The sequence below is a fragment of the Schistocerca nitens genome, chromosome 1, assembly GCF_023898315.1.
Source record: "Schistocerca nitens isolate TAMUIC-IGC-003100 chromosome 1, iqSchNite1.1, whole genome shotgun sequence".
NCBI lineage: Eukaryota > Metazoa > Arthropoda > Insecta > Orthoptera > Acrididae > Schistocerca > Schistocerca nitens.
Genome location: NC_064614.1, coordinates 586,656,248 through 586,944,605, shown reverse-complemented (window position 1 = coordinate 586,944,605; position 288,358 = coordinate 586,656,248). Strand labels below are relative to the sequence as shown.

Below are 288,358 nucleotides of genomic sequence, written 5' to 3'. Positions count from 1 at the left end.
AATAAGTACACCGTGAATTCATTGTCCCAGGAAGGGGAAACTTTATTGACACATTCCTGGGGTCAGATACATCACATGATCACACTGACAGAACCACAGGCACATCGACACAGGAAACAGAGCATGCACAATGTCGGCACTAGTACAGAGTATATCCACCTTTCGCAGCAATGCAGGCTGCTATTCTCCCATGGAGACGATCGTAGAGATGCTGGATGTAGTCCTGTGGAACGGCTTGCCATGCCATTTCCACCTGGCGCCTCAGTTGGACCAGCGTTCGTGCTGGACGTGCAGACCGCGTGAGACGACGCTTCATCCAGTCCCAAACATGCTCAGTGGGGGACAGATCCGGAGATCTTGCTGGCCAGGGTAGTTGACTTACACCTTCTAGAGCACTTTGGGTGGCACGGGATACATGCGGACGTGCATTGTCCTGTTGGAACAGCAAGTTCCCTTGCCGGTCTAGGAATGGTAGAACGATGGGTTCGATGACGGTTTGGATGTACCGTGCACTATTCAGTGTCCCCTCGACGATCACCAGTGGTGTACGGCCAGTGTAGGAGATCGCTCCCCACACCATGATGCCGGGTGTTGGCCCTGTGTGCCTCGGTCGTATGCAGTCCTGATTGTGGCGCTCACCTGCACGGCGCCAAACACGCATACGACCATCATTGGCACCAAGGCAGAAGCGACTCTCATCGCTGAAGACGACACGTCTCCATTCGTCCCTCCATTCACGCCTGTCGCGACACCACTGGAGGCGGGCTGCACGATGTTGGGGCGTGAGCGGAAGACGGCCTAATGGTGTGCGGGACCGTAGCCCAGCTTCATGGAGACGGTTGCGAATGGTCCTCGCCGATACCCCAGGAGCAACAGTGTCCCTAATTTGCTGGGAAGTGGCGGTGCGGTCCCCTACGGCACTGCGTAGGATCCTACGGTCTTGGCGTGCATCCGTGCGTCGCTGCGGTCCGGTCCCAGGTCGACGGGCACGTGCACCTTCCGCCGACCACTGGCGACAACATCGATGTACTGTGGAGACCTCACGCCCCACGTGTTGAGCAATTCGGCGGTACGTCCACCCGGCCTCCCGCATGCCCACTATACGCCCTCGCTCAAAGTCCGTCAACTGCACATACGGTTCACGTCCACGCTGTCGCGGCATGCTACCAGTGTTAAAGACTGCGATGGAGCTCCGTATGCCACGGCAAACTGGCTGACACTGACGGCGGCGGTGCACAAATGCTGCGCAGCTAGCGCCATTCGACGGTCAACACCGCGGTTCCTGGTGTGTCCGCTGTGCCGTGCGTGTGATCATTGCTTGTACAGCCCTCTCGCAGTGTCCGGAGCAAGTATGGTGGGTCTGACACACCGGTGTCAATGTGTTCTTTTTTCCATTTCCAGGAGTGTACATGACATCTTTCTGATCGCATCAACGCAGACCATTGTCTTCTTTCCAAAGCTATTTGGTCTTGCAGTTGATATCGATGGTTTTTCTGGATTTAGCCACGCTTAGGATTTGCGACGCTTAGGATTTTCAAAACGTATCCATTTTTCGTCACCTGTCACAATTTGACGAAGAGGCGACTTTCTTTTGTATATGTCGAGCAGTATTTCGCAGGCGGTCTTTCGATTTGCTTGCCGTCTTTCATTCAGTTCATGCGAAACCCATTTCCCCACTTCCTGCACCTTCGCCATAGCGTCCAACCGAACAGAAACGGCTTTATGCGTCACATTTAATTGTTCCGCGAGTTCCTGTTGAGTTTGAGAATCATCTTCATCCAATAAGGCCTGCAATTCTTTGTCTTAGAAATTTTTCGGTGGTTTCCAGTGCTCGTCATTTCTCACGTCAAAATCATCACTTTTGAATTATTGTGAAGCACTCGAAACACTGTGTCTTCAAAAGAGCATGTTCGACGAAAGCTTCGACAAGCATTCGATACGATTCTGCAGCAGTTTTCTTCAAATCATAACAGAAAAACCAATGTTGTCAGCAAATCGTAGTTCGTAAGCACAAAACTAGACATGTTTACGGGTTTGAAACAGATACCAATGTATGGAACTTGGGTTACTGTTTGTTGACATTCGTCGTCAGCCCTTACAAGAAGCAGGTGTTGCTGCAGACACGGTCTCACGCAAGCTACACCGACGGCTAGCACCACCTATAGGGTAATACTTCATACTGGTAGTACGGGAATGTCACACATCGTCCGTCCGAAAGAAGTTCCTAGCCTGATTTTATTCCTAGGGTATAGGTGACGTCAGCGTGTTAAGTAAAGACTGTAAACAACAGATGATGTGCAATCGACCCGTCTGTTGTGAGCAGGCACTGTTAAGTAACGTACCTGCGACTGGAATGTGCCAACGTTTTTTTGCCACAGATCGCAATGGAGCAACGTCCCTAAATCAAGGGTTCAGGATATAAATTCGTCCCGCACACCTTGTCTTCCGAACGAAAACAACGACGCCTTGACGCCTACCGCAACTGATTAAAATGTGGACGGTTCTATTGTGGACGAAAGCAACGCGTGTGTCAGTACTTGGTGTTATCAGTGCGAACATACTGCAAAACGACGAAGTGCCCAAATTCGCATGAAAAACGTCAACTTTTCGACGCCATAGCCGTCATTCAAGCCAATGTGACTTGCCAGTTGAACAACAAAAAATTGTTCAAATGGCTCTGAGCACTATAGGACTTAACTTCTGAGATCATCAGTCCGCTAGAAATTAGAACTACTTAAATCTAACTAACCTATGGACATCACACACATCCCTGCACTAGGCAGGATTCGAACCTGCGACCGTAGCGGTCGCGCGGTTCCAGACTGTAGCGCGTAGAACCGCTCGGCCACCCTGGCCGGCGTTGAACAACAACTGGACGAAGAACTTTTCTGACCGTTTATACGGTTGTTCCATGCGTTTTACTCAAGTGTGGGAGACTATGTAGAACACCTGAAGCACAAAGAAACACCCTCCACCTCTCTCTGTTTCTTATTAATCCACTCCCGAAACTTTTTTGGAGTGTCGGGACACAGTCAGTTTGCACAATGTCGATTACTTCAAGCTCCTTACACAAATTGTTCACTTTCAGTGACTATGGTAGAATATTATTTTCTAATTCTCCCACTAGGCGCTTTCACTAGACGTCATTCTGTATAATCTGCCCTGGTGGAAACCTTATAGTGGTCAGTGCGACTATTTTTGTAAGCACTGTTTCATGTGTTCGGCGGTTTTTCTATCGCAGGCGGTAATTACCGACGTCCTAACGTAAGGTTCTGTTTCCTGTTAGGCAAACTGTCGCAATTCTTCGGATGGCTTAAGGCGAGGAAGCTTTGAGCCAGACGGGGTTTGCGAGTGTCTTTCTCGTTTTGAAAGAGGTCAACTATCCGTTGAAGATGAATGACGACCGGGACCCCTCGACTCCCATAACGGACGAAAACATCGAAAAAATTCGTGCTGCGATGTTGTTTGATCGTCATAGAAACGGATGAATTGGTGGAAATGACTGAAGTGTCCTGGATCTCATTCCAACGAATTTTTACTGAAGATGAAACGTGTAGCAGCGAAATTCGTTCCGCGTGTGCTCTCTGATGATCAGAAAGGCAATCGTTTGCCTGTGTCCCGCGAATTTATAGAACAGCCAGAAACTGATGCGGATTTTGGCGCAAAGTCAACACGGCCGACGAATCGTGATGTTAAGGATACGAACCGGAAACCAAGCAACAATCCAGCCAGTGGAAGGAAGCAAGACCAAAGCCCAATAGAAAGTAAGGCAGGTGAGATCCAATGTAAAGATAATTTTAGTTTGTTTTTCCGACATCAAGGGAATCGTCCATAATGAATTCGCTCCACAGGGTACCACAGTTAATCAAAATTACTGCCTTGAAGTAATAAAACAATTACGTCAAATAGTGAGAAAAGAAAGACACAAATTGTGGCAATCAGGAGAGTGGCTTTTGCACCACGACAATGTTGCTCCACACACAGCATTGCACGTCAGGAACTTTTTGTCAAAAAACCAGATGAAAACGGTTTGGCTTCCACACTACACACCCCTGTGTCCTTTTTTTATTCCCAATAATAAAAAGAAAAAAAGAAAGGAAAGTGTTTACAAGACACAGGAGAAGTGGAAAAATCGATAGAGACACTAACTTCAGACGTGTTTAAAAGATGTTTCCACCAAAGGCAGAAACATTGGGACAAGTATACTATGCCTGATGGGCACTCTTTTGGAGGTGTTTAAGTTTCGAAAATGTTCCATCAAATACGCGATTTTTTGTAAAACAGTTTTTGATATTTCACAGTCAGCCAAATTTTATTATTTGCTGTCCTTTCTGGTGTTGCAGTTTTAATCGCTATTAGTGAGTGCTCTTTGTATAATATTTTTCATGAATGACAGACAGGAAACGTCACATCGATACAGTAGTTTAACAACATGAAATGATGTTTTTGTTGTTGTGGTCTTCAGTCCAGAAACTGGTTTAATTCAACTCTCCATGCTACTCTATCCTGTGCAAGCTTCTTCATCTCCCCGTACCTACTGCAACCTACATTCTTCTGAATCTGTTTAGTGTATTCATATCTTGGTCTCCCTCTACGATTTTTACCCTCTGTGCTGCCCTCCAATACTAAATTGGTGATCCCTTGATGTCTCAGAATATGCCCTACCAACCGATCCCTTCTTCAAGTCAAGTTGTGCCACAAATTTCTCTTCTCCCCAATTCTATTCAATACCTCCACATTAGTTATATGATCTACCCATCTAATAAAAAAAAAATGGCTCTGAGCACTATGGGACTCAACTTCTGAGGTCATCAGTCCCCTAGAACTTAGAACTACTAAAACCTAACTAACCTAAGGACATCACACACATCCATGCCCAAGGCAGGATTCGAACCTGCGACCGTAGCGGTCTCGCGGTTCCAGATTGTAGCGCCTAGAACCGCACGGCCACTCCGGCCGGCCCCCATCTAATCTTCAGCATTCTTCTGTAGCAGCGCATTTCGAAAGCTTCTATTCTCTTTTTGTCTAAACTATTTATCGTCCATGTTTCACTTCCATACATGGCTACACTCCATACAAATACTTTCAGAAAAGACTTCCTGACACTTAAATATATACTCGATGTTAACAAATTTCTCTCCCTCAGAAACGATCTCCTTGCCACGGGCAGTCTACATTTTATATCCTCTCTACTTCGACAATCATCAGTTATATTGCTCCCCAAATAGCAAAACTCCTTTTCTACTTTAAGTGTCTCATTTCCTAATCTAATTCCCTTAGCATCACCCGACTTAATTCGATTACATTCCATTATCCTCGTTTTGCTTTTGTTGATGTTCATCTTATACCCTCCGTTCAAGCCACTGTCCATTCCGCTCAGCTGCTCTTCGAGGTCCTTTCCTGTCTCTGACAGAATTACAATGTCATCGGCGAACCTCAAAGTTTTTATTTCTTCTCCATGGATTTGAATTCCTACTCCGAATTTTTCTTTTGCTTCCTTTACTGCTTGCTCAATATACAGATTGAATAACATCGGGGATAGGCTACAACCCTGTCTCACTCCCTTCCCAACCACTGCTTCTCTTTCATGCCCCTCGACTCTTATAACTGCCATCTGGTTTCTGTACAAATTGTAAATAGACTTTCGCTCCCTGTATTTTACCCCTGCCACCTTCAGAATTTGAAAGAGAGTATTCCAGTCAACATTGTCAAAAGCTTTCTCTAAGTCTACAAATGCTAGAAACGTAGATTTGCCTTTTCTTAATCTATTTTCTAAGATGAGTCGTAGGGTCAGTATTGCCTCACGTGTTCCAACATGAAATGACAGTGCACGAAATAATATTATCAAACTGCTGAACAATCTTATAACCATCATCAAAATGTTGTCATGGAAATGGTTCGACCGCAGCACATAGCCGGAATGAAGTTAGGAATGACTGTAACTTAGTTGTAGAGAAGAAGAGCGATGCAGCCACGCTGTGTGTTTAGCCTCCTGTGGGAAGACTCCCTCGTGGGTGGCGTGTCGTGCTACTAATGCACGTGGCGGGCCCACGTGTCTGCTGTCTGCTGTCTGGGGCTGTGGTCGGAGTGCTGTCTGCAGGAGCTGCCTCCCTGCCTAGCTGCCTAATAGCGGGCGCTCTGCTCAGACTCGTGGGACAGGGGCGCGTGCGTTCTCCCGCCTCAGCGCCACCTGAGCGTCACGTAACATGCGTAAATGAACGCCATTGAGCGTTTGTGTGGAAGTGCTGCGAGCTGCTTATGGCACTCCTCTCCACCGAGCCATCAGTAACGTACGGACTCAGCTAGTACCTAACCAGTTCTGCAGGAAGGTCGGTGCGAGCTTTTGTCAGTATTTTAAGACAGACCCGCATTTCTTACACTCAGTATGTCACTTTTTTGTAAATTGAAGGTGGAGATGGAGAAAGAAAAGGAAAGGGAAGGAATTAATGATATCAAGTGCATCGACACTTCAAGCGGAAACAGCGTCGACTGGTGAAAATGCCGACCGCGTTGGCCACGCGGTTCTAGGCGCTGCAGTCCGAATCCTGCCTCGGGCATGGATGTGTGTGATGTCCTTAGGGTGGTTAGGTTTAAGTAGTTCTAAGTTCTAGGGGACTGATGACCGCCGATCTTAAGTCTCATAGTACTCAGAGCCATTTGAACCATTTTTGAACGGGTGAAAATGTGTGCCAGACTGGGACTCGAACCAAGATCTTCTGCTTACTAGGCCATCTGGGACACAGTGTTTATCGCAAATGCATGGATTATATTGGCACACTCCCCAGCCAACGCACATTCCCTCCTGGCGTCAGATTTCCACAGTCGCCGTCCGTGTCTCCTTGCTCGCTGTTTTAGATTCGCGCTGTAGGTTGAACGTAAATGTCCATCACCACTGAAGGTTGTGGAATCATTGCCCATCGAGGATGTCCGAAATAACAGCTACCATGCATTCCTATAACTGATTTGTCTCGATGGGCAATGAATCCACAACCCTCAGTGCTGTTGCACGTTTACAATCGACCTCCAGCTGGAATCTAACAGTAGCGAACATAGAGAACATAGACAGGGCTGTGGATATGATAGGTGGTGCTCGGTGGGAATGTGAGTCGGTTGGGAGCGTGCCCAGATAATCCGTGCAGTGGTTAACGCAACTGCCTCTTAAGCAAGAAATCCTGGGTTCGAATCCCCGTCCGGCACACATATTCACTTGTCGCTGCTGATTCTGCATAAAGTCACAATGCAGCTGATGTCGCTAGTTCCTTCTCTTTCCTTTCCTTTCTTCCCCTCGACCTCCAATGTACATAATATGTATTACAGGTGCAGGTGTGGTGCGATGTCTGTTCTTTAAGATTTGACCGAAAGAGCAGACACCACGCATTCCTATAAGTCACTGTTGTTCTCACTCACAATAAACAAAAACGAATACTCCTAAAGATGTGACATGACACAGGAGCACCCTATTTGCAGAGTAGTAAATATATTTCCTTTTTCTACCAGGCATGCTAGTCTTTGGATTTGACCCCATTTAGGTGACTCACGAGTAACTTTCGATGCTTATTTATTCAAGAAGTTTCTCATTATGCCTCGTGAGTGGATCCCATTGCAAATCAAATGATAATTAAATCAAGACCCTAAGCTGTCGGCAGGCGTTGATATACATCAACGGGGCAGTTGAAAATGTGTGCTTCGACCGGGATTCGAACCCGGGATCTCCTGCTTGCATGGCAGACACTCTATCCATCTGAGCCATCGAGGTCACTGAGGATAGTGCGACTGTAGGGATTTATCCCTTGCACACTCCCCGTGAGACCCATATTCCCAACTTAATGTCCACACACTACATTCGTAGTGCCTCTGCCCATTACACTCATAACTCGCGGCAGACGATCTTACCGAGTCCCGTAAGAGTTCGGGCAATGCGTGTGCATCCAGCACAGAAGAAGAAGGTCAATGGCTGGTTAGCCTTAACTATATGAAGATGGTATATGTTCTTTCGGACACTGTTACGAAAGAACAGATACCATCTTCATACCATTGCAAATCTTCCCACAACAGGGAAACTCGAGGTGTTAATCGGAAATCGAACCCGGCATATTCACGTAATTAGGCGACAAATTTAACCATTAGACCGTGAAGCCGGCCTTGCAGAGTGGTGACTACAATGCTTCAGCGCACTACGTTGTTGCCCGAGTAAGAACGCTGTGCTGAAGATGACTACATAGGAGCTGAAAGAATAGTGAGGTTTCCGAGAATAATTCTGGCTTATATAAACATCGTACGCATTCCAAGACTGTGCCGAGGGGTCTCTATTAGGGCCCAGCGTGAAGCTGAGCTGTTACCTAACATGTTGGAAACAGAGTGTCAGCTGCATATCAATATTGGTGCCTTTACTATACCAATGGATACATAAAAGTATTGTTCGAAGCTAAAGTCGCTGTTGAGTACAGTGACGCTTCGACCAAGTGTAGATAACGGACGACAACAGATAGCAGCTGTCGACTTCACTGTCCCAACTGCGACCCTCATAATATCTGTTGTAATGAGGCAAAGTGGTATGCTTATTTTACTGTCGCAGCACCTTGACCTTGATAGTGGATCACAGACAAACCTGCTACTGAGCAGATGTAATACTCAGCCGGCACAGAAACAGCGCGGAAAGCACGGGACATGGCGCCAGCAGCTAAAAAGGCACTGGAATGCGGAAGGGTGGCATGTGGCGCGTGGCAGCGGCAGTGGCAGCCACAGGCATTTCCCACAGCGTCAAGACGGCACATGGAATCAGCGTTTCCAGCTGAAGGGGCAAACGCTGATGGCAACCGCTGAACAGTGACAGATAGATTAGAGCTTTGGGGGAGAAACAGTGAAATGCGCTTAGCAACTGGCACCTGTCGTTTAATTTCGTAACCAAATATCGATTATCGAAGCAAAGTCGGTTGTGGCATCTAACAACAAACTCTTTGACCCTAAACTAAATTTATTTCAAGTGAATTCTGTAGTGTTGGCAGGAGAGCCAACACCGTGTTACTAGAGGAGGCCGAAATGCACGCGTTTTAGCTCACACAGGCTGGCGTGAGGAGGGAAGAACTATACTGACGTGAGGTCTGGAACATGACAAGGAATTAGAGTTCAGAAAGCGGACACAATTAGTTTGATACTTAACTTTAATCCATTAATGATGAACGTCGCTTTTGACGGTGCATGATTCACAATGTTCAGATTATAGTAACTGAATATGGCGCCTTGCTAGGTCGTAGCAAATGACGTAGCTGAATGCTATGCTAAACTGTCGTCTCTGCAAATGAGAGCGTCTGTAAACAGTGAACCATCGCTAGCAAAGTCGGCTGTACAACTGGGGCGAGTGCTAGGGAGTCTCTCTAGACTAGACCTGGCGTGTGGCGGTGCTCGGTCTGCAATCACTGATAGTGGCGAGACGCGGTTCCGACGTATACTAACGGACCGCGGCCGATTTAAAGGCTACACCACAAATTTCACTTTTATCTCATAAACAAGACATATTTATGACAACAGCCCACATTAGTTTTTGCTTGCTGCAATAGATGACACGCATTCCTTCTGGAACTGTACTAAAAATTCCAGTAAGAAATTCGTATTTTGAATGCTGAATCCAGTTTGATTCATCACTCTTCGCTTTGTTTCCTGAACTGAAGATCTATAACAACTAAAGGCTATAATAGGATATTATGTTTCATAAGGGACCTTCTCAATTGGCTCATTCCAAAACTGAATCATATGCTGACAAAGGAAGAAGTTGTGCGATATTAAAATTCAGTTAAATGATTGTTTTGGAAAGGAACATGGTTCAAATGGCTCTGAGCACTATGGGACTTAACATCTGTGGTCATCAGTCCCCTAGAACTTAGAACTACTTAAACCTAACTAACCTAAGGACATCACACACATCCATGCCCGAGGCAGGATTCGAACCTGCGACCGTAGTAGTCGCGCGGTTCCGGACTGAGCGCCTAGAACCGCTAGACCAACGCGGCCGGCGAAAGGAACATGTATTTAGCAGATGTTCGAGGACAAAAGATCATGTTATACAAATACGGCTGTAATCCAGACGATTGAGCTGAATTAAAATTACTAAAATAAAAATCATGATATTAAATTGTCCGTAACTATGTAAATACTACACAAGTAAAATCTAAAATCGGATTCAGTATGAAAATCCGTTAATATCAAACACTTGAGACATTGACTCTTGGTCGTTTAAAATTTCGCGAAAATTTCATTATTTTCTATTTCTAAGATGGCAGACTTGGTTATGGAAATAATAGTGGACACAAGTATGGTTACTACCACGTTGATACACTCCTGGAAATTGAAATAAGAACACCGTGAATTCATTGTCCCAGGAAGGGGAAACTTTATTGACACATTCCTGGGGTCAGATACATCACATGATCACACTGACAGAACCACAGACACATAGACACAGGCAACAGAGCATGCACAATGTCGGCACTAGTACAGTGTATATCCACCTTTCGCAGCAATGCAGGCTGCTATTCTCCCATGGAGACGATCGTAGAGATGCTGGATGTAGTCCTGTGGAACGGCTTGCCATGTCATTTCCACCTGGCGCCTCAGTTGGACCAGCGTTCGTGCTGGACGTGCAGACCGCGTGAGACGACGCTTCATCCAGTCCCAAACATACTCAATGGGGGACAGATCCGGAGATCTTGCTGGCCAGGGTAGTTGACTTACACCTTCTAGAGCACGTTGGGTGGCACGGGATACATGCGGACGTGCATTGTCCTGTTGGAACAGCAAGTTCCCTTGCCGGTCTAGGAATGGTAGAACGATGGGTTCGATGACGGTTTGGATGTACCGTGCACTATTCAGTGTCCCCTCGACGATCACCAGTGGTGTACGGCCAGTGTAGGAGATCGCTCCCCACACCATGATGCCGGGTGTTGGCCCTGTGTGCCTCGGTCGTATGCAGTCCTGATTGTGGCGCTCACCTGCACGGCGCCAAACACGCATACGACCATCATTGGCACCAAGGCAGAAGCGACTCTCATCGCTGAAGACGACACGTCTCCATTCGTCCCTCCATTCACGCCTGTCGCGACACCACTGGAGGCGGGCTGCACGATGTTGGGGCGTGAGCGGAAGACGGCCTAACGGTGTGCGGGACCGTAGCCCAGCTTCATGGAGACGGTTGCGAATGGTCCTCGCCGATACCCCAGGAGCAACAGTGTCCCTAATTTGCTGGGAAGTGGCGGTGCGGTCCCCTACGGCACTGCGTAGGATCCTACGGTCTTGGCGTGCATCCGTGCGTCGCTGCGGTCCGGTCCCAGGTCGACGGGCACGTGCACCTTCCGCCGACCACTGGCGACAACATCGATGTACTGTGGAGACCTCACGCCCCACGTGTTGAGCAATTCGGCGGTACGTCCACCCGGCCTCCCGCATGCCCACTATACGCCCTCGCTCAAAGTCCGTCAACTGCACATACGGTTCACGTCCACGCTGTCGCGGCATGCTACCAGTGTTAAAGACTGCGATGGAGCTCCGTATGCCACGGCAAACTGGCTGACACTGACGGCGGCGGTGCACAAATGCTGCGCAGCTAGCGCCATTCGACGGCCAACACCGCGGTTCCTGGTGTGTCCGCTGTGCCGTGCGTGTGATCATTGCTTGTACAGCCCTCTCGCAGTGTCCGGAGCAAGTATGGTGGGTCTGACACACCGGTGTCAATGTGTTCTTTTTTCCATTTCCAGGAGTGTATATATATTCAAACAAATTTAGTAACACTTACCTACTCACTAATTTGGCCACACGAATTGAAGCCAGTTCATTACCTCGCTCTTTAGCATCTTCCATTGGTCTGTATTGCTGGCAATTCTCTCATGGGCTCAGAGGGTCTCTATACATTTCTCCACTGCAAATTTAATATGCAAGGAGAAAAAATTCGATGTTAATACCAATATAAATTAAAATAGTGCTAGCCTTCAAGCAGCTTAATTCTGTTACTAAGTACATATTTACGCTTCGTTTTTGTGACCTCACATTCCTTAAACTATGGAGGAAACGGACCTCTGTGAATAGATCTTATAGAGATGTCAAAAGGCAGCTGGGAGTGAAATGATGATGTAGCAGGCTCTGTAGACCAGCAGTACGTTTAATCTTCGTGAATTCCAACGAAATGTCGGTTGGGGATAGTCCACATACATCTCTGATGTCAGCTGTTCTCGTGAAATTCTTTTGTGAGTTGTTCACGTAATTAATGTTGTGCTATGAAGACATGTTTTGCTTTGTCAGTATTTACATGGCACATAATTAGTAAAATGTGATAGAACAAGTGAACTTTGGTATGAGAAATATGGAACTGCCTGCAGCCACTGTAATTATTCACATGATACTGGTAATATCCACAAGCTGGATTTGTGGCATGATTGAATGGGAGGTCAGGTAAATGGCAAGTGTGGCTTGGAATGGAGAGTTGGAATATACAACTGTACTAGCTTCAAAAGCATCTGTGTTGTCTGGATGTTGTACGTTAGTGACTATTCAACTCCTGCATTGCATGCAATAGTAGTGTGTAAGTGTTCCTTCAGGGCTACGCATCTGTCAATACTTTTTTGCCAGTGCCATATTACAGCTGACGCAGTTGTACATGTCATATTGAAGGTCCCTGTCGACACATGGCAAGGTCACCCACGGGCTGGAAGGGGTGGTAGGGAAAAAGGGAGAGAACGGGAAGGTCATTCAGTGTGACCTGAGCTCCCTCCTACGCCCCCCCCCTTCCCCCTCTTTCCCTCCCATCCAATAAACATCAGTCAAGTTCTGTACTCTGTGATGCGAAGACTCTTCGATCAATTTCATATTGCTGTAACACATTATTATTTCAAGAACTATATGATCAATTTGAGGGTATCACAATGCCAGCATTGCACCACAGGGCGCCAGCGTTGCTCTGGTACAGTACCAGTGGCGCCCGTATCATGCTGACAGGATGTCAGCATCATTGCCATCGCACCAATGCACCAAGACAACGCACTGTGCATGTGATGGCCCTGTTCTTGGAGTTACCAAACGTCGCATCACGTTCTGGAGAAGCTTCCAATGCACACCATGGCATATGAGCAGCCACTTCATGTTGTATGCAACATGTAAACATAAAATACATAAAATAACTTCTTCACCCTAGTCCAGTTATTAACGTAATTTAGATGTTTTATGCCAAAAATGTGTATGGTATTAATTACACTTTCAAACATTTGAAAAATATTGCCCGGAACCCAAGGAATGTTCAATGCATGCAGATTACTTATTCTCAAAAATTTTGCACTATAATTTGTAATGCCAAATCATGTTCTTCACTCTCAGTCCCATAATATGGAAAGATGAGCCATATTATTGGTGTTGCTTCACCAAATGGTGAACACTCTGAACATCATCCTTATAAAGTTTGATGCCATATGGTAAAGTATTTGTATTAGAACTTACTCATGTTTCCCAGTAGCTGCATAATCATGTGTGTATACTCTACAATGCTAGAACACGTGTCTATCGATTCTATGACAGAATGTGGGGCAAACTATTGGAGACAGTGCATGATAAAACAGCTTTACCAGTAAATCCATGCTCATCTTATCCAGGCACATGTTGAGTGTTTGCACTTATGCTTGTGTTTCGAGCCTATGTCACCATAGCAGTACCAGGGGTGAACAGTAAGTCATAACATTATGGGGAGCAAACTCTCAATTATGAATCAAATCTAGAGTGTACTGTGAGTATGTATATATTATATTGTCACTAGATGTGGTAGTACACAGAGAATTGGTAAATACATCGTTGAAGTGACATACTTACATTTCTCAAGCTACCAAAGCCATAACCATCGATCAATATTTATCTTCTTTATAAAAGGTATAGAACTTTCAGATTAATGGTTTGCAAGTATGGAGCAGTACAGTGCCTTCTGTTTTAAAATGGAGCAGTTTATGTTCAGTGTCATGACGAGACAATATTAAAGAGAAGCACCAGTATTTTTGCGTGGTACATGAAGTCTAAAACAAATCTGCAGTGTGTCGGATCTTCTGTGAACAGAGTGTTGGGGCTGTGCAACAGGCATCCTTCCCGTCTGCTCAATGCACATCTCATGAATTAGGGTATCCTAGGACCAAAGCGTGAAAAATTCCACGTATGAGATCCAGATGATGGAAATTATCGAGCAGTTTTTGCGGCTGACCTATTATAGTCAGCAGCGAGTATCTTGCACCACGACCATGATGGCGTTGGTTAAGAAATACACACACCAAACGACATGTGATTCACACAGGCAGCAACCATCCGATCACCCAACAGCAGCAGTAAAGCGAGAGAGGCGAAAAAAATAATTATAAATAAAATAAACCTTGAACATAGCTTCTAAGGTTCAGTGACGGTGTCAGAATTATATTAGAACAAATAAGCCCTCAGTCACAAATATTAAGTCAAAATTGACCAGGTTTCGACGCTACTATGAGCGTCGTCCTCAGAATTAGACTAACTGTTCTAAAACATATTAGGTATATGATACACTAAGAAAATTAAAGTTTGTACTGACTGGAAAAATATGCAGTACTTACAAGTCACATATTAAAGAAGATCTAAGCCGGAAAGGCGACGTCATGAATAGTTGTAAGTGAGATGGCGAGCCGCTAAGGGCTGCTCGTACTGTGAACAAGGGTTGCAAAATATTAGTATAATATATGTTGTTCAATGAATTATCCCTCCGTTTGTTTTACATCTGTTAACATACGTAGGAGAGTGTCAATTTAAGGTTCTTCGAATCTGATGACTTTCTGGCCCTGTGCGATGTTTCGGACAATTCTGACAGATGGTAAAGCCGTGCCACAGGAAATGGTTCGAGTGGAAAGTGACTGCGTGTTGTGTGGATGTAAACACGGAGATCCTGTGTCTCCCATGCGTACTGAATGAGACTGTGGTTTCTATTTGTGATTGTTTTCGGATGGATCCTTTTTAGTTGATTTTCTTCTTCTACCGCCGGCACAGTGGTGTGTTGGTAATCGGCTGGCCGATGCAATGCTTGAAATACATTTTTTAACAATAAAATTCGATAAACCTGGCCTCATGAGTCAGAACAAAGTAAAATAATAGTGCTCAATTCACTAGTTTGTAAAACTTAATAACTAGTCAATACAAGACAGCAAAATCATCTGCCCCTCTCAATACTCTTAGGTTTACTATAATAAGGAGGGCACAAAACAGTATACCAACATACCACAAATAATTGTGCAAGTTGCAAGGGAAAGACGAATGGGGGAAACGGACTCACGAAATCAACATAGACTTCCTAGCAGCTTCGCAGCAGGGTTCGATGCCATCATCCCCAGGTGGGTATCCTGAGGTGGTTTACTAGGAAACAGGCTTTACAAGCCCGCACCGTTCCTTTCCAAATGAATTCTTTCCTAATATTCCTATATGTGTTGTATACTGGTGACTAGTAGTAAAACGCAAATAGCATAGGGACCAACTCTGCAAGAACAAACATCATAGGGCAGTAACCATTCCTCGCTTTACAATATAAGACATCATTCCTTAACGTATAAGGCCCATCGCCTCCACCATTGGTCGGCTTGTGCCTGACTTGTCATTACTCGTTATTTTGCTATCAACTAGTGAGCCATCTAAATAACACGGGAAAAAGACAGAATTGACCACCTGAGCACCATTGGCTTGCTCCTCTAACTTCTTTGAACTATCATCCTCAGGGTCGCATCCTACTCAGCCGATCACCAATCACATTATCAGTCCTCCTTACATGCTTTACTTCGAACTCAAATGCTAATTTCTGGGTAGCCCACTTTGCAGATCTCCCTGTACACCTACGACTTGCCAATACCTGGCTTAATGCCGGGACGTCAGTTATGTGTTGGGATGGTCTGTGCTGTGCTGGTGGTGATGGTTTGTGGGTTAGGTGTGCTTGACGACGGGATTATCAGTGCCCGTACAAAAAGTAGCAGAAAAGACTGTGATTAAAACGTACAAGATGCTATAAAAGAAATAAATAGCGTCTGACATAGAATTACACTCACTCTCTCCTAGTCGCATCCTTGATCACGTGCAGAATCACACAAGCACACATATGTAAGTTAGCGTTAAAAATGGGCAATAGTTCTAAAACTTTAAATTAAAACACAAGTAAGACATAAGGAAAAATAAAATAGATTCACAGGAATACGTGACTCGTTGATCATTCACAAAAAGTATGGATGATATGGGTGAGCCAGCTACCATGATAACAAAAGTCGCACTAGGGACCAAGTCTTACACTTCACAGAAGCTTGTAAGCCGTACCACATTCTTGGCAGTGTCGTTTGAAACAGAAGGCAAATCGGGCGACAAATGAGCTGCTGCCTTTTTGTCTTTAAAACTGTGGCACACCATGATCTGTAGGCCACAAGCTCCACACGTTTGAGGGCCCTCTCACCGGTCTGCGACAAGTAATACTTTTAAAAATTTATGTGCGTCCCAGGGATTTGGATCTCCTGCGCAACAGGTACGTCATTTTGATAAAATTATATCATGTTCGACTCCATGGGAATGGTGGTGCTCCACGACCATGATGTAATCCAGGACAGAAAGGAGGTCACCATCGATCGTAATGTCATCTGTCTTTTTTTTTATTGCAGATATAGATTCCAGCTAACAGTGAAAATGCAGTGCAAATGATACAATAATCAGATACAGAAACAGCACGCTGATCAAAATCCATGTCACAGTTTTACACAATTCCAATTCCATAATTACCTGTGTAAGTAGGCTGTTTAGGTTTTTTTATTGGTAACGCCACCTCTGTATGAAAATCACTGGCTGTGCTGTGTGCAGTCTGTGGCTGCTTTGCATTGTTGTAATACTCGCCATTGTAGTGTTAGGCAGCTGGCTGGGAACAGCGCGTAGCGTTGCGCAGTTGGAGGTGAGCCGCCAGCAGTGGTGGATGTGGGGAGAGAGATGGCGGAGTTTTGAAATTTGTCATGAACTGCTATATATATATATATATATATATATATATATATGATGACTATTAAGGTAAATACAACGTTTGTTCTCTATTAATATCTTTCATTTGCTAACTATCCCTATCAGTAGTTAGTGCCTTCCATAGTTTAAATCTTTTATTTAGCTGGCAGTAGTGGCGCTTGCTGTATTGCAGTAGTGGGAGTAACCAAGATTTTTGTGAGGTAAGTGATTTGTGAAAAGTACAGGTTAATGTTAGTCAGGGCCATTCTCTTGTAGAGATTATTTAAAGTCAGATTGCGTTGCGCTAAAAAAAATATTGTGTGTCAGTTTAAGGACAGTCGTGTATAATTGTTCAAAGGGGACGTTTCATATGTCGACCCTTAGCCGAGGATACCTCACTGGAATCTTCTGATTTTTTTTTCTTGTAGTTTTTCTAATTAGTGTAGCTTTTGTTTATTGCTAGCGCGTAATTGTAGAGAATTTCCTTTGTAGTTGCAGTCTTTCATTGTCGTACAGTAAAACAGGTGTGGCACGCATGTAGATTTGCACCAAGTATTTCGCAGCTGCAATTAACTAGATATTATTTTCAGTGTTATGTTAATGTGTTTTCTTATTTTTGCTCTTCAAATTGTGTTTTTCTGTGTTGTCGTGTGAAATAACGTGACAATAATGGCGTGTGAAAAACGTAATACTAGGCTCCAAAGTAAACTGCGAAATTACAGTGAAAATGAAAGCAGTGTGTTAGCGCCACCGAGTAATGAATTAACTGATGTTCAAAGTAATAATTTGGTAATTGTGCATAGGGAAATGGAGCGGGCGGCAAACAATGGCGTAGACAGTGAAACAATTAGTGAGCAGGGAAGCATTATCGATCGGTCGGTCGGCAACAGCTCGCCTCAGGAATCGGGAATGACAGGACACAATTTTGCAAATACTGTAGATTCAGGTTTTGGGTCCTCACCGTTTTCTCAAATAAGTCAAGACACAATTTCTGCTTGTCAAAATGTAAATGTTGCCGGTGCAAATGCAGTGCCGAAAAGCATAGAGAAACAGATTCCAGACACTAATACATTACTATTGCAATTAATGCAACAAATGGAACAAAATCAGAGACAAACACAGCAAAAGTTAGACACAATGGAACTAAATCAGAGACAAACACAGCAACAGCTTCAAAAGTTAGACTAATTGGAGCAAACTCTTGAACAAACACGTGAGGATTTAACTACTGAGTTACATCACATTGAATCGAAATGTCAAAAAGTCTGTAACGACGTAAAAACCCAAATTTGTGAGCATTTCCAACCTATTTTTTCGCGGCATGAAAATGCACTACAGAATCACGAAGCAGCCATAAAAGAACTGCAAACTACTGTTCACGAAAATCATGAGACCTTGCAAGCTAAATTTGACTCAGTTGCATCTACCGATTCGGTTACGCAACTTGGAAAAACTCAGGAAAACATAAAGGACACAGTAAATACTCTGAAACTTGGTTCAGAAAAACACACTGAGGAAATGTGTTCACTATCGGAGAAAGTAGCCGAACTTTCGGATCAGTTCACTAACTTATCTACGAAGGTAGATGATAATCTGAATGACACAAAACCGGTAGTCTTTAATGACACAGAAGAGAGCGAACAAATTAGGAAACTGAAACAAAATCTGAATCAAATTAATACGCAACACCAAAGAGAAATCCGCGAAGTACAAGATCAGCTGACACAGGTAATACAAGAATTACGTATTTCAGAGGACACTCGCGCCCCAACACGGGAAGAGGGACTTAGAAATACGGAAAAGACGCAAAATAATAACACAGGGCATTTCGGAAGGTATGAAAGAAACTGGCAATGTGCACCGAATTTTGAGATGGAACGGCCGACACGACCTAACAATGACCGATATGCGACTCGCCGACATGATGATTTTGACTATAAGCTGTTCATTACTACACGTAAATTCAAAACGTTTAAGAATTCTGCCAACGACATTCATCCACAAGCGTGGCTCCATCAATTCTCTCATGTTTTCCTCCCAACTGGTCATTAGAACACAGATTAGAATTTATGTGTGGCTACTTAGAGAATGAACCAGCTGTAAGAATGCGATCGTCATTTACGATTGCCACAGTGAAGGAGAATTTTACCATGCCTTCCTCTCAGCATATTGGTCTCAAGCCACACAAGATCGAGAAAACATGGCATCATAATGATGAATCATTTCGAACAATCTGAATTTTCCAGTCTTGTGAAATATTTTGAAGACATGTTGCACAAGAGTCAGTACCTGTCAAACCCATACAGCCCCTCAGAACTCATCCGCATTTGCTTAATCAAATTGCCTGAACATTTACGACATATTATTTTGGCAGGACGTTGCAAAGACGACATTGAAGCTTTTCAGGGACTGTTACAAGAATTAGAAATTGACACAGACAGTCGCAGGATGCGAAAACAGGAAAACAATCACTACAGGTCACATCCGTCACAATTCCGTGACGACAGAAACAATAACTGGACACGACAAGGCTATTCTTACAACACAAATCGTGACCAAAACAGACACCACCCATATGACAACCACTGGCAGAGTAATAATAGTTACAGAGAAAGATCGCATTTCCGTAGTAATGACTATCACAGAGACAATCAGAGAAACAGACAATATGGAAACCAAAACAATTATTATCAAGGGAGGCAGAATAACTTCAGACGCAACAGTTCGGCGCACAGTTACGATTCAGGGAGAAATTCTCCACCACGTGACGGACATGGAAGAAACTACGAAATCTACCGACATGACGACAGACGAGATAATCATAACGACAGACTTGAATTTCATCAGAGCTGGCGGGATTCAAACAGAGCAGGGCACTTTCGACAACGTGAATTTGTAGAAGCTAGGTCTCCTAATCCCAATAACGACGCGCGCCAATAAAGGAACAGACAATGACTCGCGCCGCAGGCACCCACGTGCGCCGGCTGGCTCAGAGAAAAATAACATAGACGCTAACCTTGAGAAAAATTCCAGTATTCTTTACCGACGTATACCACATGATAATTGCGTTAAAGTTGAAACTCTGCGTACTAGGAAGAGTATAGGTTTACACCACATTTCACATGTAAAACCGTTTATTGAAAGATAATCTGCTTTTTAACTTTGTCTTTGCCATAAAACTTTTCACTTTACATTACTAGTATGCTTTGTAAGACTTAAGAAACTGTTAACATGCAACAATGTTTGAAGTTAAATATCCAGTCAAGAACCAAGAGAACTTTTTTAAACAGAAATTACGAATGCATTGTTATAGTGAACAGACGTCACAGTGTCATTGTGTGTGTACATTCTTGCGTGTTAGTTGCATGATTACGTAACGACTATAAGGCTTACATACTTAGAACATTTACCAGTACTGCTAATGAGATTTTAATGCAACATTTTGGTTTACTTGAAAATACATTCTGGATTTAAAGTACTTTCTGTGAGATACCAGATGACACAGAGGTTAGTTTATGTGACAGCTACACGATTTTATCACGACATTACTAATGAGTGACAATTTACAATGTTGCTTTTGCGGTGTATCTGTTTTATATCTGCACAGTTTTTCTGAATTCTTCTGGAAAGTAAAACATGTTTTAGTAGTAACTTTTGCGGTATAGCTACAAGGAGACAGCCTTTTCTGTAGCACAACAATACGTTACAGCACAGTACTTTCTTCATCACGGCAATAAGCGTAATAACTAAGATATCTATACTCAAAGCATTTCACTTTTGTGTATCATGAGGTAAGTACATTGACTTCAGCAGAACTTTGCTTACAGTGGACAACTACGACAGTTCCACAGAATTATCTTACAGCAAGACGCACATTTAGCGCTACAGGACACGCATTTGGGTGATTAATTTTGTACTTAAAACATTTATTTTTTAAAGATATTTGACGTACAATGATACAAAGGTTTTTCGTGATACATTTCATTCCGTTGCTGTAATCTGTAACACCTGAGGGTATAATTACATTAATCCTCAGGGGGGTACACACTTACTTTGTGTATCATGTGTTTGGCAAGCACAAGGAGCCCTAGCTAATATGGTATTTGCTTATACAACTTTACACATCGGTACCATATTTCTCCAACACAGAATTACACAGCTATCTGATAATTTAACAGAGAAACAAAAATTTTTTTATGTCAGTGACACATGTTTACGCAATTACACAGTTGAATAATTTCACACTTACGAAATTGTATTTTGTCTGTACTTTGTGGGCCGGCCGCTGGTGGCCGAGCGGTTCTGGCGCTACAGTCTGGAACCGCGCGACCGCTACGGTCGCAGGTTCGAATCCTGCCTCGGGCATGGATGTGTGTGTTGTCCTTAGGTTAGTTAGGTTTAAGTAGTTCTAAGTTCTAGGGGACTTATGACCTCAGCAGTTGAGTCCCATAGTGCTCAGAGCCATTTGAACCATTTTGTACTTTGTGAAATGTTCATATTTTTTCGGAACCATTGTGATACTATGAGAGCTTTGAATGTCGTATTTCTTATGGGATCACGATTTTTAAAGTACGTTTGAGGCAGATGACACTTTTGACATGAGCTGAGAATTTTTTTTAAGTTTTGAAACTATTGGAGGAAGCTACGACGATTTTGAGAGTTGACTGAGGTGTTATGATGTTATTATTACGATGACTATGTGTATTATGCTGTTGCGGTATGTTTATGATCAGTAAGCTGATGCTATATATTGAAGAAGTGTCGACGAATATGTATATGTGTAATAAGGTAAGGAATAATGAGTAGTGTTTAGGGACTCTGATTTGTGGAAAAGGATGTTGGAAACCAAGAATCGTACTTTAAGAGTTATGAAATGTGTGTATGTGCGTGAATGTATCACAATGACGGCGAAAATTTTATGGACACTATTATATTTATAGGATTTTGTATCTACACATTTGCAACGCAAATTCTCGACCTCTGCAATTTTTTTATGTGAGACTGTCACTGTAGCGGAAACTGGTGTCGTAAATATTTCGGTAAGAAAGTTAAGTGACCACCTGCACGTAATGCGTCATGGGCACCCAGCTGGGCGACAGCCGCCCGGAGAAAAAGCCATTAGGTGGAGGTAAAAAGAGGCCATTAACCTCGCATCTGACATTCCTTTGTAGAAAGCATCGCAAAAACGACACGGTCGAACTTGAAAACATATGATTACACTGTGGAGCTCTTAATTTATGATATTTCCTAAAATGCCTAATGAAACGATGAGAAACATTTCACAGCTATTGTCTTGCTAATTGAGAGAAATGCCATATGGCTTTCTTTATGTATTTGTTTACTCATTTTGTTTCATATCTAGTTTCTAGCTGCACTGCAGCATTGGTTAAAATAAAATTTTATAGATGTACTAATACAGATATTTTCTGTCTACAGATCGAGTAAATAATAATTTTTTTAAAAAAATGAGGGAGCACAAAAAGTCATTTACCTTCACAGGAACTGCATACATAATTTTCTTTTCTAGTACTTAGTAATTTTTTGTAGAATTAGTTTTTGTGGTGCACCACTTTAATTACATAGACATTAAGATGTGGACAGACATTTCCCTTATCTGCATTGTTGTCTTTAGTGTACTATTTTTTCTGCTTGAGCTTTGTTATGTTTAGATGCTGCTGCTGTTTGCCATGCATAGTGCTACTAAATTTAACTTTGTATTATTCTTTTAAGCCAGTTTTACTACTGATTTATTTTTCTTGTTTGCTGCTCATTGCCTTATATTAGTTGTAATTTATGCTGCTTGCTTCGCCATTTGTATTTTTGATCATTGCTGTTTGTGTTAATTGTTTTGTGCTGCTGCATTGCCTCGTTCCTTAGTTTAGCATCTGAGCTCAGTAGATTTAAGTTAGCTTAAGAGGGGGTAGACTATATAAGAGACTGCGTTGCGATGAATTGGAAGAAATGCATTGAGAAGCTATACGAAAAAAGTACAGAAAGCAGGTATAGGTAGGATTTTCTTGGAAATAAATAATGAGGTAAGAAATATGTGAAATAAATACAGAAAGCATGCTTGAATAGGATTTTTTTGGTGGAAACAAATGTGGAAATAAGACGAAAGATCTATGGAATGAAGTTTTGGGTTGGACTGCAGCACCAAATATCACACTGAAAACAAACCCTGTCCTGTACTTTTGTGTTATTACACTATGTGTATTTGTGTTTTTCCTGTCTTAATGTGTTTAGCTAATAAGAGTTATGTTGTAGAATTTTTCTGATAATATGTTATTTTCTTTGTAAAGATGTTTAGACATTATTTATTCTGTTTTGTTTTAATGCTCATGTGTAAAGTTGATGTTTCAAAAGTTATTCTGATCTTTTATGTATTTACTTATGTCATAATTCCTGTAACACTGTTGTATATGTTATTTTGATTCTTTTGTAAAGCCTGTACTACAAATGTTATCTGTATTGTTATGTTCTTTAATGATGTATTTTGTACCTTTGTAATTGTATTCTTATGTTATAAAATTGTAATTGACACCAGGTCATCAAATTAAGTAACTTGTAAGTTCCATTTCACTGCACACGTTTCTGTTGGTCATAGTATATGGACAATATGTGAGAAGTAGGGACTGTTAGTGTTTGCACGTGTGTTAATAATGCAGCAAGGGACTGGATAACAGCATTGCTGGTTCTAAGGACAATTCCAAAAACTTTGTGAGTGCACAAGTGGTGGTTATGGACTTGCTATATTATCCGCAAGACTCTTCAGTGGTGATTGTGCACCTGCACAGTCACAACAGATGGCTGCTGGCCATCTCTACAAGGACTACAGTGGGTCTGCATCTTTGATGACCCACCAGTACCATTATCTCTACAAGGACTACAGTGGGTCTACTGATGATCCATCAATACCATTATTTCTACAAGGACTGCAGTGGGTCTGCACCTCTGGTGGCCCACCAATACCGTAATCTCTACCAGGACTACAGTGGGTCTGCTCTGTGATGACCTACCCACCAATACTCTTCAAAACTTCGACTGACTCCGCTGTGGGTTTGCTCTGTTGTGGCCCATGACCTGTCTGCATGTCGAGAGTCAGCACTGTCTTTCCGTTGGAAGGACAACGCTACTTCTTCACTACTTCCATGTGCATTGTCTTTTACTGCTCAGACTTTGAGAAAAGAAACGGCAGTTTCACTGTGATGGATGATCAGGACTGTCTTTATGGACTGTGAGAAAATTTTAGCTTTTGACCAACATTGTATTAATAAGTGTGTGCATTTGATATTTTTCTTACTGTAATTATGAAAAATTTTTTCAAATCTGTATTGGCCAGTGCCCAAAACAATTTGAAAAATATTTTGTGGGGAGCATGGGGGCTATGTAAGTAGGCTGTTTAGGTTTTTTTATTGGTAACGCCACCTCTGTATGAAAATCACTGGCTGTGCTGTGTGCAGTCTGTGGCTGCTTTGCATTGTTGTAATACTCGCCATTGTAGTGTTAGGCAGCTGGCTGGGAACAGCGCGTAGCGTTGCGCAGTTGGAGGTGAGCCGCCAGCAGTGGTGGATGTGGGGAGAGAGATGGCGGAGTTTTGAAATTTGTCATGAACTGCTATATATATATATATATATATATATATATATATATATATATATATATATATATATATATATGATGACTATTAGGGTAAATACAACGTTTGTTCTCTATTAATATCTTTCATTTGCTAACTATCCCTATCAGTAGTTAGTGCCTTCCATAGTTTAAATCTTTTATTTAGCTGGCAGTAGTGGCGCTTGCTGTATTGCAGTAGTGGGAGTAACCAAGATTTTTGTGAGGTAAGTGATTTGTGAAAAGTACAGGTTAATGTTAGTCAGGGCCATTCTCTTGTAGAGATTATTTAAAGTCAGATTGCGTTGCGCTAAAAAAAATATTGTGTGTCAGTTAAAGCACAGTCCTGTACAATTGTTCGAAAAGGGGAAGTTTCACCTGACGTCACTTGTAATTATGACAAAACATTTTTCAATATATGTACAAGCATTAGTCCAACTGAGGCCACTGTTTACTGTTCCACGCAGCTAACATCGGGTTACGTCATACTGGACAGCCAGCCCTCTCTGTTTTATTGCCCATATGCAAAAGATTGGGTTAAGATAAATTTTTTGTACTTAAAAATAACACGAATTCAAATAATGGTCTTGTCCGGAGTCATATAGATTCAAAAAATCATTACGACAAGTGTTAGATTACGTCATGCCAACGACCTTACAACAGCGGTAACACCGGTTCCCTTCCGATCGCCAAAGATAAGAGCTGTCGGACTTGGCTAGAACTTGGATGGCTACCGAGTACTGTTGGCGAACGGGATGAACTCAGTCCTTGTGAGGCTAATTGAGGAGCTACTAAAAATGGTTCAAATGGCTCTGAGCACTATGGGACTTAACTACTGAGGTCATCAGTCCCCTAGAACTTAGAACTACTTAAACCTAACTAACCTAAGGACATCACACACATCCATGCCCGAGGCAGGATTCGAACCTGCGACCGTAACGGTCGCGCGGTTCCAGACTGTAGCGCCTAGAACCGCTCGGCCACTCCGGCCGGCGAGGAGGAGCTACTAGTCTGAGAAATAGCGGCTCTGGTCACAAAAACTAACAACGGTCAGGAATGCGGTGTGCTGACCAAATGCCCATCCATATCTACCTTCAGCCCCTGTCGGCTGAGGACGACATGGCGGTCGGTCGTTGGGTCTCCTAGGCCTGTTCGGACGGAGTTTAACACTAAGACGTATGAAATAGCCAAAGCTCTCTATTTTATAGCTCATATATAAAGGATTTGGTTAACATAAAGACGTTATATACATAAAAATACGGTGACGTTAAGTAACAATTACAATAAAATACAATTTGTCTGTAAGCATAGAAATTAAAAAATCCTTTCGACAAGTGTTTCATTATACTTTATCGCTTATCGTGAGGTACACTGGAACATTAAAACTTTATTTCCCTAAAACACTAATCCAGGGTGAACAAAGTATTATAAAACTTATAATTTACCGTCCTTTACTTCATTCTATAGTCCAAATCTAAACCATAATCGCCAATATATTTGTACAGAATACTGTGTGATGAAGTTTTGAAACCAGTGTCTTAGCTGCATCGCAAGGATGACGTACAGTAAATTGTTTATAAGATATTCATAAATCAGTTTCAGGTAAAAAAACACTTCATTACAAAATGTACAATCTATAATTGCTGGAAATATGGCTTAGATTTTTTGTTATACCATTTGTAGTCGTTTGCTATACTGTCAACGTTACTACATAGGAATGAATCAGCTAGGCTGAATGGATCTCTCCGAAATCCCTCCTCCAAACAGCCACCCACAGAAACACCACCCTATGCACTACCCCGGATTCCACATTCCCATGACACCCCTATCCACTGCAGCCTGCATCCACTCATCACTTCATTCTTCTATGTCCTTATTTTAATCAAGCAACACGTCGGCTTTTCATCTTTTAATTTATACAACTGTCCTTTTGTCTTTACATTGTGTGAAACATCCACTTTCCATTAATCTGCGCATAAATTTTAATTAATCAACAAATCAGCCTTTTATACCTTAACTTAATGCGACTGACCACCTGTCTTTTTTACTGTGTAATACTTTTCATATTTCCTACCAGCATGTCCTATTTTGTAATAAGTTCTAAAATTATTACTATCGTGTGACTGAAGCGCAACAAAGTATATCCGCTAACAGCCCAGCCTCCGCCCATATGCGGTAGGGGGATGAAAAAACAATAAAGGACAAAAAAAAAAGAAAAAAAGAAATATGTTGAATACGTCCCACCCGCGTTATCACCACGCCTTCTATCAAGAAGGTAGTTTTCGAAAAACTCCCACACAAGGGTGCTTCTCATTGCCACTTGCTCGTTGAGCAAGATTGTGCAAGGAAATTTCTGATGGCAAACATTCCCATCTCCTCCAGTTAATCCAAAAAATCTACCCTTCTCTGCCCTAAGAAGCAATTTTAGCTTCGAGTTCAAATCCGGAACACTGTGTCAGCTGTTAATTAGGTGGGTGGCAAAATTAGATTTATCAGCCACATCTTTTCTTTCAAGCGCCATATCCTCACGGAATCTGGCCTCGAGCTTTCTCCCAGTTTGTCCCACAGAACAGCAGTTTCAACACTCCAATCTGTATACACCTGCCAAGTGGACGGTGTTAGTTTTCGTGTATATTATATAACAATGAACAATCAGATTTGTTCACGGTCGGAAAAGGTACATCAGCTTTAAATTTTTTAATAACTAATGCCACTCTCGTGCTAACAGTACGCTGTTAAGGTAACATAACAAATTTCTTATTGTTGTCTTCTACTGGACTGTCTACTCGTCATGTATTTTGCTCCACTTTTTGCAGTTTTGTTGTAAATATTAGTTACATAATTCAGTGAATAATTGTTGGCTTGTGTGATGCAACTGATAACGCCTGACTGATTTGCTTTCAGTTTCTGATAGTGGAAGCTTAAAAAGCCGATTGATTGCAAAATTAAAAAAAAAACAAATTTTTTTGGATAAAACACAATCTGTACATCTGTTTTTCCAGGAAATACCAATGACGTTTCCCATTTCCTTTATTAATTTTTAAATCTATAAGATTTGCAGAACTATTATTACCTACTTCACTTGTGAACTTCATTTACTCGTGTAAATTATTGAACTGCGGAACACTTGTGTTAATGTCATCTTCATAACCTTTTTTTAACAAATGCATACCATCTACATACCTGACGTGATGAACAGTTTTAAGTGCCAAGGGGTGATTTTCACGAAAAACCTTGTTTTCCAAGTAGTTAATAAAAATGTCTGCTAACAAGCCACCCGAAATCAAACTTCCCATGCTTAACCCATCTTTTTAGAGGTATGCTTCCTCACTGAATACAGAATTCATTATCAGTCCTGGAGTGACTGGAACGAGGGAAGTTCCTCGTCGATATCCGTGACCGGACCAGGGACATCCCAGGGTGAATTATAGCACTCAACCAACTAGACCACCACCGTGGCTGGACCACAGAGCAATGAAACGTGTTTCGTGGTCTTACTGCTACATCGACGTCTCTTCTCCTAGGAGAACACTATCTCCAAGCAGATCTGTGGACTTGCACAGTCCAGCGGTAGCAGTTTTATAGTACGATGGAAGTACGCCACAGCTTCCATGGTACAGGTGGTTGTTACTTCACCAAGGGAGCTGTAGTATTACTGACTTCACATATTCCTCTATGAATGGTGTCTTTGCCAGAGTAACTGTCAGTTATCAGCTAGGATATGCCGTACTAAGTGAACAGTGCCACAGTCGTCTGAGGCAGAGGAGCGTGAATTTGCATTTTTGCATGGACATCACAGATAAGTGCTACCGAAAACGTCTGCGGTGTCGTCGTGAGCCCACTCAACGTCTGATGTACCTATGTCCACCGAAGTGCACATGTTTTAATGCCGGAGCGGAGACTCATCTTGATTTAGGTTTCCGGAGATTTCCCTAAATATCTCCAGGCAAATGGTTCCTTTGAAAGGGCACGGCCAACTTCCTTTCCCATCCTTCCCTAATCTAATGAGACCGATGACCTCGCTGTTTGGTCTCTTCCCCTCAAACAACCCAACCCCCCGGAACGGCGACTGATCTTCATGCTCTGCTTGGTCGGTGTGACACACCACTTCCTCTGTAATTAGCGCTTACAGAGCACACAGCCTATGAAAGTCTTCCAACAATATTTCAGCAGCTCCTCGTCTCCACCGACCCAGAAAACACGGCTGTATTAATTCCAGACACGCGCAGTTTATAAGAAAATATTTGAAACGTTATGAGCGAAACAAAGGATTAGCAACGCTAGCTTAATTGAGAACAAATTAACTTTCTGTGAGCCGTAATGAAATTTACGCGAGGTTTATTAAGCCCCACGGAATTAAGAGCAGGACGTAAGCAGGAAACTCGGCTTACGGCGTACAATGGTTCATTGTTATGCCGCGCACTAATGGAACCGCTGCACTGCCGGTTAATTTAATTTGGGACGGAAAGGAAGTGTCAGGCACACTCTGAAGATGACACTTCCACAAATAACGCAATGGAAGGCCATTACGGTGGGGTAAGCGTGTTCATCTCAAATGCGGCGTACTATTACTGTCCCGTGGGCGGTCGCAGTTCAGTTCATTATGGTGTCCTCTGAAAGTCAATTTCGCTTCTTCCCACTTATTAGGGGAAAATAAAGATCGGTATAGTAGTCCAGATCTAAAACAAAACCCTCTAACTGCTGAACGTAAAGAAGAAACTAGAAACCGAGATGAGATGGACGTGTACTGTATAAAAGTCTACACTTAAAAAAAAAAAAGTTTCTCAAGAGACGATGAGCAGTACTAATTATCGCTTACGAGAGCTCAAGGAAGCTGCCACAAATCAGCACTATCTGCGCGATTACACGATACACAGAACCAAACTTGCAGCGTTAACACTGGCACCCTTTATGTTCAACAAGAGCTCAGAGAATTTGGAACATAAAAGTATCAACTGTATCAACTTCTTAGACTTTAAAACAAAATCAATATTTTAAGATTTCCAGAAAACCAACAGCTACTATCGTGTACACCAAGAGCATAAGAAGGCATATTTCAGGTACACATTAAACTGCCCACATAAAATTTCATTTGAACAAGGTCAACAGCGTAAAGAAATTTACACCATTAAAACCACAGCTTCAGTGGATATAACACTCTCATGATACATAAACTATAACAAAAACTAAAAAAAGAACTGCATCAGGCAATAAAGCTTCACATCAGACAAAACGAGCAATCTGTTTGGAAGTCTACACATAAAGATAAGCTCCCACACAAACAACAAACTCGAGTAGCTAGCCATTCATAACTTAAAGGAGAACAGCCTCTCCCCCCCCCCCACCCACCCACACAAAAGATCAAGCTTGTACACATTCAGCTGCCATAGTTTCCACTTCTACTATATATGCAAACTGGGAGAAGCTTCGAGACTAATTTCAAAGAGCATGTAAATGTCATGCGGCTGAACAACATATCAAAATTCACATTTCCAATGCACACAACTCTCAACGGACATGGTGCAGAAAGCAACGAAGACTGTATCCCGACAGCGTACGATGTATCAGGAATCTACTCGAAGAAACAGAAATATACCAGAATGAATCAGAGGCTCAAGAGGCGGCTACAAGGGTAGCGGGGGTTGTGTGGAGTGGACTGGGCAGTTCTTTAGTTTAGGTCTCTGGAAAGAACAAAAAGTACTTTCTCTCAATGGATGCAGGTCAATCACAGGACGAAGATAGTACTAGGAAGCACAGATAAATTGTCGTAGCTGTTCTGGGAAAGAACCAGAGTTCCAAGCTCTAATAAGAGCACTGAAGCTGAAATCGTTACAACACTAAACCTGCCAAATCCGGAAACAAGTTCAGATGAAATTATTACAAAGATTCTAACGGTGTCCAGAAAGTATAAATTACATACAACTACTGTTAGAAATAGTTTATCTTGTAGCAAAATACTAACTATGAGTTACTATTGGTATAGGCTATACTTGACAAACGGAATAAGTTAAGAACTGGTTCCGTTTGCCGAACCCCGACGCAGGTATACTTACTCAAACGTTTAAAGAAAACTTGAGCAAGACTCAAAAAATATGGCTCTGAGCACTATGGGACTCAACTGTTGAGGTCATAAGTCCCCTAGAACTTAGAACTACTTAAACCTAACTAACCTAAGGAGAACACACACATCCATGTCCGAGGCAGGATTCGAACCTGCGACCGTAGCGGTCGCGCGGTTCCAGACTGTAGCGCCAGAACCGCTCGGCCACCAGCGGTCGGCTAGCAAGACTCAAATTGGTACCCTACTCACATTGTTATAGTTGGTGATGGCTTCAATCTACCCCCGACATGTTGGCGAAAATACATGTCGAAAGCCGGTAGTCGGCATAAAACATCATCAGAAATGGTACTACATGCTTTCTCCGAAAATTATTTCGAGCAGTTAGTTCAGGAGCCCACTAGAAGTGTTTACTATTACAGGGGTTGGTGATTACAGAGTTTTTGTGGCGATATTGAATACTGGGGAAAATATATCTATATAAAAAAGCAGGTTAAAATTCACTTGACGCCTTCTTAAGATAAAGTCTACATTCTTTCCGAACTATGCAAGCGTAGACCAGATGTAGCTCAAATTCAAGGACATGGTGTCGACAGCAATTGAAAGATTAATGCCAAAAACATTAATGAGGGGCGGAACTGATCCCCCCGTGGTCAATTAAACAGATCAGAACAATGTTATAAGCGCAACGAAAAAAGTATGCCAGATGTAAAAAGAACGCGAAATCCGCAAGATTGGCGATGTTTTACAAAAGCTCGAAATTCCGCGCTGATTTAAATGTGAGATGCTTTTAATGGGCTCCACAGCGAAATTCCATCTCGAAGTATGGCTGATAATCCAAAGAGATTCTTGCCGTATGCAAAGAACATCAGCGGCAAGACAAAATCAATACCTTCATTGCACGATACTGACGATAATGCTTCCAATGACAGTGCTAATAAAGCGGAACTACTAAATACGTTTTGCGAAGTTCATTCACCAAAGGAGACGAAGTAAATATTCCAGAATTCGAACCAAGAACTGCACCGAGCACGGGAAACCCAAAATCAGATATCGTCGGAGTAGTGAAGCAACTCAAATCACTTAAGACAGAGAAGTCTCGCTGTCCAGACCGTATACAAATTAGGTTTCTTTCAGAATATGCTGATGCGATAATTCCATGTTTAGCGACAGCATAGAACCGCTCGCTCGAAGAAAGATCTGTATCTAAAGACTGGAAAGTTGCACAAGTCACACCAATCCTCAGGAATGGAAACAGGAGTAATTCACTGAATTAGAGACACTTTTCGCTGTCACCGATTTACAGTAGGATCCTCGAATACGTACTGTGTTCGAACATCACGGATTACCTCGAGGGCCGGTCGTGGTGGCCGAGCGGGTCTAGGCGCTTCAGTCTGGAACCGCGCGACCACTACAGTCGCAGGGTCGAATCCTGCCTCGGGCATGGATGTGCGTAGTGTCCTTAAGTTAGTTAGGTTTAAGTAGTTCTAAGTTCTAGGGGACTTATGACCTCAGATGTTGAGTCCCATAGTGCTCAGAGCCATTTGAACCATTTGATTACCTCGAGGAAAAAGATTTGTTGACACACAGTCAGCACGGATTCAGAAAATATCATTCTTGTGCAACACCATTAGCTCTTTATTCTCATGAAGTAACCAGTGTTATCGAAAGGTGATCTCAAACTTATTCAGTATTTCTACATTTCCAGAAGCTGTTTTATGCCGTTCCTCAAAAGCCACTTCTAATCAAGCTGCCTGCCAGTGGACTATCTCCTCAGTTGTGTGACTGCATTAGTGATTTTCTATCAGAAAGGTCACAGTTCGTAGTGACTGACGGAAAATCATCGAGTAAAATAGAAGCAATGTCTGGCGTTTTCAGAGAAAGTCTTATAGGCCCTCTGCTGTTACTCATCAACATAAACAAGTTGCGAGACAATCTGAGCAGCTCTCTTAGATTGTTTGCAGATGATGCTGTCATATACGGTGTTATAAAGTTATCAGATGATCAAAAAAAAAAAAAAAGAAAGATTTATACAAGATGCGAAAAATGGCAATTGACTCTAAATTATGAACAGTGTGAAGTTGTCCATACTGGTACTAAAGAAAAATCACTTAAATTTAGAGTCTGTCAATTCAACTAAATCCCTGGGGATAACAATTACGAACAATTTAAACTGTTGTGGGGAAAGCGAACCAAAGGCTGCATTTTATAGGCAAAACACTTAGAAGATGCAACAGATTCACTAAAGAGGCTGCCTACACTACCTTTGTCCATCCGCTGCTACAGTGTTGCTGTTCGGTGTGGGATCTTTACCACATCGAATTCACGGAGGACATAGAAAAAGTTCAAGGACGGGCAATCCGTTTTGTACTATCGCGAAATAGGAGGAGAGTGTCACAGATATGATACGCGACTTGGGGTGGCAATTATTAAAACAAATGGCTTATCGTTGTGGCGAGGTCTTTCCACAAAAATTCAGTCTCCATCTTTTTGCCTCAATGCGAAAACATTTTGTTGCCGTCCATCTACATAGGGAAAAATGATCATCGTAATAAAATAAGAGAAATCAGAGCTCGCACAGAAAGATTAGGGTTCGTTTTCCCCGCGAGGTGTTACAGAGTGGAACGGTACAGGAATAGTATGGAAGTGGTTTGATCGACCCTCTACCAGGCACTTAAGTGTGAACTGGAGAGTAGTTATATAGACGTAGACGTACATGAAAAGGAAATCAACACATTGTCTCCTCAAACGAAAAGATTGAGTCAGCCAGTGCAGCCTTTCTACAAAATTTTAATCACCTGCTTTCCAGATGATATGTAAATAAACACTCGTACCTTAGAGAAAAACAACATGCAGACACTAAACTAACACGAAAAACTATACTAAAACGTAACAGCCTGCTTAGTTATACATTAATGCAACAATTAAAATAACTTAAACTTTCATCTGGCGACCATGGTCTATGTTAAGTTATTGTCCACTGCTGTAATATTTATTTATCCACACTTGTTCTCATATTTTATTCGGTTTCTTACCACATTTACAGAATATTTATTTCCGCAATATTTCTAAGAAACTGGTTTCATTATTTGTTTCTGAAACTGTAACCAGTGTTCATACAATGTAAACTGCACGTAATGGAATATTTACACAATGGAAATTTTCTGCCGTCAAATCGGTGTACATATTAATGTGTCTGAATGAGAAATTCTTTGGTACTGTTTATCTATGATGTTGCCGTATTTGTGTACAGTCTCCCACGTGGCAAAAACTATTAGGCGTTAGTGTGATGCTCTACGATATGTTCCTTTTTATACATCAAAAACTGCTTCATATATTTTTCACTATTCTGTAATAACAAGCATTCAACAGTGCACATAATAACGCGGTAACTTCGATGTATGTAACCTAAACTCAAATAGTTCTTGCAGTTTTTTTAACATTTTTTCATTGTCATTAGCCACAGTTACCGTCATTATCGTTATTTGCTGTAGGGCACCATCACCCTGTTGAATGACCGCCAAAAGAGAGAAAAACAATCAGCAACTAACGTAAACAACAAAAACGTAATATAAATGCGAACTGCCGTCTGAAAATGAACCTGTCTGTTCGACACCGGTAATTGTGCTATTTGTGTAAGTAAAAATCCTTATTAACAGTGGGCAGTTGCGGCTTTCTTTTATATGCATTCATATACTCACAAATTTATTACAGCTGAGTATTTTTCTCGTTGTTCCCTTCTTTTTCCCGTTTCTCTCTGGGGTCAATCCTGTTATGTGGGTTTTGGCAGTGTTAGTGACACTTGTCGGCCGGATGACGTTCGTGCCGCCAATACACTCCACCCGGGATGGAATCTGTGCATGGATCATCTGTGTGCTTTTGGTGGTATCTCATGTTCAAGTGTGAGGACGTCTAAATGTTTGCGTAGCGTGTATTATGCGGGATGTGATTACAAACCCGTTATTCGCCTAGTTGGCTGTGGGAAACCGCCTAAAAACCACATCCAGGTTGACCAGCTCAGTAGTTCTCGTCACTAATGCGCGAGACGGGCTGGATATGCGGCCGGCTGGCCCTCCCGAATACCGGCAGCGATGTGTTAACGCACGACCTAGCCTGTCCTGGCGTGTTTGCGGATTTGTATGAGCTGAGTTATTTTTATTGCGACTCATTGACCTTGTATTCAAAGGGTCCACTTTTCTGCGTTTTGTGGAGACAGTAATTTTACATTCTTAAAATTTAAAACTAGTTGTCAATTTTTGCACCGGTGTGAGTTCTTTTTAAGACAGAGTGACTCACAAAATTATTCGGCCATCAGTGTTATGTTTTATTTTTACTTCATTATATACAGACATCACATATTACAGGAGTAGTCTCGGCACAAAATGGTATAGGACTATGGAATAAATAACAGAAAAGTATTTTCTTATGTGTAAATTTAACTTACAAGGGGGGCCCGCCAATTGTGAAATTCAGATTTGATTCATACTGCGCATAATAAAAGCTCATGGCCAGAGGTCTAATGTGGCAAAGCACCAAGATGCACTTCTCAGCCGTTGTCGAGAAAATCGACAGTTAAAAGAAACCGTTCAGGTGAAATACTCTCTACGATTAATAGTTTTCTACAGCGTCGTGGCGCAGCGGTAAGCGCTCGGGTTCGTAATACGAAGGTCGCCGGATCGAATCTTGCGCCATGCAATTTTTTTTATTATTAGTTTTTTGTAATTAAAATATATATATACACTATTAATGAATTGCTTATGCATGTTGGTGAAGGCGGGTCGCTCTCTAATTGTACCGCCTCCATTTTTCCGTTTGTTTAACAGGGTGTACCAAAGCTCTCCCGTCCGCACTGATTTTCGACGATGTTATAAGTTGTGCTAGGGACAGCATCTACCTTCTTTCGAAGTTAGCTGGCAACTACGCTGTTATGCGGCGGCTCGTTTCGGTCCATTCAACATCCGTCCTTCAAGTGTAACGAGCGAGTAACGGAGTTTATATTTCATACCTGCCGCAGCGAATTTGTGTTCGTGGGGTCTCTATTCTAATTCGAACGTTTGACTTACGCTATACGTATTCGTTTCGGAATATCGTTTCTACGTCTTCCGTTAACTATACGTGGTTAACATTATGAAGACAATTAATAACATTTGTGAAATACAACTTTGTTTGCGGAAAACATAATGATGTTCGAAGTCGCCAGTTTTTCCACGACAAACGACTTTCAACAACTTATTATATGCATAATTGTTGCAACTGATTGCCGGGATATATATATATATATATATATATATATATATATATATATATATATATATATATATATATATTGTATTTCATATATATATATATTTTTTGAAATACTAACAAAAAAATGCATGGTGCGAGATTCGATCCGGCGACCTTCGGATTACATACCCGTGAACTTACCGCTGCGCCACGAGGCTGTGGAAAATAACTAATCGTAGTGAGTATTTCACCGCAACGGTTTCTTTTAACTGTCGATTTTCTCGACAACGGCTGAGAAGTGCATCTTGGTGCTTTGCCACATTACACCTCTCGCCATGAGCTTTTATTATGCGCAGTATGAATCGAATCTGAATTTCACAATTGGCGGCCTCCCCTTGTTAAACAACATAAACAATAATACATAAAGAAACATGCCCACTATCACAGCCACAACATTTTACGGACGGCAAGTATAACAATCACAACCTTGTACATTTTAATACCTTGTATGCATTCCTTTTTGTTTAATCAGTTTTTCCAAGCGTTTAGGCATGCTGTGAACGAGCTTTCGCGTATATTCTGCACTTATTTGTCACCATTCTTCTAGTATTCGTTCCTTTAAAGCTTGTTTTGATGTCACTGGCGTTTGTCGTACGTTTCGCTCCAATTCACTCCAGAGATTTTCTATTGGGTTCAAGTCTGGACTCTGAGGAGGGGTATCCAAAACCTTAGGGCAATCATACAGCGTCCATAGTCTCACAGTATCCACTTCATGCTTCTAATCATTGTCTTGATACAATTTAAACGTCCTCGAAAGCCCGAAACTTGTAGCATTTTGCGGTACATTCTCTTTTAGAATGTTCAGATACTTACGCTTTTCCGTTGTACCTTCAATGATTGCTAATTCGCCTACCCCAGATGACGACATGGAACCCCAAATCATGACACCACCGTGTTTAATTAAGGGCTGCAGATGCTTCGATTGAAATTCTTCAAGTGGTTTTCTCCAAGTCATAGGTCTTCCGTTTGAGGAGAAAATCTGCACTTGACATTCATCGACAAAAATTACTTCATCCCACCAACAGACACTTTTATTTAGACTGAGCGAAGTGGCGCATTGGTTAGCACATTGGACTCGCATTCGGGAGGACGACGGTTCAATCCCGAGTCCGGCCATCCTGATTTAAGTTTTCCGTGATTTCCCTAAATCGCTACAGGCAAATTCCGGGATGGTTCCTTTGAAAGGGCACGGACGACTTCCTTCCCCGTCCTCCTCTAGTCCGATGAGACCGATGACCTCGCTGTCTGGTCTCCTCCCCCAAAAACAACCCAACCCAACTTTTATTTACGTGATGCTTCGCGAAGTCCAGTCGTTTCTTTCTATTCCCCCCTTTTATCATAGGCTACTTCGTGCTTACTCGACCATTATACCGCTCTCGTCTGATAATCCGTCGGACTGTTTCAAAGTGCACGTCCTTCCCATATTCCTGCAGCACTGCGGCAGCAATTTTCATTGCCGACAATCTAGGGTTTGTTTTAATATTTCTTATTATCCCGGTTTCCTCTCTTCTACTCAGCTTCTTTGGTCGCCCTGTTTTTGGTTTATCTTCAATTTTATCTTCTCTGTCGAATCTTCGTATAATGTCACCTACAGTACTCTTACTCTTTTGTAACAATGCTGCAATCTGTCTTTCGGAACGTCCTTTAGCGTGATGGAAAATAACAAGTTGTCTCTTTTCAAATGACGTTTTGTTTCCTTTCCACTCCACCGTACGGTGCACCATGCGTGTTAACAACAAGGAAACGCAGCACAGAATGAGCCTGCTCGGTCTATAGCTAGCACGACATGTTCCCGAATAATAAAGTGACTGCATGTTGTTGTGTCTTATAATGCAAATATACATTGCATGTAGTTAATTATGTTATACAGCGGCCTGCTTGTGGCACATTGTCAGACAACATTCACACTACAGAATGGACCAGCAATTGCTTCTCGTGGGCCTCAAATGTTCGAAGAGAACTTTACATTTCAAGAACAATGAGGATGGTCGAATACTTTTGTGATGCACTGTATGTCGACATATTTGTGCATCTTTTCTTAGATTGCTCGTACTTTGTTACAGACAACAGCACCACGTACAAAACATCTGAACTTATTATTAATAGTCCAGACTTAGCCTTCACTCTGCAGTGGAACATCCACTGAATTGAAACTTGCTTGCAAATTAAAACTGTGGGATGTACCGGAGCTAGAACCTGGAACCATTGCTCCGCAGGGAAAAGCTCTAGAGACCTTTCTTTCCATCTGTTTCTTCGCCGTCTTTCTTCTACGGGAAGACGAGTTCTTTGGGGACCTCGAATGACGTCTCTCAAAGTCTAACGATGAAAATTTCACTGAGTTATTCGTACTGCAAAGAGCTGCACAGTTCCCTGACTGAACGCGCTGAGCTACTGCATCGGCAAAGCCGAGAGGAAATCTTTCCCAGATATAAATAAACGATCTATATTAAACTTCGCAGGTTTGTGGAGGGGTCAAAATAATGCAACATGTTTTTTTTTTTTTTTTTGTTTGCGCCCAGTTTCAGTTTCAAGGGGCAAAACACATCTCGAAAGGCAATTTGGCATATTAGATTTAGATGGAATATCTTAGAAACCATGAAATAAAAAAAGAACATGTTTTATATAAAGTTTGAAATGTGATTAATGTTCTTGAAAAGTGTATAATAAATTTTTGCAATAGTTTGAAATTTTGGATAATGTACCACAACCATTAATTAAAGTTGAAAAATAAAAACTTTAATTACAACATAAATGAAACAAGTTTTTATACCGCTTCCCTCCATGTGTAATAAGGCTGGCTTCTGAAATACCATTTCCGGAAAATATACTGTACACAATGTGCTGTCGGGGTATTTTCAACATACCTAATTAAGATAGCTAAAATTTCATTAATATTTCAGTTTTTCGTTTAATTTATATTTGTTGTATTCATGTCTTTGTTTTTGGTTTCCCTTTTTTAGTTTACCATTTCACATACTTGTAATTTGTTAATTGAAAATAATAAGTGAGTCATTGTTATTATACAAAATCGTAACAATAATGATAATCTGTAAATAAATGTTTAAAAGATAACGTTTTTTACACTATGCACACAAAATGAACGAAATTTCTTCACACAATACACACGACGGACAACTCGTAGAAATCAAAACATAGAATAATTTGAAATTATGGTGGGTGTTCCTCTAAATATCCTGATTTGTATCAGGCATATTTCGGTACATTGAAAACCTTTGACGAAGAGAACTGATTATGTGCTAGTGGCTATAGCTTGATTACATTGTTTCTCAAATGGAGATTGACACCATAATCATTCAGCAGAACTAGATTTGAAAATTTTCTCACAAAGTTCTTCCAACATCGAAAGCCGTATACATCAAACTGCCGTACCTGTCCCGTCGAGTCTTTTGGGATCACCAGATCAACAAATTCCTTGACTTAGGTACCACAGTCGAAGCCGTTCTTTCACGCTGACTATCCCAAGAAGCTAACAATAATACTTTTTTTCCTTTCACTGGGAAATAAAACGTCTGTCTAATAGATTCTGATGTCAGACTGTATTATACCAGATTTCGATGAACTCACAGTAACATTTGGGGTGTTCATTGTGAAAAAACCAGTCTGAGCTTAGTACTTGAGGACAAGGAACTTGTTCATCTTGTGATCTCAGAACTCTCGACGGGGCATATACGGATTTTGATGTTGGAAGAACTTCGTGGAGAAATTTTCAGGTGTAGTTTTGCTGCATGATTGTGAAATTAATCTCCACTTGAGAACCAATGTAATCAAGTTGAAGTCACTAGTACATATTCACTTCTCTTCGCCAAGGTTTTCCAGTGTGCTGAAATACGTTTGGTAAAAACCAGGGTATATAGAGGACCGCCCGCTACAATTTGAAATCCTGCTGAATGTTGTTCTATATTGTGTTGTTCGCCGTGTGTCTTACGTGAAGAGATTCATTCATTTTTTGTGCGTGGAGTAAAAAAAAAAACTTTATGTTTTAAGTATGAATAATGAATTATCATTATTGCAATGATTTTGTGTTATAATAATGAATGACTTATTATGTTCATTTAACGAAATGCATGTAAGCGAAACGGTAAACAAAAAAACCTGAATTCAGTACATAAAAAAAAACAATTTAAAACATAAAACAAATATAAGTAAAATAAATCACGATGATCATTCAGACGTTTAATTAGGTTTCTTGAAAATAATATGACAGCAGTTTATTTTCCAGAAATAGCACTTCAGAAACCAGCTTCATTACACGTCGATTGGCGTGCTGTGAAGCCTTCTTTAATTTACGTTGCAACTAAAGTTTTCACTTTTTAAAATTAATTAATGGTGACAGGATATTTGTAACATTTCAGATCATTAAAAAAGTTGAGTATGAAGTTTTAAAGGACGTTAATTACAGTACATTTCAACTTTTATATGAAACACATTTCTTATATTTTATGGTTCCAAAGATATCCCTTCTAAGCCTAATGTGACAAATTACCTTTAGGAGCGTGTTAAACCCCCTAATAGTGAAATTCAGCACAGACGAAAAAATACGTATTGCATTATTTTTATCACTCTGTATACCCGCCAATTTTCGTCAAAGTCGTTTATTTGCACCTGGGAATGGTTGCTTGTGAGTACCTAGGCGGTGTTGGCGAGTAGTGGGTCGTGTCACACAGAACCGGTCTCTCCACAGAAGAAAGGCGACGAAGAAACAGATAGGGAAAAAGGTAACTGAGGCACATGGTCGCAGAGGCAAAGGTTCGAGTTTCGAGTTTCTGTACAGCACAAAGTTTTAATCTGACAGAAAGTTTCAGCACACAACTTGAACAGCAAGAGTCTAAATAAACAATCCTGGAGCACGTGTAAAGTTATTTCTACACCTGCTGATGACTCTCCATTCAAGACTATCAGGATACCATCAATATAGTCATAAATTTAGTTTGGTATCTCATACGATCGTACTTTCGTGAATAAGCGTCGGTATGTTACAGTGTCGGTCTGTCACGTTTAACCTAGTTGTAATGGTCGGCCCCCGGTAGTTTAGTGGCCAGCGCAGCGGAATGCCACGCCAAGGGGCCCGGGTACGATTCCCGGCTAGGGTAGGAGATTTTCTCCGCTCAGGGACTAGGTGTTGTCGTCATCGTTATTTCATCCCCATCTCCGACGCACAAGTCGCCCAATGGGGCGTCCAATGCAATAAGTACTTGCCCTCAGCGGCCGAACTTCCCCGAATGGGGGACTCCCGGCCCACAATGCCACCGCTCGTTTACATTTCAAGTTTTAGTGATTTATGGGCGCTACCTACGGCGGATGAGACGGTGTGCGGTATGTTCGCAGGAGAGCCGGCGCTGGCGCTGCGGCTTTGGCGAGCGCCGTGTGGAGGCCTGCTGCTGCGGGGGTGGCGCCCACACTGACGCACACGTCGACGGCACGGGACGCCGGCGGTCGCCGCCTGCAGCCTCCTCAGGTGAGTGTCGCGTCGCCAGAGCACCCTGCGGATGACACCAACGTGTCCTTTTTCTTGTAATGTCTCTGTGTTGGTAACACATTCGATCAATCCAAATTACATCCTGTGGCGTGACCGTCATAAAGTGCAAAGCTATTCGACTTCTGTAAGGTGCAGAGAGAGTAGCTCCCTCAGTCTTTCTCCACTCTGGCGGACCAGAATGGGGTATGTTGAAAAGTCTCTGTTGGATTCCTTTCATGTTAATTTCTGAAATATGTTGTCATTTACGGCATAAATTCCTCTTCTAAATTTACTATGGTGTTTCTGACTATCTGGGAGGAGACTGAGCAGTGGAACGTGTTACTTTTACACATAAACAAGAACGATCTGTCACACTACTACACTTTGAACCACAGTTTATATGTAATTCATGTCACACAGTCTCATACGGAACCGACATCCGCTTTCTTTTATATACCGTATATGATAAAATACTGTCATCCCCCTTCCCTTCTGTGTGAGAGGATGAATGAGCAAATGCATTTCTAGTTGCATGCTTGATGGTAGCAGACAAGCCTGTCTGCTAGAGAACAGTAGGACCAACGTCGGAACAGGTAGCTACGCTTTCTAAAAGCAGAGAGTTTTCTATTCTTAGTATGGTCCTGTCCGTCCCTTGTCATGTTGGTATAGGAAGCTGCCTCTCTGGTCACGTCCGTTTGTATCTGTTAAGCACACTCGGTAGGAGCCCAGGTCAGTCGGTCTGCGGCGAGCGTCTGAAGTGGTAAGATCTCCAGCTAAGCGCGTGTCTGCTAAGTCCGTAGGACAATGAATTTCTTAAGTTCAGCCCAACTGAAAATTTAATCACCTTTATTTCAGGTTTAGCTCTAAAATATCTAATGTTATCTTAAATTGCAACGCAGTGTAATTCGAGTGTGAAGTTCCGAATATCTTCCGGTAGTTGCTTTGTCACTACTTTGTGAGTAAAGTGGAACCACGTGTTGATCAGTAACTCTAACTAAGATCATCAATCTTAAATGCGAATGTGCGTGAGATTATAACGTCTTGTCTTCACAATATTTTTCTCAATATAGCAACTTTTCTTTATGTTCACCCCACATGGGGTGTACTTTGAGAGACCAGTACCACGTGCTTATACAATTGTTTGACCCATCAGATTAATAGCAAGACGATGGTAACCAGTTCTAGGTTTTTCTTTTGTAAATTGTGTTTCGATGTAATTTATTTTAATTATCAAAATTATTGTGGAGTTACACTCTTTGTGTAAACCAAGTTGACCACCTGAAGCATGTGGTGTAATCATCAAAGTAGCCCTCAGCAATTCTTTTCGGAAAGATTTCACAGAGAGTTAGTATGCGTTTAGTATACCAGTGTGTGGTGATTTAATGACGGACAGGATTGTGCTACGAACGTAACTTCTTTTGGAGAAAATTGAATCGGTTGGTTGTGGTTAATTTCCTCTTGCATATGTTTCAACGTTCTTCGTGTGTTATTTTATGAATGCAGTGTTGTATGTAGTCTCCCAATCTTGTCTCCCTATTTGATGTGTTCCGTAAGATTACAAACTCACATTTACACAATCCTAAATAAGGCACCAGTTTAGTTTTGAATCAAGTTTGATATGCTGAAATTTTCACGGAACAATGATCAATGTTAAAATAAATGTCGAAATATAAACTGATTTATTTCTTTTTATATTAATTGTCTTTATATATATATATATATATATATATATATATATATATATATATATATATATATATATATCACCGGTTATCGTAAGATGAGTACTAAAAGATTATAATTAATGTTAGTCTGGTTGGGAATTTGGTAAGCTAGACTGAATACCTGGTGAAGCAGTTGCGCAGTAATGCAAGGTTAACTTCCTCAGATAGCTCACAGCTCTTAAACCACTTTTATGGTCTTGAATATCAGCACCGCTAACGGAACAAATAATGCATTAACATTACAATGTAACACAACGGGAGCGGTCGTTCGAAATTTAAACAGTGTAACCAAGTGGTGACCGAATCTTGTTATGGTACACCAAATGAACTTACGTGTGTTTGTCGAGAGTGATTAATTCCACGAGTGCGATTCTAGAGTGAAAAGAATGAAACTAAATTTACTGTGTAAGGTAAAAATAATGAAACTATATCTTATACTCACACTGTACGTATACTCAAAATGTAAAAACCAGGTTCAAGAAAATTAAATAAACATCATTCTCTGGCATAACATACAATTGCCACAAGTCTACAGGTTGGTCAGAAATCGTCTACAAAGCTTTAAGGGTGCTGCACGGTAGTCTGTGCCGAGAAATAAGTGTTAAGAAGATAACTCGAAACGTAGCGCCGTTTTCGAGTTAACTAGCATTGAAGTTCGCAAGTCAGGGCGTTGTGTACACAAATTCAAGCGGAAAAATGATGACGCACGAGAGTTCTCAGCCTCTCCTCTCGCTCGGATTCGATCCTTACAACCGCCCCATGTCAATTTTTTCTATCTCTCTCTTGTCCAGTTTAAGGAAACCCAACGAAGAACACTTCTGGCGACACCGTGTCTGCCTGACTGCTTGAATTTGCGCGCGCAACGACATGATTGGCTAATTTCAGTGTTAATTAACACAAAAACGGCGCAAAGTATCGAATTTTTTTCTTAACAACTATTTTTCAGGACAACCTACAAGGACAAACATACAATCTTTTCAAACTGTTTCTGGTCATCCAGTGTAGCACCAATGTTATTGAATAATAAGTATGCATGCACACAAAAACACACTCAGATACTCGAAATACACTGACACACCAACCCAAGCATTTGCGTAATATCACACAGACACAAGTCCCAAACACGTTTACACCTGCTGTCAAATTCTAATAGCGTGCGGGCTGTGGTTCTCAGCCAATCGGAACAAAGCACACTTGTGACAGGGTCGCTTGTACGCCATATAATGACAGTCTGCAAAATTGTTCACCTCAGAAGAACATTTGTTTACTATGTGAGAAATCGGAATCTGCGTAACATGAATAATGCACTGAATAAATGAGAGCGTGTGTGACTATTCTTTTACTGTTGTTGTTATTGTGGTCTTCAGTCCTGAGACTGGTTTGATGCAGCTCTCCATGCTACTCTATCCTGTGCAGGCTTCTTCATCTCCCAGTACCTACTACAACCTACATCCCTCTGAATCTGCTTAGTGTATCCATCTCTTGGTCTCCCTCTACGATTTTTACCCTCCACGCTGCCCTCCAATGCTAATTTTGTGATCCCTTGATGCCTCAAAACATGTCCTACCAACCGATCCCTTCTTCTAGTCAAGTTGTTCCACAAACTCCTCTTCTCCCCAATCCTATTCAATACCTCCTCATTAGTTACGTGATCTACCCACCTTATCTTCAGCATTCTTCTGTAGCACCACATTTCGAAAGCTTCTATTCTCTTCTTGTCCAAACTAGTTATCGTCCATGTTTCACTTCCATACATGGCTACACTCCATACAAATACTTTCAGAAACGAATTCCTGACACTTAAATCTATACTCGAGGTTCACAAATTTCTCTTCAGAATCGATTTCCTTGCCATTGCCAGTCTACATTTTATATCCTCTCTACTTCGACCATCATCAGTTATTTTACTCCCTAAATAGCAAAACTCCTTTACTACTTTAAGTGTCTCATTTCCTAATCTAATTCCCTCAGCATCACACGATTTAATTTGACTACATTCCATTATCCTCGTTTCGCTTTTGTTGATGTTCATCTTATATCATCCTTTCAAGCCACTGTCCATTCCGTTCAACTGCTCTTCCAAGTCCTTTGCTGTCTCTGACAGAATTACAATGTCATCGGCGAACCTCAAAGTTTTTACTTCTTCTCCATGAATTTTAATACCTACTCCAATTTTTTTTTTTGTTTCCTTTACTGCTTGCTCAATATACAGATTGAATAACATCGGGGAGAGGCTACAACCCTGTCTCACTCCTTTCCCAACCACTGCTTCCCTTTCATGCCCCTCGACTCTTATAACTGCCATCTGGTTTCTGTACAAATTGTAAATAGCCTTTCGCTCCCTGTATTTTACCCCTACCACCTTCAGAATTTGAAAGAGAGTATTCCAGTTAACAATGTCAAAAGCTTTCTCTAAGTCTACAAATGCTAGAAACGTAGGTTTGCCTTTTCTTAATCTTTCTTCTAAGATAAGTCGTAAGGTAAGTATTGCCTCACGTGTTCCAACATTTCTACGAAATCCAAACCGATCTTCCCAGAGGTCCGCTTCTACCAGTTTTTCCATTCGTCTGTAAAGAATTCGCGTTAGTATTTTGCAGCCATGACTTATTAAACTGATAGTTCGGTAATTTTCACATCTGTCAACACCTGCTTTCTTTGGGATTGGAATTATTATATTCTTCTTGAAGTCTGAGGGTATTTCGCCTGTCTCATACATTTTGCTCACCAGATGGTAGAGTTTTGTCATGACTGGCTCTCCCAAAGCCATCAGTAGTTCTAATGGAATGTTGTCTACTCCCGGGGCCTTGTTACGACTCAGGTCATTCAGTGCTCTGTCAAACTCTTCACGCAGTATCTTATCTCCCATTTCGTCTTCATCTACATCCTCTTCCATTTCCATAATATTGTCCTCAATGACATCGCCCTTGTATAAACCCTCTATATACTCCTTCCACCTTTCTGCCTTCCCTTCTTTGCTTAGAACTGGGTTGCCAGCTGAGCTCTTGATATTCATACAAGTGGTTCTCTTCTCTCCAAAGGTCTCTTTAATTTTCCTGTAGGCAGTATCTATCTTACCCCTAGTGAGACAAGCCTCTACATCCTTACAATTGTCCTCTAGTCATCCCTGCTTAGCCATTTTGCACTTCCTGTCAATCTCATTTTTGAGACGTTTGTATTCCTTTTTGCCTGCTTCATTTACTGCATTTTTATATTTTCTCCTTTCATCAATTAAATTCAATATTTCTTCTGTTACCCAAGGATTTCAATTAGCCCTTGTCTTTTTACCTACTTGATCGTCTGCTGCCTTCACTACTTGATCCCTCAGAGCTACACATTCTTCTTCTACTGTATTTCTTTCCCCCATTCCTGTCAATTCTTCCCTCATGCTCTCCCCGAAACTCTCTACAACCTCTGGTTCTTTCAGTTTATCCAGGTCCCATCTCCTTAAATTCCCACCTTTTTGCAGTTTCTTCAGTTTCAATCTGCAGTTCATAACCAATAGATTGTGGTCAGAGTCCACATCTGCCCCTGGAAATGTCTAACAATTTAAAACCTGGTTCCTAAATCTCTGTCTTACCATTATATAATCTATCTGATACCTTTTAGTATCTCCAGGTTTCTTCCAGGTATACAACCTTCTTTTATGATTCTTGAACCAAGTGTTAGCTATGATTAAGTTGTGCTCTGTGCAAAATTCTACAAGGCGGCTTCCTCTTTCATTTCTTCCCCCCAATCCATATTCACCTACTATGTTTCCTTCTCTCCCTTTTCCTACTGACGAATTCCAGTCACCCATGACTATTAAATTTTCGTCTCCCTTCACTACCTGAATAATTTCTTTTATCTCGTCATACATTTCATCTATTTCTTCATCATCTGCAGAGCTAGTTGGCATATAAACTTGTACTACTGTAGTAGGCATGGGCTTTGTCTCTATCTTGGCCACAATAATGCGTTCACTATGCTGTTTGTAGTAGCTAACCCGCACTCCTATTTTTTTATTCATTATTAAACCTACTCCTGCATTATCCCTATTTGATTTTGTATTTATAACCCTGTACTCACCTGACCAAAAGTCTTGTTCCTCCTGCCACCGAACTTTACTAATTCCCACTATATCTAACTTTAACCTATCCATTTCCATTTTTTAAATTTTCTAACCTACCTGCCCGATTAAGGGATCTGACATTCCACGCTCCGATCCGTAGATCGCCAGTTTTCTTTCTCCTGATAACGACGTCCTCTTGAGTAGTCCCCGCCCGGAGATCCGAAATGGGGGCTATTTTACCTCCGGAATATTTTACCCAAGAGGACGCCATCCTCATTTAATCATACAGTAAAGCTGCATATCCTCGGGAAAAATTACGGCTGTAGTTTCCCCTTGCTTTCAGCCGTTCGCAGTACCAGCACAGCAAGGCCGTTTTGGTTAATGTTACAAGGCCAGATCAGTCAATCATCCAGACTGTTGCCCCTGCAACTACTGAAAAGGCTGCTGCCCCTCTTCAGGAACCACATGTTTGTCTGGCCTGTCAACAGATACCCCTCCGTTGTGGTTGCACCTACGGTACGGCCATCTGTATCGCTGAGGCACGCAAGCCTCCCCACCAACGGCAAGGTCCATGGTTCATGGAGGGGAAGATTCTTTTACTATATAGTGCAAAAACTGTAATGAAGGATGTCAAGCAAGCACTACTTTTACATGTTAGTACTGTTCCGATGACAATGTTCTCGCAGCTCGACAGATTATGTACTCTAAGAAAAATAGGTCGACGTCCCGCGAAGGAATTATCCGAATGGAAGATGCAAGCAATAATTCGACTTGACATTGGTTGACAAAGTTGCTGGATGTCCTTCTGAGGGGCGTCCTGTCAAATTTTGTCCAATTGGTCAGTTAGATCGTCAGAATTCCGAGGTGATTAGAGTGCCTAGCCGTAATGCTCCAAATACTCTCAATTGGGGAGAGATCCGGTGATGGAGTTTGGCAAGATGAAGACAAGCAGTAGATTTTCTCGCCATGTGCGGAATGGCTTTATCAGGATGATATGTAAGACCAGCATGGCTTCCCATGGGGGGGCAGTAAACGGGGCGTACAATATCGTCGGCGTAGGGCTGTGCTGTAAGGGTAACGCGGATGACAACCAATGGGGTCCTGCTGTGAAAGAAAATATCACCCCGGACCTTTACTCCTGTCTGTCGATCGCCGGTGTTGTGGTGCTTCAGCCTGGAACCGAGCGACCGCTGCGGTCGCAGGTTTGAATCCTGCCTCGGGCATGGATGTGTGTGATGTCCTTAGGTTAGCTTGGTTTAAGTAGTTCTAAGTCTAGGGGACTGATGATCTCAGAAGTTAAGTCCCATAGTGCTCAGAGCCAGCCTGCCTCGGGCACGGATGTGTGTGGTGTCCTTAGGTTAGTTAGGTTTAAGTAGTTCTAAGTTCTAGGGGACTGATGACCTCACACGTTAAAAGTCCCATAGTGGTCAGAGCCATTTGAACCAGTTGTCTGGCGATCCATATGGCGGGTGACCGCCTGGTTAGTATCCCTCCACTAACCGGCGCATCTCCACATACGTCTTGACTGGAGTAGAACTGTCTTCAGTGATGAATCCCAGCTGTAACTGAGCCATGATGATTAGCTATGACGTGTCTCGAGGCACCTCAGACACCTGACTGCTGCCTGCCATAAGCCAGACAACTAGCAGTGATGGTCTGCCGTGCCATTTCTTTTCATGGTAGAACCCCTTTGGTTGTCATCAGCGGCACCCATACACCACAGCAGTACGTCGACGATTTCTACCCCTCGTTTTGTTGTCCTTCATAGGAACCCGTCATGAGCTTACATTTCAGCAAGATAATGCGTTTCCGCACACAGCGAAAGTTTCTACTGCTTTTGTGCTTGCCAAACGCTATGTTGGCAACGTTTGGAGGTTTGTGGATAGGGCACTCCTATCAGCTCGGGATTTTGACGATCTAGCGCACCAGTTGGACAGAATTAGACCTGATGACCTTCAGAAGAGCATCCAGCCGACAGCTCTGTCAATCAATGCCGAGCCGAATAATTGCTTGCATGAGGGCTAGAGGTGGACCAATGAGTCATAAACTTGCTCAACTTGCGAAGCTCTTCCTCTTGAATAAATCACACAATTTTTCTGAAATTGTAATAATTTGTTTGTGTGTACATGTACGTCACATGTACTGATTTCCGTCCCATTCGGATAAGTCCTTTGTGGTGCCTCGGATTTTTATTTTTATTTATTTATTTATTCATTTTAGAGTGTACGCTCCTTACCTCGTTGCAGTATTCGGAGATAGTGTGGTGAGGATGACGCGCGATACTGGTATTTGACGATTGTGTGTTGAAAATAACGTCTGCCATCCGTACAATATTTGTTACACTTCATGATGTTGTGGTACTGTATTTCGAAAGTGTACACAGTTGGAAATACGCCGCTCTGACGTATTTACGAAGCGTATTCGTTTGTAGACTGTCCTACTCCCTAGCATTCGCGACAGTGTCAGTTCAGTCGTTGATACGACAAAGTTCAAGGCTTATTCACATCAAAGGACAGTCCTCGAATTGTTGCAACCTGGTATAGTGCAGACGCATTGTTTCGCCAGCGACCCACCGATCTGCGTCCAAACTTAGTTCATTCAGGCGTAACAGTAAAGCACATAATTCCCAGTTTAGTCAGTATTTGTGATTAAATTTCTGCAGTTCACTTATCCATGGTGCAAGTACTAATTTAAATGTTTATTCTGTGGTTTTACGCACCAAAAACCACCAGACAAGCTACTCCGTCAAGTCAACAATCCTATTTATACTGATTGCCTTACTTCTCGGTTGTTGAGTTTCGATAGTCGAAAACTCGCTTTCTTATAGCAAATATAATTATTTACAAATACATTGAGACATTTATATTCAGACATATGTAATATTTGAGGGTATTGATTTTTACTACTACATATAATAAATAAAACAAAATAATTAAGGGAATTTATTTGTATACGCTCTGTAGAGCTACCTTCAAAAGCACTAAGGAAACCATTTCAGCCTGGTTTACACGGAGAAGGTAGATTGCAAAAGTAGAGTGCGTAGCTAGATTGCGAAATTCCTTTCATGAACTAGCGGTGCGGAACTGGTTTCGTAGACCACGACAGCATCAGCGTGCCCTTCATGTCACAATTTGTAAGTGCCGAAGCACCATTGTAGTCTCTTAAATAAAATTTGACTAGTTAAATTAGTAGTGGAAAGTTTATGCTTTCTGTTTCCAACCAGAATAAAAGAAAAAGGAGAAACTTGGTTGAATTCGTAAGCGGATTAAGAGAAGATACGCAAGTATTCGGCGCCTTACTTAAAAAAACAAAAAATGTGGAAGACTCCAGAAACCAGCACCCTCGAATGACGCCAGGACAGTTCCCACGGATCCTCGTAACATGGTTCGCTGTTTAATAATGAAAGAAGTTACTGCAATACGTGAATCATTCTCGTTGCAACTGAAAATGCATTTCACATTACGTGTTGTTTCCGCAAGTGGAGATTCTTATCCGTCTCTACAGTGTCCATATATCGCTCTAACAACTGTAATTGCCAAATTTGTTCTAGATGTTTGTGATGCCATCTGTTTGGGAAGTTTCTTTTCTCCCACATCGAAGTTTTTCGCTTCGTACGTGTTAAGTTTTGTATTTTCGCTACTAGTTCTACATTGTATTCTTTGCATAGCTCCCACATATACGCAGCTGTGCTTTTAACGAAGATCGATCTCATCAGGATTACTTTATGTTGACCTAATGGCATCTACTGCAGTCTGAAAAAGCATAAACGGATATTCATTAACATCAAATGCCTTACAATTTCTTGTATAATGTATTTTTATCGGTTGAGTTTGATACTGTTAAGCCTTTGATGTTCACTTCCCGAAGAACTGTTCGCTTGATGCGCAGCACTGTGTCGCACTTTACGTTTGTAATGATTGTCGTTAATATTCCACGCGCACCTTTACATAGCGTAACTGCCCAAAACCAATAATTTTCTCAGTTCCACGTTTCATTCCGTACTGATTGAAATGCAGTCGTACCTAAAAATTAATAGTTTTGTATCCTGAAAATTGGAACGCCCCGAAAGGGAATAGTTTCGTCACTTTATGCCGTGCACGCACACTCTGCCAGCACAGTTTAGAAACTTAGTTTCGCAAAGTAGTGTCTCCGTGTGAAATTGGCCATAGAGTCGTCAGTCCGTCATGGCCATAAGCCACGGAAACATGAGAAGCATGCAAGGACGGCTGGGAGCTGGCGAGAGTGAAACAGTCGACTCACGCGAGGGACGGCAGACCGAAGCTGTTGCTCTGTGTTGCGTAGCCAGCTGCAGGGGTGGAAAGCAGAGAGGAGGCGGGTCTGAAGACATTCTGCCGAGAAGAATCTGGTAGGGAGTCACACTAGTGACTGTACTCTACTTAATATCTACTGACGTGACTCTTCTGGACGTAACGAAGAGGCTTCCGCTTTCAGTCGTAAATACATCATCTCCACAAGAGGTAGACGGTAAATACGCGGACTTATTTATCCTCACCCGACTTGAACCTTCCACCAGTTCTCCACAACGTTTATCTCCCTGACAGCTGTCATTTTAATGAGTGACTGAGACAAACAATCTCCACTACAGTGACGTCACATAGGCGGCTCGTGCTACTTATTTACAACAGGGGACATCATCACCCTCACAGTAAATGGCAGGCCAACATCGTGCAGTTTGCAAAATCATTTACGTTACGGTTGTTGACGTTCATTATGGACGGTTCTTAAGAGAAATCAGCACAAACGCATTTCACAGGAGATGAATCTATTTTATAGTTCTGTGTCGTATTTATTCTTCTTACTCATCACTATTTTCATCAATGCAATGACGTCTCGTCCTCGGTTCACCACAGCTATTTTTCCGCGGAGTGAAAACAAGACTGCATATAGATTACACCATAGGTTTTTGACCGAATATCCATAGCAAAAGGAAGAGTGGAAAATGGACAAATGGGGTATCACTGACCAGCGTGAGATCTAGTTTTTCAAAAACGGTTTTATTTACCTGAAAGAAATAATGATAATTAAGAAGCTCTTCGTGATTTGAAGGAAAATTACAAAACCGACTTTTGTCCGTTTGATTGCTTGAAAGTAATCAAGGTAATTAATAAAAAATAAATTTGTGTTTTGAGGGAAAATTGAAATACTTCATGAGCAGATGCTGCTGACTATGTAAATGGAGTGCCAATTTTCCGCATAAAAAGCTGCATCGCTGTCATGCTTAACTGTGAAAGTGGCTTCCTTCGAATCAAGTACATTTCGAGAGCAGAAAACAAAAGGAAAGCAAACAGTTGTCAAAAAGTTTTCAGACACTCGCTAACAGCTAGTACAAACGCAACCCCCCTCCCCCCGCCCCTCCCCCCCAAAAAAAATCGGCTCTATCCCCCCCTTTCTCTCACTCATACACACATGGTAAAAACATCATAAATAGAAGTTAGTAACGAACATATACTTCGTTAGGTAGGCAAGAAATAGGTAAACATACCAAAGAAGATGAAACACGTAATGGAGTCGCAATATTTACGCTGTGAAAAGAAGTGTATGACGAAATAGTTGCATCGAGTGACAAAAGAACGATAGTCCACCACAAAAAAGAGTGAGAAACATGGTGAACAGTGTGTGGATGGCGAGAACACAAAGATGTGAATATATCGCAGTGATAAAAGTGGTAGTGCGACCTCCAGACCAGATGTGAGAAAACACAGATCAGCAAATGGTAAGTAATTACTTTTTTTTACAAAAAAATAACGACGTGAACTGTTTGATAATCTATAAATAACAAAACTGTATCGTTATAGATCCCACTGATGATGCCTTGGAACAAGAGAAGGCGAAACGCCTATGGGATAAGCAAAGTAACTAGCAGCAGGAAAAAGCAGTTTGATTTGCAAAACAAGTAAAAACGTATGCTTTCTGAGCAAAACTTGAAAATGAAAAAAAAATCAAGAAAAACCGTCCAATGATTTGTGAAATGCCTTGTTTGAAAGTAAAAAATAAAACACGTTAGAGAAACACTCGACGCGCCTCTGCATTATGCTTGAAATAATTTACAGCAAATAACGTGCCGGTTGAGAATTCAAGGTCGAATACTTAACTTAGAATCTTAGAATTTTAAACAGTACGGAGGATATTTGTCTGGTGGACTGTACAGACCGTGCAGTCTGCTGTTGCGTGGCCTTCACATATCTCTATACACTTTGCTCGAAGGTGTAAAAACTGTCCTAGAATTCTTCAGCCTCAAACATTTTTCTGTAGAGAATCCTTCAGTCATCAGGAAAGATACTGCGCACTCCCAGTCAGCATCTCATTTATTTTGCATGATTTCGATCGTCTTCAAAGGTGAGTCAAATTTTTCTCTAATCTATTTTATTTATTTTAGACCATTTCACAAAATATCTTGCCAGTTTTTCCTGTCACTTTTTTTCTTAGCTGTCAATTTACTTCGTCTACGAAGATGAGAGTTTTATGACATAAACAATTTCTTCCTTCATTAAGCTCTCTTTACAAATAGTATTACTCTTAAGAAGTTAAAATATATAGCGCTATAAAGGACAACGTATCAATCATAATATTAGTATGTGAACACGAAAATTGAAGTACCGATTTTTAATATCAATTATCGAAGGAAGTCAATGGAAATTATATAATTCGAAAGGTACTTTACCACACATGTGCACAGAGAAAAAAATTATGTGTGTACGTAGCCGTTAAGAGTGGTAAAAGGAAGTAGAGGCTTTAATGTTCGTAACTCTGAGAATATCTTTTCTATCACACATTAAACTCTCCAGTATGTGAACATCGATAGTTGAAGTGCTACCGCCTTTTGCACTGTGTGCGAGTCAGGTGCTATAGTAGAAATGATACGCGAAAGTAAAAACGTTTCGTGAAATCGCATTCTAGAGACGTTCATGCTTACATGGTTCATTTGTAGTAACAAGCGCATGGGCAGCGACAAAGCGACAACTGCTAGGTCGATGATGCTGCGTATACAAAGTAATAGGTAAAATGTGGACATTGATAATTATAACACCATTGTTGTCTTGAAAGACGGAAGGAAGATTTGGGTATAACGTCCCGTCGACATCGAGATCATTATAGGGGAAGCACAAGTTCTGATTTATTAAGAATGTGGGAAGAAAATCGGTCAGCCCTTTCAAACGAACCATCCTGTCATTTACCTGGAATGCTTTGGGGAAATTAACCCTGGATGGCCCGACCAGGATTTGAACCGTCGTCCTCTCGACTGCGTATCCAGTGTGCTACGCGGCTCGGTGTGTAAAAGATATAGTTAAATGTGTACTGAACATAATTCCATATAATTTGAGAGCTATAATTGCAGTTTAATGAATCTGCAGTGCAGATTATGTAATGCATAACATCTCGTATCTGAGGTTTCTTGACGTGATACATCGTCATTCTCATTGTGTTGTCCTAAGGGAAAGTTAATTTGCCGTCGTTAGCGCAAAAATTATTTTTCAACGCACTGTATCAAGGACGCACTTTAAACGACTGAACAATTAAAGATACATCAAAGAATTATTTCTGAATATTCGTAGGTACAATGCACCATTTCTTATGGTCAGTTATGTGGCTTAAGTTTCAGACAGTTTTACGTGCAGTGCATCACTTTAAGAGTCACGACATTTTTTATCGTAGATCAGGTCCAATGACTTCTGCTTATAGTCGTTCATAATGTTATGCGGAGTTATATTTTTAAGCTACGTAAGAACTATGAATCTGCATACAGGTAAATTCCAATTTATTATGTAAGAAAAGTTGACTATCGTTCTTTTATAAACACGATTGGTCGAATTTCGACCACAGGCGATACTAGCAACAATAAAACTGTTACAAAAATAATGCCACTTATACCAGTCATAAATGCTATATCACATAATATTTTCGTTAGCTAATAATAGCAGTTACTTACTACAGCAGGAAAATGTGGAATGTAGATAAGCAAAGGCAGGAGTAGCAAATAAAATAACATAGAGGCGTAACTTAATAGAGTGCATTCCAGAAACAGAGAAAAAATGTTACTGTAAAAGGCAATGGAACAGTGGTGATATTTGAAAAGAAGAAACAAAATGACAAGAACGAACAGAAAATGCGAGAGGACCAGAGAGGAGGAAGAACTATCCCATTGGTAGCAGATATCTTAAGTTTCCTTTTCAATATTGCATGATATGTAGGCAACTGAATGGATAAAATGGAGAACTAGCTAACACCGCGGCGCTGAACTGCCCTTAGCCAAACAATACTGCACTTAACTGTGATGTCGTCTTGCGAATGGTTTCCAGACTTCGGGAAAGAGGCGATATTGTCTAGCAGTAGCTAAAGTACATAAGGCTAAAGCTAGAATTCTGAGGTGATAAGAATTCGGCTGTGAACTGAGGAGATTCTGAAGGTGCTTAAGTTGTAATATATCAGATCATGACTAAGTTAAGCTAAGATTGGAAATACTGCTGCCTATACTGTCCACACTCAATAGGGTTCTGAAATACGCAGGCGAGACATGGACAGCCAGAGCAGCTTATGGGCTTAGCTCTGCAAACTAAGTAACTAGAATCCAGACTCTTACCCAGTAGCCAATTGCTCAGGACTCACAGCCCCTAGGCTCACAGTCTCTCGCATAATGAGTCCTGATTTGTTTGATGCTGCCCGCCACAAATTCCTCTCCTGTTCCAACATCTTCATCTCAGAGTAGCACTTGCAACCTATGTCCTCAGTTATCTTCTCGATTTAATCCAATATCTGTCTTGCTCTACCGTTTTTACCCTCTACAGCTCCCTCTGGTACTACTGAAGTAATTCCTTGATGTCTTAAAAGATGTGCTTCCATCCCGTCCCTCCTTCTCGTCAGTGTTTTCCATAAATTCCTTTCCTAGTCGATTCTCCGGAGAACGTCCTCATTCCTTAACTTGTCAGTCCCCCTAATTTTTAACATTCTTCTGTACTACCACATTCCAGATGCTTAAATTCTCTTCTTTTCCGGTTTTCCCACAGTCCATGTTCCACTACCATCCAACGCTGCGCCCTAAACGTACATTCTGAGAAATTTCTTCCTCAAATTAAACCCTATGTTTGCTGCTAAGTCGATTTCTCTTGGCCAGGAACGCCCTTTTTGCCAGTGCTAGTCTGCTTTTTATCTCCTTACTCCATCCGTCGTGGGTTATTTTGCTCCGTAAGTAAGAGCCTACGGAATATCAGACCAGCTGTGTGGCTGGATTGAAGAGTTTTTAGCAAACAGAACACAGCATGTTGTTATCAATGGAGAGACGTCTACAGACGTTAAAGTAACCTCTGGCGTGCCACAGGGGAGTGTTATGGGACCATTGCTTTTCACAATATATATAAATGACCTAGTAGATAGTGTCGGAAGTTCCATGCGGCCTTTCGCAGATGATGCTGTAGTATACAGAGAAGTTGCAAAATTAGAAAATTGTAGCGAAATGCAGGAAGATCTGCAGCGGATTGGCACTTGGTGCAGGGAGTGGCAACTGTCCCTCAACATAGACAAATGTAATGTATTGCGAATACATAGAAAGAAGGATCCTTTATTGTATGATTATATGATAGCGGAACAAACACTGGTAGCAGTTACTTCTGTAAAATATCTGGGAGTATGCGTGCCGAACGATTTGAAGTGGAATGATCATATAAAATTAATTGTTGGTAAGGCGGGTACCAGGTTGAGATTCATTGGGAGAGTGCTTAGAAAATGTAGTCCATCAACAAAGGAGTGGCTTACAAAACACTCGTTCGACCTATACTTGAGTATTGCTCATCAGTGTGGGATCCGTACCAGATCGGGTTGACGGAGGAGATAGAGAAGATCCAAAGAAGAGTGGCGCGTTTCATCACAGGGTTATTTGGTAACCGTGATAGCGTTACGGAGATGTTTAATAAACTCAAGTGGCAGACTCTGCAAGAGAGGCGCTCTGCATGGCGATGTAGCTTGCTGTCCAGGTTTCGAGGGGGTGCGTTTCTGGATGATGTATCGAATATATTGCTTCCCCCTACTTATACCTCCCGAGGAGATCACGAATGTAAAATTAGAGAGATTAGAGCGCGCACGGAGGCTTTCAGGCAGTCGTTCTTCCCGCGAACCATACGCGACTGGAACAGGAAAGGGAGGTAATGATAGTGGCACGTAAAGTGCCCTCCGCCACACACCGTTGGGTGGCTTGCGGAGTATAAATGTAGATGTAGATGTAGAAGTATCAGAAGTCCTTAACTTCGTCTACTTCGTGATCACCAATCCTGATGTTAAGATTCTTGCTATTCTCATTTATGCTACTTTTCATTACTTTCGCGTTTCTTCAACTTACTTTCAATCCATATTCTGTATTCATTAGACTCTTAGCTCCATTCAGCAGATTCTGTACTTCTTCTTCACCTTCACTGAGGATAGCAACGTCATCAGCGAATTTTATCATTAACATATTTTCACCCTGAATTTTAATTCCACTCCTGAACAGAAGTTTTATTTCTGGAATTGCTTCTTCTATGTATAGATTGAACAGTAGGGGTGAAAGGCTACACCCCTGTCTTACAGCCTTTTTAACCTGAGTACTTTGTTTTTGGTCTTCCACTCTTATTGTTCCCTCTTGATTTTTGTACATATTGTATATCACCCCTATTTTTCTCAGATTTGCTAACAATTGCACTATTTGACACTGTAAGACGCTTTTACCAGTTCAACTTCTTACATCATAGTTATCAACTTCTAGAGTATTAGTAACTCTCGGGCTGCCCATACGGGGGTTATAACCTACTGTCCCTCTTACCAGACCTGACCTTTGCCGGATCGTAAGACGTTAGAAAATTTTCCAGCCAGATCTCGTGGCCTCTAGAACCTTCTCTTTGACGTTGTGAGCGAACGTGTGGGTGCTATTCTGTCATTCTGCGCAATGGATTAATTTGAGATGACCCTTTACCCTGTGGCTCCTGTAAGGAAATGACACAAAAATTCACAAAATTTCTTACGTAACTAGTGGTATACTTGGGTACTGGAGTAGTGCTAGTTAGTGTAAGAAAAACATGAAACTAACGAAAATTATTATTTTTTTTTAAATTCTGAGAAATCACAATGGCACTTTTAGTTATGAACTGAACAAGTTATTTCCGGGCTCTTTTCGGAATGTGAAGTTGCCTCTTAAGGATAGGATTCGCAAATGAAATTTCTATAAAAACTTTAAGATTGTTATTGACTTATCAGAATGGCTGAGAGCCGAGCCTACTGAACTAGAATAATTATCCGTTAGAATGTTTCTAGGTATGGTTGAGGCTGTCGCATGTGAAATGCAGTGAAGTGTACTGTTGTGGAGGAAATATTGGGCTCGCAAGAGCTGTAGCGCACAATACTGTAAGCTGCGATGACTGCTGTCTGCACCGCTCACTGCTGACAAATAAGATAACTCTCCTTCTATCTGGATTGACCTTCGCCAATCAAACTCTCCCTACGCCTTGATGAAGTCAACGACTCCTATTCGCCCCTAGTCTAACTATTGGCGTGGTACACCGGTCAGATAACCAGTCCACCGCGATGCCACTCAAAAATTCGCTCGCAGGCGTTTAACTATAACTCTGTCCGTTCACACCGCACAATAAGTGTGGCGGCCAACACAGTGAACAACGCTTAATCGCAAGGATTCAATATAGAGCCGCACTCTGATTTGCTCTCGACAGAGGTGCTCCCCCAGTGAAGTACTGAGAAGAGACTTGTTCCTCGCTCTTTGAGTACACGTATGAGCGCACATGCTCTCGTTGCGTGTTCTCACTCCAAGAGCGACAACGGAACGGCCCCTCTCCATGCCAGACATGAAGGGGTATATTTTTCGGTCTCTTCCATTACTCCTTCGGCTCAAGGCGTCAGGAATATCGTCTGCCAATCAGCATTGCTCTTCGAAAACGCCAGAATGACTTTTCGTTTAAGGCGACCAATCCGGAAATCTGTAGCATTGGCGTTTGGTGTTTGCTGTCTCCCTGTGAAAACCTCTGAAACTGCGTGCTATGTTTGTAAAGAATGCGTAGGCTGGGCGCTCCCACACAATGTAGTGGAATTTGCTTTTAAGCCGAACACGGGATCGTTCTCCCTTTCACACGGGCAAACACTGTCTGTTCTATGGGTGGTCGCCGGCCGACGTAGATAGGTTGACTCGTCCTCTGAAAGGACCGGCCTCCTGCGTGCCGTTTGCCTCTCCTGAACTACAAGCTTTTGTGACCATCGTGTCTTGAATGTGTGTGTGTGTATGCCAGTCTCGAGTATTTCAACCTCAGTGCGCACTTACGATTTACTTGTTATTTGCATTTCGTGTACATGAATTCATACAACATTGACTTTATCTTATCGAGTTTGGGTTCGAATGAAGCGTCTTGATGTGCGGAATATGATTGTGAGGGCGGAATATGTAAGCAGTGAAGGTCAGGAGACCACGACGTCTTACAACGTATACGGCTGTCTCGTGGATCTCTGTGGCCACTGCTATTGGCAACGTTTTCGCTTTTCCCGAGTCTGCCTGCGCAGAAGCGACGCTTCTGTTAACAGTACTTTCAGTACGGTTGGAGCAGAGTTTATTCCGGAATACTCAACGTGTGCCCTGAGCTCTTTGTCGGCGCTTTAAGGGAAGAGTTATCCCCGCATACACTAATGCTTGCCATTACACATTTTAGTTGTGCGATTACGTTGCACGTACGCGATGCTAGATAGAGTAGGATTTGTGAAATGAAATGATCATATGACATTATTGACAGGGAGACCATAGCTAGGAGTTTCGAACGTCTGGTGTAAATCTATCTGATGCCATTTTGGCGACTTGTGACTCTAGAAAAATGAGATGAAATGAGGCGGACTACACAACCACCTAGTCCCGATAGAAGAAAATCTCTGACTTGGCCGGGTATCGAAACGGGACCTCCCAATCTGGAGGCAGCGACGCTAACCACATTTTTATATCTTCTTTCTGTTTTCTTTATTTTGTTCTGTTTGTCTTTGTTCTCGTCATTTGGTCTGGGCCGACGACACATGGCATCAAGTTCATCGCTCAATGTTTCTCAGTGTTTTTATTACAGAGGGCAGCCAACAACTGTGCCCGTAACCACTAGGCCAATGTTATTATACACAGGTACAGTTGAGATGCTAGATTTATCACATCAAGTAGTACTGAAAAAAGAAGGTAGGTCATGAAAGCTAAGTCGGTAGTTGTGACCGAAACAGCGAACTGTGTTGTTTACGAAATTTATAAGACATTCGCAGACCTCACCTATATAATAGGGACGTATTTCATGTAGCAGAATTCTTGGTTCCACAACTAAAAACGCTACTCGTTCGTTAGATGAGGAATCATGTTAGCATTTATTTGCTGATAGTCCTGTCAGTCGCTAGCCAAATTCGTCACAGAGCTATTACGGAATTATTCCTTTTTATGAATTTGCAACATGTACTCGATTAGAAGTGAGGCAGCATTTGTTCGTCTAACTTACATAACGCTGAAATGGTTCAAATGGCTGGCTCTAAGTACTATGGGACTTAACATCTGAGGTCGTCAGTCCCCTAGACTTAGAACTACTTAAACCTAACTAACCTAAGGACATCACACACATCCATGCCCGAGGCAGGATTCGAACCTGCGACCGTAGCAGTCGCGCGGCTCCGGACTGAGCGCCTAGAACCGCTAGACCACCGGGCCGGCGAAATCTACAGCAGTTTATGTGATCGTCGACATTGCGCGCGTCGTCAAAATGACGTCACGTTTGCGGGAAGCAGTATGATAAAAGTTTTACCCTTCAGCTACCTAATCAAAATACCTAACGGAATACAGATAACTCCAGACGATGATGACGGAGGAAGTCGTCGAAGGCTTGAGATTACATACGAATCGGCACAGGAAGTTTCCATGCTAATGGTGGCATTTATAAAATTTATCTGCAGCTACTGACAGTTCGAATTACCTATACAGCACCGCCTGACATCTGCGGCCTAGCCAATGTGTGAGGAAGGGAGCAAACAGGATGGAGAGTTGTCAGCAGGAAGAGAGGAGAAGCGAAGGGGAGGACAGGCTAGGAGGAAGCGCCCTTGAAGGGACGGCCACACAGGGCTGGGGCCCGGAAGCCGCGGCGCAATTAGGAGCGCCGGCCGTGGTGCGGTGCGGTGCGGACGTGGCGCTGTTGGCTCTGGCGGGGCTCCGTCTGGCTGCGGTCGGCCGCGGTCCGGCACCGAGTGACGTCACGCGGCCTGGCCTGCGCTGGCCTCCCCCAGCGGCGCGGCTGCGGAGTTCTCTCCAGCATGCGGGGGGCGGTTAAACAGTAAGCAAACTCCAGATGCGTCACTCTCTCAGAAAACTTCGGACGTAAAAACAGCTTCGAACGTGCTCCTGTCGAATACTGCAGGACTTTTATTATTCACAATATACAAGATGTGCTTTAGTCTCACTATCATTTCAAAAAATAATCATAATTTGCAAACTATTGGAGATAAAGCATCGTGGTCTCTTGTAAAACGTGTCATAGCTCTCAAAGTCTTTTTTTTTCTGTTCCTCCAGAATTTCGATATGTGCTTCACGCTTTACTCGTAGAACATGTATGGGTCAGCATTGCAGCATCAACTATTGTGACTGCAACATTGATTCGTGTACGAATTGCTTGATAGTTCACGTCTGTCGCTTGCCGCTACAGTGTTGCCACGTCTGTTGCCGGCTACTGCTCGGTTATAAGCGACATAGCTGGGCAATGTTAATGAAAAAAAGTTAATTTCGCTAATAGTTAATCCGTTACTAAAAAATTTAACTTCGTTAAATTTTAAAGCGTTACTTTACAGTTAATCGGTAGTCGTCAACTCGTAATTTTAAACTTCTAATTCTGTCCGAGACAGCAAAGGACTCGGAAGAGCAATTGAACAGAATGGATAGCGTCTTGAAAAGAGGATATAAGATGAACATTAAAAAAAATCAAGGTTAATGGAATGCAGTCGCATTAAATCAGGCGATGCTTAGGGACGTAGATTAGCAAATGAGACACTTAAAGTAGTAGATGAGCCGGCCGCGGTGGTCTAGCGGTTCTGGCGCTGCAGTCCGGAACCGCGGGACTGCTACGGTCGCAGGTTCGAATCCTGCCTCGGGCATGGGTGTGTGTGATGTCCTTAGGTTAGTTAGGTTTAAGTAGTTCTAAGTTCTAGGGGACTTATGACCTAAGATGTTGAGTCCCATAGTGCTCAGAGCCATTTTTTTTGTAGTAGATGAGTTCTGCTAATTCGACAGCAAAATAATTGATGATGGTCAAAGTAGAGAGGATATAAAATGTAGACTGGCGATGGGAAGCAAAGCATTTCTGAAGAAGTATTTGTTAACATTCAGCCGGTCGCCGTGGCCGAGCGGTTCTAGGCGCTTCAGTCTGGAACTGCGCGACCGCTACAGTCTCAGGTTCGAATCCTGTCTCGGGCATGGATGTGTGTGATGTCCACAGGTTAATTAGGTTTAAGTAGTTCTAAGTTCTATGGGACAGATGATCTCAGATGTTAAGTCCCATAGTGGTCAGAGCCATTTGAACCATTTTGTTAACTTTGAGTATAGATTTAAGTGTCAGGAGTGTAGCCAAGTATGGAAGTGAAACATGCACGATCAACAGTTTTGTCAAGAAGAGAATAGAAGCTTTTGAAATGTGGTGCTACAGAACAATGCACATGATTAGATGGATAGATGACGTAACTAATGAGGAGGTACTGAATAGAATTGGGAAGAAGAGGAATTTGTGGCAAAACTTGAGTATAAGGAGGGATCAGTTGACAGGACAAGTTCTGAGGCATCAAGAGATCACCAGTTTAATACCGAAGGGAAGCGTGGAGGGTAAAAGTCGTAGAGAGAGACCAAGAAATGAATACACTAAGCAGATTTAGAAGGCTGTAGGTTGCAGTAGTTACTCGGAGATTAAGAGGCTTGCACAGGATGGAGTAGCATGGAGAGATGCATCAAACCAGTCTTTGGAATGAAGACCACAACAACAACAACAACAACATATTCTATTAACCGGATTGCTGCTACTGGCTTCGCTGTCGATTTCTGAATGCCCAATATGTCCAAGATTGTTTTCTTTGCGGCCTTCCTCGACTCTACCCTGCCTTAACTGTTTCTTCTAACTGTGCATACAGCCTTCATGTGCCCTCCTTATTTATGTGTTGTTACAAATTGTTAAGGCTAGAAGGGCAAGCCCTGACTGTTGACTATTTAGGAAAGCACACTTTGCAATCGAAAAGTATTTGTTCTCTCGATATGGATACAAAAAACGTAATCACTTAAATTCTGCCGCGCAATTTCATCAGTTGTAGAACTAGAAATCGATTCCATAACTTAGTTCCCACAATAAGACTGCTAACAAATAGTAATAATTAACGCGGAACAAGAATAAACAGCTAACATCTAGTTATTCTCCCTCGCACTCGATTGATCAATAGGCGCAACCCGGCGTAACCACGCACCTACAGAACCTGAATTGTCACAGCATGATTTCATTTTTGTCATAAACGGGAGGTACCTAATTAAACATTTAACGCACTGAAAGAAAGTTAACGGAAGTTAAAGGTTCCGTTGATGATTTTTTTAATTTACTTAAAAGTTAATCTGTTAGTAGAAGAGTTAAGTTCGTTAACTAACGCTTAATGAACTGTGGTCTTGTGCTCAGCTTTGATAGGCGACACACAATCGCGAAGTGTCACTTCAGAAATGATGTTAGCGCGTAACGAAGAGTAATGCTGGAAGCGACCGCCACAAGGTGTGACGGAAATGGGAGAGGCTCTGCCGACAGCTGACTCTAAGTGACCGATGAGTGCACTGCTGCAGACGACGGGTTTTGTAGCCTTGAATTTAAACTCGTGTCCTAACCTAGCCACAACCTCGTGATGTGCACTGTGTCCGAGAAAACGGCGATCAACAATCCGCAGCAGAACTAAAATGACGTTTAAGGCTAACATCTACGAGCCAATTCAAGACAGATAAATTTCATAATATGTTTGTCTGCAAAATTTCAGTTTTAACAGTAAAAGCAAACTGTAATATCTCGCTGTCATTGGTTACCTGAAACTATCCTCACACTGGCTACACGGGATGCCGCGTTATGAACCGATGAGCAGTAATGCTTGGCACTTGGTTGCGGGTTATAGGTGATACAAGCATATTTCAAACGAAACAAGTAGGATAGAGAGAAAAAATAAAAAGCTCACTATGATGATGAATATGTCGTACCATAGCATTAGAAAAAAATTAAACCAATTATTTGAATAAAAATTGTAATTAGAGTATTTTCATTAAAATTACAAAAATAAAAAATGTCGCTGCATTTGACGAAACTTTCAGGTTGGCAGGTAATTGTACAAAGTAATTAGAAAAAGATTCATTTAGATTAATAGTTAAAAATATTTTCAAGTGTATGGAAGTAAGCATAGAACTTGTATATTCAACCATATAGAAATATCTTACTTCTGGACAGCTTACAACTCCTCAGAATTTAGCAAACTTTTTTGCAGTGAACACATGGTGTGTCGTGGGGCGAGCACTCTGTTTTTAAAATAAATGAAAAGCCACGAACGCTTCAATCGTTTATTAGATGACCCGTTTCAGCACTGTGAAGGTGCCATCATCAGATCTGAAACGTCGATTAACATTTATAAAATGTTCATATGGTTTTATAAATGTTAATCCACGTTTCAGATCTGAAGATGGCACCGTCAGAGTGCTGAAACCGGTCATCTAATAAACGATTGAAGCGATCGTGGCTTTTCAATTATCTTAAATTTAGCAAACTGCTAAAAAAATAAAATTTGATTACAAACATCATGCTAAAGCGAATGCGTTGTGATAACTTTAAAATCAGTGGTTATAGAGGAAGAAGATGTAACAAATTTCGAGGACATGTGTATTAGCACGTTTTACATATTCATTGTTTTTGAAATGTTACTGTAGTATATTCTTTTTTATCACATTACGTCAGACTTGATTTCCATTTTCATTTGTAATACTTATTTTTCTAATCACCATTTAAAGTGGAATATGTGAAGCAACTAATATACACTACTGGCCATTAAAATTGCTACACCAAGAAGAAATGCAGATGATAAACGGGTATTCATTGGGCAAATATATTATACTAGAACTGACATGCGATTACATTTTCACGCAATTTTGGTGCATAGATCCTGAGAAATCAGTACCCAGAACAACCACCTCTGGCCGTAATAACGTCCTTGATACGCCTCGGCATTGAGTCAAACAGAGCTTGGATGGCGTAGACAAATACAGCTGCCCATGCAGCTTCAACACGATATCACAGTTCATCAAGAGTAATGACTGGCGTATTGTGACGAGCCAGTTGCTCGGCCACCATTGACCAGACGTTTTCAATTGGTGAGAGATCTGCAGAATTTGCTCGCCAGGGCAGCAGTCGAATATTTTCTGTATCCAGAAAGGCTCGTACATCACCTGCAACATGCGGTCGTGCGTTATCTAGCTGAAATGTAGGGTTTCGCAGGGACCGAATGAAGGGTAGAACCACGGGTCGTAACAGATCTGAAAAGTAGCGTCCACTGTTCAAAGTGCCGGCAATGCGAACAAGAGGTGACCGAGACGTGTAACCAATGGCACCCCATACCATCACGCAGGGTGATAAGCCAGTATGGCGATGACTAATACAGGCTTCCAATGTGCGTTCACTGCGATGTCGCCAAACACGGATGCGACCATCATGATGCTGTAACCAGAACCTGGATTCATCCAAAAAATGACGTTTTGCCATTCGTGCATCCAGTTTCGTTGTTGAGTACACCATCGCAGGCGCTCCTGTCTGTGATGCAGCGTCAAGGGTAACCGCAGCCATGGTCTCCGAGCTGATAGTCTATGCCGCTGCAAACGTCGTCGAACTGTTCGTGCAGATGGTTGTTGTCTTGCAAACGTCCCCATCTGTTGACTCAGGGATCGAGACGTGGCAGCATGATCCGTTACAGCCATGCGGATAAGATGCCTTTCATCTCGACTGCTAGTGATACGAGGCCGTTGGAATCCCGCACAGCGTTCCGTATTACCCTCCTGAACCCACCGATTCCATATTCTGCTAACAGTCATTGGATCTCGACCAAAGCTGGTAGCAATGTCGCGATACGATAAACCACAATCTCGATGGGCTACAATCCGATCTTTATCAAAGTCGGAAACGTCATGGTACGCATTTCTCCTCCTTACATGAGGCATCACAACAACGTTTCACCAGACAACGCTGGTCAACTGCTGTTTGTGTATGAGAAATCGGTTGGAGACTCTCCTCATGTCAGCACGTTGTAGGTGTCGCCACCGGCGCCAACCTTGTGTGAATACTCTGAAAAGCTAATCATTTGCATATCACAGCATCTTCTTCCTGTCGGTTAAATTTCGCGTCTCTAGCATGTCATCTTCGTGGTGTAGCAATTTTAATGGCCAGTAGTGTACTTCCTCCAATGATTTCAGAAATTATGATTTATCACTTCGCCCTTTTTTGATCTTAAATCCTCCAAAGCTGTCTTAAATTCTGATTCTAATACGGGATCCCCTATCTCTTCTAAATCAACTCCTGTTCCTTCTTTCAGGATTTTTTCTGTTATTTATTTTCAACACTGTCCTTTTTAGACATGTCCATTCCTCTTCACTATACTGTCTACTGAGCGATATCTTTTTGCTGCATCTATAGCCTTAGAGAAGTTCAAGCGTACCTCGTCATTCCTTAATACTTCCGTATCTCACTTCTTTGCGTATTGATTCTTCCTGACTAACCTCTTAAACCTCAACCTACTCTTCATCACTACTGAACTGTGATCTGAGTCTGTATCTGCTCCTGAGTAAGCCTTACAATTCATTATTTGATTTCGGAATCTCTGTCTGACCATGATGTAATCTAACAGAAATCTTCCCGTATCACACGGCCTTTTCCAATTATACCTCCTCCTACGCTAGCTACTACGAGCTAAAATTTATTACAAAACTCAATTCGTCTGTCACCTCTCTCATTCCTTGTCCCAGCCGCATATTCTCTTGTAACCTTTTCTTCCACTCCTTCCCCTACAACAGCATCACAGTCCACCATGATTATTAGATTTTCATCTCTCTTTACGTACGGTATTGCTCTTTCAATATCCTCATATATTTTCTCTACCCCTTCATCTTCAGCTGGAGACGTCAGCATGTATGCCTGAACTATTGTTGTTGGTTTTGGTTTGCTGTCGATTCTGATAAGAACAACCCTATCACTGAACTGTTCACAGGAACTTGATCTCTGCCCTACTTTTCTGTTCATAATGAATCCTACTCCGTTATACCATTTTCTGCTGCTGTTGGTATTACCGTATACTCATCTGACCAGAAATTCTTGTCTTCTTTCCATTTCACTTCACTACCCTTACTATATCCAGACTGAGCCTCTGCATTTCTCTTTTCAGATTTTCTAGTGTCCCTACCACGTTCCAACGTCCCACGCCCCGACTCGTCCTGGTAGTCCGACCAATACAAGACATACTACAACCGCAAGGAATGTGGTAGACACCTGTCTTGTGCAAACCAAGAGTATCCTTCATAGAACCTAAAAGGACCCTGATCTTAGATGGTGGTCGAAAAAGACACTCCACATCGTATTTCCGTAACTTACGATCAGTCCTGTTTGAAATGCCCCCTGCGTAAGGTTTATTAACCTTATAAATGGAGATGGTTGTTTGTGTTTAAATTCCGTACGTTATTTGAACATTGTATACGCCGGGTGAAACTCGGGTCTGAAAAAACTCTGACTGTGAAAAAAAAGGTTTGCATCTAAGGTCAAACTACAGAAAACAAGATGTGAGTCGGGAACAAGACGGAAGCACATAATTGATAAATCGCAATAAAGCAATTGAGAATTTCGTAAACGCTTGCTACGTCAGGTATCGGCTAGGTAGCATACAGCCACTCCTACCTACCGAAAAGCCAAAAATGAAAACATTAAAGAAATGGAAGGCAGTTAAAGGAGAAAAGCTCTTCAACAATGAAGATACTGGTCTATCTCCGAAGATAATTATAAGCTAAAACTTATTTAACGAAGTCTAATGTCAACAAACGATAGAAGAAAGGTCTACATCTACATCTACATAGATTCTCCGCAAGCCACCGTACGGTGTGTGGCGGAGGGTACCCTGTACCGTTACTTCTCATTTCCCTTCCTGTTCCACTCGCAAATAGAGCAAGGGAAAAACGACTATCTATATGCCTTCGTATGAGCCCCAATTTCTCGAATCTTATCTTCCTGGTCCTTACGCGCAATGTATGTTGGTGGCAATAGACTCATTTGGCAGTCAGCTTCATATTCTGATTCTCTAAATTTTCTCAATAGTGTTTCTCGAAAATAACGTCGCCTTCTCTCCAGGGATTCCCATTTGAGCTCACGAAGCATCTCCGTAAAACTTACGTGTTGTTCGAACCTGCAGGTAACAAATCTAGCAGCCCACCTCTGAACTGCTTCGATGTCTTCCTCCAATCCGACCTGGTACGGATCCCAAACACTCGAACAATACTCAAGAATAGGCCGCACCAGCGTCCTATACTCGTCTCCTTTAGATGTGAACCACTCTTTCCTAAAATTCTCCCAATAAACCGAAATCGACCATTCGCCTTCCCTACCACAGTTCTCACATGCTCATTCCATCTCATATCGGTTTACAACGTTACGCCCAGATATTTAAACGACTTAACTGTGTCAAGCAGGACACTATTAATAGTGCATCCGAATATTACAGGTTTGACCTTCCTATTCATTCGCATTAACTTACATTTTCCCACATTTAGGGCTAGCTGCCATGCATCACACCAACTGGGAATTTTGTCTAAGTCGTATCTTCCTACAGTCACTCAACTTCGACACCTCAACCGTACACCACGGCATCATCAGCAAACAATCGCAGATTGCTGCCTACCCTATCCGCCAAATTATTTATGCGTATAGGTAGAACAACTAATGGTCCTATCACACTTCGCTGCCCCATTCCTGACGATAACCTTGTCTCTGATGAACACTCAAAGTCGAGAACAACATACCGTGTTTGTTATTTAAGAAGTTTTCGAGCCGTTCACATACCTGTGAACTTATTCCATATGCTCGTACCTTCTTTAACATCTTGCAACGGGGCACCGTGTCAAATGCTTTCCGAAAATCTAGAAATACGGAGTCTACTTGTCACCCTTCACCGATAGTTCTCAGTATTTCACGTGAAAACAGGGCAAGCTGAGTTTTGCACGAGCGATGCTTTCTACAACCACGCTGTTTCGTGGTGATAAGCTTCTCAGTCTGAAGAAAGTTTATTACATTCGAACTAAGAATATGTTCAATGATTCTGCAGCAAACAGAAGTTAGGGATATTGGTCTGTAATTTTGCGGGTCTGCTCTTTTAACCTTCTTGTGTACTGGAGTCACCTGCGCTTTTTCCCAGTCGTTTGGAACTTCGGTCTGGGCGAGAGATTCACGATAAATGCAAGCTAGGTAAGGAGCCACTGCTATAGATGGTCGAGGCTACCAAACGTTCCCAAAGGCAGAATTGTCTGATCCAGAGGTAAGAAACTGGACTCGCACTCGGGAGCATGATTATTGAAATCCTTGTCAAGTGATCCAGATTTAGATGTGTCATGTTTTCCTAAATAGCTTAAGGAAAATGCCGGAATGGTTTACTCGAAAAGAACGCTGCGTATTTCCTTCCTCATCCTTCCCCAATATGAGTTTGTGCATCCTCTTTAATGACATGGTCGTTGAAGGGACATTTCACCGTAACTTTCGTTCCTTGCATTGCCAAAGGTAGCCCAATAGTAGCATTCAGAAGACTTTTAATTCAGCTCCTGGAGTCACTGCGGACAGTAATCATGAGGCAATACTACACTTTTATTATAGAAGATTCAATAAATTCGAAAGTTGTACGGTCTTCATAATACGATAAATGAAAGTTGCTCACAGCTCATCGGTGGGGTAACGCCGCATTCGAGAGTTTTTATTTGCTTCACTGGCGACGCATCTTCCAAACCCAATAACTAACTTTAATAAAGTGATGAAATCAAGTCTGGGAGCCATAGGTGTACTGTACCGACAACTCTCCAGATATAACTCATAATCATGATTCACAAAAAGGCGCAGGTACTGCTGTACAACAAATATGTTTTATTATCTTGCACGTAGAACCATACCTAAAAGGGAGGCATGGGGCTTACGTCCTCACGACGTGGTATCTATAGTGTGGCTGGAATAATGTTGCAATTGACGGGATAGTGGATAATCTGAGGCAAGAGACAGCAGTATATTAATACTGTTACATTGTTAGGGTGACGCATATCTCTGTAGTAGAGGTAACACAAGGAGCATATGAATTTGTGATTCGATAAATGCTTGGAGCCAACGCTAGACTCACTAACTTACGTAGCACATTTAATCGAAGAGTCATATTGCAGCTCAGCGCTATAGATGATAACTCACGAAAAGTGAGTTATTCTGTAAACTTACGTAATGAAAACTGTCAGCCTAAAGTGTAATGTAACTGAGTTTTATGTTCTTTTACTGTTCGTTGCTAAATGCCTCTCCATCACTAAGGTGATGTAATTCTGTTTCTAATTGCGTTAGGAATCGTCGCTTAAGGAGTCACTTGCGTACTTAACGCTATGCTCCAAAGGAAAGATTATTCTCTAAAATCAGTGTTATACAATATCGGATATAGTTTGTCTCTGTTTTCCTTTACTTCTTTTAACCGCTCATTGTGATATTGTGAAAATGCGGAATATGAGGTAGTTACGACTGATCTTGACTGGAAGCAAGCATTGACACCGTCAGGTTAGCATTATACAAATATAATAACTGAGCACAGACGGGCTATTTACCCTATTACCGTACCCTGTAAGTTCTGCAACAGTAGTGTTTGTACTGCTTACATACTGACCAGATGACAGAGGCATACCAGTCTATAAGTCTTAATTAATTAATTAATTAGTAAGCGTTGCTGAAACAAAGTTCGCGGTGCCGCAGTTGTTTCTTTGGCATCGCCATGTGGTGGGAGTTTTTGTTTGACGCGCGAGTGCGGTGAAGCGTGGCCCCCTGGGTAGGGTCCTCGCCAGCACGCACACGGTTCGCTGACGAGTTGACATTTGCCGCTACGACACATCATTTTAACGATGGGGAGGGCTGCCACCGCGTGCGAGAGGCCGCCGACACCACACAAAGCAGCCGAAAGGTCTCATTAGCGTTTGCTTTCCTGCGTACACAAGAAATGGCGCTACAAACCTACGGAGCCATCTCTGCATTTCAACAAACTTCGGTGCACAATGTTATAGGTCGCCAAGTATTTTCTCATTCCCCCTGAATTCTTGTCCCGCATTCCATTCCTTTGCTTTTTAACCGAAAAACCGACACCTACATTTTGTCCTAACGCCTTAAGCAGAAATAAAGAATTAAGAAAACCTGGAACTTTCCCAGAAAAGTTATACTCAGAGAAGAACAATGATCAAGTACCTCCACAATCGCTTTGTTCAGATATGCATCATAACGAATTGGAAACAACAAAGAACAGCACTGCTTAGAAGAGACATAAGGTGATACGCAGTTTACCATCCCCATTCTTTGGTTTATAATAGGCTGAACAAACAACACCGTAATCAAAGAAAATTGAAAGTTAGTAGCAAAAAGTCAAGGATAAAACACAGGAATGTTGAAACTAAAAAATGTCAAGGTTATTGTGGTTGGAGTGCAGAAAAACAAATACATTGAAGATAGGCACGTCGCTTTACCACAGAATTAGCCTTTATGAGGAGCGGCAGAGCTGAATGATCATCTGCTAAACGTCGAAACTGGGGATTATACTACTAGACTGCTGCGTAAATTCGTAGAGTTTTTGTTTTTCATGTTATTATTCCGGTTGCTATGGACTCATTTATCGGTTGTCACTTTTTATCTGTAGTTCGCTGTTGCTATTTTAGAATTTACACGTTATTTTTCCATTCGGAGATAGTGAGTGGAGCAGTGGACGCTGGAAAATGGAGCGCCAAGTGGAGAAATCGGGACATTTCCGACATATTCTTTTGTTTGCGTTCAATACAGGAGTGACAGCAGTGGAGGCAGTCAGAAACGCTTCCGCAGTGTATGGCGATAGAACACGGCAAGAAAATTGTTTTCTTGTTTTGTGGAGGATCGCTTTGACATAAGTGACTCTCCACGTTCGCGAAGACCTTCGGGATTTGATAAAACTAGTTTATACGCATTAATCCACAATGAACCATCTCAGTGTACTCGAGACTTGCCAAATGTGATGGACTGTGATCCTTACAACATCGTGCGGCATTTGCATGTAATGGGGACGGTTCAAAAATCGTGTGGGTGGGTACCACATGCTTTAGGCCAAAATCACAAAAAATAGCGGGTACCATTTCTGTTTGCTCGTCATCAAATGGCTCGTGAACAACAAGGACCATTCATACCCAGTATTGTTACTTTTGACGAGAACTGCTGTCTTTATGCTAAGATAAGGAAAAGAGAGAAACGGTTGAGCCCAAACAAAGCAACAAGTCCCCATACAAATACCTGCCCGTATCCACAAAAGACAATGTTATGGATCTGATGGAACAGTGGTGGTGTGGTGTACTACGAACTGCTTTTCCGAACTGTTACCATCACTGCAGTTACAATCCAAAAACAACGTCAGGAAGACTGCGAGAAGTGACGCTACTGAACTATAACACCCGCCCGCATTCTGCTAGACTGACCAAAAACACTATACAGAAGCTGTGTTTGGAAGTTATCAGGCACCCACCTTATTCACCTCATCTTGCACCCTCAGATTTTCACATTTTCCGCTCTCTATCGAACAATCTTTACGGAAGAAAATGCTTCCGAACATGGATCAACGAGTTCTTCGCGTCAAAACCACGTGGTTTATACGGTCACGGAATCTAAAAGATACCCCATCGTTGGAAGACAGTTGGAAATAGTTAAGGAGAACATACATTGTATTATTGGTGACTTAAGTCTCTGTTATGTGTATGCGCTGAGCTTATTAAACTTATGGAAAACGCTACGAACTTATGCACCAACGCAATATACAGGGTGGTCCATTGATCGTGACCGGGCCAAATATCTCACTAAATAATCGTCGGCCGGCCGCGGTGGTCTAGCGGTTCTGGCGCTGCAGTCCGGAACCGCGGGACTGCTACGGTCGCAGGTTCGAATCCTGCCTCGGGCATGGGTGTGTGTGATGTCCTTAGGTTAGTTAGGTTTAAGTAGTTCTAAGTTCTAGGGGACTTATGACCGAAGATGTTGAGTCCCATAGTGCTCAGAGCCATTTTTTGAAATAATCGTCAAACGAAAACACTACAAAGAACGAAATTTGTCTAGCTCGAAGGGGGAAACCAGATGGCGCTATGGTTGGCCCGCTAAATGGCGCTGCCATAGGTCAAACGGATATCAACTGCGTTTTTTAAAATAGGAACCCCCATTTTTATTACATATTTGTGTAGTACGTAAAGAAATATGAATCTTTCAGTTGGACCACTTTCTTCTCTTTGTGATAGATGACTGTAACAGTCACAAAGATATGGCTCACAATTTTAGACGAACTGTTAGTAACAGGTAGGTACTTAAATTAAAATACAGAACGTAGGTACGTTTGAACATTTTATTTCGGTTGTTCCAGTGTGATACATGTACCTTTGCGAACTTATCATTTCTGAGAACGCATGCTGTTACAGCGTGATTACCTATAAATACCACATTAATGCAACAAATGCTCAAAATGATGTCCGTCAACCTCAATGCATTTGGCAATACGTACGTTCGCACACGCATTGACAACGCGCTGACGCATGTTGTCAGGCGTTGTCGGTGGATCACGATAGTAAATATCCTTCAACTTTCCCCACAGAAAGAAGTCCGGGGACGTCAGATCCGGTGAACGTGCGGGCCATGGTATGGTGCTCCGACGACCAATCCATTTGTCATGAAATATGCTATTCAATACCGCTTCAACTGCACGCGAACTATGTGGCGGACATCCATCATGTTGGAAGTACATTGCCATTCTGTCATGCAGTGAAACATCTTGTAGTAACATTGAAAGAACATTACGTAGGAAATCAGCATACATTGCACCATTTAGATTGCCATCGATAAAATGGGGGCCAATTATCCTTCCTCCAATAATGCCGCGCCATATATTAACCCGCCAAGGTCGCTGATGTTCCACTTGTCGCAGCCATCGTGGATTTTCTGTTGCCCAACAGTGCATATTATGCCGGTTTACGTTACCGCCGTTGGTGAATGACGCTTCGTCGCTAAATAGAACGCGTGCAAAAAATCTGCCATCGTCCCTTAACTTCTCTTGTGCCCAGTGGCAGAACTGTACACGACGTTCAAAGTCGTCGCCATGCAATTCCTGGTGCAGTCGATGTTGATGTAACATTCTCAACACCGACGTTTTTGAGATTCCCGATTCTCGCGCAATTTGTCTGCTACTGATGTGCGGATTAGCCGTGACAGCAGCTAAAACACCTACTTGGGCATCATCATTTGTTGCAGGTCGTGGTTGACGTTTCACATGTGGCTGAACACTTCCTGTTTCCTTCAATAACTATACGGCGAACGTCCCGGACACTTGGATGATGTCGTCCAGGATACCGAGCAACATACATAGCACACGCCCGTTGGGCATTTTGATCACAATAGCCAAACATCAACACGATATCACCCTTTTCCGCAATTGGTAAACGGTCCATTTTAACACGGGTAATGTATCACGAAGCAAATACCGTCCGCACTGGCGGAATGTTACGTGATACCACGTACTTATACGTTTGTGACTATTACAGCGCCATCTATCACAAAGCGAAAAAAGTGGTCCAACTAAAACATTCATATTTCTTTACGTACTACAAGAATATGTAATAAAAATGGGGGTTCCTATTTTTAAAGAAAAGGCAGTTGATATCCGTTTGATATATGGCAGCGCCGTCTAGCGGGGCAACCATAGCGCCATCTGGTTTCCCCCTTCAAGCTAGACAAGTTTCGTTCCTTGTAGTTTTTTCGTTTGATGCTTATTTAGTGAGGTATTTGGCCCGGTCACTATCAACGGACCAACCTGTATGTTACTGAAATGCCTCTATTTGTTAGCTGTCGAGAATGGAAAGTTATATCAGACCAGTAAGTCAAGTAAAATGTAAAACAGACTTGCACGTGAGAAATAGTTAGTGGATATATAATGTTACAGAAGGATATTAAAAATTAAGTCGAAAGACAGAATATGAAAAGAATCGGTGTCAAAGAGACTCACAGACATAAGACGACTGTGGATGAAACAGTGACTGGAGGGAAAACATCTAGGCTGAAGATGGGCAATTCAGCACCTCCTAAAGAAAAAGGAGTTGCTGGTACATTACAATTGGTACATAACACTCTCTTGGTGTTATAAACATTATTGTTATTACGGACGAACCTTCCCTGTCTTTCAATCTTCTGGTCAAGTAGCAGAAATGACCTTAGATAATACTTACGTTTGTTCTGCATAGAGGCCGTGAAATTACATTGTACACAAAATATTGTTTCTCACTTAACAACAGTGTGCTGTTCCAAAAAATATTTAGAAGTTAACAAGTAATTTCAGTTACTAGAATCTACAGCATGTCTGAAAATTTTTTCAAAACCAAACTCAGCTAACCGAACATTTAATGTCTCAAAGTTCCTAAAGATACATAATGTTCTTCGAATGTTACAAAACGTGGAATCGTCTAAGCATCCAATTAGGAATATCGTGTCACTATGTTTGCTTTAGACTTCAGGCTCTTTCCACCATTTTCGGAAGTACACATACCTTCCCCCAAATCCGAAACAATATCACACGTACCTGATTTCCACGGTATACTAAACAATAACTGTGACAGCGGTCGCATCTCTTATTCATTCGTTGGATCAGACATCCGTTACACATTCACACAGGATGATCACAATCTTGTCCAGGTGGAAGTTATAGACAATTTTTTTTTTCATTTTTTTGTAGCTTGTGTTTTTGGCATAAAGCAGCTGAGTAAACAGTATAATCTGTTTTGGACGTGATGAACATTGAAAACATTGTCGATCAGATACACTGCAACAAATGTGCCAATTTTATGCTGGCGGGGAGATTTTCTTCTACTAGTACCACTACTATTCCCCGACGGAGGTTCGAGTCCTCCCTGGGGCATGGGTGTGATTGTTGTCATTACAGTAAGTTAGTTTAAGTTAGTTAAGTAGCGTGTAAGCCTAGGAACCGATGACCTTAGCCGGCCGCGGTGGCCGAGCGGTTTTAGGCGCTACAGTCTGGAACCGCGCGACCGCTACGGTATCAGGCTCGAATCCTGCCTCGGGCATGGATGTGTGTTTGACGTCCTTAAGTTAGTTAGGTTTAAGTAGTTCTTAGTTCTAGGGGACTGATGACCTCAGCAGTGAAGTCCCATAGTGCTCAGAGCCATTTTGAACCGATGACCTTAGCAGTTTGGTCCCATACTAACTTACCACAAATTTCCAAAATTTTTACTACGACAATTTCCACCACTACTGCTAGTAGTGTTGGTCCTACCAGCAACAGACTCGTCAGTATAGTCCTAGCTGTTACAGAAACTAGGATAATCAAAGAGGAATTGTCCCGCTCCTCACGAATGTCAGTCCTGTGTCGTAATTATTTCGTCACATTGAGACGTCTTCTAAAGTATGTATTTCTCTTTGATAAATTTCCTTCCTAGACTCTTTTAGACCTCTACACGCCATGGCGCTTGCTCACCCTACTTTATTCTCCGTTAAGTCCAGCAGTCTCGTTGGAGAAACGGATGCGAGGCGTCCAGCACGGATCTCGCAAGCATTCTGTGCATCGTGGAACTTCGTCAAAGAAATTTAATATTCCTCTCTCCTCCGTCGTTATTAAACAGCGGCGAGTTATTGGTTTTCCAAGGCGTATTTGCTATTTCCAGTGACCAACGAGGCAGCAAAAATTTTACCGCAATACCTGCTATCTCAGTATGAGGGCGTCGCTGGAAAAGAACGTCAGACAGCCGCCAAATTAACGCCATCGCTGCTGCAATGGGATACTTGGTGGGGTAATGCTTTCGTCACTTTTCGCATAAACTGACACAATGTAGTTTTTCCCTAATAGCAGTTTCGCAGAACAACTTCCAGCCATTCTTGTGAGGAATACTGTTGCTGTGCTTCTTGCTATTAAGAGAAGATGGGATCGCTTGCAAATCATTAAGTGCGCCACTTCTGTTTCACACTCATTTTTCGACGAAAATTCTTCTTGTTAGTTTCCTTTTCCATTTATTGGCTTTTCGCTATGGACGTTCTATAACGTTCGTCTACCGTAGTTTGCGCGTTAGACACTATTATGAGCCCAGACATTTCTCTCATTGTAAGTTTAATGAATACTGCGCTCTGTGATCAATAGTAAGTACCAGCTGACAGATCCAGAACTGCCCAGGTATTTATTTCGCTGGTTTTCTTCTAGAAATGGAAGCAAAAAATAAACTGTATTGGTAGTGTAATACACCGGATAGTTCTATACACTGGAAGCAGCTCCTTGGCGCGTCTACAACATGAGTTTGTTAACGTCTTAATGACACTGCCTCTTCATAGCTCTGTAGACGGCGATTATTCTCGTCCAGAGCCGTCGACTATTCGCAGATGAAAGCTGTCAAAAACGCTGCCTTATCTCGCGGATTCCCATAAGTTGACTCTATTATAGGAGTGCCTTAGTAGGAACGAATAAATGTATATACACTCCTGGAAATGGAAAAAAGAACACATTGACACCGGTGTGTCAGACCCACCATACTTGCTCCGGACACTGCGAGAGGGCTGTACAAGCAATGATCACACGCACGGCACAGCGGACACACCAGGAACCGCGGTGTTGGCCGTCGAATGGCGCTAGCTGCGCAGCATTTGTGCACCGCCGCCGTCAGTGTCAGCCAGTTTGCCGTGGCATACGGAGCTCCATCGCAGTCTTTAACACTGGTAGCATGCCGCGACAGCGTGGACGTGAACCGTATGTGCAGTTGACGGACTTTGAGCGAGGGCGTATAGTGGGCATGCGGGAGGCCGGGTGGACGTACCGCCGAATTGCTCAACACGTGGGGCGTGAGGTCTCCACAGTACATCGATGTTGTCGCCAGTGGTCGGCGGAAGGTGCACGTGCCCGTCGACCTGGGACCGGACCGCAGCGACGCACGGATGCACGCCAAGACCGTAGGATCCTACGCAGTGCCGTAGGGGACCGCACCGCCACTTCCCAGCAAATTAGGGACACTGTTGCTCCTGGGGTATCGGCGAGGACCATTCGCAACCGTCTCCATGAAGCTGGGCTACGGTCCCGCACACCGTTAGGCCGTCTTCCGCTCACGCCCCAACATCGTGCAGCCCGCCTCCAGTGGTGTCGCGACAGGCGTGGATGGAGGGACGAATGGAGACGTGTCGTCTTCAGCGATGAGAGTCGCTTCTGCCTTGGTGCCAATGATGGTCGTATGCGTGTTTGGCGCCGTGCAGGTGAGCGCCACAATCAGGACTGCATACGACCGAGGCACACAGGGCCAACACCCGGCATCATGGTGTGGGGAGCGATCTCCTACACTGGCCGTACACCACTGGTGATCGTCGAGGGGACACTGAATAGTGCACGGTACATCCAAACCGTCATCGAACCCATCGTTCTACCATTCCTAGACCGGCAAGGGAACTTGCTGTTCCAACAGGACAATGCACGTCCGCATGTATCCCGTGCCACCCAACGTGCTCTAGAAGGTATAAGTCAACTACCCTGGCCAGCAAGATCTCCGGATCTGCCCCCCATTGAGCATGTTTGGGACTGGATGAAGCGTCGTCTCACGCGGTCTGCACGTCCAGCACGAACGCTGGTCCAACTGAGGCGCCAGGTGGAAATGGCATGGCAAGCCGTTCCACAGGACTACATCCAGCATCTCTACGATCGTCTCCATGGGAGAATAGCAGCCTGCATTGCTGTACTAGTGCCGACATTGTGCATGCTCTGTTGCCTGTGTCTATGTGCCTGTGGTTCTGTCAGTGTGATCATGTGATGTATCTGACCCCAGGAATGTGTCAATAAAGTTTCCCCTTCCTGGGACAATGAATTCACGGTGTTCTTATTTCAATTTCCAGGAGTGTAAATTTCATGCTTGAGGCGGCATTTTTTCAGGCACCTCAGTGTTCATGACTTCATATCTTTTGAACTATATGTCGTATTGTGATGTATTTGTGTAGCTACATTCAGCGGCATATATGGATACTTTCTATAAAATGTGTTGTGTTACGAACAGAGTAAGTAACAAAGAAGTAATAAATTTAAACTTCATGCACAATGTGTTATTTGTTCACGCATTTCAGTGTTTATAACATTGTATCTCCTAACCTATATACGGTACCATGAAATAATTTTGTAAGTGCATTCAGCGGAATATGTGGATACCGTCTGCGAAATATATAGCGCATTGAGTTATTAGCACAGAAGTGATAAATTTAAGCGTCATGCATGACGGGCCAGTTTACACACATCTCACTGTTTATGACGTCATATCTCTTAAACTATTATAGATGATTCTTGCAACGACACCGACAGAGATTGCTGCCTGACGGTAAGGGGTATACGTATCAAGTTTGGTTAAAATCGTCCCAGTGGTTTAGGAGGAGATGTGGTGTACACACACACACACACACATACACACACACACACACACACACACACACACAAACACCTGGAAGAGCAGCTGAACGGAATGGACAGTGTATTGAAAGGAGGATATAAGATGAACATCAACAAAAGCAAAACGAGGATAATGGAATGTAGTCGATTTAAATCGGGTGATACTGCGGGAATTAGATTAGGAAATGAGACGCTTAAAGCAGTAAATGAGGTTTGCTATTTGGGGAGCAAAATAACTGATGATGGTCGAAGTAGAGAGGATATAAAATGTAGACTGGCAATGGCAAGGAAAGCGTTTCTGAAGAAGAGAAATTTGTTAACATTGAGTATAGATTTAAGTGTCAGGAAGTCGTTTCTGAAAGTATTTGTACGGAGTGTAGCCATGTATGAAAGTGAAACGTGGACGATAAATAGTTTAGACAAGAAGAGAACAGAAGCTTTCGAAATGTGGTGCTACAGAAGAATGCTGAAGATTAGATGGGTAGATCACATAACTAATGAGGAGGTATTGAATCAATTGGAGAGAACAGATAGTTACGGCACAACTTGACAAGAAGAAGGGATCGGTTGGTAGGGCATATTATGAGACATCAAGGGATCATCAATTTAGTATTGGAGGGCAGCGTGGAGGGTAAAAATCGTAGAGGGAGACCAAGAGATGAATACACTAAACAGATTCAGAAGGTTGTAGATTGCAATAGGTACTGGGAGATGAAGAAGCTTGCACAGGATAGAGTAGCATGGAGAGCTGCATCAAACCAGTCTCTGGACTGAAGACCACAACAACAACATATACATGCATCCATTTTTATAATACAAACATAAAAAAAAGTTTTGCATCACCTTGGTTCCGAGAGTTCCGGAACCTCTACAGAAAATTGGAGTTGAGATCAACATAAACATCATTTCCGCCCTTTTAAGTGCTCATAGAAACCACACATTCCATGTCGTACCACCATACAGCGAGACCTTCAGAGGTGGTTGTCGAGACTGTTGTACACACCGGTACCTCTAATACCCAGTAGCACGTTCTCTTGCATTGATGCATGCCTATATTGGTCGTGGCATACTATCCACAAGTTCATCAATGCACTGTTCGTCCAGATTGTCCCACTCCTCAACAGCGATTCGGCGTAGATCTCTCAGAGTGGTTGGTGGGTCATATCGTCCATAAACAGCCCTTTTCGATCTATCCCAGGCATGTTCGATAGGGTTCATGTCTGGAGAACACGCTGACCACTCTCTTTGAGCGATGTCGTTGTCCTGAAGGAAGTCATTCACAAGATGTGCACGATGGAGGCGCGGATTGTGTCTATGAAGACTAATGCCTCGCCAATATGCTGCCGATATGCTTTCACTAAACGAGGATAATGGAATGCAGTCGAATTAAATCGGGTGATGCTGTTAGGATTAGATTAGGAAATGAGACACTTAAAGTAGTGAAGGAGTTTTGCTATTTGGGGAGCAAAAGAACTGATGATGGTCGAAGGAGAGAGGATATAAAATGTAGACTGGCAATGGCAAGGAAAGCGTTTCTGAAGAAGAGACATTTGTTAACATCGAGTATTGATTTAAGTGTCAGGGAGTCGTTTCTGAAAGTATTTGTATGGAGTGTAGCCATGTATGGAAATGAAACATGGACGATAAATAGTTTAGACAAGAAGAGAATAGAAGCTTTCGAAATGTGGTGCTGCAGAAGAATGCTGAAGATTAGATGGGTAGATCACATAACTAATGAGGAGGTATTGAGTATAACTGGGGAGAAGAGTTTGTGGCACAACTTGACTAGAAGAAGGAGGGATCGGTTGGTAGGACATGTTCTGAGGCATCAAGGGACCACCAATTTGGTACTGGAGGGCAGCGTGGAGGGTAAAAATAATAGGGGAGACCAAGAGATGAATACACTAAGCAGATTCAGAAGGATGTAGGCTGCAGTAGGTACTGGGAGATGAAGAAGCTTGCACAGGGTAGAGTAGCATGGAGAGCTGCACTAAACCAGTCTCAGGACTGAAGACCACAACAACAACAACAACAACATGCTTGCACTATCGGTCGGAGGATGACATTCACGTACCGTACAGCCGTTATGGGGCCTTTCATGACCACCAGCGACTTACATCGTCCGCAGGAACCTCCACCTTGCTGCACTCGCTGGACATTGAGTCTAAGGCGTTCAGCCTGACCGGGTTGCATTCAAATACGTCTCCGATGATTGCCTGATGGAAGGCATATGCGACACTCATCGCTGAAGAGAGCGTGATGCCAATCCTGAGTGGTCCATTCGGTATGTTGTTGGGCCTATCTGTACCACGTTGCATGATGTCGTGGGTGCAAAGATGGATCTCGCCATGGACGTCGGGAGTGAAGTGGCCTATTGCGCACATTTTGAGTCGTAACAAGACGTCCTGTGGCTTCAGGAAAAGCATTATTCAACATGGTGTCGTTGCTGTCAGGGTTCCTCCGAGCCATAATCCATAGTTAGTGGTCATCCACTGCAGTAACAGCCCTTGGGCGGCCTGAGCGTGGCATGTCATCGGCAGTTCCCGTCGCTCTGTAACTTTGATTCAGTCCGAGACGCCTGGACACGTCCCTTGATGAGAGCTATTACTGGCAGAAAACAACAATTCGGACGCGATCGAACAGCGATATTGACCGTCTATGCATGGTTGAACTACAGACAACACGAGCCGTGTTGATCGGCTGTCGGCTGATCGGCTGATCGGCTGTCGGACCCCCTCCGTCTAATAGGTGCTGCTTATCCATGATTGCTTACATCTTTGGGCGGGTTTAATAACATCTCTGAACAGTAATAGGGACTGTGTCTGTGATACAATATCCACAGTCAACGTCTATCTTAAGGAGTTCTGGTAACCGGGGTGATGCAAAACTTTTTTTGATGTGTGTATGTATGGATACTTCCTTCAGTCCCACAACCAAAACGGAAGAATTCCTAAAAGTTCGACAGTTAAGGCCCATGTTCTTCATTTAAACGGTATAATTTAAAATGAGTTACTTTTTTCACTGCATTAGAGAAATGCACTTAACAATATGTCCATGTTACTGCCTTTTATTCCAGAGAAGTGCTCATGAGCGATATCCTAAGCTGATTAGCGCTAGCTTAAACCATCGTTCATCTTTACACACATGTAAATCAGACTTATTTCCACCGCCAGCCATGAGAAAAATTTGGCTAGTGTCACATTTCAGACTGATGAAAAAACTTTGTCAAAAGAAGGTATATTGTGCGGTATCCGAACTTAATAACCAGACCACTTGCATAAACTGATTGACGATACAATACAGGGCACGTACTCTAACAGAGAAAAATTCGGGGAATTCAACAGAAAACTAGTAAACAACTGTTTCCATAAAGAAGAAAAAGTAAGAGACAAAGTGTGGTAACTCTGGAGAACATAAGGTGTTTGACATGAGAGGTGGGTACAGCATAAAAAAATACTGGCTGAGAATAGGAAGACGTGACAGTGAAGTTTACAAATACTGTACCTTGACTTTTCTAGTGGGGGGAGAGCGCCTACGCTAACCAGTAAACACGGCAGCAGACGCACGCCTGGCCTTCCTCCTTTTGTACGAGTCCCCATCTTGCTTTAGCTTTGGCGACGGCAGACGTGCTTTGATTTGGCGAGATCCGGAATCTTTTCATCATCCATCGACGTCAGTGAATGGGATGGCGCTCTCTCTGCGTGTGGTGATATATTTCTATGCAGACGCAAAGATGTCCGTTTCTCTCCACATGAAACCCCGAGCCTGTGGGTTTATACAGATGTCAGACTTGATAGCCATACACGTACTTATGCGCCACAGATCCGTCTCCTGGGCGAAAATCTTCAAAGCGAGCAGGTCAGCACAGGGAGTGGCTGATGCGACACAACGTCATGGGGAACTTTGAGATGTTGGGGGTAGATACGCCACCGCGTCAGATTTTCATCGTCTTCTTCTCGCACCGAGAACAGAACTGGAAGTACTGGATTGCTGCTCAGGATAATCGTATGTGCTATACTAAACTGCCAAATGCATTTTATGCATATCACACATTTCGTTCGAAGTTCGAATAAAAATTATTTGTCCGAAACGGAGTTTGAGAATCTTTTGGGTTTTTTTCACTCCTCCTTACGCGAAACAAAATTTATTTCTTTTTATTCACCCAGGCATGTTTCGACATCTACGTCATCTTACGTGGGTCAAATTTATTTCCTTAAAATATAACACAAAGTACATGGTGATTTACCTATTTTACATCTATAAACTATAACATGTGAATTTTGTTTGGTTTGTTTCGATTGCTTATTTGAAAATTGCGTTACTAATGAAAATGCATTTTTACAGTCGGATTTTTTGCGTCCTTTTTTTATTTGGTATGATGTCATCTGAAAAGCAGTCATAAAGAAATCTATGCACGTTTGAAATAGTTTTTCTTGGATAGCGGTTATGTATGTTACTGTACTTACATGTTCTCTAGTGTATGTGTCTCTCTGGTGGACATCTATCTCTGCTGCTAGTGTCTCGCTGTTTCTTTTATAATTTCACTCTGTCCTTTACTTCACATGCATTTGTTATAAAACGTCATTTGATGAGCACTTACGTCTTGTTACTCACTGAGAGGTACTTCGTTATTGTCGCTGTTCACGTGTTCACCGTTTGGCTTATGTTGAGTGTGGCACTATTTTTGAATGTTTCGTCAGAAGTACTGTGGTGTGTCCGTGTTTTGTGTAAGGTGGAGTTTAAAAAATGGAATTTTTATATCGCAAACACGGAAAAAACGTGGACAGAAGCTTCCAACCCGAGCAAGATCGTTCGAAGTCTTAATTAAGCCGCGTCACGTAATCCACACTTTCGCCGTGTATTATGACACTCTACAAGTTCTTTTTTTAATTTTTTTTTACCTTGATTTCTGAAAATCAGCGGACATTTATGAGGAGTCTGAATAGGACTCTTACTTTGTAGTGTATGGGGTCTACCCGATCCATAGCCGCTCAAACGTCGCCTAAGACCCATGAAAAAGATTGAGGATGTCTCCAAGGGGCGCACATCTCCCTTGACATTGTCTCTTATGTCCCCATTGTGTTGTGATAATGTAGGTGCTGGGGACGGGGGAAGGTTATTCTGAAACAAAATGGTAGCGATGCTGTGGTGCATTTCCAATGGATTGTGTAGGTGCATAAACGATTAGACGTGAATGGACAGCACGTTACTGCATGGTACGTTGGGAGAGATAATGTCAGAGACATCTTGAAATCCATTTCATCCTGTCTGAACGTCTCCCCCCCCCTCCCAACCCCATACGTTCACACACACACACACACACACACACACACACACACACACACACACACACACACACAAGCAGAATATTTCCATCATGTGCCTAAAAGGTGTCCCTCACGAAAGCGCGATGGTTCACCTCAGGCGAGCTCCGAAGACAGGCTTCCTAATTACATAACTGACATTGAAAGTTAAATTTCCTGCCTCCAAAACGTAAGTTTTTTCCGAACATACACTCCTGGAAATTGAAATAAGAACACCGTGAATTCATTGTCCCAGGAAGGGGAAACTTTATTGACACATTCCTGGGGTCAGATACATCACATGATCACACTGACAGAACCACAGGCACATAGACACAGGCAACAGAGCATGCACAATGTCGGCACTAGTACAGTGTATATCCACCTTTCGCAGCAATGCAGGCTGCTATTCTCCCATGGAGACGATCGTAGAGATGCTGGATGTAGTCCTGTGGAACGGCTTGCCATGCCATTTCCACCTGGCGCCTCAGTTGGACCAGCGTTCGTGCTGGACGTGCAGACCGCGTGAGACGACGCTTCATCCAGTCCCAAACATGCTCAATGGGGGACAGATCCGGAGATCTTGCTGGCCAGGGTAGTTGACTTACACCTTCTAGAGCACGTTGGGTGGCACGGGATACATGCGGACGTGCATTGTCCTGTTGGAACAGCAAGTTCCCTTGCCGGTCTAGGAATGGTAGAACGATGGGTTCGATGACGGTTTGGATGTACCGTGCACTATTCAGTGTCCCCTCGACGATCACCAGTGGTGTACGGCCAGTGTAGGAGATCGCTCCCCACACCATGATGCCGGGTGTTGGCCCTGTGTGCCTCGGTCGTATGCAGTCCTGATTGTGGCGCTCACCTGCACGGCGCCAAACACGCATACGACCATCATTGGCACCAAGGCAGAAGCGACTCTCATCGCTGAAGACGACACGTCTCCATTCGTCCCTCCATTCACGCCTGTCGCGACACCACTGGAGGCGGGCTGCACGATGTTGGGGCGTGAGCGGAAGACGGCCTAACGGTGTGCGGGACCGTAGCCCAGCTTCATGGAGACGGTTGCGAATGGTCCTCGCCGATACCCCAGGAGCAACAGTGTCCCTAATTTGCTGGGAAGTGGCGGTGCGGTCCCCTACGGCACTGCGTAGGATCCTACGATCTTGGCGTGCATCCGTGCGTCACTGCGGTCCGGTCCCAGGTCGACGGGCATGGGCACGTGCACCTTCCGCCGACCACTGGCGACAACATCGATGTACTGTGGAGACCTCACGCCCCACGTGTTGAGCAATTCGGCGGTACGTCCACCCGGCCTCTCGCATGCCCACTATACGCCCTCGCTCAAAGTCCGTCAACTGCACATACGGTTCACGTCCACGCTGTCGCGGCATGCTACCAGTGTTAAAGACTGCGATGGAGCTCCGTATGCCACGGCAAACTGGCTGACACTGACGGCGGCGGTGCACAAATGCTGCGCAGCTAGCGCCATTCGACGGCCAACACCGCGGTTCCTGGTGTGTCCGCTGTGCCGTGCGTGTGATCATTGCTTGTACAGCCCTCTCGCAGTGTCCGGAGCAAGTATGGTGGGTCTGACACACCGGTGTCAATGTGTTCTTTTTTCCATTTCCAGGAGTGTAACAATTCAAAAGTAATGTATTCACAGTTTGAAGTACAATTTTTTCCAGATATGTTATTGCTTCTTCTAAATCTGTTGTGACTTCACTATGGTATTCATAACTTCTTTACCTCAGTGATCCGATCATCGGTCATCTTTGAGTATTTCCACAAAAACCCAAATTGTTTCATCCAAAATCTTCATCGTTTCTTATAAGCTTTTCAAGATAGTCAATAATGACATAAAAACATTTATCCTAAATAAATTTTCTGAATTCGTATCTGTCACTTCATTTCTGGTTTTATCATGGAATTAGCTTCTCCTCTTAGTGTACATCTCCAGAAATTTAGAATAAATATTAATTACACTGATAACAGCTTTAGATTCAGGGAGAATGGTGTCTCCGTTTTCCTGAAGACACTTTAACTCATCTATTCAGCCCTCAAAATGTTTTACATCAACATCAGTGGTAGTATTTCGAGCTTGTAGTAATTTTCTTCTGTAGACGACTGGTTCCAACAACTTTAGCCAAATTGATGCCCTGATTAATCACTTGAAAGATCTCATATAATCCAAAACACCCCGTCCAAAAAACATGTTACAGATAAAATATTTAAATTTTCTGAGAGTTTCAGAAGCAATGGTCATCTTATCCAAGTGAGCTACAATTGGTCTCACAGTGTAAACACACAAATAACTTCCAACATATAGTTTCAGAATTTCCCGTCATTGTGGACTACATTTAAATAATTCGTGAGGGTATATTTTGATCCGTCGTTGCAACTACAAAAATGCGTGATTTTTTCACCAGACGTGGTTCGCTTTATTGAGGTAAAGCATTATTAGTGGTCTGTAATTAAGTTTATTTACATTTTGATTTGCTTTTTAGATCGAAAAACAGTTCGTTAAGAATAGGTTGGGTTTGTACTTACGGTGATTTTTCGGCTGCTGTCTCGCTAGTTCTCGTAAGTACAAACGAACCTATTCTTAACTAACTGTTTTTCGATCTAAAAACCAAATCAAAATGTAAATAAACTTAATTACAGACTACTGATGATGCTTTACCTCAATAAAGCGAAACGCGTCTGGTGAAAAAATCACGCATTTTTGTAGTTGCAACGACGGATCAGAAATACCCACATGAATTATAAAGCAACTGCGGACACTATGGCCACACAAATGAAGAATTTGTAGCTAAATAGGCTATAAAGTTATTGACTCACTCCGAAAACAGCATCTGCTTCATGACAATTCTCAGGTAAACGCACTCCGAGTAAGTTAACGATATGGCAAGCACACGGAAAAAATTTCGCAAGAGGATTCCACTGGAGAAAATGTATCTGAGCTTCTTACCACACCCAGTCCTATTAATTCCTTTATCATAGCCTTGTTTCCGGCATTCACTGATAAAAATTGAATGTTTCACAGATGTTGATCGATTTAAATACGAAATAGCAATTCCTGTTTCTGATTAAAATCTAAGAATTCCAGAAGCCTTTCATTTACATCGCATTTATCGATTTCCTTATTGAAGTAAATATAACACAGGATGAGTGTTGTCTGCTCAGCATGATTAGAATCAAGCGTTGCATCGACAGTACTTGAATAATGCTTCTCGTTCGCTCTCTGTTCTAAGGTGGCATTCCTGATATGTTGGGCACAATTAGAAATAAATTCATTCTAAGTATCGCTTGACAGATAGTGCACTTGTAACCGTTTTCCAGCTTCTAGTCGGTCTCTGTCCGTGTAAATGTGTTTTTCAAGAACTGGATCATAGTCACTCAAGAGCTCTAATAGGCCGAGATAATTGGCATTATTTCGATCTCCAGTTTCCTGTAATGAACCTTCTGAAGATCAAGTCACCCTGATCAGGAAATAATTTAAGTCAAGTAATACGAGAGTTTCCGTGTAAGTACGGGCGAACAAAAGAAAATTACATGTTTCCTTCCGAGCATCAGCATGACCAAAGTACGCAGCTCTTTCACGTATTTCATTTCTTCACTTCTACGGTTCTTCCAGGACAACTATACTGAAGCGCCAAAGAAACTGGTATAGGCGTGGGTATTCAAATACAGATATATGTCAACAGGCGTAATACGGCGCTGCGGTAGGCAACGCCTATATAAGACAAGTGTGTGGCGCAGTTGTTGGATCGGTTACTGCTGCTATAATGACAGGATATCAAAATGAAGTGAGTTTCAACGTTGTGTTATAGTCGGCACACGAGCGAGGGGACACAGCATCTCCCAGGTAGCGATGAAATGGGAATCCTCCCGTACGCCATTTCACGAGTGTACCGTGAATATCAGGAACTCGGCAAAACATCAAATCTCCGACATTGCTGCGACCGGGAGTAGATCCTGCAAGAGCGAGACCGACGACGACTGAAGAGAATCGTTGAACGTGACAGAAGTGCGACCCATCTGCAAACTGCTGAGATGTCAATGCTGGACCATTAACAAGTGTCAGCGTGCAAACCATTCAACCAACATTATCGATACGGGCTTTCGGAGCCAAAGGCCCACTCGTGTACACTTGATGACTTAACGACACAAAGCTTTACGCCTCGCACGGGCCCACCAACACTGACATCGGACTGTTGATGACTGGAAACATGTTGCCTGGTCGGACGAGTCTCGTTTCAAATTTTTTCGAGTGGATGAACGTGTACGGATATGGAGACAACATCATGAATCCATGAACCCTGTACACCAGCAGAGGAAAGTTCAAGCTGCTGGAGGCTGTGTAATGGTGTGTAGGGTGCGTACAGTTGGAGTGATATGGGATCCTTGATACGTCTAGACATGACTCAGGTTGCACGTACGTAAGAATCCTGTTTGATCACGTGCATACATTCATGTCCACTGTGCATTCCGACGGACAATTCCAGCGGGACAATCGACACCCCATACGTCCAGAATTGCTAGAGTGATTCCAGCACCATTCTCCTGAGTTTAAACATTTCGGCTGGCTACCAGACTCCCCAGACATGAACATTATTGAGCATACCTGGGACGCCTTGCTATGTGCTGCTCAGAAGAGCTCTCCATCCCCTTGTACACCTACGGATTTACGGACATCCCTGCAGGATTCATGGTGTCAGTTCCCTCCAGTACTACTTCGGACATTAGTCGAGTCCATGCCACGTAGTGTTCTACATCTACATCTACATGAATGCTCTGCAAATCACATTCAACTGCGTGGCAGAGGATTCATCGAACCACCTTCGCAATTCTCTATTATTCCAGTCTCTTATAGCCCGCGGAAAGAACGAACACATATATCTTTCCGCGCGAGCTCTGATTTCCCTTATTTTATCGTGGTGGTCGTTTCTCCCTACGTAGGTCGGTGTCAACATAATATTTTCGCATTCAGAGAATGAAGTTGGTGATTGGAATTCCGTGAGAAGATTCCGTCGCAATGAAAAACGCCTTTCTTTTAATGATGTCCAACCCAAATTCTGTATAATTTCTGTGACACTCTCTCCCATATTACGAACTTCTGCGTGCTCCCGGAGCTGTACACGATATTAGGCAGGTGTAACAGCTTCTTTGGCTCTTCACTTTATATAAAAATAGATATATCTTGTTTTGTGATTAACTCTTCGAAGCAAAATACTTTCTGCGTATTTCATGTAAAATCACCTTGTGATGAAATTAGAAGCGTCTTATCTTTGAATGTTGTAGGCAATCATACCAAGCTGTAATAACATATTACAGATATTGCCGTGCACATTTGTGGGAGAAATGTTTCGGCTAAATTTACAGAAAGCGCATTTTCGACTCCATTACAAGGTGGTTTTAGCACACGATGTCTAAAGAAAATATTGTGCATTCGAGATTAAACACGAAGTAGAACTATAAAAACTGGTTTGTAAGAATCATAAAAGTGAAAAACTGAAGTGGAAAATAAGAACGAGAATTGCCATGTTGGTGCTGGGATGATGTTCTTTTATTTACTATATGACACAGTTTCTTTTACAGTAGCAGTCTGATATTTGCTAACTGTGGACGCCGTAGGGGATCGGGATTCTTGAGACACTTTCGTCCCGGGAATTGCCCCTCCCCTCCCCTGCCACTCCCCCCCCCCCCCCCACACACACACACCCTTCTCTCGCTGGGGCTACATGCTGGCCAATGGCGATGTTATCACGATCCTGCCAATTGCTGTGGGCTGCGTCGTGGAATGAACAGAGGTGCACATGCGGGTTGGTGGCTATGGGTACCCCCAGATAGTAGAAAGTTCTGGATCGAGTGCCTGCTCACCTGCTGTTGCCTTCAGTATTCAAGAACGACCAATATGCGGCACCACGTACTTCATATCAGCTGCCACTACCTACGGTAGCCGTCCCCGATCCTTCTCATTAACTATTCAAAGTCCACAAGTGTCGGCCAAGATACGACCACGGATTAACCCAAACTGAGTCACTCGTGGAACACTCTTGGCATAGAAACACTTGAGAAGTGTCGCATACGTTGGGAATCCGCGAGCTGGTATGGCCAATTCTGCTCATCTTGCACTCGATCCTGACATCCACTACCAATGAAAGGTCTGATTGCAACCAGCCATATGACATATTCGATTCGCTTAGGCAAACCGAGCACTCTCCCTCCCTCTCTCTCTCTCTCTCTCTCTCTCTCTCTCTCTCTTTCTCTCTCTCTCCAATACATCAGCTATCTCCAAATCAAATGTTCATGGTTGGATGTCAGATTATATCCAATAAGGAATAACTAACGAAGATCCTCATGAGCACGTGTCTGATGGGCAATATAGTAGTGGAAATAAGTATATACGCATGTCTGAAGCATACATGTAAAGAGTTCATTATGAAAGTAGTAGATACATATAAGACATAAACAATCATGACGCATTTACATTGTTTTTTTCATAACAGGAGTAACAAAATAAGGCGTTTGCTTTTCCTGAATGGGAACTGGTCTTGTTGTGTTATTGCGTTCTTAGTACTTCGTCCAACCTCCGTTGTTCCTAATTACATCAGAACTTCTCTTCGGCACTAATTTTGTTAGGGTTTGTAGTTCTTGCAGCGCACCTGTCGCCCATTCTTCTCTCATCGCTCTTTCAAGCTCACATACGGCTTCAAGTTGCCATCTACTGCGATAAACATGCCTTTCAAGTATTACCCAACGGTTTTCTATGGGCTTCCAATCCAGGCTGCACGCAGGTCAGGACAAGACACCATTAATTTTGTCTTCAGAGCACTTTATTGTTGTAGCAGAAAAATGCACAGATGCCTTATCTTGTTGAAACATTCCACTTTCGTCCCCTAGGTCCTCATACATTCTAATCCGTTCTGTCTCTAGCAGCGCAGTGTACATATTAGAGTTCAGTCAAGTGTTCACCCGAGCAATGCGTGATTAACCTGTACTGCTGAAGGCTGCCCAAATCATAACACTTCCACTATCAAAATTTCTGCTCGTTCGTACCTGCTGCTCTGTTCCCAGGTCATTCCAATCATACTGAAATCCATCTGGACCATCTAAATTTAACTTCTTCTCATCACTGAGGATCACTTTATCCAATTCTGAAGCATATGACATATGTTTTTCAGGAAACTCCAAACTAGCCTGTTTATCTTTGAGTGTTAGAGCAGGTTTCTGCAGTCGTTTCTTGAATGCAAGATACTACTTAGGAGTATGGGAATAGCTACTGTGGACGCTATGACAATAATAAAATAGCTGCATATAATTTTGCGCCCACTCTTTTTAATGACGCGTCTCAAAAATATCATCATCAGACTGCTTATCTTGTACTCAATTGTGACCAATGTAAGGTCTGATGACAGCGAGCCACATGACATATTTGATTCACGTAGGCAACAGAAGCGCTCTCTCTCTCTCTCTCTCTGTCTCTCTCTCGCAAATGAAAGTGAATGCAAGAGGTTTGTCATTTGACAAAACTTGCCATACACGTTTAGCAGTTACTGGCAACTGAAAATCAGCAACAAGTTGAGAACAATAACAGTTTTCGTCCTTCCTTTCGGCGAAAGTAACCGTTTGATGCCTCAGATAATCTTTTACTGTGTCTATATTTTCCATTCTTTCATGTAGTGCGTCCAATCTAACGAAATTATAGATTACTGTACTTGAACGGCCCAACATCTTGACTGTTTGACGATTAGAGAGATCCCTTTTCCTTTTACGCACTAATTTTTGGTTTTTCATCACTTGAACTGTTCTCCGTGCTGAAATGTCCAAACCGCGTTTTATGTAAACAATACGCACTGTCACTAAAGGTGTATGTTTCATATCTGCAGAAAAGACGCATACGCACACACTAACAACGCACAGAGCCGGCTGCTTTTTACTGAGTTCTATCCTCTGCCACCTAAACTTCTAGTGTCTTGTTATAATACTGTACTACTGACGTCAAATGCAATTCAATTTGACTGCATTTGTCAGTATGTCGCATCCCCTACTATTGCGTATACACTGTGCACGACTATTCCAACCGACAATGTTAATTTTCGTACAAATATTGATGCCTTTACACTGATTTAACTTCGCACTCCACCGTAGAATACGTTTTATAAAATACGAGGACCTAACCTATGTTGAGAGAGCTATTGGCTTGAATGTAAGTAAACAGCTTTGGTATCTCAGGGGACCTTTTCTTAGTGAATAGGTCGTAGTACATTGACGGAAGTAGGCAGTAACCACCTTCAGCTAACACTAACAGACAGTTAATCAGGTTGCTAAGCATTTCGGTGCCTGTGGAATGCGTTCATTATAATTTCATCTTTATGTGAACTTATTTTAAGTATTTTCAGTACAGGAAAAGCCATTCCTATGGCTTTGTGATGGTTGTTGGTGTGTCTAACGTCAGTGTAACGTTTCGGGTGTAGGCAGCATTTCAGCATGCCAAGACAGCGTGCGCCTGAATCATATCGCAATCTTTCGGACTTTGAGGAAGGTCGAATCGCTGCCATGGGAGCATCGTATCGACAGATCGCATAGGTAGTTGGCTGTATTGCAGCGACTGCAGAATGACTGGTGACGGGACGGCGCCAGGAAAACAGTGTAGAATGAGGAGTTGGCACCAGTCCTCCCAGAACGACTGCATCTCGAGAACATCGTAGGATTGTTCGACTGGCTCTGACGATGAGAACAGCTGGAATCCGGGCAGAGGTTACAGGCACGTAAGTCACCTTGAGCCGTAGGGAACAGACTACTGGAAGCTGGGTTGACATCTCGCGTTGCCATGCCTCTTTACCGCTGGCACCATACCGCACTTGACCAAGAAAGCTGATACAGTGGTTCGCACACTGATCTCGCAGTCGGGTGTACGACGCTTGAAATGCGGGTCAGTCGATCCCGATATAGGTTTTCCATGATTTCCCTAAATCGCTCCAGGCAAATGCTGGGATGGCTCCATTGAAAAGAGCACTGTCGATTTCCTTCCCCCTTATATTCGTTGTGGCATGGAAGAAAGAAGTCTCCGAATGTGATCTTGAGGATGATTAAAATTCTTCTAGGTGTTGCACAGAGGGAGCGTTAGGGAACGATTGACAGTTACAGGGGAAATGAATACAGGAGAAGAAAAATGGGTAGATTTGAGAGATGACATAGTGTAAACAGCATAGGATCCAGTAGGTAAAAAGATGATGGCTACTAGGAATCTTTGGCAACAAAAGAGCTATTAATTTAACTGATGAAAGCAGACAATATAAAAATGCAGCAATTGAAGCAGGCGAAAGGGAATACAGATATCTAAAAAATGAGAGTGAAAGGAAGTGCAAAACGGCTAAGCAGCAACGGCTAGAGGACAAATGTAAGGATTTAGAAGCGTTTATCATTAGGGGAAAGAACAATGCCGCCTACAGCAAATTTAAAGAGATCTTGGGGAAAAAAGAGAACCACCTGCATGAATGTCAAGAGCTCATTTGGAAAACCAGTCCCAAGCAAAGAAGGGAAATCAGAAAGACGGAAGGAATATGTAGCGCGTCTATACAAGGGAGATGTACTTGTGGGCTGTATTATAGAAATGGGAGAGAACGTAGCTACTGGTAGCAGTGGGAGAGCCATCCGTGACAAAACTCTACCATCTGGTGAGCAAGATGTATGAAACAGGCGAAATACCCTTAGACTTCAAGAAGAATATAATAATTTCAGTTCCGAAAAAGCAGGTGCTGACAGGTGTGAAAATTACCGAACTATTAGTTTAATAAGTCACGGTTGTAAAATACTAACACGAAATTTTTACGGAAGAATGGAAAAACTGGTAGAAGCTGAGCTCGGAGAGAACCGTTTGGATACCGGAGTAATGTAGGAACACGCGAGGAAATACTGAAACTACAACTTCTCATAAAAGATAGATTAAGGAAAGTCAGACCTACGTTTATAGCATTTGTAGACATAGAGAAAGCATTTGACAATGTTGACTGGAATACTCTCTTTCAAATTCTGAAGGTGGCAGTGGTAAAACGCAGAGAGCGAAAGACTTTTTACAACTCGTACAGAAACCAGATGGTAGTTATCGTTTAAGTGATCGCTAGAGCAAGCAGAAACTACTAATACCAGCAATGCTGGCCACTGTTTTGATCAGAACCGAGTTGGAGTCTTCCTGCACGTCGGTCAGAGGCCAGAAGATGACGTGGTAAATCGCCGAAACTGGTAACCAAATAAAATAATTTTGGAAACTAGACGGCTGAAATATGCTTAATTTGACATTTTGTAACGAACAGCCGAGTCCCGCAACCATCTCTGAAAAGATAGACTTACAGAAAGCCAACGTGGTTATGTGATCTTGAGGAGTTTTGTCGCCATGCCTGAAACACGTGCAGTGTCAGTTCATCAAGACTGCTGGCTCGAGCTCCATTTGTAATGACTTCGGTGTCGACGGGACGCTGAACTCTGATCTACCTTTCTCTAATAGAGACTGACATGGTGTAGAACTAAACTGGAACATGGAGTGGCATTCTGTGGAGTTTAGCGATGACCCTCACTGCTGTCTGTAGCTGCCATATCGACGCCAACGTGTCCATAGACGATACGGCGGAAGATCAAGCAAAACAGCGATTCTGGGTGCGTGTGCAACTAGGGAGCTATTGTAGATGACAATAGTACTGGTTAGACCACTGTTGAAGGACGGCTTGCCGGTATGTGGCGAGAAAGCTAAACCTTGTTGTCATATCCTTCACGGTCAGTATACTAAATGGCATACTCCAACAGGATAATGCAAGATGCCACACTTCAGTTCACACCAGAAATGCCTTGACAGATGTATGGATTCTTCACTGGTCTACCCGCTCTGCTCATATAGTGCTCACAGAGCATGTCTGGGATGAGATGGGAAGACTTGTACTTTCATACCAGCCTTGGGCCACCAATCTCGATGAATTGACTCAACATGTGATTCAGGCATGACAAGGAATTCCTCAAGATGACATTCGGAGGCTTTTTTCTTCCACTCCACAACGAATACAACGGTGTACTCATCCTAGTGATATTCATACTCCATAATGACGTTCATGACTGATATCGGTACGGAATAGAAAGAAAGTTTAAACATTTAATACTCGTCATGTGAGAAACACGTCCACGAAGTTTAATGGAAAAGGAGGGTTTGGGGTTTGGGTTGTTTTGGGGAAGAGACCAAACAGCGAGGTCATCGGTCTCATCGGATTAGGGAAGGACGGGGAAGGAAGTCGGCCGTGCCCTTTCAGAGGAACCATCCCGGAATTTGCCTGGAGCGATTTAGGGAAATCACGGAAAACCTAAATCAGGATGGCCAGACGCGGGATTGAACCGTCGTCCTCCCGAATGCGAGTCCAGTGTGCTAACCACTGCGCCACCTCGCTCGGTGGAAATGGAGAGTGTCACAACCGGAAGTACCACTCTGGTATTTATCTGACTGAAGACATCAAGTGAATACAGAAAAACTTACCGTTTTCAGCTTTCCTGGTCTGAATTCGTTACTTGGTTACGCAGCACGCCTCTCAGCTAAATTGGACGTGCCTGCTTGCAGTTACAAGCGCCCGGTCAAAGCAGTTTGTAGCCGCACACTGCCGCAGGATTAGACGGGTCAGCTACCGACTCTTGCCACTGAAAATCTCTTTCAAAATCGTTGAGAGGACGAGAAGGCGTGAGAAGCCATAGCTTTCGGATTTAAGTTAACATCCGCGTTTTTAATACATACACTACGAATATGAGCTATGTGCCTGGAGGTAAAATAACAACGAGGTATAAGTAAGCACTCTTTTTGCTGTACTTTGTGAGAGTCTGATATGCCTATCATGGCCCTATGTAAAACCTTCCATGTTTATCCAGAAAAGGACAAAAAGAGCTATTTGGATGTGTTTTTACATTAGTTGTCTCTCGATATACCTAGGGTTGTGTGTGCTTGTGCTAGCTACCTCTCGCATAACATGGACTGAATACGCACGCAAGGCACTTTTGATGTACAACTGACGTACAGCAGATTAAAGGACGACAGCCCTGGGTCAATCTTTATAGAACAATTTCTGAGATGATACGAAATTCTACACATTGGTTCGTAATTTGTAATAACTTTATTTAATCAAACTTGTCATCATTTGGCTTAATAAGATTTTCTCAGGATCAATCCATTCGCACGCACAGGTAATTATTGTTAGAATTGTATGATGCAAGGAAAAATTATGTACCTACCATTTTCAGGATAATGAGAAACAGGGGTGATTCCCTGGCTATATTTATTGATGGTAGGTGTTGTAACTTCTGCACACTTCGCGGTTCTTTCGCCGATACAGGAGCGAGGGACAGATGCGGTTAGTGGACAGAGAATTCAGATATTAATTTATTCTACATCGAATATCAAATAGTAAAAGCTGTAGCTGCAGCATAATATGCAGTTACAAAGGCTTACAATTCAGTCAGTCTTCAATGCAATGGCTAATCCGTAGATGAAGAGCCTTGACCGCTATGAAAGTCTGTAAATTTGTGAAATGGCAAACACACGACATAAGTCCGGTGCTTTTTTCTTCTTTCTTCTGTGGTAGGTTGCAATACAGCGTCACCAGTGTAGAGCGGTCTTACTGTCATGGTGTAGGTATAAAATTATCCTATCTTACAACGACATCATTACAATGACATCATTGTATTGCACGTTGAAGGAGCGGCGGTGGGATTGGAAGTCGCGTACCGCCCTCTGACGGTGGAAGTTCAAGGCTGCCGGTAAGAAGTGACACAAATACACAGGTAGTTATCGCGGTGATCGTACCAGGGATTTCACGTAATAAGTGGCCGTATCGTAATTGACACATGGGCCCCGTGCGTTGATGTTTGAACTTAGGTAGACCCACCGCTGGAGCTCCGGAGAGGAGATGCTTGCATCTCATTGGTAGCGGCGTAAGCATTCGTGGCAGCGCACTCGTACCGCGGCGCACAAAAAGTGCGACCGACTGAATAGCGGCCGATACCGCAGTATGTTTTAGATATTTTCGAAAATCTGGTACGTCAGCTGGGCTAGAATCCAGAAAACATTCAATTAAATTTAACAGTAATTAATTACTACTGATTTTCCTCACATGTTATTACGCCTAACGGACGGTCGTCCGCGAATGTTCCCAGCGAGACGACACGCACATAATGTTAACAGTGAAATCGTTTTTTCACATTTTTGTAAACTGCAAGCAGTGACTGTACTATGTATGTGAGATATAAATGATAGAGATCTTGTCTACTGCGAACGTTGCTTGTCGGTGGGAACTTTAGTCTTAGTTTGGCAAAGACGGCAAATCGAGCACGAATCAAATTACTACTTAACAGAAACGCTCTGCTTATTGCTCCTCCCACAGTCTAAAACATCTCTACGATATCGCAAAGATGACAGGTTATATCTGTTTTGATAAATGGTGGGGGCAAGGCCATTATCTGGAATACCATAAAGGTTATACGAAATCACTGTATCCACTGAAACATCCGATAAACTGGCAAATTTTCAGCCGTGTTTGATCAAATGAATAACTATACAAAACCGAGCTACATATGGCCCAAATTCAACAATTATCAAGACTATGTCTTTTGAACAGAGCGCCAGAAGAGTTATATAACAAGGTAAGGTTTAATCAAATGATATTTGACATACAATTTCTCAAAATATGCAATTAGAAATATTCAGAGATTGGAGACACACATTTTTTTTAAAAAAAGGAAGAATACTGGCAGTGAAAATCTCTTCATAAAAAGATAACGGTTGGTGGTGGATGTAATTACCCATAACTAATACAAATGTTTGATAGCGACGTATGATGTGCTTCAAGAGTTCTGGTTTCACTTCTGAAAAAAAGTTTTGCAGGATCCTGAAAGGGGGAAATTCATCTCCTCAGCACATTCCAGTCGTGTCTATAGCAGTTGTTCCCAAATCTTTTTGTTTCCCGGCGGGTTTCACATATAAAACATTTTCCGCGGCGCTGTGTGACAAAACGAATGTCTGCCTAACACAGTTACAGTGAGCAGTTAATGTCGTTAGGTTAATGTGGACAGTGCTCGACCTGGGTTGTTGGTTTGACTCGTCATCAGGGGGGTCGGTCGTGCACCATTTCTTTAATGCCCATACATTTAATGCAGAACTTATCCTTAACCCTTTTAAGTAAATAGGCAATTCAGCGGTATATATAAACCAAATAAATGTCTATTAAATAATATTCATACATATGTGAATGGTGGCCTTGTATAAATTGCGGATTCAAAATGAAAGAAATAATTAAACAAGAAGTAACGTATGTAGTGTGAGCAGAGGATTGAACACGTGTGACCAAAGTTCATTTAACTACAAATTAATTCACGAAAAATCAAATGCAAACATTCAAAGTCCGAACGTGCAGTTTTCCATTCTCACTGGAAACGTAAATGAAGTTCGTTATCCTGAATACACACGAATATAAACATTAACTGGAGTAATAATTACCGTTCACAGCTGCCTCAAATCCCGTAAACAAAGTTAAACTTTGCACAGTCGCACAAAGCAGTCACTGAAAACACAATCAAATAATTTAAGTCTAGTGGAAGGTTGAATTCTGTAACTCGTGTTCACAAAAATTATACCAGGTTACTGAGACCCTAAAGAATTTAACACACGCTCACAAAGTTACTCAAGTGCAATGAGAAATTAAAGTACTTTAAAATGTATTAAAAACAGTCTTGACCGCAATAAAATATCGTAATGGTATAAATGGTCTGAAGAGGGTCACATTCTGAGGGAAATCGGTTATCATTACAAATACATATTTTATTGCTATCAAGACGGTTTTAAATCCATTTTAATGTATTTTAGCTACACCAGTGATTTTCTCAAAGAGAAATATTCTAAAAACGTATAGAAGTTACAGCGTTTAACTCGCGTGGCTGCTGAGCCACATAATCACTCCACAGACTCAACAACAACGACCGACCAGTGCATAAAGACACCGTCAAAAGAACCATTAAACACTTTCTGTAACATCACGTTCTACTGAATCCACACTTAACCAATGACCACCATTCATATATAAAACTAATTCTTCAGTTTCAACATTCCGTTGACAGAGAACAGCAATTTTATTTAAACTCCGTAAACCCCTAATGGTTCTGTCAACACTTGCAGTATTTATGAGGCCTAATAAATACTGCAACCATTAACAAACGGGCTAAGGAATTTAAAGCTAATTATATAAACGTGTATGATACTAGAAAACAGAAAAAATTATTGTAGTCGTTCTGCGACCTCCTATAAAAATAACAAGACAGAAGGGTGTAGAATGTAGAACAGAATCTGCTACCAGTCACCATTGAAAGTAATTTATATAAGTCACGAGCGGTTTAGGGCTTGTGACCACCTTTAGGTGATTATACATTCATTTAAATGAATCCATATTCAGTGTCGGATAAAACTGACCAACAAGGCAGTATTGCACAAGTTATAAACAAAGTTCACAAAGCACACAATGTGACAAAATTTGCGTAAAACAATAAACACACATGAAGTATTGAGCTGTGGGTACTCAGGAATCTTGGAAAACTCATGCTGCTTTAATACAACGTGTAACTGTGGAGGATTTGAAATACTGATACATCTTCATATCAGCTTTCTCGCCTGCAACTCTTTATACATACGCAAAAAAAAAAAAAAAAAAAATGGTTCAAATGGCTCTGAGCACTATGGGATTCAACTGCTGTGGTCATAAGTCCCCTAGAACTTAGAACTACTTAAACCTAACCAACCTAAGGACAGCACACAACACCCAGCCATCACGAGGCAGAGAAAATCCCTGACCCCGCCGGGAATCGAACCCGGGAACCCGGGCGTGGGAAGCGAGAACGCTACCGCACGGCCACGAGATATACATACGCATGATTTGAAAAGTAGTTTATTTCATATGGCACATCATATCATCAGACTGCTCCGCTGATTTAGCTGTTACTGATTTTTATGGTCTGTTACAGATAAAATAATTTCAGTTTTTGTGACATTTAATCTAGAATCGCGTTTGAAACTGCAGTGAGCTCGTCCCATTGCCGCGATATTTTTGTATCACGTTTGTAAGTCCTAATACGTGCTTTCGTTGAAAATATAATATTTCATCCTCCTTAGACGCCACTGAGTCACCTCCATCTCTTCGACTAAGCACACACATTCCAGCCTCAGGGGAAACTCCACATACTGGTGTCCAGCCAGCAGCCTAGCTGCATTCGTCGCTCGGTCGGCTGCCTGCCGCAAGTGGGCAAAGCACTCACCACGGCCATTTACGCTCCGAGCCTACTTGTCCCTGTGTCACATTTCGAACCACGGATGAAGAGCAACTGGCAGATTTCCGGAAAGCGTTTCTCACAGTGCCACATTGCAGACTGTTAACGAAGGTCCGAGCACACGGAATAGGTTCTCAAATAAGTGAGTCGCTTGATCTCTTTTCAAGAAAGAGAACGCAGTACATTGTCCCACATCAATGATACCACCAGGTGTGTACCAAGAAAATGAGAGAGGACCGCCCTTGTTCTCCATTGTAAAGGGAAAATGTTGTAACAGGACTACTGAAACGGTGATAGGGGCACACTGGAGTCAGTCAAACACAGGTCATTAATCCATGTGCTGAGTGGAGCAACACCTCTTCCACCTCACGGCCTTTCACATGACGAAACCGCCGAAGGTGGTTGGCTGCTGCACTGTTATCATTCGGTTTCCAGGGCAGCTAGTTGTCAGCTGGAATTCTCTGCTGACAAGGGAACCTCCCCATCGCACCCCCCTCAGATTTAGTTATAATTTGGCAGAGTGGATAGGCCTTGAAAAACTGAACACAGATCAATCGAGAAAACAGGAAGAAGTTGTGTGGAACTATGAAAAAAATAAGCAAAATATACGAACTGAGTAGTCCACGTGCAACATATGCAACTTCAAGGGCAATGTGCAGGCAGGAGCGCCATGGTCCTGTGGTTAGCGTGAGCAGCTGTAGAGTGAAACGCCATTGGTTCAAGTCTTCCCTCAACTGAAAATTTTAATTTTTTGTTTTCAGACAATTATTATCTGTCCGTCTGTCCGTCCGATGCGATCACTTTTTTGGGAGTGATAATCACATCCACAAGAAAACCTAAATCTAGCAAGGTAGAAGAATCTTTTTACCCATTCACCAAGTGTACAAGTTAGGTGGGTCGACAACATATTACTGTCATGTGTCGCGCATGCCGTCAACAGTATCGTATAGAATATATCAGACGTGTTTTCGTGTGGAGGAATCGGTTGACCTATGACCTTGCGATGAAATGTTTTCAGTTCCCATTGGAGAGGCACGTCCTTTCGTCTACTCATTGCACGGTTTTGCGATGCGGTCGCAAAACACAGACACTAAACTTATTACAGTGAACAGAGACGTCAATGAACGAACGGACAGATCGTAACTTTGCGAAAATAAAGAAAGTAAATTTTTCACTCGGGGGAGGACGTGAACCATGGACCTCTCATTCCGCAGCTGCTCACGCTAACCACAGGACCACGGCGCTCTCACTGCACATTGCCCTTGTAGTTGCATATGTTGCACGTGGACTACTCAGTTCGTATATTTTGCTAATTTTTTTCATAGTTCCACACAACTTCTTCCTGTTTTCTCGATTGATCTGTGTTCAGTTTATCAAGGCCTATCCACTGTGCCAACTTATAACTAAATCTGAGGGGGGTGCGATGGGGAGGTTCCCTTGTGAGAAAGGATGATGTGTGCAGTCGAAGGTGGTCTGGTCAACATATACGCACATAAACGAACTGATGGTTAGAGTGACCAGAAATCTGTTACTGTTTGCTGATGGTGCTGCAATGTAGGGACAGTGTCATTCTTAAGTAACTGTAGATACAGGATGACTTGCATAGGATTTCTATTTGTATGATGAATGGCAGCTTGCTCTGAATGTGGAAGAACGGAAATGAAAGAAGATGAGTAGGAAGAATAATCTTATACTGCAGTGTTAGCGATATTTTGCTTGAGGCAGTCACGTCGATTAAGTATCTAAGCGTAACTTTGCAAAGCAACTTGATAAGAAACGAGAACGTAAGATCGGTTGTACGGAAGGCGTATAATCCGTTTATTGGGAGAATCCCAGATAATGCAACTCATCTATAACAGAGAACCCGTACAGAACTATTATGTGATTCCTTCCACAGTACTGCTAAAGTGTTTGAAATTCCCATCACGCAGGATTAAAGTAAGACATCGAAACAAGTTACAGACGTTTTACTAGATTTGTTACCGGTAGAGTCAGTCAACATGTATTATGTATTACGAAAGTGCTACTTGAACTCAAATGGGTATCCCTAGAGGGTAGAAGACTTTTTTTTTATATAAGCATTACTGAGAAAATTTACAGAAACGGTGTTTGCGACAGGGTTGCAGAACGTTTGTACTTATACCAGTATACATCTCGTTGTGATGACACGATAAGGAAAATCAGGACTCGTACAGAAGCATACAGACACTCGCTTTTCCCTCGCTCCATCTGTGCATCTGTGAGAGAATCAGGAAAGGAAAGACCAGCGGTGGAGGTATGCGGAGTGTACAGGGTGATTATAATCAAAGTTAAACTTTCAAACCGCTGTAGAAATAGCACCACTGGTCAGAATGACGTCAAATTGCGATGGAATATTATCGGAGAAAGGGGGAAAACGTATGGCAGAACAAAAATAAATAGTTTCAAAATATAGCAATAGACGGCGCTGTAAGCATCATAATTTAATGGAGAGCGACGACAAATGACAAATGAATCATACAACAATGCCTTAGATGTGCGTCTGACATTAAACAAACTGTACTACTAAGTGTGCATGTGTGTAGAGGAGTGATACTGTTAGTTACGTAAGCCCATCCACCACGCCAAAGTCATATCCCATCGGATGGGAAAAATCGGTTTTTAACTGTCCTGAGGCCAAAAATCGCATAAAAAGTATCACTCACATCAGTTTGTAATTGTCCTGAGGCATAAAACCGCATAAAAAGCATCAATCAACATCAGTTCGCTTTATTAATTTCCGTGTGACTGGAGCAAACCCTGTTCGATATGCTGTCCACCGTTTTCTGCATCAAGTTGAAATCGAGAAACAGCATGTTCCACAACTGGTCGAAGTGTTTCCGGGGTCACATTCAGAATGTGTTGCGCAATGCGTGCCTTCAATGCAGCTAAGTTTGCAATCGGAACACTGAACACAACATCTTTCAAATAGCCGCACAGCCAGAAGTCACACGGATTAAGATCAGGTGATCGGGACGGCCAGGCTGTAGGGAAATGGCGGCTAATAATTCTAGCATTTCCGAAATGGCGCTTCAGCAGCTGCTTAACTGGATTTGCAATGTGCGGAGGTATGCCATCTTGCAAAAAATGTGATCCCATCCACACATCCACGCTGTTGGAGAGCTGCAATGAGGCGGTTGTGGAAAAGATATTCATAGCGCTTACCGGTGACTATACAGGTAACATGACCGGAAGCCCCTGTCTCTTCGAGTGAATATGGCCCTATGATAAATGATGCCGTAAACCCACACCACACAGTGACCTTTTCAGGATGAAGTGGTACTGGTTGATTTGCGTGTGGATTTTCCGTTGCCCATATTCCACAATTCTGTATATTGACATATTTTGTCAGGTGGAAGTGCGCTTCGTCTGTCCACAGACTCTTCCACGGCCAATCATTGTCCACTTCTATGCGAGAAAGAAATTCTAAAGCAAAGGTCTGTCTTGCTGGCAGGTCAACAGGAAGCAACTCGTGCACATGGGTAAGTTTTAATGGATAGCAAAGAATGATGTTTCGTAGGATTTTAAGTACCGTGCTCCTGGCTATTTCCAACGTTAGGGCAATTCTCCGTACACTACACGTTTGCACACCACTACTCGTCATCTCCTGCACTGCTGTGGCCACTGCTTCCACTGACGTCGAATCAATTCGTTTCCCCCCTCTACCAGGTTGCACACCAAAAGAACCCGTCTTTTCGAAATTCCGAATCATTTTCTCCAGACCCACTGCAGTCATCGGACCAACACCTATTTTCAAACCCTTCAGTGTCCGGAATATTCTTGTAATACAGCTTTACAAGCAGACCGCGATCCTGCATTGAGACAGTCATGGCGAACATCGCAGACGCGAAAGGATGAAAAACCGTGTACCCGACGTATTTATACCAACTTCAATGGGTCGTACGCATGACAGGTGTTTTCATATACGTATTATGACAGATACAGTGCCATCTATTAATAATTTTCACACTGTTGTTTTTCTTCTGCGATACGTTTTCCCCCTTCTTCGATAATATATCGTTACAATTTGACGTCATTCTGACCAGTGGTGTTATTTCTACAGCGTTTTGAAAATTTAACTTTAATTATAATCACTCTGTATATGCAGACGTAGACAATCATTTATTCTGGAAAATAAAATCTTCTCGGTCGTCGAAAACCAGTCTTCGCACAAGCGAAATATTGTATATGGTTTTAATGTTCATTTCGGTGTTTTACCATAGATGATATTCATCTTTCATGGCATCAAAAATTCACGACGTTCATGACACTTATCTTACAACGGATGGCGAACGCAATTTAGTAGAGTTTTAGTCATTCTCTCTGTATCCCTTACTATTGTAGAAGGTGTCTGATATTGTAATATTTTGGGAGAGCCCTTATAGCAAAAAACAGTTTTATAGTATTCAGATCCGGATACCTCGGTGTTCTACAGCTGAGGTGGATATCTTCACCAGCGAGGAATTTCTCCACCGAAGTAGCTCCACACGGACAGGTATTGTCCAAGAATAAGAATTCTACACCAGATACACTTCTGAAATAGCGCACACGTGTCTGCAGTACTTCCGAAGTTCACATTACTCCTCCGACTATCCACGAAAATGGGGAGCTCTATAAGCCCTGCCACCGCGAGACTTCCTGACACCAAGTTGCCACCACCGTATAATGTTCCTGTGAATGTACTGGCTGCTATTTGCCTCCACACGAATGTGTATCGAGAGACATTTTGCATGAAGAAGCGAAATTCAGCCGTGTATTTGATTCACGTGTAGTCCAATATCGATGTTGCTCACTCGACAATGGACCGGCCTTTCTCTGCACCGCTGTGAGTAAGTGTCTTATAACCACAGAACTGGCACGAAAACCAAACGTTCTTACAACACCGTTCACCATTTTTCGAGGAAATGGTAGTGCTGAGGCAACTGTAAGCTCTGTAGAGACTTGACTGGCAGCCATCGCTTTGTTTTGTTGTGCATCTATGGCCAGATACAGGTTGTGGCATGGTTGATTTCTTTTGCATTCGGTTTACATGTCATGCGGCTAAATCAAAATAAATTGTGTAAACATATACAGAGGATAGAGCTATTCTTTGACAACTTTGTACCGCGCCCTCCTGCGCATACCGTATGATGGCTTTCGGAGTATAAATGTAGATAGTGTAGGTATTCCACGAAAAAGTATGCATGCGACAGCATGTGTACCTAATACGTTTCGAAACGCCGCGCATGAAAACGGCATTTTCCGATGCTCATACCTCGGTTTGTGTTGGTGATAAAAATGTAGGGTCAAACGTTTTGGATTAGGGACCATTTGCATACCCAACAGAAGGATCGTCTTAGTGTCACTGTCACAGCACTGGCTTAAAGTATGGATATTACTAGGGACGCTCAGAAAGTAAGGCACCGCATTTTTCTTCTCAGTTGACTATGTCATTCGTGAGGACAGACGCATTAAGACCTGGCAGTTGGCGCTGAATCTTTCAATCAGCAAAGGAAGTGTGGATGCAATTGTCTGCACTCTTGGATATTCAAAAGTGTGTGCAAGATGGGTCCCGCGGTGTCTAATGTTGGATCACAAATCGCACAGAAAAAAACATTTGACTTGATTTGTTGGAACGTTTTGAAGCTGAGAGGAAAGCCTTTTTGTCCTGGATTGTGACAGGTGATGAAACCGGGGTTCACCATTTTGAGCCCGAAACAAAACGACAGTCGATGGAATGGCGACATTCCCACTCCCAACAGAAGAAAAAATTCAAAGCAACTGCTTCCGCCGGTATGGTCATGATCGCTGTGTTCTGGGATTGTGACGGTATGATTCTCACTGATGCGATGCCCAGAGGCGGTACCATTAATTCACAAGCGCATGTCAACACATTAACAAAGCTAAAGGCGCGCTTTCGGCGACTTCGGAGCCACGGCAAGCCAGGAGATGTTTTGCTGCTACACGATAATGCTCGGCCCCAAACAACTCTGCGGACTGATGAACACATCGCAAAATAGGGTTGGACAGTGTTACCCTATCCACCCTACAGCCCTGACCTAGCCTCCTCGGACTTACACTTGTTTTGGCCATTAAAGGATGCCATTCGTGGAAGACATTTTGAGGACGATGAGGAGGTGATTCACAAAGTGAAGCACTGGCTCCGCCACCAGGAGAAGGATTGGTACCGACAGGGCAGACACGCCCTTGTTTCGCTCTGTAGGAAGGCCAAAGAACTGATGGAGATTACCTGGAAAAATAGATAAAACACCATTCTTTCGTGTGTGTAATTCTCATTATGTTCAGTAAAGAATTGTTGAAGAAAAAAGTGCGGTGCACTACTTTCTGGGCAACCCTCGTACACATTTCCTCCTGCTTAGGCAAGTGGGTAAATCGGTTGGTTATTTTTGCATTTGATGTGGTTTACGGTGGGCATGTAGGGTCTTATGGACGTACTATTAGTTCAATAAGAAAGTTTCTTTTGCTATATTTTCGCCGTCACCAGCGGAACAAACCCAGCCAAGGATTCCAAGACGACTATGCACAGGAAATGGCTCAAATTTTCCTAAGATCCCAAAAAATCTTGAAAATTGTCTTGGTATCTTTAACCGTTTGCAAGGTACAGAGGTCTAAGGTTACCAATTTTACACGTGAAATACGGTATGCGGCGAATAATCGCAGCAAATCGCTCTAATTTTAAAGGTATATTCTGTAGGCTTTTATCTAGAACAACCATCTACTGTTTTCTAAAATCTTTATTGCTATCAAGAAACATTCCAAAAGCTTTTTTTGGGGTACCAAAATCCAGCCGCTGATTTAGGGGCGAATATGCACATCAAATGGCTGTAATTCTTAAGACGTATTTCTAAGGTACCGATCTCGAACAGAAGTGGTTCAAATGGCTCTGAGCACTATGGGACTCAACTGCTGTGGTCATCAGTCCCCTAGAACTTAGAACTACTTAAACCTAACTAACCTAAAGACATCACACACATCCATGCCCGAGGCAGGATTCGAACCTGCGACCGCAGCAGTCGCAAGGTTCCGGACTGCGCGCCTAGAACCGCGAGACCACCGTGGCCGGCTCGAACAGAAGTGAACATTTTCCTCATATCTTTACCCGTTTCCGAGATGCAGAGGTGCAGTTACCTTACTTGTGCACGTAAAATCCAGTATGAGGCGAAATCGTAGTTTATAGAGTAACGTAGCACGGAGAAATAAGCACACAGTGCCTCCGTTGTCATCTAGAAACGAATCTGAAACACATGCAAAATTTGTTTGCATTTAAAATGCGTTCTAAGGTTTAAAATTAGTACTGTGTTATTTCAGTTTCACATAAGTAAATTATCTAAATTTAAATGAATACATTTCTTTTCATGTGAATTAATGCCCTGCTGGAGCAGGGAAAGGAAGGGAACCTGGTATCACCGTCTCTTAGAAAAGCTGGGAAATAGTTTGTGGCGCATTGAGCGCTACTGAGTCGGCGCCTGATCTGCTTCAAGCACCCGACTGTTCTAACTTGCAAAACAGTTGTTTTCATGGCGTTACACTGTGACCTTCAGGAGACACCCTGCTCACAACGCAACTGCAAATATCAGGGGTCTCATCCACTGCTTTTAATTATGTTTGAATCATGCGCTTATTGGAAGAAGCGTATATTCTTCTCATATGGAAACGGCAAAATTCCGATTTATGGGCAAGTAATGACCGGCATTCGCTGTGATAGTCCAACTTTTCTCTTTCCGAAATTATGTTCAATTGGTGTAGGCTGTGTACCTTCTGCTTCCAGAGATGTAATTTATGTCTGTGTATCTGATCTGACGTTAGTCAACTCGTTCTGTTGTTACAAGAATAGCAGCTCCCTCTGATGTGCCAGAACAGCTGTGAGTTCCGCCTAGCAATCCGTGTTCAGTAAACGATCTGTCACAGTAATTTGTTGGCTCCTTGCATTCTACGAGATCGCACTTCGTTAAAACTCTACAAGAACATTTCGAAATTCGTCTGTTATTTATTCAGTGCGTTGATGTTCACACTACTGCATGTATCACACCGTATTTTCATGTTTATAATTTTCTCCTCAACACGTTTCACAAGAAATACCTTAGTATGTGATGAGGTATTGTGCATACAAATTTTTCATCGATATTGTACTTCACTATATGCTACTGTCTGTGTGTCATACTACGAGGGCGTACTGAAAAGTAATGTCTTCGAATTTTTTATGTGAAAATTCTTAAGGTTTTTTTAAAATTAAATAAACGTTTTTAACACTCTACTTGAAACTTCCTGCAGTTTAAAACTGTGTGCCGAACCGAGATTCGAACTCGGGAACTTTGCCTTCCCGAGTTCGAGTCTCGGTCCGGCACACAGTTTTAATCTGCTAGGAAGTTTCATATCAGCGCACACTCCGCTGCAGAGTGAAAATCTCATTCTGGGAACATTCTACTTCTTGAAACTTCCTGGCAGATTAAAACCCAGGACCTTTGCTATTCGCGGGCAAGTACTCTACCGGAAAGGAAAAGGTCCCGAGTTCGAGTCTCGGCCCGGCACACAGTTTTAATCTGCCAGGAAGTTTCATATCAGCGCACACTCCATTGCAGAGTGAAAATTTCATTCTGGTTCTACATATTTATTCTATATATCTGCAGCCCTCTGCCCCTGGAGGGCTCCAAATTGTGGGTGCGACATGGCGGTGTCTAACTATGTCAGGAACGTAAGAAACAGCATGCTGTAATCTAGTTTCGAATTCGAACAGTTCGTCCACAAATGGAGCACCTTTCCTTGAGCGTGACAATGCCAGACCAACACATCTGCCTTGGGTTCACTGTGAGCGGTTATCCTCCATACAATACCAAATTGACTCCATCCGATTTTGATCTGTTTTTTAAACTTATAGAGCACCTTCGAGGACTTCACATCGTTAGTGATGAAGCGGTGCAAGTAGAGGTCAAGTTGTGTCTCCGTCAACGAAGTCAAACATTCTACAGTGACGGCCTCGACAAGCTGGTCTCTCGTCCGGGGAAATGTGTTCGTCGCCAAGGTGACTATGTTAAGAAATAAATATGTAGACATGAAGAATAAAGATGTACAGCTTTAATAAAGTCTTTTTTTATTTTAAAAAAATTTTAAATTTTTCACATTAAAAAGTGCGGAGGCATTACTTTTCAGTACGCCCTCGCATTACATACAAATAGAACAACAGTTAATCGAGATTATAACAAGACTGGAACAGAAATGTTTCTTCTTAAAGCCAGTTTGCCCTTTAACAAATTTTGGTGTGAATTTTTGTGATGGCTACAGAAGACTATCTCCTCTAATGCATCAACTAACATATTTTTCAGAGCAGTGTGTAACACATCAGAAGTTTCGTTTATAGTTCCTACAAAGATAGACTTACTACCTGCCACGGCAGTGTTATGTTCTTTTAATCGAATGCGAAAATTACGGTCTTTGTTTCCTACGTATTATGTTTCACAGTCGTTAAATTTTATATTATAAATACATGACTCCTGAAATTTACTCCAATGGTAACTTCAAAATTCTGTGTGGTATTGATGTGAAGACGTGCAGATGACACTGTTTTGTATAACTACCAGGTATATAATAATGGATGTTCGATATGTGCAAATTGACGCCTACCACTATTTTTGTAAACGTTAAATCCAGAAAAATAATATGTTCTCTTCAAATCGTTTTGAGACTTGAACTTGGAATGGATATCGCTTACGATTTTTGGAAAGTTATAAAAATCATCCTTGATGCCCATACAGAATATTTTAGTGCCATCCACCCATATTTTTAATAAAGAATAGTTTTCACTAATTTCCGAGTTTTCCTGAAAAAAAACTGTCATCCTTTGTAGGTGACAAGCTCATCTTCTGTTGTCCCAGCCATTTAAATGACCGAGGGCAATTCATGTTTCTAACCCAATACACGCGTATTACTGTTAACAGCAAAACAGTATATGTTAGAGATTACTTAAGCACCTGTAACTGTTTTCGATACTGAAGGTTTGTTCTCAGGTCTATACATTCCGTAATATATTGTTTAACTTTCAGTGAAGTTTACAAGGTGGAAAAATGTTATCATTTACAATAGTCCAACCAGGACGCAAGGTTAGTGTCATCTGTGTCCGTAATTGAAGAGTCATCACTGTAAGATGTTCTTTCCGTTTTAGCACTAAACAAAAAATTGCTCGCTATTGGTTTTTTAACTTTGATTTGGATTCCCATCGTGAGAAATTTCATTATTTCGAAAATCTCATTTTAATTAAGAATTACAGGTTTATTAAAAGAATCGTCCTCTATGACAACAACTGTGCGGACTTGCCCACTTGGGTGACCATAACGTTACAAACAGTCAGCTCAGTGTTAATACTCTTCATTAATTTAGTGTCATTATTAAATGTTTATTTCTTATTTTTCTCTATTTCAATAAATTTTCTAGAAAGACAATTTTGTAGTGATAGGATTAATTAAGTTTCCACTATAGCCGACTTAATCGTCGTAAGAGAGATTCAGATGATAATTCTCATTTATTGTTCCATCTCGTCACACATTTTTAACTACATTACATGTTTCGCTGACTCTGGATAATGTTCAGATCTAATTATTTGCGTCAGCAATCCGTCTTGTCTACTCAGAACCACAAATCAGACTACTGTACTCTGATATGTGGTTCTGAGTAGACAAGACAGGTTGTTGACGCTAGTACTTAGGTCTGAAGATGGCCCAGATTGGTCTAAACACGTAATGCAATGAAAAATTTGCAGTTGAGCTGGAACATTAAATGAAAATTATCGTGATTCAGTTTTGTTGTTATAGTGGCTACCTTGATAACTTATGTAATTTACTATCCACTAACGAATTTAACGAAACCTCTTTGTTAAACAAGCGTGTGAGGTGGTCATCTCTTTGGGCTGATGTGTGATCGAGTTCCCATCCAACCTCCTTATTTCGTTTTATGTCATGCGAAGTTTCTCTAAGACACTTCATATCAGTGCCATGATAGTCCCTTAAACAATGTAGCATCCTATTTCATCCGCATCATTATTCAACTGCGTTATCCATTACTACTGATTCTGATGCCAAAGAGACGTTTAGATGCAACAGTTAATGATAAAACCACGTGTTTTCATGCAACTATGCGAAACTGTTCAACTGAGTTGAGCGAATGACAGAGATATCGTCAGGAATTAAAGTACGCAAGCAACCTTATAGGAGGAATGCTATATAAATCACGTTGCAAAGAACGTCCTTGATATTTGTTCCCGCCTAGCTTCCGACATTAACTTTAACGCCTCTGAGAGGACATTTGGGAGTTTTATCACAAACAAGTTGAACGATATGAATGTTGGAGACGGGGCGCCGGAATAAAGTTTCCGGAAGCAATCAGAGCCGGGGTCGGGAGTCGCTGCCCCCGCAGCAGAGGACATGCCCGCCGTCCGGGGGTGGCGAGGCTGTAGGTCGTTTGCACCGACATGGGGGTGGAGGGGGAGGGAGAGGCCCTAAATATTTGATGTCCCAGACAGCTGCCTGCCGGCGGCGCTCAAGATATTGAGTTCACGACTTTTCAGTGACTCGTTCAGTGCGAAAGTCCTTTTCACGTCTCTTCAACGAGAAGCATAAAATGAAATTGATGGGCTCTTCGAAGATTATTGGTACTTCGAAATCAACTTCCTCGTGATTGAAGCGTACGTTAAAGCAGTATTAGTGTCTTGGAACGGTATTTATGTATGGACTTCTGTCACATGTGTTTCATTCTTCCAGAGTTCTATCATGCATTTTGTAACACCCCCACTATATTTGTTTCTGTATGAAATTTAGCCCAAATTTACCTCGCACTCTATAAAACTCTACGTATTACCAAAACTATGTACCCACAAACTGTTATCCAACTTAAATTCGTATGCTAGGCTTTGACTGAACAAAACCTAATTTGTTGTGAATGCAACTTGTCTTTATATTAAATACGCAACTAAAGTAAAACAGTTATCTGGACGTAACCAAAATTTCCACTTACCTCAAGTCTTGACAACATTGTTGCAGTTTTCTCGAAAGCGTAACAGCAAACAGCAAGCAGGCAGCGGCCAATCTAGATTTCTGTTCCTAGATAAATATTCAGACTGTTGCATACCGCATGGTGCAATGTGATAAAGCGTAATGATAAACAGTGGGATGGGCAGAGTAGCTCTTCCCATGAAATGATGTTCCGATACAACGACTGTAGAACGAAGTATTTAATCAAAAAGACAGAGTAAAACTTCGCGTCATCTTCACACATAGTATTGGTCTGAACAATATTATGCTTAACAAACCGAACAATGATTCAAAAAGCGTTCATTGTTAACACAGAATTCCTATAAAATTCAAATAGCTTGATCAACTGAAATCCTAATGCATGATTTCGGGTAGTGGGGTGGTCTTTCTCTCAACTCAGAGCAAGAGAACAAAGTTAACTAGCTGGCAATAATCATTTCTACAAATTAGGTGCGCAGTGCTGCAGTCTTACCTCAAACTTCTTCTCCTCAAAAAAATAAGAACAAATAAATAAACAATATTATTGAAAATTTATATTCGTTTCGATTTCCAGTGTACTCGTATATGTCATATTCATCCTTGCTATCATTTACAATAAATCTTTTTTTATCTAACAAATACAATCACAAGTCAACATGGCACTACAGAATACGTCCATCACCTACCACACTTCAACTAAGATTATATCAGACTGTGCAGAGGCAAAGACTGTGCCACGACAAGACCGAAGATTGTTTAACAGTAACGTAACGTGTTCTCCCTCTGACTTGCACATCGATAACGTACAAAAACCAAAATTACATTGCCTCCTTACAGTTTTATCGGAAACGCTCTGTAAACATAACGGATGTTGTCATATGAGTCCAGAGATAGGAAAGGGTAAAGAGTGATAATATTACGGATTGTATCCTTTCTCCAAAGCTTTGATATTCTACTGGTTCAGTGCCATCCCTGGTATTTTCCTATCATGAAGTAATCTTTTCATGTGAATATGTCTACTAAATTAAACATACTCGATAAACCATATTTACTGTTCTAATCTTTTGATGCAGTCGAACTTCTTCTTCTTTTCTTGTTTCATCCACCTACATTCTATTTACTTTTTTTGATTCTATGCTGAGTATCTTGTACACCACATTTAACAGTATTTCCAAGTCTTTCCCACTCTAGTCCATAAAGACCGTATCCACCGAAATCCTTAGCACCGACTACTCTTAATATGACAGTTTCAGTCTGGTTCCGCACGTTTCTTTTACTTCTCTGATGTTCTCTCATCATAAAAGTTAAACAGCAGTTTCAGTTTGATGGAACTTCACTTTACAGTTTTGTTGGTATAACATTATATTTCCTTTATTACAGGTTAAGTGTCTAGAATAATAATCAGCTATCGATAGCAACAAACGTTTTATTAGGATTCAGTTCCAACAGCTCTATTTATTGTTTACACATTATCAGTTTCGTCTTAGATTAGTTACCATCAAATCAATTATTTGTATCAACGAACGGATAAGTCGTATAAACCAAGAGAATAAATGCACGTAACTTTAAATAAAGAAATTAACTAATGTGGAAATTATTGTACTAAATGTGCCTTACATTTCTTAATCTTAAATTTTTATTGCATCCACGTGCTCCATAGATTTTATAAATTACTCATTTGTTCATATACTTCTACATTTTTTCAGGATGTCCAAAACTGAACTAATTCTCTACTGTGTCTGACCAAGTCAATAAATACCTACTGTGCCTTTCATTATTCGTTCATTCTTCATTCCATTATTAAATCTAAGTTCAGCATTTCTTCCTAGCCAACTTCAACTTTTTTGTAATTAGGATGGCCATCATTCTGTACTTACGTAGGTGCTAGTAAAATCTTTGGTTATTTCCATACGACAGGATCTATGTAAAATATTTAAAAGGAAAAATGTAAGCATTCTTTTAGGGCGACTACTCATAGAAGGCTTCTTATTTAGAAAAGTCTCAGTTATTAGAAGAAATGCATGACACATTTACAGTTTTCGATAAACTGGGTAGAGAGCGCACAGAAGAACATGGCTGGTAGATGCATAATCGGCAAAGCGTACATGTAGAGGTTAGAGGCAGGCGCTGTAGGAGAAATGCCGAACGCTGGAGGAGAAGTGCCGTTCTAGACTGAAGCCTAAGCTCACATTTTAAAAAAAATACTAAATGGAGCCCTTCCATGGCCCATATTTGCATGGTAGCCATCCAAAGAGATCTGTCACCTCTGCTTTGATTAGTATCTAAAAATAATTACACATAAAATAAAACAAAAGCAGCGATTTATTTTCGCTTGGCTTGATAACTATTTGCAGCTTCCAGAGAAGCGTCATGAGTGACGAATTTCGAACAAAAGCTATATATTTTTATCGTTTCCATGTTAAAATTTGCTCCTTTCGCCAAAACTCAACGGAGTTTTCACACGGTCACCTCACTAACATGTTTTGCAGGCACAACTGTGAAAGAATTCTGAAACTGGTATATTAAGCGAGGAACCCAGGAAAAGTAAGATCAATAGCTTATGAAAAAGCACATCCTCGGTACAAAAATAAACGTATAATGTCTTACACTTATGTTGTTCGAAAACCCATAGTATTTCTTATTTCACCAGTTAATGACGGCCCTTAAGAATAACGTTTTTTCATCGAAAAAGTCTGTCATTAGTAGATTAACGCGGTAGATAATGATTTTTTACATAATAACCATACGCTAAAATACTCTTCTGTTTGCATGCTATCATTCGTCAAAATTTCATTTCGATATGTCAAGCCGTTTATGAAATATGAGGAGTGTTGTGAATATTTCACTCTGGCCTTTTCACTGGCGCAAGCGAACGCTAATGAGTATGCTACATCAGATCAATTTTCTCGAGACTGTTGACAGGTAGAGACCTCCACCCAAGTCTAAATAAAAATTCAATACGTTGGCTAAATTTCATACCCAACAACATATGTAATACGCACCAAACGGAAAGTCATAGCAACCCTTATTTTAAATTCCTAGCTTTTTCGAATTTCGCGTAGTGTCTTACTTACATGCAAATACCACTATACGTATGACTACTAACGAAATGATGGGCACATCATCATGAACCTTTTTTACCGAATAGTTTCATTATAATCGCTTGAGATGGACTGCAGGGTGTGCGGTTAGTTTCTGTCATCGCCGCCCGGCAGAAAGGAGGCAAACATTGTCGGCCTCCTCTTCTGAACAAACGAATGAACTCGCCCAGTGCTTTGGACGGAAACTGGTCACTGCGCATCGGCCACCGTGTTCTGCGCGGACTCTACTGCTTACTGCAGCGTCAACTCATCTGTAAGTGGTCGACATGCAGCCTTATTCAAATGTAGACTGAAACGCCAAAGAAACTGGTATAGACATGCGTATTCAAATACAGAGATATGTGAAGAGGCAGAATACGGCTCTGCGGTCGGCAACGCCTATATAAGACAACAAGTGTCTGGTGCAGTTGTTAGATCGGTTACTGCTGCTACAATGGCAGGTTGTCAAGATTTAAGTGAGTTTGAAGGTGGTGCTATAGTTGGCGCACGAGCAATAGGATAAATGGCTCTGAGCACTAGGGGACTTAACGTCTGAGGTCATCAGTCCCCTAGAACTTAGAACTACTTAAACCTAACTAACCTAAGGAAATCACACACATCCATGCACGAGGCAGGATTCGAACCTGCGACCGTAGTGGTCGAGCGATTCCAGACTGAAGCGCCTAGAACCGCTCGGCCACTCTGGCCGGAGTAATAGGATGCAGCATCCCCGAGGTGGCGATTAACTGGGGATTTTCCAGTACGATCATTTCACGAGTGTACCGCGAATATCAGGAATCAGGTAAAACATCAAATCCCCAACATCACTGCGGCCGGATAAAGATCCTGCAAGAACGGGACCAACGACGACTGAAGACAGAGGTGCAACCCTTCCGGAAAGTGCTGCAGATTTCAGTGCTGGGCCGTCAACAAGTATCAGCATGCGAACCATTCACCATTGATATGGGCTTTCGGAGCCGAAGGCCCACTCGTGTACCCTTGATGACTGCACGACACAGAGCTTTCCGTCTCGCCTGGGCTCGTCAACACTGACAACATTGGACTGTTGATAACTGGAAACATGTTGCCTGAGTCGGACGAGCCTCGTTTCAAATTGCATCGAGCGGATGGATACGTACGGCTATGGAGACAACCTCATGAATCCATGGATCTTGCATGTCATCAGGGAACTGTTCAAGTTGGTGAAGGCTCTGTAATGGTGTGGGGCGTGTGCAGCTGGAGTAGTTTGCGACCTCTGATACGTCTAGATACGACTCTGACAGGTGACACGTACGTAAGTATCCTGTCTGATCGCTTGCATCCATTCATGTCCATTGTGCATTCCGACGGACTTGGACAATTCCAGCAGGACAATCGACACCACATACGTCCAGTATTGCTAGAGTGGCTCCAGCACCTTTCTCCCGAGTTTAAACACTTCCGATGATCACCAAACTCAGAGACATGAACATTATTGAGCATATCTGGAAAGCTTTGCAACGTGCTGTTCAGAAGAGATCTCCATCCCCTCATACTCTTACGGATTTATGGACAGCCCCGCTGGAGTCTTGGTGTCAGTTCTTCCCAGCACTACTTCAGACATTAGTCGAGTCCATGCCACGTCCGCAGCACTTCTAGGTACACGACGGGACCCTAAACGATATTAGGCAAGTGTACCAGTTTCTTTGGCTGTTCAGCGTATAATTCCTGTACCTGTACCATTCGCTCCTTTTCAGATACACGTTTTTCTGTCATGATTTTCGAATAGAAGAATCGTTGTGAATATTTGAAATGTTTCTAGTTCAGAACATCATGACTCAGAAATTCAATGTTTTCTTTGAATCCATATTAATCAATAACTTTGCCGTCGTTTCCTCTGCCTAGTCTAATGTTCCCAACTTTCAAGGGTATAAGGTTTTTATACGTTTGTAGATATTGTATCAGGGTATAAGGTATTTATTCGCTTCTAGATATTGTATCAGTTTCTCCTCATGCATCATTTCATACCATTTGCATGTTTTTAGACTTGCAAACCCGCACAACAATTGCTGGTTTCAATTTAATTTCCATCCATAGAGCAATAATTCTACTCGTAGTATTCATCTGTGTGACTTCCAGTTCAAATCGATATCAACACAGTTATTGTTTCTGTTGTGACAACGCTATAGTCGCCTATCTCTTTCCATTTCACTACAGTAAGAAAGGACGAGGAGAAGCCAAAACTTCGAAGTCCCCTTTACGCTGATATAATTTGTGGTGGAGCACGAGCTTGATGATAAGCGCTGCTGCCAGTTCAAGACCGTTGACTGAATCATTACTGTAGTGCGATCCGTTTCACTTACTCATTCCTCACCAAACATAAATTCAGCGTTCCCATCGATTTCCTCGTGTGATTCAGTTCCCCCCAACTTTCTAACATTTCTCTTTTCGATTCATTTTACTAAACCGTAGTACTGTACATCTTCATGCTTCTGGTTCAGTACCAGTATCGAGACCATTATAGAGGGCACGAACGGATGCACAAAGGATATACATCTAAAACAAATGAACTTTGCTTAAAGACTGCAAGGCATGTGGTTATTTTTTAGAGGAATCTTTAGACTTGAATAAACAAGAATAATTCTTGCTTATAAATGGTATATCAGTTATTCTGTTAGAATGTTTTAATCGTGTTCACTTAAACACTCACTGCTGCTTGTAAAAATCCGAATATCATGAGGGAATGATGGAAAGCAAGTATTTTTGGAAGGTAATTAAAACCAGGCTGTTGAATGTAGATAATGAAAACTGCCTAATCTTTTAACGTATAGGTGCGCTAGAAGCTCCCTGTGACTTCCGCCGTAACCACGTGTTAGTATCGGCATAGGAACGTTGGCTGTTATGGATCAGGTCCACAAAAAAAGCTACCAAATGACCAAGTTACGCCGTTTGAACAAGCAATGGGTAGCATTCGTGTATGCGCTGTGTATGACGACTAATACAACCGATACGTAATTCCACTGCAGTGACGCGTGTGAAAGAGAAGACCGCAAGGGAACTGCATGTGTGCAGACGGCGGTGGCCCGCAGCATTAGGAAAGCCCACAGGCGTCGCAGCACGCGGACGACTGCGTCCATCTCGCATGTCGCCGTGACAATGGACACTGGAGACTGGACATAACACTGGAATCGACTACAGTTCACAGGCGTCAGCTGCTCTTCGGACTGCGTGAGTGTGTGCACTGTCCACATGTTACCGCTAGCGACGGACAACGAGTATGTTTGGCGACCACTTATTAGTGTTGGTTTGTGACAAATATGCTTTACCGTTAAGAGTCGTTTCAATTTTGACTACACCGATGACGCCTCCGGGTGACCGGTGTATGCTTAAGCGGAGCAGGTCAACGCTACAGTTAGCATATTTCCTTGTCAATAATAATGTTCTTTCGTTTTCATCGAAAACTAAATTTAATAGCTTGGGGTAAATATGGGCCGAGCTATGAGATCCTGTTATTCAAGAGGCAGTATACAAGATGAGGCAGTTAACACGGTCTTAATATGGTGCGTAACACAATAAAGGACTAGTCTTTCGAAACACTATAATTGTCTTCCATTACGACGCAGAAGTTTGGAATTTGGTTCAAAGGTGCCCACGACTATCCTCTGTAATGGTGCAGGAGCATAGCGCCCTGCGACCTGACCCCTAGGACTTGGCGACACATCAAACAGCGAGATGTCGACACATGCCAAAAAAGGCCAGAGCCTAAAAGATCATTGGTGGTGTAAGATGGGTTAATGACGTCACATTGGTACGAAATTTCACCAAAATTCTGCCCCACGCCACCCAGGACGTGTCACATGATGAGAAGGTCGCCACAACCCTTAATACCCACATTTCATTCCTTCTTTTGGCGCCTCTGCGATGGAGGCCACAACTGCGATGTCCAGCGCTGATTAGATTAGATTAGATTAATTATTCATTCCATAGACCGATAAAAGAGGGAATCCTCCTGGGTGTGGAACATGCCAGATACACGCATTACAAAAATGTAATTAGAAAAACTTGAATTTCATTAATTTTAATGATCCCCACTCAATAAATAGTAAAATTATGTACATGAATTAAAGTTAAACTTCTAATATTTACAGGTTTAATACTTACATCTGCTTTCATTAAATCCATCATTCAGACATATGCTAGTTTCTTGGCTATTATAACCAAGTATTGTCAAAAATTAAAGTAAATTATTCATTTCGGTGATCCTCAGTTAAGAACACTCAGATTATGTACAAGATTTAAAATTAAACTTCCACTGTTTTCAGACTTAAGACTTACATCTGCTTTCCATACATCCATCATTCACACAGTAGGTACTTGCTTGGCTGTTACAACCGAGTATTGTCAAAAATTAAAGTATAATAAATTTTCATTATAATGGTCTACTGCACTTGTTGAGAAACTCATGGGTGGAATAGGAGTTGGCTGAAACCACGCATTTCTTTTATGGGCAACCGAGGAAAACATTTGAGACACGCCGCTTCTCACAACCTTTATCGACGCAAGAAGGCCTTATAAATGTTCAAATGTACAAATGTGTGTGAATTCCTAAGGGACCAAACTGCTGAGGTCATCGGTCCTTAGACTTACATGCTACTTAAACCTTAAACTAAATTAAACAAACTTATGCTAAGAACAACACACACACCCATGCACGAGGAAGAAACTCGAACCTCCGGCGGGAGCGTCCGCCCAATCCTTGACATGGCGCCTCAAACCGAGCGGCCACTCCGCGTGGCGAGGGTGTCATAATGGATGCCACTGAAAACTCTCCTTCACCTGGGGCGCAGATTCCCACACATTTCAAGGTCGGAAAGGACAGCTCGCAATGCGAAGAGCAACAAGACGACGTTCCTGACCATCTTCGACACTGCTGACAAACCCAGACGACAGAATCCATTCACTTAGGACAACAGGAAAGTTTTAAAAGCATAAACACTCATTGCTCCTTCGGACAAATTTCAAATTTCGACGATTGGTTTCGAATTATCCCCCGTGTTTCCACCCTCTACATCAGAGCAAAAATTACAGTCGCGTTTCACTCCTCACAAGTGCTATCATGTTCAATACGGTTGCCGGCCAACGATGAGCTTAGAGAAGGGTTGAAGTACGCGTGCGGAGCTATGTAAAGTGGAACAGGCACATAAAATTAGTCGAAGTTAAGGTATATGTCAGACTGAGATTCAGTGGAAGTTTATCCAGGACATGTAATTTTTCAACAAAGGAAGTGCTTAGAAAACGCATACCAGAACGGGTTGATAGAGGAAATAGAAGAAAGGAAGGAAGGAAAGGTATAGCGTCCCGTCTACGTCGACATCATTAGAGACGGGCACAAGCTCGGACTGAAAGATGAAAAAGAAATCGGCCGTGCCCTTTCAAAGGAATTACTTCGGTATCTGCCTGGAGCAATTTACGGAAATCACGGGAAATCTAAATCAGGATCTCTGCTGGTCCATCATGGCCAGGAGACATCGGCTGGTAAGTAATTTTCAATTTCAATAAAGTTCTCCAACAGCCGTATACTTTAAGATATATTATTTTATTCTGAAAGCAGCCAGTTTCGTGCATTTCATTTTGCCATGTTCAGGCTCCATAGGCTTCTATCCTAATAACGAACTTGTTGTATAGCGCCATAAAGCACTGGATATCTGTATTCCAATCGTTATACAATTGCTTCATACGAAGACGTAACAGCTCCTTAAGTATTTCTAGCCAAAGGACTACGAACATAAAATCGCAGAGATCGAGCCCACGCAGAGGCTTACCAGCAATCGTTTCTCCCGCAACTATTTCGCGACTGGAACTGAAAAGGGGAAAGCGAAGTGGTACGCAAAATATCATCCGCTACTCGCCATAAGGTGTCTCACGGGGCGTAGAGGCAGCTATAGATATCCAGAATGAGTAATTATATTGAGAGGCACCCACATGCCTTGTTCACACTGTGGCATCAAGCAGTCAGGCCTGCAAGATGAGTGGTGTGCCAAGCGAGTGGATTCATTCTTATTTATCGAGTAACATGAACTCTAGTACTCACAATTAAGTTACAAATTATTCGTCTGTATGAATATTACGCAACGGAAACGCACATCTGACTATCAGTAATGTACACAACTCTGACTGTTCACTACGCACTGGCTATACCACATTTTCTTTCTTATTTAACGGCTTTGATCAACACGTGGCCATCGCACTGAATATGAATGGCGCACACATTATAAATACTGGGTATCATGACAACACACTATTCGAAGGAAGAGGCCACCAATCTTTTTCTTTTCACTATCTTATTTATTCCGATAAATTCTATAACCTAAACACACAACTTCTATAACCTACAACAATAGCACATGAGAAATTCCGCCCAGTGGGCATGGCTTTACATTGGTGATTCTCTGTCTTATGGTCTCGTAATTATTTAACGCTACAGTGCACTTTCTGGATAGGATGGTGGATCTTTTGGTATATCTCACACTTCGACTCTCACACCCATCATCACAAAAATTTCCTCCAGACCGAGTGGTACAAAAAGGAACATGCATAACCCACTTCCTCTGGAACTATCTTGTTACTCTCCCATGCCAACCACACATACTTAAATTTCATGAAATACATCACACTGGCAACATACAATACAAAGAATAGTCACAACGTTATAATCACATCACTTCCAGCTTTCCCACTTCAATTAGTATTTATCCCAGTTTCACACGACACTGCCCCACTTCGTAACTTTTCTTTCCTACTATGAACTCTGGAGGATGTATGCACGTCTTCCTGTGCAATGCAAGCCAAGTGGCGTTGCTGGATAGACGGCTGACTCACCTTGCTTCTCTCTCAGTGTATTATAGTTTGAATCAAGCATCACACGGAAACATAACACGCAAAGTAATATTAAGAACATATTCATCACACACGCGAGTCCTCAACTGATACCATGGACGAGTACTTCTCCTTATCCTTTGTCTCATACACAGATTGAGACTCACACAGTACTCACCACGTGGAAGTACTCGTCTCTAATTTCAAGTCCTGCACACGCCATTTCTTAAATATTTCCAACCTCTAGTGCACACGCTAGTAATTCAGCTTCACTTGAGAAGTCGGAAGTATTTCAACTTATTGCTACACGTGGTTTCATTGTGACCGTTGGTCACTTCCGAAGATTACTACGATCCCCTTAATATTACCTGCCTGACATTTAATTCTCCCCACAAAAGTTCCTGAAATAGAGAAATTATTATTCCAAACTACTCTCAAGTATTTCACATGCATACCATGTCTCCACTCTTTTGTCTTTACGGAGCACACCTAAGACAGGTCTTACCAACACAAGATCCAGCGGCAGAGTGGTGAAACATGGCCGTTCTTCAGGTCAGCTCGCATCTCCGTCGAGGTGGGGGAAGACCATGATACCCATTGGTCAGCCACATTTCAGGCGCTCAAAGCTCAGCTAAATTTCATCTCTTTGGTTCCACCAAAGATGACCAAAAGACCGTCTCAAAGATGATTATATATTCACATTCACTATCTGCGGTTAGCAGACGACCATACATTTGTTCATTTCACAGATCTCACCAAATTGGATATAGGGATTTATTTTGTGGGAGTGCACATGTAATCAATTAAATAAATAAATTGTCATTCTTTCCTACACTGGTATCCGGCTTTGCTATATTATGTGAAATTGAGTTATTATTAGAAAAAATATGTTGTTATGACAGGAATAACGAAGAATGTTGTACCTATTTTCAATGTCGAGCGGTACGGTACCCGTTCAATATCGCTGTTTTGTTTCCGCTCAGTCATAAAAAGTAGGATCACACATCATATTCAGTGACAATCCAGAGTATCCGACCAAACATTCTATTGATAAGAAGCTGAACAAACTCATTTGATAGTGTCTCACTTACCTCGGCACCTCAAAAACTTTTTGTCCAAAAGCAAAACAAAAAATGGGTAACTCAAATCTTTAGCCACCAGGGGAACATTAAACAGCATGATTGTCCTTATTGTAACTTTCTTCATTACGAAGATACGCGGTCCAGTCACATTAATGTGACCATTGCCTACGTTTGACATCACCGTGCGATAAATGCTCACAGACAGCAGGAGTTGGTACTAGTACTAGAGAGTGTCGAAGGGACGTAGAAAATAGTGCGATTGTTGTCGTCAGGAGGAAACGGAGCGAGTTATCTGACGTCCAAAGGGATAAGATTATTGGCTTTCGGACCTTCACATGCTACGGTGGTTAACGTATACCGTACATGGAAAGATTGCACTATCCAAAACTGGCGCCGAGGCAACTGTGGTGCACGACAAGCGACATCTATGAAGACGTATACTGGGGAATAGACTTGCTACTGTTGAGCAACCGACCGCCCAGATGATCCAAGCGGCTACCAACATTGTGTCCTCAACGTCTCTTCAGCAAGTACTGACGTGCGTGACGTCCGCAGCAGGCAACTGGTTCATGCGCCCGTGCTAACTGCTGTCCATCGCCGTCGAGGACTGGAATTTCCACGCCAATACCACAACTGGAAATTGACTGAATGGCGGCAGGTGGCCTTTTCGGATGATTCACGTGTCATACTCCCGACAGATGGCCTTTGGCGTGCACGACGTGAAACGTCTGAGAGCAAACACTCTGCAACATACGTCGGAAGGGTCGACGCTGAAGTAGGGAGCGCTATGGTCTGGGGAATGTTTTCGTGGAATTCCCTGGGTCATGGTGTCCTTTTGTAAGGCATAATGGATCAACACAAGTATGCATCTATTCTTGGGGATCATTTCCACCCCTATATGCAGTTTGTTTTTCCTCAACGCGACGGCATCTACCAACAGAACAATGCACCATGTCACACAGCTCGCAATGTACATGCGTTGTTCGAAGAGCAACAAGATTAGTTTACCGTCCTCCGATGAACACAAGTCTTCCCGGATTTAAACCGAATGGAAAGTCTGTGAGACAAGCCCGATCGGTCTGTTCGTGCCACGGATCTTCAACCGAGAAAAATGGTGCAGCTGGTCACGACAATGGAGTCGGCACCTTCCAGAACCTCAGTGAATCTCTTACTGCCCATCTCGCAGCTGTCCGCGCTGCAAAAGGCTTTTGACAGGTGGTCGCATTAATGTGACTGAACAGTGCATAAAGAGCAGTAAGTGCTTTTCAAATAGCATCCCATATTTTTATTCGACAATCCGTTTCTTATCCGCAAGACCTGTCCTAAAACGTCTCAAGTATACCATTCAGGTAAACAAAACTGACGTTGACTCCCCTGCACTAACACACAGCCCAGATACTTGTGAAAACGTAACGCGTCCACTAGCTGGAGCTGACAGTAAACAAGTGAAAATATAAGGAAAATTCACACTGGCTATTCAGTCACCTGCCTTCAGTTGAAAGCTTCTGTAAGTAAAATGTACGTCAACGAAGAGTGGATGGAAATGTTATGCACTAGGGATGCTCAAGAAACAATGGTATGACTGACCGGTGTGGATATGCGCTTTGTTTCCGTTAGTTTACAGTCAGTTGTACGAAGTGGGAGAGTTACGTTACACCGGGTACCTGTTCAGTGTCCTAATACAAGGAGTATAAGTCAGTTTTATGTATGTTACGGTTTGAATAACATCATGACTATTAGAGGCACACTGTGACACATTTTTGAACAGGTTTTGAAGAGAGGAAGTCGTTTACACATTAAAAAGTCAGGGCGATATTTAAAAACAAAGGCATTGTTACTGTTAACTTCTTCGTAGAACAGTTACAAGAAAGTCAATCACGCTGGTTTATATCCTCCTGGTAACTAAACTTGTGCCTGATATAATTTTTATCTTGCTTTTGGACAAAAAGTTATGTGGTGTGGAAATGACGGGTGCTACCTCTGGAACTCCTACTGCAGTTTACACCAAACTTGGAAAACGTATAACATTCAATACTGGTGGAAAACAATACTGTGAGAGAGGCAACCTCCACCCCCTCAGAAATGAAGTGGTAATGTTTAGGAAGTAACACACAAAAACAAGCAACAGTCTGGAAGTCACGAAGGAACTCCAGCCAAATTATCGTACACGTGGGACATACAAAACGCACAGAGAAACGGTGGACATGATACGCTCCTAATGCCTCTGAGGGTGGGACTGGGAGGTTGACGTGGGAAGCGGGTGACCTGTAGAACACTCGGAAGACTTCAGCGTCGCTAGGCTGATAGTGGACAGCCTGGATGACAGTTCAGTCCACCGAAGAACGCTGACAGTCAGTCAGTATATTAATCCAACTGCCGTGGAGGATTCAACTTTCATTTTCCACCAGTGTTAACTGCCGATTCTTCAAGACCACAGAAATCAACTTATGATTGGATAAGGCTACAGGGTAACGAGATCCTTACCCAAGACAAAAATTGATGTACACTCCGCTTGTGCTGATTTAAAACAAGTACTGCTTAAATTTTGCTGATGAAATAATATAGAAACCACTGTTAATTATGACGGTAATTGTGTCACTTATGGCAAAGTGTCTGAATAGCCTCTTCTCGAAGCATCGCAGATTTTTTACAAATATAGACTGCAAGTTTCCAGAAACAAAACTTTCGGTTGCTAATTGAATTGTTATTTTATTCACTGACCAGCTTAGTATCAGTTACGGATCATTCTTAATCGTGATAAGTAGTTATGTATAGGAACTAGATCAGATTATAAAACCGGTTTATGAACTTAATTGGCTTCTGGAGCGTTTTATTTTTTAAAAAAAGAAATTAATTCTAATTACAAAAATATTCTTTTAAAGACAAGAATGAACATCTTTTGTTTTAAATTACAGGCACAATTATCTACTTGCTGGCTGAAATAAAATAATTCGAATTCGAAGAACTGCGCTCGGTAATTACGCTGAGACAATTTGTGCAGATTGACTCAGAGATGATAAAAATTTGGGAGACATTACCAATGTTTCTATAATCTAAATAACGCTAATTGTAATTTTTAGGTGGGTATGGGGTTGCCATAAAGATCTCTCCACCTTCACCGATTCAGTCCATTACCCCATAGTCAGACCGCCAGTCGATGCTCTAGACACGCACGAACGTTCTTAAGGAAAGGGGGTGAGGCTGTCAACAGTATTTCACTGTCCAATTCCCCCCCCCCCCTTTCGATATAGCTTATGGTCACACTCACATTCTTTTATTATATCTTCTGGATTCACAACCACACAGATGTGTCAATTTCATTCCATAACAAAGAAAGAAAGGGAATGCCCTCCCTCTAGGGAGAATATTTCATACAGAGGACTAAAAATAAAAATGAAAATATGCTGAAAGACAAAAAAGCAATAGCAGAAGGACAATATTTTCACTAAATCGTGTTGTTGTTGCCTTCAGTGCGAAGACTGGTTTGATGCAGCCCTCCATGCTAATGTACCCTGTGCAAGCTTCATCATCTCCAAATAACTGCTGCAACCTACATCCTTTCGAACCTGCTTATTGTATTCCCTTCTTGGTCTATCTATACAATTTTTACCCCACCCCCTTCCCCCCCGCAACCCAAAAACACACACACACTTTCCTCCAGTACTAAACTGGTGATCCCTTGATGGCTAAGAACGAGCCCTGTCAACCGATTCGTTCCGTTCGTCTAGTTATGCCATGTTTTTTTTTCTCCCCAGTTCTATTCAGTACGCCCTAATTGGTTACATGATCTATCCATCCAGTTTTCAGCATTCTGCCGTAGATGAAAAATGTGATATTACCGCCTTGAGCTGGTGGTAAAATACTTCTTTTATACCAGCAGATTCAGTCGTATGGCCACCATCAGATTCATAAAAATATTCACAGCATTATATTAGGTGAAATATAACATCGTTATCGTGAGGTATGTTTCACCTAAAAATATGCTGTTAATACTTCTATGAACCTGTGATGATCTGACACCAGTAGTGGTGATATGATATTTTTCAAATATATAAGAGCTATGAGGCACCACATTCTGAAAATGTATTCTTCAGAAGCACCACATTTCAAAAGCTTCTTCTCAATTCTTTTCTGAACTGTTTATCGTCCATGTTTCACATCCATACAAGGCTACACCCCACACAAATACCTTCAGACAAGACTTCCTAACATTTAAGTCTGTATAACATTTAAGTCTATGTTATTAAATTTCTATTCCTCAGAAACGCTTTTCTTGTTATTGCCAGTCTACATTTTATATCCGCTCTACTTCAGCCATCATCAGTTATTTTTTGCCCAAATAACAAATAATTCTACTACTTTTAGTATAACCTTTCCCAATCTAATTCCCTCAGCTTCGCCTGATTTGATTGGACTTCATTGCAACACTCTTGTTTTGTTTTTGTTTATCGTCATCTTATACACTGTTTTCAAGACACTGACCATGCCTTTCCACTGCTCTTCCAAGTCCTTTGCTGTCTCTGACAGAATTACATTGTCATCGGCAAATCTTCTTGAACTTCAATTCTTTCTCCAAATTTTCTTTGGTTACCTAGAATGCTTGCTTGTACACACGTGGCCATCGCACTGAATATGAGTGGCGCACACATTATAAATTCTGGATATCATGACAACATACAATTCGAAGGAAAAGGCCACCAATCTTTTTCTTTTCACTATCTTATTTATTCCGATAAATTCTATAACCTAAACACACAAATTCTATAACCTACAACAATAACACATGAGAAATTCCGCCCAGTGGGCATGGCTTTACATTGGTGATTCTCTATCCTATGGTCTCGTAATTATTTAACGCTACAGTGCACTTTCTGGATAGGATGGTGGATCTTTTATTATATCTCACACTTCGACTCTCACAATCACCATCACGAAACTTTCCTCCAGACCGAGCGGTACAAAAGGAACACGCATAACCCACTACCTCTGAAACTACCTAGCTACTCTCCCATGCAAACCACACATACTTAAATTACATGACATACACCACACTACAACATGAAATACTACACAGGGAATAGTCACAACATTATCACTTTCAGCTTTCCCACTTCAATTAATATTTATCCCAGTTTCACACGAAACTGCCCCACTTCGTAATTCTACTTTCCTACTATGAACTCTGGAGATATATGCACGTCTTCCTGTGCAATGCAAGCCAAGTGGCGTTGCTGGATAGACGGCTGACTCACCTTGTTTCTCTCTCAGAGTGTTATAGTTTGAATCAAGCGTCACACGGAAACATATCTCGCAAAGTAATATTAAGAGCATATTCATCACACACACGAGTCCTCAACTGATACCATGCACGAGTACTTCTCTTAATCCTTTGTCTCATACACAGATTGAGACTCACACAGTACTCACCACATGGAAGTACCCGTCTCTAATTTCAAGTCCTGCACATGCCATTTCTTAAATATTTCAACTTATGGTACACACGCTATTTCTTAAATATTTCAACTTATTGTACACACGCTAGTAATTCAGCTTAACTTAAGCACACGGAAGTATTTCAACCTATTGCTACACGTGGTTTCATTGTGACCGTTGGTCACTTCCGAAGATTACTACGATCCCATTAATATTACCTGCCTGACATTTAATTCTCCCCACAAAAGTTCCTGAAATAGAGAAATTATTATTTCAAACTACTCTTAAATATTCCACATGCATACCATGTCTCCACTCTTTTGTCTTTATGGAGCACACCTAAGACAGGTCTTAACAACACAAGATCCAGCGGCAGAGTGCTGAAACATGGCCGTTCTTCAGGTCCTCTCGCACCTCTGCTGAAGTGGGGGAGCACCTTGCTACCATATTGGTCAGCCACATTTCAGGCGCTCAAAGCTCCGGTAAGTTTCATCTCTTTGGTTCCACCAAAGGTGGCCAAAGGATCGTCTCAAAGATGATCATATATTCACATTCACTATCTGCGGTTAGCAGATGACCATACATTGATTCATTTCACAGATCTCACCAAACTGGATGTAGGGATTTATTTTGTGGGAGTGCACATGTGATCAATTAAATAAATAAATTGTCATTCTTTCCCATACTGGTATCCGGCTTCGCTGTATTAATTGAAATTGAGTTATTATTAGAAAAAATATGTTGTTCAGACAAGAATAATGAAGTATGTTGTACCTATTTTCAATGTCGGGCGGTACTGTACCCTTTCAATTTATTTATTTATTTTTATTCAGGCTTCCGAATGGTTTGAAGCGACCAACCACGACTTCGTCTCCTTTGCCATCCCCTTGAGCTGCAAAGCATTACACCCAACGTACTCGATTAAATGTAGGATTTACAGGGTGACAATTACTGAACAACATGAAAAAAACGTATATTAGTCATGAAAAAAACATAAATTAGTCACAAACTACGGCGCTCACATTCTTTATTCAACATATAAACGTCACTACAGATATTCGGATATAGGTTATGACATGTTCGATATGCCTGCCATCATTGGCGATGATGTGGTGCAGAGAACAGTAAAATTCTGCATGATCCGCTGAAGTATCGGAACATCGATGCTGTCGATGACCTCCTGACCTTTCAGCTCATCAATGGTTTTGGTGTTATTGGTGTACACCTTGCCTTTAATATAGCCTCACAAAAGCAATCGCATCTGTTCAGAGCCATAGAATATGGCGGCTAATTGGGGCCTATGCCAGTGGCCTCTGAATGTGGTCCCCAGAGTGCTCCCTCCTCCAGGACATCAAACACTTTCCTGCTTCTTCGATGGGGTCGAGCTCCGTCTTGCATGAACCACATCTTGTCGAAGTCAGGGTCAGTTTGGATAACTGGCATGAAATCATCTTCCAAAACCTTGACGTGCCGTTCGGTAGTCACCGTGCCAACAAGGAATATTGCGCCGATTATTCGTGACTGGACGTCGCACAGCACACAGTCACCCGTTGAGGGCGAAGAGACTTCTCGAGCGCGAAATGCAGATTCTCGGTACCCCAAATGCGCCAGTTTTGCTTATTGACGAACTCATCCAAATGAAAGTGGGTTTGCCGGTAAAACAAACCGTATTCACATCGAAGTCCTGCTCGTCAGTTCTGTGGAAAATAACGTTGGCGAAACTCAACCGCCGTTCCATGGCCCTGGGGCTTAATGGCTAACGGGTTTGAATTTTGTATAGGAAGAGATGCGGGTGTTCCATAACAGTTTGTCGCAGTGTCTCACGGTCGATTCCCATCTCTTGTGAGCTCGTCTGATCGATTTCCTGGGGTTGGTTTGATACACGTTTCTTCTCAATGTTTTCAGGCGTTTGCATTCTTTTTGGGCGACCGAAATTGTCAAATTTGTCATCACCAACATTTCCCGTTCTCTAAAACTTGCGAATCAAATTCTTGATTGTTAGCATACTTGGAGCGGTTGTCTTCAGCCTGAACTCGGTCGCAAACTTCCTTTGAGTTGCAGTTGGGCTGTTATTGCTCGCACAATAGGCCTTCACAAACGCTATGCTCTCAGGCACGATGTACGGTGACATTTTCACGTGCAATGGCCGACCACAAGGCGCGTGCGCATGGGCATACTAATTCCCTTCATGCCCCAGGACCAACGTACAGTTTGAACGTCCCAACGCAAACCGTTCAGAAGTTATGATGATTTTGTTTCCTATACTTCAGTAACCGTCACCCTGTGTAAGGGGCAGTGAAATGATAACGAGACAGTTGGAAAAAAGTAAACAAGCTGTTCATTATTTCAAAAATTATCGCCATGACTGTTAACATATTTATCCCACTGTGAGACAAGAAGGAGGCTGTATTCATGCAAAAATGCTTGCGGTTGCTTACGGAAACCTGATTGTACCCAAGCGTGCTCCTCTTCGTCCGAAGCTAATCGACGGCCAAGAATGTCTACCTGGACTTACTTAGTTACTTACCTAACGGTCATCGCCTGTAGACCATGCGCTATATCAACAATCATTCTCCATTGCATTGTGCCTGTTGTTGTTGTTTACTACCAGTTTACTACATTCAGAGCTTGAGCAACTTACTTTACTTCGTCTTTATATCTGTTTATTCTCCTACACAGGGGGCTTTCTGTTGCATTGTGACCAACGAAAGCTTCCTTAGGAAGTCGGGTCTCTGGCATACAAAGTACGTGACCTGCCCGTTACACTCTTCTACTCTTCTTACATTGTAAAACATGGGGGTGGTTCATGATGTCATAAACTTGATTATTATTTCTTGCTCTTCTATTATCTCCGTCTCTCACCGTGTCTCAAAAATATGGAAATCGCATGGGGAGAGATCGGGTCTGTTTGGAGGATGTGTAAGGACTTTCCAACGAAACTCATGCAGCGTAATCAGCACAATATACCAAAAAAATTGCCGCTCACATGTTGCCAAGATAGATGCTAAGTAAGTTTCGCTGGAAAGCCCTTACACATCCTCCATGCGGTCGTGATCCCTCCTATGCGATTTCAGTATTTTTGGAGCCCTGAAGAGAGACATTCGCCGGCCGGGATGGACGAGCGATTCTAGGCGCTACAGTCTGGAACCGCTGTGGTCGCAGGTTCGAATCCTGCCTCGGGCAGTGATGTGTGTGATGTCCTTAGGTTAGTTAGGTTTAAGTAGTTCTAAGTTCAAGGGGACTGATGACCTCAGAAGTTAAGTCCCTTTAGTTCTCAGAGCCATTTGAACCATTTTTTAGAGATATTCGTGGCCGTCGATTTACCACAAAAATTCTGCAATGAAAGCTTCAAACGCGTTACCTCGCGGTAGGATAACGTATGAACAGTTAAGGCGATTACTCTCGAAATAACAAACAGTTTACTTACTTGTTTTCCATCCGTCTGCTTTCCATTTGACTGCCCCTTATACAAGGTATCTCTCCGAAGTGTCGTGAGGTTCATTTTCTCTTGTGTTCCAGCACGTATTTGCAATTTCGTTTTTGCATTGTGTAGCTGGAGTCACCCCAAACGAATAGCGTTCATCACGTCGTTCATCCAAAGCCCAGTGTCAGCATAAGCATCGGATTTTTCCCACTGCAAACAAAATTATTTTTAAATTTCAATTTTCCCTAACCACTGGATAGGGCGGTCCCAGATTAGACTAGTGCAATCTGTGTTTTATCGATCCGTATTAAGAGGGATAGTAAAACTCTAAGACTACCCAGTACTCCACCAGCGACAGACCCATCCTGCGCGCGCTGACTGCTGCCGCCATGCAGCAGCGCTGATCAGTCACTGCTGGAGTAGTATTCATTCTTCGTGTTCTACTGTCTCTGTTAATACATATCAATAAAATGAATATCGGTCTAGACTAATTTGGAAGCGCTCTGTCGAATGAGCAAGTAAAATTCCGATTTTATTTCGGATCGGTAAGAAACCGACGCACCGTGTTGACATTGGGTGTCGCATGAATGACGTAACGATTGACTCCACGTACACACTAGAAAGGCGAAATCAGAAATATCTGCCGAAATACTAGAGAAGGTGTGCCTGACGACTGTTAGAAGAGACACCTGGTGTAACGTAGTTTTAATCCTCTACAGGTCCCTTTAGTGCCAAGAAAGTAATTCCCTGATGCTTTAACACTTGTCCTATCAACCCATCCTTTCTTCTAGTCAGTATTTATCGTCTATTCTCAACCTCGTCAATTACTCGGGGAACTCCATCTTCTAAGTCCAACTAATTTTTAACATCCTGCTGTAAGAGTATACCTCAGACACTTCGGGTCTCTTCTTTTTCGGTCTCTCCACACTCCTTAATTTACTTTCGTATCGTGTAGTGCTTTAGCCGTATGGATGGCTGAATTCAAAAAACTTCTGACTATAGGAACGGGGCTTACCTTGTGACCGGCTTGAAACTCAGTTTAGCGTGACGACCACCTCGGGAGTGTTGTGTTGTTGTCATCGCTGCCGTCCATATGCCGCGGGCGGCCGTGGGAGCTGGGCTATTATTTGTGTAGCAGGCGGTGGCCGGCATTACGGCGAGGATAATCGCAGGGCCGGGGATCTGCTCCGAGAAATACGGCGTCCTCAGTGCAGGCGCCGTACAGAGCGGTACGGGCCGCGGTATTCCCACGGCAGCCGTGCAGCCGCGGCGCCGGCCTTACGGCGGCTTTAGCCGGCCGGACACCTCCGGCGGAAGCGGTGGGGGCGGAGCGTCAGCTGCAGGCAGTGGGGGCGGACTCGGGCTCTGCTGTCACGCCGTCTACTCTGCAACAACAAACAGCAGCTAGCAGCTGCACCTCAAAACGGTCCAACTCTACACTGTCCACACCCTGGTATATTAACGCTACAAATACACACCGTTTCAAAAAGATTAGGCCTATTTCAGAAAAGTTCATCTTCTACATGAATAAAGACAGAAACTCGGGCTACAAGTTAATATTTTTACAAAAAACATTCGATTTTATAATGGCATATCTTTTACAGACATGTACTATAGCGTTTCCAGGTGTCCGGATTTATCCGGACCTGTCCGGCTTTTTGCGGTCGTGTCTGGCTAAATACATACAAGTCCGGCCCGTCCCGCTTTTGCTAGGTTTTTTGGCGGTGATACAGAGAGGACATAACTAAAGGTTTCGTGCTAATAACGTAAGCGCGAGGACTAAATACAAGGATGAATACGAAAACATACCGTAAGTATATAGAGAGATACCAATCGATGCTATGCTTACCTCTGTGTATCGCAGAAATAAATGTCGCGGTCTAAAAGCGCTGCTGTTTTATTGAAGCTCCGATCGGCCGCAAACTTAAAGCCACAGTAAAATGCTGATGAAGCTTTGCGCAGTTGAGGCGTGTTGCACGGTGTCCCTAGTATGGCCACCGATCGCGTCACGTCGCGCTTTTCAATTCTGAGCTCACAGTGAGCACGTAAAGATGGCTAGAGCAGTAGAGTCTCCCGCCAGAGTGCTGGAGGGTTCTGACTGATCTCGTGCAGCCTCCATAACGTAACTGACACTCCCGCAGCGTTTTCGGTGGGAAGTTTTTGATAACCCACCTTATAACCCGGATTTGACTCTCCTGATTTTCATCTCTTTCCTTTGCTGGCTATGAGGACAACATGCTGGTACAGAAAACGAGCTGCAGACCAGTGTAGGGAATTGGCGGAGAGCACAGGCATCTGCTTTCTGTGACGAGGGTACTGCAAAGCTGGTACCACATTACGACAAATATGTAAGGCGGAGCGCTATGTAGAGATGTAGCTGGAAGGTGTAGATAAATACTTTTATTTTTATTGTGGTTTCCATGCCGCGACCAATCGGAACTTTATAAAAATGTACAAAAAGCAAAGTATAACGAGAAACAATGAAAGAGCCAAATGAACGGGCAGCTTTCAAGAGGGTAGAATGAAGTCATAAAAGTCTACATCATCACCATCAGCATTCCAACTCTGTGTGGTGTGAAACACAAAGGTTATTACAAAATGCGTCAGGTAGACGCTGATGCAACAAATAGACTTCTATGCACTACGTGCGGAAAAGGACTGAATGCGCTCTACATATCGAACTAGCATACGAGGACGACCTGTGGATTTCCCCGTACATAAGCAACAAGTGTCTTGAAACTGATGGTGCCATCGCCGAATGCTGTGATCTGTCGCAGTAGCAGTACCGAATTCTCGACGAAATCAAGTCGCGCACTAACTGCACGAGTTGAAACAGAGAATGCAAAATGCTTTATTACTGTGTTATGGCCATCTCAGCTCGACGCACAGTGCATAAGAGAGAAATACACTACTGATCATTAAAATTGCTACAACAAGAAGAAATGCAGATGATAAACGGGTATTCATTAGACAAATATATTATACTAGAACTGACATGTGATTACATTTTCACGCAATTTGGGTGCATAGATCCTGAGAAATCAGTACCCACAACAACCACCTCTGGCCGTAATAACGGCCTTGATACGCCTGGGCATTGAGTCAAACAGAGCTTGGATGGCGTGTACAGGTACAGCTTCCCATGCAGCTTCAACACGATACCACATTTCATTGAGAGTAGTGACTCGCGTATTGTGACGAGCCAGTTGCTCGGCCTCCATTGACCAGACGTTTTCAGTTGGTGAGAGATCTCGAGAATGTGCTGGCCAGGGCAGCAGTCGAACATTTTCTGTATCCAGAAAGACCCGTACAGGACCTGCAACATGCACTCGTGCATTATCCTGATGAAATGTAGGGTTTCGCAGTGATCGAATGAAGGATAGAGCCACGGGTCGTAACACATCTGAAATGTAACGTCCACTGTTCAAGAGTGCCGTCAATGCCATTCGCGCACCCAGGCTCGTCGTTGAGTACACCATCGCAGGCGCTCCTGTCTGTGATGCAGCGTCAAGGGTAACCGCAGCCATGGGCTCCGAGCTGATAGTCCATGCTGCTGCAAACGTCGTCGAACTGTTCGTGCAGATGGTTGTTGTCTTGCAAACGTCCGCATCTGCTGACTCAGGGATCGACACGTGGCTGCACGACCCATTACAGTCATATCGACTGCTAGTGATACTAGGCCGTTGGGATCCAGCACGGCGTTCCGTATTACCCTCCTCAACGCACCGATTCCATATTCTGCTAACAGTCATTGGATCTCGACCAAAGCGAGCAGCAATGTCGTGATACAATAAACCGCAATAGCGATGGGCTACAATCCGACCTTTACCTAAGTCGGAAATGTGATGGTACGCATTTCTCCTCCTTACACGAGGCATCACAACAACGGTTCACCAGGCAACGCCGGTCAACCGCTGTTTGTGTATGAGAAATCGGTTGGAAACTTTCCTCATGTCAGCAAGTTGTAGGTGTCGCCACCGGCGCCAACCTTGTGTGAATGCTCTGAAAAGCTAATCATTTGCATATCACAGCATCTTCTTCCTGTCGGTTAAATTTCGCGTCTGCCGCGTGTCATCTTCGTGGTGTAGCAATTTTAATGGCCAGTAGTGTAGTTTCACCAGTGAGGCCCATACCATCTTTCGTATGAGACGTCAGCTTACGATTGGTGACAGAACAAACTTTTAGATTCGACGCGTAAATTAAAATACACCCCAAGTTTCTGTCTTCATTCATGTAGATCACGAGCGAGAAACCAGTGGCCCACGGACCGCATCCGGCCCTCGACTGATTTCAATCCGGCCCGCGAAAAAAATTCACGGGAGAGAGAGCGAGACGATCTCATTGTACATCACACGGAGCGCATTTTTAGGATATTTCCATCGACACTCGGCTCGCGTTTGGTCGGCGTGAGTTGCTCACGACGCAGACCAGTTAAAGTTTTAGTTACCCTGTGTTTAATTTGGCGGCGTGACGCCGGGAAAAAAGCTACTATCGTATCGGTGCGTTACCACATAAACACTAACGTTATAGATCCTATAGTTTTAAGTTTATGCGCAAGAAGCAGTGGCGTCGCGTCACGTGACGACGCAGCCCGCAAACTTAAATGAGCCCGCGGATCATCAAAGGTTGCGCACGCCTGTTGTAGATGATACAGTTTTCTGAATGCGAACGAGTCTTTCTGAAACACATTGTGTTTTCGTGGAAGTACACGAAATGTTTGAAATGGATATTACTACAAGGAAACAGCTGGGCCGGGGCAGTCGTTCAGATTAACAAGAAGACAGTATCACTCTCAGAGTCTTACCATCAGAAAGTAAGACCGGACACCTATCAGGTCACAAAGATTAGAAATCTGATATGTTTTTAAAACTGTAAAAAAAAGTTATATAAAATCTGTTAATTCTTTCATGCCCTCTGTAAGGTCAGACAATGTTGACAATCCACAGCTGCACGAAAAATATTCGAAATTACTTTGTTGACTGTGAAATCCTTCACATCAGCTGTTTTAGGTATATATTAACTACCCAATAATGACGTATGAGAGTTTGTGCCGAAGACGGACACGAAACCGTATGCATGTAAGTATTACGAGCCTAGGCGGGCACACGACGATAACCACATTGGCCTCGATTCTTTGTTGCCTCATTCTTCCTGTTGCGAGAATCCAAGTAACATTTTGAGCGTTACGTGATTCATTTAGTGGACCACGACAGGATTGTTGACAGTGTAGTATATTGAAAATTGCGCCGGTGCCACATATTGGGAACCTATGAGAACTACTTTGGATTGTCTTAAATACAAAGGTCCCATCTTTTGTCACTGAAAATAATTCTCCGTGGTTACGTAGACTCTTAATATTGCTCAATATTAATCACGGCCTTGTGTGTATAAGAACGATTTGGAAAAATGCTATAATAGTTTTGATTCACACGAAAGAAAACATAGCAATAAAGAACTACATAGCCATTAATTTATTGTAGGTGGAAAACAATACTTTTATCAGTCGTAACACTAACCATCCTGAGATAACATAAGTCATTAATAAACATCAAGATCGATCGGGTTTTTGAAATGGATATGTCAAGCTGGACCTCCCACAGTCTCTAAGCCAGGCCACTTACAGTTTAAATAAGTTTCCACTTTTACCAGAATTTATTGATTTTCAGCCAGTTATTTAGTTGTGGTGGATATCGATGGGTATTTGAAACCCGAGAAACAAGAAAAGAAGATTACAACTATATTTTTTCCAATTCAGGAGAGCGGAAAATTACATAATTTAAGAATAATGAGACAAATTGACTTAACTCAACCAAAGTATTATCTGCTGCCTTGGAGGATGTTTCTTAATCAGCTAACATTGATGAAGAAGGAATATACGTCAACGGATCTTATTTGCCCTGTCTATTATTTTCGGACGCCACCACTTGTATTTGCTCCATTGCACATAAGAATGGGAGAAGGACTGAAAATTATGAGTCCACAGTTATCGGAACAGTGTGCTTAGGAAAAATAAAAATGTGTGGCTCTGACAGAAAGAAATACACATAAATAACCTCGAACTCATTTGGGCAGATAGAAAGTCTCTCTCGGAAGGAAATTTGTACTGGGTCTGTGACGTGCGAACCATAATTTTTTGTAATACACATCGCCGGCCGATGTGACCCAGCGATTCTAGACGCTTCAGTCTGGAGCCGCGCGACCGCTACGGTAGCAGGTTCGACTCCTGTCTCGGGCATGGATGTGTGTGATGTCCTTAGGTTCGTTAGGTTTAAGTAGTTCTAAGTTCTAGGGGACTGATGAGCTGAGAAGTTAAGTCCCATAGTGCTCAGAGCCATTTGAACCATTTTGTAATACACATCATTAAGAAATGTATCTTCGGTAGTAATTTAAAATCGTGAGTTTTCTAGTGATCAATAAAAAAAAGGCTGTTCGGAACAAAGACAATGAACTGATGGACAAAGAAATGGCTAAAAGAAAAGTCAAGAGTCGAGGATTTCATGATGACTGTTACGAAATAGTGTGTTGGGTGCATAAAGACTTAAGATGGACTAAATAAATTCTTTGGTTTTTCGTTGATATGAAGGGAACATATGACGAATTAATGGAATGCAGTTGGACGACTCCAGAAAAGATACAGGCCATATTTGGATGCAATCGAAATATATGAAGAAATCTGGAAGAGTTTTTAACGAATATTGGACTGAAACTGACGACGAATCGGTCTCTCAGTAAAAACCTTGACCATTATCACATTCGTGATTGGCATCTATCTCACAAAAGCAGCCAGTTAAACGAGCCACGACAGGTCCGCTTTTGGCTGCCTGGACGCAGCTGGTGCATTGCGGGCTGCCTAAGTGCTGCTGCACTTAACACAATACTCAATTAGGGGACTATTGCGGAGACACTGGCTTTGGCCATCAAAGGGCCTAGGAGAGGGATTAGGTTCTGATCGTGTTAGAACTACGACTAGCCATCTCAGTGCCATAGACGACCGCCAACTCTGTAGTACTACACCATGGCGCACTCGCTTGCGACAGTAATCTACAGTTCAGTCAGCACTGAAACATTAAACATCCTAAACACCACTGGAAAAAGGGGGCAGCATCGCTTCTCGTCAAAGAGGCAAACCTTATAGATATGAACAAGGCATTATTTTTACCAAGTGGCATATAAGGACATTAAATCTCCTGTAACGAACATGTGTACAATTACTGAGACGATAGATAGTTGGTTAGGCAGTGGTAAGGTGCTGGGGTAACAAAACTGTATATACTAAAACACTAGTTCATTATCAAAAGACAAGTGAACATTTTACAGTTGGTAAACACACAGTTTAGTAGGGGCAGCACTGATAACTAGTAAATAAAGCAGGATCACCACATCAATAAATACAATCCTTAAAATGCATGGGTGCCAGATGATAATTAGGGGAAAAAATAGCTACATATTGGCGACCCAAAACATTTTCTTATCGCAATAATTTAAAGTGCCAAACAGTTTCACCAAAGAATTATTAATAGCTATGTGGCATTGCTCGTTAACAGACAATTACAGGGCAACAACTTCAATTGATCAAACAAATAACTACGCTTAGCAGCTGCAAAAGCAGCTTAACGCCCAAATATAAATGTCTAACACGGCGAAGCCCTTTCAAGCAATTACATTTTACATACAAATTTCATTAATGGACAAGATGCCTCATTCCTGATGACCAGCTTACGGTAACACTAACCAATCTTAAGTAAACAAAATTTCACTCCTCAAAGAACTTAAATACATTTGAGACAGGTACAGGACAACAGAACCAACAGCTGGCGGCCATACATTCAAGTTTATAATCGGCAATGGAGCTTTAGGATTTAGGTAATTTTGTTAAGGGTACAAGACACCCACTTTAAGGGACCTTGAGCTTACGTTCAAATATGCCACCCCATGTCAGCAGACTATCAGACTTATAAACACAGTTACTTAAACAGAATTTACAGGGAATCAGCTGTAGGAAATTATAAGAGGAACTAATTATAAATATAAGGGCTCCATGCCAGTAATGTACACAACCGAAACACAGAACTCCAAAGTAAGGCAAACACTTAATTTTAAGAGATTACATCCAAGCAAACAACGGCAGTACTGATCAAATGTACAGAGACAATTATCTAAGCCCGGTAGGAAGAAATGGCACACAGACAAATCACAGTATAATTACTTCACAGGTGACTAGTTCGGCAAACTGCTGCTAACAAGTAATGCAAATTTACTAGAATAAGCTGGCCAGCTGTTTTACCAAAATGGATACCTTTTCCGCAGATGTAAGAGGAATTTACATTATCAAAAATGATCCATGAAAGTCAAAAGACTAACTATAGCATACACTGAGGACCCTTTCGCGATCTCTTTCTACTTGAGTAAACTACAAATTAAATAATTTGTAACCTGTTCTGTAAAACAAACACACACCTAAGAAGAATAAAAGACTATTCTAATAAAATACAAAAACTAATAAATAAAACAAGGCTGGCAAATGTGATGAGGTAATACACCAGACAAGTATCTTACAGAAAATGTTTAGCAGTAAGCACGGGCTTTCATACACTGTGAACCAAGCCACGATACCCAGTAACATGGTAAGTAGAAATCTGAATCCAAACTACGATCCACTTTCGCAGCATATCGAGAATATGTGTCCAGAAAATCGACTAAACTCAGCCTGGTAGAAAAATACATACGAGTGCTTTCGCTCATAACATATCTAACATGTATGTGAGATTGGTTCTATCTTCCTACCACAGTTGCATAAGGACTCTCTTTGAGTGTTTTAGGAATTTTGTGTTGAACCTACCGCCTGCAAGGCAGGAAGATACCATCTCACGCATGCAGAGTTCAGAAAAGAGGAGCAGAATGGACAGTGATATAATCAGACAATGATCTCAGTGTCAGTTCCACTACAGGCCCTACAAAGGAAACGTTATTGCTACGTTATTATGGGTTCAGGTGTAACTACACGTTAACAAAAATTAAAATCTTAGATTTTCGTTATTAAGGTATATTGTTACTCTAAGTGTGGCTTCACGACATAGCAATGTTAGCAAAATTACTGGATGGTAGAATATTGATGCTGGGTATTCACAACTGTGAAGCGAAATTCATGACTATTATAAGGTTCTTTAAAGGTAAGATAGTTGATGACCATGTCTGGGGAACGATGAAAATACAAACAAATGAAATGTAATTGGTGGCAGAGGTATCAATTACGCTAAAATGCACAAGGAGAATATCCAAAATTGAATGGGGTCGGTAATGAGAAATTAAAAAGAAGTACACAATTAAAAAACTTTTATGCCTTCAGGGTATAAAGCACTCTACATTGGCTGATTAGTTCTTTTTGTTAAATTGTATATCTCGTGTATCTGTTTCAATTAAGCCCGACATTCGTGAATATTTTTAACTACAGTTCATGGTTGAATGTACAAAAATTAGGAGAGACAGAGACGACCGCAGTTCTGAGTGTCAATTGAATATCACTGGTTGGTGTGGTGCGAGCGCAAGTGTGTTTACTTTGCGTCAGCGGCGGCAGTGGCGGCTGTCGGCGCGAGCTGTGAACCTGAGAATCTATTCTAAACCTCTCTCAATTGTTAAACACTAGTCTGATACATTTTCTGCATCTTCAATGAGGCCGAGACTCCCAGTTCTTCCTTGGCTAAATTAATTGACATGGAACACGCTATTTGGCTGGAATAGTGCGTACGTCGTTGCCCTCAAATCACTCGCAAGCTTGAACTGTCGGTGCTTGCTGCGATTCTCTGTACCAGGAGACTCTGGAGTTTAGCTCCTTACTAGTTAAGACGGGCCTGTGAACAAGTGTTCACATAATTACTCTCGCAATCGTCTCAGCATGGCGCGAGTCGCCTTGGTCAAACACGCAACGATTTTCGACAAGAGAAGAAGCGAATTACTTTGTCTGAATTCGCCTATATCAAAGCTGGTGCCCATGCGTTTTTTTTCTGCCCAGTCAGAACGTTCGTACTTAATATAACTCCACCCACTAGAGTTTTTGTCGCCTATTACCGGCGTCGTTTCTTTCGTAGCGCCGAGTTTCACTTGTGCTACATAATACTGAAATAAACAGCTTTTTCTTTCATGTGAGTTTTAATACAGGTGGGTAAAGTGAATCACCAATGTTTTGAGTTGGGTTTCTCCAGACGTTTTATCTGGTATCTCCCGCAATCTTCCTGTAGAAAGGCTTTCCAAGGGGTCGTCATTAAAAGCAGGGACAAGGGGTAGCTTTTGCTGATGGCCTACTCGGTGGCTCCTGCGTGTCATTATGTCTGCTAGATATCCTGCTGTGCGGTTTTAGCTGAACACGAGAGGGACATTCTGTTGTAAAAATTCTCCTTCCCTCAGAACTGCATCTTGTAGCTCGGGTCTGGGAAATTACTTGCCTGCAATTACTAGTGTGAGTGTCTGTCGTTTATATTCACAAAATGCTGGCTTGTTTATTGGATCTGCATATTAATAATATTCGTACAATTTCACGTAAATATGTTGTGTGACATATTGAGTTAACCGGAATTGTTTCAGGAATTCAGTGTAAGGTGTGTTATTTGTTTGACACCTTACACATAACATTGGAGATCCGAAAAGAACAAGGATGCAGTGAGTCACATGACAGTTAAGGACAAAATTGCTACCTATTACGGAAAAGGGTTCACCATGATATCCATAATATAGGCACGCAACAGTTCCCCGGGTATGCTCGCTTCATCCAATGTATAATTACTCCTCCTTCTTTAGTAAATGATTAAATGTTGTTTGTTCCATGTGATTAGCAAAAATGGTGACAAGAAGGAATTATCTTAAGGACGGTGCCGAATTTTCTTAGCATCAGCACAATCTCTAATTGTCAGTCCACTGCTAATAAAATGATGCGAGACTGTGGACAGTAATGTAGCCTGTATAGGTATAGGAGAGCAATACGTCTTTAAATGGATCGGACTTCGAAAAGAAAATTCTTAAAAGATGCAAGCTTTTTTATTGATCATGCAGAATGCATTAAAGGCCGCAGCAATGGGTCCCAATCAATAGCATCACTGTATTAGTAACGCCAATGTCGTCCTTTACCCTTTGATTACAGCTGTGAGAAATATATTCAAAGACAAGGTTAGGTCAGGAAATAATAACAACGTTCCAACGCATTACATAAAGTTTAAACCAAAGGTAATTAGTCTAAATAGACTGTGGGATAGATGTCAATCACAAATGTCATAATGGCCAAGGTTTTTTACTGAGAGACCGATTTGTCATCAATTTCAATCCAATCTTCGATAAAAAGCTCTTCCAGATTTCTTCATATATTTCGATCTTAATTTGAATAGGATCACCTTCTTCTATCTGTGCATACAGATAAGGTACTAAGAGACAAGTGAAGTGGAAAGAAATAAGCTGGGAGTCTCAGATGTTTGCAGACAAAAACATAACGAAAAAATTACAGACAATATAACATCTTTGTGTCCAGACTATCTGACACTTTGGGAGTCTATGGATTTATCTCGTCAATTTTTAATTCCTTTGTATAAACAGTCAAGTAACTGACAGTCAAACTCCAGCCTAGACCACAACCTTGCAGCAATGTTCAGCCCAACAGAGCGCTCACATGACAGCAGTAGAGCTGGACCTCCAACTCTCCACAGCGCTGCCAGAAAGTCTCTTACCTGCTCCTTGCCGTCCACACCCCTGTACCTCACAACCGCTCCTGTTCACGCGCCATCCTATAGGTCGATATCCTCCAGCTGCCCAGCAATAGGGCAGAGATGTACACAGAGCTTAGACTCAAACTGAGTGCCATTGATGTCGCACATGTATGGTACACAAACATTATGTTATCAATACATAGAGGGTGGCCAATAACTAAAAAGGTTGCATGGTCGGTTGTGCTGAGAAATAGTTGTTAGTGTTATACTTTCTGGTAGAAATTCTGTCTGTGATCTGGAATCAAGTTTCTTCTTTCAACCACACACTTGCATTTGATCCTATGGACATGTGTTTTAATGATTACAGCCACTGGTGAATCATATCCATGAAACGCTCATATCTCAAAATGAGTCACCTTTCTCGAACCTATCTGTTATGGATCACATACAGTAACACTCAAGTGTGGCTTTAGACAGTCTCTTTGCATTTAGAACTGTTCCCTGCCCTCCCTGCAACTTTGTCCATGTGATCGTTCCAGTTTAAGTTGGGACTGAGCGTAAGTGAGTGAGTGCTGTATCTGTCACCTTCCACATCCCGTGGAAAACAAGTGTGAGCTGAGTTAATGCAAAAGGACTGTGTTTTGACCACTCGGCGGAAATGAGAGTATGTTGTCATAGCTCTGCCAGTGATGTACAATGTGTAAGGCCAGCGCCAACTGCAACTTTCTGCTGCAACACAAGACACTAGAAAATCCACTATGAGCAGTTATGGTGGTGTTCCTTATCCGAAAATTAGGAAGACTTTACATCATTTGGGAACTGGAAGGAGGATGAGGATTTTGCTACTGCATTGTGGTGCCTTTCCAAACTACATACAAGTACTGCAGCCCAAAGGAGATCTGCACCTCTCAGGGTGTATTCATGTCCGTCACCCCAATATTCTCCAACTCCTCGTTATTTTGTACCATCCAGCAGATAAAAACTACAAAATATAAAAACTTCACTAACGTCACCAGGTAGAGATCTCGATCAGATATTGCCATCCATTCTTCTGATATATCGAAAACAAATACAATCTATGTGCTGACATCTAGTACATGTGACAATTCTATTAAATATACAGGTATTGGTCAATTGGAACAGGTGCTCAGTGATCGAAGTCGCTTGCACAGACTAGTGTAAAGTTTTGTTGCCCATACTTTTTAGCAGGACCAGATCCCATTCACTATCAGTCACAAGAGAGGGTTCCTGTGGTGGTTTCTCATATGCATTTAAATACACTGTTTTTCTGCTATAACGCATCCAAGCAGTGTGTGACTACAGCTTTTACCACCATACATTTTATTTTTCCACCAGATCTTCGAGGTCTGTGTAAGGTTCAATCTGACATTAATACGTTTTGATCCATTGGCTCTCACAGAAAGCTGGACTTGGCATGGTGTAAACTATGCTGCTCCCACAACACACTGGATCGTTGAAATAAAAGACAGAGGCGGTATTTCCAGTGACAAAAATGTGGAGGACATCACAACATATGGAAACTGTCATTAAATTAGAATCAATGCAGTTATGAAACTGAAGACTCGAATTACATCCAAGATGTGGCACAGAAGTGGAGTACTTAGCATACATCTTCATTCATGTAGTGGAAGGTGCTGAAATAGGTTTTCCACCAATGGGCATGATTTGTCACAAATGCATTGGAAGTCCTCTGCAGACTATGGTATAGAGTTTTGCTGTTAACGATGGTCAGTAGATAGCGCTCTAAGTCACACACAGAACACACAATTGTGTACAAGTCGAACACAAGTTATACCACATAACTGATGCACTCAAAGAGCACAACAGAGAAAAATGGTTAAATGCATGATAAATGATGTGGCGCAACATCTTCCTTTCTCTAGATTGCATCATCAGCCTACCATTATGTCAACCTCATAGAAACGTCTCTCAACCAATCACTCAACGTACTTTATATTATCCTTTAAAGCATATCCATGTCAGTTTAAAGGCAGATGGTTCTCTTTTTCCAGAAAAGCATCAACTTGCATGCATCCCACAATACTGGTACTGCGAACACACACATCAAAGCAAACCCACTGCAAATTGTTTAAGGACATAGCAGGCAACTGAGCTGAAATTTGAAATTCCCAGCTACTTTTAACATTCATTGAGCAGGAAGTAGCCACTTGATAAGGCGAGAGACACAGAGAGAAAGAGAGAGAGAAATTTTTGAAAATTTGTTGTAAGTTCTTATGGGACCAAACTGCTGAGGTCATCAGTCCCTTAGGCTTACACTAGTAAATCTAACGTAAACTAACTTACGCTAAGGGCAACACACACGCCCATGCCCAAGGAAGGACTCGAACCTCTGATGGGGGGAGCTGTGCGAACAGTGGCACGGCAATTCAGACCGCACAGCTACCCTGTGCGACCGGCGAGGAAAGAGAAAGAGAAAGAGAGAGAGCATATATTTCGACAGGAGTTTCTCAAGTATCAATATCAGAAAGATGCCACCATCTGATGCTTTGTTCGGGGTCACAAGATCAAAGGAGGCTGACATCCAGTCCAGGGTCAGTGATATTTAGTACTGTGATCTGTAATTATGACATTGGGTGGTTTTTGACCCCCATGGTCGCACCTGGATGACAGACACATTGGCGGAAGACCCCAAAAGCAGCTACTGCATCACACCTTATTTTATTCCTCGGTGCTTACTGTTATTAGATCAAAGGAAGTGTGGGTGGGGGATGCAAACATGAGTTCTTCCCAATTGGGGGAGCCCTGTCTCCCACAAACTAATTAATAAATAATATTTGTCAATATATTATTGACATTAATTTGAATTTTGTCTCATGAGATCCTTCCTCTCCAGTATAGAGTGAGTCTTTTCAACATCAGTTTTTTTTGGGGAGAGAGGGGGTAAAGGGTGGGAAGTGAGACATCCTCTGGTGGTGGCATTGTGCGCTAGCTTAGTCGTTCCCTGTATGTCAAGGTGAATACACACACGAAAATTTTCCAACAATACAACACTTCCAATCTGCAACAGTGCAATCACATAATTAAGACATGTAGTTGCTGAATGTCACCTTTTATCGCCAGATAAGGAGAGTAAACCCCATGAAAATAGAATTTTATAAATAAACAGTATATCTTATGCATTGATTTCAATTTTGTAATATGAGACCCTTCTTCTTCAGCAGAGACTGTGACCTTTTCCCACCAACTGCCAGATGGGGAGGGGAGGGGGAGTGGAGGATTGAAGAGGAGGACTGGGGGATTTCACACAGGCAGAGGTTAATCAATTGATCGATTTAATTCATTAGTTAATTAATTTGGAGAGAGGGTAGAGGAGAACAGCTGGGCACTTTCCAGAGGGGCTGGGGTGGAGGAGAGGGAGGGGGGATGTTGGAGGTTTCTCAGAACGATGGATAATCCCCGGTGGATCATAAATTAACCCTCAGGAGGTCATAAACCACTTAGCAGAACAATAGGTTAAGGGGAAGGGGAAGGCTCATAAATCAATCAAGTTTGCCCCTTAACATATGGTTGCCACTGGATGTAAGCAACCCACACTAACAGAATGTGCTACAACATACGTTACCCTACTACTGCCCTCCCCCCCTCTTGTTGATGCGCAGTCCAATCACAACATTAGTTTACCATATCTATGTGGGAAAAGGAAACCGATGACGGATTGAGATTCTGCATTGCGATTTATATGACAGAGCTATTGGAATACCCTCAGAAGAAGACACACACCGTACTGCAGGTGTATACATCTATACCTTCCCCAATTTCGAGGAAGAAGTTACTACACTCCTGGAAATGGAAAAAAGAACACATTGACACCGGTGTGTCAGACCCACCATACTTGCTCCGGACACTGCGAGAGGGCTGTACAAGCAACGATCACACGCACGGCACAGCGGACACACCAGGAACCGCGGTGTTGGCCGTCGAATGGCGCTAGCTGCGCAGCATTTGTGCACCGCCGCCGTCAGTGTCAGCCAGTTTGCCGTGGCATACGGAGCTCCATCGCAGTCTTTAACACTGGTAGCATGCCGCGACAGCGTGGACGTGAACCGTATGTGCAGTTGACGGACTTTGAGCGAGGGCGTATAGTGGGCATGCGGGAGGCCGGGTGGACGTACCGCCGAATTGCTCAACACGTGGGGCGTGAGGTCTCCACAGTACATCGATGTTGTCGCCAGTGGTCGGCGGAAGGTGCACGTGCCCGTCGACCTGGGACCGGACCGCAGCGACGCATGGATGCACGCCAAGACCGTAGGATCCTACGCAGTGCCGTAGGGGACCGCACCGCCACTTCCCAGCAAATTAGGGACACTGTTGCTCCTGGGGTATCGGCGAGGACCATTCGCAACCGTCTCCATGAAGCTGGGCTAAGGTCCCGCACACCGTTAGGCCGTCTTCCGCTCACGCCCCAACATCGTGCAGCCCGCCTCCAGTGGTGTCGCGACAGGCGTGAATGGAGGGACGAATGGAGACGTGTCGTCTTCAGCGATGAGAGTCGCTTCTGCCTTGGTGCCAATGATGGTCGTATGCGTGTTTGGCGCCGTGCAGGTGAGCGCCACAATCAGGACTGCATACGACCGAGGCACACAGGGCCAACACCCGGCATCATGGTGTGGGGAGCGATCTCCTACACTGGCCGTACACCACTGGTGATCGTCGAGGGGACACTGAATAGTGCACGGTACATCCAAACCGTCATCGAACCCATCGTTCTACCATTCCTAGACCGGCAAGGGAACTTGCTGTTCCAACAGGACAATGCACGTCCGCACGTATCCCGTGCCACCCAACGTGCTCTAGAAGGTGTAAGTCAACTACCCTGGCCAGCAAGATCTCCGGATCTGTCCCCCATTGAGCATGTTTGGGACTGGATGAAGCGTCGTCTCACGCGGTCTGCACGTCCAGCACGAACGCTGGTCCAACTGAGGCGCCAGGTGGAAATGGCACGGCAAGCCGTTCCACAGGACTACATCCAGCATCTCTACGATCGTCTCCATGGGAGAATAGCAGCCTGCATTGCTGCGAAAGGTGGATATACACTGTACTAGTGCCGACATTGTGCATGCTCTGTTGCCTGTGTCTATGTGCCTGTGGTTCTGTCAGTGTGATCATGTGATGTATCTGATCCCAGGAATGTGTCAATAAAGTTTCCCCTTCCTGGGACAATGAATTCACGGTGTTCTTATTTCAATTTCCAGGAGTGTATTTATACACTAGAAAGGAGGGAAAAAGTGTGTGAAATTTCAAGGAGAAAACGAAAGTGGTCTTGGAGATTGGGAACTTCTCAAAGTCTAAGGGTGCAACATAGTGCCACATGGAGTCACCGAGTTACGAATTTTGCATCCTCATTGGCGTGCTGCGCAATAATGTAACTAGGATTATCTTGGTGCAATACAAAGACACTAAAAGTTAATTCTACTGGCAAATTGTAGAATGGTTTTGGAATGTTTCCGACATTAATCTATTCGTATATTGACCCTTGGCTACACTTTATGTGGCCAAAAAAAAAAAAACGAACTTTTCAAAACACGTTTTGTTCAACTTCCTTTATACTAGTCGACGTAGAATAAATAGAAGAAATGAAAGTAATGTAATAAATTCATTAAAGTGAACAGACATGAAGTTCTGTAAGCGAATAAAGTGTTACAGATGGTTTCAACGTTTAATAAGCGTTGTTAATCCTTTATTCCCTGTTTCTCTACTTTGAGGAATATGTGGCACTTTTGTTGACATCCAGCAAGATTTTCTGTCATTCTGGCTTTTTTCTATTTTAGATTTTCCATTGTCAATGTCAGTGTAACATTATGCGAAACTGAGTAAATTATTTTGTGAATGTTTTCTAACTTTATTTCATAACCCATCGGGTACCATGGATTTTTTCATATCTGGGCATAATTTCAGATCGTTTAATCAAGAAGGTGGCATCCAAATTCATATTAATAACCTAAAAAGATGTACTTAGCATATTCGATTGAAATATGTGTATTGTTTACATACGGAAGTAATATATCTTAAATGTACTAATTAGATAATTAACAATGTTTTGAAACAACAAGTTTTGTATACTTCTTGTGGAATTAGTTCTTGGGGCATGACAATTTTTCAAACTCACCTAATTAGTTGTGTAAAACTGGTAAGTTTTGAACGTTTCCCCCTCTTAGAGAAATTTCTACAGGCGCCCATGGCCCTAACAATTCAAGTTCGCATTCACAGTCGTCACTATAATTACAAACCGTTTTCAGCATAGATTGTTCCTAGTGATAAGTGTGGAAGTTTATTCGAAACTTAGTATGTGACAATGATCGCTTCTTATTATTCACACCCCATTATTAACGCTAGCTTTTTTGAGCTACTATTGATCTATATACTACTTATTTAACAACTCCATAGCGCAAATATTTTCAACCACACTACTAATTAATATTGCTGCCACACCACTTTTTCTCTAATGCATTCAATTTCTCCGCTTATCTCACATTCATTTGAATTCTTCTAACTTTTAATTGCCTCCACTCGCCTTCAGCGACTAACTCTTTGAAAAATGCACATTCTCTCGAATCGAAAATCTCGCAGTCTGCGTTGCCGCGCCAAACGACTGTCTCCCAGATTACCACAGAACTTGGCCTCTGTATGTATGGCACACTGATACTGTACACAGCATGTATGGGACCAGATTTACGAGTAGGCAAGATAGGCTGGGGCACAGAGAGGAAAGGGGTGCATGTATTTCTGAAGCAAGGAAGGCGAGGCTCGTTGTTGAGTTGAGTCGGAGAGCGATTGTTAATGTCGCCTGTCATAACTGCCATCGTGTTATGTCTGACATCGATTCGTGTGCATGTTGACATTTTTGTGGTTGGCAGTTATCATCATTGATCGTATTAGATGCTGCGCTCAAAATTTCTGAGACTGATGCTATAAGGACGTAATGTCTCCGAATTTTCTAATGTGAAACATCTTACAGTTTTATAAATAAAACAAACGTTATTAACATTCTACGTCTTTATTCCTTCATGTCTAAATATTTATTTCTCAACATAGTCACCATGGCGACGAACGCATTTCTCCCAATGAGAGACCAGTTTGGGGTACCGTCACCATAGTGTGTTGGACTTCCTTGTCGAAGCCACAATTTCAACTCTGAATACTCCGCTTCGTCATTATAAAAGTATAGTCCTTGAAGGTGCTCTCTAAGTTTTGGAAACTGATGAAACTCGGATGGGATCAAATCGGTACTGTATGGAGGATTATCGATGACAGTGAACCCAAGGCATCGGATTCAAATGGTTCAAATGGCTCTGAGCACTATGGGACTTAACATCTTAGGTCATCAGTCCCCTAGAACTTAGAACTCGTTAAACCTAACTAACCTGAGGACATCACACACATCCAAGCCCGAGGCAGGATTCGAACCTGCGACCGTAGCAGTCGCGCGGTTCAAGGCATCGGATTGTTGCATATTTTGCAGCGGTCGTGTGTGGCATGGCGCTGTCATGCTGAAGGAGATGGCGCTCCATGTGTGGACGAACTCGTCGAATTCGAATCTGTATAACAGCACACTGTTCCTCACGCACTGACATAGCTACGTTACTCATCGCCATGTTCCACACAACAATTCAGACGCCTCTAATGGAAGAGGGCTGCAAATATGAAGACATGAAGAATACGGAGGCATTACTTTCCAGCACGCCCTCGTATTCCTGGCGTACAAGCGACATCAGCGCAGTAAATACGGTGGCCGCTTGAACTAACAAGCGCAAATAACAGATGTACCTTCGACCACTTAACTGCGAGCAGCCAGTGTTAGACATGTGACTGCAGTGTGTCAACGTTGTTGTCTCAAAAACAGCAATGTAGCAACACCTATAAATCAGCTGTTCACGACATTGTCCAGGATGTTTTCGAAGAAGAGAAAAATGTGTGTAAAATTTATCACACCTTTACTCTCTCTCTCTCTCTCTCTCTCTCTCTCTCTCTCTCTCTTAAGGGAGAAAATGAAATAAAAAAATAAATAAAACAAAAAAAGGCCGGGACCCTGCCGCGATTTTGATGAGGAAACACGTACAATTCTTTTCTGGAAGACGTCATCAGGGGTGACGAGATTTAGATTTGGCGTTATCGATACGAACATACCGTAAGACCACAAAGTACAGAAATTCACATGAAAGGTTGACGATTTGGCGACAAAACCGGTATAAAGGTGTAAGCCAACGAAGCGCCCGTGTTGAACAACGTTCCAAAGAACGACTTTTGTGACAGTTTTACATGGTTGTATGAACGTTCTCTGCGTTGTAGTCAAATAGGCCTATGTAGAACACCTGCACCAAAAAAAAACTACCATCTTAATATTTCTCCATTTTTTAAGCCAGTTTCAAATCTTTTTGGACTGACGGGGTATGTTCATTTTAAGTAATTCCCTTACTTCCAGTTGTAGTTAGTGTGAAGAATGGCAGCTAGCTCTAAATGTAGAAAAATGTAAATTAATGCAGATGAGTAGGGAAAAGAAACTCTTGATGTTCGAGTACAGCATTAATACTGCTTGAGTGGTCAGGATCCGCACAAAGTCGGATTATAGGAAGACATCGAAGCAATTCAGAGGCGCGCTGCTGTATTTGTTACCGGCAGGTTCGAACACCATACCAAGCGTTACGGAGATGCTTCGGGAACTCAAATGGAAATCATTGGAGAGCAAACGATGTTCTTTTCATGGAGCACTATTGAGAAAATTTAGCGAACCGCCATTTGAGGCTAACTTAGAACAATTCAGATGCCGCCAACATAAATATCGCGTAAGGACAACGAAGATACGATCAGAAAGGTTGGTGCTCCTACGTTAAGACATACACAGTCGTTTTCCTCTCGCTCTATTTGCAATTGAAACAGGAAAGAAAATCACTAGTAGGGTCCCTCCGGCACGCACCATACGGTGGCTTGCGGAATATGTATACTACTGGCCATTAAAATTGCTACAACAAGAAGAAATGCAGATGATAAACGGGTATTCATTGGACAAATATATTATGCTAGAACTGACATGTGATTACATTTTCACGCAATTTGGGTCCATAGATCCTGAGAAATCAGTACCCACAACAACCACCTCTCGCCGTAATAACGGCCTTGATACGCCTGGGCATTGAGTCAAACAGAGCTTGGATGGCGCGTACAGGTACAGCTGCCCATGCAGCTTCAACACGATACCACATTTCATTGAGAGTAGTGACTCGCGTATTGTGATGAGCCAGTTGCTCGGCCTCCATTGACCAGACGTTTTCAGTTGGTGAGAGATCTGGAGAATGTGCTGGCCAGGGCAGCAGTCGAACATTTTCTGTATCCAGAAAGGCCCGTACAGGACCTGCAACATGCACTCGTGCATTATCCTGATGAAATGTAGGGTTTCGCAGTGATCGAATGAAGGGTAGAGCCACGGGTCGTAACACATCTGAAATGTAACGTCCACTGTTCAAAGTGCCGTCAATGCGAACAAGAGACGACCGAGACGTGTGACCAATGGCACCCCATACCATCATGACGAGTGATACGCCAGTATGGCGATGACGAATACACGCTTATAATGTGCGTTCACCGCGATGTCGTCAAACACGGATGCGACCATCATGATGCTGTAAACAGAACCTGGATTCGTCCGAAAAAATGACGTTTTGCCATTCGTGCACCCAGGCTCGTCGTTGAGTACACCATCGCAGGCGCTCCTGTCTGTGATGCAGCGTCAAGGGTAACCGTAGCCATGGGCTCCGAGCTGATAGTCCATGCTGCTGCAAACGTCGTCGAACTGTTCGTGCAGATGGTTGTTGTCTTGCAAACGTCCCCATCTGCTGACTCAGGGATCGAGACGTGGCTGCACGACCCATTACAGTCATCTCGACTGCTAGTGATACTAGGCCGTTGGAATCGAGCACGGCGTTCCGTATTACCCTCCTCAACCCACCGATTCCATATTCTGCTAACAGTCATTGGATCTCGACCAACGCGAGCAGCAATGTCGTGATACAATAAACCGCAATCGCGATGGGCTACAATCCGACCTTTACCTAAGTCGGAAATGTGATGGTACGCATTTCTCCTCCTTACACGAGGCATCACAACAACGTTTCACCAGGCAACGCCGGTCAGCTGCTGTTTGTGTATGAGAAATCGGTTGGAAACTTTCGTCATGTCAGCACGTTGTAGGTGTCGCCACCGGCGCCAACCATGTGTGAATGCACTGAAAAGCTGATCATTTGCATATCATAGCATCTTCTTCCTGTCGGTTAAATTTCGCGTCTGTAGCACGTCATCTTCGTGGTGTAGCAACTTTAATGGCCAGTAGTGTATGTAAATGCATATGTAGTGTAGAACACTTTGGCCTAGCATGCCCACCGCAAGATGTGCCGCCGGTTTTCCTGGTAATGTTGTGTGTAGTCCGTTATTCCCACTACAGGTACTGCGCTTGCATCCCTGCCGACGGTTATAAGCTAACTACGTTCCCACTCTTCCGTGACTAGTGAAATATTCAGAGTCGCCTTTCTCGTCGGCGCACTCAGAAATGGAAGTTTATCTCTCGCGAACGGGGACCTCCCCTGTCGTTAAAAGCATTTGAGGCACGTGGCCCAGGGAAAGGTCACGGCCCACGCTAACTGCAGCCCCTATTTTAATATCGCGGACTGTCCCGGCGGACGACTCTGCTATTTTATCCAGCTGCAGTAAAGGCAGGCGACGGCGTCGGCGGTGCGCTGAATGTTTCATCAAGTGCGACGCGCCCGAGGCGGTGTCCCGTGGCAAGCGCGGACCGGTCGCCGCGCCCGACGTGGGGATTAAGATATCAGCCCGACCGCTGCGCACGGCGCCGCAGCGTATCGTATCGGCGTCTGCCCCGGCCTTCTCTGCTTTACGACTGCACCCCCTCCCCTCTCCCCCGCCCCACACCAGTGCAGCTGTTTTTACGACACCGCGGCCGTCCCCCGCGCGTCCATGCCGCAAGCTGTTCCCCGCAAACGACGCGCGCCTTGCAGGTAAGGTGCAAAACGCTTTTAGGATACCGCTTTTAAAGCGAAACGCCAGTTGACTCCCTCCCCAGTGGAATCTGAGCTATCTTACGCCTTTGCCTTTCGTTCTTCCCATATAACGCGTCGCTGCTTAGTACCTCGGCGGCTCTTGTATGGATCAACATCCTGCCCGCCAGTGAAACTTGAGATTGCAGCTAGACTCCCTCGCCGTTATGCCCGACTACACCGCGAGAATACCTCTCTGATGGCAGCTCGATAACTTCGACTCCATCCGGGAGATGGCGATAAACGTCTATGGCCATAGCACGCCATCCCCACTGAGCTGGTGTGATGGTCGTAGTAAGGGTGAAATCGGAGCGGAATAAACTTATCCGCCCTGAGATTGTGGGATGAGTACGACAGAGCCAGCCTGAAAATAGGCTGTGATACAGGGAATATTCAGCCTCTGCCACTGAACTGATACGCCGCACCGTACGCTTGGCCATTTCGGGAACTGCACTACTGCTTGTAAAAAGTGAAACACCAAGACCAAGAGAAGCGATCACAATTAAATTTATTCCACCGACTATGGACATGACACTATACAAATGATTAGCATTACCGGCTTGTAAATGCACTGTGACTGGGAAATTCAGTACGGAGTAGCGCTACCACGTGCTGCAGTCAGAGCCACTAGATGTCGTGGCACACAATCAAAGAGCGAGTGAATGTGCTGCTGGGGAACATTCTGCCAAGCGGTCTGTACGCTCGTCGACAAAGCATCAACGGTGGCTGCAGTACGACCTGAACGAACAAGTTGTCGTTTTTCTGGCATTGTGATGCGTGCTTGCTTATTGGCTTTGAACATAGATCTAGTTATCACCATTTAAATAAGCAATTGACAGTTTCTCCACTAAATAAGTCCTACAAAAGTGACTATTAAATTTTACACACGCAAAAAACGTTAATGTGCTACTGCTGTTAATGTACACTTTACAATGTGACACAAACGTAGTACATAGATAACACATAAAATATTGTCTTACTATATTTGCTGTAATACTGGAATTCTAGTAAAAGTAATGTAGCAACACTATTTATACTTAGAAAATCAATACGTGAAAGGTCACTACAACGCATAAATGCTCAAGAAAGCTAGTAATTCAAATGTTCTGGCCTTTCTGAAGTTTCTGCTCGGCTGCTGGGACGGCGTACTCCTTCTCTTCACAAGATACTCCCGCACGTTCCGTTAGCATGAAACGTACAAAGGACCATGATGTAGTTACTCTAGAAAACTAGACATACATACACACAATGAAACATTAATTAATAATGTACTAACATAGTTACATTGCAGGTTCACTATGAGTGTTCATGTACTGTTGTATCAAGATCGTGTCCTGTCACAGTCACCATATATAAAGGCTCCTTTGAAAAAAAAATGTTGTTTACTACTACTACTAAGCTAATTATTGTTTAGCTCCACAGGAAGTTTATACTGAAATGTTTCCCACACAACCTTGTACTGTCTTTCTATGTGTGTGAGTAACTGTGTTCACTGTTGCGAGTAAATACATACAGCGTGCACAGGGCGATGTATGAAACTGACAGCGATTACACGCTTCCGCTGTTGTATAAATCTGCTCCAGATGCTGCAGATACCGTGTTGAGCTGAAAGTGGTAACCAAAGTACGGAGAAATATTCTTCGGGGCTCTGTTGCATAGCAATCAGATTGCTTTCAGTTCTGAGAAATGTCCAGGTACTATTGTGGATTTGAATGATCCATGAAGTGACTTCTTTTCCGATGAAAACATCGAACTATTTCACTAGAACTGAACGCTCCCGTCGGAACTGTTCGCAAGCTGGTATTTACTATTAAATCACAATAGAAGTTTACGCTGGGTGTAGAATATCACGTACCTTCTTGAAATGAACAATATTTAACGGATTTCCTTCCATATACGCATATATTTTACAATGTGAATCAAAAACTCGCAATGGCGTCGGTTTTTACATCACAAGAATGGCTCTCTTATTGTAAAAATTACTCTTAACAAGAACAAAAGCTCTATATCCTAAGAATAAGTATGTGAGCGCTGACCGCCACAGAGTAATAAACAATATCTTTGTCTCTGTCTCTCTCTCTCGCACTGTCACAACAAGTTACGCTGCCTGATACATCATATCGTCCAACCATACCCCAAAAATGTTCGATGGGCGAGATGTCAAGCGAATTGGCAGGCCAGGGAAGCTGTGCTACCTGTCGTTCTTCGAAGAATGCTTGCACATTCCTCGCCACATATGGGCAGGCGTTGTCCTACTGAGATACGGCATGGGGAACTGCCTGAAGGAGGGGCAGTGCTTCGGGCTGTAAAACCTCCCCGATGTAGCGGTAGCTGTTCAGACTGCACTCGAGACATGGAAGACGAGATCGCGTTTTATAGGCAATGGCGGCCCCCACGATCACACTTGACTTTTGTCTGCATGGCCTCTCACCACTACAGCCACCATTCACCACGGCGGTGTCGAACTCGTATGCGGTCATCACTGTAGGACAAGTTGAAGTGGGACTCGTCCCGAAACACTACATTTTGCCACTCGGCACGCCAGCGTCGGCGTTCACGTGGCCGTTGCCGTCTGTGGCGTTGGTGGCTTCTGGTCAATGGAAGGCGACGCAATGGCATGCTCGCCACCAGACCAGTACCCAACAGACATGGTCGAAGCGTCGACGAAAACATGTGCAGGCCCGTTGTAGTGCTCGAACGTCGTACCAACACTTTGGACGTAGCTCTTCTGTCCGTTACAGCAAAGCGAACAAGATAGCGGTCATTTCGCCCTGTGGTCACATTGAGTCACGCTCTGTACAGCCCTCACCACTGGTTCCACGTACGCCTCACTGTTGAAGCAGCGTTCAAAAAAATGTTCAATTTTGTGTGAAATCTTATGGGACCTAACTGCTAAGGTCATCAGTCCCTAAGATTACACACTACTTAACCTAAATTAATCGTAAGGACAAACACACACACCCATGCCCGACGGAGAACTCGAACCTCCTCCGGGACCAGCCGCACAGTCCATGACTTGAGCGCCAATAGACCGCTCGGCTAATCCCGCGCGGCTGAAGCAGTGTGCCCTGTACGAGCCGCACTATGACAGAACGACAGACCCGCTTCCCGGAGACCAATAATTCCACCCCGTTCGAACGCACTCGTATGCCGATATTCCATACTGTGACGTTGGCGAGGCATAATGGCACTTGGTCACACATTTTCACTTTGTATGAAGGCTCCGCACGGATTGAACACTACGTAACACAAAAGAGGGCGCTGTTGAGCCTACGCGCAAACCACCTCCCTGCCATTTAAATGTCTTATTATGGTTCTGATGTTCTACACGTCCTCTTATCGTGGCGTGCTGCAAACCATCGCTTCTGAAAGTAACACGATGACCTTCCCTTCATTTGTACTCACATAAGAATTCACACACATTTGAACTTTTTTTAAGTTTTACTTTCAAGTTTTACAGACATCAAAAATCATCTGAGTTGTGTGGAACACAACTATTTATTTTAGCGATGACTTACCTTTCTCACAAGTCAGACGATTTTTGATGCTTATATCAATCGAAAATGGCCTAAGGCTGAAATCTAGATTATGTAATGAAGCACGTCATCCAGTCAAATGGCTGTTATATCTGTCCGTAAGTAGTGTAACTCAGCCATGTTCCTAGGTACAGAGACACACCAGTTCAAAGTAGTTTTTATGCTGCTGTTCGAGCACAGAAAATGGTCGAGGAAAATGCCTTCGCAGGCAATAGTGCAACGTCATTACATTTACTGACGACGAGAAGGTGAAAGGAGTGACAGAACTGAAGAATCGTACTAGTGAAATGTTAAACTGAGTAAGTAGGTGGCATGGAAATTACTGAGGAATTGGTGTGTGTTTGTGTGTTTGTAGTCCACATCATTATCGACAACCAAGTCGCCGAAGTGACGTCAAATAAAAAGACTTGCACCAGGCGGCCGATCTCCCCAGAAAGCCGATCTCCCCAGAAGTGGACACCCTTCCAAAAATCCTATACGTACATTTGATATGCTTTGTCGAAAGGAATTACTGAATCAGAGTAACAAAATCGTGCCGCGAGTATAGAATAAAACTTCAACTTCCTTGAGTGCTTCAGTCTCGGAAGACATTCCCTACTTGTGGCTTATTGTTCAATATTCTTCCGATACGCGACCACCAAATCAAGTACAATACCTGGCGTTGTTCGAATACTTACTCCGACCGACTGTTAGCGATGGACCAAACCTGAGGACAAAGCCTTAACGACTGACCCCCTGGCGCGCCTCGAAAACAAACAACTGTAGATCTCTTTGTTTAGCCCAGAGATACTTAACTGCTCGTTGTCGTACCTCACACAGTTTGTGTTTCTTCCCGGATCGATATATGCAGCATCGGTAACTGCATGTAGGTTAACGAGGTAACTCTGAGAAAAGTTGTTCTGTCAGTTAGATCAAGTTTAACAAGGTGCCGGTATAAGCAACCATTATGAAGTGTGGATCATAATACAGTTTCGATAAAGGTATAAAAAAGTTTACTTTTGCGAGAAAACTAGATATCGGAATTAAAGTGGCCACTGCTTTATTCAGACGAAATATGGATTCGTACACTTTGTTGCCACAAGTATAGGGCTCAAGGAGCATTGTCAAGCGCACTGTCAATTAGTGTTTAACCGTTGTGCTAAGCAGATCATTTCCGTACACAAATGTGACACGTGGCAGCGCTTCATTTGTACGAATAGGGGAGAGTCCGCTGTTGCTACCTCCCCTTCCCGCTCCTCAGCGTAAACACAACGGAGATGCCACACTGCCCAGGTCTTCTGTTCCTTTTACCAAGTAGCACGTTATTCACAAGTACACAAGTACACGTTAGTTTTATTCCGTGTTCCACTGCACCACATTATTTCCGACTCGTTTGGCTACAGAACCCTATTTTTTCAAACACGACCTTACGCTATGCAGGGCTTGTATGTCTGCATGGTAGCACTCTACTGGTCGACCTTGGAGCCCACGTACTGCTGATTAGTAGCCTCCCTATCATCCACCTACTGCTTCCCGTGGAGCTGCCGCCTTCATTGCGTGAAACAGATGGATGTCGGAAGGTGCGCTGTAGGGTGGATGACAAAGAACAGTCCAATGAAATTTTGTGGCGATGTTCAGTAAAAACTGTCACCATCAGCCTCTTAGCGCGTAAGTAATTCCGCACAAATGGGCCTTCGTTGCTATTTGTGGTCTTCGTTAGGTAACGAGGAAACCATGGGGCGCACACCATTGGATACCTCAGCTGATGGACGAGTGCGTCAGTACTACCAACAGAGACGTCCGGTTTACAGTGGGATGTCTGATTGTGACCCGTTGATAACCTTGAATGAGAAAGTCGGCACGTTCCAAAATTTCAGGGGCCACCGCTGTGTTCGGCCGGACGGCACGGGGGAGAGTGGACAGGTTTGAGGTACCTTCTTGCGATGATGATAGTCGCATAGCCCAACGATTCACCGTGCTTTCGTTCACTACCAGGTCTCCGTAGACATTTTTCAAGTGCCTGTGAACAACTGCGATGCTCTGGTTTCCAGCCAAAAGAAATTCAATGACAGCTGCCTGCTTGGAACGCACCTCCACTACAGATGCCATTTTCAAGCCTACGTACAGCGCCGCCGCCTATAGGAACTTCACGAAACAATAGCAGCTGAAGCGGGAGTATTCCACGAAGCCTCACAATAAATTCCACATTTTTTCAACCGACATTTGTTAGAAAGAAAATGTATTGGATTGCTGATTGAACGCTCCTTGTAGTTTAATTAATCACTGTACTTGAGGAGGGAAGTCTGCCTTCTGAAACATGTAGAATTGGAAATAAAGTAATTCAGTGACAGAGCCAATCAAGAGGCATTCCTTTTGTCTCAGAGGTCTACCTTCAACAATAGATCCTCAGTTCTATGCATGTTTTAGTACGATAGGGGAATCAATTACTGAAACTGTGCTGCTGGAGCATATTAGTCTACGACTCTTAAACGTGGACCTTCGCAAAATTTCTGAGCGGATTAGAAGTATTTGAAATGACGTGCCGAAGGAAGGTGTTGGAAACTTAAGCGAGAATATATGGAATGAGTAATACTAAAAAGAACAGAGAAAGAAAGAAGCCTATGGACAACACCTGTAAGAAGAAGGACTAGTATACTAGATCCACAGTAACTTAATTAAATGAAGAAAATCAACTTCCGTATGGGACCAGTAGGGAAAGAACCATTGCAGTATACGATCCTATTTCTGATTACACTGTGCTGAACTGTTTTGGATCAAATCTTAAATCTTTTCACAGTGCGTTTTACAATCAGGACACAAAAGATAATGCTGCTGAGGTATTGTTCGTCTGATGTAGACTTTAAATTCTGTCTTGTCGCTATTCGAGCTCCTGCGTTGTCCCCAGCTATGATAATGAAAGTATTGAGTCAATATAGGAACAATATTTATCCCCTCCATATCAAGGTAGTGACAGATTCTGGAGTGCTAACGACGAGGAAATGAAAGATTATTAGGTAGTACTGTCAACTGGATGTTCATTGTGTAAGGACACTAAATTCTACGACCTCCTTGGAGCTCTTCGACAGCAGCTGCCTTTGCGCTGACATTGGATTTCGTCCTCTTCTTTTCTTTCACCCACCAGCAAGCAGCCCTAAACTGCTCAAGATCTCTTAAACCCCTATTACTGCCCGCTGTTGTAATTACTCTTATCAACACATTGTGACACTCCTTCAAAACCCACAGATTTTATGTGGAATTAGGTATGTATGATTCCTCTTCATTTTTTGAGTTTCTAGCCGAGCTCAAACATCTGCGCAGAAGTTTTAGCTAGTCCTAATTTATTGCTCCATTTTTTAAATTTATTCTTTCCATTCTCATAAAATTTTGAATCAATGTGTTTGTGTGTGTGTGTGTGTGTGTGTGGGTGGGTGGGTGGGTGGGTGGGTGGGTGTGTGGGTGTAAGGGAGAGAGAGAGATTTGTTATCTAACTTTTGTTGTTTATATACCTGTGCCCAAAGGGAAGAGAATGGAACGACCAGGAGTGACTGAAGAACGTGCTGAGCGAGTGAGAATCTTTCACGTGTGACCCCAAGAAAAGGGTTCGGAAGGATAGTCTTGAATTAGCAATTGCATTGACGTTTGTATGGAGATTTTTATGGTTCAAATGGCTCTGAGCACTATGGGACTTAACATCTTAGGTCATCAGTCCCCTAGAACGTAGAACTACTTAAACCTAACTAATCTAAGGACATCACATATCGGTGGTCTCGCGGTTCTAGGCGCGCAGTCCGGAACCGTGCGACTGCTACGGTCGCAGGTTCGAATCCTGCCTCGGGCATGGATGTGTGTGATGTCCTTAGGTTAGTTAGGTTTAAGTAGTTCTAAGTTCTAGGGGACTAATGACCACAGCAGTTGAGTCCCATAGTGCTCAGAGCCATTTTGAACATCACATACATCCATGCCAGAGGCAGGATTCGAACCTGCGACCGTAGCGGTCGCGCGGTTCCAGACTGAAGCGCCTAGAACCACTAAGATTTTTAAGAGGAAGCTAGTAAATAGTTCCTTATCGTCTGCAGGCGGTTACAAGCTCTAAGGCCTTTGGACTATGGTTTGCGTTACAACTTTGCAAACTAAATGCTGCTGCATGTCGAAGAAGGTTTTCTCGATCGTTTTGTCTTCAGTGGCGAATCGACATTTCACTTACGTGGAAGTGTGAACACATAATGTGCGCATCTGGTGATCAGAAAATTCCCATGACATGGTACATTTGCAACCAGACTCCCCTAAATGGAATGTCCAAATGCAGGCGGAAAGTTTATGTACCTTACTTTTTCTGTGAATCAACAGTATCTGGTGTATCACATTTTGATGCGCTAGAATTATGGGCCTTTCCTCAATTGGAAGAAGCTGAACCACAGAACTTTATTTGCCAGCTAGATGGTGCGCCGTCTCACTGGCGTAACTCAGTACCTGATTGGTTAAACGACGATGTACCCGACCGCTGATTTTTCGCAAGGGGTCTCGGATGACGGAGCTTGTTTTGCATGACCATGTTCACACACGATCCGACGCCATGCGATTTTTACCAGTTGATCTGCCCAACTTTAGGAACAGTATTACTCCAACAGTTACTCCAGACGCACTGATGAAGGTTCGGGAAGAACGCGCGTATCGACTCGATGTGTGGCGAATGGTGCTCATATTGAACATTTGTATGAAAAACTGTTGAAGTTGCTCTCTCATTTTAGCCGGCCGCAGTGGATGATCAGTTCTAGGCGCTTCAGTCTGAAACGGCGCGACCGCTACGGTCGCATGTTTGAATCTGCCTCAGGCATGGATGTGTGTGATGTCCTTAGGTTAGATAGGTTTAAGTAGTGATAAGTTCAAGGGGACTGATGACCTCAGAAGTTAAGTCCCATAGTGCTCAGAGTCATTTGAACCATTTTTTGAGGATAATAATTGGAATGTTTATATAGGGGCAGTCGTCGGTAAAGCGGGTAGCAGATTTCGGTTCATTGGTACAATACTAAGAAAATACAATGAAAGGAAGGAGAGTACTTACGAGGCACTCTTGGGAGCCATCGTAGAACACTGCTAAAGTGTATGAGATCCACGCCATTGAGAACTAACAGGGTATGTTGAACGCACACAAGGAAGGGTGGTACAAATGGCCACAGGAATGTTTGAGCCACAGGAGCGCTTCACCAAGATGCTGAGAAACCCGCATTGGCAGACGCCAACTCCCATGTGAAAGCCTACTGACTAGAGTCTAAGTCTACCCTAGGCTACTGTAGTCTGTCATAAGTAAATGTAGACTAGGGTAGTTTTCCAAGTAGCTTTGGTCAGTTAAGGTCGTAGCCGCATTACCTGTACGTCGGGTGTGATGCATACTTATCGGGCGTTACCTCATAACGAGCGCTTTCTTTTCGTATGAGGTCAATGTTTTACTAGACTGCCCCAAAAACCGGAAGCGTTGTGTGAGGATATATAAAGGGCTGAGTAGCCTACAGAACATATTTGTTCTGCATAGTTATGCTCCTATCTGTTACTTAATAGTAAACAGTATTTATAGCAAAATTAAAAATAATTATTCGAAAGCTGTAGATTTGTAATGTGAAACAGAGGTTTGTTGTAGGAAAAATGAAGAAAACAATACAAACTTATCACATGGCGCTAGAAAACACCAAATCCTCAACAAAAATTTAAAATGAAAAAGAACACAAAATAAAAATGTATCAAAGATCACTTCAACACTTTGTCGAACTTGCATAAAATATATTTCTGTTAACAATAAACCGCTTTCCCATTTATCGATAGTAACAGGTAACTCTTATTTTTGGTCATTATGGAAAAAATTCTGTTGAGTACAAGATAATAACAGTAGTTATATATTTTTTATTTTTTGCATCTACTTGCATCAAAATTAATTGCTTTGGTTAGATAAAACCACAGATGTTACTCAATCAAATAATTTTTGTCACATTTAAAATGTAGTTCATATTCTTAAAACGATATAAAGTGCACAATGAACTAACACTGAATGATACACGGTTCTAACTATGTGCAAAACAAACAAACAAAAAACGAAGAGAAATCGTCGTCTCACGATTCCTACCAATGCAACCAATGCTACCGGAAATCCCAACATTTGCTAAGCCATTTATGTAGTGTACCAAAATTACCGAACCGTAGTTTTGGTTGAGCGCAACTCTACCTAGAGACCGCGAAAACAAGATTATACCGATTACGGCACAGAGCAGACAAAGGAATGCAAGCAATCGTTCTCCCCACGCCCCATATAAGAATGGAACGAAAAGAAACATTAATACATGATAGAATGGGGAATACCCTCTGCTGTGAACTTCACACTGGTTTATAGACTACAGACGAAAATTTAAAAAAAATGAGGGTGGACAAAAAGAGAGTGACAATGATTGCCACGTTTTGTCATTTTTGAACAAATCTGGCTACACCACAGAAACAGCAATACTAGCTCGATCACACTAGGTGAAGAAACGAGCCCCATTTTCAGAGAATGTTTGCTCAAGGCGCAAATTGAAACGTCAATTGCAGCGGCTGCTGACAAATGGCCACTGGGAGGCGGCGCCGCATTTGTAGCTGTAGTGCTGGCAGCCCTGCGCATTGTCCCCCGTCTCTGCCAAAAAGTGATGAAGCGGCGAACGTGCCAGCAGTTCGTATTTTGCACCATTACATGCACGGCACTCGCTGATTTGGCAATAACGTGGGCGGCGCGCCGTACTGTTTCAGCTCGTGGCTGTCTCTCTCTTAATACGAACCAAGGCGAGCAGCGGAACGTGCTAGGCATTGCTCCAATATTGCGTTTGCAATTTTGGCAATATCAGCACAAACCTGTATTTTTAACTTGCTGTGTTATCGATGAGGACGCAGAGTAACCTCCATATGCATTCTGATTGCTTTCCCTTGTTATTAGCAACCACATGTAATAAAGTCCTGACAACCTGTAATCGTCGCTTATAAGTCGCAGTAAAACAACATCTCGTTTACTCTGAAGTGCTCCTGCAATTTGATGCTGCTCGAAGCTGCAGGTCTAATAACTATTTTACGGAGACCACGGCTGTTAACAAAATCCAAATTTTCTTCGCAATCCAGCCTCATACGACACACCGTCAAACTGTGTTGTCCTAATATGTTTGCATGCACAAACATTTTGTAATTTCGTAACTGTCGAGTGATTTGGAAATTGTTATACTTAATTTTTTTATCGAGCCTTCAATGTATTCAGTAACGGTTTGTTACGCGTGAAGAAATGTTGTAGAAGAATGGTCGAGCAGATGCATACAGCAATAGGCCCAAATCGCTAACATCAGTCTGTTGTAGGATTTTAAAACACATTTAATGTCTGCGTATTTTGATATTTCTGGAGACTGAAATTGACCTCATCGGAAAACAACATGGATTCCGCAAACGACGATCGTGTGAAACCCAGCACGCTCTGTTTGTTCATGAAACCCAAATGCAGTAGATACTTGCGCCTACATTAATGCCGTATTCCTTGACATCCGGAAGACATTCGATAAATCTCCTCACTGCTACCAAAGGAGCAAAATACTTGCGTCAGGAATAAGAGAGTTACTTGTAAATAGAATAGAAGACATATTTTTTTAATAAAGTGGATAACTGGGTCTCAAATAAAGATTCTGAATATGTTCCTGAATGCAAATGCTCTTCGTAAGTTGTTGCTTATCAGGTGAATGTGAATAATTCTTTAAGCGAGTACACAGTGTTGTGTTCTTTACCGTTGCTTGTTTGAATTTATCTGACAGTATGATGGCAGGAATTTTAAGCCCCATCCTTCACATTGTGCTAAATCATAGCTTAATTTATGAGGTTGTTATAGTCCATTATGTCAAAAGTTGGCAATGCAGATCTTAGTATGGTAACTGAAACAATGGGACTTTTTAAATTTTTATTTTAGTGATATTTAACAGTTATGTTTCGTTAACTATACCAGCGAGTAAACAGTGATTAAGTCAACGGTAACTAACGCTAAATGCACTCAGTTTGCAAGTAAACAACGTTAAGTAAACAACGTTAAGTAATTTTAAGAATAAAATTTTCAGCAGAATTTAACATTTTAAATATATGTCGTTTCTCTAGAAATATTTGGAAACAATGACTTATCTACATGATACAACACATTCTATGTACTTGAAGTAATTTGTTTATGAAAATTTATTCAAACTTTACTGTGCAGTTTCTCAATATAACCAACTTATCCGTTACCATTGTTTACAGCCGATGTTGTCAAATATCTGTGAGCATGCTTATGGGGCGATTTAAAGTGGCACGACCACATATAACTTATCGCAGGTAAGGCAGATGCCAGGCTGAGAATCATTCAAAGAATCCTCACGAATTATAGCCCACCCAGAAACGACGCAAATTAGAGAACCTTCGTTCGCCGAATACTTGTTGATTCCTTGTCAATCTGGGATCCGTACCAGATAGGACTGATAGAAAATAGAGAAGATCCAATGAAGAGCAGCGCGGTTCGTCACAGGTAACTTTAGTAAGGGCGGAAGTGTCGCATACTCACCCAAGACAAGTGGCAGTGCAGAAGTAGCCCAGCCAGTCTGATATTTGTTTCGAATTTTTCATTAAAATGTTTTCTTGTATTCTGCATGTATGGGTCTTTGTGGCCTACGTGTCAAGTAAGATGGTTGCTCAGCAGAGGTTGTTCGCTCGTTTGTGAACTGCCGGCAATGTACCGTCTGTGCACTCGCTATGTGTATCCAATAGGGGTTCTGGGACTCCTTGCCGCCCTCCAGACTATGTTGGCTCCAGCGCACTTGCCTCTTTCTGGCATCGCCTACCAGTTCGCTGGCTCATGATTCCTTCCTACTTCCTTTGTGGACTCCGCTTCCGCAATGACTAACTTACATTTCTAACGCGACATCTCTCGACCCCGCCATGGGCTTGCTCTTTGCAAACCAATCTGAGTGCGCCCAGATTTGCTCCGTGTAAGAAATAAAGTTTGATTTTTCGTAAATTTTTTTAAATATGTGTTGATTTAACGCCGACAGTGTCACCGTAACGAGCGCCGCAGCAGGCACTTGGTCCATGCACCCATGCTGACTGCATCACGGTGTGGCTTACTGTCAAAATTCCGTAATCAATGCTCCTAGAATAGTCAACCCATAACCCCGCAATATCCATTAGAAAGATTCGAGCTCACACGAGGGCTTACCAGGAATTGTTCTGCATGCGGAACATTGACTCCTGGAGTAGTATGTAAGGGGTAAGGAGGGGGTGTGTGTAATAGTAATAATAATCGTGTGGCATGAATGGCTGGCAATCGCTCAAGAGGGATGTTCAGCCGCCTACTGCAAGCCTTTAAACTGGATGGCGCTTTGGCAACCTGAGTGCCCATAACCTACCCCAGTAGTACTACCTGGCGTTTAATGTACGATAGAACCATGTGTTGTTTCGGGCATATCTTCCCATCGTTAAATGGTGAAGGTTAGGGTAAATGCAAATTGAAATATTTCAAGGACTGACCGAGATTCTGTCCTGCGAACTTTCGGTTTCCATGTATGCGCTTAATCAGTAGACCACCAACCCCGACAAGAGGAAGGGACATTGGTATACCTTAAAGTGGCATTTTAAACATTTTGTGGCTGTGCGATCACCAACCGTGAAGGCAATTATATAAAATGCAACAGTCAACCAGCCGGTTGCGCACAACTTTCTTAAAAACACATTATCCAGATTTCGATAGCTGTAAGACTATTTTCAGCAGAATGGTAAAAGTTACATGAACTCACATGACAACTTTTAAATTTTCAGCAACAGTGCTATCATCAAATGACATGGTTTTATTCATTCTGATGAAGATAATCTTAGAGCTATCAAAACCAAGTTACTGTGTTTTTTAAATGTTGCGAGCAACCGGTTGGCTGATTGTTACATTTTATATAATACCATAAAGCAGAACAGGTGACAGTCTTCTGTGACCAAGTACTGTTTGTTTGCGGTATTGACTGCGACAAGGACAATATAGAGACAAGAGGAGTGAGAGTCGAAACGGCAACAAATAACATAGTCGTACCAGCGACTCCCAATGAGTGGAAATTTGTCAACAAGAACGTCCTGCAGAAGCCTGTTTGAGGAGCTGGGGATACTGTCTAATGCTTCCCAATACATTTATTCCTACATGAAATTTGTCACAAATAACATATCTTTCTTTCTTTTTTTTTTTTTCAAGCTAACAACTCAGTTCATGAAATCAACATACTGGCCAACTCCGCTTACTTCAATGACGAACTCCTTAGTACAACCAACTGATGAGTACATTACACAGCCCAGTCACATTAATGTGACCACTGCCCTGTTCGACGTGAGCGTACAATAACCAGTCACAGATGGCAGGTGGCAGCACTAGCAGTGGAGGGTGTATTAAGCTATGAGTGAGAGGGCATGGTGGAGGGGGGGGGGGGGGCAGAGCGGGTGGACAATAGTGCAGTCGTTCTCGCAATGGCGAAAAGGAGCGATTTATATGACATCCAAACCGGTGTGATCATTGGCTTTTGGGACAAGGGTGGAAGCATTTCTGAAACTGACAAGTTGGTAAACTGTTCGTGTGCCGCCTTGGTTAAAGTGTACCCTGCTCGCGAAATGAAGCTATCCAAAGCAGGCGGCGAGGGGACTGTGGTGCACTACAGGACGGGGATGGCAGGGGCGAAGACTGCTTCAGAGATATGTAGGAGCGAACAGTCGTGCAGCTGTTGAGCAACTGACCGCCCACATGAAACAAGAGGCTACCGTCGGTGTCATCCTAACGATCGCTCAGTGAATGTTGTGGCGTATCGGCCTCCGCAGCAGGCACTTGGTCTATGTACACATGCTGACTGCTGACTGCTGTTCGTCGGTGACGAAGCTGCAATTTGCGCGTCAATCCCGCAGCTGAGTGGCGACAGGTGGCCTTTGCAGATGAATCATGTTTTATACTCTATCGGGCCACGGCACACACCCTGCAAGAATCGTCGGAAGGGTGCAGGTCGGAGGAGGGATCATTACGGTCTGAGAGATGTTTTCGTGTTGTTCCCTGCGTCATCTCGTCAATCTGGAAGGCACAAGAGATCAACACAAGTATGCATCTCTCCTTGCGGACCATCTCCACCCCAGTATGCGGTTTGTTTCCCTCTACATCTACATCTGCATTTATACTCCGCAAGCCACCCAACGGTGTGTGGTGGAGGGCACTTTACGTACCACTGTCATTACCTCCCTTTCCTGTTCCAGTCGCGTATGGTTCGCGGGAAGAACGACTGCCGGAAAGCCTCCGTGCGCGCTCGAATCTCTCTAGTTTTACATTCGTGATCTCCTCGGGAGGTATAAGTAGGGCGAAGCAATATATTCGATACCTCATCCAGAAACGCACCCTCTCGAAACCTGGCGAGCAAGCTACACCGCGATGCAGAGCGCCTATCTTGCAGAGTCTGCCACTTGAGTTTGCTAAACATCTCCGTAACGCTACCACGCTTACCAAATAACTCTGTGACGAAACGCGCCGCTCTTCTTTGGATCTTCTCTGTCTCCTCCTTCAACCCGATCTGCTACGGATCCCACACTAATGAGCAATACTCAAGTATAGGTCGAACGAGTGTTTTGTAAGCCGCCTCCTTTGTTGATGAACTACATTTTCTAAGGACCCTCCCAATGAATCTCAACCCGGTACCTGCCTTACCAACAATTAATTTTATATGATCATTCCACTTCAAATCATTCCGCATGCATACTCCCAAATATTTTACAGAAGTAACTCGGAACGATGGCAAGTAATACAGGACACTGCAACATTTCACGCAGCTCGCAGTGTACGTGCGCGTTTCGAAGAGCTCAAGGCTGAGCTTACGGTGCTCTCCTTCCCACAAAAATCCCCACATTTAAACAAAATTGAGAATATCTGAGACCATCTAGATCGGGCTATTCGCGCCATGGGCCTCAAACGAAAAACCTAGAGCAGCTGGCCATCGGACTGGAGTCGGCCTGTTTCCACATCCCTGTCGGTACCTTCCACAACCACATTCACTCTCTTACTGCACGTCTCACAACGGTCAGCTCGACAAAACGTTGTTATTCAGGCTTTTGACAGGTCGAATGTTAATTTGGCTGGACGGTGTATTAATAATATGAGAATGTTACGTGAAACCTGACTTCTACACATCTTCAGTTCAGTAATATGATCAATGTAAATAACAGCTAACCAATATTCACATGCTACTCAGTTTATTTTGATTTACATTTTTTGTTCTAGGCGCTTCAGTCTGGAACCGCGCGACCGCTACGGTCGCAGGTTCGAATCCTGCCTCGGGCATGGATGTGTGTGATGTCCTTAGGTTAGTTAGGTTTAAGTAGTTCTAAGTTATAGGGGACTGATGACCTCAGATGTTAAGTCCCATAGTGGTCAGGCCATTTGAACCATGTTTTGTTACAGATTTTTTATTACCTCCAAGATGAAGATACGTTTAAAATGTCTTACATATTCCACATAAATGATGACCATTGCTCTCAGGATCGGTGGAAGGAACGTTAGCATATTTCTCATTCCCGAAATATATTTCGTAACATGATCTACGTCCTTAAGTATATCTTCTGTATGGATCTATGAAACAAAACTATATTTAATATAACTGCGGTCTTATCTATAATCTAATCTGAGGAAAAATGTATTGTAACATTTGTTAATTATCCACCAACAGAGATCAAAAGTCTCTTCGTTCCATAGTAACTCACAGTTTACTACTAGGTATGACAGTTTCTGGTAAGGGTGGGACTCACTCAAACACGAATACTGCATGTCTTCGGGACCTCGCTATGCTCTGACCTTTTTCCTGTCTCAAATTTTGAAGACTTGTAAGGTCTTCCAAAAGATAACTCAGTTTAGTACTAATACAGAGTCTACTTCTAGTGGAATAAATTCATATCACAACACGAGTTTCGGAGTTAAAATCTTCTTACCTTCTGCTCCTGTAAAGATCACTCCAAAGGTTCCCCACCATTGGAGTTTAGAGAATCTCTCTCATTATAACCAACCAGCCGTATATCATATTAGAAATTCTTTTGATCAATCTTTAGGTGAGACTAAAACGATGAATATTCTCAACTGGGTACGGTAATCATCAGTTGAACTGCTGCTCACTGAATTGAAGATACTCAGACCGACTTAAGACAGTAATTAAATGTAGATGTTAAGAGATACGCTAGTGACCACTGCCCTCCGTGAGAATGAATGCTGCCTGGTCGCGCTTTGGTCAATATTGGAAATTTATGATAAGGTCTTATGGGACCAAACTAACTTACCCTGTGGACAACACACACATACCCGTCCCCGAGGGAGGCCTCGAATCTCTGATGGGGGAAGCCGCGTGAGCTGTGGCAAGGCGTCCTAGACCGCGCAGCTACCCCGCGCGGCCCTCACTGTAAGGAAAGTGCAGAAGCGGAGCAGAGACGAATGGGGAATCATTCTAGAGAAGATGCGGTTCGAAAAAGAGGAATCCTCAGACATAAGCAAAGGCAGACTGTGTTGTAGCATGGCATCTGGGAACGAACTTCCCGGAAACAGAGAAGCAGATCGACTGTTGGGGCACTACTGACGTGACCATCTATGGTTCTACGGAAAATGGTTGAAGGGCGGTGAAATCATAAGTACGAGACAAGGTGTTGGACGCTGACCAAGCTTAAAGAAGTAAAAGCGACGAGCTGTGGAAAATCTGAAAACAGAGATCAGCGCTGCTGCAGGCGCAAGCGTTTCTGGCAACAGCGAGCAGCGCACAGTGTTGAACATTGGTTTCACCAGCAGACAACGTCCTCATGTTCAACTTTTTTTTTAATTATCAGCCTTCTTATTGGTTTGATGCGGCCCGCCACGAATTCCTCTCCTGTGTCCCAATTTCTTCATCTCAGAGTAGCGCTTGCAATCTACGTCCTCAATTATTTGCTGGATGCACCTCAACCTCTGTCTTCCATTACAGTTTTTACCCTCTACAGCTCCTTATGGTGCCGTGGAAGTTATTCAGTGATGTCCTAATGGATGTCCTACCATCGTGTCTCTTCTTCTTGTCATTGTTTTCCATATATTCCTTTCCTCGCCGGTTCTCCGGAGAACCTCATCATTCCTTAACCTACCAGTCCACCTAATTTGAAGTCCTAATGCTTTGATTCTCTTCTTTTCTCATTTTGCCACAGTCCATCTTTCACTACAATGCTGTGCTCCAAATGCACACTCCCAGAAATTTCTCCCACAAATTAAGGCCTGTGTTTGATACTAGTAGACTTCTCTTTGGCCAGGAATGCCCTTTTTGCCAGCCCCAGTGTGCCTTTTATGTCATGGGTTATTCTGCTGCCTAGGTAGCGGAATTCCTTAATTTTATCTACTTCGTGTCGCTGTTCTAATTTCTGTTACTTTTCATTAATTTCGTCTTTCTTCGATTTACTCTCAATCTGTAACCCGTAATCATTAGACTGTTCATTCCATTCAGCAGATCATGTAATTCTTCATTTTCATTGACGATAGCAATGTTATTAGCGAATCTTATCACTGACATCCTTTCATCTTGAATTTTAATTCCACTCTTGAACCTTTCTTTTACTTCCGTCATTGCTTCTTCGATGTATAGTCTGAACAGTAGGGGCGAAAGACAGTATACCTGTCTTACACCCTTTTTTAAACCAAGCAGTTCGTTCTTTCTCTCCTATTCTTACTGTTTCCCGCTTGGTTCTTGTACATGTTGTATATTAACCACCTCTTCCTATAGCTTACCCTTGTTTTTATCAGAAATTCGAACATCTTGCTCCATTTTACATTGTCGAACGCTTTTTCCAGGTCGACAAATTCGATGTATTGATTTTTCTTTAGTCTTGTTTCCATTATCAACCGCCATGTCAGAACTGCCTCTCTGGTGCCTTTACCTTTCCTGAAGCCAAACTGATTGTTATTCAATAGATCTTCAACGTGTTGATCCAGCGAGATCGTCAATTAAGATTGCAGTGGCCACGGAATCATCGAGATCGGAAATTGTATCAATAGAACCATGGCACGTGGCCAGATAAATCATGTTTCTTGTCAGACAGGTAGAAGGCACCTTGACACTGTGAACTAAGTAAAATTTACTGTTGACCACTTTCATCCCTTCATTCTTGATATCTTTTTCGGCAGGAGTATCATCTTCTAGTAGGATACCTGTTCGTGGCACAAGGTCAGAATCGTGCGGCAGTGGTTTAAGGAGCGTGCCAATGAATTCGCACTAATGTCTTGGCCACAAAACTCGCCTGATCTGAACCCGATGGAACATATCTAGGACGCTATCGGGCTCTAGCTCTGTGTCCTGCCACCGGCCGTAAGTTAAGGGAGTCTCGCGGGTGCATAGACCTCTGATGCCAAATACCTCTAGAAACCTACTGAGGACTTGCCAAATCCACGCCGAACAGGATCGCTGCTGTACTGGGTTCCAAAGGTAAACTAGAGATCAGTTGACCAGGCGGTCTTAACGTTTCGGCTCATTGGTGTAAATGCAGTTGTAAATGATCTCCTATCTGTAGCACTGCCTTTCCTCATCAAAGAATCCATTTGTAAGGTTGATGTCATTGGTTACATCACCTTCAAATACAAAATAGCTGTATACATGGTGCATCACCAAAATTGCACAGCAAATATTGCGGAAATGGAAAGTGCTATTGATGTGTGTTTTTGCAGACTGGATTGATAATCAGCGGATCGTACTGGAGAAGCAAAAAGTGCGAGTGTTCCCCCATCCCCCTTATTGACCTGACCTGACCCCCAGTGACTTATTTCTGTTCCCTAAGGAAAAAATTCGACGGCAGCGGTTTTCATCAGATGAAGAGGCCATTGCAGCATACTAGAGTGCGCTAAGTGACATCCCAAAAGAAGCTTGGACTGACACATTTTCTAAGTGGTTTCAGAGAATGGAAAAACGTATACATGCTAATGGAGAGTATTTTGAAAAGTTGTAAACGTTTTTTTGCAAATAAATTTTTTCAGACATTCTGCTAAAAACTTTCGGCTTAGCCCTCGCAATATTGTAATCTATTTATTAGCTAACAATACGATTCCTTGACTACTAATCCAGTCTGTGAAAACCACACATCAATACCAATTTCCATGTTTTCAATATCTGCCGTGCAAGTTTCATGTGATTTTCCCTGCATAATTTCTTTGGACTGCACTGTACATGACGAAGTCCAGCACACTACACAGGCTATGAAACAAATTAATCTCCGCAACTTGAAAGGTGCCGCCCGTCATGTTTTGTTGCCGCCATCAAGCGCCGCGGGAGTTTCAGTTACTTAACATTAATGTGGCTCGTGACGGACGTCAGAGCCGCCGTCGGAGCTGTCAGCGGCACTTAACCCGAATACTTCTGTGCCTAAGGCCCGGGAGCCGCTGTGGGACAACAGCGGCTGTCAACACGCATCTGCGTAAGGAGCTTAGGGCCCTCCGGAGCGGACAAAAGAGAGTGGATGGGGGCGGGCGGCGGGGGAGCGCCGATCGGGCCCGGCGCCGCACAGCCTCTCCGCCCTGCGCTCTCCGGACGAGTGGCGCAGCCAGAGGACTCTGGAGACGGCATTCCGCCTCGAGGGGGCGCCGAGGACGGCCTGCCTGCCGGCGGTGAACACAATGAGCAGCAAAAGAGAATCGAAGCGTTTGGGATGCTGTGCTACAGAGAGATGTTGAAAATTAAGTGGACCGATCAGGGAATAGACAGACTGAGATTGGAATACATCCGACAAGTAATCGAGAAAGTTAGGCGTTAGTGCCACTCCTAGAAGAAATGGTTGGCACAGGGGCCGTAAGCGCGCGGAGAGATGTATCCTTCTGTATATCCCTCTGATTGAATGCATTATAAAATACTATATCATTTGGGAAATGCGCTAATGAGTGCCCTCTCAGAAACATCCTGGTATCATCATGGCAAGAAATCGAACGATTCAAGGCTACTAATTACGGAGTATTTGGCTAGAACACTGCAGAGCTTCACCAAGCAGTCTCTAGGTCAGATAACTACTGGGTGATCAAAAAGTCAGTATAAATTTGAAAACTTAATAAACCACGTAATAATGTACATAGAGAGGTAAAAATTGACACACATGCTTGGAATGACATGGGGTTATATTAGAAACAAAAAAAAAAAATCACAAAATGCCCGACAGATTGCGCTGGACAGCAAAACTGGTACAGTGGCGGGTGAGAGGTACGCCGATATGTTACAGAATCGCATCATCCCCAGCCTGCCTGATAAACACCTGCTGGAACGTACGATGTTTATGCAGGATGGCGCTCTACCCCATATTGCTAGACGCGTGAAAGATCTCTTGCGCGCGTCGTTTGGTGATGATCGTGTGCTCAGCCACCACTTTCGTCATGCTTGGCCTGCCAGGTCCCCAGACGTCAGTCCATGCGATTATTGGCTTTGAGGTTACCTGAAGTCGCAAGTGTATCGTGATCGACCGACATCTCTAGGGATGCTGAAAGACAACATGAAGTGTCGGCAGAAGTGCCAACACCGTGTTGTTTAAGGAAGCCGAAATGCACGCTATAAGCTTACGCCTGATGGCGTGAGGTCTGAAACAGGATACTTAATGAATGCTATAAAGAAAAGTACGTAGCTGCTGGAATACTTAACTTTAATCAACAATTGGTGAACATTGGTCTTGTTACTGTACATGCTTCATTAGATACATAGCGAAGGATAAATGGCGCCTTGCTAGGTCGTAGCAATTGACTTAGCTGAAGGCTATGCTAACTATCGTCTCGGCAAATGAGAGCTTAATTCTCAGTGAACCTTTCCTAGCAACGTCGGCTGTACAACTGGGGCGAGTGCTAGTAAGTCTCTCTAGACCTGCCGTGTGGCGGCTCGGTCTGCAATTACTGACAGTGGCGACACGCGGGTCCGACGTATACTAATGGACCGCGGCCGATTTAAAAGCTAGCACCTAGCAAGTGTGGTGTCTGGCGGTGACACCACATTCCTCCCCCGCAAATCGGCGAACGGTTGTATTATAAGGCTTCCGCCCGCCGTGGGGAGGACCCCATGTTGACGTATGCGATGAGGTGGGGAGCCTAACAACAGGCGAGGCTGTGCCACCCGCACCCGGCCATCCGGTCCGAGGGGAGCTAGGAAACGCCTGAAAACCTAGTCCAGGGTGCACGCCAACATGCGGGTTATGCGCCCGTAAAGAGACAGGAGGGGCCGAAGGGTCGACCTCCATTGCGTCGGGGTACCCAACGCGCGAAGACGCCATGTGGTCCGGAGCGGGCAAGAGTTCCATGGCGGAGGACAGCAGACCACGGGAAGCGACCGGCGGCTGCAGCGAAGCGTCCACTGCGGGCGTCGCCGGCGGGAGAACAGGCGGCGGCGGCGGCGGCGGCGGCGGCGGCGGCGCGTCGCCATGGGGCAAAATGGAAGGAGCGCGCGGCACAAATTTATTATTATAATTAAGTTTTCCCAACACACTCTGTAGCTGCTTCAAATTCTGCGGCGAAGGCAAGTGCTGTATGGCACGGAGGTGCTCTGGACTGGGATGTATGCCTTGGGCATGGATTACATGTCCCAAATATGGTAAGTCACGAGCAAAAAACACACATTTGTCCTTCCGCAAGCGAAGACCATTTCGTCGCAATACCTGAAATAACGTTTGGAGGTTTGCTAAATGTTCTTCTTCTGTCTTTCCGGAGATCACAATATCGTCCAGATAGTTTGCTGCAGTAGGAACCGAGGCACAAACAGTTTGTAAATATTGCTGGAACAATGCAGGGGCGGATGCACACCCGAATGGCAGTCTTTTGTATCGATACAAACCAAGATGCGTGTTAACCACCGGTATCTGCAAGTACGCATCTGCTAGGTCCAACTTCGAAAAATATTTACCCGGGCACAGTTTGTCAAAAAGATCTTCCGGGCGGGGTAAAGGATAAGTTGCAATCACTAATTGTGGATTCACTGTTACCTTGAAGTCCACGCAAAGTTTCAATTTTCCGGAAGGTTTTGGCAAAATTACTAAGGTTGATGCCCAGAGAGAAGCCTGCACACGTTCAATCACACCTTGTGACTCCAAATCGTTTAACGTTCTTGCGACCTCATCACGCAATGCGTGGGGGACATTGCGCGCTCTGAAAAATTTCGGTTGCGCGTTTACTTTCAGTTCCAAATGTGCTTTATAGTTCTTAGCGCAACCAAGGCCCGGTGCAAAAATGTCTGCAAATTCTTCACATAGACGAGAAACACCGGCTGAAGGCACAGTCTGATTCACTGATAGTACCTGATTGACTATAGACAAGTTAAACAACCGAAATAAATCTAAACCAAACAAGTTCACTGCAGAAGAAGAACGAAGAACGTAAAATGACACAAATTTTGTTTGTCCCTTGTACGTTGCAAGAAGGCTGCACTGTCCTAACACAGGGATAAGCTGTCCGGAATAACTATGTAACTTAACATTTGCAGCACGCAACGGAGGTGTGCCCAGTTTTTTGTACGTGTCTTTATTGATCAATGAAACTGCAGCTCCGGTATCGAGCGGGAATGGGATCACGTTGCCATTAATGTCCAAGTCTACAAAAAGTTTATTGTCCTGCTGACGACAAGAGCGACTGTCGCGTGCAACGTGAACTGACACTGATACAGAATCACTTGCGACTTGACGTGATTTCCGTCCATGTCGACGCACACTCTTAGTGGGATGAACACAGTCACCGTTAGAAGGAGCGGCACTGGGCGGAGTGGAATGAACTACATGAATTTCCATGGGCGAAGGTTCACGAGCCGGAGTGTTCTTGGTTCGATTCCGGCGCGAAGCAAAGGGCCTGGAACGGTTGTGAGTGTCCGATGTGAGCTTTTTCTGGCAAACACTCTGAACATGTCCTTTTTTATTACAGAAAAAGCAAATAGCTTGGCGTGACGGGCAATTCTCACGCGAATGTCTAGTAGCACACTGCGGGCATGACTTTAGCACTGCATTTGCATGCTGGCGAGGGACACGTGGCTGCGCGGACGTGCAGCTCGCCCGGCGGGCCGGTTAATGTGACACACAGCTGGCGAAGTTTCAAATGATTCCTGAGCAAAGTCAAGTGTCTCTTGCCTATCCAATATGTCTATCACTTGTTGAAGGGAGGGATTGACTAGTTTCAAAATTTGCTCCCGTGTACGAACATCAGAAACGTTCTGTGCAATTGCATCACGCACCATAGTATCTGAATAAGGGAGTCCACATTCACACTCAAAAGCACAATCCCTTGTAAAGCCTTGCAAAGTTGCAACCCACTCCCTATTAGTCTGACCAGCCGTACGTTTTGTACGAAAGAACGTATACCTTTTTGCAACGACATTGACCGTTTCTTTGAAATATGCATCCAATGCCGACAAAATTTCTTCGTAGGACAGAGTTGCTACGTCGCGTCGGGGAAACAATTTCACTATCACACGGTACGTCTGGACGCCGACACACGACAATAAGTGTGGCTGCCGCTCATTACCTTGAATTCTGTAGGCGGCGAGATGGAATCCAAATTGGCGTGACCACTCCGTCCAGCTTTCCAGGGCCGCATCGAAGCGTCTAAAAGGTGGTGCAACTGCATGTTGTGGGTGCGGTAGCTGTGAAGCGGCGGCGGCCGCATCGTTTTGCATTGCACGTTGACCCTGGACGAGCTGTCCAAGGGCATCCAATAACGCCTGCGTCTGCTGATTCTGCAAGCGATAAAATTCGGACAGTACATCTGGAGATTGTGGCGAAGCCATGACACAAGTAAATTAGAGCAATACGAACGCGAAATCCTCTTTTAAGCCTCGTCGCCAATATGAAGTGTCGGCAGAAGTGCCAACACCGTGTTGTTTGAGGAAGCCGAAATGCACGCTATAAGCTCACGCCGGATGGCGTGAGGTCTGAAACAGGATACTTAATGAATGCTATAAAGAAAAGTACGTAGCTGCTGGAATACTTAACTTTAATCAACAATTGGTGAACATTGGTCTTGTTACTGTACATGCTTCATTAGATACATAGCGAAGGATAAATGGTGCCTTGCTAGGTCGTAGCAATTGACTTAGCTGAAGGCTATGCTAACTATCGTCTCGGCAAATGAGAGCGTAATTCTCAGCGAACCTTTCCTAGCAACGTCGGCTGTACAACTGGGGCGAGTGCTAGTAAGTCTCTCTAGACCTGCCGTGTGGCGGCGCTCGGTCTGCAATTACTGACAGTGGCGACACGCGGGTCCGACGTATACTAATGGACCGCGGCCGATTTAAAAGCTACCACCTAGCAAGTGTTGTGTCTGGCGGTGACACCACACAACATACGACGCCAGTGCCTCACCATAACTCCGGACATGCTTCACAGAGCTGTTCATAACATTATTCCTCTTCTACAGCCATTGTTGAGGAATGATGGTGGACATATTGAGCATTTCCTGTAAAGAACATCATCTTTGCTTTGTCTTACTTTGTTATGCTAATTTTTGGTATTCTGATCAGATGAAGCACCATCTGTCGAACATTTTTTGAACTTTTGTGTTTTTTGGTTCTAATAAAACCCCATGTCATTCCAAGCATGTGTGTCAATTTGTACCTCTCTATCTACATTATTCCGTGATTTATTCAGTTTTCAAATTTATACTGACTTTTTGATCATCCAGTACTTCTACGAGTTCTGTTTGTTTACTCACATAAAAACTACATGTGTTGTAGGTGTTATAAGAAACCCTTCTGGGACCACGAAAGCGAGCAAGCAACTATGAAAAGTATCTTGTGCAATGTCTCACTCCTGTAGCACATCCACCTCCGTAGCCCAATCCGCAAATGCACGTCTGTATGATGGCTCTCGACTCGGAGGTCCACTGGTTCGATTCCTGGTCGTGGATGAAGTTTGAACTCCTTGGATTGGGTGGTGCATAGTTCCTGATTACCAGTCTTTGCGGCAGTGTCCGCCACTAAATTCCAAACGTCTCCGCAGTGTCTCATGAAGTGAAGGCATGCGACGCTGTTGAATGTGACCCATCCGTCAGATGGGAACGTTAAACTTGGATGACCCCTTTGTGCTATTCGAGACGTGTAGGCTACGCGCCGGCACCGCATTTCACCCACTCCATCCTCTCATTATCACCATCATCATACAAGACAACATAACATTACACTCATCTACATTCTACAAGTGTACATATGACGCGACCCTCACATATCAACAAAGAAGGGGTCTAATGTGCACTGAGGAAGAACACCATTTCCCACAGATGGCTGAACCCATCCCGAGGGATATCCCAGACAGCAATCCCATACGACATTTTACATTTGCTTGTAGTACTATGCCAGCAACATGCCACACATCGATTTGATATACGTATATACATTACGTACATCTGAAGATGAGGCTAAAAGCCACTACATCGATCATGATAAAATAAAACTGAATATCATTTTGTTCCAGTCTGCCGAAAATTCATACTTAATCTGTAACTAGCACACTTCTTTCACAGAGGAACGCAGCATCCAGTCATGCTAATCTGCTTCTTACATCCACCTTGCTTCGAATGCCATTCTTATTTTGCTACCCAAAAAGTCTGCTAGCTGCAAATAACAAATAGGAAGTATAGTTTACAAAAAAAGAGAGATGTAAGGACGTACTATATGGAGTTATTTAAAATGCCACACCTATGAAAACTAAATATTACTAAAAAAGAGATAGTTAAGGATTTGTGGGGGAATTAAATCACCAATGAAAAAGTTTCCAAATATACCAAACAAACGAGTATGGGAAATATAAAACTCCAGATAGATCGAAGCAAAGTAAAATCGTCTTGATACACATCTTTAAATAAAGTAATAAACAGAAACGAAAGACGTTGCCGTTTACCGCACTGGACTTAGTGGAACAAACAAATGTCATAAACGTTTATTTAATGATACTACAGTCCACAGATTCATGTATGGAGGCCATACAGAAAATTGGAAAGGGATGATGAGAAAAATATCATTTCTAAGGCAAATGTCTTAACCCCAAATACATCCATATGAGGTACTTTGGCCTGAAGAATATTTCCCCAATGAGTAAGAACAAAGCCGTTACAAGGCTAGTGGGACCTATTTACATTAAATAGTTAATGATCACAAAAATTCAAAATCATAGAATTCAAGTAATACATTGAACAAGATATTAAGATATTTTAAGAATCATAAGAAAAGATGGTAACATGTTGAATAAATGTACGATAAATAACGGTATTAACTGAATTTCAGGAGCTTTGTGACCAGAAGTAGGGGACTGTTGTGTAGCGTGAAGTACAGTGAAGGCTTCTAGGCCCAGTGCGTGCTATGGTAGCAGTGAAGGCCCACACAGAACTCTGAAAATGGGAATGACAAGTTGGCACATAGTAATCAAACAAAACGAAAATTAACAAGAAAAGCGAATTTAAGGACTTGTGTATTTTATATTTTACTTTCTATTAAGTGTTAGTTTTTCTTTCAAATATTTGTACCAATAAAATCAGATAGTTTGAAGCGGACAGGCATTGACAGATTTTATATCTAATTTAAATTGCACTACGTAGCCTAAGGCTTGATGTGGCCGATAATATAGAAAGGCGGAAGGTGGAACGTAACAAAGATCACCCCCAGTGTAGAAATCTACCACCTACACGGAGACAGAAGTCAGTCAGATATACTGACCTTAACAGTATTAAATGAACCAAATGCTAAACAAAAGTTAGCAGTGGAGTAAAATCAATTGATCCTCGAATTAGATTAACAAAAAAGGCGAGAAAAACAGTGTGGGAGGAACCCTCTTGAAGGAAGACTGCATGGAGGCTGCAGCACCAAGATATCCTTACCTGTGGAGCTCACTGATGCAAGATTAAAGAACACCAGATTGAAACTGGAGTTACGTTAGCAACTTAGGTTGCACATCCAAAGCATATGAGAAGCGAGTTGCTCAGATTACTGATCCCGCTACCGCAGACTGCGAAAACTGACCTCTGCTCGAAGTCAGCAGAGTGAGTCAGCGGAGTGCTGCAAAGAGCCGCAGACGGCCGTCAGCTCCCATCTCTCTCGATGACCGACCTCGTCCCTCAAAACTCCATACCCGACTCACAAAAATTTACATCGTGCTAACCAACGTCCAACTCTGAAAAATGGCAGATGGTGGCCTAGCTACATACCACTGCCAATGTGACGGCAGAGAAAAGTCACGCCAGATTATCACATCCACTTTATCTTCAGAGGGTGGCGAGGCCGACGTGACGTCGCTGACCACCTTGGCTCCTTTCCCCAACACACAGAAGTGGTGGAGTGAGGCGTTCAGACTGACGCCAAGGTTAGGCCAACCGCGAGGGTGCGTGGTTGATACAGTGAGATCTACCGATGGCTCTCTATCAGTATCACAGGACATCCCAGCGCACTCTCTAAACGCCAGCAGGATGTGAAGTTTTCTCTCCCAGCACACAGTTCAGTAACCCACCAGCATAATGGAAAAATGTACTGGCCTTAGGAAGAATTGGTATCACATTGTGATACGCGACAGTAATGTCACACGTGAATACTGCCAAGCGAGTGGATTCATTCGTATTTATCGAGTAACATGAACTCTCGTACTCACAATTAAGTTACAAATTATCCTCCTGTATGAATAATACGCAACGGAAACGCACATCTGACTATCATTAATTTACAGAACTCTGACTGTTCACTACGCACTGGCAATACCACATTTTCTTTTTGTCTTTTATTTAACGGCTTTTATCAACACGTGGCCACCGCACTGAATATGAATGGCGCACACATTATAAATTCGGGACATCATGACAACGTACAATTCGAAGGAAAAGTCCACCAATCTTTATCTTTTCACTATCTTATTTATTCCAATAAATTCTATAACCTAAACACACAAATTCTATAACCAACAACAATAACACATGATGAAACGTCCCCTTAGAACAGTTATACAGGACTGTGCTTTAACTGATACACAATATTTTTTTAGCGCAACGCAATCTGACTTTCAAAAATCTCTACAAAAAAAATGGCCCTGACTAACATTAACCTATGCGTTTCACAAATCGTTTACCTCACAAAAATCTTGGTTACTCCCACTACTGCAATACAGAGAGCGCCACTACTGCCAGTTAAATAAAAGATTCAAACTATGGAAGGCACTAAGTACTGATAGGGATAGTTAGCAAATGAAAGATATTAATAGAGAACAAACAATGTATTTACCTTAATATCATCATATAAATATATAGCAGTTCATGACAAATTTCAAAACTCCGCCATCTCTCTCCCCACATCCACCACTGCTGGCGGCTCACCTCCAACTGCGCAACGCTACGCGCTGTTCACAGCCAGCTGCCTAACACTACAATGGCGAGTATTACAACAATGCAAAGCAGCCACAGACTGCACACAGCACAGCCAGTCATTTTCATACAGAGGTGGCGTTACCAATAAAAAAACCTAAACAGCCTACTTACATAGCCCCCATGCTCCCCACAAAAAATTTTACAAATTGTTTTGGGCACTGGGCAATACATATTTGTTAAAATTTTTCATAATCGTAATTACAATAACAAAGAAATCAAATGCACACACTTATTGATACAATGTTGGTCAAAAGCTAAAATTTTCTCACAGTCCATAAAGATAGTTCTGATCATTCATCATAATAGTAATTACAGTTTTTTTTCACAAAGTCTCATTAGTAAAAGAAATTGCACACAGAAGTAGTGGATTTCCATGCAGTCTTGAAGAAGTAGTGTTGTCCTTCCAACGGAAAGACAGTGCTGACTCTTGACATGCTGACAGGTAATGGGCCACAACACAGCAAACCCACAGCAGAGTCAGTCGAAGTTTTTAAGAATATTGGTAGGTAGGTCATCACAGTGCAGACCCACTGTAGTCCTGGTAGAGATTACAGTATTGGTGGGCCACCAGAGGTGCAGACCCACTGCAGTCCTTGTAGAAATAATGATATTGATGGATCATCAAAGATGTAGACCCACTGTAGTCCTTGTAGAGATAATGGTACTGGTGGGTCATCAAAGATGCAGACTCACTGTAGTCCTTGTAGAGATGGCCAGCAGCCATCTATTGTGACTGTGCAGGTGCACAATCACCATTGAAGAGTCTTGCGGATAATATAGCAAGTCCATAACCACCACTTGTGCACTCACAAAGTTTTTGGAATTGTCCTTAGAACCAGCAATGCTGTTATCCAGTCCCTTGCTGAATTATTAACACACGTGTAAACACTAACAGTCCCTACTTCTCACATATTGTCCATATACCATGACCAACAGAAATGTGTGCAGTGAAATGGAACTTACAAGTTACTTAATTTGATGACCTGGTGTCAATTACAATTTTATAACATAGGAATACAATTACAAAGGTACAAAATACATCATTAAAGAACATAACAATACAGATAACATTTGTAGTACAGGCTTTACAACAGAATAGAAATAAACATATACATCAATGTTACAGGAATTATGAGATAAGTAGATAAATAAAATAATGAGAATAGTTTTCGAAACATTAATTTCACACATGAGAATTGAAACAGAACAGAATTAATAATGTGTAAACATCTTTACAAAGAAAATTACATATTATAAATGCAAATTATATTTGAGGATAACAGTATTCCTCGTCATTAGTGAATGTAGCTTAGTACCAGAAAAATTCTACAACATAAATCTTATCAGATACACATATAAATACAGGAAGAACATAAATACACAAGGGTACACAAACATATAGTGAAATAATACAAGGAAAGGACAGGGTTTGTTTTACTGCAGTATTTTGCAAACAAAACTTTCTTTACTTCTCAGAGATCTCCCTTCGTTCTTCATTATTTCCAAAAGTCCTATCTATACCTGCTTTCTGTACTTTTCTCGTATAGCTTCTCAGTGCATTTCTTCCAATTAATCGCTACTCATTCTCTTATAGGCTACCCCTCTTAAGCTAACTTAAATCTACTGATCTCAGATGCTAAACTAAGGGACGAGGCAATGCAGCAGCACAAAACAATTAACATAAACAGCAATGACAAAAAAATGGAAAATTGCAAAGCAAGCTACAGGAAATCTAAATTACCAAGCAATGCAACGTTACAACTAATATGAGCCAATGTGCAGCAACAAGAAAAATAAATCAGTAGTAAAACTAGCTTAACAGAGTAATACAAAGTTAAATTCAGTAACACTATGCCTGGCAAACAGCAGCAGCAAATAAAATTTAAACCTAGACCTCAAGCAGAAAAAAATATTACACTAAAAATGGCCATGTCTAATACCTATACCACATCTTAACACTAGAGTGATGCATCACGATAACTTACTCTACCAAAAGAAAAAAAAAGTAGTTGAAAAGAAAATTATGTATGCAGTTCCTGTGAAGGTAAATGTCTTTTTGTGCTCCCTCATTTTTTTGAAAAAAATTATTATTTACTCGATATGTAGACAGAAAATATTTGTATTAGTACATCTATAAAATTTTATTTTAACCAACGCTGAAGTGCAGCTAGAAACTAGATATTAAACAAAATGAGTTAATAAATACATAAAGCAAGCCATATGGCATTTCTCTCAACTAGCACGACAATAGCCGTGAAATGTTTCTCATCGTTTCATTAGGCATTTTAGTAAATATCATAAATTAAGAGCTCCACAGTATAATCATATGTTTTCAAGTTCGACCGTGTCGTTTTTGCGATGCTTTCTACAAAGGAACGTCAATAGCGAGGATAATGGCCTCCCTTTTTTTTTCTACCTGTGCCGCTGAAAGGCTTTTTTTTTTCGGGCGGCTGTCGCCCAGCTGGGTGCCCACGACGCATTACGTGCAGGTGGCCACTTAACTTTCTTACCGAAATATTTACGACACCAGTTTCCACTACAGTGACAGTCTCATATAAAAAAATTCACAGGTCGAGAATTTGCGTTACCAATGTGTAGAAACAAAATCTTATGAATATAACAGTGTCCAAAAATTTTCGCCGGCATTATGGTACATTCACGCATTTACACACATTTCATAACTCTTAAAGTACGATTCTTGGTTTCCAACATCCTTTTTCACAAGTCAGAGTCCCTAACCACTATTCATTATTCCTTACCTTATTACACATATACATATTCGTCGACACTTCTTCAGTATTTCATCATAATTAATACATATCATAATAAACATTCCTCAACAGCATAATACACATCGTCGTCGTAATAATAACATCATAACACCTCAGTCAAATCTCAAAAACGTCGTAGCTTTCTGTAATAATGTCAAAACCTAAAAAAATTCTCTGCTCTTTTCAATAGTGTCATCTACCTCAAACGCACTTTAAAATCATGCTCCCTTACCAAATACATCATTCAAAGTTCTCATAGTATCGCAATGGTTCCGAAAAAATATGGACAGTTCACAAAGTACAGACAAAATACAATTTCATAAGTGTGATGTTACCCAACTGTGAAATTGCGTAAACATGTGTCACTGATGTAGTAAAAAAAATGTTTATCTCTCAGTTAAATGATCAGATAGCTGTGTAATTTGTGTGTCAGAGAAATATGGTACCGATGTGTAAAGTTGTATAAGCAAATACCATATTAGCTAGGGCTCCTTGTGCTTGCCAAACACATGGTACACAAAGTAAGCGTGTACCCCCCTGAGGATTAATGTAATTATACCATCAGGTGTTACAGATTACAGCAACGGAATGAACTGTATCACGGAAAACCTTTGTATCATTGTACTTCAAATATCTTTAAAAAATAAATGTTTTAAGTACAAAATTAATCACTCAAATACGTGTACTGTAGCGCTAAACTGTGCGTCTTGTTGTAAGATAATCTCTGTGGAAGCGTCGTAGTTATCATCCTCCAAAAGCTAAGTTCTGCAGAAGTCAATGTACTTACCTCACAATAGTTCCCGGGTTCGATTCCCGGCGGGGTCAGGGATTTTCTCTGCCTCGTGATGGCTGGGTCTTGTGTGCTGTCCTTAGGTTAGTTAGGTTTAAGTAGTTCTAAGTTCTAGAGGACTGATGAGCATAGATGTTAAGTCCCATAGTGCTCAGAGCCATTTGAACCATTTTTTACCTCACAATAAACAAAAGTGAAATGCTTTGCGTATAGATATCTTAGTTAGTATGCTTATTTCCGTGATGAAGAAAGTACTGTGCTGTAACGTATTGTTGTGCTACGTAAAAGTCTGTCTCATTGCAGCTGTACCACAAAAGTTACTACTAAAACATGTTTTACTTTCCAGAATAATTCAGAAAAACTGTGCAGATATAAAACAGATACAGTGCAAAAGCAATAATATAAATTGTGTCACTCATTAGTAGCGACGTGATATAATCGTGTAGCTGTCAAATAAACTAACCACTGTGTCATCTGATATCTCTCAGAAAGCACTTTAAATTCAGAATGTATTTTCAAATAAACCAAAATGTTGCATTAAAATCTCATTAGCAGTACTGGTAAATGTTCTAAGTATGTGAGCCTTATAGTCGTTACGTAATCGTGCAACGAACAAGCAAGAATGCACACACACAATAACACTGTGTCGTCTGTTCACAATAACAATGCAATCATAATTTCTGTTTAAATAAGTTCTCTTGGTTCTTGACTGGATATTTAACTTCAAACATTGTTGCATGTTAACAGTTACTTAAGTCTGACAAAGCATACTAGAAATGTGAAGTGAAAAGTTTTATGGCAAAGACAAAGTTAAAAAGCAGATTACCTTTCAATAAACGGTTTTACATGTGAAATGTGGTGTAAACCTTTACTCTTCCTAGTGCACAGAGTTTCAACTTCAAAGCAATTATCATGTTGTATACATCGCGTAAAGAATGCTAAAAGTTTTCTCAAGGCTAGCGTCTTATGTTATTTTTCTCGGAGCCAGCGGGCGCACGCGGCTGCCTGCTTGTGCGGGTCATTGTCTGTCTCTTTGTTGGCGCGCCCCGTTATTGGGATTAGGAGACCTAACTTCTACAAATTCACTCTGACGAGAAGGCCCTGCCCTGTTTGAATCCCGCCAGTTCTGATGCAATTCAGGTCTGTCGTTACGAATATATCGTCTGTTGTCATGTCGGTAGATTCCGTAGTTTCTTCCTTGTCCGTCATGTGGTGGAGAATTTCACCCTGAATCGTAACTGTGCGCCAAACTGTTGCGTCTGAAGTTATTCTGCCTCCCTTGATAATAATTGTTTTGGTTCCCATATTGTCTGTTTCTCTGATTGTTTCTGTGATAGTCATTACTACGGAAATGCGATCTTTCTCTGTAACTATTATCACTCTGCCAGTGGTTGTCATACGGGTGGTGTCTGTTTTGGTCACGATATGTGTTCTGAGAATAGCCTTGTCGTGTCCAGTTATTATTTCTTTCATCGCGGAATTGTGACAGATGTGACCTGTAATTGTTGTGCTCCTGTTTCCGCGTTCCCCGATTGTCAGTGTCAATTTCCAGTTCTTGTAACAGTCCCTGAAAAGCCTCAATGTCTTCTTTGCAACGTCCTGCTAAAATAATATGTCGTAAATGTTCAGGTAATTTGATTAAGCAAATGCCGATGAGTTCTGAGGGGCTGTATGGGTTTGACAGGTACTGATTCTTGTGCAACATGTCTTCAAAATATTTCACAAGACTGGAGAATTCAGATTGTTCGAAATGTTTCATCATTATAATGCCATGTTTTACTCGGTCTTGTGTGGCTTGAGACCAATATGCTGAGAGGAAGGCATGGTAAAATTCTCCTTCACTGTGGCAATCGTGAATGACCGATCGCATTCTTACAGCTGGTTCATTCTCTAAGTAGCCACACATAAATTCTAATCTGTGTTCTAACGACCAGTTGGGAGGAAAACAATGAGAGAATTGATGGAGCCATGCTTGTGGATGAATGTCGTTGCCAGAATTCTTAAATGTTTTGAATTTACGTGTAGTAATGAACAGCTTATAGTCAAAATCATCATGTCGGCGAGTCGCATATCGGTCATTGTTAGGTCGTGTCGGCCGTTCCATCTCAAAATTCGGTGCACATTGCCAATTTCTTTCATAACTTCCGAAATGCCCTGTGTTATTATTTTGCGGCTTTTCCGTATTTCTAAGTCCCTCTTCCCGTGTTGGAGCGCGAGTGTCCTCTGAAATACGTAATTCTTGTATTACCTGTGTCAGCTGATCTTGTACTTCCCTGATTTCTCTTTGGTGTTGCGTATTAATTTGATTCGGATTTTGTTTCAGTTTCCTAATTTGTTCGCTCTCTTCTGTGTCATTAAAGACTACCGGTTTTGTGTCATTCAGATTATCATCTACCTTCGTAGATAAATTATTTAGCTGATCCAAAAGTTCAACTACTTTCTCTGATAATGAACTAATTTCCTCCATGTGTCTTTCTGAACCAATTTTCATAGTATCTACTGTGTCCTTTAAGTTTTCTTGAGTTTTTGCAAGTTGCATAACCGAATCGGTAGATGCAACTGAGTCAAATTTAGCTTGCAAGGTCTCATGATTTTCATGAACAATAGTTTGCAGTTCTTTTATGGCTGCTTCGTGATTCTGTAATGCATTTTCATGCCGCGAAAAAATAGGTTGAAAATGCTCACAAATTTGTGTTTTTACGTCATTACAGACTTTTTGACATTTCGATTCAATGTTATGTAACTCAGTAGTTAAATCTTCACGTGTTTGTTGAAGAGTTTGTTCCAATGAGTCTAACTTTTGAAGCTTTTGTTCCATTGTGTCTAACTTTTTGAGATTTTGTTCCACTGTGTCTAACTGTTGCTGTGTTTGTCTCTGGTGTTGTTCCATTGTGTCTAACTTTTCAAGCTTTTGTCCCATTTGTTGCATTAATTGCAATAATAATGTGTTAGTGTCTGGAATCGGTTCCTCTATGCTTTTCGGCACTGCATTGGCACCGGCAACATTTACATTTTGACGAGCAGAAAATGTGTCTTGACTTATTTAAGAGAACGGTGTGGACCCAAAACCTGAATCTGCAGTATTTGCAAGATTGTGTCCTGTCATTCCCGATTCCTGAGGCGAGCTGTTGCCGACCGATCGATCGATAATGCTTCCCTGTTCATTAATTGTTTCACTGTCTACGCCATTGTTTGCAGCCCGCTCCATTTCCCTATGCACAGTTACCAAATTACTACTTTGAACATTAGTTAATTCATTACACGGTGGCGGTAACACACTGCTTTCGTCTTCACTGTCATTTCTCAGTTTACTTTGGAGCCTAGTATTAGGTTTTTCACACGCCATTATTGTCACAATATTTCACACGATAACACAGAAAAACACAATTTGAAGAGCAAAAATAAGAGAACACATTAACATAGCACTGAAAATAATATGTAGTTAATTGCAAGCGCAGCTGCGAAATACTTGGTGCAAATCTACATGCATGCCACAACTGTTTTACTGTACAACAATGAAAGGCTGCAACTATAAAGGAGATTCTCTCTACAATTACGCGCTAGCAATAAACAATAGCTACACTAATTACACAAACAACAAGAAAAAAATCAGAAGATTCCAGTGAGGTATCCTCGGCTAAGGGTCGACATATGAAACGTCCCCTTAGAACAATTATACAGGACTGTGCTTTAACTGATACACAATATTTTTTAGCGCAACGCAATCTGACTTTCAAAAATCTCTACAAAAAAAATGGCCCTGACTAACATTAACCTATGCATTTCACAAATCGCTTACCTCACAAAAATCTTGGTTACTCCCACTACTGCAATACAGCAAGCGCCACTACTGCCACCTAAATAAAAGATTCAAACTATGAAAGGCACTAACTACTGATAGGTATAGTTTGCAAATGAAAGATATTAATAGAGAACAAACAATGTATTTACCTTAATATCATCATATAAATATATAGCAGTTCATGACAAATTTCAAAACTCCGCCATCTCTCTCCCCACATCCACCACTGCTGGCGGCTCACCTCCAACTACGCAACGCTACGCGCTGTTCACAGCCAGCTGCCTAACACTACAATGGCGAGTATTACAACAATGCAAAGCAGCCACAGACTGCACACAGCACAGCCAGTGATTTTCATACAGAGGTGGCGTTACCAATAAAAAAACCTAAACAGCCTACTTACAATGAGAAATTCCGCCCAGTGGGCATGGCTTTACACTGGTGATTCTCTACCTTATGGTCTCGTAATTATTTAACGCTACAGTGCACTTTCTGGATAGGATGGTGGATCTTTTATTATATCTCACACTTCGACTCTCACAATCATCATCACAAAACTTTCCTCCAGATCGAGCGGTACAGAAGGAACAAGCATAACCCACTAATCTTTTGAAACTATCTTGCTACTCTCCCATGCAAACCACACATACCCAAATTACATGACATACACCACACTACAACATGGAATACAATACAATATGCCGGCCGCGGTGGTCTAGCGGTTCTAGGCGCTCAGTCCGGAACCGCGCGACTGCTACGGTCGCAGGTTCGAATCCTGCCTTGGGCACGGATGTGTGTGATGTCCTTAGGTTAGTTAGGTTTAAGTAGTTCTAAGTTCTAGGGGACTGATGACCATAGATGTTAAGTCCCATAGTGCTCAGAGCCACTTGAACCATTTTTGAACAATACAATAAATAGTTACAACCCTATCACTTTCAGCTTTCCCACTTCAATTAGTATTTATCCCAGTTTCACACGACACTGCCCCACTTTGTAATTCTACTTTCCTACTATGAACTCTGGAGATATATGCACGTCTTCCTGTGCAATGCAAGCCAAGTGGCGTTGCTGGATAGACGGCCGACTCTCTTTGCTTCTCTCTCAGAGTTTGAATCTAGCGTCACACGAAATCATACCATGCAAAGTAATATTAAGAACATATTCATCACACACACGAGTCCTCAACTGATACCATGGACGAGTACTTCTCTTCATCCTTTGTCTCATACACAGATTGAGACTCACACAGTACTCACCACGTGGAAGTACTCGTCTCTAATTTCAAGTCCTGCACACGCCATTTCTTAAATATTTCAACTTATGGTACACACGCTATTTCTTAAATATTTCAACTTATTGTACACACGCTAGTAATTCAGCTTAACTTAAGCACAAGGAAGTATTTCAACTTATTGCTACACGTGGTTTCATTGTGACCATTGGTCATTTCCGAAGATTACTACGATCCCCTTAATATTACCTGCCTGACATTTAATTCTCCCAACCAAAGTTCCTGAAATAGAGAAATTATTATTTCAAACTACTCTGAAATATTCCACATGCATACCATGTCTCCACTCTTTTGTCTTTACGGAGCACACCTAAGACAGGTCTTAACAACACAAGACCCAGCGGCAGAGTGCTGAAACATGGCCGTTCTTCAGGTCCTCTCGCACCTCTGCTGAAGTGGGGGAGCACCTTGCTACCGTATTGGTCAGCCACATTCCAGGCGCTCAAAGCTCCAGTAAGTTTCATCTCTTTGGTCCCTCCGAAGGTGGCCGAAGGATCGTCTCAAAGATGATCATATATTCACATTCACTATCTGCGGTTAGCAGACGACCATACATTCATTCATTTCACAGATCTCACCAAACTGGATGTAGGGATTTATTTTGAGGGAGTGCACATGTGATCAATTAAATAAATAAATTGTCATTCTTTCCTACACTGGTATTCGGCTTCGCTGTATTAATTGAAATTGAGTTATTTTACAAAAAAATGTGTTGTTCTGACAAAAATAATGAAGTATGTTGTACCTATTTTCAATGTTGGGCGGTACTGTACCCTTTCAATTGTTCCTGTCAACAAGTTGGAAGTATGAGCTGCTTGCATGATAATTTTCATACCTATCTGTCCTTTCTGTGTTAGAAGGCGTGTAGTTATTTTTCCAAAAAATAACATGTCTCTAGTCTTGTAGAATTTAGTGCACCTTAAAGGTTCAAGTTACCTCAGAGAGGGGCTAGATACGAGTTATGTTGTTAGTGGACAGAGGAGACGAAGCTCTGTAGGCACATTGGCTTGAACTTTATGACCTCCAAGGAATACGCACATGTATACGCATGTTGATTCAGTAATATACACTCCAGGAAATGGAAAAAAGAACACACTGACACCGGTGTGTCAGACCCACCATACTTGCTCCGGACACTGCGAGAGGGCTGTACAAGCGATGATCACACGCACGGCACAGCGGACACACCAGGAACCGCGGTGTTGGCCGTCGAATGGCGCTAGCTGCGCAGCATTTGTGCACCGCCGCCGTCAGTGTCAGCCAGTTTGCCGTGGCATACGGAGCTCCATCGCAGTCTTTAACACTGGTAGCATGCCGCGACAGCGTGGACGTGAACCGTATGTGCAGTTGACGGACTTTGAGCGAGGGCGTATAGTGGGCATGCGGGAGGCCGGGCGGACGTACCGCAGAATTGCTCAACACGTGGGGCGTGAGGTCTCCACAGTACATCGATGTTATCGCCAGTGGTCGGCGGAAGGTGCACGTGCCCGTCGACCTGGGACCGGACCGCAGCGACGCACGGCTGCACGCCAAGACCGTAGGATCCTACGCAGTGCCGTAGGGGACCGCACCGCCACTTCCCAGCAAATTAGGGACACTGTTGCTCCTGGGGTATCGGCGAGGACCATTCGCAACCGTCTCCATGAAGCTGGGCTACGGTCCCGCACACCGTTAGGCCGTCTTCCGCTCACGCCCCAACATCGTGCAGCCCGTCTCCAGTGGTGTCGCGACAGGCGTGAATGGAGGGACGAATGGAGACGTGTCGTCTTCAGCGATGAGAGTCGCTTCTGCCTTGGTGCCAATGATGGTCGTATGCGTGTTTGGCGCCGTGCAGGTGAGCGCCACAATCAGGACTGCATACGACCGAGGCACACAGGGCCAACACCCGGCATCATGGTGTGGGGAGCGATCTCCTACACTGGCCGTACACCACTGGTGATCGTCGAGGGGACACTGAATAGTGCACGGTACATCCAAACCGTCATCGAACCCATCGTTCTACCATTCCTAGACCGGCAAGGGAACTTGCTGTTCCAACAGGACAATGCACGTCCGCATGTATCCCGTGCCACCCAACGTGCTCTAGAAGGTGTAAGTCAACTACCCTGGCCAGTAAGATCTCCGGATCTGTCCCCCATTGAGCATGTTTGGGACTGGATGAAGCGTCGTCTCACGCGGTCTGCACGTCCAGCACGAACGCTGGTCCAACTGAGGCGCCACGTGGAAATGGCATGGCAAGCCGTTCCACAGGACTACATCCAGCATCTCTACGATCGTCTCCATGGGAGAATAGCAGCCTGCATTGCTGCGAAAGGTGGATATACACTGTACTAGTGCCGACATTGTGCATGCTCTGTTGCCTGTGTCTATGTGCCTGTGGTTCTGTCAGTGTGATCATGTGATGTATCTGACCCCAGGAATGTGTCAATAAAGTTTCCCCTTCCTGGGACAATGAATTCACGGTGTTCTTATTTCAATTTCCAGGAGTGTAGATATACGTTTGCTTAAAAAGTCTGAAAAGAGCCCCGAGGTGGGCTGTTGTGCTTTGAGCACATGGCTGTAGCAGGTCCCAAGTGCTTCTATCAGATTTGCGTGACGTCACAAATGTCGTTAGCAGTTCACACAAAGACAGTCTCCGTGATAGACATTTACATATGTGGAGCCAAATCAGTTAACATACAACAGAGCGCGGAACTCAACGAGATAATTATTTTGATGTATAGATTGACTATGGAAATGAAGTATTTAATTGGTGGAGAAGGGGAAGCAAAATAATTGGTTGCGAATTTTTGCAATAAGTGTAATAACATCTATACTAACTAAGCCACAAAGAAGGTCTATCTACCAAATGAAAGCGCTCGTTGAGACGAATCATATGAGCTACTCACATGATTATTTATGTACTTAATTAGATAATGAGAAACGTGCGAACTGAGTGATCAATTAAAGACCGCATAATAAATTGTACTACACCTACACAAATGGCGCTGAAGCATGATTTGGGAAACATGTTGTGAATAATATTTACATTATAAGTTTTCAGTGTTTACCATTCTTGGTTAATTAATTACATTTTTGTATAGTTTTGCCCATAATTTAAATTTTATCAGACCTAAATAAATTTGGGTGGCAGCAGAAAGAGCAGCTCGTTCCCTATAAGACTAACGTGCCACTTTTATATATGTAGTATGTTGTAAATGTGCAAGGCACAATCCACTAAGATTAATTGTAATCTTAATTATGTGACAATTGCTTTCACTTTAATTATGATTGTGGCTGAACTATTCATTCAAAAATTTACTATCACATAGAATTTGAATCAGCCTCTCTGTACGTAGCGTTTGGTGTCTTTGGTTTTAAGGTAGATCATGACGATAAGAAGTTGTAATTCGGACTTGTGAACAATCGTACTAGTAGCTCGTCTACAAAAGAGGGCATTCATATTCTCCTGAGGACAGTGCGCTGGAATCGTTTGAAGAGGCAAAATCTCTTTCAGTTTCGTCTGCAATTTAGCTGCTTGACGTTTTGACCAGTGTCATAGACGAAAGCAAGTGAAATGTGCGTTCTGGAAAGATATTCTGAGAAAAATCGAACGACTAAGGACGTTTTAGCCGAACAAAACTGAACAGTAACGGTGCGGAAGAAACGGAGGACTTTCATTGACGCGTTATCACAAGGTAATCCCACAGGACTCTGTTCTCGAGGGACAACAGCTACAGCACGGTTCATCTTGTAGGTGAATTATGTATCCAGCATCTGCGGGTACCATGGCTTCAGAAAGTTTCAGTAGGTCTAACGACGAGCAATAGTAAAGTAGAAGGGTTTTTAAGGGACGTATGCAATCTCTTGGGTACTATTTGCATCATATATCCTGTATCTTTTTTAAAGGACATACGTCTGCCGCCGTAATAGTTTATGTACGGACATATGTGTTTTGAACTCTGTAGCAAAAATTTACCCGTTTTAGAAAGTAACTGTAAATTTATTGCTCGTCATTTGGCCATTTTAAAAATGAAAAAATCATTTTCTGATATGTACTACGACTGCAGAAGACGCCGCACCAAAGAACTTTCTTTACGGCCAGCGCTGTCAAGAAGACCAAATCTGCTAGAGAGACTGCCTGCAGTACGCTTGTCCGTCCTTTTCTGGAATATTGCTGTGCGGTATGCGATTCTTACTAGATAGGACTGACGGAGGACATAGAAAAATTCGAAGAAGGGCAGCTCGATCCGTGCTATCGCAAAATAAGAGAGAGAGGGGGAGAGAGAGAGAGAGAGAGAGAGAGAGAGAGAGAGAGAAAAGAGATAGAGAGAGAGGGCCTGTTGTGATACATGGGTTGGGGTGGCAATCATTGAAGCAAAGCTTTTGACGAAATTAAAAACACCAACTCTCTCCTCTGAATGCGGAAATATTTTGTTGACTCCCATCTGCAGAGAGAGAGAAAGGACGATCATAATAAAATAAGATCAAAGCTCTCAGATTTAGATTATCTTATTTCAGGATACTGTAAAATTGCAGAAATAATTCTAACAATGTTCTTTAATGCATTACTAAAGCGGTGTGTCGGTCAATAATTGCCGATAGTTCACCATCCTCACGCGATATTCGAGATTGGAACGGTCAAGAACTAGTCCGAAAGGCATGGAATGTATTCGCAGCTGGGAATATCGACAACCATCAGCCGTATAATGAAATGACGAGAATGAATATTTGTGCATCGTACTCCTGAACGATACAGGTCTGCAATATCGTAGGTAAGGTAGTCCTAAAGTGGTTCTACGGACCGTTTGTCAAACACATCATTGTGAAATGCGGATTAATCTTGTGGACGCATGTGTACAAGACATTTAACGATCGTGTACAGACGCAATAACGGCTCTATTTTTCATAAATAGGTAATTAATAGCGGTTGTTTCCGCTGTTTACTTTCCGTAGAAGTTCACATGCACAGGCTGTCCTAAGAGGAATGACCAGCATTCAACTATCATTCGAAGCGAAATATTCTAGTAAACATGGGCTCTAAAATGCATACATGCATAACTTAAGACATATGAGAACTTCCTCATCTTCGGTACTGCGAAGCAAATCCCTTCCACTGCAAGCTCTTTGCTTTCCATATTTTGAACAAAACAAGAAAAAATGTCCAATGAACATGGACTGCAAAGCGCATAGCTATGAGCAGCTGTTCGTCTTCGCTACCGTGAAATACTTTTCTTCTACGGAACAATTGCTCATAGCTCGGAAGGTATGCATTTTAGTGTCCACGTTTACCAGATATTTTTACTTCGAATGATCGTTCCTATCATATCCCTGAATGCTGACCATTGCTCCTGGAGCACCCTGTATTCTCACACAACATTTTGTTATTTCAGGAAACGATAAAATTGCAGAATGAATTCTAACAATCATAGCATGTAAGCTTTCACGGCCGGCTGAATTGCCGTGGTCCACATATAAAACTTCTAGACAAGATATGGCGGTCGACTTTGTACCGACGAAGTGACAATCGATTACATGTAATCGAGAGAGATGTCACTAGCCAGAGATAGTTTTAAAGTCTAACGCACGTGATGAGTGGTGGCGCCATCTAAGCACTCTGTATAAGCGGGACCACCAGCGCCTAGCAGCCAGTCGCCGACTCACCTCAGATGATGTTGCCCGCAGCCGGCAACGTAACGTCAGGAAGGAGAAGAAGTTTTATATATGGACCACTGCAATTCAGCCGGAAGTTTTAATTAATGAATTCTAACAATGTTCTTTAATACATTACTGAAGCGGTGTGTCGGTCAATAATTGGCGATAGCAATGATAGTGGATGGGACAACTCAGCGCCGAATTGTCTCGTTCCACTGAAACCAGAATCTCTAATAGGCTTTCGCAAGTCTCGCAACCATCTCAAATGCCAGTGACAATATGTTGTTTCATAAAATTTGCCGGTTTACGACGCTATTGTCGTGGCGTAAAACATATCTGTCTCGATATACTCCTCGACTTGCCACTTGCCTTACACCATTCCCATTGTCAGCTTTCATTGCCGAGTTGTCACAAGGCAATAGGACAGGATTCTCTTCACCAGAGGCAACGGCTGCGCACCGTTTTTCTCGTCGCCTTTGGCGTCGCTGACGAGAACAGAACCGAGTTGGCGCGTGTGTCGGGACCAGAACGCCGCCTCCCCCGCCCGTCGGGTCTGGGGCTTGGTCGGGTGTCCGGTGGCAGACGGCCGGAGCCGGCTTATACCGGCGACAAAAAAGGTAATTAAAACGGTGCGGAGATACACGGCCGGCGCCGTGGGGCGCGGCGCCAATATTGACTGTGCGCCGGTGAGAGCCACACAGTGCCAGTGCGGCGGCGATGGCAGGGGCGCGATACCAGCTCCCACTGCCTGCCGCCATTGGCACGCGCGCCGTTAACGACACGGGAGCGCAAAGAGAAGGTTTTTCGGTTTAGCAGTCAAAGGCTATATTTTTTTAGCAAAAAAAGCTTTCATTTCTTCATTGTCCCCATTTAGGTCAATGAACTCTGTTCAAACGTTTTCACAGTGAGTTGATTCCATTCCTGAAGATCGACTCTGGCGGCTCAATAAATTACCTATTTACACACCCGTAGCCTCTTCAATGGATTCGTAAAATTTTTCTGCTATAAAAATCAATATATTGACTAATACGTGGAAATCAGGATGTGTCTATGCTGGTCAACACGGTGACAGTCTAACAAAGTGTGAAGCCTCAGTTCTTTGAAAAAACTGAGAAATGAGGAGAACGGCGTACAAAACACAGACAACAGCTACAAGGAGTGACATATCATCCATATTAAAATTTTGATTATAGACTGTTCGCCGCCCAAAATGCAACAGCCTTAAGGAAGCATCCAATTCAGGGGAAATTTGCAGTATGCGTTTGCGGCGACGAGAGATGCACATGATTAGCATTTCACCGCAGGCGCACATCACGGGCGTCAGAAGGGCCACCTGGAAGCACTATATACAGGGAGAGAAGACTGCCGTGTGGACATACTGGAATTCTCCTTTCGTGCGATTGTTTTGCGTAAGCAGCTGCAGAATGCCTCGTATGAGACACCGTGCGTCTTTCGAGCACGTTTCGGAGTTCGACCGAGAAGGAAGGGTTACCTACAGGGATTGAGGGTTATTCTTCAGAAAAATCGGTACTCGGAACCAAACAACTCTGATGCGGGTCTGTAATCGCTGGATGCAGGAGGTAACGACGGACCGACGGGTCCGACTGCACCCATCTCGTAGCACCACTACACGTGCTGACAGGCATAGTGTGCACATGCCAATGATGGTTCGCTCTGCCACATAATGAACCATATCACAACTAATTAGGTCTGTCGCTCAATAAGAAATGTCCGCGCGTACTAGTCGACGTCGTCTGCAGCAGAGTGGACCGTCCGTGAGGCGTCCCATTCCTAAGTCTACCAGAGTCAGCGACACAGGGCTTTGGGCCAGCGATGGTGCGATGATAGACGGACATGCGCTACCGAATGGAATGACATTGGTTGTAACGATGAACCACTATTTTTCCTGCACCACCACGATGATCGGATTAGAGTCTGCTGTGCGGCTGGTCCCGGCGGAGGTTCGAGTCCTCCCTCGGGCATTGGTGTGTGTGTTTGTCCTTAGGATAATTTAGGTTAAGCAGTGTGTAAGCTTACAGACTGATGACCTTGGCAGTTAAGTCCCGTAAGATTTCACACATGTTTGAACATTTTCATTAGAGTCTGGAGACACTACAATGAGAGACTATCGAAGTGTTTCCTTATGCATCGCCATACTGGTCCTGCACCCGGTATTATGGTTTCCTATGGTATCGTATTCCACTCCCGTACCCCCTACCCCCCCCCCCCCCCTGTTCGTAGTAAGAATTGCCGGTTCAGCAACCAATCAGCGTTACATATCTGAAGCGTTGGAGCCTATTCTTCTCCATACCTTCGGAGCTTGCCGACGCTCATATTGCAACAGGATAATGGACGACCACACGTGGCACGCAATGTTCAAGTCCTCTTCGTCGCTCATGGGTTTGCACTGCAGCCTCCCTGTTCTCCCCATCTCTTGCCTATAGAAAACATCTGCTCGATGATTGCGGAACGACTGGCCCAGCCGATATACCACCCGCTGCTGCACCAGATCAACTTTGGACTGCTATATCCCAACAACACATCCTCTTTGATTCAATGAAGTGGCGTTTAGCAGCTGTTGTAGCCAGCAATGGCGTCAACACCCAGTACTGATTTCCTCACTTCCCATGGCGCTGCATTTTCAGTCATGTAATCTTTGTGCGACGTGTTATCTCCCAGGTCAGTTTGGCTGTGATATCTCCGGTCCTCCTTCGTAATGCATTTTGTATGGCCAGCAGTGTATGTTCAATTACGAATTTCTCAACTAACTGAAGGAACTCGACTAGCCTTGTCATCATCATCCTGAGGAACATGTCTTTCTATTCTACAGATCCATTTTCGACGGGACACGCTAGAGGAGATGATGTCTTAAAACACTCCTCTAGGACCGAAGTTATAAATGGAAGAATCTACTTTTATTTTCGCTGTCTTCCGACTCACAAGGTGGAGATATCAGACACGGCCAACTAATTCGGCTCGAACTTGGTAGGTCACATCTGTACAACCAAAAATGAAACACTAAGATATTTTGGCTCAACATTGCGGGCTTTCAAACTAACTACGCACCCTCCTACTCAGAGTTGCAATATTAAAGTTTTGGCTGGTTTCGTTGTCGAAGGGCTGCGATACTTAGTTGCCGCATTACAGGCCAAATACTGCTGAGTCTACAGTATACGATAAGAATACACACATGAATCGAATGGGCGAAGGTTTCTATCACTCGGCAATTGCTCCGCCATTACACCATTGATGCAAGTGAAGCAGCAAGATGATGAAATCGTAAGTGATCAACTGTCATAAAAGCCTTTCACACTATTTTCGTAACACATAACTGATGCAAATCTACCTGCATCCTACACAGGCTGCGATATCTCATACATAGTCAACCACAATGAAGAAAACCATCAGAAGACATCACTGATTTCGATTTCTAGCCATACACTGCTCCCCTCTCCCACCCAAATGCCACACCAGCCGCTACAGTAACAAAGAATGGACAAAAAGTTCTAGGTTAATCTAGTTGAAGACTGTTTAACTTTAAGTAACATTTCTCTGTATGTATGTATGTATAAAATAATGAAACATATTCTAAATACTGGATCTACTTTTAATATTTGAAATTAAATAAATATTCCTACGGCTGGACCACAAACACGCTTTAACACACATTATTAAATACATAAACAATTAAATAATATATCAAAAGAAAAGAAGCAAAAGGTAGACGAGTAGCCTAATGTCTCTGTGCTTTCTAAAACACAATTAATATTTAACCAATTTCTTCATGAATAGTATATATCAGATATAAACAAAGACATAGATGAATAAATATACTTATAAGCATGCTGCTACCTTTTTTCGTGTAACAGTGGAGTACTTAATGGCCTGACGCGATCGATAGTAATCGGCTACTTTGACCTCCAATAACTCATGTACTATTAAAGTTCCATGAATGTAATTCATATCAATTTAGGTTTACACTAATAGCTTTTTAAAGATCCATTGATCGACGAAATCGGATGAACCATTTAGATTTTGGAAATTCGTTGCTGGGTGTTACTTGTATAATTTATCATCAAGTACTAAACTCTAAACTAATAAATATATTGAAAATCTGATTACACGAACAGAATTGTCGTGCAAATAATAGTAATGTACCTGTTTTTTTTTGTATCATGATTCATCTGGCGACTATTAATTTCTATACGAACTGTGAAATGTCTGCCATGATGGTTTCACAAAGTCCGCCATCTTTGGCACTCCCGGCGTGTCTCCTTCGACACAGCGTCACTATGGAATTCCCAGCCACGTGGCCGAGCTCGAGTGGTGGCCGCCAACTCTGAACTTCGATTATTTCCAGGGCGCCGCAACTCGCCCGTTACCTCACACACCTCCACGGGCTTGCCAGAATGTTCAGAAGTAACACTCTTCAGTTCATATAAGAACTTATAAACCAAATTTCAAAGAAAAAAAAAATTACGACTAAACACCAGGCCAATTGTGTTTACCAAATTTTTGTAGTGGTGTGGGAGCAGCATGATTTTCGAAATAACTTAAACTAACACAAATTATGAACGAAACGGCATTTTAAATAAATCCTGCATTACAATTCTGCATAAATAATTTTTAGACAGAAATAAAATTTTTAAGTGCACTTTTACTTATGTGCGATTTTGTAAGCACTTCTTGTACCACTCACTCAGCGCTAAGGCGCCTTCTTGCACAAACTTTTTCCGTCACACTACACACGCTCACACGGATTTTCGAACCAAGTATTGATCACTCACATCAGTCTTTTGACCAAGTGCCTCGCAGAAATCGTTTCTACCTCTGAATTTCGAGCTCCACCGTTTATCGTGAGAAATCTGTCTACAACGAAAACCAAAAGTAGAAACACGTCGACAAACTATTTCGCAAAACAAGCAAGATCCTCGCTAAAGATTCCCTCCAGCGGAAAACGACACTTTAGGAACAAAGTCACAAGACAAACGACTGAATCAAAGCAAGCTCAAATTTCCATAAGTTCTATTTCATCAATTCTTCCTACCTCCACGCACCAAAAATTGCGTCCACATACAATTACAATTTTAATACCCTTCAAATTGACCACTAAAATCTTTGCCATACTCTTATACAAAGCATAAATCAATACATATTTTACTTAACTTCACGAGGTCACTGACTTCCAAGCACCCTCATGCCTAAACTTCCCCCTCTTGCACGCATACAGTGCCACAATAAACTAACAAATTACTAATGAATCCCCAAGTAAAACACATAAAATTATCCCTCCAAAATTACTATCACTAATTACAGATTAGAACAGCTTTTCACTTCTGCCTTTCTCTATATACCTATAGCAGTTTTAAACTTCTCTCGTTTCCACATATGTGGCAGTAAAGACCATAACGTTCTACCGTACCAACGCTAATCAGTCTCACTAGAATCACACTCCTCCTTCATGTACCAATTTGTGCAAACTTTATTACACAAACCATCCCCATCCACACTATTTATTTCAACACTCTCTAAATTTTCTTTTAGTTCTTCCACACATTTCACCGATTCACTACCCACAGCATGCCCAACTTTACTGTTTTTCCCCTCCAAAATATCGACACTTGCAGCTTCAACAAAATTAAACATCAATTCTCTGTTAAACACTTTATCTTCCTGAAATAATACATCGACGCCTAAGCCATCATCACCATAAACACTCATCTCAGCAACCTTATCTGCTGATACATCATTTAAATCACTACAAAAATTTCCATCAGAAACCTTACTTTCCTCCATCGACAAATTAACTTTACATGAATCGCACACAAATTTATCCTCCGCCACTACGTTACACAAATTGCTGCTACCTTGTCGTACGATTTTGGGACTTCCAGACTTGCAACAGTCCGCTGTGATCGGACAGAAATCAGCACACACTGCCATTACTACACACCTTTCATCCAGATTAACCCCCGATCCTATTTTACATACATTCTCACTTTCACACTCTGACAAACGTTTTAGATTCACACATTCATCAATAAGTTTCGTTTCGCCTTCATTTGTGACTAGAAATGAGTAAATTCCTTCCTCCGAAGTATCAATACCAGTAGCTTTTACTTCATTACATAAGTTACCATTACTCTGTTCTTTTAAACAGAAATCATCTACCTCCACACATACATTTTTAACTTCAACTGCTGGCGAGACCAACGCTACGCCTCCCTTAGTAATATCGACGCTTTCTGCCGAAGCACAATCACCCTCACTTACAGCTGGCGAGACCGAAGCTACGCCGCCTTCACTAACATCGACGTTTTCCGCTGATTCACAAATACTTGTTACTGCAACCCCTTCCTTACTGCAATTGCTACAATTTGCTAATACCTCTTCAGAACTCTACACACATTTTGTTTTCACAAAATTCATCTCCTATTTAACTTCTTTTTGAACCACTGTATCTTTCCATTCATCACCATTCACACACTCATTCATTACACATTCATAACTTACATCATTCCCCGCAAATGTATTCCCATGACTTTTACTTAAAACTCTCACAAATCTACGCTTCCACGGTTCGCACCTGCTTTTACTGAAAGAGCCACCTATATAGCCTTTCTTTTTAATATGCTCCATATTACATATTTTTTGTCATTCTCCAAACCTATCATCATTTCTACCATTACCATTATTTCTAGTCCTCTTCATCGCCTGTTCAGATCGCCATCCCCAGACCTGAGATGTGGCGAACATCAGTTTCCAGACCGGTTGTTACGCGATTCCACTTCGAGCGAATTTCACCCGTCAAATCTGCGTTCTTTACTAGGATCCCATTCATGGAAGTTATTACTCCTGTTCGTTCTCTGACCATTCTGCTCATTCCAGCTACTATCTCCCTGAGAATTCCTCTGACTTCCCTCACAATTATTGTTTTGGTGGTGGTTATTATGATTCCCATTTTGATAACTACCACCTGGTTTGCTCTGAGGTTTAAACTTCAAAGCCCTGTCTAATTTCTCCACAAATTCTAGAAATTCGTCCACTGAATCGCATTGACTATGGACAAGATCCCAATGCAAATCTTCGGATAATCACCTTTTTAACATGGTGATTTCAATTAAAACCCCCAACGGATGTTTCACGTGCATAAGCTTGCCAAGTTCGCACTTGCAAAAATCTCTCCTCATCCCATTACCGTACCTATACCTCGGCCCGTTTAAAAATTCATTTTGGATCCGCGTCTGCTTTGCCTCGCTCCAAAATTTATTCAAAAAACACTTTTCGAACTCTTCATAAGATTCGCACGAACTACCGTTAACATTTGCCCAGGACTGTGGGTCTCCCTCCAATGCCGTTTAACGTATTTTATTTTCGCTTCGTCCGACATGTGAACAAAAGCATCCCTAAACGCAGCCAAGGAACTTAATGGGTGCTATCTTCCATCATCAGTGTAACATTTCACAGATTTGCCCAAGCGATATTTATAACCGCCGTGGCTTGTTGGGAGGCTAACGAATTTAAATCACTTTTTAACTGTTGCATTTTTTTTAAATTCATTTTCACTAGTAATACTGGATTATATTTTATTTTTAATTTTGCCCAATTCTTTCTCCCCCTCACCTACACGATTGGCAATGTCACTAATAGATAAATTTACATCGCTTTTATTGGCATCTTGCGCCTTTATACAGTCGCTTGACTTGTCCCCAAGTTCTGTCTGTATTTTATCCATCTTTTCCCCTAGATCGTTTTCCACTGATTCGATTTTAGATTTTACTATTACAGTTTCGTCTGTAATTTTCCCCATATCCACTCGAACACATTTTAATTTATCATCAATTGCTTTTTCAAGGTTACCCACATTTTTTTTTCAACTTCCTCTTTCACAGTGGTACCTATTTCAGTTCGCATTGTGCCCATATCAGTCCGAATTGTGTCCATAACTGTTTTCAGTGTGCCCGTACCTGTTCGCAATGCACCCATATCTGTTCGAACTGCATGGATATTATTTGCAATTCCCTGGATAATTTGAATTAGCTGAGACATCATATTTCCCTCCACTTTCATTCCCCTTGCCTGAATTCCTACAGTTTACGCTCTGCTTTCGGACTAACCGTCTCACTTCCATTTTCAGAATTACACATACTGGGTGATTGTTTTATATTCGCGAGATCTATAAGTGGAGCTTGAAAATCAGAAACAAAAACTATCTCTCTATTTGCGTAGGTACTTATCTGATCTGGGATGGTTCCCCCTGTCATGGTGATGCCGTCGATGGTAGTGGAAGTCGTCATTGAAGGCTGCCCTGGAGTACTCGAAGAAGCTGCCGGCGTACTGCTCTTGAGCTGCGCCCGCCTCTGGAGAAGTCGAATGATGTAACCGTAGCTGCTGCCGATGACCGCGTGTTGAAACCGCTGTCCGTTAAAAGCGCTAACCGATACTGTTCCCTGCGTTCAACTTATTTAGACTCTGAGCCCCCACGCAGATTTCCTTTAACGTGATACACTACTGGCCATTAAAATTGCTACACCAAGAAGAAATGCAGATGATAAACGGGTATTCATTGGACAAATATATTATACTAGAACTGACATGTGATTACATTTTCACGCAATTTGGGTGCATAGATCCTGAGAAATCAGTACCCACAACAACCACCTCTGGCATTAATAACGGCCTTGATACGTCTGGGCATTGAGTCAAACAGAGCTTGGATGGCGTGTGCAGGTACAGCTGCCCATGCAGCTTCAACACGATACCACAGTTCATCGAGAGTAGTGACTGGGGTATTGTGACGAGCCAGTTGCTCGGCCACCATTGACCAGACGTTTTCTGTTGGTGAGAGATCTGGAGAATGTGCTGGCCAGGGCAGCAGTCGAACATTTTCTGTATCCAGAAAGGCCCGTACAAGACCTGCAACATGCGGTCGTGCATTATCCTGCTGAAATGTAGGGTTTCGCAGGGATAGATTGAAGGGTAGAGCCACCGGTCGTAACACATCTGAAATGTAACGTCCACTGTTCAAAGTGCTGTCAGTGTGAACAAGAGGTGACCAAGACGTGTAACCAATGGCACCCCATACCATCAAGCCGGGTGATAGCCAGTATGGCGATGACGAATACACGCTTCCAATGTGCGTTCACCGAGATGTCGCCAAACACGGATGCGACCATCATGATGCTGTAAACACGACCTGGATTCATCCGAAAAAATGACGTTTTGCCATTCGTGCACTCAGGTTCGTCGTTGAATACACCGTCGCAGGCGTTTCTGTCTGTGATGCAGCGTCAAGGGTAACCGCAGCCATGGTCTCCGAACTGATAGTCCATGCTGCTGCAAAGGTCGTCGAACTGTTCGTGCAGATGGTTGTTGTCTTGCAAACGTATCCATCTGTTGACTCAGGGATCGAGACGTGGCTGCACGATCCGTTACAGCCATGCGGATAAGATGCCTGTCATCTCGACTGCTAGTGATACGAGGCCGTTGGAATCCAGCACGGCGTTCCGTATTACACTCCTGAACCCACCGATTCCATATTCTGCTAACAGTCATTGGATCTCGACCAACGCGAGCAGCAATGTCGCGATACGATAAACCGCAATCGCGTTAGGCTACAATCCGACCTTTATCAAAGGCGGAAACGTGATGTTTCGCATTTCTCCTCGTTACACAAGGCATCACAACAACGTTTCACCAGGTATCGTCGGTCAACTGCTGTTTGTGTATGAGAAATCGGTTGGAAACTTTCCTCATGTCAGCACGTTGTAGGTGTCGCCACCGGCGCCAACCTTGTGTGAATGCTCTGAAAAGCTAATCATTTGCATATCACAGCATCTTCTTCCTGTCGGTAGAATTTCGCGTTTGTAGCACGTCATCTTCGTGGTGTAGCAATTTTAATGGACAGTAGTGTATTATTTGGTGACGATTCTGATGGTACAATGAGATTTTTAATACCTTTATTAGTTTATAGTTTAGTATTTCTCGATAAAATATACAAGTAACACCCAGCAACGAATTTCCAAAATCTAAACGGTTCATCCGGCAGTCCACGTAAGCTGAATACGGCCATTTACGGGGGTTATGGACAATTCGCTTCATGTGACCCCAGTTTCCATAAAAAGGGGGGAGAAACGACGGACGAGGATGACAAAAACGCAAAAGCAGTGAGAAGGAAACAGGATAATATGGCTAATCATCAGTATACCCTGAGACATAGAGCACGGATATTGGGCTGACATTAGAATTTACTTACTGCTTACCAGCTACGATAATGGGAATCATAGCGTTCAATACGATCCATTCCTTAATTTATGTACCTCACTTACCTTCCTCGATTTTTCGTTTCTTAACCATACCATTCACGAGGACATGCTCACCTCTCTGATTCAGATTATTGCCACCCAGCATGGTCGTGTTAGCATGGAACATATGTTAGAGCACATGAAAAGCTCCAGAAGTAAGCGGCAGCAGTTTATAGTCGTTGGTTCATCAACATCAGCTGCTTGTGTACTCCTTGTGGTGATCAGAGCTATATATTTCTTGTTCAGCAGAAGAGTTGCTCAAATTCCACCCCTCCCAATCTTCAGCCTACGGGTTCGAACCGATCAGAATCGTACCGCCCCCCCCTCCCCCCCCCCACTCCCACACAAGGCAGTGCAACGAGTGAACAGTATTGTAGGCAAAGACCAAGTGTGCTCAAAAACCATAATGAACAGTTGTGCACAAGAGGGAGAACCTTGTGAATTTATAACAAGACCAGTATTGGTGGAGGGTCATGACCAGGTAAATAGAGTCGAATGTAAATAGATGTGGATGCAAAATGCGAAGATCATTCCTTCTTTAGAAAGGGAGAATGTAGAGGGTCGAATGATTAGAGCGATTAACGTAGTTAAAGGTAGCAGGTTTACAATAATGAAGTTAGTTAAAATGTGGTGAATATTGGGAGCCAGAAGTCGTATGTGTGTTACATTTTGTTGTGCAATTCGGTGGTATGATACCATAATGTAAGTGGAGCAGAGAGTTAAGCAACATGAAGAAGAATGCTGTGTCACTGGCCAGTGGACGACATGACAAGAAGCAGCTCGCCTCACGCCAGGGTGTCAACATCAAGGGTAGTAATCTGGTCAGTTACGCCAGCCGAGCAACACCAGAATATTCCATTGACCTACTGGAGAAGAAGAACAAGACATCAAAGCTGTACTTAAGAACCGACAGCCAGCTCACCATCATCGTCCATCATGAGGGGCTTGAATGACACTTAGCGCCGCCACCAGTTCGCAGTCATCGTCGTCACCGCTGTCATAGTAGTAGTCGCCAGCGTAATGCAGGTCGTGGCGTAGGAGGCGCCCGAGTGTCACTGCCACTGTAGCTATTGTCGGGTGCCGTCAACAGACAGCCACCTGCCATGGGAGTCATTGCTTGGGGTGCGTTGTGGTAATGCACTGTCACCATCGTCCTGGGACGCTACCTCCTCAAACGGCGTCCTGGCCCACTGGCGCCAGCAGACAGGCAGACAGTCTTAGCGGGGAAAGGTCGCTGAGACAGGGCACTGACCTGTCCCACTGCCGCCGCCCCCCCCCCCCCCCCGCTTCCCCCAGCCGCGATCACAACAGAGGCCCACACTACGACCCAGCATGGCCGTAGAGCCTCTGAGCCACTGACGAGCCAGCAGATTCCAGTTATGCCAGTGCAGTAACAGTCGCCACAGCAGGCGCGCGTTTGAGAGTCCACCAGCCAATTTCATCGCTGCCGAGGATATTACGGGCGGAAGCAAATATCGTCCAGAGGGCCAACAACCCATGTATTGTGTGATCTGTCGTCGGGAAGCATCCGTGGATACACCCCCACCATCCTCTTCCTCATCACCAGCATAGAACCCACGTTCGAATATGGCGACAGGTAGTGGAGTCTCGTGCCTGTTAGTACGGCTTGTTTACTCTACAACTGGAGTCAAGGTTTGGGGAACCATCGGGTGTGACTTCAGGCCACGTCTGATAGAGACTGAGGCAACTCTGAGGGCACAATGGTGCGTCATTGAATCTTTTGTCCTCATGTATTACCTCTTATGTGACAGGACAACGCTCGTCCAAATGGTCTCTATGAACTGCCTGGAAGAAGTTGGGGTAGCCTGTGACCAGCAGGGTTAACAGATATGTCCCCAATAGAACATCTTGGGGCCAGCTCGCTGTCAGCTCCGTTGTTTTGCCAGTATTTAGGATACCAAGGACCAGTTACAATAGCTGTAACCAAGCTTGCCAGAGGAGAGGATGCAACATCATCACTGACGCAGTACATCTGAAAACTGCCCCAGGCCGAAAATGGCCAGTAATGTCGTATATATATTTTCAGAAGTTACGTCGAGGCTGTGAACACATACATAAAGAAATTACTCGAGCTTTATTACGCCCATCCCAACCGAATCAGTGCTTGCATGCAGTCTAGACTGCTATAACACTATTCTGGTCTTATAATGCCAGTCTTTGTAAATTGACTCAGTTCTGTAATCAGTGAAATGACATGACATACTCGTTCAATCTGTGAAGTTTCATTTTGATTCCTCCTACCTCCTGGGTGCTTCAAGTTATGTCTGGCAGTGTATGTCGTTTCGTTCGCACACATAACGACTCGTTTATCCAGGCATCTTCTAAATCCAAATCTAATAGAAAAACAATTTTGCTTAGAGTCTCATTGCCAGCTTTGAAGTTAAGCTGTGTACTTTTCGTTAAGTTTATAATTTCTTGTATTGAAGGGAGTTATTAAGTAACATAAATTGTTACTTAGTAACATATTAATTCTTGAAGAAAGGAAGAAAGGTTACAGTTTAACGTCCCTTCCACAATGAGGGCTTTAGTTATAGAGCAAAAGCTTCAATTGTATCATGGATGCGGGTGAAACTGTTGCGGAGGAAATTGTCATTTGCCTGGAGTGATTTAAGGGAATCACGGAAAATCTAAATCTGGCTGGTCGGACGTTGATTTGAACCGTCATTATTGTGTATATTTTACGTCTTCTTCTTTGAGCAGACACTTGATTCCTCCTTAGCTTAGCATCGCGTCCGTCCTGCCGCAATTTGCGCGCGACAACTTACGCAACGTCAACATTTGCTTACACATCGGCACTGTCACTTTTCTCTCCTTCTCATCATCAATAAACTAATTTATATACAAACATTCCAATCCAAGAAACAATAACCACACATGCTACTATATAGGAAGCTACCCATGCTAGGAATACAAGAAATCGGGAACCTACTAAAACTGATACTAAAACAAAATTACTTTGAATTTAACAATGAAGATGGTGTTGCAATCGGACACAGCATTGCACGCACCATAGCTGACATCTTCCAAACACTTTAGAAGCTAAATTCTTCAATCCAACTAACCCACTAACAAAGAAAATAGACGGATGTAACACTGACATATAACAGTTACACAAAACGCTGAACAAGCTACACCCAAAAATCAAGTTCACAATGGAACCAAAAACCAATAAAACTATAAATTTTTTGGAACTGACAGTCAAAAATAGCAACAATGGGCAAAAATTTGAAATATACAGAAAATACACGTCAGACACCATTATGACCGCCATCTTGCCACCCAAAAACGCACTAATACGCATACTTTAACGCAATGACTAACAGACTAATAAATCTACCTTGATAACATGCAGCCATACAAAAAGAATTGACAGTCCTTATTTATTTAGCTCAACGAAATACCTTTGATTCAAGCATAGCTAAAAAACTCTACAACAAATGCCAGAACCTAAATCCATTAAGCTCCGTAGTGACATAAAATTAACGAAAGATATACTCACAAAGCAAAAGTTCAATTACAAAAGAAGCTAAGGTACATAATACAACGAAATGAACACATTACTAAAGAAGACAGCAGTTAAATTCGCGTACAGAACCAGACACAACCTCAAAACGCTAATCCATTCCGATAAAGCAAAACCACCACTACGCGCATAACCATGCATATATAAAATAAGTCGTAAAACTGTGATGAATTCTCTATAGCACAGAGAGGCAAAAACATTGAAATTAGGTACAGAGAAAACACAACAATTAACGATACAAACCAACCCACGTTCTTCAAACATTTAAAAACAGAAAATCATAAAGCTGATCACATAACAAACTCAATGGAAACCATACATGTAACACCAAAGGGATTTAAAATGAACGTTTAGGACGAAATCGAAACCTATATACACTCACAGACACACCATGATAAAATATTAAACAAGCAAACTGACCAAAAACGTAAAAATTTACTAGATAACTTTATTTAAACCATACAGCTCGATTCCAGTTAGTCACAATAAAATAAAAACACAGATATATACATATCACAAAAACATGACAAAGATTATAATATCACGCCACAGATAATTGCGATACATAGACAAATGAATAGCCGGCCAGAGTGGCCGTGCGGTTAAAGGCGCTACAGTCTGGAGCCGCACGACCGCTACGGTCGCAGGTTCGAATCCTGCCTCGGGCATGGATGTGTGTGATGTCCTTAGGTTAGTTAGGTTTAAGTAGTTCTAAGTTGTAGGGGACTTATGACCACAGCAGCTGAGTCCCATAGTGCTCAGAGCCATTTGAACCATTTTTTGAACAAATGAATAAACAAAATTTAACCAAACAGCATCACTGGATTAGCTGTCAATCGTAGCTGTCAAAAGCACAACAAGTGATAAAGGACCTAGCTTACATTTGCAAACAACAGCAATTAATAAAGATAATGAAGTTAAACATTTAAAAAATTTGGCTGCAGTTGGAAACGCCGATGTAGCAAGAAGATTGTAAGACAGCGACAGCGCCACGATGAGATGTGGAAGTGAGTACTAGCACACAGTAAAACAATTACAACTTTTAACATAGCATAGCTAGTTGCAGAAAGATTTAAAATGGCGATAATGTCGAAATAGGCCTATTGATAATGTAAAACGTCTAGCAGTTAACAATTATAACGGCATTCTGGTAAATTACCGTTTTTATTTTATTATGTCATTATGTCATTGCATGCTGCGAGCCCAAGAGAAAATAAACTGTTGACAGCAAGTGTTTGCGGAATTTTCCGCCATCGCTCCGTACTTTCGCTGTGAGGCAGCAACGCGTGCTACGCTGCTATGACCTGGAGATTGCTGGTACCTAGTCAAGCTGGAAGCCTACTACTTCTTTAGCTGAACGAAAATACGTCTGACTTCAATAAAACGCCTTGAAAATATTGCCCTTTTAAGGAGGATTTTGACGCGAAAATGACCTTTAACGCTGACTTCGCTGTAACTGATGTAACCAGAAGTAGGAAATACATTCATAGCGCCACAGAGAGAAGAAAGGATCATTGAGCGAATATTTTAATGATTGTAACATTACGATTACACCCTCTAACTTCTTGGAACGACCTATAAATGTAATCATGAAGTTCCTTGTAGGCAAATAAGATACGACGAGGATGAGAAATCTCAGCTTGTAGACCGGACATCTATTCAAAAAAAGAACATGAACCGTAACAGTCATGGCGAACATATTCTGGGACAGCATGAAGACTCGCCAACAATGACTTACCTTACTACCTGTAACATGCATGCACAGAAGTCAAAATAGTCTGCGGATGGTAACTCGTTCTTTGAATAATAATTCTACTGAAGGCAGAATGTACTTCGTAACTTGTTCTGAGATCATACGCTGTGTTAATTAAAAGTATAAAAACACATGGCAACAATTCAGTAATCCTGCGCGTTTTATGAATGATTCTGGGATGAGAATAAACCGAAAGTACATCAGGAGAATTGCCAGTTTTCAGTCATTAACTCAGTAACCAATGATGATAATAAAATTACATTTGTCCTATGTTGGACCACGTGGAGTAAAATTCCACGAAACATGGGAACCAGAACGAAAAGCAAGTCCTTACACCCTAGAGCACTCGGAAAAATATGAAAATAGTGGGAAGGTAATCACTAGCCTAACCTAATCTCAGGGATAGAGGACTGAAATATCGACGCTGTTACGTGACCATGGAACAAAATCTTTCTGTTAGACAAACGATATTAATCCTGGACACGACGTAACGTACGTTTATAGCTCTTAAAACGAAGCAAACAAAATACATTAGGCTGCCCTAACATAACCACTATCTCACCGTAATGTCTGTAGGTTACAGCATGAAAATGACTATCGCAATGTAACGTCAACTTAGTGAAGACAGCGTCCTCATTTGTCGAGTGACATATGGTGCAATTTCCTGAATCCCTATAGCATATCCTAACAGTGGCTGTTTTAATTTCCCTTTTCTATGTAGAGCCTCCCCCCATGAATCATGGACCTTGCCGTTGGTGGGGATGCTTGCTGCCTCAGCGATACAGATAGCCGTACCGTAGGTGTTGAGAGGCCAGACAAACATGTGGTTCCTGAAGAGGGGCAGCAGCCTTTTCAGTAGTTGCAAGGGCAACAGTCTGGATGATTGACGGATCTGGCCTTGTAACACTAACCAAAACGGCCTTGCTGTGCTGGTACTGCGAACGGCTGAAAGCAAGGGGAAACTACTGCCGTAATTTTTTCCCGAGGGGATGCAGCTTTACTGTATGGCATGGAGAGCTGCATCAAACCAGTCTCTGGACTGAAGACCACAACAACAACAACATGTAGGGCAACATGATAACGGCGAAAGCTAAATACGTTTTAGTATTTTTCATTTTTGAACGGACACCAAGCTGATTTTGACTAAACACGAATTTTCTTTTTGACACCAGTACATTAATCAAAATTTCCCTAATAAATTTATATTTCCAGCGGAGTGAGTACTTCTTTACAACTGTCCGGAAGATTAAAATTGTGTATCGGAGCGGGATTCGAATCTAGAACCTTTGGCATCAGCGGGTAAACACCGACTATACTCTTTAAGCACGACTCACGACCCACCCTCACAGCCTAACTTCCGTCAGTATCTCTCAGCCTACTTTCTAAGCTCCACGGAAGTTCTCTGGCATATCTTGAGGGTCTATCACTCCTACCACTTCTGGAGACTGCTTACAGGTTCCATGGTCAGTCTCAGATGGGTACAAACTTTGAATGCGCCAGGAAATATCTGCACTAGCTGTTCATTGGTGAGGAAATACCGTATGATCACAACCATTATTTGTTTATTGGAAAGGTGAAATTTTATATTTGATTGACACCTTTCGGTTGTGTTTTAAAGTACCTCTGCAACAACATGGAATCCAGTTGTCCATATTTCCTTCTGGAGAAGACTTTTTACAAATGTTGAAACCGTGGTAAAGGGGTTTTAATAAAACTTTCAATTTGTAACTGATTTCTACAAGAAGATTTATTTTGTCGTCGATTCCATTATCAAATCAAGCTATGGTAGTAAGCTACTCTGAGTACGAAATTTCCCCACGTGTTCTGTGCCGAAAGATGCAGCAGCGTGCAGCTGGAATGACGCGTGGGTATACCGCCGCTACGTACGTCCTGCGAGCACCCGCCTCCACTTGGCTGATGGCACAAGTGTTTGCACCGCCTGTATACACACACGGACGAGTAATACGGCCCAGGGATATTGGCTGCTGCGTTAAAGGCTGCCTTTGTTTGTTTACCCTGTGTGTGTAAACAACGCACAGGACACTAACGTAGAAAGTGGCTCATCCGAAATCGCGATGCGTGTCTGTGTATGCGTGTGTGTGTGTGTGTGTGTGTGTGTGTGTGTGTGTGTGTGTGTCGACGGGATGGGTGGAGAAGCCGTGATTGCATCACGATCAACGTGCGAATTAATTTACCAAAGCATATCAGCGTAGCTATTACACGAATAAACCAATGCCAGTTACAAGTAACAAATATTTACATGCACAATAATTCGGTTTCCAGAACTCACGTGGTCGCAATCAATGCTTCAGTTAGCGTACCTTATCAGGCAATGTCATCACGATAGGTAGCGTATACAGTTAAGGAATGTAAGCTGAGTTGGATGCAGCTGTGATCTGATGTTACAGTGCCCGCCGTATAACTGACATGTACTCTGTATGGTGCAAAGAGCTATGCCTTATAGAATGTAATAATGAGTTGTCTTGTCGTAAATGTTAAGTCAGTTCTCTAAATCCAGTTGTAAAAATAAATATGTGGGAGGCTACGTTTTATTCATATTAAAGACTCCTTGTGGTTGTCAAAATAATCTAATTCGAGAAACTTACAAATAATTGTTTATTTGCTTTCCGTCATAATGGTTGGTGAAAACGCACATTTTACAGTTGTAAATAAATAACCTCTTATCTCATAAATGATCTTTTTTTTCTTCAATGTATGATTTTTTTTTTATTCTCTGTTGCTCATTCAACAATCTCAAAGAATATTTGCGACCCTTGGTAACATTTCGGGCGGCCTTTGGCGAGGAGCCATCTTGGCTGTATGTGGTACGGAAGAGGGTCTAGAATACATCATTATACGTCGTCTTCCAACCCTGTTATCAACAAACGCTAGATGTAATGTGTGGTCCTTTTCCTTAGTGTCGGGAACGAAGTCGCTAGCTTGATTGTGAATACGTTGTCGGTTCGCGTAGATTTGTTAACATAAGAAATAATGTTCACTGGTGCAATATGCGTTGTGGTTTTGAGACCGTACCGCTACGTCCAGGGACATAACGCTGTTCTGTTTACGAGAGTCAGTTGTTCGCATCATAAATTCTGCTGAGAGATGCCTCTGGCAGTCTTTGCAGCAAGTAATGTCATGCCAAATAAACCATAGATGCAAATAAATGTAAAGCTTAATGCCATGGTTACGCACCGTTCGGGAAGTCCCATTGTTTCAGACACAGTGCGACAGGCCTTCACCAGCGGACCGGAATGTCAGATGAAAGGGTCGGTACACCCTGAGACCGCGTTGCAAGGCTACTGCTCGTGCTTTCAAAAATCATGGACGAAAACTGCTTCCAGGCTTCACGTCCCTTAGTTCGTTAGTGTAGGGAACAAAGCTCATAAAGTAAACATGTAAAATTAAAGAGTAAAAAATTCAAGACACCTTCTTACTTGTTAATAGTGGCATTTAATAACGCATGAAACCAAAATACTGAAGTGTCAACGATTCAAGTATTTCTTTCCACCACTGTCACAAAGGACAGAAGTCGACGTACTACATTCCATGATGTTACATTCTACTAGCGACAGTCGCTTACAGTCAGTCCTATTCAGGTACTTTCGTTAATGTAGTAGATACTAATTTATTATTATTATTATCATTTACGTAAGGACGCGGTTCGATCAAGCTGTGCTTTTAGATTCATTTTTGTGCTCTGATTCTCTGTCACCATGGACTATCCTTCGCTCTTCAATCCTCTTGGATCCCTAGTTTTTCTTTACTTCATTCCCAGGCTGTACTGGTCGTTCTTCTTCTTGCTTCGAATACGGTCAGCTGTGGATCTCGTTAAATAATAATTCAGAGGAACTATTCTTTTGCATTAGGTTCCCATTGTTGCCTTCCCAGGACTTTTTCATTGATTCTTTCTTGAAAACCCTTGAAGGTTTTTTTATTTTGATTCTGAATTGTTGGTCAAGTGTTTGAGAGGAGCGAAATGATGACTCTCTAAAAATTATGCAGTGGTCTATTGTCCGAATTTTCATAGCCAAACGAAAAGTGACAGATGGACAATTGTGGTATCAAATGGCAGAAGGTCAGACCTAGTTTCGTAAAATATATTTAATTGTTTGAAGTAATCACGGAAATTAAGAAAAATTAATTACTGGTTTGAGGGGAAGTTTCAGAAGGATTTTCGCTCGATTTCTCTTAGCGTAACAAAAAAAATGATTAAAAGTATCACGGCACTTAAGAAAAACTTATTTTGTCAATTGAGGGGAAAACTGAAATATTTCACGAGCAGCTGCTCTGCAATATGAATGCTGTTAAGTATTGATGTTATGGTATACGTTATATGCTCTGCTTAATTGTATTACAACATTTTTGGTTTGGGTAAGATGTGTGACCTGCGTTTCGTTGTAAGCCTTTGTAGATCTGAAGATGACCACTGAACTGACTAAAACTGTTTATCTATGTAACAAAACTTACGATCTAAGGAATAAAGTATTCTAAAAGGATTCTAAACTGCCAAATATAGAAGTTCACCTCCTGTCTCCACTGACAATGCCGGATAATCATGAATAACACTCCAGCTGCAGAAGGCAGTTACTGATATATCTACTAAAGCAACGGTAATGATTACCATCGTCCCTGTAGCACTCGTTACCCTTTTACGTCCTTCATTCCAAACAGATCTTCTTCATTTCACAGCAGACTTAGCTGGTGCCGTTTCCTTAATTTTACTTTCCCCATAACTCGATGTATCAGAAAACATCTATTTTGTACACCTAAAAATTCTTTTGATGCATGCCACTATCATTATTATTCTTAATTTCGTTGCTACCTTATCAGCTCATCTGATTTTCAACATTTTTCTTTAGCACAACACCTAAAACCCTTCGATTCTCTTCTGTTTCGGTTTCTCCACTGTCCATGATTCACTACGATACAAGTCTGTGCTCCAGACGTAAATTCTAAGAAACTTCTCCCTATTGGCCAGGAACGCCTCTAGCAGGCTTTTTATGTGCTCCTTGCTTTGTCTGTCATGGGTTACCTTGGTTCCAAGGTAGCGAGCGGAATTTCCTAACTTCGTCTAATTTACCACCGATTTTGGTATTAAATTCCTCGCTACCCTCATTTCTCATTACTCTTATCTTTTTCCGGTTTACTCTCAGTCTGTATTCTGTACTCATTCCTTTCAACAGATCCTGCAATTCTTCCTCACTATCACTGAGGATAGAAATTTCATCAGCAAATCTTCTCACTGATATCCTTTCATACTGAACTTTAATCCCACTCTCGAATATTTCTTCGATGTATAGATTGAACAGTAGGGGCGACAGACTTCATCCATGTCTTACAAACTTTTTAATTCGAGCTTTTCGGTCTTGGTCTACCAAACTTATTGTTCCCTCTTGTTTCGTGTATATACTGGATACCGCCCATTGTTCCATTAGCTTACTCCTTTTTTCTCAGAATTTAAAACATCTTGAACCATTTTAGATGGTCTAAAGGTTTTTTCTGGTTGACAGATGCTGTAAGCGTGTCTTGATTTTTCTTCAGTCTTGTTTCCATTATGAAGACCAACGTTAAAACTGTCTCTCTGGTGCCTTCGCCTTTCCTAAAGCCAAACTGATCGTCACCTAACAGACCGTCAGTTTTCTTTTCCATTCTTCTATATATTATTCTTGTCTTGTTCTCGCACTTATGTGTCCTTCCTACTTTCCGAAATTTGCGATGACATTTGTCCTGAAGTCTGATAGCACTCCGCCACTCATAGACTCTAAACAGTAACTGAATAGCTGTTTGGTTGCCATTATCCACAATTATTTTTAAAATTCCGATGAAATGTTACCCATCTCTTCTGCCTTATTTGATCTCAAGTTTTTCAGAGCTCTTTTGAATTCTGACTGTATTACGGGAATCCGCATTCTTCTACATCGGTTCCAATTTCTTCTTCCATAAAATCATCAGACAAGCCCTCCCCATCATAGAGGCCTTTTATGTGGTCTTTCCATCTATCCTCTCTTCCCTCTGCGTTTAACACTGGAAAACCATTGCAGTCTTAATGTAACCACCCACGTTTTTAATTTCACCGAAGGTTGTTCTGATTTTCTATATGCTGAGTCAGCCCTTCTGACTATCATCGCTTTTTACATTTCTTCAGATTTTTCCTGGAGCCGTCTCACCTTGGGTGCTCTGCGCCTCCTATTTATTTCATTTCTCAGAGATTGATATTGCTATATTCCTGCCGTTCGTGAAAATTTTTGTACTTCCATGTTCCGTCGATAAATTTTTTACTGGTCCCCAAAGTTTCTTCTGAGTCAGTTACTTTCTACCTTTGTTTGACTTTCTAACAGCTGTGATTTTAGAGATGTCCACTCTGCTTCAATTGAGCTGCCTGGTCTGGTATTCCTTATTACAGTATCCACATCTTTACAGAAATTTAAACACGTCTCATCATTCCTGAGTACTTCAGTATCCCACTTCCTCCCACATCGAATCTTCCGTATGATTCTCTTAAACTTCAATATTTACGCTTTCGTTAATAAACTGTGATCTGACACTATATCTGCTTCTGGGTATGTCTTACAATCCAGTACCTAATTTCGGAATCCGTGTCTGATCACGATGTAATCCAGCTGGAATCTTTTAGTGTCTCAGGGTCTTTCCCAAGTATATCTCTTCTTCTTGTGTTTCTTGAACAGTGTATCCCTATTTTAGTTCTTACTTTTAGACAAATCATTCCACAAAACATTTTACTTTTTAAAATTTTTTCTCCTTTTTGAATGTCTTGTTGATTTATGTTCTTGTAAGTCTTTTTAATATCTTCGACCCACTAATTTTTGTTCTTTATGCTATTGAAATACTGGAGGTTTCTCTTAAGTGACCTTTTGTCCTCCATTCATTTTACATGTCCGTTCTCCGGAGAGCGTCTGTGAGTTTGAGAATTTCTGATGAAGTTCTTTGTTGGGTCTTAAACTGTAATTTATACTTTCTTTTATTGTGGGTTCCAGAGTTTTTCGATGGATTCGACTCTCTGTTTTCTTCATTTTTTTTCTATTTATCCTACTCTGGTGTCCAGCTGATATACGAAAATTTCCAGATCCTTGTATAGAGGGCGGTTTCTGTGTAACGAAGAATCTATTGCCAGTAGTAGTTCAGGTTTTTTAAAAAAACGTCAATATATTCCGGTTGTGCATAGGCGGTTGTGAAGCCAGACAGAGGAGTGATTTCTCAGATATCAAAGTCCCCACCTCTCTTCACCTTACAGGAGCGCTAGCCGGTGTTGACCTGAATCAAAAGCGAGCCACTCGTCGCCTTTGAGCTCATTTCACTGAACGCAATATAGAGAATGAATAACCGGCTTCAGTGCACCCGTACTGAAAATGAAAACGGAACTAACTGGTCTGGCCAGAGACGTCACAACTGGATTCACATTCACGTCCTATTGGAGGTGATATACTTGCCTGATTTAGTTTTTCTCTGTTTTCCCAAATCAGGCGTCACGAACACGAGGATGGGTCTTTAAATCCAATCACAACCGATGTAACCCACCCACCCCCTTTGTGAAGCAATCTGTTCCTGCCAAAATGATCTGCTGTAGTGTGTCATGTTCTGACCGTGAACAGCTATCAGCCTCCTCTTGTACTCGCAGGCGTAACTATTCGTGCCTTTAACTTAGATCACCGTGACGAAATTTAAAGCGTGACACATGCAAATGTCCTGTGCACGACTTCGTTATGCAGAGGCAAGAATAAAGAATTGGAAGGGTTGTTGGGAGGAAGCTACGTGAACGATTATCGGAGATGAACTCGAGGTAACAGATATTAATGCGAAATCCCTTGATAGAGACACAATATGCTCATTTAATTGACACATATGATAGCACTGAAATGAGCACAAGGATGCTCAAGCTGTTGAACTTGTGCAGCTTATTCGACTAACAGTAACTGCGCAAGTAACAAGAGAAACACACACACACAATAAGTACTGAAACATACGAGAAAATGAAAGTGGGCAAGAAAGAGAGAGATTCTGTCAAGTCATGCTATGGTGCCAGGAGAACTTCTACGTTACATGAGTGGTGGCACGGAAGACACAGAGGTTTGATTTCTGTCTTACTATCGAGCTACTCATGACATTTATTGATCACATTGTCATATTTATGGATTCTTCTGTCATTGTTTGGCAGAATAATTTCACATTTAAAATTGAAAATACAAACAAACTGCGTTTTCATTCCTCTGTTATTTGCTTGTTCCTAACCAGTTTTGACCTTAGTGCTCCATCGTCAGGAAACAATTGAGTAGCCATCGCAACAGACAGCAGTGTTAGAAAACTAAGATAACTATCAACAAGGGCCAAATCAACACACACGTAATCTTTGGCCACGACTTTAGGTGCAAAATGTCAAATCAACGGAACATCACTCGAGTCGTGAGCCAAACTATTTAGATTACACTGTTAAATTAAAGTTTACAAGATGGATACTTACAAAAAATCCACAACGAAAACACACAATACTATATTACATAAGCTGTAGTACTGAAGTTCGTAGGGAAAAACGAAATAAGATACAATGACAATTCGTGGTGGTACAAGCTATCGGAAATGAGTGTGACTGAGGTCAGGGAGTGTGTTGCTGGTTGACTGAATCACATGGAACTTCAGAATGGGAATGTACTCAGCTGCAACTGATCATTTAGAAATGCCTTTAAGCCAAATGCTTCTTTACCTCATATGCTCCTAATAGGCCATGCTTTTTTCGTTTTCGTTGGCGATACGTAGCTGTTCTGTGTCGACTTTGTATCAGTGACTTTGCTTCTGCACACGTGTAGATCAGATTTCACAAGTCAGACTCCACTTAAAACGGTACTCACGATAGAATGGACAGTCGTATACAATGATTACCCTGACATGGCTATAAATTTGCTTCAAAATTCATTTCAAAACTCAGTCTACTGCGTATGCGCTGCGTGTGAGCTACATTCTGAAATTAATCATTAGCTACAATGGACATGTAATTGAGATGTAATGTCAACATTGGATTTGAGATATTTTCAATTTGCACAAATTTTGTTTTACACCATAGGAATTATTCTTCATGATGCGCTACAAAATGAGCGCAGAATAGCATCCACCAGTCTGTTAACATTCTGTTTCATCCTGAATTGCAGAAATGGCTCATCCATTAATATAAAAGGAAATTATCGTACCTCTGAGAATAAATATCTACACCGAAGTGGTTTCCAATCATAGTTGGCTTTAATGCAATTAATATTGTCGGCCTTGCCCCGCTGCCAGCAATCAAATAATTACAGGCGTTTATTGGCAGAGCCATCTGCTGGATTGGCTCGTTGTGCCCTTTGTGGAAAGGCAGCGAGTATGAAACAAAACAGGTCATCCTCCCAAAGTGATTAGCAGCTGGCCTTTTGCCCATATTTAAATCAGGAGTCGGCAATCTGAGGGACAGGTATCGGACTCAGTCCATAAACAGACCACAGACTTGTTAAACGTCTGTGCGCGCTGTAGTAAGTTTAATCTCCTCGGTGCGGTCTCTACGGGAGTCTGACGTATGCGTTTGTAGTAATGTTTCCAGATTCCTCATTTAATCCCGGTTATTTAAAATTTATAGGTAGATACATGGATTCCGTCTTCAAGCATCTACCATTTCAAGATTTTGGTAATCCATAGAGGACAGTAGTGGGGCAGCAGTCGGACATGAAGTACTTGAATAACGATAATTGAAACTAACAACTGTGTTGTAATCCAACGTCGTTTATTCAAATCATGCTACCAGTTTCAACGCCTAAAAGTGTCATACAATGTATGATAGAAAAGTATGGCAGTACAGACAACAAAAACCACAGTTTTTGACTAAAAAGGGGATAAATCACATCGTAAAATTACATCATAAAAATATACTGTCGTTATCAATAAAAAACAAAATTCGGCGTCTAGCTTACGTTGCTCATTTTCTTTTTTAGCCAGCAAACATAGACTTCAATGACGTAATGTACTCAAGGGGGACCCACGCGTACAGCGAATTACACCAGCAAAGCAATCGAAGTAACATACATCCCTAGCCGGAACATCTACGAATGTAGGACATACCGATAATAAAAAAAAGACAAACATAATATCAAACGGTTGAAGTAAACAAAGGCAACAGGAACCTAATGAACATCCGTTCATTGTGATTAAAATTCTTCTGGGTATTATGCCGCGTCATTGCTAAAAACTATCAACAATAATAAACTAAAAGCGACGTTTCGGCCGAATTGCAACGGCCTTCCTCAGGGCACGACAGGTTTTGCATGGGGACAGGTGCTTCTATTTATTACAGACTATCGATGTCTGACGTCACTGTTGAAGAACTTTTACTTGGCCCTCTAATATGATTGGCTAGTCATGACGTAAGGGAAGATGGAAGGAAAGAGGCTATTCGTGGATGTCCATGTCGTCAACGATTGGTAGGTGTCAGCCAATCAGCGTTCGGCTTCTGGTCGGCAAGTTTTCCTCCTTGTGTGCGCGGAAGTGGACTGACAGTTGCTCTACAGCTGTTTGTGCAGATACGTCCGTGTCCCGTGTACCTTCTGCCCCGCGACCGCTCGCGGCCCGTTGGACTGGGATGGCCGTCAGCCATGACGCCGGGAGTTTGTAGCCATCTTCTCTGTTGATGTTGCCAGGCTGCTTAATAATTTCCATCGCCTCCCGTATTTTGCGTTCTCGCATCCACGATTCTTTCGCCAGTACTCGGGCTTCCTGGAACCTGATAGGTTGTCCACAGTCACGGTGGTGTTCCGCTATCGCCGATTTATTATGTTGTTGTAATCGTGCATAGCGTTCGTGATCTGCAAGTCGTAAGCTGACAGGTCTCCCTTTTCTCCTATGTAGTTCTTAAACACCTGCAGTGTTAAGATTGTTGACTACATCCTTGGTGGAACCTATCATTTCGTGGATCCTGTGACTACTTCGAAAAATCGGTTTGAAACCTCGTCGGCGGAGGACGTTGTCTAACCGTTCATTGCATAATGCAAACCCGCCAAAATAATAACATACACAGTAATACCCTCCATTGCATAAACAGTGTAATACATGGTTTATGTATTAGAAGCCATTAGTGTATATGTTATTATTTCGGTGGGTTTGCATTATCCAGTGAACGGTTCTTCATTAGGTTTTGTTGTGTTTGTTTACTCCAAACGTCTGGTATTATGTTAGTTTGTTTCGTATTTCTTTACTATCGATACATCCCATATTCGTAGGTTCAAAAATGGTTCAAATGGCTCTGAGCACTATGGGACTTAACATCTGAGGTCATCAGTCCCCTAGACCTAGAACTACTTTAACCTAACTAACCTAAGGACATCACATCCATGCCCGAGGCAGGATTCGAACCTGCGACCATAGCGGTCGCGCGGTTCCAGACTGAAGCGTCTAGAACCGCTCGGCCACTCCGACCGACCCATATTCGTAGGTGTTCCGGGTTAGGGATGTATGTGATTACGACTGGTTTGCTGGTGTATTTCGTTCGTACACGTGGGTTCCCCTCAAGTACATTACGTCACTGGAATATGTCATTTTTGTATTAAAAAAAGAGCAATATAAGTTAGATACTGAATTTTGTTTTGTATGGTTAACGATAGCATATTTTTATGATGTGATTTATCTCGTTTTTAGTCACAAACTATAATTTTTGTTGTCTGTACTGTCACATTTTTCTATTGTGCTATGTATGTTTCCATACACAAGGGCCTGAAGATGACGCTCATTGGCGTCGAGATTCATAGCATGTTTTGAATAAAGTACGCTGTATTACAATACAGCCGTTGGTTTCAATTATCATTATTCAAGTCTACCATCTCAGGTGTTTCAATACATTTGTGACGCTCCCGTGTGAGAGAAACACATCTCTGATGATTCGTGATGTGATTCTTTGTACACCCTGAGTACTCTCCATTAGACCTATCTGCTTTGAGTCCCACACACTGGAGGTTATGTTAGCCTAAGTTGCAAAAAGGTTTTGTGAGGAATCTCCTGCGCAGATTGATGTTTGTTTGGTGGTAAGCTGCTATGGGACCAAGCTGCTGAGGTCATTGGTTCATAGGCTTACACACTACTTAATCTAACTTAAACTAACTTACCCTAAGGACAATACACACACCCATGCCTGAGGGAGGACTTGAACCTCCAACGGGGAGAGCCACGCGAACCGTGGCAAGGCGCCGTAGACCGCGCGGGTACCTCGGTCGGCGCAGATTGATGGCAGTTTCTGAGTATCCTGCTAACGAATGGAAGTCTGGCACTTGCCTTATCTACGACTGAGCCTATGTGACTATTCCAGTTCATATTCCAATAATCCGTTACAAGCAAGTATTTGTACTAGTTGACTCATTCCAGTTGTGAGACCGATATTGTAGTCACAACATACTACTTTCCTGCATATTGTGAAGTGCACATTTTTACGGACCTGTGATTTTATACCAAGCTATCAAACATTTTACCACTCCGAAGTCTTATCAAGCTCTGTCTGTACATTTGTGCAGTTTTATCCCCGATAGTACTTCATCACAGACAACTGCATCATATGCAAACAGTTTGAGGTGAATATTACTATTGTCTAACAGATCTTTGACACAGGCTGCAACTACATATTGTCTTGAACTGCGGGCAACCACAGCCAAATGCCCACATTTTTATATGAAGGCAAAAGACACGGCTCTGGTTGTATAAAGTCTATGCAAACCATGATCGGTTTCACAGAAGTTTAGACGCATCCTCAGGTGATATAAATTTTATCTACAAGATTATTTTACACTTTCTTAAAGCCTCTCCCTTCCTTCTCATCATTGATAAATTAAAATCCGGTCCTGGTTTATTAAAACCAGAACGTTTATTAATACGTTTTACAGCCAGAGTGGTGTTTTCTGCCTTCATATAAAAATAAGTTGCAAGCATCCCGGCACACTTCACTGATGTTGTCTCTACATGTGTTGATGACTCTCCATCCTCTTTACCAAGAAATCCTCAGTCCAGTCGCAGATTTCATTCCATACCAGTAATGATTGTGCTTCCGTTAACATGCGTTGGTGTGACACTGACTGAAATGCGTTAGCGGACTTTAGCGACCTGTGATTATCGTCCTCTATCGGAAACAATGTTTACAATAAAAATTCATATTCCAACTGTACGGTGTACCTCATAGCCTGTTAACGAAGCTTTTCTGGATTAGATCTTTGTGTGTTGGGAAGTCCGAACCCTTGTATCAGATTACTTTTATGCTGAAGAAAAGCATCCCCAGATGGGTAGTATCTCTGGGATTTTGTTTATAGTAAGTAAAATGATTCTACTCAATATTAAGTGTTTATCTCTATGATATTTTGCGCTCTTAATTACTGAATCATTAAGTTTGTCAAAAAAACTTTTTATTTAGCACACACTCCTCCCTAGCATAAAGTGGTTAGGTTTCTTCTAAATGAAAGAAACACAACAGTATAATGGTTTGTTTTGATTTTTGGAAAGGTCAAAAATTTTGTTTTATAGCTTCTTCATTTTTTCCTAAGCTTTGCTCCTGACGACCACTAAAAGTTTTTTCAGCATAAAGATTCCAATGGAGTCTTTCTCCAGTATAGTCCAGACAACAAAGGAAAATTAGAGGGAAAACGTGTGGTCGCAAATGTTTGTACACTGGTAAGGGGGACTCTCATGAACAGCATTCTAAAAGTCCTGACCGGTAGGGTGTGAGCGTGGAGGGGAGGGAGCTGTGAAAATGACTTTTTAGGTTTTTCTCGAATATCTCGAAAATCGCAATGTCTACCGAAAATGTGGTACAAAATTAAGCTACATTAAATTTCCTATAAAAAATTTCCTGGCCATTTTTTTCTCTAGGAATAATGCTTTCCCTGTTGCAGGGAATGGAAAAGTCGCAGGTTATTACATGCATCAAAAAAAGTTTTGCATCACCCCAGTTCCCAGAAAACCTGAAGATAGACGTTGAGTGTGGATATTTCATCACAGATACAGTCCCTCTGACTGTTCAGATACGTCACTAAACCCGCCCAAAGATGTAAACAACCATGCTTGAGCAGCATTAGACTGAGTGGGTCCGACAGCCGATCAGGTCCAGTCATTCCACCAGGAAGGAGGTACACGGTTCGTGTTGTCTGTAGTTCAACCATGCCTAGACGGTCAATACCGCTGTTCGATCGCGTCCGCATTTTTACTTTGTGCCAGGAAGAGCTCTCAACAAGGGAAGTGTCTCGGAGAGAACCGAAGCGATGTTGTTCGGACATGGAGGAGATACAGAGAGACAGGAACTGTCGATGACATGCCTCGCTCAGGCCGCCCAAGGGCTACTACTGCAATAGATGACCGCTGCCTACGGATTATGGCTCGGAGAAACGCTGACAGCAACGCCACCATGTTGAATAAAGCTTTTCGTGCAGCCACAGGACGTCGTGTTACGACTCAAACTGTGAGCAAAAGGCTGCATGATGCGCTTCACTCCAGGTGTCCATGGCGAAGTCCATCTTGGCAACCACGACACCATGCAGCGCGGTACAAATGGGCACAACGAAATGCGGAATGGACCGCTCAGGATAGGCATCATGTTCTCTTCACCGTTGAGTGTAGCATATGCTTTCAACCAGACAATGGTCAGGGACGTGTTTGGAGGCAACCCGGTCAGGCTGAACGCCTTAGACACACTGTCTAGCGAGTGCAGCAAGGCGGATGTTCCCTGCTGTTTTGGGGTGGCATTACGTGGGGTGTACGCCGCTGGTAGTCATGGAAGGCGCCGTAACGGCTGTACGATACGTGAATGCCATCCTCCGCTCGACAGTGCAGCCATATCGGCAGCATATTGGCGAGGCATTCGTCTTCACGGACGACAATTCGCTCCCCCATCGTGCCGTCTTGTGAATGACTTCCTACAGGATAGCGACATCGCTCGACTTGAGTGATCAGCATGTTCTCCAGACATGAACCCTATCGAACATGCCTGGGATAGATTGAAAAGGTCCGTTTATGGACGACGTGACCCACCAACCACTCTGAGGGATCTACGTCGTATCGCCGTTGAAGAATGGCAAAATCGGGACCTACAGTGTCTTGATGAACTTGTGGATAGTATGCCACGCCGAATACAGGCATGCATCAATGCAAGAGGACGTGCTACTTGGTATTAGAGGTACCAGTGTGTGCAGCAATCTGGAGCATCACCTCTGAAGGTCTCACTGTATGGTTGTAGGACATCCAATGAGTGATTTTCATGAGCAATAAAAAGGGCGGAAATGATGTTTATGTTGACGTCTATTCCAATTTTCTGTGCAGGTTCCGGAAGTCTCGGAACCCGAGGTGATGCAAAACTATGCTGTGTTTAAAAATGATGTTTCAGTGGTATAAAATTAATGTTCATTGTGAGATGAAATAGGTCAGGAACCAATATTATTTACTGTGTTTACCACATCTAAGGGCTGTAGAAACGTAAACGTATTAAGAGATAAATTGTGTTGTGGTGGTTAATAAGGTGGAAACGCAAGACTGGAGTTCTGAAGCCTGAGGGAAGGTAGACTACCAGTTCATGGTCATGCTCTTCCCTCCTTCATAGGTCTGCAACACGAAGAACGGGCAGACGATTCCCCATTCTCTCTACCGCACTATGTCACGAAAAACAACTCCGAGTGTTTCACAAAGCTGTGTGCATCCTTTCGCAGCTCGGCTTATGAATCTCTGGTGATGTAGTTTGCAGACATGCCCGGGGGAATCTGTTTCCCACATAGTGAGTTAACACTACATCGAATACCGATTTGACCTTAAAAGTACCATTTTCAAGGATCAGCCAAGTCAGTACGCAGTGCCCTACAACCACGGCAGTGCTACGGGAAGTTCGCTGAGTGCATGTAATCTGAATGTTGGCGTCATTGTGAGACACGTCTACTCAACATACCGTGTGAGATCGCCCTGTCAGTGTCTCTTAACCACCCACACGCTACGCTGTGTGGTGCTTAACGTAGCTACCTAGCGACTCGAAAGTGCCGGCTTCGATTTCTGATAACTACCACTACTTTTTCTGTGGCGGGAATGCTTTAAAGGGGTCCGCTCTATCTCATAATGCCAAATAAGACGCTCCTGGATTATATAATTAGGGTACCTGGTGGAGAAACCACCAAAGTTGCGTAAAATGGAAGGCTTGCTCCATATCGGTTAATCGAATTTTATTTGTTCCACCAATCAAAAAAGAAAGGACGATTGCTGGAGTGTAAGGCCGCCTCGACGGCGAATTCATTTCAGTCGGGGCGATAGATCACATTGGTCAAGCGATCCCACTATTCACCTTAAATATGTAGGAAAAACGAGGAAACCCTGAATGAGCGGCTTCTTACGACCAAGAGTTGAATGCCTCAGCTACTGCAACCTCTCACACGTGTCCTACAAAGGATGTGATGAAGTGTAATAACGTCTCAGTGTTGGATATACGCTGTTTGCCATTAAATTTGCGACACCAGGATGGTGGCCTGCAACAAACGTCGAACTGACATGGAACCTCAGTAAGAGAACATATGAACAGCCGGTAGTCTGCTTGTGGGCCCCTAGTGAGTACCAGAGCAGCAGTTATAGACGCCTGCAGGCATACGCAGAGAACGCTGGTTAACCCGACGGTGTAGGTGGAGCAACATCAGTACAAGTAGAATTTCGTGCACATGCTGGCTACTCTCCAGTCTTTCTCAAACGATTTTAAAGGAACCATTCAGAAAAAAATTATTATTTCGTGACTTACAGCTCAATATTTCAGTCTCATTGTCAACCGCCTATGTTTTCGTTAATGGTCATGGTGTTTGTGGTATGTTAGAATGATGTATCCACCACAAGAAATTGTTTTCAGTGAAAAAGAGGAGTCACTATAATTACTTTACACTTGGTGTGAATTATGTCATACATTGCTGCAAATGAAATGTAGGTAACTTATTGACTTCTTTAGTGTGGGATATCTCTGATCCTCTTCAGTCTCGAGAAAACGGATTGTAATGCAACGCACTCACTTCTGCCCCCGCAAGCCACAATACAGTAAAAGTGAACTACATATGACATCCATTATATTACTTAAACAGTTCAACAAATCAGACCGAGTTTTTGGCAAATGACGCCACAAAAAGAGAAGAAAATATTAGCACATCGTTAGCATGCGAAAGCCGGCCGCGGTGGCCGAGCGGTTCTAGGCGCTTCAGTCCGGAACACGGTCGCAGATTCGAATCCTGCCTCCGTCATTGATGTGTGTGATGCCCTTAGGTTAGTTAGGTTTAAGTAGTTCTAAGTTCTAGGGGACTGATGACCTCCGAAGTCAAGTCCCATAGGACTCAGAGCCATTTGAACCATGTAACATGCGAAACTTCACGTATCACAGTATAGAAATAACTGTATTGGTTCAAACATTCGCTATAATCCTGTATTCATTGACAATATTTTGCACAAATGTCCGCACCGACAGCTGAGTGATCAGCGCGGTGGTCTGTCACGCCAAGGGGCCCGGATTCGATTCCCGGCTGGGTCGGAGATTTTCTCCCCTCAGGAACTGGGTGTTGTGTTGTCCTCATTATCATTTCATCATCTTCATCAATGGAAGGCAACGGGAAACCACCACTGGAATCACTTCCCTAGACGCTCATGCAGTGGACCTCTCTGACAAGGCTTCCCCCCTGACAAGACCTGCCGTAAGGCAGCACACAAAGAAAAATGTTGCCCTATGTGTATACCCCCTCTGCAGCAAAGTCATGTCTATAATCCTATCCCATGTTATGAAAGGTATCGACAAATTAGCCAAAATCCTCAAATCCTGCAATTACAAAAGCTCATTTTATGTAAGAGGCACTGCTGCTTATATCCTATTGAACAGCAAGGACGAAACAGATTTATTAAGTAAGAGTGGTGTTTAGAAAATCACTTGCAATGACTGCAACAGATTGTATATTGGTGAGCAGACAGGGCCATAAGAACTAGGCTGATTGAACACGAACGGAACTGGAGATTATACAAGTAAGACTTCATCTTTGCTGAACATATGTTGAAGGAAGGACACAAAACCAAGTCCATACAGAAGTACTACATGTGCCCAACAAAAGGAGAGAAATAAGCCTGTTAGAAGCACTCGAGTTAAACAGGCATTTAGCCCAAAATCCCCAGCTGGTTCTAACCGATCAATTACATCTGAGCACATCCGCACTTTTAAGCTCCACATGATGCCATCAACCAGCTACATACCCAAAAACCGCCACAGTGATACGTATTGCTGCACGAAATTAAAGCACAATAGAATTTACTATTATTTACTTTGATTACCCCATAGACTTCAACAGTTTAACTTGTAGTGCAATAATATTGTGTATTTTAATCATATACCGTCTTTAATACTGCCCCTTGCATAAAAATATAATTTACAATAGATACATGTTTGCCGCACAAAGTAAGTTATTAGTGCTCACTTAGATATTTCTCAACAGAGGTCACGACCTCACTAAATTTGGCATCATAGACATATAAGCTGTAAACTATAAGACTGCATTTTTTTAATTATTGTTTATAGTGCTGTCCATTGAATAAAGTTTAGTTTCGGAGTTAAAAAACGTGTTCTTTGCACAACATAAATGAAGAGTGCTCAGTTTAACAGTTTCTCGGGCAATGTCAAGACCACATAAAATTTAGCATTACAAACATTTAAACTGTAATGCTTGGTTGTTTAATTATTTATTCTGCTTAACACTTTCCGTTGTGTAAAATGTAATCTCAACGTTAAGAAGCGAGTTTGGTGATCTCTTGATGCCTCAAGACATGTCCTACCAACCGATCTCTTCTTCTAGTCAAGTTGTGCCACAAACTTCTCTTCTCCCTAATCCTGTTCAATACCTCCTCATTAGTTATGTGATGTACTCATCTAATCTTCAGCATTCTTCTGTAGTACCACATTTCGAAAGCTTCTATTCTCTTCTTCTCCAAACTATTTATCGTACATGTTTCACTTCCATACATGGCTACACTCCATACAAATATTTTCAGAAACGACTTCCTGACACTTAAATCTATACTCGATGTTAACCAATTTCTCTTCTTCAGAAACGCTTTCCTTGCCATTGCCAGTCTACATTTTATATCCTCTCTGCTTCGACCATCATCAGTTATTTTGCTCCCCAAATAGCAAAACTCCTTTACTACTTTAAGTGTCTCATTTCCTAATCTAATTCCTTCAGCATCACCCGATTTAATTCGACTACATTCCATTATCCTCGTTTTGCTTTTGTTGATGTTTATCTTATATCCTCCTTTAAAGACACTGTCCATTCCATTAAATTGCTCTTCCAAGTCCTTTGCTGTTTCTGACAGAATTACAATGTCATCGGCGAACCTCAAAGTTTTTATTTCTTCTCCATAGATTTTAATACCTACACCGAATTTTTCTTTTGTTTCCTTTACTGCTTGCTCAATATACAGATTGAATAACATCGGGGAGAGGCTACAACCCTGTCTCACTCCCTTCCCAACCATTGCTTCCCTTTCATGCCCCTCGACTCTTATAACTGCCATCTGGTTTCTGTACAAATTGTAAATAGCCTTTCGCTCCCTGTATTTCACCCCTGACACCTTTAGAATTTGAAAGAGAGTATTCCAGTCAAGATTGTCAAAAGTTTTCTCTAAGTCAGGGACATTGATAACCAGGAATAATTTGCGAGACCTTGCAACAACCAAAAGAAAGGAATTAAACTTTATTTTTGTATAAACGATGAGCTTTTTCGTAAGCTTTTCTTGTCGTCAGTTGTTTGTTTAATAATACGCTCTGTTTCAGGATCACGTCGCAATTGCAATTGCAGTAACATACTAGTGAGGTGAAGTTGTGTTAACTCCTCTGCGTTTTGTGAAAACAAGAAAAAATTAACGTGGCAACAAGAGAAATGTAGGCGCCCTTGTAGAAATCCGTATACCACGACAAATCTTAATGCTTTACAGTTCGTATTTCTTGCTTCATTTTCTTCACAACACACGTGAATCAGAACGGATACAAAAAAGAGTATTCCGAAAACGTATTCAACATGAATTCTGGTGCACTTGTTTCACTGCGATACATCGCTGCTTCAGGAGCGCCTGAACGTGAGAAATGTCTCCTGTGTTTGCCGCAGCGGCTGACAGCTACAGGAGTCCGCCCGTCTCACCTGCGTCTCGACGCGGAGCTCCGCTGACGCAGGTCGCCTCTAATTAAAAACACGACGCAAGGTGAGCGTAAGATTTTAATGAGGGTCTTCCAAGTCCGCCGGTTGTAATCACCAGCGTTGTGAGTCATCGGCGTTGTCTGCTACAGGCGATGCGGCCGCACGTCGCTGATTCGGATTGCTGCACGAAAGAGGGCACAGGAAAATGCCTGTGTTTTAAAGGCCGGGATTTTCTTTCCTAATGAATAATCAGAAACAGTACTCACGTAAGAGTATTTGGTTTAGGGGGAGGAGTGGCGATGTATTTTGTTTTTCACACGCTCTTGTTAACTTTATGAGGAACGTCTACTTTAAGAGTTGGATTGCCAGTTGGCGTTGAAGTGGAGATGCACACAAAACGCCACTGTGAAGAGAACTAGCACAACGGTCAACATTGTCCTGACTGAAAAGAAATCTTGAAATTATTAAATAGTTACAGGAGCCTTACGGTTTGATTCACTGGCTTACATTCAAATATGTCATTGCTCGAATTAAATGGCAGCATCGTATTCTGGAAACGAAGGAAGGAAACAGGGCAAGGGAGTAACATTCTATACACACTGCTGGCTTTACTGGTGCAGCACTACCCAGGCTGGATCGTGTATTGGTGAGGGGGGAGGGGGGGGAGGGGGGGCGGGAGGAAAACGGCTGAAGGACCCATTCCAGCGTTTTCCCCTAATAGCCTTGAGGAACCACAGGAAACCTTCATCAGGAGCGCTAGACGGGAATCTGAACAACGGTTGAGTCTCAACCACTTTACCACGTCCCTGTCCTGAACGGGCAACATCGCTCATCATGTACAGCCACGGATTACTGCAGAAAGACATCAGTCGGTTGCTTTAGAAAGTGATCATTATCGACGAACCAGCAGTTCCGAGAGACAGCAAAACGGTATCGGCCCTCCGCCACTTATTTCGAGTAAGGACCGTAAAGACAACTTAAAGAAGCTTTGGGCTATTATATAGACCCACACCGAGCAGGTGGCTCAGTGCTTACCACACTGGACTCGCATTCGGGAGGACGACGGTTGAAACCCCGCATCCGGGCATTCAGATTTAGATTTTCTGTATGCTCCCTAATTCACACCAAACTAACGACGAGATGATTCCTCTGAAGGGCACGGCCTATTTCTATCTCCATCCTTGACACATTTCGAGCTTTTGCTCCATCTCTAATGACCTCGTTGTCGACGGGAGCTTAAATCCTAATCTTCCTTCCTTCCATCCTTTTACAGAAGCCCGTTGTTGTTGTTGTCGTCTTCAGTCCTGAGACTGGTTTGATGCAGCTCTCCATGCTACTCTATCCTGTGCAAGCTTCTTCAGCTCCCAGTACTTACTGCAACATACATCCTTCTGAATATGCTTAGTGTATTCATCTATTGGTCTCCCTCTACGATTTTTACCCTCCACGCTGCCCTCCAATGCTAAATTTGTGATCCCTTGATGCCTCAGAACATGTCCTACCAACCGGTCCCTTCTTCTTGTCAAGTTGTGCCACAAACTCCTCTTCTCCCCAATTCTATTCAATACCTCCTCATTAGTTATGTGATCTACCCACCTAATCTTCAGCATTCTTCTGTAGTACGACATTTCGAAAGCTTCTATTCTCATCTTGTCCAAACTATTTATCGTCCATATTTCACTTCCATACATGGCTACACTCCAAACAAATACTTTCAGAAACGACTTCCTGACACTTAAATCTATACTCGATGTTAACAAATTTCTCTTCTTCAGAAACGCTTTCCTTCCCATTGCCAGTCTACATTTTATATCCTCTCTTCTTCGACCATCATCAGTTATTTTGCTCCCCAAATACGTAGCAAGTCTCCTTTACTACTTTAAGTGTCTCATTTCCTAATCTAAATCCCTCAGCATCACCCGACTTAATTCGACTACATTCCATTATCTTCGTTTTGCTTTTCTTGATGTTCACCTTATATCCTCCTTTCAAGACTCTGTCCATTCCGTTCAACTGCACTTCCAAGTCCTTTGCTGTCTCTGACAGAATTACAATGTCATCGGCGAACCTCAACGTTTTTATTTCTTCTCCATGGACTTTAATACCTACTCCGAATTTTTCTTTTGTTTCCTTTACTGCTTGCTCAATATACAGATTGAAAAACATCGGGGACAGGCTCCAACCCTGTCTCACTCCCTTCCCTTTCATACCCCTCGACTCTTATAACTGCCATCTGGTTTCTGTACAAATTGTAAATAGCCTTTCGCTCCCTGTATTTTACCCCTGCCACCTTCAGAATTTGAAAGAGAGTATTCCAGTCAACATTGTCAAAAGCTTTCTCTAAGTCTACAAATGCTAGAAATGTAGTTTTGCCTTTCCTTAATCTATTTTCTAAGATAAGTCGTAGGGTCAGTATTGCCTCACGTGTTCCAACATTTCTGCGGAATCCAAACTGATCTTCGCCGAGGTCGGCTTCTACCAGTTTTTCCATGCGTCTGTAAAGAATTCGCGTTAGTATTTTGCAGCCGTGACTTATTAAACTGATAGTTCGGTAATTTTCACATCTGTCAACACCTGCATTCTTTGGGATTTGAATTATTATATTCTTCTTGAAGTCCACAAGTATTCATTTCTTCCTCGCTTCAGTTTTGAGCGGAAAAGCAAAGGCAGTTTTTTGCACTTTTACATAGTACCCTCCGCTGTGCACTCTAATGTGACATGCGAAATATGTGTGTATATGTAGACGTCAAAAATTGCAGTTATTCAAGAGTGTGAACTATCGCTTTTACTAACAAGCGAGCAGAGCTTTCCATATGTTATGTACCTGTCACATGAGCCTGGTTTAAACTACGAAGTACACATAAAGATAACTAAAACAGTCCACCTCTGTCACGTAATACACAACTTTCGTCACTGTGTCCTAGTGGTCACAACAACTCGGAATCCACCTAGACGGCTGTTTTTTTTTTTTTTTTTTTCAAAGTATTGCTCGTAGCAGTTACTGTAAAAGCAGACGTTGCCTAGTAGTTGCTGACATTGCAGTTCTCAAGTTAGTCACTGAGTGCTGTCCATGGGCTGTTAATCACGTGTCACAGGCATCGCTCTGCCAAGAGGCAGTATTCAGACTTGCTCTTCACCTAATTAGTTTTCGTAGAATCTGTTGGACCATTTTGAGCTAGGTGTACTAGTCACGATACGCCACAACGATTTACGCTGTCCGAAGCCATGGTTTAACTTCTGCTTGTAAGAGAGACAGTACGGCACCTTATGTAAAGTGGCCGAACACAGATCAGCGTATGAGTCTCACTGCCCCAGATGTACCGGAGGATAGCACCAAAAGTCGGTCCGCTTAGGCTGTCTTTGACTAGATCGGGACTGCCACTACGTTTCACGATCGGGCTTACGGAAATTTAGTATTACTAATTTTAGACTGGAGTTATGTACTCGGGATTCTATCAAATTTGCTTATGGCGCCGACGAAGAACTCTCTTAAAAGTCCCTGACAAAACATGCTTAACATTCACAGCACACAGCTTTACTCTGAACTAACAGGCAAGTTTGAAACAGTCAACAATCATCAGTACTTTTGTTACGTAGACATAGTCAATAGCTCGTTCATAACAGATTTAGCATTTGGAAGCTTAGATTTCTACAGCCATTGCCCCTGTGTATAAAATTCTTCAGGATACGTAACTGTATTGCCAATATGTAAAATTCTCCGACGTTTCGGTCGCTGTTGCAAATCGCCATCCTCAGGGTGTTTTTCTGACTACTGAATGACAAAAACTTTAGTTCTTAAATATCGGTGGAAGAGGCTGTTATCGTAGTCATAATTGAGGATTAGGAAGAGGGGAGTCAAGACGCCCTTCGTTTGTGTTTTCTTTATTTTTTGCCACTAGTGAAAACGGTTGAATGAGAAATGAGCGGCAGTTGCGGCGTAGCTGTGTTTAGTTGCTGTCTATCTTCAGCTGAAGCGTTCCCGTACTCTGCGTACCGGCCGGCCAGAGTGGCCGAGCGGTTCTAGGCGCTACAGTCTGGAACCGCGCGACCGCAGATTCGAATCCTGCCTCGGGCATGGAGGTGTTTGATGTCCTTAGGTTAGTTAGGTTTAAGTAGTTCGAAGTTCTAGGGGACTGATGACCTCAGCAGTTAAGTCCCATAGCGCTCAGAGCCATCTGAACCATTTGAACTCTGCGTACCTGCGGCCATTGTGGCCTCCCGCGCGCCTGAGTGGGTCGATCTGCGAGAACTGTCGTCCCGTAGCGCTGTTACTGCTGGCAGCCAAGAGGCTGGAAGTCCTGCCCATCCTCAGAACCCTATTACGTTACGGTAAAAGTCTCTTCCACCAGTATACAAGAACTTAAATTTTTCTCGTTCAGCGGTCAGCAAAACACTTGAGGGGTCAGCAAAACACTTGAGGGAGACCATGTGCAATAGTGATCGAAACGTCGGAGAATTTTACATACTGACATTGCGGTCACATACCCTGAAGAATTTTATGGGAAGATTTAGCACTGATACAAACTTATTCCGTCTATCATGTGCGCAGACTCACCCTGCAGTCATTCGTCAAACCTGCCTGTCTAATGAAAATTTTTTAATGGAGTTTCAATAATGGGTGCTTATATGGCTGTATAATCAAGAATTATTACAATGCTATGACTTTCTGCATCCATAATTTGCGGAACTGTGGTCCAGAAAAATTACCAGAACAAGAGATTAGAGATGTTACACAAGTTGAAACGTCCCCCTAGAAAAATTAATGAATTACTGTGCTGATAAACCTCTTACATTATTTGATTTTCAAACAGCTGAGCAGAACTGAACGTACTCCGACATTTCGCTCTTTACCTATTCTGATCAACACTAAACTGACACACAATGTTTTTAGCGCAACGCAATCTGACTTTCAATAATCCCTACAAAAGAATGGCCCTAACTAACATTAACCTATACCTTTCACAAATCACTTACCTCACAAAAATCTTCGTTACTCGAACTACTGCAATACGGCGAGCGCCACTACTGCCAGCTAAATAAAAGATTCAAACTACTGAAAGCACTAACTGCTGATAGGCATAGTTAGCAAATGAAAGATTTTGATAGAGAACAAACAATGTATTTACCTTAATAGTGTTCAAAAGTCATAATATATATATCAGTTCATGACATCCAGTCTTACAAATTTACTGTCTCTGATGGACACACGTCCAGATCATCCGCTCTCAAAACTCCGCCATCTCTCTCCCCACATCCACCACTGCTGGCGGCTCACCTCCAACTGCTCAACGCTACGCGCTGTTAACCGCCAACTGCCCAACACTACAATAACGAATATTACAACAATGCCAACCAGCCACAGACTGCACACAGCACATCCAGTGATTTTCATACAGAGCACTACGTGGCGTTACCAATTTAAAAACCTAAACAGCCTACTTACAAAGTATAAGTAATACAATAGAGAAAAAGATTCTAAATTGCTGCAAGTAATTCTACTATATAATAAAAGGAGTGTGTGACATGGAAGCTTTTAAACTTACGTTTTCATATCTAAAATTTGTCACTCAAAGATTTGAGCCACACTAGAAATCTGTTGATGATGAAAGCAGCATAGTGGTGCATACATCTTTGACAAGGGCTAACAAAATATCGTCGAAGTACATCTAGGTTTCTTCTGTTTAATGTGTCGTGTTCTGGCATATGCTAGATGAAGTGTACCAGAAATTAAGGGGGTTTCAGGTCAGTGTGCAATTTCCGACCGGTGGGGAGCAAATGCAGAAATACAAACTTCCAGTGATGGTGGATGGTTGCTGGGGGCAGCGCCAAACCCTGTCACAGGGCAACAGCTGGAGGGAACATTTTGAGACTCTATGAGGATGCTTGCAGGAGACTCGAGGAAGTTATGGGTCTGAGTAAGACTTGTTCCTTACATTTAGACTACCTACTTCTAAACTTGAGGAAAAGCAAAGGGTTCGACTGTTGATACAACAGAAGTCAGTATTTGAGTACTGGGTCGGAAGCTCACAACTGTAACAATCACTAGCATCCAAACATCTGAGGGCAGCACTCCCAGTGAGAAAACAGGTATAAATCAGAGCTTACCCGAAGCGGGCGACACGGAGCTGGCGTCCATACGCTCTGCCTGATGACTGCTTTGGCTATCGAAATCCAGGGTTTTTAAAAGGTCCTGGCAGTACAACACTTCTCCCACTCTGCAGTCCACTCACCAACCGTACCGATACTTAAGTCATCGGCCAATCTGACGTGAGGCTCTGCACCTCCATGGCTCCTTCAGTCCACCAAGTTTGGCCCTTCCCCTTCCCATACTCGGTAGATGGGTTGTTCCTGGCCTTCACGAAAGCGATTTCCTAGTTTCAACAGTGTTTAGCTGAAAGCTAAGCGTCACTGCCTGGCTTCCATTCGAATACACAAAGCACAAGCGAGCTAATCGATGCTAGCGTGCGGCCGAGGCAGCGGCCTCGGTCGGCCGCGAAAGGGTCAGCAGATCGGCGTCTTGCGCCCTCAGCGGCTCCATCGGTTTCCCCGACTACGACGACCAATGCCATGGAAGAAGGAAGTTCAGCTACGACAACCAAGGCTAAGGACACGGTAACTACTGGAATTGCACGAAAGGACAGCAACGGAGCACCTGGCCCTGGCCGCGGCCGGTAAGCTCAAGCCCTCCACGTCAATGAACGCGGTCTGGAACCCGCCACAGCCCCACAGGAAGGTCAGTCACACTAGTAACACACACTTCACCACGTACCAGCATTACACCGACTGAAGATCATCGAGGACAGCGAATAACAAACGACAATCGAAGAAGATGAGTACAACTGGCGTGTGTCATGGCTGCCAGACGCAGGGAAATCACGCCGAGACGCTACGACGATGACTCTTCTGATTCTGACCACGCACCAATACCAGCCACTGAATCTGATTCGGGACTTCCCCATCAGTCTGGCAACGACGAAGACGAAGGTCTCAGTTTGTCTGGAACAAACGAACCGGACTAAAGAGGAAGAACTAACAAGACATCGCGGATGCAACTAAGCGGCAAATTCCAGTGCCAGAATCGAACCATTGTGCCGCTATGGAACTGGAGGGTGAACTAATGGAAGTGATGCATCAACCAGGAGTGGAAGACGCGCACAACCTTCCACTTCTGGTGCAAGACAGCCACCTAAACTTGCACCGGCGAAAATACGTCCGATAATCATTCAGTACATGGGCAAATATCTTTCGCAAAACTCTGAATTGAGGAGACATGTGGCTGGACCTACCGAGACCATCTATTCAGGGTAATCAATCAAGTACCACTTCGAATACAGATAGCGGACCAACTGACATCACTGTAATTAGTCCAGAACGCAAAAATTCCGTTGTATACAAACCGACTTCCAAGTGAGAAGACTCTCAAAGTCGTCATCGAAAGCCTCTCAGCCGAAATTACGGCGAAGCAACTTGCGACTGAGTTACGAGCCACTGATTTTACACAAGCTCTTGTGCATCAATACAAAACGAGGGACTACTACAAATTATTATTCACTTCCCGTCAGGTGCTTAAAACGATGCTGCCCCCACCATGCACAGAACTGCACGAAATGTCCATCTCAAACACCAACATGGGCAAATTGCAGTGAAGAACACCCAGCCACTTGGAGAGGTTGCACTACGTTTCAACAAGCCCTGCACACCTGCTCGGTCAAAGGCCAAGCATCACAGTTACGAGGAAAGCAAGTGACGGAAACATCTCCACCACTAGTTTCCCAGACCCAAACCGATGGCATGGCAACACGGATGATGACCACCAATGGCATCTCCACACGAACAATCCTTTTTCTCCTGCACAGAACTACTGAAGACTTTCTGAAGTACTTCTGACTTCCTCTCTAAGTTATAACAATGGGACATCTTTGCCGCAATTGCGGCTAAACTGAAGAATTTTAACGAAGCAACAACCATCATCTCGAAAGTGATTGCCGTCTCCGAAGGTGTCACGGCACTGTTTGCACCCAGGTATGCCCCACAGACTCACCATGCTAAGGGATCTTTCATTCTGGATATTTAATGCCACAAGAATTGAATTGGAACAGTTTATTCTTCATCATCATGTGGATATTCTGTTTGTTACTGAAACACACCTCCAACTCACAGGAACTTTTAAGTTTCACAACATGGTCTGCTGTAGGACAGACTGTGACAATTGGCTGTGGGGAAGGTACGGCCATTTTTATCAAGAATTCCGTCACACATGCATCAACGTCTCTCCTAGTGCTATAAACCCTTGAAGCCACAGCCATCACCATTTCTACTCCCTGTGGCCACATCATGCTTATCTCTGCATACCTCAGCCCCAACAGGCTGAAGAAGATTTCCTGGCGATATTTGACGGATTTGATAAAACCTTGATACATGGTGACCTCACAGCAAAGCGCTTCGCATGGCACTCTAGACACAACAACCAGCAGGGTAAGAGGCTCTTTGGTAGAAATAATATCATAATGTTCGCATCTGAGGATCTAATGTACATTCTGGCGAACCCGAATCATAGACGGGATGTTCTGGACATCGCCGAGCTTAAGAATCTGAGGCTGAATTTGGAATTGCAGATGATCAGCGACTTGACCTCGAACCACCAACCTGTCTTGGGTGTGATCAAATAGGCTTGGCGCATGATGTGGTATCCATCAAAAACACTCACGAATTCGGGTCAGTTTTAGCGGTCGCTGCGAAATAATGTCTGACCCACTGCAGACGTTTCATCTGTCTGCATTGATGAAGCCATTGACAAACATTACTCACCACCACCTATCTTATACCCTATCATGAGGGACTCTCCACTCGTCCAAGGCTTGTAAACTCTCAAGAATACGGCCAGGTGTCGCTGGCAGCATTATTGCAGCCCAGAATATCAGAGAGAGATGAAACGTCTCTGGCGCGAACTTCACTGATGTGCATTAGAACACCTTCCTGCTCCAGTCCCATAACGGGTGGTCTCCGCACCCTACAGAATCCACGACTACTCAACTGAGCACTTCAGCGTCCCGTGAGACTGATGGCTGATGTACAACCTGCTCTCTAAAGCAGAACTTTTTGCTTCGACTCACAGATCTCAGAACGATGTGGATACCTCAGACGGTGATGGGGACACAGGCGGGGTCAGGCAGAGAACACACATAATCAGGGAGAGTGTCCAGCAAGCGGAACCACTTCTCACCACCCTGGCGGATATCCGACGAATAATTCCAAACCTTCTCGTTCACTCTGCTCTAGGAAAAAATGGCGTCACTCATGACCAACTAAAGTCCACTCCCCAGAAGCCACTGGTTCACACATCTACAACAGCTGCCTGTCGTTGGGGTGCTTCTCGCTGCGTTGGAAGTTTTCTCAGGTGGCGTCTCTTTCGAAGCCTGAAAAAGATCTAAGCGAGCCCTAGTTAGTTTCTTGCTGACAATGCCAAAAATTCTCGAATGGCTGTTACTTTACAGGAAACGACCTTTTTATCCTCGACCAGGACGTGATAAGGCCGGATCAGTTCGCCTTTCAGCCTCGGCTTTCGTCTGAATTACAACTTCTACTCATCTCAGCGCATATCGCCTATAACATGAATGTGTCTAACTACGCCACTGCCATTTTTTATCTAGAGAAGGCGTACGATTGGGTCCAGTGTGACAAACTGATCACCAAATTGTCCTGCCTAATTACGGTATCAAGTCGATCATCAGCTTTCTCCAGGACAGGAAGACAACAGCCAAGATACAAGGACAATGCTCCAGTCTCAAACACCTCTCAGAAGGCATTCCACAAGGATCGGTTTTGTTACCAGTTCGCTTTGTCATCTATGTTAACGACCTTCCAGTTCTGTCGAGAATGGTGCCTGTCCAGTTTGCTGATGATACGGCTTTGTTGACCAGTAGTTGACGAGTCAATGCTATCATCAACCGCCTTCAGTTACAACTGATCTTAACTGAACAATGAGCGGCGCAAAACTGCAGAAAAGACGAAGGCTGTGATGTTTACGCTATCATGCCCCGATCTCCGTGATCTCCTTATTCTTCACAATCGACCACTCTGGACGGACAGAATGAAATATCTTGGTCTAAACCTGGAACAGAAGCTACTTTTTAACATACATGTACGAGAGAAAAGAATCAAACTGTTACACCTTCCCCACGAGATACAATCTACACTGGCCAGCACGGAACCAGGATCAAACTTCGTTCTGCAGTAATCCTCCCAGCGCTTCTTTACAGCTGCTCGACATAGGCAACAGTCGTTCCTCATCCTCACGCCTCCTCCAAGCAGTCCAGAATCGGTGCTTTCGGCCCACACCCCTTTCACATCAGTCGGTCCAGATCCAGGACTTCCACCATGAACCTGACATGTCATTCCTCAGGGAACAGATTCGGATATCCACTATGAAACTCCTCAAAAAGGTTGAAGCTTAACGTCCAACATGGGCATCAAGTCTGTCGGCTCTGTGCCACCTGCACAGTGGCACAGGATCTATGTACAAGCTGAAGTGGAAGATCTTCCATAATGAGGTCGATTTGTAGCCAAGAGAAGACAAAAAAGAAAAAAATATAAAATTAAAATAAATCAGAAACCATCACCTCGCAGTATATATATATATATATATATATATATATATATATATATATATATATATATATATATATACTGCGAGGTGGTGGTTTCTGATTTATTTTAATTTTATAATTTTTTCTTTTTTGTCTTCTCTTATATATAACCTGGCACAAACAACAGTGTGTTGCTCTGCCCTGAGGCAGTGGGGACCATTGTTTTAGCAGTTTTACTCATTTCCCATCTCACACTAGCCTGCATCAACCTACTGACTTTGTATTTCTCAGGAGCATGGATGGAGCTCCTGCACGTGCTAAGACTACATTCTACTGAGGTACCTTACAGGAGTGTCTAGACAGTACGGAGTTACCATCTTATTTCACGAACTTAATCTTCTGCCCTGGGACAGTTCCACAGAACCTCTGCAGTTCACATGTTTATTCCTTTACTCACTGTTTTCCTGTCTTGGAGTGCTTTCGTTGTTTTCCCACAGCTTCAAGTTAAACATTTCATAAGTCAGCAAATCGTCAATCATGGCAGCTGTTCCCTGAGGCTTTGTTTTTTCTGGTCTTTAGTCTTACTACTGACTTACGGAACGTTCTGGAAGGCTCGAAAATAGTTATCGTGTTTTGCATTATCACTGTTTTGCGTCTTTTTGCGTCAGACTCGTTCAGATTCTCTTCACATTGTTTTTTTGGTGTGGGTGGGGAGGGGGGGGGGGAGCGATTGAGACTTAAAATGCTCTTAGCACTGTGTGCAGCAGTTAGGCAGTGAAAAGATCTCTATGTTTTATGTGTTGAGATTTTCGTGTGCAAATGTGAAACTACGTGAGAAATTTTATATGGAATGATAAATGAACCACATTTTCTGAGAGAATAACAACTAATACCATGCCATGTCATTTAACGCCGTGGACCTCAGATGTGATATTACGCAACGTTTCAACGCCTGTCGACACTGGAGCCCTTATAAAAAAGCTAAGTGAACTTTTTACGATCGTCTGATGTAATCTTTCTTGCATTTCTATATACATTGAACGCTGAACATTGAAAGTATTCATGCAATATCAGCTTCAATTATGAAAACGAATTTCTAATTGCTAAAGTAGTCATAGTATTTACGCAAGAAACTGAAAAGTGTCTTGAGTTAAACGTAGATTGCAATTTCTAGAATTTCTTGGCAGTAGCAAAAGAATAGCCAAAGGGCTAAATTTCGCGTTTAACAAATCGTATGCGCTGGAGTATCTACAAACATACCGCACAGATTCCCGTATGGGGGAAATAGTAAACAGTAATAATAGCGTAGAGAAACAACTCAAAGAGTTTAAAACGAATAGGTCGCCAGGTCTGGATGGAATCCAAATTCGGTTTTACAAACTCTACGGTACTGGCCCCTTACTTAACTTCCATCTTTCTCGAGTCTCTCGCCCAGTGCGCCTTCCCAAGCGACTGGAAAAGAGCGCGGGTGATTCCTGTATACTGGAAGGGTAAATGAACGGACCTGCAAAATTACAGACCAGTATCCTTAACATCGGTTGGCTGCAGAATTATTGAACATATTCTCAGTCGAAATATAATACATTTCCTTGACATGGGAAAGCTTCCGTCCACGAATCTGCGCGGTTTAGAAAGCATCGCTTTATCAAACCCAGCTTCCATTTTCTCACATATCCTGCGAACCATGGAAACAGGGCAACAGGAAGATTCCGTATTCCCAGATTACCAAAATACATCCGACGCAGTGTCCCTCTGTAGACTGTTAACGCAGGTACAAGCATATAAAACGGGTTCCCAGATCAGTGAGTCGCTTCAGGACTTCTTAAGTAACAAAAAAACAGTATGTTGTCCTCGATGGCGAGTGTTCAAAAGAGACAAGGGTATCTATCGTCAGGAGTGCCCCAAGGAAGTGTGATAGGAGCGCTCGCTTTTATTTTGTATATACATAAATGATTTGAATGACGGGACGAAGAACAATGTGCGGCTGTTTGCTGATGACGCTATGGTATATGGAACGGTGGCGTCGTTCAGTGACTAGGAGGATACAAGATCTCTTATACAAATCTTCTAGCTGGTGTGATGGATGGCAGCCAGCTCTAAATAAAGAAAATTAAAGTTAATGAGGAAAAACAAACAAGTAAAGCATTAGTACTGTGCTGCTTGACAAAGTCACATAGATTAAAAACAATGAATAGCCAGAGAAACTGCTGCACCTGCCTAATATATTCTAGGGCCCCCGCGAGCAAGTAGAAGTGCCGCAACACGACATGACACGGACTCAAGTAATGTCTGAAGTAGTGCTGGAGGGAACTGACTCGATGAATCCTGCAGAGCGGTCCATAAATCCGTAAGATTATGAGGGGGTGAAGATTTCTTTTGAAAAGCACGTTGCAAGGCGTCCCAAATATGCTCAATATGTTCGTGTCTGGAGAGTTTGGTGGCCAGTGGAAGTGTTTAAACTCAGAACAGTGTTCCTGGAGCCACACTGTTGTAATTTTGGACCCGTGGGGTGTCGCATTGTCCTGCTGAATTTCCAAGTCCGTTGGAATGCACAATGAACATGAATGGTTGCAGTGATCAGACAGGAGGCTTACGTACGTGTCACCTGTCAGAGTCGTATCTAGACATATCAGCCGTCCCATATCGCTCCAGCTGCACACGCCCCATACAATTGTAAGTAGGCTGTTTAGGTTTTTTTATTGATAACGCCACCTCAGTATGAAAATCACCGGCTGTGCCGTGTGCAGTCTGTGGCTGCTTTGCATTGTTGTAATACTCAACCATTGTAGTGTTAGGCAGCTGGCTGTGAACAGCGCGTAGCGCTGGGCAGTTGGAGGTGAGCCGCCAGCAGTGGTGGATGTGGAGAGAGAGATGGTGGAGTTTTGTAATTTGTCATGAGGCTGTTTAGGTTTTTTTATTGATAACGCCACCTCAGTATGAAAATCACCGGCTGTGCCGTGTGCAGTCTGTGGCTGCTTTGCATTGTTGTAATACTCAACCATTGTAGTGTTAGGCAGCTGGCTGTGAACAGCGCGTAGCGCTGGGCAGTTGGAGGTGAGCCGCCAGCAGTGGTGGATGTGGGGAGAGAGATGGCGGAGTTTTGTAATTTGTCATGATATCAAGGTAAATACATTGTTTGTTCTCTATTAATATCTTTCATTTGCTAACTATCCCTATCAGTAGTTAGTGCCTTCCATAGTTTGAATCTTTTATTTAGCTGGCAGTAGTGGCGCTTGCTGTATTGCAGTAGTGGGAGTAACCAAGATTTTTGTGAGGTAAGTGATTTCTGAAAAGTACAGGTTAATGTTAGTCAGGGCCATTCTCTTGTAGAGAATTTTGAAAGTCAGATTGCGTTGCGTTAACAAAATATTGTGTGTGGAAAGTCAGATTGCGTTGCGTTAACAAAATATTGTGTGTGGAAAGTCAGATTGCGTTGCGCTATAAATATTGTGTGTCAGGTTAAGGACAGTCCTGTGTATAATTGTCAAAAGGGGACGTTTCATATGTCGACCCTTAGCCGAGGATACCTCACTGGAATCTTCTGATTTTTTCCTTGTAGTTTGTGTAATTAGTGTAGATTTTGTTTATTGCTAGCGCGTAATTATAGAGAGAATTTCCTTTGTAGTTGTAGTTTTTCATTGTTGTACAGTAAAACAGTTGTGGCATGCATGTAGATTTGCAGCAAGTATTTCGCAGCTGCGCTTGCAATTAACTAGATATTATTTTCAGTGCTATGTTAATGTGTTTTCTTATTTTTGCTCTTCAAATTGTGTTTTTCTGTGTTGTCGTGTGAAATACTGTGACAATAATGGCGTGTGAAAAACGTAACACTAGGCTCCAAAGCAAACTGAGAAATAATAGTGACGACGAGCGTAGCTTGCCAGCACCACTGTGTAATGAATTAACAGATGTTCAAAGTAATAATTTGGTAGCTGTGCATAGGGAAATGGAGCGGGCTGCAAACAATGGTGTAGACAGCGAAACAATTAGAGAACAGGGAAGCATTATCGATCGATCGGTCGGCGACAGCTCGCCTCAGGAATCCGAAACGACAGGAAACAATCTCGCAAATGCTGTGAATTCAGGATTTGGGTCCTCACCGTTTTCTCAAATGAGTCAAGACACATTTTCTGCTTGTCAAAATGTGAATGTTTCCGGTGCAAATTCACTGCCGAAAACCACTGAGGAACATGTTTCAGACACCAATGCATTGTTATTACAATTAATACAACAAATGGGACAAACACAGCAAAAGCTTCAAAAATTAGACACAATTGAGCAAAATCAGAAACAAATGGAACAAAATCAGAGTCAAACACAGCAACAGTTAGACGCAATGGAACAAAATCTTCAAAAGTTAGACTCATTGGAGCAAACTCTTGAACAAACACGTGAGGATTTAACTACTGAGTTACATCACATTGAATCGAAATGTCAAAAAGTCTGTAATGACGTAAAAACACAAATTTGTGAGCATTTCCAACCTATTTTTTCGCGTCATGAAAATGCACTACAGAATCACGAAGCAGCCATAAAAGAACTGCAAACTACTGTTCATGAAAATCATGAGACCTTGCAAGCTAAATTTGACTCAGTTGCATCTACCGATTCGGTTATGCAACTTGCAAAAACTCAGGAAAACTTGAAGGACACAGTAGATTTGATTTCAACACAAATGGACACTCTGAAACTTGGTTCAGAAAAACACACGGAGGAAATGTGTTCACTATCGGAGAAAGTAGGCGAACTTTCGTATCAGGTCACTAACTTATCTACAAAGGTAGATGATGATCTGAATGACACAAGACCTGTAGCCTTCACTGACACAGAAGAGTATGAACAAATTAGAAAATTCAAACAAAATCAGAATCAAATTAATACGCAACACCAAAGAGAAATCCGCGAAGTACAAGATCAGCTGACACAGGTAGTACAAGAATTACGTATTTCAGAGGACACTCGCGCTCCAACACGAGAAGAGGGACATAGAAATACGGAAAAGCCGCAACATAATAACACAGGGCACTTCGGAAATTATGAAAGAAATTGGCAATGTGCACCGAATTTTGAGATGGAACCGCCGACACGACGTAACAATGACCGATATGCGACTCGCCGACATGATGACTTTGACTATAAGCTGTTCATTACTACACGTAAATTCAAAACGTTTAAAAATTCTGCCAACGACATTCATCCACAAGCGTGGCTCCATCAATTCTCTCATTGTTTTCCCCCCAACTGGTCATTAGAACACAGATTAGAATTTATGTGTGGCTATTTAGAGAATGAACCAGCTGTAAGAATGCGTTCGGTCATTCACGATTGCCACAGTGAAGGAGAGTTTTACCATGCCTTCCTCTCAGCATATTGGTCTCAAGCCACACAAGACCGAGTAAAACATGGCATCATAATGATGAAACATTTCGAACAATCTGAATTCTCCAGTCTTGTGAAATATTTTGAAGACATGTTGCACAAGAATCAGTACCTGTCAAACCCATACAGCCCCTCAGAACTCATCCGCATTTGCTTAATCAAACTGCCTGAACATTTGCGACATATTATTTTGGCAGGACGTTGCAAAGACGACATTGAAGCTTTTCAGGGACTCTTACAAGAACTGGAAATTGACACTGACAATCGCGGAACGCAGGAGCACAACAATTACAGATTACATCCGTCGCAATTCCGCGATGAAAGAAATAATAACTGGACGCGACAAGGCTATTCTCACAACACAAATCGTGACCGAAACAGACACCACCCGTATAACAACCGTTGGCAGAGTAGTAATAATTACAGGGAAAGATCACCTCTCCGCGGTAATGACTATCACAGAGACAATCAGAGAAACAGACAATATGGGAACCAAAACAATTATTATTACGAGGGACAGAATAACTTTAGACGCAACGGTCCAGCGCGCAGTTACGATTCAGGGAGAAATTCTCCACCACTTAACCGACAAGAAAGAAACCACAGAAACTACCGACATGACGACAGACGATGTGATCGTAACGACAGACCTGAATTGCATCAGAACTGGCGGGATTCAAACAGAGCTGGGCCCTCTCGTCACGGTGAATTTGTAGAAGTTCGGTCTCCTAATCCCAATAACGACGCGCACCAACAAAGGGACAGACAATGACTCGCACCGCAGGGAGCCGCGTGCGCCGGCTGGCTCCGAGAAAAATAACACAGACGCTAACCTTGAGAAAAGATTTAGCATTCCTTACCGACGTATAAAATATGACAATTGCTTTTCAGTTGAAACTCTGTGCACTAGGAAGAGTAAAGGGTTACACCACATTTGATATGCAAAACCGTTTATTGAGAGATAATGTGCTTTTTTAACTTGAGATTTTAATGCAACATTTTGGTTTACTTGAAAATACATTCTGGAGTTTATGTGACAGCTACAGGATTTTATCACGACGTTACTAATGAGTGACAATTTACAATGTTGCTTTTGCGGTGTATCTGTTTTACATCTGCACAGTTTTTCTGAATTCTTCTGGAAAGTAAAACATGTTTTAGTAGTAACTTTTGTGGTATAGCAACAATGAGGCAGCCTTTTCCGTAGCACAACAATACGTTACAGCACAGTACTTTCTTCATCACAACAATAAGCGTAATAACTAAGATATCTATACGCAAAGCATTTCACTTTTGTGTATCATCAGGTAAGTACATTGACTTCTGTAGAACTTAGCTTTCGGAGGACGATAACTACGAGACTTCCACAGAGATTATCTTACAACATGACGCACAGTTTAGCGCTACAGGACACGTATTTGAGTGATTAATTTTGTACTTAAAACATTTATTTTTAAATATTTTTGAATTACAAAGATAGTTTTCCGAGATACATTTCATTCCATTGATGTAATTTGTAACACCTGAGGGTATAATTACATTTATCCTCAGGGGGGTACACGCTTACTTTGTGTACCATGTGTTTGGCACGCACAAGGAGCCCTAGCTAATATGGTATTTGCTTATACAACTTTACACATCGGTACCATATTTCTCCAACACAGAATTACACAGCTATCTGATTATTTACCTGAGAGAGACAAACATTTATTTTACTACATCAGTGACAGATGTTTACGTAATTACACATTTGGATAACTTCACACTTATGAAACTGTATTTTGTCTGTACTTTGTAAACTGTTCATATTTTTTCGGAACCATTGTGATACTATGAGAGCTTTGAATGATGTATTTGGTATGAGATCATGATTTTTAAGGTACGTTTGAGGTAGATGACACTATTGAAATGAGCAGAGAATTTTTTTTAGGATTTGAAATTATTGCAGAAAGCTACGACGTTTTTGAGAGTTGACCGAGGTGTTATGATGTTATATTTACGACGACGATGTGTATTATGTTGTTGAGGTATGTTTATGATTAATAAGCTAATGTTATATGAAGAATTTGATTATGCTATGTATCTAATGATGAAGTATTGAAGAAGCGTCGACGAATTTGTATATGTGTAATAAGGTAAGGAGTAATGAGTAGCGGTTAGGAACTCTGCCTTGTGAAGACGTATGTTGGAAACCGAGAATCGTACTTTTAGAATTATGAAATGTGTGTAAATGCGTGAATGTATCACAATGCCGATGAAAATTTTTTGGACACTGTTATATTCATAGGATTTTGTTTTTACAGATTTGTAATCCAAATTCTTGACCTGTGAAATATTTTTATGTAACACTGCCATTGTAATGAAAACTGTTGTCGTAAATATTTCCGTACGAAAGTTAAGTGACCACCTGCACGTAATGCGTCGCGGGCACCCACCTGGGCGACAGCCGCCCGAAAAAAAAAAAAAAAAAGCCATTAGCCTTCCAGCGGCACAGGTAGAAAAAAAAAGGGAGAGGCCATTAACCTCGCTTCTGACATTCCTTTGTAGAAAGCATTGCAAAAACGACAGGGTCGAAATTGAAAACGATGAGAAACATTTCACGGCTATTGTCGTGCTAATTGAGAGAAATGCCATATGGCTAGTGAATGACGTTTCACGCCTTGCTTTGCCCATTTTGTTTAATATCTAGTTTCTAGCTGCACTGCAGCACTGGTTAAAATAAAATTTTATAGATGTACTAATATAAATATTTTCTGTCTGCAGATCTATTAAATAATAATTTTGTAATCCACATTCTTAAAAAAAAAAAAAAGGGAGCACTTGGAAAGGAAAGGACAATAAGAAGGGACTAGTAACAGTAACTGCACACATAATTTTCTTCTCAAGTATATGGTAATATTTTTTTTACAATAAGTTGTTGTGGTGCACCACTTTAATTACATAGTCATTAAGATGTGAATATACATTTCCCTTGTCTGCATTGTTGTCTTTACTGTAATATTTTTCTGCTTGAGCGTTGTCATGTTTAGATATAATTTATTGCTTTTGCTTCTGCTGTTTGCCAGGCATAATGTTACTGAATTTGACTTTGTATTAATCTGTTAAACCAGTTTTACTAATGATTTCTTTTTATTGTTTGCTGCACATTGCCTTAGATTAGTTGTAGTATTACAATTGCTTTGCTAATTTCTTAATGCTGCTTGCTTCGCAAATCTGCGTTTTTTTATTGTTGTTTATATTAATTGTTTTATGTGATGCTGCATTGCCTCGTCCCTTAGTTTAGCATCTGAGCTCAGTAGATATAAGGTAGCTTAAGAGGGGGTAGACTATATAAGAAACTAACTATGATGAATTGGAAGAAATGCATTGAGAAGCCACAAGAAACAGATATGGCAAAAATGAGTATTTTGCACTGAGAAATAATTATTTTGAAAGAAATATGAATAGAATACAGGAAGGAGGTATAGATAGGACTTTTTGGAAATAGTGAGGAACGAAGGGAGATCTCTGAAAAGTAAAGAAAGTTTTTGTTTGCAACATACTGCAGTAAAAGAAACCCTGTCCTTTCCTTGTGTTATCCCACTATGTGTTTGTGTTCCCTTGTGTATTTGTGTACTTCCTGTCTTTAGTTGTTTATCTGATAAGACCTATGTTGTAGAATTTTTCTAATACCATGTTATTTACTTTGTAAAGATGTTTATACAGTATTTGTTCTGTTTTGTTTTAATGCTCATGTGGAAGTTGATATTCCAAAAGTTATTCTGATCTTTATGTATGTACTTATGTCATTATTTTTGTAACACTGATGTATATGTTTATTTCTATTCTTTTGTAAAGCCCCTATTACCGCAACTGTTATTTGTATTGTTATGTTCTTGAATGATGTGTTTTGTATCTTTGTTGTTGTGTTCTTATGTTATAAAATTGTAATTGACACCAGGTCATCAAATTAAGCAACTTGTAAGTTACATTTCACTGCACACGTTTTTGTTGGTCATAGTATATGGACAATATGTGACAAGTAGGGACTGTTAGTGTTTGCACGTGTGTTAATAATTCAGCAAGGTACTGGATAACAGCATTGCTTGTTCTAAGGACAATTCCAACAACTTTGTGAGTGCACAAGTGGTGGTTATGGACTTGTTATATTATCCGCAAGACTCTTCAATGGTGATTGTGTACCTGCACAGTCACAACAGATGGCTGCTGGCCATCTCTACAAGGACTACAGTGGGTCTGCGCCTCTGGTGGCCCACCAGTACCATTATATCTCTACAAGGACTGCAGTGGGTCTGCACCTTTGATGACTCACCAATACCATTATTTCTACAAGGACTGCAGTGGGTCTGCACCTCTGGTGGCCCACCAATACCGTAATCTCTACCAGGACTACAGTGGGTCTGCTCTGTGATGACCTACCCACCAATACTCTTCAAAACTTCGACTGACTCCGCTGTGAGTTTGCTCTCTTGTGGCCCATTACCTGTCAGCATGTCGAGAGTCAGCACTGTCTTTCCGTTGGAAGGACAACGATACTTCTTCAAGACTGCATGGAAATCCACTACTTCCGTGTGCATTTTCTTTTACTGCTCAGACTTTGAGAAAAACACTGCAATGTGATGAATGATCAGGACTGTCTTTATGGACTGTGAGAAAATTTTAGCTTTTGACCAACATTGTATCAATAAGTGTGTGCATTTGATTTCTTTGTTATTGTAATTGTGAAAAAAAATTTTTAACAAATATGTATTGGCCAGTGCCCAACAAAATTTGTAAAATTTTTTGTGGGGAGCATGGGGGCTATGTAAGTAGGCTGTTTAGGTTTTTTTATTGATAACGCCACCTCAGTATGAAAATCACCGGCTGTGCCGTGTGCAGTCTGTGGCTGCTTTGCATTGTTGTAATACTCAACCATTGTAGTGTTAGGCAGCTGGCTGTGAACAGCGCGTAGCGCTGGGCAGTTGGAGGTGAGCCGCCAGCAGTGGTGGATGTGGGGAGAGAGATGGCGGAGTTTTGTAATTTGTCATGATATCAAGGTAAATACATTGTTTGTTCTCTATTAATATCTTTCATTTGCTAACTATCCCTATCAGTAGTTAGTGCCTTCCATAGTTTGAATCTTTTATTTAGCTGGCAGTAGTGGCGCTTGCTGTATTGCAGTAGTGGGAGTAACCAAGATTTTTGTGAGGTAAGTGATTTCTGAAAAGTACAGGTTAATGTTAGTCAGGGCCATTCTCTTGTAGAGAATTTTGAAAGTCAGATTGCGTTGCGTTAACAAAATATTGTGTGTGGAAAGTCAGATTGCGTTGCGTTAACAAAATATTGTGTGTGGAAAGTCAGATTGCGTTGCGCTATAAATATTGTGTGTCAGGTTAAGGACAGTCGTGTAATATTGTTCAAAAGGGGACGTTTCACAATAACAGAGCCTACACCAGCTTGAACAGTCCCCTGCTGACATGCAGGGGCCATCCACTCCTGAGGTAGTCTCCATACCCGACTCGTCCATCCGTTCGATGCAATTTGAAACGAGGCTCGACCGACCAGGCAACATCTTTCCAGTCACCAACAGTCCAATGTCAGTGTTGACGGGCCCAGGCGAGGCGTAAAGCTTTGTGTCGTGCTGTCATCAAGGGTACACGAGTGGGCATTCGGCTCCGAAAGCCCGTATCGATTATGTATCTTTGAATAGTATGCACGCTGACTCTTGCTGATGGTCCAGTTCTGAAATCTGCAGTGATTTGCGGAAGGATTGAACTTCCGTCACGTAGAGTGATTCTCTTCAGCTGTTCTTTCAGGATCTTTTTCCGGCCGCAGCGATGCCGTAGATTTGATGTTTTACCGGATTCCTGATATCTACGGCACACTCGTGAAGTATCGCCACTTCATCACTACTTCGGAGAAGCTGTGTCCCATCGCTCGTGCGCCGACTTTAACTCAGTTAAATCTTGATAACCTGCCATTGTAGCAGCAGTAACCGACCTAACAACTGCGCCAGACACTTGCTGTCTTAAATAAGCATTGCCGACCGTAGCGCCGTGTTGTGCTTGTTTACATATCTCTGTTCAAAAATGCTTCAAATAGCTCTAAGCACTATGGGACTTAACATCTACACTTGGAGCTACTTAAACCTAACTAAGCTAAGGACAACACAAACAACCATGCCCGAGGCAAGATTCGAACCTGCGACCGTAGCAGCAGCGCGGTTCCGCACTGAAGCGCCCAAGCCGGCCGAAGTGGCCGTGCGGTTAAAGGCGCTACAGTCTGGAACCGCAAGACCGCTACGGTCGCAGGTTCGAATCCTGCCTAGGGCATGGATGTTTGTGATGTCCTTAGGTTAGTTAGGTTTAACTAGTTCTAAGTTCTAGGGGACTAATGACCTCAGCAGTTGAGTCCCATAGTGCTCAGAGCCATTTGAACCATTTTTTTTGAAGCGCCCAGAACCACTCGGCCACACCCACCGGCACATATCTCTGTATTTGAATATGCATACCAATACCGGTTTGTCCGCAATTCGTGGTTTTGCGATAGTGTTCTCGCTTCCCGCACACGGGGTACCGGGTTCGATTCCCGGCGGGGTCAGGGATTTTTCCTGCCTCGAGATGACTGGGTGTTGTGGTGTCGTCATCAAATGGTTCAAATGGCTCAGAGCACTATGGGACTTAACTTCTGAGGTCATCAGTCTCCTAGAACTTAGAACTACTTAAACCTAACTAACCTAAGGACATCACACACATCCATGCCCGAGGCAGGATTCGAACCTGCGACCGTAGCGGTCGCGCGTTTCCAGACTGAAGCGCCTAGAACCGCTTGGCCACTCCGCCAGCGTGTCGTCTCCATCATCATCATTCATCCCCATTACCGGCAGAGGAAGGCAATGGCAAACCACCTCCGCTAGGACCTTGCCTAGTGCAGTGGTGCGGGTTTCCCGTATCGTCCCCTACGCTCCTCGGAGTATGGAACCTCGTCATCATCATACCAGTCCGTTTGTTGCTTCAGTGTAAATCTGGTTTCTCTTGAAAGAGCAAAAATTTTGGCTACTCGTTACGGAAGCACCGACAATTTGCCGAAGTTCAAAGCCACTTAACGCCGATATAATGCCCTCATAATTATACAGAACATTGTTCTGACGACAGGAGACTCTTGTAGCATATTGTAATAGGATGACCGGAGCGGGTGACGTGGTCGGGGTTGTAGGACGTGGCTGGGTAGAAGAAGGTGGCTGTTTTTAGCAATCTTCCTCTTTATTGTTGGTTCTACCAATACATTTGCCGGTAGCTCAGCCCCACCGCTCGTGTCATGGTGGAGACGTGCGGATGCGTGCAGCCCGGGGAACGCGACGGCGTGCTCGGTCAGCGGCTGCGCAGGTGTTAGGAGGTTAGCAGTACGGGGCCCGGCCCAGATCGCCACCTGCAGACGCTGCGGCTTGTGACGACGCCGGGAGTCGCCGGTGCAGCAGCGGGCAACGCCCTCCGCCGGCCGGTCCTCGGGGACAGCGGCACTGATGACGACGACGTAATAGCGACCGAACGCCCAATCGGTCGAACCGATGCCGACGCCAACCTCTGATGCCCTTAAATAGTGCAGACGCTGCTGAATCCGCTGGTTACGGGGCGCCGTGTTTATTAGAAGGTTCTCGATGAGTTGGCTAACGCAACCGCGCCACACGCGGCCAGCGCCTGCGTAATTCTGCTAATGCTGCGTTCTGGCTGTTGGTGGCTGCCACATACCGACGCTCGATGCAAAACTGTGTCACCTGCATAACGCGCCGACCAGTCTTTGTCCGCCGTCTGCCATGAGGCTGGCGCATCGCGCACTGAAACACACTAAATCACACGACATAAAAGTTTTCTGGATTTGGTACCGTATCATAATGAAAAAACTACTGCTGCTATATAAAAACCAACGTTTCGGCCACGATTGCAGCGGCCTTCTTCTGGGTCTAATGGTGCATTCTAGCTATGCAGTGTCCTTTATATTTTGTTGTTAGTGATCACTGCGCATGCCATTACGTCATAATTTTGAAAAGGTAGTTATTTTCATTGGTCACTTAAGAGCCAATGGACAACAGAGGTCACGTTCTCCCTGCACCGCAACAACCTATTAAAATAAAGTTCCCTCTCCTTTTCCTTAAGTGACCAATGAAACTAACTACATTTTTAAAATTATGACGTAATGGCATGTGCAGTGAACACTAACAACAAAATATAAAGGATACTGCATAGCTAGAACGCACCATTAGACCCAGAAGAAGGCCGCTGCAATCGTGGCCGAAACCTTGGTTTTTATATAGCAGCAGTAGTTTTTACAGTATGACGCGGTACCAAATCCATGAAACTTTTATGTTGACTGACTCTGGCCGTGGAAGCCTACGCAATTACACTAAATCACAATTTCGCACCATATTTCCTAAAAATAACCCCTTGTCCTCTACAATACCGAGGGCATCGTACTGGTGTCATTTATTGGTAAATGCAAGTTTTCTGTATTTATGTTGAAACATGTATTTCTAGCAGCTTCTACCAGCTTCTCTAAGTGTTCTCTGACTAGAATATGAAACAAACAAAATCAGCGCGTAAACAATCGGCCGCTTCTAATGGCCGAGGCCCGTTGCAGACTAAGGCGAGCGCCCGTTTGAAACCTAGGGGTGTACTCCCCAAGCCGTGAGTAGAAACTGTTATTTCAAGTGATTTCCACTATAGTATTCTTGGGAGGTAGAGGGAGTTCATACCACGAGACCCTCATTCCCGTTGTATCCGCGCCTGCACTGAACATACCCGTTCCATTCCAATTGGCCAAGCCTATTGACGAAGTGCGTGGTATCGCGGCCGTGCCGTTAGCGAGAGCGTGCAGACGTAACATAGCGAGGAAACCCGTGCCCAGGTGTTGTGGGAGCAGCGCGAGGCAGGTGGGCCGTCGATCACTGCGATCCGTGGTCCGCGCCCGGGAGGTGCGGTATTTACGGCTCCAGTTGCCCGGGGCGCCGGCAGCGCCGACACCGGTAGTGAAAGCGGCGGCGGGCGCGCCCTTAATTTACGGCCCCGCGTCACGGACTGCTCTCTGCCGGCTGCGAGGACAGCCAACTTCAGGCGCGCCGTTGTATTGTTCGGCGCCGCTGGCGGTCGCGCGGTTTTATACGAGCCGCGCCGCTTTCCGCAGCATCGCCACAGCACGGCCACCAACTCGGGAACGCACTCCGCGTCTCGGGGCGAATCGCCAGCTACAAACGAAGGGTATTTCACTTGCCTTTTCTGCGTGCTTTTCTCAGAGTGTCGAGTTAAAAGACAAGTATTACCGGGCAAATACAGTTTCTCAACAATTTAAAATGTGTTATACTGGCACTGATGTTAGAGGAATTGAAGATACTGTTGCAATAACCAGGCATACCCACTTTTACATCATTGACTTCACTTGTTCGCTGCAGCCAGTCGAAGATCCAAGGAGGGCTGCTGCTTTCATGAGGCTTATAACGTCCCTTCTTCCCAAATAAACCACTTTTGCTAAAAACATTTACACTGTGGGCAAAAAATCACAGCATCAAAAAATAATGTGGAGTAATGAAATTTTGGGAATACATTTGACTAGGTAAGCCGGTCGGAGTGATCGAGCGGTTCTAGGCGCTACAGTCAGGATCGCGCGACCGCTACGGTCGCAGGCTCGAATCCTGCCTCGGGAATGGATGTGTGTGATGTCCTTAGGTTAGTTAGGTTTAAGTATTTCTAAGTTCTAGAGGACTGATGACTTCAGAAGTTAAGTCCCATAGTGCTCAGAGCCATTTGAACCATTTGACTAGGTAAAATATTTAAATGATTCACACAACAAGGTCATAGGTTAACGTAAGTGCGATATTAATAACCGGTGTCAACATCAGAATGTTGATTGCAAGCATACAAACGTGAATCCATTACGTTGTACAGGTGACATATCAGTTTCACGCATGTTGCACTTGGCTGGTCCATACAGGGACGTTTCGGATGATGCTGGAGTTGTCGTCGATGATGTTCCACATGTGCTCGATTGGAGATAGATACGGTGATTAAGCAGGCCAAGCCAACAAGTCGACACTCTGTAGAGAATGTTGGGTTACAACTTCGGCATGTCGGCTACCGTTATCCTGTTGGAAAACATCCCGTGGAGTGCTGTTCATGAATGGCAGCACAACTGGTCGAGTCACCAGACTGACGCATGAATTTGCAGTCAAGGTGCGTGGGATAACCACGCGAAAGCTCTTGCTGTCATACGAAATCGCACCACAGGCCATAACTTTAGGTGCAGCTCCAGTGTATCTAGCACGCAGTCAGATTGGTTGCAGGCCCTCAGCTGGCCTCATTTTAACCATCATGCAGCCATCTGTGGCACCAAGGCAGAGCTACCGTTCATCAGGCAACGCAGTAGACCCCCAATCTGCCCTCTAATGGGCTTTCGGATGACACCACTGGAGTCGCAAATGGCGATGGTTTGGAATCAATGGAATGGACGCTACAGGGTGTCTGGCTCGGAGCTGTCCATCAAGTAACCGATTTGTAACAGTTCATTGTGTCACTGTGGTGCGAATTGCTGCTGAGATTGCTGCTTCAGACGCAATGTGATGCGCCAGAGCCATACGCCGAACACAATAGTCTTCCCCCTGGGCAGTGCCACGTGGACATCTGGAGCCCACTCTTCTTGCGGCAGTACATTCTCGTGACCACCGCTGCCAGCAGTTATGTACAGTGGCTACATTCCTGCTAAGTCTTTCTACAATATCGCAGAAGGAACATGCGGATTCTCGTAGCCCTGTTACACGACTTCGTTTAAACTCAGTGAACTGTTGATAATACACATGTCAAAAAAAGTTTTGTATCATCTCGGTTCCGAGAGTTCCGGATCATGTACAGAAAATTGGAGCAGAGATCAACATAAACATCATTCCCTACTCTTTATTGTTCGTGAAACCACATGTTGCATGCTGTACCACCATACAGCGCGATCTTCAGATGTGGTGGTCCAGACAGCTGTACACACCGATACCTCTAATACCCAGTAGCACTCCTCTTGCATTGACGCATGCCTGTATGCGTCGTGGATTAGTATCCACATCAAGGCACAGTTGATCAAGATTGTCTTATGCGTCTGGTGCGAAATTCGAATAGATATCATCTTTCGGATGTGGAAACAGGCCTAATGACTTTCGTTATGTAGCAAAATTCCTTTTTGGCGTTGAGATTTGTTTCTTTCAGTATATATTTCCACGTGTACAAATATCCAGCTCCGACATGAAACTTTTGGTGAATAAAATACAATGGAAACGCTGAATCTCTAAAAAGCCAGGAAATTCCAAAGATTGCAATCTACGATTAACACAGGACACTTTTCAGTGTCTTGTGTGAAGGCTATAACACCCCTCCCTTACTTTACCAAGTAGAAATTCGTGTTCATAATTGAAGTTGATATTGCGTAAATACTTTCGATGTTTAACAGTCGATGTATTTTCAGGTGCAAGAAAGGTTGCATCAAGCAATCGTAAAAAGTTCACTTTGCCTTTTTATAATGGCTCCAGCGTCTAGAACCGTTAAAACACAGCTTAATATTATATTTGAGGTCCACGGTCTTAAATGACATGGCATGCAATTAGCCGTTATTCTCTCAGAAAACGTGGTTTGGCCGTAAATCACATGGCACACAGTTAGCCGTTATTCTCTCGGCAAATGTGGATTATTTATCATTCCACATAAACAAACTGCCTATTGGCTTCTGTCTCGGGTCCTTCGGCCGACGTTGATCTAATGATTTTTCTGACGTTTCGCCAGCACGAGTGGCTGGCATTGTCAAAGCTTCACCCTCCATTGCCGGTGGTGAACTGGAGCCGAGCTCGCGGGCGCAGACTATATGTACCTGGCGCGCCAACGTCCGAGGGCTTCTCCGCGGTCATTTCCGGTGCGGTTCTCCTCTTGCTACCTGCGACGGTCGTTCGCTGCAGTACGGGAAGCCAAGATCCGTTGACCTTAAGGCTTTCCTCTTTCTTGTTCAAACTGTTCGCGTGTTTTTGTATTTCTACAGCTTCTCTGAACAAGCGCGTGTGATAGTGGTTCTCTACAGCCAGAACTTCCGTGTCGGCGAATTTTATTACGTGGTCGGTCTCATTCAGTGCGTGTTCTGCCACGGCCGATTTCTCCACCTGCCCCAACCTGCAATGTCGCTTATGCTCCTTGATCCTGGTGTTAATGGATCGTCCAGTCATCCCGACATAAACTTTTCCGCATGTGCATGGTATGCGGTATATTCCCGACATTGAAAGTGGGTCTCTTTTCTCCTTCGCCGATCTAAGACACTCTTTGATCTTCCTTGTCGGTTTGAAGATCGTCTTTACGCCATGTTTGCGCAATACACGGCCGATTCTGTCCGTCACTCTGGGAATGTATGGCAGAAAGGCCGTACCCGACATTTCTTTTTCTGGTTCCTTACTTCGCCGAGTGTTTGGCTCAGTTACACTTCTAATATAATTTGTGGAGTACCCATTGCTCCTCAGGACTGTTTCCAGGTGTTGCATTTCTCGTTTGAGGTGTTGCGGCTCACATATTCGTCCTGCTCTCGTTACGAGCGTACTAATCATGCCCCTTTTCTGGCTCGGGTGGTGGTTTGACAGTTTGTGCAGGTATCGGTCCGTGTGAGTCGGTTTTCGATACACGCTGTGTCCCAGGTTTTCGCCGTCCCTTGTGACCAGCACATCTAGAAATGGCAGTTTCTTGTCCTTTTCTACTTCCATGGTAAATGTTATGTTGGAATGGAGGCTGTTCAAGTGTCTTAGGAAGTCACCGAGCTGTTCTTCACCATGGCTCCACACCACGAAAGTATCATCGACGTACCTGTACCACACCTTAGGTTTGCAAGTGGCCGAGTCCAGTGCCTGCGCTTCGAATTGTTCCATGAATAAGTTGGCCACCACTGGACTGAGAGGACTACCCATGGCGACGCCTTCCAGCTGTTCGTAGAAGTCGCCATTCCACGTGAAATAGCTCGTGGTGAGACATGCATGGAAGAGCTTTCTGATGTCTAGCGGGAAAATGGAACCGATGTGCTCCAGAGCGTCACTGAGTGGCACTTTCGTAAATAACGAAACAACATCAAAGCTGACCAGGATGTCGTTTGGTGCAAGTTTCAGTTTCTTCAGCTTCTCAATGAAATGTCCTGAGTCCTTAATGTATGTGTCGGTCTTCCCCACATGTGGTTGGAGCAGAGAGGCCAAGTGTTTTGCCAGCTTATATGTCGGTGATCCAGGAGCGCTAACGATCGGTCTCAGTGGAACGTTGTTCTTATGGATCTTGGGTAATCCATACAGCCGAGGTGGTAGGGCTTCTGTGTTGCGCAGGTTTCTCTGTATGTCCGCCGGCAGAGAAGACGCCTTGATCAATCGATTCGTATTCCGTGTGATACGTTGCGTCGGATTTGCGTTTAGTTTTCGGTACGTCGTCGGATCTAATAGGTGTCGGATCTTTTGCTCATAATCTTCGGTCTTCATTACGACGGTCGCATTCCCCTTATCGGCAGGCAGTACCAATATACTCTTGTCGGCGTTGAGATTCTTAATGGCTTGTACCTCTTCTTTCTTCAGGTTGCAAGCTGGCGGTTTTGCTCGGCGCAGTATCCTGGCTGTTTCCGTGCGTATTTCCTCTGCCCTTTCACAAGGAAGGGCACGAATGGCTGCTTCGGTGTTGGCAATGATGTCCTCCATAGGTATGGTTCTCGGGATGATAGCGAAATTCCCTCCTTTTTGAAGAACAGACACTTCCGCTTCGGTCAATTGTCGTTCAGTGAGGTTGACCACTGTGTGTGACATGTCGGGAGTCGCCTTGTCGGTCTGCTTCCGGCATCTTTCAAACTTTTTCTTCTGTCGCTCGGTGCAGCGCTCGAGTTCGTTCTGCATGCTCCTGTGAGTGATGCTATCGATCTTGTCCCAGTCGTCTCGATGCATTCTGCTACTTAGTTGATAGAAAATGTCCAGAAGTTCCTGATCCGTTCTTGCCAAGTTTCTCCGTGTTGTATGTATTCGCTCACGAAGAAAAGCTCGTTCCATTCTGTCGTAGATACGATGTGCTTGGGCGGTGATGAATAGGCGCTTGCATCTCAAGAACTTCGGTGTAGCACATTCATCTCGGCACCGTGACAGAAAGGCGAGAGAGGACATCAGTCGCGCTTTCTTCTTCCGTCGTTGGTCAAGGCGTCGGTACAATCCGCAAATCTCCTCCCCGTAGAGGCGTAATACAAAATTATTGAGGCTTTCGTGGCCACTTGTTGACAAACTGCCTATTGGCTTCTGTCTCGGGTCCTTCGGCCGACGTTGATCTAATGATTTTTCTGACGTTTCGCCAGCACGAGTGGCTGGCATTGTCAAAGCTTCACCCTCCATTGCCGGTGGTGAACTGGAGCCGAGCTCGCGGGCGCAGACTATATGTACCTGGCGCGCCAACGTCCGAGGGCTTCTCCGCGGTCATTTCCGGTGCGGTTCTCCTCTTGCTACCTGCGACGGTCGTTCGCTGCAGTACGGGAAGCCAGGATCCGTTGACCTTAAGGCTTTCCTCTTTCTTGTTCAAACTGTTCGCGTGTTTTTGTATTTCTACAGCTTCTCTGAACAAGCGCGTGTGATAGTGGTTCTCTACAGCCAGAACTTCCGTGTCGGCGAATTTTATTACGTGGTCGGTCTCATTCAGTGCGTGTTCTGCCACGGCCGATTTCTCCACCTGCCCCAACCTGCAATGTCGCTTATGCTCCTTGATCCTGGTGTTAATGGATCGTCCAGTCATCCCGACATAAACTTTTCCGCATGTGCATGGTATGCGGTATATTCCCGACATTGAAAGTGGGTCTCTTTTCTCCTTCGCCGATCTAAGACACTCTTTGATCTTCCTTGTCGGTTTGAAGATCGTCTTTACGCCATGTTTGCGCAATATACGGCCGATTCTGTCCGTCACTCTGGGAATGTATGGCAGAAAGGCCGTACCCGACATTTCTTTTTCTGGTTCCTTACTTCGCCGAGTGTTTGGCTCAGTTACACTTCTAATATAATTTGTGGAGTACCCATTGCTCCTCAGGACTGTTTCCAGGTGTTGCATTTCTCGTTTGAGGTGTTGCGGCTCACATATTCGTCCTGCTCTCGTTACGAGCGTACTAATCATGCCCCTTTTCTGGCTCGGGTGGTGGTTTGACAGTTTGTGCAGGTATCGGTCCGTGTGAGTCGGTTTTCGATACACGCTGTGTCCCAGGTTTTCGCCGTCCCTTGTGACCAGCACATCTAGAAATGGCAGTTTCTTGTCCTTTTCTACTTCCATGGTAAATGTTATGTTGGAATGGAGGCTGTTCAAGTGTCTTAGGAAGTCACCGAGCTGTTCTTCACCATGGCTCCACACCACGAAAGTATCATCGACGTACCTGTACCACACCTTAGGTTTGCAAGTGGCCGAGTCCAGTGCCTGCGCTTCGAATTGTTCCATGAATAAGTTGGCCACCACTGGACTGAGAGGACTACCCATGGCGACGCCTTCCAGCTGTTCGTAGAAGTCGCCATTCCACGTGAAATAGCTCGTGGTGAGACATGCATGGAAGAGCTTTCTGATGTCTAGCGGGAAAATGGAACCGATGTGCTCCAGAGCGTCACTGAGTGGCACTTTCGTAAATAACGAAACAACATCAAAGCTGACCAGGATGTCGTTTGGTGCAAGTTTCAGTTTCTTCAGCTTCTCAATGAAATGTCCTGAGTCCTTAATGTATGTGTCGGTCTTCCCCACATGTGGTTGGAGCAGAGAGGCCAAGTGTTTTGCCAGCTTATATGTCGGTGATCCAGGAGCGCTAACGATCGGTCTCAGTGGAACGTTGTTCTTATGGATCTTGGGTAATCCATACAGCCGAGGTGGTAGGGCTTCTGTGTTGCGCAGGTTTCTCTGTATGTCCGCCGGCAGAGAAGACGCCTTGATCAATCGATTCGTATTCCGTGTGATACGTTGCGTCGGATTTGCGTTTAGTTTTCGGTACGTCGTCGGATCTAATAGGTGTCGGATCTTTTGCTCATAATCTTCGGTCTTCATTACGACGGTCGCATTCCCCTTATCGGCAGGCAGTACCAATATACTCTTGTCGGCGTTGAGATTCTTAATGGCTTGTACCTCTTCTTTCTTCAGGTTGCAAGCTGGCGGTTTTGCTCGGCGCAGTATCCTGGCTGTTTCCGTGCGTATTTCCTCTGCCCTTTCACAAGGAAGGGCACGAATGGCTGCTTCGGTGTTGGCAATGATGTCCTCCATAGGTATGGTTCTCGGGATGATAGCGAAATTCCCTCCTTTTTGAAGAACAGACACTTCCGCTTCGGTCAATTGTCGTTCAGTGAGGTTGACCACTGTGTGTGACATGTCGGGAGTCGCCTTGTCGGTCTGCTTCCGGCATCTTTCAAACTTTTTCTTCTGTCGCTCGGTGCAGCGCTCGAGTTCGTTCTGCATGCTCCTGTGAGTGATGCTATCGATCTTGTCCCAGTCGTCTCGATGCATTCTGCTACTTAGTTGATAGAAAATGTCCAGAAGTTCCTGATCCGTTCTTGCCAAGTTTCTCCGTGTTGTATGTATTCGCTCACGAAGAAAAGCTCGTTCCATTCTGTCGTAGATACGATGTGCTTGGGCGGTGATGAATAGGCGCTTGCATCTCAAGAACTTCGGTGTAGCACATTCATCTCGGCACCGTGACAGAAAGGCGAGAGAGGACATCAGTCGCGCTTTCTTCTTCCGTCGTTGGTCAAGGCGTCGGTACAATCTGCAAATCTCCTCCCCGTAGAGGCGTAATACAAAATTATTGAGGCTTTCGTGGCCACTTGTTGACAAACTGCCTATTGGCTTCTGTCTCGGGTCCTTCGGCCGACGTTGATCTAATGATTTTTCTGACGTTTCGCCAGCACGAGTGGCTGGCATTGTCAAAGCTTCACCCTCCATTGCCGGTGGTGAACTGGAGCCGAGCTCGCGGGCGCAGACTATATGTACCTGGCGCGCCAACGTCCGAGGGCTTCTCCGCGGTCATTTCCGGTGCGGTTCTCCTCTTGCTACCTGCGACGGTCGTTCGCTGCAGTACGGGAAGCCAGGATCCGTTGACCTTAAGGCTTTCCTCTTTCTTGTTCAAACTGTTCGCGTGTTTTTGTATTTCTACAGCTTCTCTGAACAAGCGCGTGTGATAGTGGTTCTCTACAGCCAGAACTTCCGTGTCGGCGAATTTTATTACGTGGTCGGTCTCATTCAGTGCGTGTTCTGCCACGGCCGATTTCTCCACCTGCCCCAACCTGCAATGTCGCTTATGCTCCTTGATCCTGGTGTTAATGGATCGTCCAGTCATCCCGACATAAACTTTTCCGCATGTGCATGGTATGCGGTATATTCCCGACATTGAAAGTGGGTCTCTTTTCTCCTTCGCCGATCTAAGACACTCTTTGATCTTCCTTGTCGGTTTGAAGATCGTCTTTACGCCATGTTTGCGCAATATACGGCCGATTCTGTCCGTCACTCTGGGAATGTATGGCAGAAAGGCCGTACCCGACATTTCTTTTTCTGGTTCCTTACTTCGCCGAGTGTTTGGCTCAGTTACACTTCTAATATAATTTGTGGAGTACCCATTGCTCCTCAGGACTGTTTCCAGGTGTTGCATTTCTCGTTTGAGGTGTTGCGGCTCACATATTCGTCCTGCTCTCGTTACGAGCGTACTAATCATGCCCCTTTTCTGGCTCGGGTGGTGGTTTGACAGTTTGTGCAGGTATCGGTCCGTGTGAGTCGGTTTTCGATACACGCTGTGTCCCAGGTTTTCGCCGTCCCTTGTGACCAGCACATCTAGAAATGGCAGTTTCTTGTCCTTTTCTACTTCCATGGTAAATGTTATGTTGGAATGGAGGCTGTTCAAGTGTCTTAGGAAGTCACCGAGCTGTTCTTCACCATGGCTCCACACCACGAAAGTATCATCGACGTACCTGTACCACACCTTAGGTTTGCAAGTGGCCGAGTCCAGTGCCTGCGCTTCGAATTGTTCCATGAATAAGTTGGCCACCACTGGACTGAGAGGACTACCCATGGCGACGCCTTCCAGCTGTTCGTAGAAGTCGCCATTCCACGTGAAATAGCTCGTGGTGAGACATGCATGGAAGAGCTTTCTGATGTCTAGCGGGAAAATGGAACCGATGTGCTCCAGAGCGTCACTGAGTGGCACTTTCGTAAATAACGAAACAACATCAAAGCTGACCAGGATGTCGTTTGGTGCAAGTTTCAGTTTCTTCAGCTTCTCAATGAAATGTCCTGAGTCCTTAATGTATGTGTCGGTCTTCCCCACATGTGGTTGGAGCAGAGAGGCCAAGTGTTTTGCCAGCTTATATGTCGGTGATCCAGGAGCGCTAACGATCGGTCTCAGTGGAACGTTGTTCTTATGGATCTTGGGTAATCCATACAGCCGAGGTGGTAGGGCTTCTGTGTTGCGCAGGTTTCTCTGTATGTCCGCCGGCAGAGAAGACGCCTTGATCAATCGATTCGTATTCCGTGTGATACGTTGCGTCGGATTTGCGTTTAGTTTTCGGTACGTCGTCGGATCTAATAGGTGTCGGATCTTTTGCTCATAATCTTCGGTCTTCATTACGACGGTCGCATTCCCCTTATCGGCAGGCAGTACCAATATACTCTTGTCGGCGTTGAGATTCTTAATGGCTTGTACCTCTTCTTTCTTCAGGTTGCAAGCTGGCGGTTTTGCTCGGCGCAGTATCCTGGCTGTTTCCGTGCGTATTTCCTCTGCCCTTTCACAAGGAAGGGCACGAATGGCTGCTTCGGTGTTGGCAATGATGTCCTCCATAGGTATGGTTCTCGGGATGATAGCGAAATTCCCTCCTTTTTGAAGAACAGACACTTCCGCTTCGGTCAATTGTCGTTCAGTGAGGTTGACCACTGTGTGTGACATGTCGGGAGTCGCCTTGTCGGTCTGCTTCCGGCATCTTTCAAACTTTTTCTTCTGTCGCTCGGTGCAGCGCTCGAGTTCGTTCTGCATGCTCCTGTGAGTGATGCTATCGATCTTGTCCCAGTCGTCTCGATGCATTCTGCTACTTAGTTGATAGAAAATGTCCAGAAGTTCCTGATCCGTTCTTGCCAAGTTTCTCCGTGTTGTATGTATTCGCTCACGAAGAAAAGCTCGTTCCATTCTGTCGTAGATACGATGTGCTTGGGCGGTGATGAATAGGCGCTTGCATCTCAAGAACTTCGGTGTAGCACATTCATCTCGGCACCGTGACAGAAAGGCGAGAGAGGACATCAGTCGCGCTTTCTTCTTCCGTCGTTGGTCAAGGCGTCGGTACAATCCGCAAATCTCCTCCCCGTAGAGGCGTAATACAAAATTATTGAGGCTTTCGTGGCCACTTGTTGACAAACTGCCTATTGGCTTCTGTCTCGGGTCCTTCGGCCGACGTTGATCTAATGATTTTTCTGACGTTTCGCCAGCACGAGTGGCTGGCATTGTCAAAGCTTCACCCTCCATTGCCGGTGGTGAACTGGAGCCGAGCTCGCGGGCGCAGACTATATGTACCTGGCGCGCCAACGTCCGAGGGCTTCTCCGCGGTCATTTCCGGTGCGGTTCTCCTCTTGCTACCTGCGACGGTCGTTCGCTGCAGTACGGGAAGCCAGGATCCGTTGACCTTAAGGCTTTCCTCTTTCTTGTTCAAACTGTTCGCGTGTTTTTGTATTTCTACAGCTTCTCTGAACAAGCGCGTGTGATAGTGGTTCTCTACAGCCAGAACTTCCGTGTCGGCGAATTTTATTACGTGGTCGGTCTCATTCAGTGCGTGTTCTGCCACGGCCGATTTCTCCACCTGCCCCAACCTGCAATGTCGCTTATGCTCCTTGATCCTGGTGTTAATGGATCGTCCAGTCATCCCGACATAAACTTTTCCGCATGTGCATGGTATGCGGTATATTCCCGACATTGAAAGTGGGTCTCTTTTCTCCTTCGCCGATCTAAGACACTCTTTGATCTTCCTTGTCGGTTTGAAGATCGTCTTTACGCCATGTTTGCGCAATATACGGCCGATTCTGTCCGTCACTCTGGGAATGTATGGCAGAAAGGCCGTACCCGACATTTCTTTTTCTGGTTCCTTACTTCGCCGAGTGTTTGGCTCAGTTACACTTCTAATATAATTTGTGGAGTACCCATTGCTCCTCAGGACTGTTTCCAGGTGTTGCATTTCTCGTTTGAGGTGTTGCGGCTCACATATTCGTCCTGCTCTCGTTACGAGCGTACTAATCATGCCCCTTTTCTGGCTCGGGTGGTGGTTTGACAGTTTGTGCAGGTATCGGTCCGTGTGAGTCGGTTTTCGATACACGCTGTGTCCCAGGTTTTCGCCGTCCCTTGTGACCAGCACATCTAGAAATGGCAGTTTCTTGTCCTTTTCTACTTCCATGGTAAATGTTATGTTGGAATGGAGGCTGTTCAAGTGTCTTAGGAAGTCACCGAGCTGTTCTTCACCATGGCTCCACACCACGAAAGTATCATCGACGTACCTGTACCACACCTTAGGTTTGCAAGTGGCCGAGTCCAGTGCCTGCGCTTCGAATTGTTCCATGAATAAGTTGGCCACCACTGGACTGAGAGGACTACCCATGGCGACGCCTTCCAGCTGTTCGTAGAAGTCGCCATTCCACGTGAAATAGCTCGTGGTGAGACATGCATGGAAGAGCTTTCTGATGTCTAGCGGGAAAATGGAACCGATGTGCTCCAGAGCGTCACTGAGTGGCACTTTCGTAAATAACGAAACAACATCAAAGCTGACCAGGATGTCGTTTGGTGCAAGTTTCAGTTTCTTCAGCTTCTCAATGAAATGTCCTGAGTCCTTAATGTATGTGTCGGTCTTCCCCACATGTGGTTGGAGCAGAGAGGCCAAGTGTTTTGCCAGCTTATATGTCGGTGATCCAGGAGCGCTAACGATCGGTCTCAGTGGAACGTTGTTCTTATGGATCTTGGGTAATCCATACAGCCGAGGTGGTAGGGCTTCTGTGTTGCGCAGGTTTCTCTGTATGTCCGCCGGCAGAGAAGACGCCTTGATCAATCGATTCGTATTCCGTGTGATACGTTGCGTCGGATTTGCGTTTAGTTTTCGGTACGTCGTCGGATCTAATAGGTGTCGGATCTTTTGCTCATAATCTTCGGTCTTCATTACGACGGTCGCATTCCCCTTATCGGCAGGCAGTACCAATATACTCTTGTCGGCGTTGAGATTCTTAATGGCTTGTACCTCTTCTTTCTTCAGGTTGCAAGCTGGCGGTTTTGCTCGGCGCAGTATCCTGGCTGTTTCCGTGCGTATTTCCTCTGCCCTTTCACAAGGAAGGGCACGAATGGCTGCTTCGGTGTTGGCAATGATGTCCTCCATAGGTATGGTTCTCGGGATGATAGCGAAATTCCCTCCTTTTTGAAGAACAGACACTTCCGCTTCGGTCAATTGTCGTTCAGTGAGGTTGACCACTGTGTGTGACATGTCGGGAGTCGCCTTGTCGGTCTGCTTCCGGCATCTTTCAAACTTTTTCTTCTGTCGCTCGGTGCAGCGCTCGAGTTCGTTCTGCATGCTCCTGTGAGTGATGCTGTCGATCTTGTCCCAGTCGTCTCGATGCATTCTGCTACTTAGTTGATAGAAAATGTCCAGAAGTTCCTGATCCGTTCTTGCCAAGTTTCTCCGTGTTGTATGTATTCGCTCACGAAGAAAAGCTCGTTCCATTCTGTCGTAGATACGATGTGCTTGGGCGGTGATGAATAGGCGCTTGCATCTCAAGAACTTCGGTGTAGCACATTCATCTCGGCACCGTGACAGAAAGGCGAGAGAGGACATCAGTCGCGCTTTCTTCTTCCGTCGTTGGTCAAGGCGTCGGTACAATCTGCAAATCTCCTCCCCGTAGAGGCGTAATACAAAATTATTGAGGCTTTCGTGGCCACTTGTTGACAAACTGCCTATTGGCTTCTGTCTCGGGTCCTTCGGCCGACGTTGATCTAATGATTTTTCTGACGTTTCGCCAGCACGAGTGGCTGGCATTGTCAAAGCTTCACCCTCCATTGCCGGTGGTGAACTGGAGCCGAGCTCGCGGGCGCAGACTATATGTACCTGGCGCGCCAACGTCTGCGCCCGCGAGCTCGGCTCCAGTTCACCACCGGCAATGGAGGGTGAAGCTTTGACAATGCCAGCCACTCGTGCTGGCGAAACGTCAGAAAAATCATTAGATCAACGTCGGCCGAAGGACCCGAGACAGAAGCCAATAGGCAGTTTGTCAACAAGTGGCCACGAAAGCCTCAATAATTTTGTATTCCACATAAAATTTCACATGTAGTTTCACATTTCCACATAAAAAACTCAACACATAAAAACAGAGATCTTTTCGTTTCCTGTCTGCCGCACATACTGTAAAGAGCATTTCAGGTCTTAATCCACCCCAGAAACAGTCTGAAAAGAATCTGGATGAATCTGACGCAAAAAGGCGCCAAGGATTGATAATACAAAACACAGTAATTGTTCTCGAACCTTCCAGAACATTCCGTAAGTCAGAATAGAATTAAGGCCACTTCTGATTTTCATATTACACATCATATTTAGTTTACTGAAAGTCTCCTGAAAATATGTACTTACGTGAGGATTTTTAGTATCAACGGGTGCTAACAAAGGTTATAAAATTTGCACATACAAAAATTGGAAACTTCGTGTTATGTTGTAGTGTCGACTAAATATCGCCAGTAAAAAAAAATAAACATAGGCTTTGTCTGCATTAAAACGAAATGCTAAAAATAGCAAAAACAATAAGGTTCCGTTTTTATAGCATTTGCTCTTGATTATTTGCCAAACAGTTTTCATACTGTAAGATCGAAGTATGAGAACATTTCGATACATAAACGAATAATAATATTTACAGCAAAATTGCATCCGACGACTGGAAAACACTATGAATATCCACAGTTATGGAATGTATAGTTTACGATTGAGAAACGAATCCCAATCTGGCTATAATTTAGGTGGTATCGCATATTTCGCTAACTAGAAAATATAGCGTCAGATCCTGATTTACTACAGGGCGAGCCTACGAAAAAGGATTTGTGGACTAACTGCCTGGAGACAATCCTCTAAACCGGGTGACTTGAACCACTGTCAACAACAAATCCCACACGGTTCGTGAGGCCACAGGTAGAAACGCCAAACGACTGGAAGTCCTTTAATTTACACGTCCGCATCACTGTAATATGCAGACCTGTGTTCACAATCATAGCGCTAACTGGAGTACTCATGATCTGAGGGGTGCTCTACATTTTTGTATTGTGCAGTTTATTGCGTTGCCAAAGTTTTGAGAATTTGTTGGTATTATAGTTCTTAAATCAACTGCATGACACATGTATTGCTAAAATTTTTGAATGAATCCTTTTCAGATGCTTTGTTCCTGTGAACTGCAATTTCTGGGAAGTTATGCCAGAGACATGTAGTAAGAATTAATTCAAACAAATTATTGTTATTATTGTTACTATTATTATTGTTAATACATTTAAATATTTCATATTATTATTATTAAAATCGGAGGCACACTTAAAGTGAGACCCTTTCCTCCTGCCGCGACCCAACCAAAACCCGTATCTGCGTCTTCTCCTGCGTGGATTCCGACATAAATATTAACCTCTTTCTAATGTTTCTGTTGTACATTTGGATAAAACCTAAATGTTACTGCATGTATATGCATCTGTAGTGTTTGAACTTGCAGATAATTTTATAGAAACGGAATACGAAGTACGTGGGATCAGATGCGATGTACGACACTGGGATTAGAATTTCACAGAGCACTGAAAGACATGTCGAAACAATGCACCTGCAATAGATGTGGTGACAAGTATACTGTCGAACTATTAATTCAGTAACTTTCTGTTGCAAAATAGCGATACCAACTATTTACAGAAAAATGGAAAAACTGATAGAAGCGAATCTGTCGCGGTTCCGTCGAAATGTAGGAACACGCGAGGCATTTCTTACCCAACGAGTTATCTTAGAAGACAGGTTAAATGAAAGGTAAATCTATAATTACTGCATCTGTCCATTTAGAGAAAGCCTTAGACAGTACCGATTAGAATACACTTTTTGAAATTCTGAAGGTAGTATGGGTAAAGCACAGGAACCGAAAAGCTATACACAACTTATACAGAATCCAGATTCCAGCTATAAGAGTCGAAAGATCTGAAAGGGAAGCAGTGGTTGATAAAGGATTGAGACAGGTCTGTAGCCTGTCTCCGAAGTTGTTCATCCTGCGCGCTGATCAAGCAGGAAAAGAATAAAAATTGGAGAAGGAGTAAAAGTCCAGGGACGAGAAATAAAAGCTCATGTTTGCCGATGGTGCTGTAATTCTGTCAGAGACAGCAAAGAACCTGGACGCTAAGTTTAAAGGAATGAGCAGTGTCTTGAAAAGTGGCTATAACATGAATATTAGCAAAAGTGAAACAAATGTTACAGAGAGCAGTCAAATCAGGCGATGGCGAGGGAATTAGATTAGATTTATTGTATGAGCACATCATATATTTACAGTAGGAAAGGATGTTGATAGAGAAGCATATTTTACATTACCAACATTAATTATTGCCGTACCAACAGGAATTAAGGTATTCAGATGACTAACAACATTATATGGAACGAAATTCAAGTTTAACACTAAAAAAAGTTCTGTTATCTGGGCATCAAAATATCTGACGAAGGTCGGAACTGAGGGGATATAAAATGCTAACAGGCAATAGTAAGACCACCTTATCTAAAAAAGGTTAATTCTTTGTCAGATAAACTAGATTTTAAGAGCCAGAAAGTTTCTTTCTGGAAATATTTGGAGTGCAGCCTTGTATGGCAGTAAAAAGTGCACGACAAACAGTTCAGACAAAGAAACAATAGAAGCTTTTAGATGTGGTGCTACAAAATAATGCTGAAAATTAGCTGGGAAAATCAGATAACTAATGAAAATATGCTCAGTCGAAGTAGGGAGAAAAAAAATTATAGCATAAGTTGACTGAGCGAAGAGATCGATTGTGGAACTCATCTGGACGTGTCAAAGAGTCGGTAATTTGGGACTGGAGGTGAGTGTGCTGGAGAGCGAAATTTTGGAGGGAGACCGTGGCTTTACTACGGTTAGTGGGTCAGATGCTGGATGCAGGTTCCCAGACGCTTAGGGAGTAGCAGTAAAGCTTACTGAGCCTCAGACGTCAGGGTCTGAGGGCGCTCATAGTTTCTCCTCCTCATAGGAACTGCTTACTGGATTCAGCCCCTTAATTCCTGCTCATTAGTCCCACTCAGTGTAGCCAACATTTGTCAATAAACCAAAGCCTCTTTTTCCAAATGTCTCTCATTTACGCCAAAGTCAGTCTCCGAACCTATCAGCAAATCTACGGCACGAATGTCTCTCTGCAGGGCTCCAGAAACGCGGAAAGTGCATGGGGAGAGATCGGGACTGTATGGAAGATGTGAGCGGGCCCACATGTAGCCAAGGCTGTTTCGACTACGATGCAGAAGTTTCACTGGGGAGCGCTTACACATATTTCATAAATCCTGGTAGCTTCCCACGAGATTCCCATATTGTTTCGTGGCCGTCGATTTGCTTAGAGGAAAGAGGGTCACGCCTGCGTGCAATTATGGTTCCGTAGGCAACGACAAAAAATTTTCCATGAAGGCACTGACCGTCTTGTCGCACAATGAGATAAATGTATTAACAGTTACGGCGATTACTTTTCAAATAATAGTTTACTTACTTTTTTCCATTTTTTTCTTTTTCATTTGATTACTCCTTATACATTGATACTAATTCGCGTTCTGATCTGAGCTACAGTGTTAACCTGTCATACATATTCACATCGGCATATAATCTGCTGCAGAATAAACACAAATCTATAATTTTGTAGTCTTCTCTCGCTAGAAACAGTTGACATAAAAGTTTCCTGGTTGTGATGCGGAAGTTGGTAGGCGTGTTTCTACATGTGAAAGTGATGTCTGTTCAGATTTCGTACCAGTGGCATAAGAGTCGTGCTAGTTGCGTCACTGTGAGATTGTAAATCAGGTTTGCTTTCAGTACACGCTGTAACGCTCGTGAGCCTTAGTTACCTTTGAGATTGAACGTGGTGAGTTGGTGTTAGTTAAGACTGTCTTTAAGGTGACAAAGACGCCATTATCATAACTTCACTGAGTTTGAGCGAGGTCGTGTAATAAGACTATGAGAAGCTGGACGTTCCTTCTGCGATACTGCTGGAAGTTATGGCTGGACCACTATCACTATTCATGACTGCTGGCAGCGGGTGTCGCGAGAATATACGGTCGCAAGAAGACCGGCCTCTGGACTGCCACAAGGCACTACTGAGGGGGAAGACTATCCTGTTCGGCGTATGGCTCTGGTGCATCGTACTGCATCTGCAGCAACAATTCGAGCAGAAGTTGGCACCAAAGTGACATAACTAACTGTTAAAAATCGGTTAATTCACGGACAGCTCAGAACCAGACGCCCTGCAGTCTGCAGTCCATTGGCCGCAAACCATTTCCATTTGCGACTTCAGTGGTGTTAACCAAGACTGACTCTAGGGTAGGGTCGAGGTCTGTTGCGTTTTCTTGTAAAAGCTGGTTCTGACTCGGTGCCAGAGAACGCCATATGTTGGTTTGAAAGAAGTGAGGGAGTGCAACCAAACCATCTGCGTGCTAGACACACTCGACCTACATATGGAGTTGCTGACTAGGATGCGGTTTAGCATGACAGCACGACCATTCTCATGGTCATCCTATGCAACCTGACTGTAAATTTGTATGTTAATCTGGTGATTCGACCATCATTCACGAACAGCATTCCAAGAGTATTTCGCAAGAGGACAACTCACGGCCACATACCGCTGTTGTACCCCAACATACTGAACGGAGTGTCGACGTATTGCCTTAGCCTGCTCGATAACCAGATCTGTCTCCAGTGGAGCACATCTCCCACATCATCGGACGACAACTCCAGCGTCACTCACAAACAGCATTAGCCATCCCTGTGTTGATCGACCAAGTGCAACAATTCCATCCCACAAATTGACATCCAGCACCTGTACAGTACAAAGCATGTGCGTTTGCATATTTGCATTCAATATTCTGGCGTTTACACCAGTTATTATTGTACCAACATTTCACACTTGCAATGCCTTACGTCGTGCTGGTATTAACCTATGATCTAGCAATGTTAATCACTTAAATATGTTACCTAGACGAATGTTTTTCCGAAATTTCATTACTATACCTTAACTATTTTTTTGTGTTCAAATTTTTTTCCGTCACTGTACTGCTGGTGAAACCAACGGTTCGGCTACAGTTACAGAGGCCGAATCATTGTTTTCTCAAATAACAATTTTTTTCATAGTATGACGTGGTACCATCCTTAGAAAACTTTTAAATCAACTAAACATAAATATGTCTCGCTGCGTCTGCAGCAGGCATGCGTGTGCACGCTGTTTTCACGCAGTAGACATGCGACACATCATACGTAGCGTAACGCGGGGTTTTGGATCCTTACAGGAGGGAATATTCACTTGTTACAAACAGTCTAGAGCTCCGGACATGGTTATGGAAAACTTGTCTCTAAACCTCGCGCTGTTGCGACTTTAATTATTCATGGCTATTAAAAAGCACGGAAATTAGCAGAAGCGCTGTTCGCTTCATTATCTATGCATTAAAAACAAGACACTCTTGGCAAAAGGAAGAAGATTTATGCAAGTTACTCTTCTTCGCAAAAGTTCTTCAAAAAGTGATTTTTAAAGAAAGTGTAGAACACAAGTAATTCGATAGGTTTATAATTCCGCTTTGATCATCCAGCAAATGGGTGCATACGAATTCTCCTCCCTTCGGCAATTAGCTATATTTTGCTGTCCAACTTATCTAGTGAGTGGTCTGTAATGACGTTGGTAACGAGGAGGCTAATAACACTCTTCTTTAGAAGATAAGAAATGTAATGCTTTGTCAATAACTATCGCTGTAGCAGCACTCAAAGGAAGAGTGGAAGTAATGTAAAAGTAATGCATTTACTGTTCAGCGAGGACAGAGTTTTCAACACGTAATGTATCCAAGCGTACTACCTGATAGGAAGATGATATACATATCTTTATCCTTTCTACTTACTGACATAGTGACCACCTAGCCAATGCCAAACCCAGTGTATCTAATTACTTTCCTGTTTACTTCGTTTCAAGTATTCATTCATTTTGTCACAATATCGTATTTCTCTCTCCTCTGTTAATACTCCTCCTGATATTTTTTATTCATAAACTACTTTTTATATTTAGACTTTAGTCGTAAAAGAGTTTTTCCGGATGGCTTCTCATTTTCGAAAACTGTTTTTTCCAGATCTACTTTGGTTTCTGTGATTCCTAATATTACTGATTTTACTATCTAGTTGATAATCTCTCAATAAACAATCTGCATAAATGTCCAAAACCGATTAACATCCAATTAGCAGCAGCATTAGATATTTGCGTGTATTTCGGCAAACATCTCTCATTTTCCATCCTTCATTTTTGTTTTGCAATCCCATCTTTTGTTGTGCCCAGTGAATCCAATGTGTTATCGTTGATGGCCTTGCTGTTTAGCACCCTGGGCCATAGAGCATCATCATTATCCAATGTATTACTTAATGATCATGCGCATACACCAGCGATTTCGCCCTGTTGTCTCTCCCATGAAGCGTACTAGTATGTGGTACAACTACTTTAAACATTGTACACTTCTGTGAGACCTGAGTTTCTCCTGGCGTATACAACTTTTAAATAACTTCCTGGAATTTAGCCAGGTAGCACTTTCAGCGACCGCTGATATTTCGGCGAGAGAACAACCCGCCATTTTCAAGGCAAACTGCAACAGACAGGCGACATACATGCAAATTTAAAACCTCGTTTCTCGGACTGAAGCAGGAAAGATAACACACACACTGAACATTAGTGCCACAAAAGATGACCAAAGTCAGAGCTATCGATAGTCACACTACGAATTCGCAGGTGAGGTAGCATTGACTCTGTCTCTCTGTTTTTTGAAAGTGTTACCTGGCTGAATTCCCGGAAGTTATTTGTAAGTTGTATACGTCTGGAGAAACTCAGGTCTCACATTGTTTACCTCTACGGGGAGGAAATGTATCGGTGTTTACGTAAGTTGGATAAACTTCGTAGCTGTCGAGATAGACTGCAACGTGCTTTGTCGTTTTTATTGAGGTGTCGTGATGAAAATCATGTCCCAACATTTGCCAAGGTTGTGCACCATATTAATTCTCTTGCCGCCAATCGCATCAAGCAATGTGCTGGCTTGGCTCTTGTTCGTGAATGGATTCGTTTTACTAGTCGACGTTTGGATTCTGTTTTCAAAGAATTGTATCGTTTTCATTTAATGGTTGCATCGGAAGTGTCTGATTTCACTTGGGATTGGTTGGACGGTGCCTCATGGACTCAAGCTGACTGGGAATACAATTCCTTTACTGCCCGGCATTCGGCAAAGTTTGAACGTTTTCATCGCGCGGAGTCTGATGTTATATCTCGAAGTTCTGTGATAAATCTCACATAGAAATTTTTTGACCTCACCTTATCCGTGCTTGGGGAGGGTTTAACTTTTGCACCCACTCCGAAGGGCTTGCCGGTAGTTGATTTTATTAGTTCAGTTGAACAGGCAGTTTGCAAACTACCTCCTAATGCTGCAGTGGAGGTTAGGAGGGAAGCATGCCGTGTGTTGACTACGGCTTGTCCACCCAAGAGTAATGTAACAGCAGCAGAGAAGGCTGCTTTACGCTCTCTCAAAGTTGATCCTGATATTGTTATTTTACCTGCGGACAAGGTCAATGCCACCATTGTTTTAAATAAACATGATTATGTACAAAAGACGCGACGTTTACTATCTGATTCAGCGTATCGCAGAATCGATGCTGAACCCACAAAAAGTGTTGAGAGAAAGACCAACAGCCCCCTGAAGAAAAGTGGTTTGTCGCAGGACACTATCAACAGTCTTAACACCTATAGTGCTGTTCCTCCTAGGTTATATGGCCTTCCGAAGATTCACAAGGAAGGAGTTCCTTTCCGTCCTATAGTGAGTAACATCGACGTTCCGACATATCGTGTAGCCAAGCATCTTGCTTCCCTGTTGAATCCACATGTAGGTCGGTGTGAACATCATATCAGGAACTCAGCTGATTTTTTACGTTGTTTGGAGGGACTGCGGTTGAATGACTCTGATATTTTAGTGAGTTTCGATGTGGTGTCTCTCTTCACTCGTGTTCCTCTGTCTGATTCGTTGCGGTTAATTGAGGCCAGGTTTGGTGCTGAATTAACTAATCTCTTTCGGCATGTATTGACATCCACTTACTTTTTATTCAATGACCAGTATTACGAGCAGACAGATGGAGTTCCGATGGGTAGTCCGTTGTCTCCTGTGATCGCATATTTGTTTATGGAAGACTTCGAGGAACGGGCATTGGAGTCAGCGCCTTTGAAACCCGCCTGTTTCTTTAGGTATGTTGACGATACCTTTGTTGTTTGGCCTCATAGTAGGGAGAATGTGAATGCCTTTCTAGAACATCTGAACTCGATCCACCCGAACATTCGTTTTACGATGGAGGTGGAAGAGGATGGTTGCCTTCCCTTTCTTGACGTGTTGGTTAGGAGGAAGGATGATGGATCATTGAGACATGCAGTCTACGGGAAACGTACTCACACCGACTTGTACTTACAGGCTAATAGTTGTCACCATCAGGCTCAGCGTGAAGGGGTACTTCGTGCCTTGGTACACAAGGCACATGTCGTTTCTGACGCTGAGACTTTGCCGGCTGAGCTGTCCCATCTCTACGTTACATTTCGTCAAAATGGTTATAGTGATAGACAGATTGAACGTGCGTTGCGCTATCGACCAACTGTACATAGGGTGATTAATGATAATTCTGAGTCAACACCTAAGTCTACTGCCTTTATGCCTTACGTAGGAAACACTTCCAACAAGATCCGTCGTATTTTACGGAAATACGATGTGAAATGTGTTTTCCGACCTCCATCTAAAATTAGAGCGCTTTTGAGTTATGTTAAGGATGATCTTGGTCTGCGTACGGCGGGTGTATATCGTATTACTTGTAGCTGCGGCTTGGCATATATTGATCAAACTATCAGGACCGTGGAGGATCGATGTACTGAGCATAAAAGGCAAACACGATTACAGCAGCCAAGTAGATCTGCTATTGCCGAACATTGCTTGGATACTGGTCACCCCATGTTATATAATAACACAGAGATATTGGCATGCACGTCCAGCTATTGGGACAGTGTTATTAAGGAGGCAGTTGAGATTAAATTAGCGAACAACCTCGTTAACAAGGATGGAGGTTTCTGTTTAAACTCTGTTTGGAATCCGGCTCTCTCCCTTGTCAAAAAACAGAGCGACAGAGTCAATGCTACCTCACCTGCGAATTCGTAGTCTCACTATCGATAACTCTGACTTTGGTCATCTTTGGTGGCACTAGTGTTCAGTGTGTGTGTTATCTTTCCTGCTTCAGTCCGAGAACCGAGGTTTTAAATTTGCATGTATGTCGCCTGTCCGTTGCAGTTTGCCTTGAAAATGGCGGGTTGTTCTCTCGCCGAAATATCAGCGGTCGCTGAAAGTGTTACCTGGTCGTACACTTGTGTTTCCTTCGCTTATCCGGCGGTTCGTCCACACTGTCTCAGCTGTTCCACTATGCAGCATACCTGTTGCAAATAAAGAAATTATCTAGACCAGATGGCTGCATGAAAAAAGAATCCCTGTCACCGATGGCTACTTTGTCAGATATGTACAGTAACACAATACTTCAGATACGCTCATTACAATGTTCAAGCACCTCCGACGCACTATTTCAAGTCCTTTTGAACAGAATTCACGAAGTTGTAAGGCCCATATTAGTGTTCTTAGATGCCTCTTTGCTTAATAAAGGCTACTGCAACTTTTATTCGATTCATTAAGACACTTTTTTTATAAAAAACACAATTCTTTTTTCTGAAAAATACCGAATGTTTCAAACATGTTCATCCTATTTCACTACATCTACGTGAATGTAGAAAGAAATCTGGATAAATTTGAGACCCTAACTGACGAAGTGAAACTGAAATTGTAATTCTTCATATTTTCCCGGCGATCTGTTTTGACATTTCATGTGTTGGGTATTTAGCCGGATATCATCGTCGTTCACTAGCGATATTTCGATAACGTAACTCGTGACTCGATGAAGATAACAAGTCACGCTGTCAAAATGTTTTCAAGAACGACACTGGCGTACTGCAGAATACCTGACCCCAAGATGAGAAACTAAAGTTCTTGGCGATATGGTTCGCCTGTGAAACTAAAGGTAAGGCTTTTTGTTTTGTGCCAAACACGTTTCGCTTTCACACCACAGTTGTCAATAATTACCGGCCAGTATCGTTGCTTATAGCATTTTCAAAAATCGTCGAGAAAGTAATGTACTCAAGAGTGGTCAGCCATCTCAACAGTAATGGGATACTTAGTAAATCACAGTTTGGATTTCAAAAATGCTGTTCTACTGAAACGGCAATGTAGAATTTCACTGCCTACGTAATGGAGACTTTACATACCAAAACGTCACCAATAGGATTTTTCTGTGATTTAGCCAAAGCATTTGATTGTGTGAACCATGACATTATGTTACAGAACTTACCATTTTACGGTATAAATGGAACAGCATATGAGTGGTTAAAGTTTCTTTATATGGTTTAAGTAATTTTAGGAAGTTTCCTGCTTCATCTAACTGAGCTGAAATTACATTAGGTGTTCCACAGGGTTCGATCATGGGTCCCCTTCTGGTCTTGATAAATGTTGATTACCTCCCTTCTTATCTGAAACAAGGAGCTGCACTGACACAGTTTGCTGATGATACAAGCATCATTATTAATCCATTGAAAGAAACTCCTACAGAAAATGATACAAATAATGACTTAGAAAAAGTTAGTGATTGGTTTTCTGCGAATGAACTTGCTCTGAACTTCGAAAACACACTGTACATCCAATTTTCTACTGCAAGGAGTACAGTTCCTCCATCAAATATAACACATCAACAATAGTCAGTACCAGGGTAGAGCATACTAAGTTTTTGGGTGCACATATAGATGAGAAACTTAATTGGAAAATTCATATTTCGATTTCCTAAAGAGACTAGGTTCAGCAACTTTGCAATCAAAATAATTGCTAATTTTGAGGATATAGAAATTAGCAAGCTAACATACTTGGCGTACTTTCACTCCATGATGTCATAGGGAATAATATTTTGGGGTAACTCAATACTTAGGCAAAAAGTATACACTGCTCGAAAGACAGCGGTTAGAATAAAGTGTGCGGCTAAGAGTCGCACATTTTGTAGGCGTTTAAAAGGTTAGGAATTCTTGCAACAGCCTCAAAGTACATTTACTCAGTAATGAAATTTATTCTGAACAATATGGATGAGTAAAACAGGTTACATTCATGATTATAATACCATAAGAAAGAAAGACTTACACTATTCTCAACCCATCTTTGGTACAGAAAGATATAAAATATGCTGTTGTAAAACTTTTCGATTAATTATCAGTTGAAATAAAATGTCTGACAGCAGCAATTGATTCAAAAATAAATTGGAATCATGTCTCCTTGACAACTCCTTCTATACCACAGACCAATTCTTGAATAGGAATAAAGAAATCTATAGGAAAATATACTCATTTTGTGCCATTTAACGTAATGGGGTAGCCAAAAAAATTTTATGTTTGAAAAAAACCCTTGATTCATGTGTGCATTTCTTATACACTTGACACGTTCGACATCGGAATGGTTACCATGACATTGATCAATGGAACACGTAACTAACTAACTAGCTCTTTTTATTTCTGTAGTGACTTCAGTGCTCCGAACGCACACTTGTTTTATGTGTACAGTAATTGTGTTATATAATATTATATATTTCTGTAATATACACTACTATTTTTAAAGAAGCAATGGTTTACAATACGCCACGGCAAGAGGACGTGTAGGACAGCGGAACCATAATATGTGATTTAAATGGCGGAGAGGTGGCTTGCACGTAGACCCAGTAGCGCTGTCTTTTGTGTGACCTGACAGGTCAGCGCCGGCCGTTGTGGCCGAGCGGTTCTAGGCGCTTCAGTCTGGAACCGCGTGACCACTACGGTCGCAGGTTCGACTCCTGCCTCGGGAGTGGATGTGTGTGATGTCCTAAGGTTAGTTAGGTTTAAGTAGTTCTAAGTTCTAGGGGACTGATGACCTCAGATGTTAATTCCCAAAGTGCTCAGAGCTATTTGAACCATTTGACATGTCAGCTTTCGCAGTGCTCAGTCGACATACGAAGTAGAAAAGTGTAATCAAGTGCTAGTTTGCCTCTCCGCCATCACACGGTGGAATATCGGCATCTGAGGCATTCGAATGGGTCACGGTGATTCCTCTCCGGATGACAGGTCTGTCTTAACATTACACTGCGGCTCGTACAGGACACGGTGTTTCAACAGTGAGGCGTATATGGAACCAGTGAGAGAATAGTTACGTACCCAGCGCCGACAGGGTACTGGATGACACAATGTGACCGACCACAGCACGAGATAACCGCTATCTTGACGTCTTGACCGTACCGTACAGAACAGTTTCGCCCAGAGTGTTAACGCGACGTTAGAGCACTGCAACAGGTGTGGACACGTCTGTGTCGACGGTTCAACGCTATCTTTTGCGGCATGCACTGGTGACACCCATGCCATTCATGCCATTGTGTGAGCTTCCATTGACCAGAACCATCCAACGCCGCAGATTGCAATGGACACGTGGACGCCGACACTGGCGTGCAGGGTGGTAAAATATAGTGTTTTCGGACGAGTCAAACTTCAGCTTGTCATACAGTGATGACCGCATACACGTTCGACACCGCAGTGGTGAATGTAATCGGACAGCCTATATTGTTGAGTGACATAGAGGACAAACGCAAAGTGTGATGGCTGGGGTGACATTGCCTGTAACATGAGATGTCACCTACAACGTTCTGAGGACAGGATTTCCAGTGCAACACACTGTCACTCCTTCAGACCGTTCCACATGCCACATTTCAGCAGGATAACGCCCGACCGAATGTGTCAAGGAATTTACAAGTCTTCTTCGAAGAACGATGTGTACCACTGGTTAGGCTGTGGCCCTATTCCACTTAAGAAAACGCGAAATGCAAAAAGATATGAACACGTCTTGCTTAATTTTATGCTACGTACCGTAGACGAACAGTTAGGAGACGATGGTTGATTGTATCAGTACGACAGTGCATCCTGTCGTAAAGAAGCATTTGCGAGGGAATGGTTTCCTGAGATGGACTGATCTGCTTAGAGTCCAGACCTGAATCCAATGGAACACCTTTGGAATGAGAAAGAACGTAGATTTCGCTCCAGACTTCAGCGTCCAACATCACTACCTTCTCTGGTTTCGCTTCTTGAAGAAGAATGGGCTGTCATTACTCCACAGACATTCAGGCACCTCGTTAAAAGTGAAGCCAGCACGAAGGATTGATGCATCCCATATTAACGTCTACTAATAGGTGTCCGGGTACTTTTGATCAAAGACTGTATCGTTGCTATCGTAGCATGCAGTCCACCGTAGCAATACTTAATCTTGCCTATTCCTGCCGCAAAATTATTCCTGTTAAAGGGGCTGCCAATAAGCCTTCGCTATTTCCTTCATATGTCCCACGCTGATCCACGTCACGTGCAGTTATGTCACTGGAACAGGTATTTTACCGGTGTTATAGAACGCTTATCTGTCATTAATAGACATCTTTTAGTAAATCAGGAAAGAATTGGTATTCTACGGAACCTGTAACAGACTTTCACGCATCTTATAGTTCGTACGGGATTTTCTTTGCGAAATGGCATCGTTGCTTAAGATAGTTTTCAAAAGTGACAATTAACATAAACAACAACTCGTGGTGCTTTTCAGATGTGATATTACTACTGCTTTAAAATTTGTCACTTTTTATCGTTAAATCAATTGCAGCTCATAAATGAGTGGGATGGTTTGCGCTCAGAGAGATTTTAAAAATACTGTGTACTGAAAGAAATTGAAATTTTAGTTGATGATTGTCGTTGGATGACTTCTTACCATTTTTACAAAGGTCTGATTTAACTACATTGTCTCTAATCGCTTCGTTCAGCACTCGGGTTATCGCCTTCATTTAAGACTATACCATTGGTTTGCAGAGATTTTTCGTGCTCGTATCGACCAAAAACGCTCATTGTTTCAAAAACTTCAATCCTGTGAGCAACACGACTGAATAGAATGGACAGGTGACTTACCGAAAGACAGAGACGTCCTGAGCCATGTCAAAAACTGCAGTACATTCAGTTCTGAGTGAAAATTTAAATGAGGGAAATATCGGTTCCCGGTGGACTTCAAGCAACTAGACAGAAACTCATGAACATGATCGCGTTAATAGTTGTAAAGAAATCCGCCGGAGGAAGTGCGAAGATTACAACGTAGTAACCGAGAAGATATTTGGAAATATTGTACAAACCGGGCACTAAGAGCCAATAAGTTTTTTGGGTATCCCATGGCTTGTTTGCAGAACACTTCAAAGAAAACAATCTCATGTTTCTTTGATTACACACCGTACGTCGCAACAACTCCTTTAGAGAATAGAAGATCGCTAAATGCTGAATGACAAAAAGTAATGTTTTGCCACAGACTATCGCTGAAACCAGAAAAAGCACGTTATTCTTCTTCTAAATAATATCAATTGGTACCTGGTCTGTCAAACAGTTAATTGACGGAGGAAAAGGATCATGCCTTATGGCCCGTTTTCATCTGTTTAAACACCTAACGCCTTTAAAAAAAAAAAAAAAAAAAATCCAGCCATCAAACATAAAATACTCGACTAGCGACTTTTATCACCTCAAGAAACTACCGTAACAGTACAAAATCTTGTTTCTGCGTAGATTCACGTAAAATAGATAAAAAACGAGAGAATGTAAATCCAGCTAATTCGTTACATTCAAAATCAGATTACTCAGATTTAATCAGCTTGTGTATGTGTAGTGAAGAGTATGAGTTCACTAAACTAATTACTATAAAACGTGATTATTTATAAACGCCTCATTGCACAGTGGAGT

At 42.9% G+C, this 288,358-nt stretch overlaps 1 non-coding gene across 1 annotated transcript; it reads right to left on the bottom strand.

Annotated features, from left to right (window-relative positions):
- Nucleotides 1-7,682: 7,682 nt before the first annotated feature.
- On the bottom strand, nucleotides 7,683-7,756 carry Trnaa-ugc (transfer RNA alanine (anticodon UGC)). The gene has a single exon. It is a non-coding gene; the product is annotated as a tRNA-Ala (tRNA).
- Between the last annotated feature and the right edge of the window lie 280,602 nt (nucleotides 7,757-288,358).